Source organism: Cydia pomonella, chromosome 1, assembly GCF_033807575.1.
Source record: "Cydia pomonella isolate Wapato2018A chromosome 1, ilCydPomo1, whole genome shotgun sequence".
Taxonomy (NCBI): domain Eukaryota; kingdom Metazoa; phylum Arthropoda; class Insecta; order Lepidoptera; family Tortricidae; genus Cydia; species Cydia pomonella.
The window spans coordinates 36,575,067-36,819,483 of record NC_084703.1 but is presented as its reverse complement, the minus strand read 5'-3'; the positions used below and the strand labels follow the sequence as shown (position 1 = coordinate 36,819,483).

Genomic DNA, 244,417 nt, shown 5'->3' with positions numbered 1-244,417 from the left:
AGGTTGTAGTGTTTCAGGGCCAAAAAACCCAGGAAAATACTCATTTCACAGGTAATTATGATATTCCTAGCGAAATTTTCGTAACGATATTTTATCAAATTAACAGTATAAAAAGTGTAAAAAGCCAATATATACAATTCATTATAAGTTTTTCTTCAATTGTGTGTTAATATTCATCATATTAGTCAATAATTTAGAATATTTTGTGTAAAAACCTAAACTGTTACTTTACGCTAGGACTTGACAAAATGTTCATATGACTGTATCGATAACTCGTCGGTATATTAGTACGTATGGAATTAGTTGTTCACAAGTCATCATTAAGATATTAACCTTTATAACCGACTTAAAATAATAACGATTGTTATAATACCTTTTTTGAAGGTGCCCATGTTTAGCGATAAATTTAAACTTCACTTTCCAACACAGTACTTACATTTTAACCACTTTTCCACGGCTTTGCCGCCAATACATGGAAACACAAGACAGCCTATACTTGTACACAGCGTATACACAAACGTAGCGTATACACACCCAACCCAACTTGTCAGTAGGAAAAGGCGCAAAATCCAAATTTTCTTTCCCAAGTCAACTCTTTGCGCCTACTGTTAACACTTAGCATGTGTTTGTGTTAACGACATTGCACATATTACGCCACTCACACCCGCATACGACAGAAACCTGCTTTATCAACGCGAGTCACCTGCCTTACCGACAGCGCCGCGTTCCTTAATACTTGTTCGGAATAACTACGTTAGTAATTTAGTCAAGTAGCGAGTATTTTAGTTACTAAACGTCCCAGAACATCAAACCAGGTGCGAAAAATAAAAAAAATCGCAATGAGTGGCGATACGATTTTAAGTCGACACGAGTTGCGAAATACCTATTCGCAAATGTATCGTACAACGTTTTACAATACATATGGCCCTTTAAATTTTCGACATTGTGACGTAATGTATGCTAATTATCCCACTAGTGCGGTAAAGTAGCTCCATATGTACTGTTAAATAAGTAACAATATATATATATATATATATATATTGGACCATTTAGATGCTGACTGTAACGTCTGTAGCCTCGGTTATCACATCACTATCAGTATGGTTATTTACTATGCGCATGCTGTAAAAGAAAATTAATGGTACTATAGGCGCTAATAGGGTCTAATAGTAGTAATAATATTCATACCTATAACATTTTTCATAAAAACAAACACATTTGAAAAAGCAATCGATAAAGCAGTTAAACATTGATAGATTATTAATATGTTGTAACATGACATCACTATTTTTGTTCGCACATAGACAATTTGCGCACACAATTGCATTTGATTTTTGGTCACACTTTTGAAGTTTGACAGTCGTTCTATACTATCCTATTTCTATGGAGGCGTATATAGTCTCTAAATGTCGAATTAAACAAAAAAAAAACTATGATAAAAAAATACAAACAACAAATACTTAATCCTTTATAGATGTAAAAGTCTGTAATTGTTAGAGATAAAATATAATTTGAATAAAAACGATCATAAAATATCCTAAAGCCCCCTCCAGACTATACGCGTGAATCTCGGCCCGACTTCGCGGAGCGAGCATAGCGCGACGTTGAGTACGTTGAAGTAGACTCCACACTCGCACAACTTCACGGCGATTTCGCAGTTTGGTTCGCGGCAAGACGGCGCCGAAGCGTCAGCTGATCGGATTTAGTTTGCGGCAAGGCATAAAGGCACTGATTCAAACTGGGAAGTGTCAAATTGATTTTTGGTTGATCAAGTTCGCAACCAATATAACCAAGTAGCCGCCATAGAAGGTTATTAGATTAACCGACTCGTGAGCGAATCGCGGTGCGAAGCGATCGCGAGTGTGGAATCTTGCAAGTACGCGCTTCGCGTCTCCTTTGACGCGGGCCAAATACCGACAAAAAACGGGGAATAGGGCGCGAAGGCGTGAACAATCTGCGAAATCGACGCGAGAGCCCTCCACACTCGTATTCGCGGCTTCGCGCCTCGATTCGCGCACGAGTGTGGAGGGCCCTTTACAGATGTAAGAGGTCTGGTGGTAAGGCTTGAATTCTGTTATAAATAATTAAAAGATATGAAATTAAATCAGACATACAGACAAGAACCGAATATCCGCAAATTATTAACAATATTTGAAATGTAAAAAATGGTTCATGAGCAAAAATATCCAACATTCAAAATTTTTGGCAATAAGAGACAAGGTATTTTTTACATTGCAAATATTGTGAACGATGTACTGATATTCCGTAAAACGGAAAACGATTCTCAGGCCCGATATCGGGACTGATCTCGAGCCCGATATCGGGAAGTGTGGATGTAATTAGTCCATTATATATCCGTCCGTGGCTTTCGTTGTCCCTGTGTGTACGCACCCTATAAAGTCACCTCGTCGTCATGTCATACCATGTTATCACGACTGACAGGAACAGACCTACGAACGACGGCAGAAGCAGATTTGACAGGGCACACTAGCGTTGCGTGTGCCGTGCGCGGATCTTTGTTATATATTAGACAATCTTAAAATTAATACAGCTAATAATGTTATTAACTTGTTAGAATTTAATTACCAAATTGAAACAATATTAAATTTATTTTTGTGTGATTTTAATAATTACTGACAGAAGCTTACTTGAAGCCAAAGTTTTATCAATTAAATTGCGGGTGCAAACATTGGATATCTCTGTTAATAAAATAATTCACATTGTATTATTAATTGGTTTTCAAATTTGTGTGCCCGAAGATTTTTTATATATATTATAATTGCATCATTTTGTACGTTGTGCTTTATAAAAATATAAAATGAGTCCCAAAAGTGCGAGTGCAAAAAAAACAGATGTTTCGTCGATCGGAAAATTATATCTCATAGCATATAATACTGTACAAACTTTAGGGTAAGTAAACATTTATTGATAATATCATAACATTCCTGTGTATATAAAGAAGAGTAGTAAAGGATAAATTTTACTTGTACCTTTACATATTTGCGAAAACTGTATTTTAAATGAATATACATAATTAGAACGAGTAATCAAACATTTGCGGGCGTGTATTTTGTGTAAGTAAGTAAGTAAGAGTTCAAATAGCAAGTGATAAATAAGCAAAAACACATGGTGTGTGTGTTTTTGTTTAATAAGGCACTGAGAGAAGCTACCAGATCCCATGTTACTACGCCAAAATGGTCTCAGAAGACCATCCCTAACTTATTAGTTATCAAATATTGTCATTTACAGATTTTTGAAAAAGTGTAGCCAGCGACAAAATCATCAATTTTGGCAAAAAAAAAATCTGATCTATTTAATTTATAACATATCCATGATCAGAAGCTTAGATGGCAACTTTATTATTCAATTGTATAATATTATTGCTGGTAGAACAATTCTCATGGTAATTTTGTTTCCAGATGGGGATACCTGTTGTTACAAACATTACTGTATTTCCTGAATCGAGGCAATCTGGACAACTATTGGACTGAAATCAAGTGGACTGTAGTAATCTTTCAGAATGCTGCAATACTTGAGGTAAGCACTTGCTTTGCCACTGAATCTTGTTGTTAAATGATTCATATTTGAACAATAGTTTCTTCTCCAATTAATAACAGAATTCAGTGGCATAAAAATGCAGTATGAACTGTTTAACTGTTGTTAACATCATTTTAATGCTTACATATATACACTGAAAAATATAAAATATTGTAGTAATATTCAGTTGTGGATTTGTTTCCATATGATCTTATTCTTTAATTATATAACCTTAACTTATGAATATGAATTGTTAATAATTTACAATAACACTGCCTTGCTTAAATTTGTATAACACTCCCAGTATAGAGTGAAAAATGATCATGCAATGCAGCATGCAATTAAATATACCCATACTTTGTATATTTTGTTCAGTGCAGTGGAAGAAGAATTTTTATTATGGTGACTTGACCAGGTTAGTCAGACTGATGAAGGTGCACACAGATATCTGAACATTCAGCACATTGTACGGTCAAAAGATTTAATTTGTGACCCACATGTCACAGTGACCATAGTATGAGGTCTCTAGTGACTTTCATAATGTTTATCACTGTGACAAGATATGAGAATGGACACAAATTAAATCTTTTGACTGTACTTACACAAATAGTCCAGACCAGATAATTTTGGCTACAAAACAATAAATTAACAATACTTGTGGATTTACTTGCAAACAAACTCAATACTTATATTAATTCTTCAAAATTATATTCTAGAAAATTAATTTATTTTAACTATGGTTGCAAAGATCACGAACTTAGGTTTAAAATACACGTTAAAAAATTCTACAAATATGAAGCACAAAATCTAAAAATATGAAGATCACTTCTAAAAATCGGCAATATCATGTTTGAGATAACGAATCGATTACTCTTTTATTAATATAACATAAAAAAAAAATTATAAACATGATATGTGCGCTCCCGTCCCGGGCACGTACTTCCATCTCGCTCACGTTTATACACAGTGAGAGTGAGAGAAGATCACGAACTTAACAGACTAGCCACTTTTGAACTACTTTAACCCAGCTCCGATGGTTGTCGTAAAAAATCCCATCATGTATAATTTGGTTACAATTGTAGCTTAAGTGAGCCTCGTCATAAAAACGAATATATTGACACCTCAGTCACTATGATCGCCTTAGTTGTTTTGACGATATGCTGCTAACACACGACACGAGGGAACTTGCTTGCTTTGCTTACATACATACATACCATACATACATACATAGCATACGCATGTACCTACATAAACGGCTAAAATCATAACAATTCACGAAGTTCAGGGGACGAAAAATATAAAAATAATAAAAACTAGATTTAAAAATCTCAAAGCCCCACAAAAGCTGATATGAGTAAAAGAAATGAACTTACAAAGTTCTCTAAGGGCTATTTGCACCATCCCACTAACCAGGGGTTAACCGGTTAAACCTGTAGTTACTGGTACAATTTGACACTGGGTTAGTGGTAAGGTGCAAGTGGTACTAAGAGTATTTTTGGTTGTTTTAGAAAGCCACAAGTCCAAAGAGCCGCATAGGACTCGTGAGCCGCGGTTTGCCAACCCCTGCCGTAGTTGGACAAAAATTAAACCAAGTTTTGCTTTTAGATTGGATCAGACTTCGGAGGATTTCTATACCTAGTCGTTTTATTTATAAATTATCTTTGTTAGTATTTAGCTAACTTACACCTACTTATTTGAAAAGGAATGAAGGTATCTATTACCTAATTATTTATGGCTCTATTTCTTCTGTTCATAGTAGATTATACTAATTAGAAATAGTATAAGTTAATAAAAAATCTTATTAACATAATACTGACGAAGTAACGAACAAGCCAATTAAAAATATACAGAAAACCCGCCTGCGTAATAAATTATTTTAAGTGAGAATGGTTGCTAGCCAACTTTCATTCGTCATATGAAGACACGAAATTAAAATTAGCAAAGAAACGTAAATATTCGTTTTAAATCCCTATAAAATTATACCCCACTTGACATAGTACGATTAGTACGTCAATTTTTGTTTATTTATTTTTCGTAATATGGCATCTTGATGAGGACTATTTTGTTTATTTTTTATTGTTAAGTCGTTCAGACGGTCTCGGACGATTGATACACATCGATTGAAGCACTCGTAAGAACCATTAAAACCGGCTCACGCGTTTGGTCTCTGGACTCTCTGGAGTGCCACAAAGGAACAAACATACATAGATAGACCGATAGACACATTACACTCCTTTGCGTCGTCGCGCTGTCGTGTAAAAAGTGCTAAGTGCGTATATATAAATGTAAGTGCGTCATCAGGAAACCAATAAATGTTTTTTTTTGTCCAGAACGGAAACTTCCCGCGGTTTGAACGATGTTGTGGTATAATTAATTTAACCTCCGCTCACGAATTCATGAGGAAATTTCAACCTATCTATCACTCCTTGGATTGAATAAAAAAGTATTCTTTCTTAGTGGAGGTCTACAGCATTTGAAGAATATGTGTTTTAAATTTCGAGGTCCTACCTTTTAAACGGTTTAAACGGAACGACTGCTTTAATAATTGCTTTTTAGCCTCAACTATGATCTCATCCGTCAGAAAGCACGAAACTTTGCATGCATATAGCTTGTAGGTTTATAAGAATAGATAGAAACACGCCGAGAAGTTATTCTTTCCCTCCCTCCCCCCACTTTTATATCACTATTTTTAGGGCCTGTTTCACAATGTCCAAGTAAAGTTTTGGATAGCTAATTATTATAACAAATAAATTAACTGCCAGACAAACGTCATACAAAACCTAGCACTTTATCTGCCAGTTAAGCGTATTTGAATATTGTGAAACGCAAACGATGACTTTATTCGTCAGATAAGGGGTAAATATTAGTATACAGGACTTTGAAAGTGAAAGGTACAATAAAAATGTCTAGGAATAGTATATCTTATACCTTTAATTAAATGAGCAATTCTTGTATATATATATATATATATATATTTCTGTGATCTCGGAAACGGCTCTAACGATTTCGCTGAAATTTGGTATATAGGGGTTTTTGGGGGTATACAATCGATCTAGATAGTCTTATGTTTGGGGAAACGCGTGTTTTCGAGTTTTCATGCGTTTTTCTTTCGACGCAGAATATGGTCGCTAATTTCGTGTTGTCGGCCAACGTCTGGTCCAGCGGGTTAAGACGCGGACGGCTAGAAACGAGTGTTACGGGTTCGAATCTCGCCCGGTGATTAACTTTTGTTTTTTTTTTTTTATATGTTCAAGTTTATATATAATTTTTAATTTTTATTGTTTTAGACAAGTTTAATTTAGTAAAAAAATGTAGTTAAGATTATCACCTATACACAACCATATTACAATAAATAGTTATAACGGAGCAAAGCTCGGTCGCCCAGGTACTTTTCCATAAAATTGTCTACTCGTACAATATTGTCTTTGGAAGTATATTCTTAATACGTATAGTTTTCAAAATTATGCTTAATTTCTCCTTAAAACAATAAATTCTCGGCTTGTTTCTTCTTCTATTTATTCTTGTTTATTTAACTGTTGTTATAAATTGTCTATATCAATAACAGGCGGTTGTCTGGCGTGTAGCGTCCACCGTCCACCTCGGCTAGACCTGCGAACCTTCAGCCGGCTTGGGCCGTAAACTTCATATAAATATACCTATTAATAGACATCACGTTGCGTTCGAACTCTGACGTTATACATAAGTACACATAAGAAAGTCCAGTGTCATAACGTAATCAAACCGTCCCGATGCTAAAAATCAAAGTGTTATTAATGTCCACGGACCCGCGTTATTATCTCTCAATGCCAGAACAGAAATCCCAGGTGAAAGAAAGCGCCATTGATACAGAGGCTGCTGCCAAAATGTCTAATTTCAATTGGTCTGGGTTAAAAACATAGGTAGTTACATGGATATATTAATATCCCTTATTTATTGCTGTGACGTAGTTGTTATTACCTATTTTAGTAATCTATACTCCCATAACATTGTTGCTTTAAATTACCTACTCGTAATTGCTGCTATTATGTAAGTTAAAGTAATAATTATATGAATTATCAGTGCCTGTAATATAGCAGTATTAAGTTCCGAATGAAGACCTACAGACTATTTATGAATGGCATTATCCATGTGATATAAAGTAAGTAGACTCTTTAACACCGCGAGATTAAGAGACACTCGGTACATATACTGACACGTAGACAACTACGACCATCCCGTAGAGTCAGACCAAGCTAAGTTGGCAACGATTTTGCTAGCCCAGCCTGTGTAAGTGTTATGTAAACGTCATAATTTCATAGATGTTCGACGTTTAAAATAACATTTGCGCTGTCTGGACTATAAAAATCGCTGCCAACTTATCTTTGTCTGACTACTTTCATTAGGATTTAGCAACGTTTCGTTACTTGGATACTGACAGACAGCGCAAGGCCTAAACCAATATTCTTTTAATATTTCTGTTCATTTTACATGATCTGAAAGTTAGTCATTGTTATTCTACAAGGTGTGCAGAAAATGATACGTTTCTGCACTAGAGTATGTTATATTCCAAGTACGTTTTTTTTTATATTTTACAATAAGCACTTATGGTTTTAAATGGATTTGTTGGACAGTTTCCATTGTGATATTTAACTCCCCATTCTATAATAACAATACTTCTACCGTTCTACCCCAATTGTCAATTGAAAGTACCTACCCTTATGAAGTACCTATGTAAGTTTATACTTAGGTTACACATGTAGTTTCACAGATCGCTCGTTGAGCCGAAGACCTCACTTCGCTGTATGACATAGGTAATGATAAATATTTCAGTGCCTATGTTAATCCACAATTTAAACACATTTCATTTCATTTCACAAAAATAATGATATTTCGCAGCATGTGTTGTAGTTGTGGAAAGTGTGTTAAGCTAATATGTATTATGCCTACTGGCATGTAAAATGAGCCTTTACCTTACCTATTCACTTTAATATGATAGGTAGTAATAGTAGATAGGTAAGTACTTACATTGTGCGCACAATGTAAGTAATGGGCCGGGTCGCTAATATCGTAATAAGTTAATAACTGTCGCTGCGTAATAATGAATTATGGATAGGTTAACTAGTTAAACGTATCTAATTTAAAAGCTAACGAGCTATTATATACTCGTATTATACTCGTATTTTTACATGCTTATATAAACGTTGTGAGGTTAGGATGGATGGATGCGGTACGGATTTTTACCAAACTTTAATTAGTATTGTCATTTACCTATGATTTATAATAGTAGTTTATGTGACTGCTACATAATGAAAGGCATTAAAACACAGGTGTGGGTATAAGAAACGAATGAAGTGAGTTTCTTAATAGGACCACACGAGTGATTTAACGCCTAATTATGTAGAGTTATATACACTATTTTATCTACACACATATTATAAACTTTCTATTATATGTTCACTAACCCAAATTACAGCCAACATTGAGGCAACGTTGCTGTTTTGGCGGAATTCGCGGATATGTGGCCGCGTCACCGAAATATTTTTATCTTTTTACTTACTTTAAAAACAACAAAATAAACTTATTTTATATTTAAAACGAATTAAAAGATAACCTGTACGTCAAATTTCGCAACTTTTTTCACGCATGTCACGCATTCGTGCTTTTTTTTTATAATTCAGAGAAACTAGAGTCGGGGACTATTTCCGTATCGTTCGATACAAACTAACATGCGAGATTTGTCAAAATTGTATGCAATTTACATTTCATGTCGAAAAAAAGGCATCTCGACAAATATTAGAATAGAAGTCGAATCGAATTGCTTTTTTTTCAGAGATGTTCGACATTTGGATTACTTACTTTGTCATCGATTTTGATGTAGGAATGAAGCAATTACTACATTTTCACAGAATATAAATTTATTGTAACAAAACAGTTTATCTTAATGTTGGCCATTATTTACGGATTTTAAGGCATCATAGAAGGTTTATGATATGTGTGTAAATAAATATACATACATAATAAGGTTATATTATAATAAGACAAGTAAATATCGCGCGTAATAATTTTCTTAACATGGACAGTTTCTCATACAGCCTAGATTGCGTTTCCACGTTTTTAGAGTTCCATGCATCAAAAGAAAAAAAACGGAAACCTTATAGGATCACTTTGATATCTGTCTGTCTGTCTGTCCTTTTATCTCCGGAAGGCGTGGAGGCGTCGAGTTGAAATTTAAACATATACTCAGGTCTACAGTCCCTTAAAGCTGTGAAAAAAATCAAACTTCAAAGTTGACATAACAAAAATAGCTGTGTATCCCGCAAAAAACATATATTTCGACACTCAAGGGAATCCAAATTTATAGGGTAATTTCTGTTGACTTAGAACTATGAAATTTGGCAAGCGTGTAATATCGTCTTATACTACAAGTTCAGGGAAAGTCTGAAGACTCTACATTTGTAATTAAATCATAAATAGTTATTTTTTTTACAAGGGGGCAAAGTAGTTGTTTAACCGCTCGTGATAATATTGGTACCCGAGCTTTTGAAAGATTCCAATATTAAACCGGGGCGTAGCGAGGGGTTCGAAAATTGGAATGTTGAGCGTTGCGAGGGTTTCAAGGCACGAGGGCTAAACAAATTTTGCCACCGAGTGAAACACAAAAATTGTCACAACACCAACGCAAGGAAAACACTAACGCAAACATCAAACAAAATAAAATCCAAATGAATGGTATTAAATATTTATCATTTAGAAGTCGATTCTACCAGCTAACATATGGAAATAACTCAAAATTAGCATCAATTTACTTTGCTACTCTTGTGGATAAAACCCAACTAGCTTTTGAACAATCAAGAGGGCCTTTACCAGCTGGTGTGGTGAAAAAATATAGATTTACTATAAGTTTGTACGGAACCCTCGGTGGGCGAGTCCGACTCACACCTACTGTACTCATACATACCTCGATCAGGATAGGAATTAGCGGCCTAGTGTTCATAAAGTGCCCTAGCTTTGCTTGACCCTTTATATCACACTTGACCGGCAATTCCTTATATCCTGGACTTTGTAATATTGTACTTTTCTGCACATATGATGATGATGACCAAAAAAAACTATTTGTTTTTGAGCACATGCATACAAAATATGTTTTTTTTTGGGAATTTTACTACGTTGATTGGAGCTTGGAGAGTAAGTACCTAACGTAAGCTTAATATGATTCACGGATATGTATCCGGGTAGTCGGTAATTTTCCTTCGTATCCGTAAACAGCAATGTGATAATGATAAGTATCAAACCGGTTGTAAGTAAGGCGCCCAAGATGCTCCTCTGGCAGCTTATTAAACAATATAGGCTAGCTTCCATAAGGGGAAAACCAACTATGAATACGAATACGCGAAGGTTATGCAAATATGTAGTGGCATTTGTGGTTGACCATGTTGTGTCGGATTTAGATGTACATTTTCGCAACCTCGAACATTCATGTAGTTCGCACATTCGTGCGACCATACAATAACAATTTAAACACATTTCTGAACCCATTAACATCCCGTTACACCCATGAAAACATTCCGACAGTAGATAAGTTGACTAGATTTGTCAAGGTTCCAATCTATTCCATTTCTTATGAGATTCAAATGTTTGTATGGGATCTACTGCATCTAAGCAATAGATAAGCCAGGCATATTCTATACTAATACATTCTAAATGACGGGAATTACTGACGTCACATATTGTTTATTAAAATTATTGCATGTATGGAAAGTCATCTAAGAGCCTTTGTATATTTTAGATTTCATTTCAGTGCTGCCTCTGCGTGCGTCCCATGACACGAATAGGGGCAGCAGCATCATCTCGGTCTACATACTTTATTGAATTATCGAAACGTGTTGCCATCGACTCAGCGCACGCAAATGTTCGGAATACCATTGTTTCATTTTACACCATTTCATTGAAAATGCTGAATCCGGAATACATTAACATGTCAAATTAGAATGTAACAATAATGAGTTTGTCATCGAGTTGAACCCTGGCCCGAAGGTGAGGCAAGGGTCAAAAGTCTCGCTTTCAACGATGAATTGACGGAAATTGAGTTGTCATTTCCTATTTTAATTTTAAACAGTAAAACGCCATTCATTTATTACGTACGTTTACGACATTGGAGTTTTTGACTCCTCCCCCACCTATACCACCCCTATGTAAGAAAGAATAAAAATGGGCCGACCCCCGCCCCCAATATTACGTATGAATCTAAATGAAACAAATAAAACTCGTTTGGTTTGTTTTAATTATGTATTTTTCAAAAAGTAATGATTATTTTTTGGTTACAATCACTCGTTGGCCCTATAGCGCGGATGCGCGCGCTTTTTCGAAGTTTAATCTTAACTTTAAGCATCTTTGTGATCTTACGCAAGTACTACATCCTCTTGTTAGAAAAAAAAGACATGGTAGAACACCCCCCCTTCCCCTCTAAATCGGCTTACGTAATAAATGAATAGCGCCTAAGTTAATTATATTAGCATTGGTAGGCGTGCGTTCTTCAATTCGTAGATCGCAAGTTTGAACCCCGGCTCGTGCCAATGAATCTTTTTTGTATGAAATGTAATTTAATATTCACTAGTCTCTTTTCGGGTAAATAAAGCATCCAGAGCAGAAACAGGCCTTATTTATTTAGGGGGTGTAGATATGTGTAAAATACCGGCCAAGTTATATTAGACTCGCGCCGTAAGGCTCCCCTGCCGTCACACATTTTTTTTAATTTGGTACTTGACACATGTTGAATATTATAACACAATTTAGCTAAATGGACAGAAAATAAGCAACCCAATATACAAAAGTGGAATTTTAAAAAACATATTAAGATTATACCCTAACCCTAGAAACCCTAACCCTAAAAAGTAAATGGTATCATTCGATTCCTTACATTTTCTTGAAAAATAACTTGTATGACAACTATATACATAAAGCAATATTTCAGGGTCAAAATGGCAATTTTCTTGATCCTTTATACATTTAGGACAGACTATTGTAATGTGACGTCACATTACAATATCATTTTGTTAGAGGCGTTTCAATCATCGAGTGCGAGCGTCAGAAGTCTCATTTCTGACCTTTGTGTTGCTTAAATGCCAAATACCAGCTTGAGGCGCTCGAGTCAGTCGAGAGGAGAGCCAAGAGAATTATTAATGACGACGATTTGACGAATGCTCGACTTCAAAGTCTGGAGCATCGTCGCAAGGTTGCCAGCCTAACGATCTTTTATAGGATACATTTCGGAGAGTGTGCTGAGGAATTGCACAACCTTATTCCTCCGTCCCCATTTCACCATCGGACTACCAGACAATCGGCACTTCGGCATCGCTTCATGGTAGGTATTCCACAAATATTCGCTTCAACATTCCTTATGCGAACTGCCAAGGAGTGGAATGCCCTGCCCGAGTCTGTGTTTCCGTATGAGTACAATCTGAATCTCTTCAAGGCTAGAGTAAATAGGTATCTCATAGGTAAGCGTGTTCCACCGTAGACCGCATCATCACTTACCATCAGGTGTGATCGTGGTCAAACGCCTGCCTATCCTCCATAAAAAAAAAAATGCCATGAGTCCTATACATACATTTGATCCTCAGGAAAATCAAGATCGATTGACATTATTTCCAAAAACTGTCAAGGAGCCAATTATTTATACCTTCTGCCGCTTGCACGTGTCCCATCAAAATGTTTCAGCAGCAGAGCAGCAGCTTAGCATGACTTTGCGTTTCATACTTGAAGTGAAGATACATGTAGTCGCTCCCGACATTGCAAGTCATGTTAAGCGGTCTGAGGTCGATTACGCTGAGTTGACTAAGACTGGATTTTATACCAAGGCAAGCTGCCCTACGTCTACACTTGAACATTATCCCGTGGAACATTCTCTTTTAGTTTCACAGTCCAATATCAACATTTTCGTTTTTATTCGACTTTTTGTTGCAATATGCAGTACATAAGCGATACATTCGCATTTTGCAACAACCGATATATTTTAGTTTTTATGCATACTATAAACGATAGTTTCTTGTTTGTAGTTCAAAATAATTTATTTAACCTAACGGCTGTCAAATCGGTATGAAAAATATGTAACAAATTATCGCTGATGTGTTTTGGTAGTGTATAAAATTATTGTATGAAAACAATCTTTGAAAAAATACTTTATACTTCAATTACGAGATAACCTAATATTAGTAGCCTATATCTACATAACTTTTCTCTTCAATACTTTACCAAAAATACCTAACGAAGACGCAGCAGTTTTAGATCTAGATGTACAATACGAGTATGTACAGTCACGTCTGAAAATATCGATACGAAAAATATGCCAAAAATATGTATACACTACCTTAATACAATAAAGCCGTGTATACATAATTTTGGCACTTTTTTCGTATCGATTTTTTCAGAGCTGATCGTACCTCATGTCTCAGATATTCTATTGTTTCATTATTTCGAAGTTGCCAATGTCAATGGCCGTTTGTACAATGTCATGCAATGCATTTAAAAACAACACGCTCAAAGGTTTTTAAAAGATAAACAACCTGTTTTAGGTATATTTTATGTTAGTAGCTCGGTCAGCGTTTTTATGTAATTAATGGCTTATTTTCCGAAAATACTTTTAGCAAAACAAGTTGTTATAAATAACCTGAATAACTCCGAAGTTTACTCATATGCATAGGTAACCGTTCTTACTTATTGAGTAAAAGACCAGCGTCTTTTCCTGTGCAAAGTTGTACAACCAATGTATTAAGTATATCTCAAATGGGTATACTACTATACAAATGAATATAACTTTAGTCCTAGCTAGCTTATAAGAACACTTGCAATACCCTTTTTTTTTAATAGATAGGGTAATTCAAGAAGAAGGTTTATATTTACAAAACATACCCGTACGAGGCCGGGGCGGGTCGCTAGTTGTAAATAAAACATGATAGTGTGATTGGCGATTGATGTGTCCGTTGCCGGTTGGGTCGGTGAACAAGTGAAGCAGCAGTATGGTACGGTGTTGCAGGTGGTGCACGCGGCCACAGGGCTGGTGCCGTCGGGCGTGGTGACAACGCTGGCGCAGGTGTACTCGCGCGTGTTCCTCGTGTGCGGCGCGCTGCTCGCCACCACCGGCGCCACGCTCAGCCCCGGCTTGCCGCTCTGCGTGCTCGCCTGGTCCATTACAGAGACCATTCGATACGCGTACTACGCTCTCAATCTCGTCAAGTTGGTGCCGCATTTCCTGCTAGTCACCAGGTAATATAACAATCATTTGTAATCATTACCACACCCAAAAAATATAGGGTGAATCGTCAATTACTGGCTACTCTTTGCTAACTGGCCTATTCTCCTATAAACAGAATTTAGGTGTCAATAACTGTGCACCCTTCAGTAACTTGCCATCTTATACTAAAATAAATTTTGTTTAAGTATACGGAAATAGAACTCATTTTTAGTATAAGGTGGCCAGTTAGGTGGCAAGATTTACCCTAAAGTGTCATTTAGGCGATGTGTGTTTAAAGTCATACGTTTTTGTGTTCCAAATCGTAAGTGAAACTCAGATATAGGTATATACCATATAAATTTAGCCTTACTATGATAGCGATGATAAGCTAAGGGTCGCGGCGCCATGCGAATTATATTTTTTATCTAAAAACTTACCTGTCCGTTATTTGTCTTTTTGCAATCAACCTTATTTTGTGACTGTTCTATTGAAATGAAATTTTGCACATGTATGTATGTTAGACGACAATTATGTTTTCCGCTATGGAGCTGATCTGAGGATGAAGGCAGAAGGTGTCTGTAAAACTGCAATAAAATAAAGCAACCACATCGAATTTGGGCTTATTGACATCGTCTTAATCTCATCATGGGTTTTTTTGCAAAGTGCGGTCGTTAATGTATGCTTGTATCCTAAATACATTATTATATTTGAGCTAGTGTAACGTATTCTAACGCCGTCTACTCTATTTATTTTTCATTGTTATGTTCATGAGCTTGGCGGCTCGTCCTAACAAGCGGGTTTGGGCGGTAGTACGTTATGCAGGTCGCGGCCTGAATGTGCGCCGTGTTGCAGGTACTCCACGTTCCTGGCGCTATACCCGCTGGGCGTGACGGGCGAGCTGCTGTGCATGTACCACGCGCTGGACGAGATCGCCGAGAGGCAGCTCTGGTCGGTCTCGATGCCCAACCCTTACAACTTCGTATTCAGCTACTACCACTTCCTAGTGTTCTACATGTTCCTGTATATTCCTCTATTCCCCGTACTTTTCGGTCACATGATGAGCCAAAGAAGAAAAATGTTGGGAAAAGACCCGAAGAAAACCCATTGATTAAATATTACGGGTTTATTACATAAGTAGTTATTTTTAGCAGAAATTCTAGAGGTAATCACTAAGTGGTTACCTTATTTGGCAATCACTAAATATAAATTCCTATTTATTATTTTTTACCTTGTTTGTAAGAAAGCGTTTGCGATTATATGTATTATTTTACTAACATGTTAGTGACCATTCTATGTGAGGATTGTGTACTGTGTGACAAAATCGGATTAGAAATAGATTAGTGCGCTTCACAGCCGCTGTAGACAAATCTTAATTGATTGCAATACGTCGGTTTCTTTCATTTGGCTACCAATTTCTAATGTCCGCAATACACTTCGCTGTGATATTGTCAAAAATATGGCTGCGACACTTTCATTTTTGATAACATTCTTTGCATTTAACAAGCACGAGCACATTTTAGGTGTAGTTTCGTGGTGTAACTAGGTGTTAATTAAGTATTAGTTTTTCGGTGCACTGGTAGCTTAAGGTATATTTGCATAGTTTACAGCACAGTTTCAAGGTGGATAATGTCTCAAAGATACACCCGAGCTATCTAGCAAAGTAGGTATGTACGTCGCGGCGGTTTACACTTTTACTTGTTGTATTTAACAAAGGCAGGCATTCAATTATAACTATAATTCTAGCTGCCTTTGTGAAATTTAAGAATTTCAGCGAAAAGCTGATGTACAATTTACCTTGTATGCCACATGCAACTAATCTATAACTAGATCACGGGAATTGTCTAGTCGTGATTTTTAACTATAAAATGGTCATAAACAAAAGCTTAACCAAAGTTTCATTATAATAATTTATTACTACTACTTAAATATATGTTTTAAAAGGTTTTGATATAACTTGCAGTTCGCTATCGATGTTGTTATGGTTGGTATCGCGTGGTCGGTTAACGTCAACGCATTATAGTGCGGCCCGGGGTATGTGTATACTTATCATTCGAGTCCGATTAGAGGTCAGATTATTCTAGAATATTAATGAGCAAATATTCATTCATTACATTACTGCGAACAATGCCTTAATTAACATTTTTCCGGCTGCGACATTTGTGGAATTGTAATTTACATTTAAGTATCAACATTAAGTTAATGTTTCTTTATAGGTATTTTATTAAATTTGCTTGTTCATTATATAATGCAGTTTCGTTATTAGAAATTGTTGTTATGTGAATATGCCACTACTACAAGAATTACGGCTAATGTGCTATTAGCAACCTTAATAAGATTTATCTTAACTATTTTAATTGGTTGGTATGCCTTCTGCCTAGAACCAACGTAGCGGTCGTTCTTAATGTGTGCAAGTCGATTCGTGACAGTGAAATAGTTGTGGCCGACTCGTGAAGCGATAGCTAATGTAGGTACCTGCTTTGTAACAGTAGTAACTACGCGGGCACCTCAGCAAACATTCACTTGGAAAGTAGGTGGAGCGTAGCGCGTACTTACAACGGACTGACTTCTTGCAATTACCGGCATCGCAACGGTACTACGAGGTTACGTCACGATCTGAGTTGTCTATTTACTTCCACCAGAGCTCATCTCGAGTGGATCGACGTCAGTCCGGCAGCAGAATTGTTGGCGTAACCGCTATTAGTCAACAAATGTTTGTTAACTTTTTATAAGTATTGAATGTTAAGCAAACATCACGTTAAAAATACATGTCTTCCCGGAACAGCTTTCATTTCGGCATTATTGGTATTTAGTTCATAAACGAAAACCAAGACACGAACCGTTCGTCTACTCACTTTCCAAGAAAGTATATATGTAGTGTAGAGGTCTAAATAGGATATCTAGTTTATTTGCGAATTGATATGTTTCCCATCTGTATGTTACTTTGGACTACATTAGCTATATGAACGAATATGAATACGTATAATGTATAATTATATAAAATGCACCTATAAAAACTAATATTAACACGGTTGACGCAACACACGGACGGGTTCCGTGTTTTTTGTGTGTTGTTTGTAAAGCAACGTAAATAGTATCTACATGAAAACCAATAGTAATGTAAGCAACATTTGTCTGTGATACGTTTTGTTCGCTTCGCATTTTTCGTCACTTCTGTATGGGCCACTTGTACTTTTAAAGAGCAAAATTACCTAAAAACAGATATTTTTAAGTCTTGGTTGAACTGCTAAGAAAAATCCGTAGAATTAAGTTTGTATACCACCAGTTATAATAACCAAGATAAAATTCCATGCGAACCAAATAGGTACCTAAAACTAAGAAATGACTAAAAAACCGCATTCATATTGATTACCTTTACGTATTTAAATTTGCTGCAAGTTAATTGTACGAAAAAGGTTGCATATTTCAAGGATGGCGTGTGAATCGAAGATAAATTATGTATAAACACGCTTTATAAATTATAAGATCACATACTCGTATGATAGACAAACAATAATGTGTTGTAGGCACCTTTGCGCTACCATAAAATCCAATCTATCCAATGCACAATAAAACAGAAACCAGGATTTAAGGTGTTCTAACAAATCCTTAACTCAAGAATGCTACGAACAAAACTTAGCATGAATCAGCATGAATGTAAATAGCTTGTCCAGGAAAGATAAAATGAGAAAGGAAACAAATCGTCGAGTCAATGTTTCCACTTCTCCCCTCACTTTGCGTCACGAGTTGCAGTTTTACATTTCTTAGTAAAACGGTTAAATTTATATCATAACAATGTGAATATACAATATATTCACTTTTATTATCTACAATAGTTGTCGTTGAGGATTGTAATTTTCATGTTACGGGCTTTACGGATGGGGAATGTTGACGGGCAATGTTTCTCTGCTACGTTAGATTTTGCGTCTTGGGAAACATCAAACAAGCAAGCAAGGCTATTTATGACAAAAGATAGGTTATGCACGGGCCGTGACTATAAAAGTGCATCAAATGTTGATTTATAGTCCTTCCCTTGATAAATAAAGCAATGTTTCCCCAATTCGCTTATAATAATAACTCTTGTATTGTATGGTGGCAGAAATAACAAATTTCGCTTAAATTTGCGCGATGTATATTTGAGTTAGGCTTTCCGCCGGATGGGATCATAATTTTAAAATTAATTAGAGCCGTACTATATCTACTAAAGCTTAAAGTTATCGAAATGTTTTTGTGGTAGGTAGTTACTAACCTGACAGCGATACCAACATAACAAAATAGTTGCGTATTGTATTTTTTTAATTAAGAAAGGTTTTCCTTTCTATGATGTGTTAGAATAAGTTAAGTACCTACACCTACACATTAATTGAATGCTGTTAAACAAATTAACGAATAGCGAATAACGTAATAGTATGTTAATTAGTCTATGAATAAACAAAACATTGTGCTACTGTATGTAAAACTGGAATATATAAAAGTAAGTTATTTACATAGTATTTGGCCAAAAAAATTGTTTTATGGAATAAATATATGTATATTAATAATTTATAAGAATTGTTTTGTTTTATACCCTTAATGATGTGTTACGTTCGAACTATAGGTAATTATGTTTTCATTGTGCACAATAAAGAATATTATTATTATTACAATACAATACTCTTTATTGAACACCTCACATAGTTGACAATAAATGTACAGAAACAAACACAGACAATTTGATAGTATTATTTGTATGTCTTTCAATTTCATGGGGTCCCGGACCTTTGGGAGGCATGCGTGGGGCCGAAGCCAACAGCGCAGAGGTCCTTTTAGACAAATTTGATGTTATGCAATACACCAGCTAGAACCCATTCACGGGTACAAATAGATACCCGTAAATCGGTCCCAGCTGATATTGTAGGGGATAATGTGGCCGGCTATGGTGTTGAAGTTTGGCTGGTCAAAAGATTGGGCTATTGTAAAGCGGTCCGGACACCTGCCATAACAATGCTTAAACACGTTATCGAGGCAGGCGGTGACTTGCCGCTGACTAGATGGGACCCTGAAACTGCCGTCGTAAAGACGATCAGGAGCAACACCGGTGTGAGCGGCTCAGGGGTGTTGAGAGGTGTGCGCCGCTTTCTACCCAGTGGCTGATAATAGCTACTGTGCCAACTCGCGTCTTATGCATTTTTCACTTCCAGCCCTGGAGCATATAGCTCTAACGATTCCTCTCTGGATGGCCAATGAAGGCTAGCCAGAGCTGAGAGTCCTGCCCCTTGGGGTCCACTCCGACCGAAGAAGACACGCCGGAGACGGAGACCCTGACCGACTCTCGGGAGCACTCGCGTCCGTGGGGTCGTTACTCCCCAACAGTTCGCCACAACCTGCCCTTCATTATTATTATTATGCGGTTTAGGGAGGTAGCACTCTGCGCCTTTTTGCAGCGATTCAGTAGCGATGCTGTCGCTCGTCAAGCTGCCGCCACCGCGGGCCGGGAGCAATATCGTCAGACATCGCCTCCAGGCTGATACTTTGTTAGATGATAGTTTAGATAATATCATGAATTAAAAAAACCGTCAGCCGGTTCTATCGCGGTGGAAACATCATCAGCTGGTCACATGAACATGTAAACAACACACACACACAGTCAGTACACGCCTTACCACTTACTTATGTCCGCAAAGTATGCGTTATCCGTTTGTTGAATGCTACATGCAAAGTTTCATGATTTTGTTATTACTATCATAAAAAGCGCTTATTTTTTACATGTTCATGCAACATGCATTTCCATTGCGATATAACCGGCTGACGAATTTTTTTAATTCACTGACTGAACTCTACGAAACAAATTACAGTACAGCCTGCTGAAGTGATGAATATTGCACGTGAAGCCTTGCCATTGTTGTGAAAAGAGTGTGATCCATCAGTTCTTACCATATAGAATAGAATAGAATAGAAAAACTTTTATTGCAAAACCATTTACAAACAGCACCACACAAACAAAAAAAAGTAAGAAAGAAGATCTAATACACTAAACAGTTATAACTACTTGTAACTTATACTAACATGCAATAGTTACAGTGATGATGCTGTAATAGAGGCTACAATTTGACACCACTCAGCATATGCTCTAACATATATATGCTACAGCGCTGGTCTTCCGTGGAGCCCAGGGCCAGAAGATAGCTCGGAACAGTAAAGGCAGTGTCAGACAGTGATTTAGCAAGTATTAATATTTAACACAAGTTAGAAACTAATGCACGGAAAAATTTCAAAGCGGAAGTGAGTGGGTTGGGAATATCTAAAAATATAAACAGGTAAAGTCAGACATGTATTTAGTTTAATATATAGCAGAGCATATATACATAAAAAGGCAACTCGTTAAAAATAGATAAATAATTCAATTTATAACATAAAATAATCATAATCTAACTAAGGTGCATGGAACGCGAAGAACACGGCAGTTGGAAGCTGAAAAGATATTGTTTAAATTTAAGTTTAAAAGTGAGTAATGTTTTAGAGTTACGTATTGGAGGGGGTATGTTGTTCCAGCATTTCGTAGCAGAGTAGCGAAAACTGCCACGAAATGCTGCTGAACTGCCGTGTCTCGGACAGTGAAGTCGAATGCCATCTCTCATTGGACGGGAGGAGAACGATAACTTGTTAAAAAGGTATTGGGGTTGTTGAAAATTTACCACACCGAAAAGTAAGGTCGCAAAGTGCAATGATCGACGTGCTTCCATTTTCAACATCTTACCACTGTTAAGATAAGGGGTGACATGAGCACGTGGAGGGATGGGAAAACAGAAACGGGCACAAGCATTCTGGATGCGTTGTAGGAGCGCCTTTGAACGAGCCAGCAAGCAACCGTTAATCACAGTATCCACATAGTTGAGTTTGGATAATATTAAGGTGTCGCATAGTTTTATTCTAAGGTCGATACTGACATATTGACGAACCTGGTATAGTACTCTCAATCTATAGTAGCAGTTTTTAGTGACATCGAGTACATGTTGTTCAAAACGCAAGCGCTCGTCTAAGATTAGGCCAAGGTTACGGGCCGTCGAGACTCGTTCGAGGCGATCCCTTATATTGATGGATGTATGTATTGAATGTTTAGCTTTCACCTTAGATAACAATATTTATATGAATTATATGACAAAACGACTGCACGCTGTGACCAAACTGGTTTGCAGCGATTTTTAAGGACTTTAACTTTTACAGTTGGTACTGAAACCTGCAAGACCCGTTGCCTGCCTACATCTTGACAAGCGGTTTGAATGGATCCACTGGCTCGGAGTCCACACTACCTAATAAATGCTAGTAAATAACCGGGTCCACACAGAGCGAGCATACGCGCATGTTTTATGATCACGATAAAACGATTATACGATAGCTTACCTACTTAGCTTATACGATAGCTTAGCCTAGCAATCGCCATGTCCCTCTGTCTATCCGTCTGCGGTTTTGTTCGTGAACTTTAGTACTAGAAAGCTGCAATTTGGCATCGATGCATAACTCATATATGGCGACAGAACGGTAAAATAAAAGCTAGAAAAAATATTTTTAGGGTACCTCCCAACCAAAACGTATTTTTTTTTTCACTTTACTCAATGGTGGTGGGTATCGTTGGATAGGCCTTTTAAAACGAATAATGGTCTCCAACAACCATTACAAGGAACCCTTACCAATACTCGTAGTATCGCCATGTCCGTCTGTCCATTGTCCATACGTTCGCGGCTTAGCTTCGTGATCGTTAGTTCTAGAAAGCTGCAATTTGGCATGGATACATAACTCATGCATGGCGACAGAATGGTAAAAAAGCGGCCAAGTGCGAGTCGGACTCGCGCATGAAGGGTTCCGTACCATTTAAGACGTATTAAAAAAAATCTACTTACTAGATCTTGTTCCACATTTTACCACTTTGGACACACATTTTACCACTTTGGAAGTGTCTCTCGCGCAAACTATTCAGTTTAGAAAAAAATGATATTAGGAGCCTAAATATCATTTTTGAAGACCTATCCATAGATAACCCACACGTATGGGTTTGATGAAATTTTTTTTTTTTAAATTTTATGACGTATTAAAAAAAAACTACTTACTAGATCTCGTTCAAACCAATTTTCGGTGGAAGTTTGCATGACAATGTATATCATATATTTTTTTTTGTTTTTTCATTCTGTTATTTTAGAAGTTAAGGGGGGGGGGGGGGGACACACATTTTACCACTTTGGAAGTGTCTCTCGCGCAAACTATTCATTTTAGAAAAATATGATATTAGAAACCTCAATATCATTTTTGAAGACCTATCCATAGATACCCCACACGTATGGGTTTGATGAAAAAAGATTTTTTGAGTTTCAGTTCTAAGTATGGGGAACTCCCAAAATTTATTGTTTTTTTTCTATTTTTGTATGAACATCTTAATGCGGTTCGTAGAATACATCCACTTACTAAGTTTGATCAGTATAGCTCTTATAGTTTCGGAAAAAAGTGGCTGTGACAGAATCGGACAGACAGACGGACATGACGAATCTATAAGGGTTCCGTTTTTTGCCATTTGGCTACGGAACCCTAATAAAAACTAGAAAAAAAAATTGTGTATATACAATGTTTTTTGGAAAAAAATGTTTTTGCTTTTACCCATTGGTTATGGTTAGGTTAAGATAGGTCTTTTAAAACAAATTCAGCTACTATATTTTGATAAAATATTTTCAGAAATAATCGCTCAAAAGAAAAAAAATGTGTCCCTCCCTCTAACTTTTACACCATGGGTCCAAAAATATCAGAAAACAAAAAGCTTAACAAGTAGGTACTTACTTACTTTCAATGGAAACTATAGCGAACGTGATCGGTCCAGCCGTTTATGAATTATTGCAAAAAGTCTTATCTTAGTAAACAATTACTAAAACTTCAAAAAATTATAAAATAAAGTATTATCCCGCTTTATATACGTTAGCAACTAATGCGTTTGAAGTCGGTGCCAAGTCAAATTGTTACAATAGTGGTTAATAATACCCCTAAGCAACTACAGGACAGCTTTCTTTCTTTCTTATCGAACTAACAAGGAGAGGGCACGGTCTGGGAAACTCACTTTGGGACCAGACTCCGTATAATAGTAGTCCTCCACTAGGGTGTTCAAACCTTTAAATAAAAGTGCCGAATGGCCAGTTACTTCAGAGAAATAAACCCTTAAAATTTCACGTGTAGCTTATATACTAGTAATTTTATCACCGCGCCAGCGTCTTCATAGTGTAGTCGGTTATGTACCTGTTTGTCGCGTGGACGCTTGAGGTTCGAGTCTCACTCTCGACTAATTTTTTTTTCCTTTTTAATTAATTATTTTTAATATCAAATAGATTTAATCAGAATACAATATTGATAAATGTTAAATTATTTATTTATTTATATTAACTACTTTTCCAATTATTGTATTCTGATTGAATCTATTTGATTTTAAAATAATTAATTGAAAAAGAAAAAAAAATAGTCGAGAGCGAGACTCGAACCTCGAGCGTCCACGCGGCAAACAGGTTCGTAACCGACCACACTATGAGACGCTGTCGCCGGTAGTAAAATTACTAGTATATAAGCTACATTTGAAATTTTAAAGGTTTATTTCTCCGAAGTAACTGGCCATTCGGCACTATTATTTTTAGGGTTGAACACCCTAGTGGAGGACTACTATTATACGGAGTCTGGTCCCAAAGTGAGTTTCCCAGACCGTGCCCTCTCCTAGTAAGCCAGGGTTGGCATACAGTTCGACGGATTTGGAAGTAAGTAAGTACCGAATTAAAACGTATGGCGTTATTCATAAACGCGTTACAGGCCTGAGTTAGCTATGAATCGTTTGTCTTTATCTGTCATTTTGACTTATGTATTTGTAAGAAAGGGATAAAACATAATTTAACTAATTCACGCTCGTAAAGTTTTATGAATAAGGGGGCTAGTTGCTAGCGTAGGTATATAAAACGGGATAATAGCTTATTTATCCTTTAAAAAAAAACGAGTAAATTTTTTTAGTAGTCTGGTTTTATGTTTTCTTTATAATATTTCTATTTTTTTATCAGATTAATTTCAATCGAAGTGGAAGGATACTTACGGTATTTCAATAGATAAACCACAACGAGTAAACAGATATATTACATAGGTAGGTAATTAAACCGATTAATTATGATTTGTTGAGATCTAAATCACGATCGGCATTGATTTTTAATACGTAAATCTATGATAAAGCATAGTGTATCGCTACAAGGGTTCGTATAAATAAATAAAAAACGAAGATAAGTGTCGCAGTTGTCATTAGCGTAAGTAATGATGTACAAGAAGTATACCGCGTTGGTGCTAGCTTTGGTGATCCTGGCGGCGGAGGCTAGCACCGCGCCGAAGCAGATGTTGGCGCCGCTGCTGCTGCAAGCCCAACAGTAAGTCCTAACTTGGTCGGTTTCAGAGCAGGAGTTCAAAATCGTGGCACGTGAGCGTAGGCCCGAAATGCCCAATTGATAAATAATCCGTAGCAATAAAGGTTGGGATTACCTGGTAGAGTATTTAAAAAAAGGCATACAGGTGAAGTTCTTATGAATAGGGTCGGTAGAAGTAGGGTTCGAAAAGTTGATTCTTGAGCGTTGCGAGGGTTTCAAGGCACGAAGATTAAACACATTTTGCCACCGAGTGAAACACAAAATGTATCACCACACCAATGCGAGGAAAATTTAATTAAATCAAATCCAAATGAAACCTCTTAAATATTTATCATTTTAAATAATAATTTATTAAAAAAATGCAATAATACTAACCAAACCAACATAAGGAAACAACTCAAAATTTGCATCAAATTATTTTGCTTCACAATTGGACAATCAAGAGAGACTTTACCAGCTGGTGTGGTGAAAAGTTACATAAAGCCTTTGTTCAATTTAATTTAATATCTTTATTTCGAAGTACCAGGATTCCATATTGCATCTGTACTGTATCTATCTACTGTGTTTACAAAAACGCAAATATACATACATGTATAGTACATTTTTGATTAATCCTAAACCAATCCACTTACAATTAAATTGTAAGTGGATTGGTTTAGGATTAATTAAACGTCTTATTTAACAATTTATATTTAATTAGTCGCGTCTTGTCATTTCCTCGTCTGCATCAGAGCAATTGCTGATTTTGTCACATTATTGTTGTATTTTTTAGATTTAAGTAATTTGATGTTAATTATTTGCTCGTAATTTTTACTGCTCTTGTTTATTTTTCTACTCTTGTATGTGTGTCGCAAGAAATAGTTCTTCCATTATACCCTGTTTTAATCACGTCCACATCACGTCTCAAAAAATCATCCACTAATCTAAGAAGTACTTTTACTACTTATTTATAGTAGGTACTTACCTGCGAAAGCATTTTCAAAGATCATAGATTAGAGATTAGATCTGTGATAATACCTATTGCAAACGGACGTAGATAAGTGGCTACTCAAAAGTAATACTTGATAAGGTATTTTAATGCTACGAGTACTAACGGATACGATACCTTTATAAAATTGTTTTGAATACAAAATTTATTGATATGATTATCAAATAATAGCTTAGATAACGTAAATAATATGCTCGTATCTAACTCAAGCAATAAGCTAAATTTCCTACTAATTATTTACGCAATTAAAGTAATTACCTCTCTATGTAAGTAATTGCTTAGAGAGACCAAAGAAATACTGAATAAAATTCTAGACATCGTAAAGGTACCTTATCATCGCCGAAGACCGTCATGGGTTTTCACAAATTTTACTGCAACAACTGGACATGTATCATGGTTGGTATTAAACGAGTCTATTCTAGTAACCACTAACCAATCGCTCCGTAAGCTCATGCGGATCAAAAGCACGCACGCAATTTTCTTAGGTCTGAACATTTCGTTAATTTCGTGGAGTCATAGAGAAATATAAAAGGTTATACCTACCTACAGTGCTCACTTCATACACGGCTTTCTTTACTTAATAATAATAAGTTGTATGGGGTTTAAAACTTATATATGGGTTTTCATCTATGTAAGTATGTACCTATGTTGAGTGATCCTCTAAGCTCTAAGTTACCCACATTACATATTTCTCTATGGTGGAACTGTAAATAACATACTCGTACTCATGGTGTTTGTGTTACAATAGTCCATTACAATACAAGTGCCCGTGGACCGGAGGGAGTGTTTTAAATCAACACGAGTTGCGAAACTTGCGAATTGCCCATTTGCACATGTATCGTACAACATTTTACGGTACATATGGCCCTTAAAATATCCTACATAGTTACGTAATTATCGCACTAGTGTGGTAAAGTAGCACCATATGTACTGTGAATATTTAAACTAATTTAAAGTTTTTGTTTACCAGTGGCGGCGCGTCACAAATATTCGTAGGGAACCCGGAGCTAATTTTGCTTTCATTTTCTCCATGAACCCGTTTGTGAAAGTACTCAACGGGCTGAAATTAGACAAGCCGGTGGGAATCGAGTTCTTTGAACGATCCGCCACTGTTGTTTACCTTTTCTGCTTTTGTTGAGACCTGAGTGAAAGCTTTCAAAACCGAACTTCTAATACCATAGCAAGGGACACAAAAAGTGGAATTTTTGCCTTGCGAGGGTTTCAAGACACGAGAGCTAGAGGTGTAACAGTTTTTTCGCCTTACCAACACGATGAAAATGTCATTATAGGTACTCGACTGCCGTAAGAAGGCTTTCTTGTGGCAAGTTATAAAATGATACTTTGTTTGTGCTAGGGAGAGATTCAGCGACCTCGGCATAACGGCGACCGTGAACGACTATGTCGACGAGACGATCAGCATGCTGGTGCCGCACATCCAGAACTTCGGCCTCGACCCCATGGAGCTGCCCGACATCGAGGAGGGCTTTGAAGTGGTTCGTTTCATTTACGATTTTTACGACCTGTCTACCCTAGTGGGTAGTGATCCTGCCTTTGAAGCCGATGGTCCTGTGTTCAAATTCCGGTAATAATATTTGTGTGATGAGCATGGATTTTTTCTTGAGTCGTGGGTGTTTTCTATGTATTTAAATATTTAAAAATAATTATGACCTTATCATATAAATCGTCGTCTAAGTACTCACAATATAAGCCTTATTGAGCTTACTGAGGGACTTAGTCAATTTGTGTAATATTTATTTATTTATTTGATCAGGCATTTCGAACGTGCACACAAAAACAACAAAAGATTATCAGTCGGGCGTTTACGAGTAATTCCCTCGGACTTTCTCCGTACATGTATTAGCGCTAGCGATATCCCAACCTGACTGACACCATTAAAAATCGTTTTAATAGTACCTATGTCTAGTGTATGTTCAAATTGGCCTGTAATTCTAGGTTAGTGGTACTTAGCCGGTGGTCTGCTGATCACACAGAACATCTCTTTGTTGACTTTATTCGATTAGTGAACCCTGGTTAAAAATAAATCTTGTTCAGTGGTTCTTTACTGTAGGATGGTTCCCTACAGTAAAGAACCACTGAACAAGATTTTCTGTCCACCATCATGTTCCACCATCTTCTCTGTTGCTGATCAACTTCGCCCAAATAAAATATATTAAATTCACAATAAAAAGGGCTGCGTATAAATAATTTTGAAGTAAAAAGAATCTATAATAACCTATATTCGCCCCCCGTCCCCAACTTCGCCTTATTTTTTTTAAATGTATAAGTACTAAAACTTATATTTACCAAAACCTAAATGTTGAACCTGCCCATAAATGCCATTATAATTGTAATTTAATGTAAGTTAAGGCGAAGTTATACAGGGTGATTCATGAGACGTGAGCAGGATCAAGCCTGCATATTCGGTAAATTATCAGCAACTGTTTCGTACCAGTATTTGTGAGATTAACGTTAATTTAATTTTTACTGCTCAAAAAAAAGAGTTTTATTTTATTTACGATATTTATGGTCACCCTCTTTGTTTTATCCATAATAAGTGACAAATTGAATGTCATCGGAGTGTGGTTACTTTTATAAAATCGTATCTCACTCAAGTGTGACATTTTATTTTCTTCATAATCAAACTGCTGTCATAACGGTTAAAGAGGTTTTATCTTTGTTAATTAATTGTTGTAGGGTGTCCATGATTGTAGATAATCAAATTTGTCCTTAAGAAAAAGTTAAATAACAGATAAAAACCGTGATTGTTTTACTTAAATATGATGTTGAACGATTCATTAACATTTACTGATTTTGTAGTCTTAGTCCAGCTCACGTCTCATGAATCACCCTGTATATAAAAGGCGAATTTAGGGTACGTGTTACTTATCTATCATGTTCTAGGTGTAGGTACTTAGCTATATAGCGGAAAAAACTATGCTTCTATTTCCTTGTAGAATTATGCCGGACACGATAAGCTACATACATTCGTCTTGCCGTCTCGTTTTCAGAATGAGACAGATGTAAACAGCTCACCCGGCTTGATTCTCCATGGAAATGCGGCCTATCAAATACAGGGTTTCTCCGGTTTCTTTATAATAGCGCGTTAACGCTCTGCTATTTTCTAATCAAATGTCTGACTACCACAGGCCAATCTGTGCCGCGAAGTGAATTATCGGCTTACCTTCACTCCCTTCTTAATTCTTATTGTGTTGTGTGGCGTGTTGTATCTCTATTCTTTATGTGATGAACGATGTAGACGGCACTTAACAACAGCATTAACTATCGGCATTAATTTTAATAACGCAGATGTAATGGATTTTTCTTTTTTAAGTCTAGGTACTTAATTTAATGGATATTTTTTGTATATTTTCCTCAATCAAAGTGAAAAAAGCAGAGCATAAGTATAACTCGGGCATAAATGCCCCATCTTATCCTCGACCTACTTAGTAGTATTTGTCCCGGATTAAGTACCTATTGCCAGTTTAGTATCATGGTATAAAAAACAGTACCTGGCGATAAATGTTGCACATCGTTCTTTAGACGAGGGAGAGAATATTACTTTAGGAAGCCGAAAATCCGATGTGCAATATTTATCGCGGTACTGTAATGTATCCTGTTTTTCAGGGTACCACCCATACCAAATGTTCTTTTACTTTTTTTTTGCGCTGTTTTTTTTTGTGTTGCCTGTAATGTATACATGATACTTACCAATAGCCTCCATTTTTTACGGAACCCTACACTGAGCGTGGCCCGACATGCTCTTGGCCGATTTTTTTATATTTCAATTTAATTTTAAATTAATCAGCCAGCCTTGTGTCGGTAGTAATAAGCGCAAGATTAAAATCCAAAACTAAAAAGAACGACAGTTTTTTGACCGTAATCGCACCTTGTTTCGATTCAAACATGATTTTTTATACAAAACTTGCCGAAACCGAAACTTTCGTGGGACACTACTAATAATCCCTTTATTTAGCGTTTCCTTATTATTTCAGAGATACCTACTAGTGACATACAGCGCGTGGCTGAAGATCCACGACGGCTACATGACGGGGCTGGTGAACGTGCAGCGCTCCGGCGACCAGAGCGTCAACTACTTCGCCAAGATGCTACGCGTGCGCGTCGTGCTGGAGTTCTCTGACCTCGAGGTAATTTTACCATCTCATCCCACCTTATTATCAATAATTATATTACTCTAAATTAGGCCCTAAGATCTTATTCACATGAGAGCCTAAAAAGCGTTGCGCGTTGTGTTAAATTAAAACCTGACGTGAGAAGTGCCGTACACTAAATTCGATTTGACGGCCAATACTCAAAGCCGACAAACCAACAAAGCACGATAAAAAAGCGCCCCCGCCATCGTGTGAATGAATACACGGGTATCCATTTGTGTCAATCAAACGCTTTTTTAACGCGTGTTGAAATGCTTCGTGACGAGCCACCTTTTGCTAGCAGATGCTGTCATAAAAGCCGAACATTTTCCTCTTGACCCCACGGTTTTGTGACCATCACGAGCCATTTTTGAGTTTCGAACTTGTTTTAATTGACCCCAGTTTCTCATTTAGTTTTGCGAACGTTACAGTGTTTAATGGACTTGTCTTATTTCAGTTTATCTACCAGTACCTATTGAAGGTGATGAGGATCGGCCCCACCGGCGGTATCCGCGGGTCACTGGATAATTTTAAGGTCGTCACTGACATTTTGCTCGATTTTAACAACGATGAAATCCATCTCCAACAATTTTCTTTGACTGACATTGGGTAAGTATAATTTAGAATAATGTTACGTAATTTCTTGACTCAATAAAGTATTGATAATAATAAAGTATCGTCGATAGAAACGAGTCTTCAGAGATAAATATAATTAAATTTTTGCGCTGGGCTATGTTATGTTATGTATGAACTGTCGCCTGCGGTATTTCCGGACCGATACGACCTTCAATCCTTCAAGAAAAGAGCATCTTAAATGCCGGCAACGCACTAACAACCCCTCTGGTGCTGCAGGTGTCCAAGGGCGGCGGTAATCCCCATCAGGTGATCCGTCTGCTCGTTTGCTTCCCCCTATCATAAAAAAAATGTTAGCTTTTTAGGTAGAAGAAGGCGCGGGCACTGCCTAGAGATTCTAATACTCATTTATTAATTACTAATTAATAATTAGTAATAATGACGGGTTAGCAGCTAGAACTGCAGACTACAGAACATAGTAGGTATGCTATGAGAGTGCTTCCTTACAATAAATAATGGGAAACCACATAAGCACAGAAAGTAATGTCTCTTTGTGCAAGTATACTTAGCTCGTGGTGAAAAACTAAGCGCGGGTTGTGCCGCTGTGGGGGTGGTAGTTGCATGGTGGTGCAGGCCCTATGCGTGCTACATACGTTGGGAGCATGACATTTTTTATAGAACAATTTTATTGGTTCCACATATTTCTTATTAACTTGCATTGTAAAATGTTTTGAGGTATACGCGCACTAAAACAATTCCCAGCTCATATTGTTGTAAAGCACTCGCATTCCCTCGTGTTCACAATCTCGGCACTTGTGTCTTGTGTGCAACGGTTACTTTCTGCAATTGTAACCCGATATCACTTATACAAATTATCGTAATTATATCATAAATTTCGTTTCCAGTCGTCTGCGCGTCCGGCTGACCGGCAACATTCTTACCGACTGGTTGATAAACCCCACCATCGCCGTGTTCGTGCGATTGTTTGACACCATCATTATAAAGGTTGTGGAAGTGAACATCCGCAACGTCATCCACGAGGGCATCGGCATCGTCAACTCCAACCTTAAGGCTGTCATCGATTTGCTCGAGTCCTTCAACTAAACTAGAATAACTAGATAATCAGTGGTTCCTAACCTTTTCAATATTGTCATCCCAATTTAACCCAATATAATTTTTTTAAAGATTCAAAGATTTTCATTGAACGTACAAAGATACATCTTATTTATAACTATTTGTTCGTGAAGCAGCTGCAGCCTGCATTAGTATGAAGTTTGTCGCAGCTATTTACGTCCAAATGATTTAAAACAATGAATACAAGCGATGGAAATACAATTTTGGGTGCCTCTTATCCCCATGAAACGGCTGTTTTACCCCCTAAGGTGCATCAACTAGATCTTAGCCTCTGGTTCAGTGTCCTAATACTAGTATACCGTCAATCAAAGGATCATTCATTATTAAACAGAACAGAGTTGCTTTTGTTTTGTTTTGTCTGATTTTAAAACAAAAGTAGTAGCGCGTGTTCAACACACGAACAATGTGCAAATCTGCCCGTAGGGCCAGCGAAGTGTATTAGGCTCACGGACGTAGATAATAAGGTGGATAGAGTACACTGGCCAAAAAGTGTGTCCACATGAGAAGTCAAAGCAGAGCCCTGCATCTCGTTCTAATTAGGGTGACCATAAGATATTATGAGATATTTATGTGGGACATTAGGATGAGTTGGGGAATGTATAGTTAGGCCGGGGTCTTTTGTCATTCGTGCATAGTAAGAGAGAATCATACTCCACACGCACGCAGCTGGTCAACTTTATTGTCACGCGTGCAATAGAGTATTTAAGAGCAAGTTAGGCCTGGCCAGCCACATTAGGGCTCACGCTAGACGACATCCATAATGTTTATTTAGGGTCGCCGTTATCGAAAACGATGAGGAGGACTATATATATATATATATATATAATTGCCCCAGAAAACTATATGTGTTTTTTTCTCTTCTGTAAAACGCTTTCAACAACGTCACTTAATTTAGTCGTTCTAAATGCTGTTAGAGATCGGTGTACTGGAATCGCGATCATGGTCAATTGTGAGAAAGGTGGTCCGCCGGCCGTCCGTCAATATCCCAGCTATAAATAAGAGCGAGACAGATATCCAGGGTCGTGGACCGGTACGCCAATCATTACAGTTTTGAACTAGGGCGCTTGTCCCTCTAGAGCACGGACATATTATCTTATATTCGCACTTAGGAATGTCACGTAATGAAAGACAAGAAAGGAGCTATACGGATGCAGTGCGATAGAAAGAGACTTTCTTATAAGACGTTTTTTGTACACCAGAGTTTTTACTGTTCTTGCCACACAATTTGACACAACAATAATGCATTTTTCATAGAAAAACTTCTTCGTGCTAGCGATGTTTATAGACTGAGCCTGTCCGTAGACGGAAAAATGTCAGCTCAATTGGAAATCGGAAAGTAGGTCCTTTAAGCCCTAGCGTAGCGTAACAACTAAGATTTTTACACAAAATAGTCTTCGTATATGAATAAAATGATAAATTATTAGCACAAAACGAAATAAAAACTTTTATTTAACTATGTAAACCGGCTTCTTACACTATTATGCTTTTATTAATGCTTAATCATAATTACCTGTTAAACAACACGACACTATTTTGACCGCAATAGGTTATTAATAGTTTCCTCCCCGACTGATTTATATTTTCTACTTAATTTCATAATATAGGTGTTACGATAAGACAAGACAAGACAAGACAAAGCATTTATTGCAATCATATTAAGTACACAAAATTACATAATATGTACCTTGCAAGGGCGCAGCAGTCTTATAACTAAATAACATCCATGTGTTTGTAGTTTGTAAATGAATAAATCATAAATGTCGGCCGTTGGCGACTACTGTCGAACTCAGAAATGGTCATTGGTCATGTTTTTTCATTTGTAGTCTGTCTCTTTCGCACTCATGGGATGTTCATATACATGTTGGCTTCCCTTTTGCACACTTCAGCTAACTTTAAGCGTCAGCATCATCGTAGATCTGTGATTGCAGCTATTTTTTTCAAATTTGCCGCCTTGTCCTATATGGACGAATATTGTGTGTCCAACCTATGTATAATCGATTGTATGTAAATATTTTGAAGCAACATTTCAGTATTAAAATATTATGTATAAATGTGGGTCTATAATGTTTTAAGGACTTTGGATTTACATTTTGTCAATTATTTATTATATAATAGCTCTCATTACGTCGACCTAATTAAACATGCCGAAATAAAGACTTACCTATTTAGATAAAGTTACTTTTACATTAAGTGCGGAATAAGAAGTAAGACCGATTAATATCGTGTCGACATCATAGTCACCCTAATAAGTTTGACAATATAGTCTTGTATTTTTATCGTAAAATTTAATAATTGTCACTTACCTGTGAAAAGATATTCCACAATCAGCATACCTTTCACTCCTGCAACCCGTCACACAACATTTTTTAACCATTTTTTTAGCAATATTATACGTGTCAATGCTGAGCGGCGCCATTACGTATTTTGAAAATACACGAAAATATGTCATCAAGTTGGGGGATACCAATCAATATTCAAAGTTACTACAATTTCTACCATAAATGAAATGAAATGAAATGAAATATTTATTATGCATAGTTTTAGGTACAGTTTTTATGAATATATATATATATATATATATATATATATATACAAAGTATGTACATTGATGGTATCACTAAAACTACCTTACAGGCATGCATAATGTACAATTGACATATACTTATTGAGCTACTTATAGTCTAGAAATTCATTTATGCTATAAAAACATTTATCTACAAGCCATTTTTTTAAAGCCTTTTTGAATTCGATGAATGGTAAGTCTTTAATCTCATCTGGCGCTTTATTATAAATCTTTATGCACATAACAAATGCATTCTTTGCTACCAGCGACAGCTTTGTTGGTGGTATATATAGTTTGTTCCGATATTGTGGCCGCACAGGATTACGATACACTTCTTTGACTTGCTGGAAAAGGTGGCCATGTTGGTACACAAATATGCAAGCGTTAAAAATATAAATAGACGGGAGAGATAAAATATGCCGATTTTTAAAATAAGGTCTACATGAATCTAAGGTATTCAGTCCAAAAACAGCTCTTATACATTTTTTTTGCATGAGAAATGCATCATCAATGTCCGTAGATCTACCCCACATTATTATTCCATATTGAAGGATTGAGTGGATATAACCGTAGTAGGAGGTAAGAGCCGCATCAATTGAGACTACTTGGCTTATTCTTCTTAAAGTATAGACAAAGCGGTTCATTCTGGAACACAGGTCGGTGATGTGTTCTTTCCAGCTACAAAACCGGTCAAGAGTTACACCTAAAAATTTAAAACTTGATACTTCAATTTTTTTACCATTATAAATAACATCCAGATTTTGTGGTTTCCCCCTATTAGTATAGAATTGCATTAACTTGGTTTTACCTAAATTAACCTTAAGGTTCTTACATTCCAACCACTTTATTGTTCTATTTAAGGTGTCATTAATCAATGCCTCGTAAGTGACTAAACTATCTGCTTTAATAACAATAGTTGTGTCATCAGCAAAAAGATAACATTGTTGTGACAGAATATCTGGTAAATCATTGATGTATAATAGGAACAGTAATGGTCCCATTATACTGCCTTGTGGTACGCCATATTTATTATGCACAAAATTTGATCATATTAAATTTAATGTTTTTTTGTTGCTTACATGCTTGTTTTAATTAGTTAATAAGATTAGCATCATAATTAATTGCAAATTGTTTAAAAGATATCAGAAACGTAATTGGAATATAGCGTTAAAATAGTATAAGAAGGTTATTAATTTCAGTAGTAATATTGATATTATTACTACCACAATGGTATCTTTTTAACAATGGCAACATGAGCGAGTGATAACGTGGAATATTAGTTTGGCCAAGATCTTTTCTCATTAGTGCATAGTCAGAGAGAATCTTACTATCTTTTTGCTGTGCTAATATTATGGCCCCTGAAAAGGGATGGATATAGTTTATTCTCTTCTGTAAAACGCTTCACAAAATCTTACTTAATTTAGTCGTCCTAAAAGCTGTTACTGATAGCTGATTGGCGTACCGGACCGCCACCATGATCGATCGTGAGGAAGGTGGTCCGCCGTAACTTCTGTCGATATTCGTTCTCGCTTACACATACTAATAACTAGGGGCCTACCGCAAAAACCGAAATTCGCAAATTGCGGGGATCTTTCTCTTTTACTCTCACTAAGACGTAATAAGAGTGACAGAGAAAAACGCCCGCAATTGATGAACTTTGATTTTCGCGGTTATAGCCCTGGATTCCATGTGGATGAGATTAATATTTTCTAATTAAAATACTTAAGTTGTTACGATGCCGGACATGTGTTTGAAAATTAATAAATGGCGGCCGTTAGCCACCACTGTCGAACTCAAAAATGGTCACGAATTTTCATTTATAGTCTGCCTCTTTCGCACTCATGGTATGTTCATATGCGTGATGGCGTACGTTTTGCACACTTTAACTATCTTTAATTCTTTAAGCGTCATCTACTCATCGTAGATCTGTGATTGCAACTAGTTTTCAAATTTGCCGCCTTTTTCTACTAACGGAAATGTGTGTCCAACCTATATCGAATCGATTACGTATATTTAAATAGTTAGTAAAACCGTTTCGGACTTTATATTTCAATTTTGGCAATTAATTGTTCTGTCATAGCTATCATTCCACCAATTTAATCAATAATCATGCCGAAATATAGACATACCAAATTAGATAAACTTATTTAACAATACAAATCCTCTTTATTGCACAACCTCAGAATAAATGTACTATACTATACTTTATTATACTATATACCTTATATAAACTTAAACTTATTTAACTACTTAATAAGAATTATGTAAAACTGATTTACATCGTGCCGACATCATGGGCACCGTAATGAGTTTGACAATTATTATCGTCTTGTATTTTTATAGTAAAATTGAATGATTGTGGTTCACCTGTGAAAATATATACCAAAGTCAGCAAAACTTTCATTTCTACAACCTGTCACACAACATTTTTTACCCATTTTTTAAATATTTCGCAATTAAATGCTGAGCTCCACCATTCACGTATTTTTTTATTTTGGAAATATCTCGAAAATATGTCATCAAGTTGGGGATACCAATTAATATTCAAAGTTTCTACAATGTCTACCATATTAAAATTATGTTTTTTTTGTTGTGCACATGCTTGGTTTATTCAGTTAATAATATTGACATCATAATTATTTACAAATTACTTAAAAGATTTGAGAATCGCACTCTGTATATAGCACTAAAATAGTTTAAGAAAGTATTGAATTTCATTAGTATATTGATATAAATACTACCACAATGGTATGTTTTAAATATTGGCAACGTGTGCGAGTGAGATACCGCGCCCCAATTTTGCTATCTCAAGTGGACCGTTTTCTCTAGTCTGGTAAGAACATCTTTCTGCTTCGGTTATAAGGTTCAATTTACTATAACAAAAAAAGTTAGAGTGTGCTCCACTTTATATCTCCATGGTCATGGATAAATCAAAGAGGGCGACCATAAATCACATGTACATCGGAAATCGCATATGATTTGTTGCAAGATGAGTGGAACCGTTAAGTATTATAAAATTATTGCCAGCCTCAAATAGACCTTCGTTATCGGTATTCGAACCAAAAAGCATATAATCACTACGTTTATTCGAACCAAAGAGCATATAATCACTACGTTTTAAGAGACGGGACTTCCATACTAGCGAGTGGAATCCCTTTGTTTCGCAAATCATTACCAAAATGTACGACAAAGAACTGTCAAAGAACCATAGTACCAACATAAGCAATTTAAATAGTGTAGTACGCTATACGCTTGCGTTTCTTATCGATATCGATAAAATGGGGAGGGTGGAAATATAGACTCTTGTCTACAAATTTTGTACTCGAAATCAAGTTAGGATCGAGTCCACATTTAAGTTGTATGTTATATAGTGGATAGTTCTATGAGTGGACTAATACGTGGTCGAGCTTAATGTGGACTCGATTTTTTTTTAGAACACCTTGTTGTTCTTCACCACTAGGAAGGATCAAAGTAGCACTTTTTTTCCCTACTAGGAGGGATCACTTTTTTCCTCTTTTTGCATACTTCTTAGGTTAAATTATTTAATTTAATTACCATTAATTAAGTTTATTTATTTATATTTAGGTGATGTGAAAAGCAGTATGTAAATTTATCACGTGGTAGCAAAAATATTTCCACCTTAGGGTGGTATTCCACCTATCCAATTTCTTGGTCCAATGTTATTGCGTCTCACTCTGTCATTAATCAAAATGTGAGACGCAATACACATTGGACAAAGAAATTGCATAGGTGGAATACCACCCATAGGCGTTAACACTTGAATCCCTCACTACGCTAGGATTCTATTTTAGAATACCTCGTTACACTCAGATTGTAATTATAAATCCTTCACTATTTTTTTTCTTAATTTTTTTTTTATTAAAAGCACTATTTTCAAAATGATCTACAGATACATGTTTCAATAAATGTAACTTTTCTATGGGAAGATGTATCAGGTCTTCGTTCCCAACAATTTCAACCCACTGCCTGCATCTGAAAACATACAGCCTTGGTTATGTACAGTTTATATTCCAAGTGTTTGCTAATGAGATGATCAACTGATTATTTAGCGCTAATATGCATCTATAAATCAAATCAAATATGTTAAATAATGACCATTAATGCATAGATGATAGATAATTTTCCACTGAAAATCTTCGACGAATTAATTTTGTGTCATATTGCATGCAAGTTCTCAGGAAATTTCACATATTTTATTTAATTACTTACACTGATATACAAATAAACATACAATTATCGATAGTTTTAGTACATCCCTAGTTCACAACTAAAAATAATATAAAATATCAAATTTTCGATGTGTTTAAAGCCTGCTGCACCAAAATAAGGTCAAAAGTATCTAAAGCAATACGTACCGGTCTTTATCCAAGGGAAATTTCGCCATAAAATCCCTTTTTTCATGATTTTCTCGAGTGACTCGCTTGCCACATATTTCACACTTAGTAAACCGTTTTCTCGGTGGCATTGTAACAAACTCGTTCTTTATTCTGATCACGGTTCACTATTTTCGATATTTTCACTAAATATTAAAGAAATTGCACGAAATACCCGAACAAAACATTGAAGCCTTCATAACAAACAAAACAATTAGGCTGACAGTTGACTTGATGTAAACTTGACAGAATAAATAGCACTGACGTTTTATTTTTCTTCGTTGGCAAAGATTTGCGAAACAAGTTCCATACAAAACTTATTTTGTTCCTAGTTGCGTCAGCCTGATTCGAACGCAAAAATCCAATGAGGTAACATAAAGGAAAGAAACGTCATCAGTCATAATCCTTTTTAATAAATATAGGGACAAAACCACATGGTATGTTGTCCCGTAGTCAGTTCTTTATGAAATCTATTTAAAGAAGTTCTCATTTAATATTATAATAAAAAGTGTATTTTAATTTTTCCAGGAAAGGAAGTAAAGCCAGTGTATTTACAATGGGAAAAGTGAAAAGGTTAAAGCCCTCACAAGTGGGCAAGAATATAGCCCTTGCTGACCAAATTGAGGCAGTTACCTCTGTTAAAAGCAAGAACAGAAATAAAGAAAGAAACAGACACGATGATGATGAAGATGTAAGTGGCCATCTACGACCATATAGTACCTATACAAGAAATAATCTACTAATTTTGAATTTGTTATTCATTTTTTTTTATATGTTTTGCAGTTCGTTAACCCAGAGCTTTCGAAGAAGATCTTAGAAGTAGCTAGAAGGCAGCAGGCTGAACTGGATATAGATGAAAGTGGGCCCTCCATTGGTAATCAAGTACAGCTCCCAACTAAACTTAAAGGTATTACCAATATTTTTCTTCTGCATCTTTAATTTAATTATTAATGTTCTTCATCTTGTGTTCTCGGTTCTATGAAGATGTCCTTGCTGATGTTATTGTGCCCCAATTTAATTTTTGATTTTCAGTTCAATCTTGCAAAGCATACAATGACTTGTTACAGTTAACAAAACTATTATGAAGTTCTCTTATCTACAGTGCAAATTTTTTTTACTTTTCTTATTTGTATTGAATACCTATTTTGGTAAAATTGTAAATATATTTCATTATTTATAGATGCAGATTCAGATGAAGATATAGGCTCCGATGATGATGATTTGGAACCAGACACATATTATGATAATATTGTTATAAATGAGAAAGATGAGGAGGCACTGCAAAGGTTCATGTCAGACAAGCCAGAAAGAACTCGCACACTGGCTGATATCATCAAGGATAAGATTACAGACAAGCATACTGAACTTCAAACTCAGTTTTCTGATGCAGAGACATTAAAACTTCAAAATATAGATCCAAGGTTTGTTTTTTCATAAAAATTGATTACATCATATTTTTAGGGCAGTTGATGGATTCAGATTGCATCATACATGGTCTCTTTTTAGTCTGTTAATTTTCAGGATGCATTCCTGAGCTTTTAAATTAAGTAACTTTCTCATAGAAAGAGGTATTCTAATTAACTCCATTTGTGAGATAATCAATGATTTATTTTTATCTGATAATAAACACTTTAACTACATGTACCCTTAGTGTTAAGTATGAGTTTATACTTTTGCTACTAAACGCAAGTATTATCTCTTATGATTGATATTGGAAATGTAACTGATATGTCATAGTTTTCATTGTTTGGTGAATTTAATATGTCTGTGTTACAACGATGCTATTAACTACTTCTTACAAAAAAAATGTAAATAACCTTTGCCATTCACTTTCATGAAATATACTTAGCCATACCCCCTAGTTAACGGAGTTAAAAAAAATACACCAAGTATACATGTCTATAGCCAGGTCCACACAGAGCGAGCATACGCGCAAGGCAATTTCTTAACGCAAAATATGGCTAGTGTAGACGTTCCTTGGCCGAGGCGGGGTGCTCGGGCGAGGAAAACGCGTGCGCTGCCTATATATATACGTGCAATTTTTTAATTTTATGCAGTTGCTTTTTTCCATTATTCTTCCTTAAATTAGGCTTCAATTCAATCCAACAAAACAAGTTAAAACATAATTAAAAATAAAAGCGGCCAAGTGCGAGTCGGACTCTCCCATGAAGGGTTCCGTACCATTTCTGACGTATTATAAAAAAAACTACTTACTAGATCTCGTTCAAACCAATTTTCGGTGGAAGTTTGCATGGTAATGTATACCATATTTTTTTTTAGTTTTATCATTCTGTTATTTTAGAAATTACAGGGGGGGGGGGGCACACATTTTACCATTTTGGAAGTGTCTCTCGCGCAAACTATTCAGTTTAGAAAAAAATGATATTAGAAACCTCAATATCATTTTTAAAGACCTATCCTAAGATACCCCACACATATGGGTTTGAAGAAAAATATTTTTTTGAGTTTCAGTTCTAAGTATGGCGAACCCCTAAAATTTATTGTTATTTTTCTATTTTTGTGTGAGAATCTTAATGCGGTTCATAAAATACATCTACTTACCAAGTTTGAACACTATAGTTCTTATAGATTTGGAAAAAAGTGGCTGTGACATAATCGGACAGACAGACGGACATGACGAATCTATTAGGGTTCCGTTTTTTGCCATTTGGCTACGGAACCCTAAAAACATACATATTAGTCTTTAATTGGATAAATAAGTTTGATCTGTTAATATAGTATGATTTTATAATTTGTGGGTTCTATATTTTCAAGCTAGTTGAAATTCAACTGAATGTCACTATGACAATGTTCTAATTTCAGTTCAATAAAAGTGAACCATAGAACCCTGTAATATTGGGCCAGTAATATGATAATGCAATGGTTCTATGTATCTTTTAGCTGTAGCTATAATATATCTACCTATTTTTCATTTTTCATGTACTTGCATTGCATGTGGCACGCCTTAAGGTAATGACACCAGTAATGAAAATGACCCCATGATACTTTTAATTCTTATTTAAAAGAAAGTAAGGATATATCACAATAGTCAATGTATGTTCTTTGATTTAAGAGTAAGGTGCCTATTGGTGCTTGTCATCTAAGTGTTGATCACTGCTATTCTTTTATACAGTCTACTTTGTTCTGTCTATCCAGATTAAATATATATATATGCAGTTGCTTTTTAGGGTTCCGTAGTCAACTAGGAACCCTTATAGTTTCGCCATGTCCGTCTGTCTGTCTGTCTGTCTGTCCGAGGCTTTGCTCCGTGGTCGTTAGTGCTAGAAAGCTGAAATTTGGCATGGATATATAAATCAATAAAGCCGACAAAGTCGTACAATAAAATCTATAAAATTAATTTTTTTTAGGGTACCTCCCCTACACGTAAAGTGGGGATGAAAATTTTTTTTCGCTTCGACCCTAGAGTGTGGGGTATCGTTGGAAAGGTATTTCAAAACTAATAGGGGTTTTCAAGAAACATTTTTTGATAAAGTGAATATATTCGGAGATAATCGCTCCGAAAGAAAAAAAAATGTGTCCCCCCCCTCTAACTTTTGAACCATAGGTCCAAAAAATCGTGGAAGTAGAGCTTAAGAAAGATATTAAATGAAAACTATAGTGGACATGATCAGTTTAGCTGTTTTTGAGTTATCGCAAAAAGTTTTCCTTTCATAGTAAAAAGACTTACTTTAATTAGGTACCGATTATGCAAATTGGCCTATTTGTTTAACTCGGGTGAAAGGTACCGTTTCATCTCTTGATTAACAATTTACTATACTTTAAGCTCCAGTTTAGCTTATTGTGACGGAAGAGTAACTACGGAACCCTACACTGAGCGTTATTTTTATATATATTTAGCCAGTAATGGAACTAACGGACAATAGTGTAGGAAGATTTACCACTGAAATAAACAATTGAACTATATATAACCAGTATGTTATCCATGATTTTTTGTAATTATTTATTTCTGGTTTCCAGAATCAAGGCAATGTATGAGGGTGTAAGAGATGTTCTCAAAAAATATCGATCCGGGAAGCTGCCAAAGGCTTTCAAAATGATACCACATCTTCAAAATTGGGAACAAATACTATATCTAACTGAGCCTACTACTTGGTCTGCTGCTGCTATGTATCAGGTGATACAATTTATTCTTTAATTATTATTCATCATGAGTGTAAGCTACTGACAGTAATACTCTTCACTGAGTATTGGTGGAGTTTGTGTTTGCTACAAGGTTTAGTAATTGCCAGTTAACTGTAAGTGTGAGAGAAATAAATGGTAAAATGTATTTGTTTTTTAACCAGGCAACTAGAATATTCGCCTCTAATCTGAAGGAGAAAATGGCGCAACGGTTTTACAATCTTGTGCTGCTGCCGCGTGTACGTGACGACTTGCAAGAGTACAAACGTCTGAACTTCCATCTTTACCAAGCTCTCCGAAAATCGCTCTTTAAGCCAGGAGCATTTATGAAGGGCATATTACTTCCCCTTCTGGAGGTAAACTACGAAATAGCCTAATTTTGCAGTTTATCCATTACTGTGTAGGACTTGATAAGGGAAATAAAATATTTTTGTAACCTGTTGCAGGCTGGCGATTGCACACTGCGTGAAGCCATTATTGTAGGTTCCGTGCTAGCAAGGAATTCGGTGCCCGTTCTTCATTCCAGTGCCGCACTCTTGAAAATTGCCGAAATGGATTACACTGGTGCTAATTCTATCTTTCTGCGCATTTTGTTTGACAAGAAATATGCGCTTCCATACAGAGTTGTAGACTCAGTAGTGTTTCATTTTCTCAGGTAGGTAATAAAAATAGTTTAATAATTATTGATCCTAAACAAACTCTTGTCATGTGTGCTATGAATTAACCCATTTCGCACATTATCAAAACTCCTCAATAAGACGATTTCATGACCTACCAGTAAATCTATGGTATTATCCATAAAGCAGCGCAATGATTGATTGATATACTTAAGATAAATGTATAATATAAAAACAAAAAACCCGACTGCTTACATATATTTTTGTAATGTTCTTTTCATTCGCTTTGTGATCCATATTGCTATGGTAAGAAACCTCCCCCCACTTTTCATTTGCGGGTGTCATTTTCAAAATTTGTAGTCATAATCCGTCCAGCTGTTTCGGCTGAAGGGCGTGCCTAAAAAATGGACATACATACAATACACTTAAAAACATTACCCTCCTGACGCAGCCGGGTAAAAATGGCTTCAATCAAATTTTGTGGTGATTTCGCTAATGTCATAAGTATGTTTATACAGCATAACTTTTGTGCGGTAGTTGCTTCTGGTAAAGTGATAGCTGCACTTAACAAATATCCATGATAGATTGCCGGGTGTTTATTAAAGAATGATTAAATGCATTTCAGGATTCATCATTAGCTGTATACTACCGCGCCACGTTAGTTCACTGCATAATAAGCTACCAATATTACACTTTAAACAACAAGAATGAGCAAAAAACAAATAAATATCGTCGAGACTACTTCGTCATTTTGAAGTTCAACCGGAAATCCTCTTTTTTAGGTTTCAGATGGATCATCGCACATTGCCTGTCCTGTGGCACCAGGCTTTGCTGACATTCGTTCAACGTTATAAGTCTGACATCTCTACAGAACAGAGAGATGCCCTCCTGGAACTACTACGAAAACACTCGCATCCCAACATTACTTCTGAAGTAAGATTAATGTAGGGCAGATAGTAGGAACATTTTTGCTGTCACAAGTAAAACAAGGAAACATAATTATATACTATTAGGGATGAAATCAATTTAAGTATCAAATCATTAAAGGGTTGAGAAAGTGTTGAGGTGCCACAATAAGCATTTTCATCAAATTCCTATCAAATTGTGGCTTTTAAAGTGGCACTCTCACACTTTGTCACTTCAAAGTATGTGCAGAGTTAACTTGACTGAGTTTTATTATTTTATAAGTTCTTTCACAAGGCTCTTAAAGTAAGTATAATACAATGTCATTTGTGACTTGGGGTGTGGGGGAATTCAGCTTCTTCGCCGAAGTTGAATTCCGACTCAATCTTTTTCTATTTTATAAGAATAAAAGTGGCTTGTAAACTTTAGTAGACGTTTATGAATAAGGGGGTTAGTGATTACTATAATTCTTAATATTTATTTATGTATATATATGTATAGGTATTAGTTAGGTACTTTTTTTTTTACACTGATCCCATTAGGGTAAAAGCCTCCTCGAATTTAGACCAAGATTTTGATAGACTGTGCAGATGTTATTTTAAACATCAAACTTATATGAAATTAAGAAGTATAAATAAGACTTGCACAGTCTGGGTTATCATTATTGTTGCAGAGTTCTTTTGCTCTAACTATATCAGTTCTGTAATAGTACATTACGATACAAGTGCGAAAAATAGGAAATTCGAAACGAGTGGCGATAAATTAAAACACGACCGAAGGGAGTGTTTTAAATCGACACGAGTTGCGAATTACCTATTCGCACATGTATCGTACAACGTTTTACAGTACATATGGCCCTTTAAATGTTCGACACAGTAACGTAATATGCTACTTCTCGCACTAGTGCTATAAAGTAGCCCCATATGTACTGTAAAATAATATTTTCAAATACTTTACATATACATTCACATACTAATCTATAGTTAGTTTTTTAGCATTAGAAAAGAGGTAAACAATCTTGACATGTCTTTTAAAAATCATTAACATGTTTTCCTTGCCTGAGCGTGCTGCCTCTACACTGGCCGGTTTGTGCACGAGGAAATTGCCTTGCACATATGCTCGTTTTGTGTGGACCTGCCTATTATTATGAAAGCAGAATAATGTAAATGATTTATAATTGTTACATATTTGCCCTGATTAATTTTTCAATAAAATGTCATGTCAAAATCGCTTACCTAAAGAAGGTATGTAATGCTAAAAGGACAAACTATAATTATTGGGACTTTTCTTTATTTACACATCTAACAAGTTGCTTGTGTTTCAGATCCGAAGAGAACTTCAAGCAGCACAGTGCAGAGATATTGAAGTTAATGAGAATACTGCCTCTATTGCGATGTTAGTTGAGTAGAGATAGTTTATGGTTTACAAATAAAGTTACAACACATGTTTTATTGTCTTTATTTATTAAAAATTAGTTAGGCCTAGGACTTATGATTGGTCTATCAATCTGACTGGTTATGAAATGAACTGGTGGTAGAACTGTCTGTTTGCACTCGCATTTTCGTCCAGATACAAAATCAAAAGACCCCACTTTATAGCCACAATTCTCGCAATGTAGTTTTCCTTTGGTCCATTGTTCACTTTCAACTTTGAGCTTGATCCAGTTTGGTAGCTTATCTTCGATCAGATATATGAAGTTTTGAGCATTGTAACTGTTACAATTTGTGATGCTGCAAGCAAAGGCATTGTTAGTTTCTTTTGCATCTTCTAATAAAACATGACGACATTTCTGACATTTTATTGAAATGTTCTTTATATGAATATGACAACTCATAATTGTTGCACTTTTGTTAAGAAAACATTAGTATTATGGATACAAGTAGTCAAAGGTTATTTTTAATATTTTAGTGGTTCAGTTATAGGTTATATTTTTATGACACACGAAATGTCAATGTCACTGACGTCAATATTCTTCGTCTTTAAAGCCTTAACAGACTATCGCACCGGACAGCAACCTTGGTGCGGTAAACTATCTTTCTCGCTCTAACTTATAGCAGCGTCCTTAACGCACTTATGGCGACCACCTTACACACTATCTAATCTGCGAAATCGACGCGAGGGCCATCCACACTCGCGTTCGCGGCTTCGCATCTCGATTCGCGCACGATTATGGAGGGTCCTTTAGAAGTAGACAGAAAGGACAAGTGAGACTATGACAAAAACAAACAATAAAAGCGCTTTTTTTTCTAGTATGTGTGGAAAGAGAAGAGCTAGTATATTACTAAAAGCCGTAACAGACGACCGCATTACACTACAAGGGCCCTCCACACTCGTGTGCGAGTCGAGGCGCGAAGCCGCGAAAAGAGTGTGGAGGGCCCTCGCGTCGATTTCGCAGATTGTTCACGCCTTCGCGTCTTATTCCCCGTTTTTTGTCGGTATTTGGCCCGCGTCAAAGGAGACGTGAAGCACGAACTTGCAAGACTCCACACTTGCTCCACACTCGCGATCGCTTCGCGCCGCGATTCGCTCACGAGTCGGTTAATCTGAACCAAATCTGAACTGTCATAACCTTCTATGGCGGCTACTTGGTTAATATATTGGGTGCGAACTTGATCAACCAAAAATTAACTGATTCAAACTGGGAATCAGTGCCTTGCCGCAAACTAAATCCGATCAGCTGACGCTTCGGCGCCATCTTGCCGCGAACCAAACTGCGAAATCGCCGTGAAGTTGTGCGAGTGTGGAGTAAATAAAACAACACAAATGTCGCATGTGCGTGATCTTTTATTAATTTCACTGAACGTTATACTCCACAATATCTTTGCGCTGTTCAATGAAGGCAAAATTTCCGTTAACTATGTGACTAAGTAATGTGCTTTGTTTAAAATGACTAGTACATACAAATCATTAGCATGTACGACTTGTATAGGTACTCATAACAATATTTATTTAATGAACAAATGTTCAACAATAATGTTGTATAAAAAGTATAAAGCATGTTTTTTGTGATTTATTCGTAAACAAACTATTACAATTATCATTTCCAGTCAGTTGATAAATTAATTCAGAATATTATTCGTTAGGGAGCTACCTAACCGTGAAATGAAGTAGTTCAACAGTAAACCTAGCCACGACTCAATTACAAAATACCTACCTCATAAGAAAGCGTAAAATAGCATCGTTGGTGAATCCCTTATAGTTAATGAAATCCAGCACCATGTAGGTACTACTTTTTGACATCTAAGTAGGTATGATGCGCATGAGTAGGTACCTAACAAAATTTTTGTTAATAGGAATTACAGCAGACTGAAACCCGAAAAACCTACTCTTTCAGGTTACTTGTAAAAGGTAAGGGGCAGGCAGTAGTTTCAAAATGGATATTAGACAAGACTAGTGATGTTAATGTAGTGGCAATTTACACTATTTGATAGTCCTAGAAATATTATAACTTCCTAAATCGGCAACCTGATAAGAGAAATTAACATTTTCTGCAATACCTATTTACCTATACCACGATGGTGTCAACTATATAAGCATAATTATGGCTCTTCTAATGGAAAAATGACATAGGACAGAGTTAAACATGTTTAATACATAAAATATGTACTTATACCACACAAAGCTGCTGGATGGCTTAGGCTGTTAAGCTAATAAATACTTGACGAGCACGAGTGTATTCTCACTAGCATCGTATGTCAAGCAAGCTATATTTCCAGGATATACAGAAATATAATCTTGAGCTTCCAACTTTGTTTGACATTTAAAGATACGATATGCTAAATGTACCTACATAATATGGCAGCCGTCCAAATAAATATTTCTTTTTTTTTACCCAGAGCAAATAAAATACTGTAATTAATTTAAAAATTAGGTAATATTTGTCCTGATTCGTGACTAGTATATATAAGTACCCGGCAATTTTGGACTACGCAGTTATAACTAACATTATAGTAGTTTACTAGCAACACGCAACATGCTATGATACAACATTTTTGTAAATAACAAAATATTACATTGTATTATTGCCACAACAATAATTAGAGAGATTGAATAATTCGAAGTGTTTTCCTATGATAAGTAAATAATTCAATTGAGAGTTATATTTATATAAATACATTCTGCAAGTAACAACTTACAACAGTCTGCACGGTTTGCAAGCACTTGACGAGGTGATCAAACTTAGCCGAAGCTGTAAAGTCCGCACACACACAGAGCGATCTGGAATTTGCGTTATGAGTTCTGCGTTATTTGCATGTACATAGGTAGCTCCTAGCTATAACCCACATAAGAAGCGATCAGCCCACGGCGGTCAGAGAGATCGCCGGCGTTCTCGAGTTCTTTGCCCGTTGAAACAAAGACCGCCAGAACGCCATGATGTCCACCGCCACTGATATAGAAAAAAATGGCTTGGCATGAAATTACGACAGTAAAACTAATATTATTTTAATACATTTTTATAAGTAGGTACATCAGGATCGTTTGACTAGAACACAGAAAGATATAACTTGATGTTATAAGTTATAACGTAATCAATCCGTATGATTAATTTTGTATTTCCATTTATAGTTTGAAGTTTTCGTTATGAGTGATGCAGCATTCTGCAAGTCTCGTTCTTGTCTGCCACGAACACTAAACAGTCAGTTGGGTTTGTTGATGATCCCATCATCAGAACTGGGTTTTACAAAATGGAAGCAACTTGGAACATACTTGTAAATAAAAAAATAATTTTCCAAATCGTTTCGTTACAAAAAATACGGCCGAATTGATAACCTTCTTTTTTGTAGTCGGTTAAAAAAGAAAAGAAACGCAAGATTTGCCTTCGTAAACCTTTCTCTATGTGCGCGGGCTCTTATTATGTGTATTTTTAGGGTTCCATAGTCAGCTAGTTTTTAAATATAATAACCAATGTGATATCAATCTGAGTCCGTCTTTTTCACACTGGTATGTACTCATATCTGAATGTAAAGCAAGCAAGCAAACCCGTTACCGTTTAGGTATACTGAGTAACTTTTATTAAGGGACCAACCCCGAAGCCGCGAAAAATAATTTGACTCTCCCAAAGGAAATTTCAACATCAGACCAGCAGCATGTATGAAACAGCTAATTTTTATTTCGCGATTTCGCGGTTGGTCGCATAGTAAAAGTTGCTCAGTATGACCTAAACGTTAACGGGTTTAAGTAATTGCTTTACGTTCAGCGAACGGAGCAAAAATTAAACTGTAGGCTGTACTCCTCAAACTGAACAACATTTATTCAGCGACTTTTAAAAATAACTAGTGATTGTATTTTTAGCACACTTTTAAGTTTATTCTAAGATGCAAAGTACTGCCAAAATTTGCTCGTGTCACACCCCGCACACCCGGTATATATATACCGTGTTGGTATCATATTTGTACAGTGTGAGGATTACCTCTATACTCAAATCTTATTAGAAGTCGGACCAAACTAATTCTGCATATGATATAATATGACAAAATGATGCCATATCATTAATATAAAATTTATATGAATATTTCGTTCAAGTGTGTGCAAACTTAGCTTCCACGGACATTAAGCATCAACTCGCAGAATGTAGGTAAAGGTAGGTATACAATTTTTAGCAGTAAGTATTAAAACAATATTAGGTATAACGTGCGCTTAATCTTCAGCTTAATAATATAAAATTTCGATCACAGACAAAATTACATTTTATAATGATGCACGCGTTTAATTTGCGCATATTGTTGAAATATAAAACACTTAACGTATCGTTACAATATTCTAATAAGTATAATTGTGAGATCATTCAAAGCTGAAACAACCAGTCCTCGGTGATTAACATATTTCAAGGCAACAATTTCCAAATGATTAAGCGAATAACTTTTCGCTAGATGAAACAGGCGACTTTACGTTAACAGTTATGACGTTATACATTAACTTTAAGAGTACTTAAGGAATACTTTATAGATACTTAGATAGGTAAATCTATAGGTTTTAATAAGAGCGCCTGCTAGAACCGCGATGACTAGGTATATCGATTTAACTATACAATATAATATTAACATTCAATAATTTTCTTAGGACAGAAAGATCCTCAGCATTCGATGAAACAAGACAATGAGCATCTCTTCTTACAAGTCGTCAGCGATGTTCTTCTACGTTCTGCCGAGACGAGCTCAGGCCCGCGCCTCGCCCGGGGCCCGCGCCCAAACTCGCTCCGTGCTATGTACTATGTACACTGTTCTATTTTATCAATGCGCTACCTTAATAGTAAGTGGTAACTGATTTAGTTCCTTTGTAAAATTGCTACTAATGCACATGAATGACTCTTCAATTATTAAGCACGCTAGTAAGCACTTTTATTGTATTTAGGGTTAAGGTATATAACGTTTCTACTTTTTAAAGGATGAGTATTTACATGAAAATTAGGTACTATGTTGATATATTCTATAGAGTAAAGAGTACACGGGAGTGTCGCGTGCTGGCCAACTTTCTAATTAGAGTAAATTTCTACGAGAAGCGGAGTGTTAGTAGAATTATTGCATATAATTAACATTCCTCTAAAAACTATGCTAAAAAGTAATACTATTATATTACTTATAAAAATAAAATAACTGACAACGTAGTAGCTTAGCTATGCAATCATCCGCGTTACTCGCCATGCCAAACATTGCGAGTAGGTAAGATTCAATGGATGTTGCCGCGCCTTGCTACTCAGGCCAACTTGGTGAGCAGACAAGGGAGGATCAAACAACGTACTAACATTGTTCGCGTTATGTAGATTGCAGTAAGCTTATCATTTAATAAGGCTATATGTACTTATTCATGTTCGGTGGTCGTGAGCAGTCAAATGCAATAGTAATAATATCACCTAATTGATTCTTGTAAGTAACATATATACAGAAGTTCTAATTCATTAAATTAGGTGACCCAGTCTAATTTACAACACCACCTACAGCCTAACTCCATCGTCGATATATAAAAAACAAAACATATTATTCATATTATTGTAAACGTAGAAGAACAACTTTGCAGATTAACAGAAGTGATTTAGAATTAAAGGTCCTATAGAGTTTAACACACCGTCGATTAGCGCGCATGTTTAGAACAAACCGTGTGCGCTGTCAAATTAACATATTTCAGCGGGAGCAATCACAGGCATCAACTAATTTGACATGGAAGCGGATATGAGGCGTAATCAAATTAAAAAGTTTCTGTCAAAAATTCAATTTTGGATACAAGCTTTTATCGCTGACTGTACTTCTCTTGTAACAGGCAATTAATACTCATCTAGACTATTCTAACAAACTCAGACAAAATTAGGTTGCGTTGTTTTGTTTTATCACAGAGTTCCTATGGCCACCTCCTGTCTCCTTCATCAGATTGGCTTGATGGTACCTTACATATGTATGCAAATTTTCAGCTTCAATGGAAACGAGGTCAAATTTAACTTGCAAGATTTCACTCATACAAACATAGTTACATACATACATTGGAAGTTAAATAAAAGCTTGTAAAAAGTATAGGTATAACCAACATGATATTAATATAGGTACATATTCCTATATTTAATTTAAATAAGGTCAAAACGGATAAGTGTGACTTAGGGGTAATGTGGCTGGCATTTATACTCATTAATTAGTGTTTTTGCGAGTTCATGCATTTGCTACCCGTATTCCATTCAACAATTAACCGTATTGACCGGATCTCTTCACTCATTATATACACATAGTTTCGCATGAAACAGGCTCGCATGGTTATCGTCAGTGTGATACAGCCCAGTAGGTGACACTTATTATAAGTTACTCCTCCGTTTTGAAATACTTTACTTAATGTACCTACTTTTAGTACCTGGGCGACCGAGCTTTGCTCGGTTATAACTATAAAAAATAAACTTGAACATATAAAAAAAAAACAAAAGTTAGTCACTGGGCGAGATTCGAACCCGTAACACTCGCTTAGCAGTCCGCGTTATAACCCGCTAAACCAGACGGACAGTGGCCGGCAACTCGAAATTAGCGACCATATTCTGCGTCGAAAGAAAAACGCATGAAAACTCGAAAACACGCGTTTTCCCAAACATAAGATTAATCTAGATAGATTGTATACCCCCAAAAACCCCAATATACCAAATTTCAGCGAAATCGTTAGAGCCGTTTCCGAGATCACAGAAATATATATATATATATACAAGAATTGCTCGTTTAAAGGTATAAGATAAGATTTATAGTCAGGTTAGGTGTGACAAAGCTAGCTCCTTGCTATGAACATTGAGTAAAATGATCATTAATCACTCATCATTATCATGTTATTATTTGAAATTTGTACACTTATTAACAAATTTTAAAATAAATTTTATGTGGGATTATCAATTAAGTAGCTTTTGTGTATCAATTTAAAGCCTTCAATCATTTTGAATTAAAAATCCCTTCAGTACAGTATTCAGATCGAGATGGGACATTCGGGATTGAGATTAGAGATCGAGTCGCGTATCATGAAATAACCTTAAATAAATAATAAATAACCTTAAGAGGCTGTCAACACCCAATGTCCTTGAAATTGATGTTACTTAAACAGTTTTTTAAGAAAGACTATTTGTTTTAGTCAAGTAAGAAAAATATATGTTCATATTAATTATATTTCAAAGACCTTGGTTGTACTCGATACATGATTGAACGAAATCGGCTCGATAGAAAATAATTGCAAAGATTGGTCTTAAAATCACAATTAAACGGTTTTATGTCTTTATTGTTTTGACTTATGGGTCTGCAATTAAAATCACAATTTCAAAACATTTATATCTAAACCGTGGTTGAGTAAAATATTACATTAATAATCCCCTTTTTTTTATTAAAATTTTTTCTTATTATTCCCTTGCCCAGGCCCAGTAACATGCGTCAGTGCTATCTCATTTACTCCGATACAAATAGACAGTGTGCGCGCTTTAGGTATTGACAGCCTCTTAAGTAAATTAATTTTACCAATTATTTATTTTTCTGTTTTAGGTTAGTTTGTTTAGTCTCCGTGGTGATGTACCTACTACTGGGGGCCTACCGCGAAAACCGAAATTCGCAAATTGCGGGGATCTTTCTCTTTTACTCTCACTAAGGCGTAATTAGAGTGACAGAGAAAAATGCCCGCAATTGACGAATTTCGATTTTCCCGGTGTAGCCGCCCTGTTTTGGCGGACCCAGGACCGGAGCAGTACCTGAGTGTGCTACCGGAAACGCTATGGTAAATAAAAGACAGAGAGAGAGAGGTAGTTTCCAATCGACTAGGTAGGTTTAGGTACCGACGGTTTTTGAAATAGCTGTCGTCCTGCGTAACGCAAGTGAAGGTAAAGATTTCTTAATTTCTATTTGTGATTAGTTACAAATCTGGAAGAACTTAACAGTGACAAAATCTTTAACGGTATTGTATAACTCAGTCTTGCTGTGATTAAGGATTTAAGTAAATAGGTATAGAAGTAAGGGGATAAAGCTATTTATAACCTCATCGTAAACTGCGAGCGAAATCCATTGACATGACGTATGACAACCAGTTAGGGATGCCGATGGTTCTAAATTGATGAATGACAATATTATGTACTAAAATAATACAAATAAATATAACTGAACAGAATCTGAATCTCAGTTTAATGTTATTATTACAGTTTAATGGTTATTTTTTGTATTTTATTTACAATTTTTATCCAAAACTCTCCAAATTTTTCACTTGGGATAGTGAGTAATAATTTTCGCAAACAAACAAAATACGGAAGGTGGAGGTAAGGAAATAAATCTCCATGTACCAAAAAACCTTAAATAGGTGGCGCTACAATACCTAGAATACATGAACAAAAAAATCAAATCATAGACAGCGCACTTCACTCCGTCAATAGCGCCTAGGTGTGAGAGTCAGAATGGCGGGTGTACCTAAATAAAATTAAATGAAAACCATACCATATTTTTGTACCTAATTTGTACTATTTAGTACCTCCTTTAAAAAAATTGGTACCTCACGGTACTTAAAGTTATCACCAAAAAACAGTACACCCGCCATCCTGACAGTCAGAATGGCGGGTGTACTTTATTACGCTATGTTCCCGTGGTTATTGATAAATTCTATAAAAGCCAAATTTTTGTACCTTTTTTGTACCTTCATATTCAATTTCAATTCATAAACAAGTTCAACGCCTGCTAAATTGTAATAGCAAGCAAAATATAAAATGAGTAAAACTTGGAAACCACAAATAAAATGACTCGTATTATAATTGAATATGAAGGTACAAAAAAGGTGCAAAAATTTGGCTTTTATAGATTTTATCAATAACCACGGGAACATAGCGTAATAAAGTACACCCGCCATTCTGACTGTCGGGACGGCGGGTGTACTGTTTTTTGATGATAACTTTACGTACCGTGAGGTTCAATTTTTTTAATGGAGGTACTTAATAGTACAAATTAGGTACAAAAATATGGTATGCTTTTCAATTATTTTTATTTAGGTACACCCGCCATTCTGACTTTCACGCCTAGGTTCTTAGCTACTATAGCGCTACTCTGGAGAGATTTGGAACTATTATTTATAGCTGACAGCTAGACACTTTTGCAACAGTTCTACTCTAATAGATGTCACTCCTCTTAATTCCACACTCCATAAAACAAAACCAATACTTGACGGAGTCACATTGACAATCATGACGAGAACATACTAGTTCGTAAATCTATAGACCATATATTTATCAATTCCAAGAAGTTTTTGTTTAATATCATAAATTACACTTATCAGTGTCTAGGTTACCTAGACACTGATAAGTGTAATTTAACAATATAATGATATTAATGATAAATAAATACATTCCTCCATATATATTTAAGTAACAACCCTAGTACTTCAATGAATTTTGCTCGCACTTTACGATGCCTGTTTATAACAAGTATAGCTACATTTTTGGGTAATCAACTAGGTACTTCCTAAGTATCACTGTTTAATTGGCAATTATAGTTCATATCATAATAACGATAAGTCAAATGAAAGAAAAAAACATGGTGGTGACAGACGAGACGGCAATTGACAAACTTTACGAACCTAATAATGTCTACATATATACATTATGTTTAAACAAAGCAATATACATCGCTGTATTTGTTCGGTGAAATGACGAAGCGTATGGGTAGCAAAGCTCTAATATAATTATTTAATAATTAGTATTTTATAATTTACATATTTATAATTTTTCAACTTTAACTGTTAAGCGGAGGTGAAAGACAATGTGGAGACATAAATATTTAAATTTAGTATTGTCAACTTAAACACTAAGCAATCATTAAGATTCGCTTCCAATCGCACTATACCCTTAGCAATCATAAATTCATATTCAAGATATGTTTTAATCTAGCGGGTGGTGACCCTGGCTCGAGTCTGACTGCAACATCACAGTTTTAACGTACGAAGGTACGCGGAATTAATTTCTTCTATTCCAAATATATTATTGGTAAAGTACTTCCTGTTCTTAATTTTTTACTTCACTTTTGATTTAATTTTATTTAATCCAGTTCTCCTTTATAGATACTTAAACCAATTAATATACCTACCTACAAAAAATCAGGTGCACACTTAATGTTTTGTAAGAAAAATGAATCACCGTCATAATAATTTCAGTTTCTTTGAACTCATTGCCACCGCTTATTATGAGCACATATTGTCAAAAATAAATAAAATTCAAACAGTAGAAATATAGTAATTTTACCATCCCGGAGGAAGACAACAAGTAAGTAGGTATAATTTTTCATGCATACTAGGGTAAGGCTCATACCCGATCTTAAATCAATAATTGGAATCTCTAAGGTTACTGTATAAATTATGTTTTTTTTTTCTATTGTGCAAATAACCATAGTGATTCCGGTTCTTATGATAATATCGTGTGATTTTAGTTTGAAACAAAAAGTTTTTACAATATTAAAAAGTGGTTTTACATGGCATCTGTGGGAAATCCATCGGGATAAAAAGTTCTTACCTACGCTTAAATATTCACGTATGATTTTATTATTTGACTCATAGAGTATAGCAAAACCTAGGGCTACCCAGATCTGATGATATGCAACTCATTTGTTAGTCTTTAATAATTACTTAGGTACACACAGAAATTTTGGTTAATAGGTTTAAGGTTAAATTTAAGGTAAAATTAAATAATGGTAAGCAAAAGCACGTGACTTCTATGTTATTTTGGGACATCGCTATAAGGAAGAAGGCCGCCCTTCTCAATGTCCATATGTGTCACGACTAATTATAATAAATAAATAAGAAGTAATACTAATTATAAACGGTGGCACATGAAGTGGGCCGTACCACGAAAGAGATCTCAGGCGAGAGTCTCATTAAGGCAGTGAAAATGTAGTGCAGTGCGTGAAATTTGAGGATTCTTTATACAGTTGAACCTCAATAGCACGATTCTGAATGGAAACGCCTAAAAAATCGTGTTAACAAGTTTTCGTCTTATAGAGGGTATCAACTTAAAAGAGGTTTTTCGTCTTAAAGAGGTTTCGAGTTACAGTGGTAAAATTAATGAAAATTTCATATGACAGAGGTGATTATACATACGCGTACAGTACGGTCTTATTCTTAACTAGGGGATAAAAGAAAACGTTTCTTTTCCGAATGATAGAGGTTAAATTTCAGAATTTGAGCTGTAGAGGTAAAATTTTATACTACATAGCCATGAAAGGAATCCTGCGAACATATTCATCTTAAGCTACGGAAAATATGAAAATCAATTTTCTTTGAAAGTTTTCAAGGAAAGCGATTATTTATTTACGACATAAAAATGGCAGGACAGGAACACAAATTTCTTGATTTGCATTTTGCTCCCATTTTTACTTATGTACGATTTTGACAAAGCGCACTGTGCTGGAATGACGTGAAACTTATTACCAAGGAGGCGTATTCTGATGATTTTTAACAGGAAACGTCACTTTTGACACTGACAGATCATATCCATGAAAAATTGAGATCATATGGATAACCTGTTTTTACAATCAGAATGTGCCTCCAGATCAAGTACCTACCTACTTGTTGAAAATATTGAATACATATCTATAATTAAAATCGGTACTCTATATTTGTTATTAGTGCCTACATAGCTGATGGTGATATCACTTAGAAGTTTTATTTTACTAGTAACAATATAGCAAAAACTAAATAATAATTGTAGTAAGTAGGTATAGCAATAGTTCTAGCTGTTTTCTTAAGTTAAATTATTAGGTACAGATGTTAAATATGATTGTTATATTCACAGTGTTAACCCTTAAAGTATGATGGATTTATTATTGCTTATATGACATATTGGCAATTTCTTAATGTATCCGTAACTAGGTTAAATTAGAACATAAGTGTTGTTGAGCTGCCACCGCAGGGGCGCGAGCGCCTGCGCCTAGTTCCCGCCGAACGGAAATGTGGTTATCTAGTTCCTTACGATTAAATATGTAATGCACTTTGATTTAAATTTCGTCGAAGCATTAGAGTCTGTACTGTACATACCTTTGAGTTATCATAACATACCTACCTCTATGAACATACTCGTACTTGTTTGATACTTTTATCGGGTAGGTCAAATAACCACAAAAACTTCACAGAGGTCAGGTTTTAAGATTAGACTTGGATAAGACAGTTAAATTATAGAGTTTAGAAGTAAAACATATGTTCATATAATATTGTTAGACTATGTAAGCATCTTTGAATACATCTTTGGTTAATACGAGTATACGTTAATAGCGAAATGAAGAATTTCATTTGCACATAAGTATTACCATAGAGAAGAAGACTTTACCTAGCTATATGTAAAGGCAAGAAGCAAGGACGGGTAGAAAGCGTTTATAGTTCCTCGCTTCCGGAAAAGTTCACGGTAGTTACGTAGTCTCTCAGTCTTATTAGCCTCATTCTGATCAGCTGAGATCTAAAATTATTACATGTATTTACCTAACCTTAAATAATTTGAAACTTGTATTTTTTTTTTGCTGGTAGTAAGCCTCATGTCGACGGATAATACTGTCCAATAAGTGCTATTGTAAATGTTATTTCATTTTATTTAAGTATGCATACTTAATTTTATTGTGTAAAGAGCTTTCTTATAAGCCATTTAAAACCAACGAAACATAAAGCACTCAGTTTTAGGTACTATAATACCCATTCACCACTAATCGTAACACTTCTGCTACATCACATAACAAAGATGCTTCCTCAATTTACTCCAGCCCGTGATATTTTTTGGTGCCTACCATCAACAGAGCATTGTCATGGTATGTTTTTTTTATTTAGGTACTAATCGGTTTCTGAAATATATTAGTACTATACTTTATTACAAATGGACTTGGTACGAGTGTATCCACCCGCTCGCATAATGCGAGGACGTGTTTATTTAGTTGTAATGGAAGTACAAAATTGGTCCATGGTGGGGGCCGGAACGGCTTCAGAGGAAGCCGCGAGCGTCATCATGGCGCGCGCGCATGATGCGCCTGCAGAAGTGGAAGCGGGTGCGCGACGGCGGGGGCGCGGGCGCGCCGGGCTGGCCGGCCAACGAGCCGCACGACGCGGACTCGGCGAGCGAGCGCGTCGAGCGCCGGCAGCGGGAAGCGCTCGTCTCGCCTGCCTCCCACTACCTATAGAAGGAGTGTGAGTGCGGGGGTGGCGGCAGCACCGGCGGCACGGGCGCATGCGGCTCAGACGCCGACCGCTGCACCACCGGCGTACGCTCGCGTTCTGTTCGGCCGCCGCGCTCGCCGCGACCGCACCGTAATGTACCCTTCTCGCGGTCACCGTTCCAATTCCAATCCCATTGATTCTGAAAATTATTCAAAATACGCAATCAATGTAACTTGATCAATGATCACTTCGTTGATTACAGGTTTCAATTGAGTCTCCAACCCCTTCTGTGATACTTACATCATGTGGCACGGACAATGAGGTCTTTTGAATCGGTTGGGATGGAGTGTGCACCGGTTGAGAGTTCTGATGCGGTGCCTGGTCTCGTGTCTGCAAAAGGTGCAGAATTCGACGCACGTCAGCGGTAAGCCCGCTTTCCAGTGTGGCCACTCGACGGCTCAGTTCATCCAGTCTCGTCAGAACCGTCGCTACCGACGCGGCCGTGGCCGCGGTTCCCACGTTCTGATATTGAGGTGAAATACTATCCTGCAATAAAAATTAAAAACATTTAGTAGCTCACGAGGTAACTTACTAGTTCACTAATCAACGAGGTTAATCGGCTTGTGAATTTAACACTGACCTGTAAAGAGGCGTTTTGGCGTTCAGCTGTGAAGATAAGCGCTGTAGGACGTCCGGCTTGATGCAAGTTAAGGGCGGAATGAGGCGCAGATCTAGAAGAGGGCGTGGGTGCAGTGGGCGGTGGCGCCGCTGGCGTGAGGATGTCGTCGCAGGAGATGTGGACGGGCGCGGGCGGCGCGGGCACGGCGGGCGGGCTGGGAGACGCATTCGTGTAGTAGGAGCTGGGGTTGGTGCTGAGACTGGAGACGGGCAGCGTGGCGCTATGCGCGGGCGTGCTGACCGCTGCCTCCCCCGCGCCCACTCCCGCTGCCGCCCCGCCAGTCAGCGGCGAGGTGTCGTTCAGTGGCCCTACTGACGACTGCCGCCTGACACCTGCTCTACTTCTATAAGTTTGCGGGGTAGATTGGGCTGAAATTATGAACACAATTGGTAATTGGTAAAATATCGAATAAATTACTCGATTATAAGTTAAAACATAAAACAGGTGAAGCTCAGTTTAAAAAATATATTAATTTTTAATTTTGGTAAATAAGGGTTGGTTGCAATCAAAATAAGGCGAACGTTTTTAAGGTGAATTTGAACTGAATCATGCACTAACAGGTTATGCATACTTACAGTACTTGTTGTGCAGCGGCTGATGTGTTTTATGGTGGTACAGGTCTGGGAAGCTCCGTTTAAGTTGCGCTAGCATGCCTGCACACAAGGGCCGCGCTCAGAGCGGGCATGGGGCAGGGCGCGCGGCAGAGGGGGCGGGAGCGCAAAACCTTTCCTTTTTTATTCACACTTGGCTCACAGATAATATTTATATTGACCAAAAGATTACATTTCCATACTGCTCAAAGTCCTCTCCGCTTACCCTTTGCCCACGTTGCCCATAATCAGGAGTAAACAAATAATAAGTAGTAAGAAATAAGCTCCAAACATGCTGCAGTTAATAAGATTTTATGTAACAATAAAATTAGTATTATTTTGATCACTTGCATAAAACTACAGGGTTTGAATTTGTAGCAGGTACCCCAAAATAGTTATGTTCTGGCGATTATAATCGGTCATTTGATATGAGTAATATACTACAACGAGCAACAGAATGAATGTAGGTATGACGACTGCACTGAAAGGAAGTTCTCAATTCGTTGGAATGTTTTTATGTGTGTTCTTCAGTTCACCGTTCTACTTTTTTTTAACGTTGCTATTATTGTCATATAGGATCTGATGGCGGGATTCAGGAGAAATCGAGGTAACTCCTCAAATTTTATTCGCATACCTAGCTAACGTTAGTACTATAGCGATTTCAGTATTCTTTAAAGTAACACGTGCAAGAGCCATCTTTTGCGATATAAACCTAAGAAGAACATATATAATATGACGGAATTTTAAACTGTTTAGCGAAGTAGGTTTCTTTTTTTAATGCCTGTGAAACTGTACAATGTAATCATCGATAAAGGCGGAAAAATCATCAGTTAATAATATAAAATAAAAATTTAAAATATCAGAATTTTACTTAGGTAAATAGGATAGGATTGTATTGGTGGTAATTAAATCACAGCTCTACAAACTCTACAAAAAACATATTTTTTTACCCTGGGTATCTCTGCGAATTTCTATATTTTCAAGTGCACAGTTTACCAACAATTCATAATAGTATTGAAGGTGCTCTAGTTTTTTTATGATTTTAGCGTTTTTTATATCATATATTTAGATTTTTTATGTATAAGGAAAATAAAGACTTAAAAAAAGTAGAGCAAATCTTCCAAAATCATTGCTAGTTTCATAAATTGTGACCATAAATACATCAGATATCAATCTTATATCAAAGGCATCAAAACCACTGTTGACCAGTTAGTAGTAGGTATATATGTTTTTGACTTTACCCCTTTATATTATATGCATTTTTTTTGTCTTTGTTATTGTAAAAAATATGTAGGTACCTATTTATGTTATATGCAGATTAATTTTTGTTCATTTTGTTGCAACAAATATTCTATTGCTCGCTATGTAGAAACACATTTCTTTTTATTAAAAATGTTATACAAATTTATTTCTTTGCTCAAATGAGAGAGCAAAAAGTTCATACTATTAACAAAAAATGTCTTTAAGTAATTTTATTTTATTTTAAAGTTCTACTGTGGACTACATTTTTTATTTATTGTTTAAGAAGATGAGAAAAATATCAAATCTGAAAAAATATAAACAGAGGAGGTATAGAAAGGATCTCTTTCAAAAGGGTTTGCCATCGTACATTTGAGTCTATGTGTAACTACTCTATGAAAAGGATCCAATTATATTGAATAACACCACATATTCCTGGGAGTTTGTTAATAATTATTCAAATTTATTAAAAGGAACGGAAGTGGTGTCAGTTCAATATTAAAGTATATTTTTTGTCAAATAAATAATTTCATTCCCACAGTTAGAGCGGGAGGTCTCACCCGTGATGGAGTTGAGCGTGGTGGAGCGCTGCTTGGAGAAGTTGAAGTTGAGTGGGGTGACGTCCTGTCCCGCCTTCTCGGCCGAGAACTCCAGGATGCCGCGGCTCGGCGGCGACTCCGTGTCGTCGTCACTGCACTGCGAGTCCTGTTCAATAAAGTTAATAATACTTTTTAAACAATCTGCCGGACGCCAATTTTCTTCCGATTCTACCAATCATTTTTAGGGTTCCGTAGCCAAATGGCAAAAAACGGAACCCTTATGGATTCGTCATGTCCGTCTGTCTGACCGATTACGTCACAGCCACTTTTTTCCTAAACTATAAGAACTATACTGTTCAAACTTGGTAAGTAGATGTATTCTATGAACCGCATTAAGATTTTCACACAAAAATAGAAAAAAAAAACAATAAATTTATACTTAGAACTGAAACTCAATTTTTTTTTCATCAAACCCATACGTGTGGGGTATATAGATACTATATACCCCACACGGATAGGACTATAGGATAGGTCTTCAAAAATGATATTGAGGTTTCTAATATATTTTTTTCTAAACTGAATAGTTTGCGCGAGAGACACTTCCAAAGTGGTAAAATGTGTGTAACCCCCCGTAACATCTAAAATAACAGAATAATAAAACTAAAAAAAATATATGATATACATTACCATGCAAACTACCACTGAAAATTGGTTTGAACGAGATCTAGTAAGTAGTTTATTTTAATAGGTCATAAATGGTAACGGAACCCTTCATGGGCGAGTCCGACTCGCACTTGGCCGCTTTTTTAATCATTGGAATCAGGGAAAGCGTATGTTTTTAGAAATATTTACCTATTAACTGATTTATCGTAAGCCTTATCAGGAAACTATTTAATTTGGTTATTCAAGTAGGTACAGTAGAATTCATTTATAACGACGTCGCTTATAACGACTAACCGTTTTTAGCGTCGATATTATTTACTCAAGTTCGGTTTAATACATAATTACATACATATGTAAATAGTATCCGTTTTATACGTCATCCGGTTAGTACGACATAATATCGCCGGTCCCTTGAAGGTCGTTATATCCGGATTCTACTCTACAAGTGCCTACTTCGAATGCATTGAGTTATTTGAAAAATTTAATAAAAAACCTTATCATTATCATAAATATGAAGTCAAATTTAGGGTTAAGGTGAGGTTCAGCGCGAACCTATTTTAAAATACCAATAGGGAACCTGCAGTGTAAGTACTTATTTTTACTTTTGTCTTTTTATTCAACGATTATTGTAAAAATATAAAAATTTATTAATACAGGGTGTTTATTTAGTCACCTGCAATAATTTACGGGGTGGATATATAGGTCATACTTGTTGTAAATCTAGTTACCTATCCTAGTAACAAAATACTACTATATGTACTACCACTAGCGCCATCTGTGTACCCTGTGTGATAACATATTTTTTTAATAAAACGTCAGTTCATTTGCAACCCAACTTGAAGTGTCATTAATATTAAGCAACAATTAGTATAGGACAAGCGCCGAAATCGCGAAAAAAAAAATAGGCTGTTTCATACATTTTGGCTGTCTGACCTTGACATTTTCTATGGGAGAGTAAATTTTTTTCGTAATATCGGTGTTGGTCCCATAGTAAAAGTTGCTCAATATGACCTATATATTCAGGCCGTAAAATATTGCAGGTGACTAAATAAACATCCTGTATATTAATGTTGCAGTGGCCTCTCTTTAGTATTTTTTTAGCCTTTTAGATACAACATATACATAAGTATCATGATCGCATGTTCCCTATTATAAACATTTTTCGTCAATGTCATTAATTTAGGTAGGTAGGTAGTGGGCTTTAATTACTCTGAAATTACGAGCTCATTTGGGGTGGTTCACATAGACACAAGTCAGTTCACATAGTTCCGTTTGATTAAGTATGGAAGTGTGGCATACAGAACGCACCACCTTTTCGGCGAAGGTCTCGGTGTGTGGGCGCCGAGTGGTGCGCGCGTATGCCTCGCGCAGCAGACGCGCGTCGCACGGGTTCTCGTAGCGCATGCGCCGTCGAGGTTCGATGCCACCCAGCTCTTCCTGCATGCACAAAAGCAAAGTTAATAATCTTTTTACATTTTAGGCATTTTTACATAAATGTATGTACATTGTACAAAAATATGTGAATGGCAATGCGGATAGGGAACTCGGATGTCCTAATTGAGAAAAAATGGACAACTTGCTACATATTTGCTTCATCAATGGTCTCGACGAACGAGAGTGAAATGTACGACTGTCACAAGGCATCAAAACGCAAGTTTGAACACACGTATTATAATGTGACTAAGTATAAAGTACTAACGTCACGCATGATGTAGGATATATCGAGATTGGTGACGAAGGAGGCGCGGAACTCCGGGTAGAAGTCGAGCACGTCGAGCAGGTCGTCGCGGTGCACCCGGTGCAGGTCGCAGTAGGTGAGCGCGCGCACGCGACAGTTGCTGCGCCCGACGGTCGGATACACGCATGGGTTCTCACCGAAGATGTCATCCTTGCCTGCGATTAACAAGTTAATGGCAACGCTTATAAATCGTAACCGGTAAAATAAGTTCATTTGCACTAGAATTAAGCTCATTTCAGAAGTAGAAAAAAAAAACACTATCAAAATTTGAAAGAACTACACTTTTGGATAACTAACTAACTATTTTGGCTCAGTGATCCAAAAAGAATCTTGGCCTCCGAAACGAGAGCGTGCCATCTACCCCGATCTTGCACAACTTCCTGCCAGTTACTGACGCGAAGCTGAAACAGATCCGCCCCCACACTGTCTTGCCAGCGATACCTGGGCCGAGCCGACTCATCGGACGGCTACCAGTCGATCGTCCGGACATTTTTGTATACCCGCGGAAATTAGCCACCAACTATTTCTTACCCAAAATAGCCATAACGATGTCATCTTTTAAAATTTCTATAGATCCTCTTGAAATGAAATAAAGAGAGGTGAGGACGTCACCCCGATGAACTAATGTTTCGCCCGGAGGTGCGTGCGTAGTTTTAAACCTCAGGGACAGTGCTCTGAAAACAGATTAAAATGTATGCAATTTTATAAGAACTGCATGCGTATATGTATTGAATAGCCAGCAGTATTGAATAGCAGAAAGAGAGAGAATTATTATTACCCTACTATTTGTATCTACCTATTTATTCTATTTGGAATTGGAATAAGATGGAGGAGGCCTTTTCCCAACAATGGGATTCTTTGTGATACATTTGTACTACTAGACTCAATAAACCTAGGTGATTTAATTTTCGCTAAATTGTAAGATTTTTTTACCTCCTAGTAATATATCGGCCTGAGCGAAGAGCGTAAGTCAAGGATGTAATAGGGTATACTGGGGACAATTGTAACTATTTATGTTTAACCGCCTGTAACCATTTTTTTTACAGTTAGAAAGTATGCAAAAAGATATGTGGTATGTTAGGTTATTTTTTGAGTTCATAAATATAATTGATTTGAAAGGCCTACTGCCAATGGTTATGTAATCATAGGGAATTAAAGAGAATAATATGGGAGTGTTTCAATTTAGCTCATAGTGAGTTTAAAGCTTTTAACTATACTAAGCCCGAACTTCGCAAACTCTACACCTTAGTCAAAATATGTGGCTTGGCCGTTTCGCTACCGACACATGGGCATAAGGTGAAATGTGTATTCACTATTCATTAGCATTACTTCTTTGTTATACAATAGTTCTTGTATGTGCGTGGAAAATCGTGGAATGACGATTGAACGTTTTTCTGCCTCCTCCTTTTTGTAATTAAGCGGAAAAAGGGACAGAGGGAATATGTAGAATCCAAGTATTTCGAACTTGAATTAGGCCTTTCATGTAGAAATAACATTCAAATGTAAAGGTCACTTGAATGTGGACTTGTCTCACTCAGTAAGCAAAATCGCATTTCGCTTTGTTTTTTTATATGCCTTGACTTGAAATATAGCGTAAGTATCTAAATACTCGTTGCAATGGTTTCTCACCTAAAGTTTAGCCTTAGATTTGAGGAGTTGCTCTTTTAAATTTACTTATGAACAAAGTCGATTGAGTTAAGGTAAGAAATAAGAAACATACCTTAGACAACCGGGACTAGCACCATCAAAGGCGGAACAATTGGCGAGTAGATTGCGATTAAGATGCAAGCATATGTCTGCTTGAAGGCACTCCGGGAATCCTTTTAAAAGGCTCGACGTATCGATGCCATTTGTGTAGCTCCATGCGTGTTGGAAGTACTCTTCTAACCTTTGCCGAAGTGGATTCGCGATCTATTTGCAAAGTAAAAGAAAATATTAGTTTCACCAAATTTAAGTGATGGTTTTTCATTAAAATAAAAGAATAGGCCCTTACCTGATGAAATCGAATGAATTCTCTCACTCTTAATATCTGTGTATGATATCTAGCAGTTCCCGAGTACAGTCGCTGTATAATTGCTGATACGTTTCCAAATATACTGGCGTACATGAGAGCTGGAATACATATCAATAATAGTCAGAGAGAGATAGACAATTATCTAAAAAAACACCCGTAATTATACAATACAATCGACTTCGACGTAAGTAGATTATGCGTTCTAGCTTTTTGCCAAAGACTTCCTTGCAATGGAATCACTTTGCAATTAATAATTAAGAACTACCAACAATTAATATTTCATGTATACAATAGGCAGCACGCTATAGAGTAATTACTAACATCCAACCAGCATCACAAATATGGTAAAGCCCTTTTCCATGTCAGTGTTTGGAGCGACGTTCCCAAAACCGACGCTCGTCAGAGAGGTACAAGTGAAGTACAGAGCGGTGATGTATCGAGATCTGAAAGCATAGAGATCTTCAATGTATTATTTATCCACAAGCAAAAAATAACACACCTTAAATTAATTACCTCATAGACGGGCCAGTAGAATTGTCGTAAGTTGCTTGGACATCGTTAGCGAGCGCATCCAGCCAGCCAATAGGAGCGTGAAGCTGAGGACGCTCCCAGCTGCCTATAGCATACCTATTGCGAAATAATTACATAATTATAACGATGCGCTAGAAAACGGTGTACAAAATTTTATTTAGATAAATCATCTCACCACAAACAGGCTAGCCAGTGCGCAATGAGCACAAAAGTGGCCATAAGCAGGAGAAGGACGGCAGTGCCATATTCGGAGTACCGGTCAATTTTGCGCGCCACCCGCACTAGCCGGAGCAGGCGCGCTGTCTTCAGCAGACCGATGAGCGTCGTTGTCTGCAACCACCACAACCATAGCTGAGAACCTGCGCTAGCGCCCCCAGCAAAGTAACTTAGCCGCAAACCGAACTCAAGCGTTGTATGAATCGTTTGCGTATATTACTATAAATAGCATCAACGAGGCTTTGCAGCGAAAACCACGCTAACCAAGCAGGGTGAGAATTATTATAAAGTTGCCTATGATTATGCTATGCGAGAGTTTCTCGAGCTCAACCAAACTTAGACTTAAGGTTTTGCAGTAATACAAGCGATTAGTTCAAAACTATAAAATTAGCTGGCTTCATACAGAATGCAGTGCATGTAACCGTATTGTACTTGACAAACATGAATAAAGTTGTCTGTATTAGGTTCAGATACGAAAGAGTTATGGATCGAATGGGCGAGGCGACTGAATAAGTCTATCATATCATATATATTTTTGATAGATTGTGAACGTGGTCATTAAGTAGTATTTTAATAAGTATACAAGGAAAATAGACATATTACTTAGAATGGATATAAGTACATAGTGGTTAGGCCAAAAGATGACATCTACTAATATATTGCAATGCTTAAGGCCCCGTAGGTTCAGGTACTTCTCTCAATCTCACTGAGCGTAAACGTGAGCGAGATAGCGGATCATGGAAATCATGCTTTTGGAATTTTAATTTTTATGTAACTTTTAACAAAAAAAGAAATCCAAAAACCAAAAATAAAATTGTGCATTTTTAACAGCAATTTTCATATATTTAGCTTTTGTGCAAAAATTATACCAAATTTTTAAGGTGCGTTGTAGACCTATGTTCGTAACATTTTTCTATCGAGCGAAAGTCAAGAAATCAAGTTTCGAATCGAGAAAGTTCCAAACGAGAGCCCTCAAGATTGCTAGTTAAATATTTGGCAACCGTATTGTGATCTAAAAAAGCTACCTACAAATTTTCAAAAACTCTGCTGGCTGAACCTACTGCACCTTAATTACACCTTGTTCTTACGGTTGATCTGCAGTTCAGGGATCGGAACCGGTTTTTTCGAAAAACTTTGAAATAAACATATATTTCGGTTTATTTTATACTCCAAATATAGGACTCGGTTGTGTTTTTAGATAACGACTTCGTATTATTAGATTGCCCAATTAGAAATGAAATAATTAACAAAGAACGAAAAAATACCGTTTTCGTTCCCATACAAAAAATACCGGTTTCCGATCCCTGCTGCAGTTACACAAATTAAGATATTTATTATCAAATAAAAAGGTGACAAACAATGTTCACTGGATCAGTGACATTGATAAGCCGTCAATTAACTTTAATTACTGTACCATGCCAGCTATCAATAATATTAAGTGTATCAATATCGGTTATATTGTATTCTATACCTACACGTTTATTTAATTTCATGCCAGTATAGTTCACTCAAAGACTTTAGGCAGTCTGCTCATTTCATTTAGATGTGTTGTAGTAAGAGAGTTTAATTAATTAATTGGAGAGAACTTCTTGGACCTGCGGTTATAAAATATTCTTAAACATGACGTGTTTGTCGTTGAATTGGTTACAAGACCAGGTTGGAAAAGTGATATTATAACCTAAGTCTTGCGCAGTTTTAAGGTACAAGAGGACCAAAAATGTACTGTATGTACTGCCCAGCGAAACTAATAATATTCAAACATCAGAGTGAGGAAGATACTAGATTTACTAAATGAATCGACTTAAAACCTTAGACAACCTGTCTGGCCTAGTTGGTGACAACCCTGCCTATGAAGCCGATGGTCCCGGGTTCAAATTCTGGTAAGGGCATTTATTCGCGTAATGAGCACGAAATTTGTTCCTGAGTCATGGGTGTTTTCTATGTATTTAAGTATTTATAAATATTTGTATATTATATATATCGTTGTCTAAGTACCCTCAACGCAAGCCTTATTGAGCTTAATGTGGGACTTAGTCAATTTGTGTTATAATGTCCTTTATATTTATATTTGTTTATTATTTAAATTTATTTGTTATATTTTATAAAACCTATGAAACGTTTAATTACATGTAGTATCACCAAAGCCGGTTTGTAAACAAGAATAAAAAAAATACGATTAAAACTCACGCTTATAATGTGTAGAAAATAACTACATAAAGCTAAAATATATGTGACTAATTTTCAGTAGAACCACATTTTCAGTAAAATAACAAAATTCGATTATAAACGTAATTTTAGTTCTCAAATTCTGTCATATAAGTACTGTTTTAAAAACTTTGTTTGCATCATTCACTTGATTGGATAGGAATTTGTAAACAATATATTTATGCTTATTGTTCCAACACAATAAATATGTGTCTTACGACTCTACCATCGTACTGTATTCTCGATTCTGTAGAAAATCTCTTATTAAATATTAACAAGTTTATTTTCGTAGTACCTGACTGCATTTACTTACATAGCGCATTTCTGTTCTACAGTGTTCAGGTTAGTCACTGTTAGTCCATAGTTTGCTTTATCGGCTCGAACGTCGTACAGGGACGTTACACATCATACTTAAAGCAATACGGTTGTAATATGTATTATTGCGTTTAAATATATAAGCTTGATAATATTAATAAATTTGACAAAAAACTCACCCTTCATTTTACCAACCCGAAAAAGTAACAAGTGTTTTATTAGGTACCTTAATTAATTACTATAAGTATTATTTTGTTTACATACCTTGCTGTTATTTCATTGTAAGTACTTATAATCTGCTTTATATGATGATTAGATGCCGTTTAGAAAATACACACATAATCATTAGTTTTGTTTGTACATTATATGTATAAGGATCTTATTTTCACTACTAGTACTAAACACATTCGAGGCCCAGTGCTACACTGCGTAGCAAGCCCATGCCCCTAGTAGTATATTTGTATAATATAGCGACAAACGTTTGTAGACGTCTCGTCAATCCATAAACCACCATTAAAATTTACATCCTCTATTTAATATAATACATAAGTATTCGAAGTTCATCTCACTCGTACGTGTGAGATATGTTGTGAGTAATAAAATATATATATTTAAGGAACGCAATGGCATCTTTTGTTTGGGTGAAACTGATTTGATGAGTAGGTATCTATTATTGAATATTAGTATCTGCTTGCTTTAGATTACTTTTTTTTTGTTATAATGATGATAGCAATTTAACGTTATTTATAGTCGTCCTAATAGCTTAGGTAATCTATTCCTACAGATGTTATTATGCCAAGATCAGGTTTAAGGTTTCTAGGTTTTGATTCGGGTTTCAATTATGCAACGAGACGTGGTTTTGGGACGTTTCATTTCTTCAATGTGTACTGTCACAAACAATAAATAATTAATAATAATTTAAAGAGATAACGAATATTATATGAAAGATATTAATAAAGAAAAACTGTATAACAAAAAAATATTACACTCAAAATCGAACTTCAAGTACGTACATATCTTGTAGCAGATTTGTTTGCACCTCGACATATACTCGTAGTAACGACATTATAAATAAATTATGGCTAATTGGGAATAAACTACGCAGAATTTTAGACTAGCAGGTATAACTTAACTATAAACACGACCTATTCTTTATCGTACACCCATTTTAACAATTTTTCTTTTATTTCAAAGAAGGTGTCTTGATTTCATAAACACATCCAAGGTTTATTTATAGGTATTCTGAAAGGTGAAGCGGTGGCGGTGGCCCGTCACTCGTCAGCCATTTTCTTCATTTCCATCAAAGACGTCCTAATTATAGCGAGATTTGATTTAAAAACAAAAACTTAGATAAGCTTCCGGAACGATACTTGATAGAAAATAGGTATAAATTGATAAAAATATATATTGTTATAATGTTGTGCCTTTATATAAATGTAGGTATTTGTATACAGTTTGTAGTAAAAAATATATATTCCTAGCTACGTGTAATATAGAGATGACAGTTATTTTGTAAACGTTTTTGGCACTTATCAAATCAGTACCGGGAATATATGGAAAACCTTTTAAGTACCTAGGTTATGTTGATGCTTTTATTTTAATATGATATGTATGTTGTTAATCAAAGGATGATAGGCACCCATTTTGTAAGAGCGCCAATATAGTCCGAGACTGAAATGGCGTCTTTTTTAGTTTAACACTAATTTTCATATCGAATCCGAGGAAACCAATCAAGACAAGCCAAATTTGCAAAATCAGTAATTAAAGTAATAGACCAACGACCATGATTTTTTCTTTAGGACTTAGGTACATGCAACCGGAGACTTTGCATGTCTGAAGATAAATAACCCCTAGAGAAAAACATTTTTGCAATATTTATGAAATCACATATTTTAGCAAACTTCAGTAATTTTAGAATGATTTGCTTATTTAAGTAAGTATGATAATTTTATTGATAAAGTATGTGAATCAGCGGAATTGCCTCTTACTTTTATTTTTTCGTTCTGATACTGCCAATAGTCAACACCATTACTTATACAGCCAACATAATGATTCTTTTTGTGAGAATTAAAATATTAAATAACAATCTAATAAGTAAAATTAGTATATTTTAACCTTTATTTATTTTGCCTTTGCTCACTTACGCAAATTTTAGTTAAAATAAACTTTTTGGTGTATTCCTTATGGTTTCCGGCTTATAACATCGATGTAGTTCCATAAACGACCTCAAAAATAATATATTTGAACATTTTACTTACATATTTTATGATAAAAAAGATCCAATGCGGGACGTAAAATTATTACAATTGTCCAGACGGGGAAAACGGACAATATTTTTCCATTTGTTTCCACCTAGTTGCTTATAGGTCCGGGCAGTGTTGGCCGAACGTTAATTAGAATAGACCATTACAAATTGAACCGTAACGGACGGTCACAGTTTACGGTTCAATTTGTAATGGTTAATGATTAATTAACGTTCGGCTAACACTGGGACTGGGACACATAGGAATACCTACACTACTTTTCAGCACCAGACTAGAAACGTATCACCTACTGTGCACTTCATTGATCAACAACGACCCACTTTCAGAGCATAAGATATGAAAATGAGATTCTTTGTGCCAAGCTATCCTTAGTTTATCTACCCTTACTTTATTATTTAGATAATTAATAACTTTGAGGTGATAGAAATCGTGTTGCTTATGATTTACAAAATGTTTCTAAGCTCGGTTAATTTTATGCCGAGACATTTGTGTCCATCTGGTTATATGTATATTCAGTATTCGTTGGTAATAAACCCTAAACCAACGTCTATTTTGAAATATAATGTTGTTTCGGGTTCAGTACAGTATTTAACAGTAAGTTACTTTAGAATACTAACTATTGCTCTAATCAGGCATAACGTACTTAGTTCAGATTCTCAAACATGCTTTGTAAGTATTATTTTGATACCAGCAGCCGCCGCAACCAGCCAGAATTCATATCATCCTGTTATTTCCAAGGCACCCATAAGCATCTAAATGAATTCATGGTGGTCTGGAAGTTGCCGCAGCTGACGGTAATGTACTTGAGTTTTGTACGAATACGTACTTGTGTATAAGCGACTACGATATCATAACATGCATAGTCGAGCAAGCGCCTTTTTTGTCGGTTTGTGAGTTAACACAATAATTCGGATTATGTAATTTGGTTTTGATATGCCCAATTAAAGTTCTTCATAAAATACTCGTTAATGTACGGCGAATAAAATAATAAAATAATATTTCAATCATAAAATGTATAAAGGAAAGGAAAGGTGTAAAATAAATAAAGAGTTTTTAATAAAGTTTTATTTCGTTAAAATAATCCAATCTAAATAATACTAGACGGACTAGGAGACACTTAAAATAAAATGCAACTAAAATTACTTAATATATATTGGGATAACAGCAGAGTCTGTTTTCGATTTCTACCGCCATCTTATTGCACCTGACAATATTTTATTTAGATAGTCGTGAAAAGTAAGTGAAATAGTTAGAACGTGTTATTTGTAGTTAATTTTAAGAACAGCCGCGAAGAAAGCAAAATATAATAGTCCGCTTTCAGGCAGTGCAATGTTTAAAAAAAAAATACGAATGCAATATTTGGGTTGACACTTGGACTACATATTATACTAAGTAATTGATTGTTATGTTGTCAAAAGTGTTGAGCAAAAATTTTGAGAGAGGACACACAACAGTATTTAATTAGAGAGGGACGGGTACAATATCTCGCGGGCGAGATACAGTCATGGGCTGGCGCTCGTGAGTTAAGCCTACAGATGTAACAAACACTGATTTTAAATATTTGGAAAACTAAATAATCTTCAATAAAAGAGAATATGCTGTTCAAAACCATTGAAAATGCCTTCAGTCATCAGTGCTCCCACTTACAAGATTTACTTTCTGAGAACAAATTCATGAAAAAAAACAAATCACTGTAACGGCACCAATCATGAGACATATAAGAGATAACTCGCGGCCCGATACGAAGAATGAGATACGATAACGATAAGTTCTGGTTTTTAGATAAGTTCTCAGTTAGATATCGTTTGAACGTCGTATAATTGTCAGAAGCAACTCGATTCGGGCAACCAATGTCACTTTGACGTTAGAAATATCATAGATCTGATTGGGATCACAGCGGAATCGAAATAAACGTCAATTTTGACATGTCGTTCAATTATCGATCTTTTAAAGATCTTTCCAAGATCTTAAACGTGTCAATCATTCTTCGAATCGGGTCGTTGGAGTATTTTCATATTTCACCGATACCTGTAAAATGAATGTCCTATTCATCTTTTACGTTTTCGACGTATTTAATGGAATATGTGTAGTATCATGGTTTGGACATAATTAATAAACTATGTAACATAACTGAACCAGACATGGGCAGTATGGCGCCAAGTATTTTAAATCAAACAGAAACCAATGAAACTTCAAACTTAAGCAGCTTTATGACTGGTTTATGGTCATATTGTGTCAGTGTTTTAACACTGATATTAAATACTTATTTTACAGTATTTGTGGTATACGTTCATTATTGCCGCCACGTCCATTATGTGTTTACTTTAGGTGCCCTCAAATTCTTCATGATCGCATCATTTGCTCCTGAAGGGACCAGCTGTGATATACCACGTGATCGTCCATACAAAAAGAGAAAACGTTTTTCCACTTCTAAATATTTTCCATTCTCCATGATTTTTATTATTGATAAGTATGTTATTGACACAATGAAACAGAGCTGGTGCTGCCGCCAACGCGGCTGAACACCTCAAGCGGCGCAAATATGCAGCCATTGACTCTGGCTGTATGTTTGAGCCTTTTGGGGTGGAAACCCTTGGGCCGTAGGGACCTGGCGCTTACAGCATATTCAAAGAGCTGGCGTAGCGTCTCGTGGAGGCGACGGGTGACAGGAGGGCTGGCTCTTACCTCGCGCAACGTATTGGCATTGCCGTCCAGCCTTCTAGGCACCTTGCCACAAGGCACCGAGCTGGAGCCAATTTTTTATTTATAACTTTAGTTGTAAGTAGTTTTAGTTTTTAATCTTTTCCCTTTTTAGGGTTCCGTAGCCAAATGGCAAAAAACGGAACCCTTATAGATTCGTCATGTCCGTCTGTCTGTCCGATTCTGTCACAGCCACTTTTTTCCGAAACTATAAGAGCTGTACTGTTCAAACTTAGTAAGTGGATGTATTCCATGAACCGCATTAAGATTTTCACACAAAAATAGAAAAAAAAAACAATAAATTTTGGGGGTTCCCCATACTTAGAACTGAAACTCAAAAAATCTTTTTTCATCAAACCCATACGTGTGGGGTATTTATGGATAGGTCTTCAAAAATGATATTGAGGTTTCTAATATCATTTTTTTCTAAAGTGAATAGTTTGCGCGAGAGACACTACCAAAGTGGTAAAATGTGTGTCCAAAGTGGTAAAATGTTGAACGAGATCTAGTAGTTTAAGTAGTTTTTTTTTAATACGTCATAAAGGAACCCTTCATGGGCGAGTCCGACTCGCACTTGGCCGCTTTTTTAGCTTTATGTAGTTTTGTTTAAGGTAGTTTTATTTTTATATTCTTAATACCCTAGGTTAATAAGATATCTTTTTTTTTCAAAATTTGCAAAGAAAATAAAAATTAAACCTATAAATCTAGAATATATTGTGCTGAAGCAATCGACATCAAAAAGTGATTTGTTAAGATTTAGTCAGTGAAAACCGTTTTCACCCGAAATGGAATTTCATTTAAATAATACCGTTATTTCGTTAAATTCGATAAGCTATTCTTCCCTTTTGACTATGCAGCTTACTTGTACAATGGAATCAAAATAATTATTCAAAGTAAATTTCATGCTTAAATCATGACAACAAAAAAACTGAAGGTTTTCAACATGTCGAAAATTTGTCTGATGTTATCCCAGTAGTACAAAATAACATTAAAAAAACATAATGTTAGTTAATATGTTAAACATGTTACAGAGTATATCTACAGAATCTTAATATATGCCAATTCGAAGGTGGGTGGGTACGTAAAATGTTGACGAAATGCAGGAGCCAGTAGGTACTTATCGGGATACCCAGTTCCACTAGCAGCTCACAAGCCGGGGCGGCCGGTCCAACCCGAGCTCAAGGAGGACGTTTTATTCTTTGGTTTGAGGGTCATGTACAAAAATAGGCAGACAGGTTACAGTTTAGATACACCTGCACTACAATATAAACCTGCTGATATTAACACGACGACAGTTTCAATACACAGAATTATAAACGCATCAGAGTAAGCATTGATAGTGTCAGCGTACATCTAACATGGAAGAGTGATAGGTAGGTATTAAATTAAAACGTGTGGTTGAAATTGTTCTGCAAAACACTGTTCACATAACTTGTGCTTTTTCATGTCGTGACTGCAGGCGACTGTATCGATTTGTACAAACAAAGGATCGTCTGGGAAGTGTGAGCGTATTTGCTACGAAGCTCAGTGCGGTTTGTGAACTTGGCACTTTAACAAAGAGAAGCCCATGATGATGTTCCAAACGGTAGGTATATATGTTTAAAATGTGAACTCACTGCATAAAATATTTCAAATTAACAAGTTTCTACGTAGATGCAGAGTCGATAAGGAGGTGATTTATTAAATGCGCAGGTTCTATACAAGGTGCCCGTGAGCATTGCGAGAGATATTAACGCTGCATTCCTGATGGCAACAGAAGCAAAAAATGTTATATGACTTTTTGTGAAATAAAAAAAAAATATTTTGTTTTTTTTTTTTCATTTTTTTGAGCACTCCTGTACATAAAACGTATTTTTTATTGATAAACACATAAACTAAAATTAAATAAAAAGTTTTATTTTTATTTGGGGGTAGCCTCTCGAATACATTTTTAGGGTTCCGTAGCCAAATGGCAAAAAACGGAACCCTTATAGATTCGTCATGTCCGTCTGTCTGTCCGATTCTGTCACAGCCACTTTTTTTAATTTTTCGATGTCAATCAATAGGTATGTCCAGACTAGACCTCAAAGTGGCAATACCGCAGTCAAAAATGTGTTTTGTACCGACTTATAGCGAAATAATGATTTCGAAAAACATTTAATTATCTCTCAACTAGGCCTAATCCAGAAAATTATATATGATATTTTAGTTTCTAAATATTACCAGGAATGCTTAGTTAAAATGTCTCGCAATGCTCACGGGCACCTTGTATAGGCTCCTAGTATCGCTATTCCAGAACATTGTAGGTAATTCTGTTGGTGTAGAGTCGATACGAAACTAAATTGTTATTCACGTATGCGTGAATTTAAATGAAAAGGTGAAGGCCCTCCCGAGGTGACCTTGCTTGCGACAGTTGCGACCGCGACGATCGTTACCACCCCGCCACGGCCAAACTTGAGCTGTCCAAGTTATTTGAGTGTTGCGCGTGTACGTATATTATATTAGGTACTTATTACACCAACCAGGCGCGTATTTGTATTAATTGATAATTTCGGCTTGAGATGATCTCTCATAATTCATATCTACGCTATCTAATTAATTAGGTATGTGCTACTCTAGTGAGTTGGAGTACAAGGCATTCTAACTATATAATTATAGTTGAGCAGTACTGCAGTCAAATAAGTACATAGGTAAATTATATTAGTTCGGGAGGTGTGCGCCGCCGAGCGCTAAGCGCAGGAGCGCCCGAGCACTGGTGCGGCGCAGCGCGCGCTGGCGGCTCGCGGGAAACGTACAAACATGTTGCTCAAGGGAAGCGTCCATATCTTCCATTAACGAAATGGTTGGTGGATTTAAACGGCTAGTGGAGATTATGAATAAAATGTCAACTAAAATTTATGTAAGAAAATCGAGTGGCAGCAACAAAAAAATAATTCTCAAAGATGGTATACCTCATCACTTTCCAGCCCCTGCTGTAACAAGAAATGGTATTACAAATTCAATACGCACCCACCTTTGGGTTTCACCACCAAGCTTAACACGTAACATGAAACATCACTCAGATCTCTGCGTCCAAATCAAATAAAATTGCGTATTTATAAAATGGACGACTACTTGTACTAAAAGTACACTACTACACACAAATTATACAATGTTGCATACAAACAAAGTAGACACTGCTGTTAAATAAAAATCTAGTGACATAAGTTACATATTATTTGATAATTCATATATGTATTATTAATTTGCCATAAATAATCAGTGGTATGAAGTGAAAAACAGATATCGATTGATTTATAATCACTTTAGTTTTTGGATTGTGGTTGATTTTGCAAGGTGATAGTTGCAGATAGATGCATTCACTACGGATACCTACGTGGTTATCATAATAACATCATACCATCCAGAGTTCCGTTTGTCCGAAAACGCTTATTAATTTAGATTAATATGATTGCAACAAATTAAGACTACGATTGAAACATTCAGAAATGCAATGGGTAATCGCCACCTTCTTGACCTAGTTTAGTTTAGTTGCGAGCCTTGCGACCCCTTTCTCCGCCCGGCGCGTGAATCGCGAGCATCGCGCTGCGTTGCCCTTCCTTAATCTTGTTGCTATTCGTATGGCTGCAGTTTTTAAGCAGGAGTATTCAATTTAATTTAGAACTTATTTACGTAACTACGACCTCCATCGTGTACCTAGGCATCAATATTTCGGACAAAAGACAGTCTGGTGAGTTGCTGTCATCTAATTCTAACGTGTGTGTTCTGTGTGATATGAATTTAACATCGTAAATGGGTGGAAGGATGGAAATGCAGCTCACTTCGTCGGTGTCCGTGCCAAAGAGCAGCAGGTCGAAGGGAATGGCGGCCACCAGGTCGATGAGGAACCAGCCGCGCAGGTAGTGCATGGCGATCTTGGCCGGGTCAGACTCCACTTCGTCGGCCGCGTTCACATACGTCGTGCGAAAATTTATCAAAATGTCGATAATGAAGGTCACGTCCACTGTAAGCACATTAGTACTCATTTAAATAGAGGCCAATCCACTATACGGTGTTCTAATTTAATAAAAATAATCATACCGATCATATCAATAATGACAATAGGATCCTCGCCGAAGCTCCGCGAGCGCTTATCGAAATCAGGCTCATTAAGTTGAAACGCGGCCACGTATGGAGTAAATATTGCAGTGTAGATGACCAATATTAGGATCAACCAATCCCAAGCGGCCTGAAATAAAAGATTATTATAAAGTCACATGGAATTATGAAATGTAGGCAAATAAATATTACAGTTCTATAAGGTTAACCAAGGTTCTATGAGTGCGTGTAAATTGTTCTTGTTATTAAAAAAAACTGTTGATAATCTTCGATTATCATTCAATTGTGGAAAAAATCGAGGAACTGTAACCTTACAACCCTTACCTTATAAGGAGAATGGTGAAGGATAGTACAGGGGGGAGAAGGCTGAGTAGTTCCCTTGTGGCCGGCTGCCGTACCCAGTGACAGTACCTGCGAACAATATCTTTGCTACTTCATCAAATATATTTTATGGCCGTGTTATTGTATACGTTCATTGATCTACAACTAGGAATACTAGGATATATGTTCTTGCAGCTGAAACATGATATTATATTTTACAAAATTTTGTTAATATATTATATATATCAAAAATAAATCTGTAACACATTCTAGGCTTGAGTCGGTCAGGACCGAAGAACTAAAAGGAATGAAATCCCACCACGGACCGAAAGGAACTAGTTCATCTTAAGCGCTCTTAATCGGTCTCGGTCCTTTAGTTCAGCAGTCGGTACGTCGGTACCTAGTAACAAATCGGTCGGGAGCGAATGATCGGAATGAGTCAAGGTCATGAAAGTCGCTCACTCACGCTCTCGCTCTGTTTATTTGCGAGCGAGAGCAAGACACATACCTAGTCATCCTCATTATTGCAAGTGAACTAAAGGAACTAAAAGAGCGAACTAGTTCCTTTGACCGATTGACCGAGATCGGAGCGCTCTTTGTAAAGACCGAGCGGGCACAACTCTAACACATTCCTCTAATCAAAACACTACAGGGTATGCTAATTTTTACAGCATGCTTGTCTTAGAATGTTTACTGAGATTTCATTATATGTATAGAGACCGTGCGCGTTGGAGCGTTTGCCATCTTGTGACCTGAATCGGAACCATAAACATGTACATTTACACGTCACGTGTTTTCTTGTGCATAGTAGGTTCTGCCATCTTGTGGGCTACATCGGAACAATAAACATCACATTTACGCCTCGCGCCAAAAATCTGACGGTTCCTGTGCTGCCTCCTACAGTTCATGCACGCTCCCTATACTAAATAATGGTAGCAAGGAGGGAAATTTAGAAATTTAAATTTAATTTCTGAGAATAATGAAGATCAAAAATATTAATGAACGCGGTACTGATACCTAAGCTCATTAATCAAGGCTTTAACTTATAAAAACTATACAAAACTTATAAATCATGTAGACCGTTTGTTGTGTAATAATAAATATGATCGCAATTTTATACTTTGAGATTACGCGGCTGGATTCTGAACCATTACACTTCACAAAATGGAGGAATAATCAGTGTCGCATTAGTCAAGTGCTTAGAGTTGTTAAAATGTATGAAATCTCTTTATTAGAGCATATTTCATAACCAGCATTTAGTAACGTCAACTAGTATCGGTCAGATCTCGTCTGGAAGTAGATTTAGTATTTCAACCATTTTGGTAGCAGTTTCGAGCACCATATTCACGTGAATTGCTCATTAAAATTAAGATAAAAGGCCCAGCAATCGGGTTATGCTAGAATGAAACTCTATGAAAAGAAAAAAAAATGAATAAAGAGAGTAAATTTTGTCGAAACTTCAAACTTTCGAAGAAGAAAAATTAGATGCTTACGAGTGTAAAGCGCGAATCAATCGAGTTACTTTTTTATGCTTAATGTGAGTAGTAGTAGTTACACTTAATGGTATACAAAAAATAGTATACAAACGAAAATAAAATGCTATGTTCAAATATGTATGTTGTAGCTCTATGACGCTGGTGGGGCTTAAGACCAGCACCGCCCATACCATTTTCCTGAATAACGTGACTAATAGTAAAACTTACTTTGATTGTAAATATTAATGAAAAAAAAAAGATTTGTAATATAATGTAAAGTATTTCAGTATCTAACAAAACCTATCAAGTACACCTAACCTAACAAGTACAAACATATTATAGAAAACATCTCTAGGGCCTAACTTTCCATGCCTCCATACCTAAATCCTTAGGTTGTTTAGAATCCAGTTACATAATTTCGATTTCCAGTTAAAAGAAAAATCGGAAAGTCCTACTAAAAAGACTTATTTCGAAAAAGTTCTTATAGATCACAAAAAAAAAGATTAGCGTGTTTTATACTTTAGAATGTTACTAGATGTCCGAATGTTACGAGTAACTCTTAAGTAAGGTGCATAGTTGAACAGGTGGCGTAGTCGAGGCAAAATGGCGAGTTATTATTTTTCTTTTTTAGGATTTCATATATTTTAACTAATTACCTATCGCATATGTTTCTATAAGTACCGTTTGAGACGCTACATAAATATTTATCCCGCAATATTTTAACGCAGCAGTGGTGAAGTTCCTACAGTAACAGTAACTTGTCTCTTTTTGCTACTTAGGTACTTGGCTATTAACATACTTAATGTGATAACCTTTTCAATCACAACTGCCTAGTTTCAATTAAGAAGTATTTCGATATTGCTATTTTCCAATATAGGTATTTACATTCATCTCACGCCATATGTAATGATTCGTTTATCAACTGTTAATGATATTTTAGATTCCCGTAAGTTAGACGTTTGTTTAAAAATGCGATTATGGGGTCATCATTAGGTAAGCAAAGAGATTTCTATTACCTCCTTGCCGATAGTGGGTAGCCCGTTGAGACCATTACAGGGTGGTTCGAGACGTACGACGCTCTTGCGAGAGCCGCGAAAACCGGTGTCGCGCACACGGACTGAGGAGCGCCAAGCGGAGGGCAGCTGGTCGTCGCGAGAGCCGCGCGCAGAGGCGGTGCGCCGCGAGGTGGTGAGCGCGGCGCCCGCGCCGGTGCACGCTCCCGGCGGCGTCACGATCAGCGGCACGTCGGGGGGCCCGCGCTCTTCCATACCGCTGCCGCGCCAACGCTCTCACCGGAACCCCCCGTGCTCGGACGCCTCCAGGTGCTCACATTCCAGCACCGCCCTCTCGAATGCCGTGGCCGACTCCAGTAAAGCGATTGCCGAGTTTTGCATAGATGCGCGTGACTCGACTCTCCGAATACTCACAAATTAAGTGTTCTTTAGTTTCTTGAGGATATTAAATCCCGAATGCTTAATGATCAGAACAGTGAAACTGAACTGCTTTTATACGCTTTAAAGTTTTTTGGTTCTGACAATATATGTATGTTTACAATGGTATGGTTTTGCATTAGATATATAAACGTTTCTAAAATAATTGAAATGAAAACCTAAGCTAACTGACTAGAAGAAACTCTCACCAATCAAAAAATTTAACATAATTTGCAGAAATTAGTATTAGCACAAATATTATACAAGGCCAGATATGAGTAGGAGGCGAGTTTGTACTGTCGTTTTAGAAAGCCTAGATAAGAATAAAAGGAGCTATTTAGTCAGTCTCCCTTTATTTATATACCGAAAAACAGCATATAGCTCCTTTGTGGTCCGGTTTAACTACCTATGGGTACTATTTCATAAGAATATACAGTATGTATGTATATGTTAACTTAAATCATTTACTCAAATCCATTAATTTTTAGTCAGAAATATGAGATACGTACCTACTTTATTTAAATTCGGAAACTTTATAGCAGGTAAAAAAATAAAATGAAAACCCCCTTTTATTATTTGTTTACATTCTTATTAATGACAGCATTTAGTAAAACGCACCGGAAAAATAGGCACCAAACTTCACGTCGAAGTTTGAATTTCCGCCTGGTTACATATGAATAGTACACAAACGCATGAATAACGTCATTGAAAAGGGCCATTATTGAAATAATTACCTAGGCTACTTATAAATAATCCTCGAATAGTTGCCAAGCGTTGTCAATAACAACGTAAATGTTGATCAGTTGTCCCTAGTTACGTATCACGCATGTACTGTCATATTTCAAGCTTATTAACGAGCTTTACAGGATGTTACAAATAACTAACTCTCACTCAATACTTACAAGTTTTAGACACTTTGTTTTAATATATAGCTTTTTCTGCTACAACTATTAATGTAGACGCTCACGAATTATAATAACTTGTTATTTGTTCTGTATTTTAAACTACCTACTCATTAAGTGAAATGTAAATTTATTTTGAGTAAATAAATGTCTTTAACCAGAACTTTAACCGACTGCAAAAATAATAAAATAATAAAAATATTTATTGAGTTAGAACAAACAAACGTGATTTTGATTTTAACTGGGCTGGTGCCTCTTTTTAAGCGTACATGACACTTGTGTCAAGAGGCACCGCTTTCCCGTAGGTGATAACAGAATTTTTACATATAGAATAGCTGCGGCTTGGCTTAAAACGAATATTTTTAGCAATAACTTAAAAAATAGAAAAAAAGTAGGTATATAAAACTTTTATTTAGGTACTTGAGAAAATTATTAACAATTTAATGCCACAAAACATGCTCAAAATCTACAAAAAAGCATGTCGTTACAACAAACTCGACTTCCCCATCAACCAGTTTTAAGAAATGGTTTACTGCCGTATACATACTGTATAGTGTATACACTCACTAGCAATGAATACATAATATGAACACGAGCTGGGTGACATGGCAACTCAAAAATAGAATTTTCGCGATAGTGAAACACTGTTTTTATGAGTATATTAATGCACACTACATATCAATACATGCCTACACATTGTTAATATTTTCAAGCATCTACATATATTTCTAAGCTATATCTGAATCTGAATCTGAATCTGAATCTTTCATAACCGAAAACTAGACACGCCTAAGGCAGGTAAGGTCTTAAATAATTTGAGTTAAGTTAATGCGTCATATTTTAAGATACAAGTAAGACATATCTTTCGATAGGATATGTGACTATGGATAGGATATGTGATAGGGTATATTCAGTTATAACCTGGTTGGCAACCTGCCAGCACCCAGTCGTGGCTTCTACACGAAGATACAAATCGATTAATACTAGCCTGAGAGGCTGCAGATCTTTGCTGCTCACTTCGCGGTTTGACTTGCTGTCGTCATCTCTCACAATATCTACGAGTACTAAACGACTTAAAGGACTCGTAACGCATATTATAGTTACGTTACGTACACCCACTTATTCGCTACGAAATGCTACGCCGTAGCACTATTTGACTGAGAAAACTCGTTAAATCGTTTTTTTTTGTTATCTTAAGCAATTTATTTTATTAAATTGATTACGTAATGATGTACTTATAAAATTATGTATTGCTTTTATATTCATATTAACTGGATTTAGCGGATTAAAGACTAGGTACTAATTATTTGTAGTTCTATACAGTTGTTTAATTATTTGCTTTACTGTTACAGTATGAAGCAAAAGCTACTCAAATGTTGTTCATATTACTGTCAGCCTTGGTTTGTATTAGAAACTTAAAACTTTTATCTGGACATAATGAATGCCATATTAATGTCTATTAAAGGTTATGTACCATATATATAAAAAAAACTTACTTAATCGGTTAATACATATACGCGTTAAATATACAATGGTAACATGAAATACAGTATGAAAACTACCAGTGAGATTTTTCGCAAAACCTGCTTTGTTCCAAATGTACGTAACCAACTGTAATTTAGTAATTTTATACTGTTACTTTTGTTAGTTGAATAAACTTAGTATCAATACTTGCGATGCTTGCTGAGGTAACAATATTATGCGGCATGTTCATCTATGGATACCGTTAAGTTTAAGGACATTCATATTTCTAAGGATAATAAAATTGATTAAGATGGTATTTAAACGCATTCTAACTAGCGACATTAATAATCACTCGTATTTCACAAAAAAAAACTCATAAAATACACCCAGATCGACACAGAGTGCAATTTTTAGGGTTCTGTAGCCAAATGGCAAAAAACGGAACCCTTATAGATTCGTCATGTCCGTCTGTTTGTCCGTTTATATCACAGCCACTTTTTTTCGAAACTATAAGAGCTATACTGTTCAAACTTGGTAAGTAGATGTATTCTATGAACCGCATTAACATTTTTACACAAAAATAGAAAAAAAAACAATAAATTTTGGGGGTTCCCCATACTTAGAACTGAAACTCAAAAAATCTTTATTCATCAAACCCATACGTGTGGGGTATCTATGGATAGGTCTTTAAAAATGATATTGAGGTTTCGAATATAATTTTTTTCTAAACTGAATAGTTTGCGCGAGAGACACTTCCAAAATGGTAAAATGTGTCCCCCCCCCCCCTGTAACTTCTAAAATAACAGAATGAAAAATCTAAAAAAATATATTATATACATTACCATGCAAACTTTCACCGAAAATTGGTTTGAACGAGATCTAGTAAGTAGTTTTTTTTAATACGTCATAAAAAAAAATAAAAAAAAAATCTTCAAACTCATACGTGTGGGTTATCTATGGAGAGGTCTTAAAAAATGATATTTAGGTTTCTAATATCATTTTTTTCTAAACTGAATAGTTTACGCGAGAGACACTTCCAAAGTTAAAAAATGTGTCCCGCCCCCTGTAATTTCTATAATAACAGAATGAGAAATCTAAAAAAAAATATATGATATACATTACCATGCAAACTTCCACCGAAACGCACTTGGCCGCTTTTTTTTAAATAATGAGACAAAATATAGGAAACGACCTGTTGACCATTTTTATTACTTGTAGTTTTATCCAACCGCGTTCTTCAAAAATATTAAATTATTTAATTTGTTAGAATGAATAAACTTTAAATTGATGTAGAAAAAAGTTATGATAGGTATGCAATTCACATTTACTTATCAATTCAAGAAGGGATCATCCATAATTATTATTTATTTTATGTATAAAGTAGAAAATGAAATGTAAGTATTTGATTTTACTCATTTATTCATTTTCGTCGGGCACTGACTACATTCAATACAATTTAAAGAAGTAGTGGTAGATTAGTGGCTCTTGGCCCGCCACCATTATCATCTAATTTAACATTAAAAATCATGAAGCATAATTTTGAGTCTATATTTGTAGTTAAGTGGTATTATTTTTATATAGTATTCGACGTTTGTTTAGTCGTAACTAGTTATTAATGATGTTGTATATATATATATAAATTTGTATTATATACTAAACTAGGGAGTCATCAAATGGCGGACTGAACTATTTAATGATGTACATTTGCTTATTTAATCAAGGACCGCAATGCTCCTAGAATTTACTTTTTTGTACGCGTCATTTTGTATGTGTAACATTAAATTTTACAATACAAATAGCTTTTTTTGCGATAATTCGTATAGTCTAAGACGTAACTATAAATTTCAGCACCTATTTTGTCCTATGTTTACACATTTGCTAAGCTAAGTGTAGCTACAAGTAATCTTTTCATTTATATATAAGTTTTTAATGATTCTTTTACTGGCAAATTTATTGAATGTATTAATATTGCAACAGTGGCTGACAAAAATATACAATGTTATTAATAATTTCAATAACTGTAACCGTGGACGTCGCTTGACGTCTCCTATACGATGATAACGTTATGTATTGTCGTAGGTATTGTCCTATATATTATGTATAATAAGTGTAAAGAATTATATAAATATTTATTTGAGTTACTACTGATTTATGGCTTTCAGATTTTGTATTTTCCATATTATTTACCTATATATTACATAAAAGAATATTATTACAATTCTACCGAAATTTTTTAACAGATCTTTTATAACATTTAAATTATTAGTCACGATTCTCAATAGACCTACATAGAAATTTTTAAAATTTCTTCCTTTTCACACTGATATAATTTATTTGCCAGACTTTTTATGTAAATAAAATATGCTTAATCAATTTTATAGGTTGCTAATTCATTCTGTATTCGCTTTTAAAACACTATACAATTTATGACGTCGGGCTAAACAAATAATCGTAATTATGATTCAGTGGTTTGATGTTTTTTTTTTAGCTTTTAGATTACTTTTTAAAAATCAATAGGTAGTATTATACTTAATTCAAGACATGAAGTCATTCGGGTTTATTGCGTCGTGTCGTAATTTTTAGAAAGTTTTATTTTTAGTTTTAACAGTCCAAGTGTTTATCTGTCCGTCAAATCTCGCATATTTGTGACCTACATCCTTGTTTTTAATGGAGCTCATGTTTTTTCTTTGTTTTGAAAATTCACTGATAATACAATGTTTGTGTACCATCAAGCCGAACCCGATGATGGAAAGTATAATCTCCATACCGTAACAACACAAATACCTTGACATGTGACTATTTTGACTACAGCTTGTCAGTGTTGTGCTATAATTTAGTATGTTGTATGTAAGAGAGAAACTAAAACGTTAAGTAATATTATTTTTGCTGGTTTTCACTAACGGCTTAGTGCAAGGTTTGAAGTAGGAGGCGGCCAGGCGTAAACACTCCGCAAGAAACTAAAGCACAGGTTTCGGCGTAGATTGGTCGTGGAGATATAATATTGCTCTTATTGACATTCTGAATCTCTTAATATTTATTGAATTATTAATCAAATCATCATAGCCACATCACCAACTGGTTTTACGTTTTTTGCAACAACATACGATAAATAGTTTATTTAGGGTACCTACTTTATCAACTTATCATGAACACAAGTTTATTGTTTACAGAATAAGATTATGTGTACCTAGATAATATTGAACTCCTCTGTTCTGATATTGCTAATCATACTAGCTTCTATAACGTTAATTTTATAAAGTATTAATAATGCTACTATATGTGAAGATTTTGGCAACATGAATTGTATGGTGGGAGTAGGGTGTGATGTATGATTGCATAATGTCAGGCCGGGCCGGCGTCCGCGCGCCGCCAGTCGGTCTGCCAGCTAGACGCCCTGCGACGCCGACGGCGTCGCCGTGACGCCGGGGAGGGGGAGGACATATACCCGTTGAACACTTGCCAGCTCTTACTTAAACAAGACGTACATTTCTTGCCTCCACTTTAATATAAAGTACTTAATGCCGGAAGTGCTTGTTATGATTCAAAATACAATGTTACACATGTAACACATGTTTGTTCTAAGTAAACGAGGAATTCTTTGATAGATGCAAATTTTGATACAACTTTGCAAAGCTTTGATGTGTTTTGTGGGATGAGTAACTGCTAAGTATAAAAAAACCTACACGTGCATCCCTTACTTAAGACCACCCCCTAAGCAACAAGCTGCATGATTACGTGCCTAGGTATATAGCATATAGTTATCTATACCTAATATTAAATACGTATATACAATTAGAATAAAAATGAGTAGGCAATGTAAATGTATGGGTATAAATATTTAATATGTGCGAAGAGTTGTTGCAAATGAATGTTTGGCTGCTATAATGCACACTATGTATTATAGATATATTAGAATAAACATACTTGTACAAAATACAATACTTTTATAAATCACGAGAAATACAGTCCACAAATAATTAGAAATGCCTATAAAATGTAGATAGATTTTATTTTCTATGGCGTAAGGACAAAATATGACTAGATAGTGCAATAATTTCTCATGGTTTAAAAATCCTACATAACATAGACAAAGAAAACCATACCATGGTAGTCATAACTCCAAGCATGGATCGCGATTTTCACAATTAAAGCAAATCAAAATACAGGTTAAACAAAGGAAAAATAATCGCTTAAGCGCGCAAGTAAAGGAACGACAACGAAACGCTCTCGAGCTTTGACGCACTGAACACAGCCTGAGCTTCCACTGAGTCAACTAAGCACGGGATTACGCACTGGTTTATTTCTTAGATTCGGGCACACATCTCAATGTGTGTAAATAAAGCATTGAACGCCTATCGCAGTGCAACAAAAACCGCAAAGCTCGTCTGCAAAACTATAATAACAGTTTTACTTTTCAATGCGGTCGATCGATTAAGCGCTTGACTATTTTAAGGTATGTTTTCACTTTAGAATTTGTAATGTATAATAAATTGTATAAATGCGTTGTAGTTAGCGTTAAAGATCGCGCCTGAGTTCTCTGGAGGCGCCCGGCCCAGGAACGATTTTTGATAACAATTGGTTGGCAGTATAAAAAACGGCGGAGTCCGGCAGCGTGGTCATCGGACGTAAACTGGAGGGAGGACTGTGGAGCTGGCACAAGAGGTCGCTGCCGCGGCGCGAACGGGGGCGCGACGGGCGCCGATGGGCGCCGGGCCCGCCCGAACGAGCGCGCCACGGCGCAAACTCGCGCTTCACGCACTCGCACTACAACCGATATTTTGGACAGTAGGTACATGTAGCTAATGTTGCCATGTCAAACTGACTAGGTAATATTTATCATCTTTATAAATATATTATGCCACATTGGATTATATGGTGCTAAAATTTGTTGTTTCAATTTGTGTAAAATACACTATAGCTTCTTGCCAAAACTCACCTAAGGAACTCAAGGTAACTTAATTAGTCAGGTCATAAGTTCTGTCACGTAGATTTTTACTGATAAAAAAGTTATAGGTACAGATCCCTTATTAATCTTATTATTTATAATATATATAACTACATTGGTTTAAAAGTTTATTTAATGCTGAATTACTTACAATATAATTCAACGTAATTTTCGGAAAAAGTTATAAAAAACATGCAAAAAATACGCGGCCTGTTCAAGGTGATTTTGATCCCTATTTATATATTTTTCTTCTGTACATGGTTGAATCTTACATTTAACGAAAGTTGGGCCTTTTATCTTCCTTCAGATACATATTTTTTGTGTATTGGGCCCCCAAAATTGCAACTGTACATGTTTTACCACACCTACTCGCTGGATGGCAGTTAAAAATAAGTGTGTTACGTACTGAAAAGTACCCTAAGTTTGAAGGGTATTAGCTGAAGTCAAAGAAGTAAATGCTTTTGATAAAATAACGTTCTAATACAGTACCCCTAGTGTAAATTTAGTCGATAGCGAAACGTGACGTACGCGTTTGCGTTAAGTCTCATTTTGTATGGGTTTTTGAACAGCGCGCCAGGCGGGACGTTTTGGAAAGTCAAAAATCTCATACAAAATGACACTTAACGCAAACGCGTACGTCACGTTTCGTTGTCGAAAATATTTACACTAGGGGTACAGTAGGTTCATACAAATAAACAATTGTACCTATTTTATAGTGACACTGATTTTTAGGGTTCCGTAGCCAAATGGCATAAAACGGAACCCTTATAGTTTCGCCATGTCCGTCTGTCTGTCTGTCTGTCTGTCTGTCTGTCTGTCCGAGCCTTTGCTCCGTGGTCGTTAGTGCTAGAAAGCTGAAATTTGGCATGGATATATAAATCAATAAAGCCGACAAAGTCGTACAATAAAATCTAAAAATTTAATTTTTTTTAAGGTACCTCCCCTACACGTAAATTGGGGGTGAATTTTTTTTTTCGCTTCAACCCTAGAGTGTGGGGTATTGTTGGAAAGGTCTTTCAAAACTAATAGGGGTTTTCAAGAAACATTTTTTGATAAAGTGAATATATTCGGAGATAATCGCTCCGAAAGAAAAAAAAATGTGTCCCCCCCTCTAACTTTTGAACCATAGGTCCAAAAAATATGAAAAAAATCGTGGAAGTAGAGCTTAAGAAAGACATTAAATGAAAACTATAGCGGACATGATCAGTTTAGCTGTTTTTGAGTTATCGCAAAAAGTTTTCCCTTTATAGTAAAAAGACTTACTTTAATTAGGTACTGATTATGCAAATTTGCCTATGTGTTTAACTCGGGTGAAAGGTACCGTTTCATCCCTTGGTTAACAATTTACTATACTTTAAGCTCCAGTTTAGCTTATTGTGACGGAAGAGTAACTACGGAACCCTAGACTGAGCGTGGTCCGACATGCTCTTGGCCGGTTTATTACTCTCTTTTGTGAAGTATAATTTTTCACAATCCAGGCGCGTATTTGCGTCTATAGTCTTTTTCAAACTCAAAGGGTAGGGTGACACATGTCGAAAAGCAATTATAGGGTTCTGACAATGCAAATAAGAAACTATTTTTAACCATTCTCGATTAAATCTGTAAAGGCTTTATATAATCGATTCTATTTGTGATGATTTATAAATAAATAAATAATAAAATACATTATTACACAAATTAACTAAGTCCCACAGTAAGCTCAATAAGTGTTGTGGGTATTTAGACAAAAATAAGAAGGTTAGCTGGAAGATATCCCTTTTAGGGATAAGTTTGCCTTTGTATATATTTTTTGTTTTGTTTTCTCTGTTTTATGTTAACCTGTTTATGTGCAATAGATGAATGGGATTGAAACGATTTGACACGAGCTTTCTGTTTACATTACATAATAATATATATTTTGGTGATTTGTGTCTATTGTCTATTTATTACTTATATAATGAGATATTCTAAGCTACGAAGATTTTTGTCGTATCGGGGTTCAAGTTATTATTGTTAAAAAAGATTGGTCTGACATGTCAATGGCATACAATTAAAGAAATTCAAATGTCACCCTGGGTTCTGACAGAATACCAGTGCTTTGCTCGAAAGAGTAAAGCGTATAGCTGAGTCGGCACCCTTTTGTTGTTGCTGCAATGCACATATTGTAACTACTACTAATCCACTATTCCTGTTTGTTTATAATATTTATATGATTCTGTATTTTGTTTTAATTGATTGTGTACTTTGTTAATTGTGTATTTCTCTGTTTGCCTATGTGTTTTAAATGGTGTGTATAAAAAATAAACTCTTTATCTATCTATCTACCCTACCCTTCGCGTTCTGTTCGCGTTTGATAAAGACTACAACGACAACCCCCAAGCAAACACGTAGTAATAAAAGTCGCGATCAAAATTTTAAAGGAATAAATATAGTACGTTTTGATCAGTATAAAACAAGTTTTCAAATCATGGCTAACTTTTTTTATTAAATGCTTTGAATACCTAATATTCTATCAGTCAAAACTTGTGCGTCGGACTTATGACCTGACTAAGTAAAACTTGATTGTTTCAGAAAGTATAAATTAGAGCAGGAGGTCAGAATCTACAACACTATCGGTACAATACAGCTTTCAAACTAAAAAGATCAAATTCTATTCGAAAATAGAAGGGGCAATTTGATACCTGAGTAAGCGAAATAATTTCCAAATATTTTAATATTTCAAAATAGAACCACGAGCGTGAGTGTTATCCATCCAGAGACATGTCAAACGCTTCGCTTGACAGACAGATGAAGTGTGCGAAAGGGAAGCCATCACGTATATGAACAAGTCATGAGTGCGAAAGAGGCAGACTACATATGAAAAAACGTAACCATTGTTGAGTTCGAAGTCGGCCGAGTCGGCCAAGATCATATTGCCGTATTTTTTGACGTGATAAATATAAGAGAATCAAAAAGAAAAATATATACGAAGTAATTTAGTGAAGATGGTGTCATGTTGTGTGCCGGATTGTAGTATTTCAGGGCGAAAAAACGCAGGAAAATACTCATTTCACAGGTAATTATGATATTCGTAGCGAAATTTTCTTTGTGATCGTTAGTGCTAGAAAGCTGCAAATTGGCATAGATATAGAAGTCAATTATGCCGAGAAAGCGGTAAAATATAACCTAGAATATTTTTTAGGGTATCTCCCCTACACGTAAGGTGGGGATGAAAGTTTTTTTCGCTTTAACTCTAAGGTGGTGGTATGGTGTCGTTAGATACGTCTTTCAAAACGAATAGGGGGTTTCAACGATTTTTTTTCATATAAGAAAATATTTTCAGATATAATTGCTCCGAAAGAAATCATTAATGTGTCCCCCTCCCTCTAACTTTTGAATCATGAGTACAATATATATATAAAGCTTGTGAAAGTAGAACTAAATAAAGAAGTTGTTTGATGTTTGTCGTTGACGATGTACGTTTTTCGCACTTTGATAGGAAGGGCGGGATCCCCCGTGTTTTGGCACCGACTTCAAAAACTAAGTAATTACCAGGATGTATATAATTTTCGTATTATTAGGTATTAATTACTTTTTTGCAGAAAATTGCTTTACGACGGGATAGAGACTGGACAAGGAAAGGGTTAGGGTACATAAAAAATATTTTGTAATTTTCAGTGAGTTGGTTTTTTGAAAGCGGTTACCTTTAAAAAAAGCGGCCAAGTGCGAGTCGGACTCGCCCATGAAGGGTTCCGTACCATTTATGACGTATTAAAAAAAAACTACTTACTAGATTTCGTTCAAACTAATTTTCGGTGAAAGTTTGCATGGTACTGTACATCATATATTTTTTAGGCTTATCATTATCTTATTTTAGAAGTTACAGAGGGGGGGGGGGGGACACATTTTACCACTTTGGAAGTGTCTCTCGCGCAAACTATTCAGTTTAGAAAAAAATGATATTAGAAACCTCAATATCATTTTTCAAGACCTATCTATAGATACCCCACACGTATGAACAGTATAGCTCTTATAGTTTCGGAAAAAAGTGGCTGTGACATAAACGGACAGACAGACGGGCATGACGAATCTATAAGGGTTCCGTTTTTTGCCATTTGGCTACGGATCCCTAAAAAGATATGAAATTAAGTTATTCTGGTTTTGCTTTATTATAATTTTTTGTTATTAACAAAATTAAAAACTACAGGTTTACATGTTCCACTTTTTTTCAAAAAAACGATACTTATAAACCTAGAATATTATATGCTGAAGAGATCGATATCAAAAGCAAAGTGATCAAGTGTTAAGATTTAGTTAGTGGAAATCGCTTTCTCTCGAAATGGAATTTCATACAAAAATTACCGTTACTTCGTTAGATTACTTAGATTTAAAACGCTATTCTTCCCTCTTAAAGTAACTCATTTAATTATACGACAACATTTTAAGTGATGGTAATTCCAGAGAAAAGTGTGATAATGTCTTCGTGAAGTGTTTGTTTACATGACAGGACAAGTAAGGATGAATACACTTTATCTAGAGTCAGGCTAAGCTAACTCTGCAACGTGTTTGATAACACAGTCAACACAAAGTGTGGAAGTGTTATCATAATTATCATAAATGTCAAACTTCTATGAAATTATGACGATTAAGTAAAATGACATTTGCACACTCTGTGCTATCAAACATGTGCAGAGTTACTGTACCAACCAAATTTTATCACATTTTAACTAAAAATAAAAGAAAATAGTAGTAGTCAGTAGTTTTTATATTATTTAATATGAAATTATTTTAACACCATACCAGGTCGTAAAGGCTCTCCTTATCCTTCAAAAATTTACGAGAATGTGTTGGCTGGTAGAATTTATTGATACGTGATGATATTGAATGATAAATGTGTAATAGCGTTCATTTGGATTTAACTTGCCACCTTTTACAGTTACGAGCCCCAATGCAAAGAAGGCCCTGCATCGAAAAATAACGGGACCTTTGAAGCGTGGCAGGGGCTAGCCCCGGAAACAAACTGGCGTGATTTTCGGATATATGTATCTTGACTATATGATAAGAGGTATGATACTAGTCGAAACAAAAAGGCTTAAAATTTTCTCGATAGAATATAAATCCAAAGTTACATCTACATGTTTAGTGTTTACCTCAGTGCAACTAGAAAACACATCTTCATCCAGCATAATCCACTTTAAAGTAAAGGTTTTCATCTCGTCTTAAACATCATTCAACTAAATATTAACTTATTATCTTATACAAACGGATTTATTCTCGTTTTTGATTTTATGAATTCAACAGAAAACGCCCATTTTACGCAGTTCGGTTTCTCTTTCTGTCATGCGTCAAAGTCATAAATGCGTCCTTTATGCCAGTAATGTTAGATGGCCGTGGTGCCTCAAAGAGGTAAGACCTATGTCAAATCGCGCAGCGCTCCAAATTACGTAAAATCGACATATCCAATAAACGTTGAGTCGTAGCTCTATTAACTAGTAACGGAATCGGAGGTCTACTACGAATGGAGCTATCTTTACAGGCCTATACGTTACGCATGTGTGCGTGTTTGCTTAGCTACGTCAAAGTCTAATACTCTTTGAACAATTACAACGGGTAAGGAAATTTCGACAGCTTCTGTAATGTATCGGTAGCTGTGTGGTCGTGTAGACACCAAAGAAAAAATGCGAGACATCTATAGACCAATCTAATCGCAACTTTTTGTTTTCTTTTTTGTTCCTATATAATATCTTTATTCCTTATTTTCTATTTTATTGTAAAAGTAAATCTTGTCTGTCTTATACAGAAATAAAGTTATTCTTTTAAATATGTGTATAAAAAACATATTTTAATGACACAAATAATTTTATTTTATTCATACCAATTTTTGTATAGCCTAGGTAATCTTTATGTAAAACAAATATACCTACTTATTATATAAAAAAACAAAAAAATCAACACATTTATTAGAAAAAAAAAACTCGTTTGCACGGGCCGGGGTTTGAACCAGCGACCTCTGATTTGTAATCCGCATGCCTTAAGAACATAATTCACATAATTTATTTAACAGGATACTGTCAAAACGTCAATGACTAATATGACTTTTCAGCAAAGAGTAATAATAATATAGTATATAGAGTAATAATAAGATAAGTAAGTATGCTTTTCAGTTTGATTTTACTTGACATGCTCCTTGTAAAAGAAAAACGAACCGAATCGTCCTTTTCTTAAAATTGCCATTCAAAGAAAATTCAGCTCGTGTGTGGTGCTATCTATAGTTTTTTTTTATATGGGTATGCTGACAGCTGTTGTTTCAATACGATTTTGCGAGATTTGGCGTTTTTAGGTTAAAATTATATAGAGATAACACCTGTCACCCTACCCATCGAGTTTGAAAAATACTATAAATGTTAACATATACAGGATGGTTTTTGATAATGTACATCTTAGAACTTAAACTGTTTTTAATTTCTTTTTTTTTTCAGATTTTAAAATTATACCGCTCTACTTTTATACCTTATTAATATATCTTAGTCTTGACAAAGCTATATAATAAAGAGTTTTATACTTAGCAAAATCGCTTACTAACAATGTCTTTACAAAATCGCTCTCCTGTAAGTTTAGGCAACTGCTATAGTAGATACCACCATTTAACAGTTGCTTCAACCTCTTGTCTAACTGTCTGATAATTAAAGTAGTTCCTAATAGACGGCTTTGTGCAATTATGGATATCCCGATCAAACTTTTCATTTCAGAGGAACGCGATTCTGTGTTGATAATGTTAGTCTATACTTTATTTGTCCATGCTCTTGAAACCATTAGCCAACCAATTAGCTTATGGCGGGCATTGAAGGGTCGTTCTTTGAAATCAGATTATTAAATATTATTTCAATATAAGCCCATCAATCTAAAAGCGACTAGGGAATGAAAAAAACCGATAAGGGAATGACAAGGAATGACATAATGACAATGAATTTCGGAACAATTAGTTCCAAAATAATACACTGAATCATAGAACGCTCTTAGCAAGTTAATGTTATTTTTAAGATCTATAGAACGAAGTGCCAAGCGTTGATTTTAGTTGAAACCCCAGTCCAAAGGGATGGAATGAGAACCAGGGGAAAATAAATAAGTATGTCTTTGATCAACTGTTATGATTACGATAATTTTACTTAATCCATGAAAGTAAATAATCATTTACTTGACCCTTTCGGCCGCCATCGCAACCTTGTTTCACAACCAGTTGTCTATGAGGGTTTTTTAGTCTTTCATGGCAACCAATTGTGATATAAGAAGATTTATTCCTGTTACACAACCAGTTGTCAATGAAGAAAAAAATCGCCGCCATCGCAACTGTGTTTCACAACCAGTTGTGACAGAAGAATATTTATTCCTGTTACGCAACCAGTACTGTAACGGGTTTAGTATCACGTGTCGTCCATAGCTGTCACGATGCGTACTGACAGAACGGCCGGAGGGGACATATCGCAGTATTTACTGTACGTTTATAATATAGTACTTATATTAAGGGATCACAATACCTATTTATTACGGAAATCTAGATTTCTCGATTCCAGATCTCAGTTTGTGATAAATATTGTACTCCCTCAATATACTACACTAGTTAGACGATCAAAAGATATAACGATATTTGATAATTAGCAGTAAATCACAGTGTATACCTATTGTACATTAAGGTACTGTAACACATGCTCTTAAATAGCATGCTTTTTGTAAGCCTGAGGCACAAAAGCGGTTGGTGCTCTGAGATTTAAGCAGAAATTACAAAGCTTAAAAATATCTACTATGGTTGTAAACAAAGAAAATTAAGTCTTCTGTAGCAACTAGGCTTTTTGAGATTTTCCTTTTTCGCAACTGGTTGTGTAACAGGAATAAATCTTCTTATATCACAACTGGTTGCCATGAAAGACTAAAAAACCCTCATAGACAACTGGTTGTGAAATACGGTTGCGATGACGGCCGAAAGGTACTTGACATATGATTTAACATTGTACATGCCCATGAAGAATACATTTTATATCAAAACACACGGGAATGAAAATCACAGTGAACCAAAGCCAGGGGAACGATATTATGAAATCGTTTATTTCAGCCCATAATTACATCACAAACAAATGAAAATACAATACAAATTAACTTAAATTAAAAACAGTCAAAATAACAAACAAAATAAAAAAAACGGTAAGAATAGCATATATTTTTAAGAAAATAAGTTAACTGAATATCAATATACTTAGTAATTTACCTCTAGTTTTATGTCAACCTAATATCCTAAGAGCATTTATTAGAAACATATTAAGAAGTTCGAAATGTCACGAAACGTTTAGTGTGACTTCCTCGGATTTTATGATATCTTATTTTTCTTTGAAAGTGATTTTGGAAGAATTTTATATCAAATGTTAACACTGACACCTATTCCACAATACGGTTTAAAAATTGTATGGATATATAACGACTTTATAAAATTTTTAATAACATACGAGATCAGTTTTCGTGTCACCGCCGCGCGTGGTAACATAAACATGCAGTACTCGGTAGAAAGTTACCTTTACGTCTGGCAGCCTTTTTAACGCTATTTTTTTAGAACAGCAATACTGTGTTGGTGTCATATTTGCAAATGGCTGAAGGGAGAAGTGTTGTCGAAAATTATTTATTTGTGTTAATTAAAGAAAAAACAAAGGTCAACCTTAACGCGTCACCGCCGTGTTTGAGTTTTAAAAGTCAGTACTCATTTCACGTTATTGTTTGTAACATAAGATATACCTACTACATTCGAGATTGAGCTAATTATTTAATATTTGCAAAGTCAAAGGTAATTTTTAGGTAATACCGAACATGTTTCAAATTGTCACGACAGTGGCCTCAAAATTCTGTCCCCACCACGGACTTTTGAATCCATGTTCGTGACATATAGACATATTTGATTAATTTAGAGGCATAGTCACTCTTTAGAAATGGATTTTATTAGATACGTTCATTTGTTATTATTGCCCAACTGCCAAAGCAGAAAAATGGTTTCCGCGTGTATGTGGATGTATGATGTGTATCCGGTTCTTTGTCACGCTCTACAGCGCTAGTTTGACGAATTTCAACGTATGAGCTGTCATTCGATGTGTCGTAGTTATACTTAGGCTATATTAAAAATATTGTATAATTCAAAATAGTGGAGTTGGCCGCCAAAATGCTGAAACGTCACGACTGAGGGACACTTTGTGATTATGTACTCATTTTATTTACTTTTCCTGAGGGTATTAAGCTTGACCATATGCATCAAAAAATGCTTTTTATACGTAACAATATGTGAAAAATAAAAAGCTTTTATGAAAAAATATTTTTCTGGACACAATTTAAGAATCACCCTGATTGTTTGAGTAATTGTTTAAAAGTTATTAGTTGAATATTACATATTTCAGCGTAATAAAAATACTTACTTCACTTTTTTTTGGTAGTTTTCGTTGTTACCATATTACTTACTTTTTTCTTTTTTTATATGTAGGTAGTTCCCACTGACAACTGTGATTCACTATCATCCGAAAAATTGGTCGTCGGAAAACGGCACCCTGTATTTCCTGCCTCAACAATATATTACTAAATAAAATATGATAACTAACAATGTAAGATACCGAATTTAAAAAGATAGGTAGTGTTATACTTACAATTAACTATACTATTAACATCTTCCAAAAATCAACAATAAAAATTGGCTATATTGTAGTCTCAGATTTATTACAATTTACAACAATATATTTTTTTATTTTCTAGTAGCAAGTAATAACGCCATCTTTTTTATTTTCTAAGAATTAAGTTTCTGGCCGACCACGTATAATCGTAGTTAACTTTTGTAACGCTAGATGGAGCTTTCACCTACACGTGCGCCGCGGACTCCGCGGAGCGCTTCCATGTGTGCGTGCTAGCGGGGAGTGAGGAAGCTAGCGGGCGTGGCTTACGAACCGGTATTCGCGGCTTTAGTAGGCCCTTAAGTATATGAATCTTATATCAACTCGTTTTATTTCTAGAAAGGCATTAGCAGCAAACGATTTCTACAATATTATACTCCATAAATACAACGTTACTTTTACATTTTTGCTCAATAAATACAATGTAAGAAAAAAAAAAATCCTAGGTATAATTCATTCATGTATGGTTTCACAAAACAGTTCGGCAGGTTCTTAATTGATGCAAAATAGTTTGTACATGCCTAGCGTTAAGCCTCTTTAATGTTATTACTCAAATAAATAAAAATGATTCAAATAAATTTGGAACCCATTGTCATTTAATATATCAAAGGATACATTTATATAAGTACATACTCCAAGTATTTTTTCATTATTATAAGTAATTTAGAACAACATGGGCCGCGGAAAACCAGTCACAGAAGAAGTCAGGAAAATTATAATTTCCAGTAGTGAGAGTGGAAAATCTACCAACCAAATCTCCAGAGATTTATTACTGCCAAGATCTACTGTCCAGTCAATCATCCAGCATCGCAAGAAACACGGCACAATTTCGTGTTTGAAGAAGTCTGGTCGACCGTGTATGACGAGTGCAGCTGAAAACCGAGTTTTAAAGAAAATTATCAAACAAAACCGCCGTGCTCATGCGGGGGAACTTACCGTAAAATGGCGTGATATGATCCAGAAAGACGTTTCAGTGGATACCTGCAAAAGGGTTCTCAAAAGAATGGGATATGGTTTTTACACGGCCAAGAAAAAACCTTTACTAACGGAGTTACAGAAAAAGAAGAGGCTGAAATTCGCTCGCGAGCACTCAAACTGGACTACTGAGCAATGGCGTCAAATAATATGGAGTGATGAATCAAAATTCGAAGTAACTGTCGGCGACGAACGAAAAAAAATCGTTCGAAATAAAGACGAAGCATTCATCAAGGACTGCATTAAGAGAAAAGTGAAGTTTCCTGGGTCTGTGATGATATGGGGTTGTATGTACAAGGGGTAGGCCGCCTGCATTTTGTAGAAGGGACTGTTGAATGCAGTGAAATACCAGGACATTTTGAAAACCAGTTTAATTCCATCTATTCCAAGCTTGAAATATGAAAATGTCTACACTTTTCAACAAGACGGGGCATCTTGCCATACTGCGAAGACCACGAAGACTTGGCTCAAGTCTAAAGGAATCCCCACTATGGAGTGGCCATCGAATAGTCCAGATTTGTCACCCATTGAAACATTATGGAGATAATTGAAAAAAAAAAAAATACGCAAGTTTCCATCGAGGCCAAAAAGTGATTTAAAAGAGAAAATCGTCGCTGTCTGGGAGTCTATAACCCCAGAAGAGTGCGAAGAGTTGGTAGCGACGATGCCATTGAGGATCAAGGCTGTTCTTAAGAGTAAAGGCGAGACAACTAAGTGGTAGGCGAACTATTTTGCGTACTCAATAGCCGAACTATTATGCGTTGTAGTTGATAGAAGAATTGTATTTTTTATTGCAATACATGAATATTTTTTTGTTGTATTATATAGGAAATAAAGTTGATTAATTTTACAACACTTGTTTTAATTCTTGCTCCTATGCTACTAAAATTACTTACTAGATTTGACTTTGAATAAAAGTTACTTTCAATTTTAAATAGTAGCCGAACTTTTCTGCATTGGGGCTCGTACTATTTTCGTCACGATGATATGGTGAAAAAGTTACTCGCCCATAGAAAAAGTCAAGGTCAGACAGCCAAAATGTAAGAAACAGCCAATTTATTTTCTCGATTTCCTGGTTGGTCCCATAGTAAAAGTTGCTCAGTATGACCTATATATTCAACCAGTTAATTATCGCAGGTGACTAAATAAATACCCTGTATTTATCTGATGGCGAGTAATCGTATATTTAACTACATATATAAATAAATAGGGTGCCATAGCCATATTTAAGACTAATTTTCGCACAATAAATCACAAGTTCAACCACCTCTGCAGAGGTCTACAGAGCTCTGTAGTTATAATTATGACTTATGACGAAGTCAGTCCTAAGAGGTAGACTACACACACACACACACACACACACACACAACCAAACAAACACACACACACACGCATGCGTTCCAGTTTGCGATTGTTTTGAGTACACAAAATTTTCAACACTATATAATATTTTTATATATAATTTTAATCATAATGTAAATGGTATGTTAAACTTTACTTTAGCTTAAGTTCATACTTAATATATTCACCGAAATATTTGTTTAAATGATATGTGCAGTTACTATTTATAAAATAATAATAGTTAGTAGCGGGGTCTTCTGCGACAAGTATTTAAAATATTTACTAGGATATTCCAAGCATAACTTATTGTGAATTGTGAAATGTTGTAACTAAAATAAACAATTTTAATTTAACATTTTCTTTTTATTACAATCGAGCGCCGTTGACATATATGGGTAAAGTATGACCGCACAACAGTAACTATAGTCGGTGTAACTATTGCGTAACCTAAGATCACATATTTGACAGTTATGAATTATATAATTATAACGTTAAGCTCTTAAAAGAACAAATACAAAGTAACATAAAATTAGTAAGATACTTCTAAAATAAGACAACTAAAACTAAACCTAACTAAAAAATTAAAAAATCCCTAAAACCTACCTTCTAAGCCTAGGCCCCTCGCCAAGGTGCCCATCACGCAGGCAGCGTTCCCGCGCTGTATTGCGATAGCAATCCTCTGCGCGAGAAAGCTGCCGGCGCGAGATTGCCTGTTGCCTCCCTCAACCGCTTCCCAAGTTGCTTAAGGAGCCCACGCGCTCCCCCACCCCACGGCCTGAGTGTCTCGACGCCAAAAGCTACGAACTCGTAGTTGGCGCCGAGATATTTGTAGGCCTGAACCGTTCTCAGGCGTCCGCCGCTGCGCCGGAATTTCTGCTGGTCGCTTGTGTGTAGGATGCTGCCAGCGTGTCGGTGCAGGTAGCATCCCACACCAGCGCGCGGCCCATTCTCCAGGGGATCAACGTTAAGGTATCAGTTAAACGGTTGGTCTTAGGCTTATATACCCGGACCTAGATAAATATAGACTGCTACATTATTAAAATGATCAAAAACATTTACCAGTACCGGTACACATCGGTATCGGTTTTACCGGTAGATAGTACATATTGAAAATTATTATAGTTTAGGAGAAATTAAAGTTTAAAGCTAGAGCACGCCAAAATTTGGGCACACATTTATGCTTATATTTTGCCCAGGATGGTTTTTTTCTGTGGCCTTAAATTCTAATCGCTGCAGCACAAGGAATAAATGATATCACGATATTTGTCAATTCTATCATTCGTTTTCATGATAACGAGATACGATACATAGCGAAATCACTTTACACTAATAGCCTTGGGAAATTTAATTAAGCTAACAAACTTGTGAAAATGTGAATATATCAGTCAACAATCGATTAGTTTTCGGAATTTCGCGGAGACGTTAATATAATAGTAAGCAGAAAAATTCAATATTCATCAATAATCGGTTTAATATATATGAGAAAGTATTCAGCGTAAATATAATATATTTTTTACATATTCCTCCTTCTTCTTCTTAACTATGTTAATTTTTAAGTTGTAAAAGTATAATAGTTATATAAATAATTTCGATTAGTTTACTGAAACTCTTAATTGATGTACATATAATAATTATTTTGTTATATTTATTTATAGGTAACAATCTTTACCGGTATTCAACACTTTAAAAAATGGTGGTAATAACTGAGAAAAAAAATCCACTAGCTACCATCAAAGCGAGGTATTTTTTTGGATTTTTTCAGTGGTTACCACTGTTTACGAGGTTAAATAACGACCCTTGTTAATTGCTTCATTTTTATCTAAAATGATTAACTAAATAGGATAATTGTGTGTGTATAGATTACGCCTTATCAATCGTACGGTAATAATGCAATTAAATAACTTATCAGAACTATGTAACGTCTCGTCATGATGATATTTAAAAAAAATGTTTGTCTTAAAAATGAGAACGATTATTTTACATAATATGTATCTTTTTGCGTAAAAACCAAACATTTCTTTACAATTTTAATATAGGCACCCCATGCCACTCGTGTATAGGTACAACCTACTTAATGAATTAATGATTCCCCGAACAATTTTTAGCAGTTTATCGATTCGCAGACAAAGTTTCGCCGAACATCTTTCCCAGAGTACTTTGCATTCGTAACTTTTGGTAGACTAACGTTTAGTAGACTCTTAAATAAATAAATAACAAATAAATATTATAGGACATTATTACACAAATTGACTAAGTCCCACAGTAAGATCAATTAAGGCTTGTGTTGAGGGTACTCAGACAACGATATATATAATATACAAATATTTATAAAGACTTAAATACAAAGAAAACACCCATGACTCAGGAACAAATATCCGTGCTCATCACACGAAATAAATGCCCTTACCAGGAATTGAACCCGGGACCATCGGTTTCATAGGCAGGGTCACTATCCACTAACCAGACCGGTCGTCTCTTGGTTCTTATTTGGGGATTGCAGAACCAGTACTAGTACTGTATTTCCCTGGTCAGGGTTTGCTCCTGGTTCACATACCGTCCAGTTTGCTTCTATGTAAATATTGTAAATTAGCAGTACAATTATAAAAAAAAAAGATCTAGCAGAGCAGGCACTTACTAAACTTAAATATTTTAATTTAAGTAACTTTTTACATTTGATACATTTTTTTAAGTTGTCGTTAAGTTATTTCCGAAAAGTACATTAGCAATTGCGGCACTGAAATGATCGATTGAAATATGTTGGACCTAGGTCGGTAATACTAATACGAGTACTTAATATCAAAAATCGCATGCGATTTGTTGCAAAGTGTATGGTGCCCTTTTCAGGTACGTTGTATTTATTAATAGATAATACATTTAATTTAACATACACAATTAATAGCTATATTATCAAAAATAATACATACATTTTCATACACACACAGTATCAATCTATATATATGTACACTTACACTCAAAAAGAAAAAATCAGTTAATTTAAAGCTGCCATTATTTTTAGAAATTATGCAAAAATTTCTGAATGTTTAAGTTTTGTAAGACTAGGTAATGTCTAATAATGTAACGTATTCATAAAAATCTTCATTCTCGCTAATAATTAAGGCTACGTCTTCAGCTGATATCCGAGAATTTCTAATAACAATATTATTACCAAATGATCACTCTACCTACCATCTTTGGATCAATGGTTTCTCTTGTAATTGTGACGGTTACCAAATTAAACGATCATTATACGAAATATAAATCTGCGTAGGTATCAATGGTCCTCCTATAGACTACTCTGGGTAATGAAATTCAGCCAAACGTTACTCTGTCAAAGGACTTGTCTGCGAATACGACGCTATTAATGAAATCCAATCCTTGTTCTCTTCTCATGGGTTCCATTAGGAAATGCTCCGTGTACTGAATTTGTATGGCAAAGCCGGGAATTCCCGCTTTCTTTATTCTTTATTCTTTCTTTATTGCTTTCTTTTGGTACTATTATTGTATAGAAAACCATCGTCGCACCTGGGAGTACACCCTAGTTTCTGTACAGTCAGCATAAATAATAGCGGATGAAACAAAACGCCAAAAGTATCTAATATTCCGGATAACTTTTACAAATATAGATAAATCTCTAAAATTCACGTTCAAAAGTATATCTTTTAGAGCTTTAATTATTTTACATATAGAATTATCACTGTTTGTTACGCTGTTACAGAATGGTCAAAACTTTTGAAGCGTTGTTTGATCCGTTACTTATTTTGATGCTGACTACGCTGTACCATACGCAATTTGTTACAATGTTTTAAATTTTTTCTTCAACCAAACCATGATAAATAAGTATTTAACTGGCTTTTATTTCATGAATAAAGTACCGTGCCCATACAAATACTAAAAATTGTCAGTGGCAAACGGATCAGTACTATACTTTCTGTGTACTATATCTCTCGCGTCGATGATGATGATGATGGTATCTATGACAGTTCTTTCAAAAAGTCTCTTTTGGTTAGGCTTAAATAAAAAAAATATTGAAGAAATATGTTTTTACGTAGTTTTGGTACTTAAATGTTCTAATTCTAAATAAATTAATATGCTAAACTTCCAAAAATGTCTAAGTATGTACAAACATTTTATGTGACCGCAATTCCATATGAAATTGAAGTCGGTTAATAAAAATGAAATGTCATAGGGACCATCATTCGACACCAGAGGTATAATCCAACTAAATGTTATAGCAGGGAAGACGGAGATGCTAAATTTGTAGTTACTCGAGCGTCGTAGAGGAAGAATAACAGGTTATATAATGTTTTCTTTTCCAGTAGTCAGGGAAAAGTCTAAAAAAATTTAAAAATATAAAAAAATATCACAAGGAGTTACTCGAGCGCGTCAAATATTTAAAGAGGATATTAAGTGGAGCCTACAAATGATCCTATTAAAGAATGACGTTTCGGAAATAGCCAGCCAGCAATAAACAGGGTACACACTTTTATATTTTTTCAAATTGTCATCGTCATCCGAGGACGTATCGTTGTATTCCCCATCAGCTAGATCCATTGGGTCGTCAATTAACGTGGTGGTTCAACCTCAATATCACAAAAAAGAAATCCTTATTACAAGTAATCATTTATTCTAGGACCTATGCAACGATAACTCTACTTAGCACGATATGGCAAAAAGTCTGCAGTCTTAAAGTGAAATAATTGGATAGCATAGCTAAGTTGGCACGAGTCGCATAAAGCTCATTCATATACTGAGGCTACAAATGCACACGGATTTACCGGTTCTACTTTCTGGCAATATTTTTTGTCGCAAATGCCCCGACAACGTGCTGTTGTAAATATAAAAACAGGTTGGGTATTTTTCTATTTATTGACCTTAATTACGAATATTGTTCCCACGTGGTTGTAACTACCGTAAGTGACATTGAATAAACAGTCGAAACTTGGAATTTAAATATTGCACGAGAATACGTTAAACATGTAACGAATTTTTGAATTCCACTTACGGTTGCTATGGTTATAGCCTGATACGGCAGTAAGCAAGTATATTTATGGGTATATCTTAAAATAATGCAGGTATGTAAATGTCTAAACAAGAAAATCATGTGACTCATTAATCAGTCAATATGGAAATAAGGCGAAAGACTAAGGTTTTTTGTTGTATACATTTCTTTAATATCCATATGGAATACAAATTCGAACATTAATAATCTTAATTTAATCTGTCATTTTAATCGGTTACTGCAGACTATACCAACTCGATAAATATGTACCTTCAAACTTTTGAAATTCTATGTGAAATAAGTACGTACTTTATTCTCTGTATCCAATTATCAAAAAAGTTGGTATTTACTCGTATTTTTTTTATTGGTAATACAATTATATATATAATTTTGTATTGGTAATACAAGGTGGGTCAAAAACGTTTCAGAATAAGTTCTCTTCTGCGGACAACATCATAAAAGTAATGGACTCAGATAAGTACATTATAACGTTTTTAGGGTTTTCTTAGTTGAGTCTACAAGTAGGTACTAAACATATGTATATAGTTAAGCAATTTAAGCATACAATAAAATGCGTATGCATACAATAAAATGTTAAGCTGATACAAATCTCAACGTAGTAACTTAATATACAATTAGTTTCGTTGGTTGGTAACACATAGTTTTCGCTTGGCAGGCAGAGGTAAGTCAGTCAATCAAACAACATTCAAGGACATGTAAATTTAGCAAAGCCACGTTAATTTTCTTTCTGGCATTTATAGTTTAGAATTAAAATATAATAATAATCACTTCGAAATTGATAAAACAGACCAATTCTATGTATACTGATATTAGATCGACATTTTTTCAAAGGTCTACAAACTGGGTGTCACAACTAATACATCATAAAGAATATACATTTTCAAACAAAAACTTGTGTGCACCTTAAAATAGCAGAATACAACATGCATGAAAAAGAAACAACTAAGTACCTTTCATACTTAAAATTAACAGCTTACTAATAGTTACAAAATTGAGATTTTTTTTAAATATGAACAATATTGAGAAAAAAAAGATTGAATTAAATAATGAAAAAAAAGAATTATTAAAATAATATAACTCTTAGTTTTGATTTGACTGAGGCCAAACAATGAGAGAATATGTCTAAACTAGCTCTGATGCCAGTATATGATACGATTATTCTATACAGACTATATTATATTAAATAAATGATGTCATTCAGTTGCGGTGCATTTCGCTCGTACTTCCCCGTAGTCCGTATATGTATTGGAGATAGCGAGCCTCACAATAACTAATTGACATAATTCAGTTATAATTCTGATGTCAGTGAAAGTTCGAATTAGCCTGAGAGTTTGTGAAAATGATAATAACGTAGTAACATTTTTAGTTAGTTAATACAATACAATACATAGGTATACAAACATTTTTGGTTACACTACGGACGTCTCAAATGATATAAGTAGGTATAAAATTATCGGAGTGTTTTTATTACTAACAATTACGTAAAAAGATTAAGGTTTACCCATTTTTAGGGTTCCGTACCAAAACCATAACGGTTTTTATGTTTGAAAGACTAATGCTAAAAATTGTATTAATGTTAACCATATTATTGTAGGTATACAGTACGTACATACTTTATTAGTTACTCTGCCCCACCACGCATTACAATGTAACTGGTACGATGGGTAAAGTATTACAATTACTTACAATATTCTTGCGTCACAAATTCCAAATCAGCTTCTCCTAGATGGGTTTCTTTTATTTCGGGCATTTTTTATGTGACCCTTTTTGCCACTTCGTTATAGGAAGTCAGGATTGCGAGCCATTTACATCCTTATAGGAGAAAAAAAGTGCCCCAAGCATAACATACATTTTTCAAACTTTCCATTTTGTTACTGCCATACAAAGTATATGGGGAAATGGTAACACAATTGGAAAAAAACTCTGGGTAATTTTTCATATTAGGACTGAAAGATGTGATTCTGAGTAGAAATAACAGAAAATTTATGAAGAATACAAATTAATGAAAGCGGTGTTTTTTTAAGGAAACGCTCTTCAATAGCTGTTACGGCTGTTATACGTGGTGGGGATGGGGCCAATGATTTATAAGATCAAGATAGGTTATAGGCGTTCCAAAATTGAAGCGCTTACCTTGGGACCAATTGTACAAGTTGCCTTTAGTTGCACCTGGACAAACGAGAAATGTGCACATGCTAAAGAGCTCGCGCTCACCGAAAAAAAAAGAGACAAGCTTATGTTTAACAACGAGTATTACAAAGACTAGTGGAATGCGAAGAGTACTAAAAAAAAAAGATTTCTTCGTAGGTAGAAAAATCTTTATGTAAGGATTTTTTGTGCTCCTTATATAGATTATCATTCACGACGACGCGTGCCTTGACTTATATTGTCATGTTATTAAAGGTCGGATTTGACAAATCTGCGCGTCATTGTGGATGACACGATCTTGTATAAATGAGTATAAACAATTATATATCGTTATATAATATTATTTGATGGGACACTATTTGTTAGAGAATTAAAATCAATTACATGAAAGATGTCTATGGCTAGGTCGATTTGTGGTATTTTCGATCGGTTTTTTATAGTCGTGTAAATTTTTATAAAGTGGCTAGTGAGGAGGTTAAATAAGTGACATACACGATTGCAGAACAAATAATATTGAATCGATAATAACATTAATAACACTAAACGGCTGCCTGACCTTAAATGAAATAGGTAGTTGTTGAATACTTCTAGTAGGTAAATACATAGGTATATTAAATTTTGTGACTAGGTATTCAATCATGGTAAACTTGATCGGATATTAAGCTCGATTCACATTTTGTCTCATGAGTTGTGTCGTGACGTATCGGAACAGTAAGGTTGCGTTCACGTGCAGCGTCAGAGAAATGTTAACGCAAATGTGTGAAACTGATTATCGTTCAGGGTCATAACCGCAAAAATCAAACTTTATAAATTTCGATCAACTATTTTAGTCACTCTAATTACGCCATAATTGCAGTAAAAGAGAAAGATGCCCGTAGTTTGCGAACTTTGGTGTTCGCGGTAGCCCCTCTGATGCATCACGACATAACACATCAGACAAATGTGAATCCGTCTTTAGGTTTTATTTCAATAGCAATCTTATTACTTAATACTTCTAATCTTCTTTGACGTTTCACAAATATTTGATATGAGGCACTTTATTTGTAAGTAATGTTAAGTGTTAAATAAACGCCGTTCAAGGATTCTTACCAGGATTGACTGCAATGCAACACATTTAAATTATGCATACAATGTTATGTTCGCCAAGCAAGCACGTTATAGTACCTATAATATAGTCACGGTTTTTAATTGTCAATCCATTTAGGTTTTATTTATATCGGTATTTTCAGGGAAAAGTAAGTTTTGAACAAGCAGATGACCGTAAACCCTAAATGGTTCAACAAAAAAAGCCTAAACACAAATTTGTCCGCAATTCGCAATACAAAATCGGCCCGTTTGATATGAATGATATGATGATATGTAAAATAGTAATGTTGCACAATACATACTCACGCCGGCGAGATCCCATTTTGCTATAAGTTATTGCTGACCTATGATGGTCGTGGTTTTATCATTTGACATCGTAGCCATCATAATCACTCTATTATAAAGTTTTTTAAATGATTTCTTAATGCTACCTTACTTGTGGGTGATTGATTAGTTCAGTGTTAATATATACAATGTTAAAAATGGAATATTTGAAAAAAAAAAATACAATTTATATAATGCACATTTATGAAGGTATGTAATATTTTAAATAGAGGAAAATAATACTACCGCAACGGGTAGGTATATGACCTTTTTGTTAGACATCATTCAAATAGTAAGTACTTACCTACGATCTGCGTCGATACTAAAAAGTTATATTGAGGTTTGTTAGCTTTTGATATATAAGCGAGTAAAGGGTTGCGGATAGTTGTTAAGAAATCAATGCAAAGTAGTGTTATGCAATGCTGTACTGTGGTTAATCTGCGCGAGGTCAGCGAGGCGTGCGAGTCCTTGAACTATGGCGTGCTAATCGCCTCGTTCAGTGCTCATCCCTCTTCGATACCGTCGAGCGTTGGCTGCGTGACGTAGCCTATCTTACGAGTAGCCGACCATAAGTAGAACACTTTCGTTTATAACTTTCACTTACGAGTAGCAACCTATAAATTACCCAAGCAAAGGAACTTAGGAAATTTTAAAATAAACATTGTTTTATAAAATTTAGATTTCCTTATGATATCCAACCCGCTTTATACCAATAAAGTAAATGTAAGTTACCAATCAATAGTTAAATAAACTTACATTTTAATTAAAAAGTACCTCAATGTAATGTTGAAGCAGATACCAAATGTTACTTATTTGAAAATGAATCATTTATATGGAAAGACGCTGTAATGAGTCTAATAAAAGCTAACAATTTTTTTTCTTTTCTCGGAAACCATTCCTTCTTCATAACTTTTGATAAATTGAACTTACAATCCTAAATAGAGAATGTTTAAAAAAAAGTAATGCCACGAATCGAAACATTCTATACTAGAAATCATATGTCATGCGAGCAAACCGTTCACTTAAAATATATAGGTATCATCAAATGAATTCTTTAAATGAAGAATAAAAATGTGACGTTTGAAGAAGTTGAATGAATAAATTGTACTTACCACCTTCTCCTCCGCGACCTCGTTATTGTTGTTGTTGCTCCCATATTTTAAGGCACCGTTTTCCATGACCACAACTGATCGTCGGGTTTCTTATTTATGTTTTCTACTAATACAGTATTGTATTCATGTGATATTTTTATTTAGGCAGTCTTTCATGTTTTACTTGTGAACCGTATGAATTCCGTTCGTTGTAACGACGTTTAGAATGATTACATTATTAGACTAATTAAAAATCACTGAGCCTTCCTGTAGGTACACCAGCCCACGCGATTCCACATCTGATTAGCTGAACGTGATCTGAACTTAACGCACACGTTTTAAGTAGCACACATATAATTACTTGTCATTTTTTGCTTAATATCACAGTTTACCCTAGAATTCTTCTGTTACCGAATTGAGGTCAACGAAGTTTGGTTCTCGGGGAACTAATATTAAGTAAAATAGAAGATGGAGTGGGCGATAAGGCCAAGTTCCGCCACATGTACGGTTGAGCACATACAAACTATTAGGTATGTATATGTGTACAGTATGTTATGGAATTCTTGACAGTAAAACCTAGATTATAATGTGCATTTTGCTACTTTATGTGTGGCGAGATTTTTACCCAATTGTCACAAAAAGTTGAAACTTTATAACTATATTACATATTATATGTTAATGAATCCCATCGCACTAAAAAAATATTATGAGTTCTATTATTTTTAGGTCAATCATGGAATTGTAAACTTCTACTCTGATATTAAGATAATTATTCTTATACTATTAACACATTATGAAGAGGGGGCGGAAAGTCAGGAAATTAGAAAGGGACAGTAGATACGGCGCGCCGCGCGTAACTTGCGACGGAAAATTTGCGAACGCGCGGGTTTTAACGTTTTACCTCAATAACTCTGTATCTCTGTATCTATTTAAAATGTTGCTAGTCAAATCCCTCGGCTATATCGCTAGCTGTTTTATACTACAATTATACTGTTATGATATGCGGGTAACGGCATACTATTGATAATAAATAAAAATTAGACATATATTCGTGTTTTTTTTTCTATCGAGCCAACTATAACCTATTAAAGTTTTGGTTAAAGTCTGCCCTTGCAAATATTGTTTAATTTCCGTGAGATTTTTGTCTTAACATTTACCCTTGATTAAAATGTGTAAAATTTTAATTTAATAACTACAATTTTGCGGTACCTCTACCTCTTAAAAAACATAAATGTGCGTTGCTACGTTACTTCCTTGTAAACAATTTCCTTTGTTCTTATATAAATTAATTTTACACATTGAACGGGCAGCATTATTTTTAATTCTAAATTTATTTATCAAATAACGTTAAACACGTTACATTAAAACGGCATCTACTTTGTACACTTGGTTGCATTTATATATTTATTTATAAAAAATATTGACGTGAAAGTTTAACATTAGCTTTTAACTGGATTAATAAACCACATTGAAAAGTTATTAAGTTATTAACTGAACCATGTTCAATATTGACAGAGAGTTTTCCACCGAGCTGAACTTTCTTAACTCTGCAACATGTTTTACAAAAGATTACGTACCCGACACAGTTCACGAGATAACTTAACTACGAGCTTGTCTCAAGAAGCTAATGTTTCGTTGTATGTAACGAAAAGGCACTATTCCTAAAATTGTAGGCAACATGATAATTATAATATAAGGTCGTATCGGTTAAAGTCCGGTCCGATAAATGTTTATGTGGTAATTGCGCGAGCCAGGGCGGGCGGGCGACTCGCGAGCCGCGTCATACTGCGGCGGGCCGCGCCGCGCGCCGCCGCCGCCGCCGCCGCGCGCCCCGCCGACACGACCTCCCATGCTTCATGCTGCTCGCTACCCTACCCAGCACAGCGACATTTCGACCTGCTAGTTACACCGATACGCAAGACTTCTACATCCTAAGAAATGTTTCCTAGTATATTCAATGACTATATATTTATATACATTCATAGCACAAGGTACTGGTGGTACATTAAATGTAATGAAAAGTATTAATTGAATGCGCTAGATTTACTTAAAGAGTAAAATTCCGGCAACATACACGAGTTGCAGTATTCTTTTGGATGATAACGGCTTAAGTTTAACTGTGTTAGAAAGAGGGTTGAAGGCAGAGCAGGGCGGGGCGGCGCGGGGCGCGGGCCGCGGTCCGCATGCCCTTACCCGCTACCACCGACTATACCATCGCCGCGATACGCACCATCACTTTTTTGTATCGACACACGACCTTGGGCTATATTTTTAATATTAATTAGTTTACATTTAGGTATGTACTTACCTTATAATGGTGGCAGGGGGTAAACGAGCGCATTATATTTGGAAACAAAAGCCCTTCCAGAAAATATGTTGATGTGGTTTTATGTGCCTCGTCATAAGCAAATAAAAATAATCTTGAAAAGAAAGAAATCTTACCAGGTATTTCTAAAAGTTCCCTAAAGTAGCTAATATTTGGGTTCAACTATTATCGTAGCTTATTTTTATCTATAGTTATGAGATAATTTTTTATATTAAACTATCTAATATTAACATAGACCGGGGTAACAGAAACATAAAAATGTTGTAATAAATCTTTCTAAATGATACAAAGAGGATATGAAAGCCTGAGCATATGCCCATCTCTTCTCTACTATCTGTTTAAGGCGAAATAAAATGACTGATCTACTTTGCTTGTATTTTTTTGGAATTCACGCTCGTAATCCCCTACGGTTTTTTCAGCGTAGGGTTCTAGTCAGGACAGTAGGACACATGCATAAAAGAGTATGCAAATTATGCAATGGGTAGTAGAGTAGGTAATCCCTCTATAGTTTGCGCATTGTTTCCTGTCGCCTTTTTATTAAGAGGGCATATGACCCCAACGTTCCATTCACTGGGCTGACGTTCCCTTACATCTGTTCCTCCATACTTGGCAGTGCAGCCCGTCGATACCAGAAGCTTTATTTTTGGAAGCTAAGAAAATATTGATAGCTGAAAAATATTGATAATTCAGTACTTACACATTTTAACCCAAATCTTATATCTCCCAAATTTTCGAATAACACAACGAAATACCGATGTGTATCGAAAATAAGGCAAATTTGAGTCTAGCATTTACAAAAACCTAGCCAAAGCCCCTTATCAAGGTCTATAACTTTGCAAAAACTCATCGGATAAATTACATATTTGACATTGACAAGTATTTCTGTTTAATCTTATACCTTTAAACGAGCAATTCTTGTATATATATGTATATAGTACCTGGGCGACCGAGCTTTGCTGGGTTATAACTATTTATTGTAATATGGTGGTGTATAGGTGATAATCTTAACTACATTTTTTTACTAAATTAAACTTGTCTAAAACAATAAAAATTAAAAAATTATATATCAACTTGAACATATAAATAAAAAAAAAAACAAAAGTTAGTGTCACCGGGCGAGATTCGAACCCATAACACTCGTTTAGCAGTCCGCGTCTTAACCCGCTGGACCAGACAGACAGTGGCCGGCAATACGAAATTAGCGACCATATTCTGCGTAGAAAGAAAAACGCATGAAAATTCGAAAACACGCGTTTTCCCAAACATAAGACTAATCTAGATCGATTGTTTACCCCCAAAAACCCCCATATACCAAATTTCAGCAAAATCGTTAGAGCCGTTTCCGAGATCCCGGAAATATATATATATATATATATACAAGAATGGCTCGTTTAAAGGTATAAGATATTTCTGTGATCTCGGAATCGGCACTAACGATTTCGCTGAAATTTGGTATATGGGGGTTTTTGGGGGTATACAATCGATCTAGATTAATCTTATGTTTGTGAAAACGCGTGTTTTCGAGTTTTCATGCGTTTTTCTTTCGACGCAGAATATGGTCGCTAATTTCGTGTTACCGGCCATTGTCCGTCTGGTCCAGCGGGTTAAGACGCGGACGGGACGGCTAGAAACGAGTGTTACGAGTTCGAATCTCGCCCGGTGACCAACTTTTTTTTTAATATGTTCATGTTTATTTTTTTTTTTAATTTTTATTGTTTTAGACTAGTATAATTTAGTAAAAAAATGAAGTTGAGATTATCATCTATACACCACCATATTACAATAAATAGTTATAACCGAGCAAAGCTCGGTCGCCCAGGTACTTTTCATGAAATGTATAGGTAAGTGAGCTAAGAACATTTTAAGCGAATCAAACTTCTAGCTAAGTAATATGTCTGCAAACCTTGTTATATTACAAATTTCAAATATGAAGCGTCTTTCCGAGCAATGCACTCACAAAAAATAGAGGGACTAAGTTTTTAGCTATGTGCTGCATTGTTATTCTGGCAAAGTGTAAACTTCCCTGGCAGCCGCAATCGCGACATAGAGTACGTAGCCTTCACAACATACTGCTTATTAAATATTTACTAGTGCAGGTGTGTTACAATCGATACTAACTTAGATTTCAGCTGTTATTAAAAATTTTCAGTTATACAATTGTGACCAGGGATCGGAACCTTTTTTTTGCAATAACTTTGAAATAACCATATATTTCGGTTTATTTTATACTATAAATGTATAAAATCTCAGTTGTGTTTGTAGATAACGACTTCGTATTATTAGATTACCTAATTAGAAATGAAATATTTAACAAAGAACGAAATAGTACCGTTTTCGTTCCCATACAAAAAATACCGGTTTTCGATCCCTGATTGTGACATATCTTATGGTAGAAATTTTTATATTATATATAGTATTTTTTGAGAATTTAGATACAGTCAGAGGCATATGTTAGTTACTCCTTAATTGGCCCTTAATTTAGCACAAAAAAAAGTTAATGTAGTGAGTTTATGCATCCTTGACCCTCAATAGTCCTAATGATCTTTTGTTTAAAAAGAGGGTCAAATTGATGTATGTCTTGATGAATATTGCCTAATTAATGTTTTGACTTGAAAACCCGCTTGGTGCCTTTTGCTGATAACAACACCCCTATAATGCACGTGGAAACAATATGTTTACACTTTTGCACTTTTTTATAAGGCGAAAAATGTAAACATATCTTTGACGTCGACTGTACCTTATTGTCAATAGGAAAATCATGTTTTGCCTCAAGTATTAATGTCCATATAATGCAAACCCTTTTCTTGGCAAATAAAAATAAACATGGGTTAATGCCTAGCTTGTGTCGAATCTAGAAGAAAAAAAATGTAACGGTGGTAAGAAAATATATTTTATATTTTGCCAATAAAAGCTATCTATTACCTATTGATGTTTAGAACATTTGACAATTCAAAATTTGACACACAAAGTTCTCTGGTCGTTTATGAAGATATTATATACCAAAAAATGGTCCTTCTTTGCTCCAATATTCGGTCCAGTTTAAGTAAATTATAAATATTTTTTAACTATTCATTATTCATTCTTCCGATGAAATGATATGAAAAAAAAGAACATCTTATCTAATATACTCGTAATTATATCAGTAAATCAACATTGTGAAATAAGAGTATTATTGTTTTATATATTTGAAGCAATAAATAAGAATCAAAAGATACCCATTTTATCTTTGCTCCTACCTACATTTTTACTTGGAGGCGTATTGTTACCCCATTGTACACTAAATTAATATACGCATGCCAAATAGACAGATTAGTATAAACTTGGCCATAAGACCAATGTAGCAATTCGAAATATATATTTTTTCCTTTTCTTTCATCTGAGTATATAATACTTAAGCATATTAGACATTTTTTGAATTCGAGCATAATTACCCACAGGGGAGCAAAGTAGGACCATTTCACGGGAGTCAACGTATGTACACTGTAGTATTATTGAACACCGTAAAATATCTATATGTCGCAATACGCATGGGAGGGTTAAGTGCGGTTAAGGATAAAATAATCTTATTATATGAAGCGCTGGTGGCCTAGCGGTAAGAGCGTGCGACTTGCAATTCGGAGGTCGCGGGTTCAAACCCCGGCTCGTACCAATGAGTTTTTCGGAACTTATGTACGAAATATCATTTGATATTTACCAGCCGCTTTTCGGTGAAGGAAAACATCGTGAGGAAACCGGACTAATCCCAACAAGGCCTAGTTTACCCTCTGGGTTGGAAGGGCAGATGGCAGTCGCTTTCGTAAAATTAGTGCCTACGCCAAATCTTGGGATTAGTTGTCAAGCGGACCCCAGGCTCCCATGAGCCGTGGCAAAATGCCGGGACAACGCGAGGAAGAAGTATTCTATGTACTTGGTGTGTCAAATATAGTACCAAGATCTAACCATTGTTTAACTTCCCGGTATTATAAACGTTGTATTATTTTATGATGTATAACAAATTTATAATTTTACACACTCTTATAATGAGTTTATATACGAGTACCTGTGTGAGAGTTAATTGGTTCAGCGGCGCCGGGAAACTGACATAAACTAAACGTGTTATCTATCACTCACACAAGCGCCTTATCAATGATAAATAATAATTCAGGCGATACAGAGGAGTTTTCATTAATTGTGATAGTGATAAATTACGCGTGGTTTATGAAATTATGACAATCTGTACAATATTAATATAACGGCGAGGTGGAACCAGACGTGAGCACACGGCCAAGGCGTATAGACGTGTGCCAACTCCAATGATCGGTTATAGTCTGAGTAAAACCATATAATGTAATATTTAGTGAAATTTGATACATCTTTTTAATTCTCATTGAGAAACTTGTATATTTTTTGAATATCATGGTCTTCATCGTAACGCCTACTATATAGTAAATTATACACCACTGAAGAAGTTTGTACAACGCAATAATAATATTTGTGAAGCGCTAGATTTTGCCCAAAATGACCAAGAAACAAAAGAAAGTGAATGAACATCCGCCGAAAAAGAAAATGGAGGAGAAGGTTTCAATACAGGATCCACCCGGGTTAGTGGCAAGACTTGGATTCTTCTGGATGATACCTGCGTTTTTCAACGGGAATCGCAGGGACTTGGAAGAATATGATTTAATAGCAGCAAAGAGCATTTATGACTCGAAAATAACTGGAGACAAACTGGAAAGGTAAGTAAATAAATACATATAGGACATTCTTTCGCATATCGACCTAATCCCACATTATAAGGCTTGTGTTGTGGGTACTAGACGACATTATACATAATACATATATATATAAAACATCCATAATTCAAAAATAGATAAAAAAATGCCCTTACCGGGATCTAAACCGAGTGTAATATAATATTAAAAAACTATAATGCCACTTGGCATAACATTTTATGGCAAAACACAAACATTATAATCTAATCTAAAATTTAATGGAAGTAATGATTTAAATTTATTTTTTATATAGTAGGTATAAAGAAACATTCCATAACGCCTTTAGTTATATTATATTTTTATATACTTAACGTAATACTATATAGAATTATTATACGTATAAAGACATATCGTATAACACGTTTTGTCACGTTGTTTGTAAACAAATTCTATGTATCGCGGGTGCATTGCATTTTATATAATTAGTTTTCATATATTAGTTTGATATACCGGCATAATTGGCATTTTTATGTTAACTAGTATCTAACGTACTCTATCTAGCCTAATCCATTTTTTGTTAGATATCCGATTCGGCTAGGTCGCAGTTCTAACCTAACCTACTTTTTATTAAATTTTCGAACCTGTGGGGGCCGTAGAGTTTTAACTAAACCCGCTTTTCTGGAGATACTTGATATTGTTGTTGATTAGTTAACATTAACTTATTCTATTTATTACGTTATTCAAAATGCCGGTATATCAAAGTATAATATATGAAAAGTAATTGTATAAAATATAATGTATATAATAATATATTATACATAGAAGGTAATAAGAACGTAATTAATGAATATACGCTGTTTTAGACTAAGCGAGTATATTTTGCAAATTCGTGTGACCAAAAAAGTCAGTATGTATTGTTTTAAAAGATTTTCACTTCTCATGCTCGTAAATTTGACATTTAAGCCACGCGTGAGCGACATCAAATTGCTTATTATGCTCTAGAGCATAAAGTAAAATCATCGATGACAACACTTATTAACTTAGCAATAAAGTTCAAAATCTGCAATACAAACTACTAGCACTGCCGGCGCGCCCCGACCGGCCTAAATACGATTTTCTTTAGTCTTGAACAAATAAATAAATTAATATTATGGAAAGTTTTGGAAATTTCCCTCGCAATCGAATCGATAAAAATGGATCACTTTATGCCCTTGTTGTACAATCACAGTAGATTGTTTGATTTGATTGATCACCACTGGGGAAATATTTATCATATCAAAATCAAAATAATTTATTTATCCAATACAGATATAAAATAATAGGTACAGGTTTTTAATTTTAGTGTTGTATGTTGTGCCGTAGGCGTCCAATTTTCTTGTCATTAATGGACTGTGATTACATGCTGTGCACTAGGTTCACGGTTCACACTAATAACTACCTACGTAAATTTATCCCGTATGCCTTATGCGGGATTTTATAATATATATTACGTTCACACGGCTAGACTTTCCCGCTAGACGCCGTGTGGACGATTTTGACAGTTGCCACACAAATATTGCTGTCACTACGGTATTCTATAAAATACCGTATACGGTGTACGGGAAAAAATTACGTCGTGTACCTAGTGCACAACACCATTAATTACAATCTAACTAAAATTCACTTACACTATATTACGCTTTGTCAACTAATAAATTATCGTATCCTACGTTTAAAGTTAAATATATACTATATTTATTGATTCATTCGGAATTTTATTAAGTCACATTGTCTAATTTATATAAATTAGACAATTTAATAATAAATATTAATTAGATGTATATACATCTAACTAATATTTGCACATAAAAAGATGTAATTTTTTTTCTAATAAAATAGATTACCATTGCAGGTATGCATTTATTTATTTATTAAACCAGTGAAACGTTTTTACTCCAAACATGTTGATATGCAATTCTTCAATATTAGCTTAGTAGTTTCGACGTCACCTTGAAACATCCATAATAAAAACACAGGCTGTCATTGCCCTTTCTTTGCTTATCCGCAAACAGTTTATACAATATTGCAAAAAAGGGTTTTACAAGATGAATGGGCTATTTTTAGGGTTCCGTAGCCAAATGGCAAAAAACGGAACCCTTATGGATTCGTCATGCCTGTCTGTCTGTCTGTCCGTCTGTATGTCACAGCCACTTTTTTCCGAAACTATAACTTGGTAAGTAGATGAATTCTGTGAACCGCATTAAGATTTTCACACAAAAATAGAGAAAAACAATAAATTTTGGAGATTTTCCATACTTAGAAATTGTAACTTCTAAAATAAGAGAATGATAAAATAAAAAAACTATATGATATACATTACCATGCAAACTTCCACCGAAAATTGGTTTGAACGAGATTTATAGTAAGTAGTTTTTTTTAATACGTCATAAATCGTACGGAACCCTTCATGGGCGAGTCCGACTCGCACTTGGCCGCTTTTTTTGCTGTCGTTTTTCCATTTTTCTTGGTTGATAGATAGATTTTCTTATTCTGTACAACATAAGCCACACATAAACTCTATTTTACTGTATGTCCTACAAAATCTTCCATTGAGTTACGGAACACGTATGAAATTTTCCGTAATTCAATGGGAATTTTCATACTTTTTTTTTGTATTTTGTAGTTTATTTTGACCAGAATAAGGAGCTTTTCAAACCTACCAATTTTTATCGAAATTAAGAAAAAAATAAAACCGACGACAAAAATTGGGCACGAATATGTTTCATAATTCATGACTTACTTGGTTTGCTACCCTTTTATCTGTGTTTGTTTCGGTCTTACATGTACACATTTTTTAGTGTTTTGTTTCTACTATTTGTGAGCAAATACAATGAAAAATATTTATCATAGGTCCTATGCTAACCACTGTTTTAAATATTCGTCCGTATTGGATTTACACACTGTACTTGTAAACTGAAATTTGAAGATATGATTTTAGCAGCCCATACACATACGAAAAATTAAGGACTTTTAAAGATTTTTGCAGTTCAGTACTCGGCAAATATCGTAATCAAGAAATAATCACACTGTAAAAACTGGCCACGTAAACAAAAACGCCTCGTGTATACAGTGTGGAAAAAAAATATGGCCTCTGGAGGGAAAGTGCCTTTAAGGCAACCTTGAGTTAGCTCATTTTACTTAAATTAAATTAAATTAAATAAATTAAATAAACATTTATTTCAGAATTATTTCCATATTATATTATATTATATTATATTATATTATATTAGTAACTTATTACCTAATAAACTAAACCTATATTAATACCTATTTTATTTTATAATGTAGTATCCTATCTCGATTGTTATGGGCATGTAGGCTGCTCCAGTACTGCCAGAAAGCGCCATCTACCCTGTCCGCGACTGTGGCAAGGAGACTGTTGGCGCTGCCGCGCACGCGCCGCACCAGCGACGCCACCCGCTTGCGCATGATGGCGTGGAAGCCGTCGGTGCGCGCCTCCGCGAACATACCGCTAGCGCTGCAATAGCGCGGCAGCCCCAACAGCATCCTAAAAGCATTATTATATTGCACGCGCAGGGCGCTGTAAGTTTTTTGAGTAAAGTTGATCCATAGGCTGCAGGTGTAAAATGACTGACAGTACGCCTTAAAAAGGGTGATTTTAACGTTGCTAGTACACCTTGCGAACCTACGAATCAACATATTACTTCTTACTGCCAGCGCCCTACGCTCCCTTTCTACATCTATATCATCTTTTAGCGATGCGGTTACCCAGTGTCCCAAGTACTTAAATTCTCTTACTACTTTAAGAGGAGTGCCATTCAGTCTCACTGGAGGTAACATTTGGTCGTCTAATTTTACAGTTCTTCCCCTGAAGACCAGCAACTCACTTTTAGAGACATTGTACTTGAGACCATGGGCTTCCGCATACCGCTCACAAACACTTACCAGCGTCCTCAGGGCGTCGATCGACGGGCTCAGCAACACCATGTCGTCTGCGTAACTGATGTTATTTACGAACGTCCCATCTATTGAACATCCGACCATAGTGTTGCTGAGCTCCTCAATCAGCCGATTGATATATAGGCTGAAGAGTCTAGGCGACGTAAGCCCCCCCTGCCTGACCCCGCACTCCAGCCTATACTCATCGGATAGCGAACCTGCCCACTTTACGACATTAGTTTGGTGGCCGTACCAAAACCTGAACAGTTCCACCAATTCCCCGGGTAGAGACGTCTCATCGTACAGTTTTTGCCAAAGTTTGTTATAGGACACCAAATCGAAGGCTTTAGAAAGATCAAGAAAACACGCAAAAACTGGTGTTTTCCTGTCTGTGTAGTATCGGACAGTGTGCTTAAGACAAAGGACTGCCGTTTCGGTGGACAAGCCTGACCGAAATCCAAATTGTGCGTCATGAAGCCCCATGTGCTTATCCAACTGTTTGTCCAGCACACTATCCAACACCTTTGCTACAATCGTAGCCAACGAAATGGGCCTATAATTTTTTATGTCCGCGGTGTCTCCTGTACGGTTTTTTATAATTGGTACTACCACAGTTCTCATCATATCGCTGGGTATATAAGTATGGCTGACACAGAAGGTGAAGAACATGGCGAGTACTCTAGGTAAGTGTAGCCCTGCATGCTGCAGGTGCTCAATGCTAAGGGAGTCATGACCTGGCGACTTTCCTCGCGTCATGTTCCTCACCACCGATGCCACCTCCTTAGCGGTAATTCTCACCAGCGGTCCCGCCGGCACACCCCTCGTTGGAGATGGTACCCGGCAGGGCCCCATGGGAGATTCAACCTTGAAATGTTTCTGAAATAAATCAGCTATCTCATTAGGCTCGCTAACACCCTCTACACTCACAGTAAAATAAATATTCTTTTATTTATATAAAGTTTCTTTGAATAAAATTTAACATTAATGTTATCTGTATCGACTAGTGGAATAAAACAGCGAGTGGTTTGATTTTCGGGCGAGACAAGCGAATTTATAAATTCTTTGAAAGCAGTTTCTTTTCAAAAATAAAATAATGTTTGCTTTGACTAAAATGAGTTAACTTACGGTTTTAAGGCACTTTCCCTCCAGATCCCATCAATTTTTTCCATACGTACTTACAGTAATTCAGTTTTCTTATCTCTATACTTTTTTTACCTGTGTCTAATTTCATTAATGCGTCATTCGTTCTGATTTTAAATTACGACTTCTATGTACAGTTACCATTAGATATAAGTATCGGAGCGGCCGAGGCGCTCAAAAATATCTGAACTCGCACACAAGAGCCTTGGCAATAGAGGCGAGTTCAGATATTTGTGAGCTCCTTGGCCGCTCCGATATATCGATGGTGACTGTACCTACGTCGAGTCTGCAACATGATCTATTTGTACAAGCTTTTATTTTACTTGTGAAGTTCCTATCGTAGTAGTATTGAAATTGCAAACCGTTATGTTATGACTTATGACATTTTATTGCGATAGAGTTGCCAATGTAACATTATGATTGATTCGAGCTGACCTTATTGATGAATACCATAGCCCATAGGAACATCGCTATTTAAAAACGCACCCTTACTGATAAAACCTTGTATCTGAAATGAACATTTTGACTGGCCAAGTATGTTGCCTTCTAATTTTTAGCCAGGAAAATCAAGTCTGCCGGATATTTTTTAATCATGTTGCTTAAGGCAATGTAATTAGGGCGTGGGGGTGTAATACCTGACTTTGATATCGATTTCGTAATCATTAGATTATTTCGACATCATATTATCGGGGTGCGTAGCCAACGTGACAATCTTTAATGCTCCGTAGCGACGAAACGCAAGTGTCACTGTCGCACTAATTTGAAAGACTGGTACTACGTATATATATATATATATATATATATATATATATATATATATATATATATGTCTGTATGTTCGCGATAGAGTCAAAAACTACTGAACGGATTTTCATGCGATTTTCACCTATCGATACATTGAGGAAGGTTTTTTAACCCGTGTGAAGCCGGGGCGGATCGCTAGTATATATATATATATAGGATGCTAGTGAGGCATATGGAATACATCAAAATAAATACATATAACAATTGTACACATTATTGTATAATACATATAAGTACTTCCCCACTGCCCATAACACCCAACGAACGTAGCTACTCTCCAACCTATAGCCGCAATAGATGAGGAGCTTATATTTAAAACCTGTTTGTCACCGTGATATGACAACTGAGATAAATGACTAAATGAGATAAAAACTAATATTTCGTATTACAATAATACAACTGAAAGTTTGCGTTGTTAATTGAAAAGAATATTGCAGACTACAAATTATTCGGAATAATTACCCATACAAATTACCTTAAATTTTTGCGATTTAAAAATTGATTAATCGTGTTTTGCTTGGACATTTTGGACAAAATCTTTTATGCCGAACGCTTTAATTAGAAATTATATTTTGTTCGTAACACCAAATCTATTTCGCGGTTTGACGTAAGGGTACTTTGAAAAAGTTTATATCAAACCAAACAAAAAGTTTTCTCCATAGGCATAATGGCGGATTGGTTGAAGTGACAAATCACTTTTTGCATGAGAAATTCGTATGGACAAAACTCTTTTTGCATATGATCCCGATACACAATATGAAAATAGTCAAAATACTATGGGAAACTCACATTTATGCAGTGACGATAAATTTTATATGGGTGGTATTTTTAATTTTCTATAAACTGAAAACATTAAATTAATTTCGAGTTTTTGTGACTAATCTGGTTTTAAATATATGTAAGCACCTCATATGTAACTAGCAAGTGACATAAATTCTTGATGTTTGGTTTGGAGTTTATAAGTCTTACCAGAATGTAAAAAGTTGTATTCACGTTGTTTCTAGTCACATAACTGCATACATACATAAGTACGTAAGACTACATAATGATGAAATCTACATGCCTTATTGGTCTAATGACCGAGTCTCCTGTTTTTTGTTTACATTCATGTAAGATCCATCCAACCAAAAACATTTTCATGTAAAATGTTGCCAAGACGAGACCATATGGCTCGCACTGTCAAAAACTTATCAGATCACATATAGATCCAAGTATCAGCTCTACAAGCCTTGCACAATAATGCCTTAACTTTACAAACTCTAGGTACACCTTAGGCAAAATATGTGGCTTGGTCGTTTCATTACTATAAAAACGAAAAGTGATGAGCAGTGAATAAATATTTCACTTTATTAATTCATCTTAAAAGCGGCATTCAACTAAGTTCTTGGCATATGATGTCAACATTGTCATGATCCAATTGCATAACTGTTATACTTTATAACATATTGATATCTAAAAAAACCCGATTTCGTCACTGACTCACTCACTCACTGATGATCAACTCTTTAATTCTGAGGTTACTTCTTGAAACACAAACAACGATAAAATTCTAACACTTTGAACTGTTATACCCCAACCATTTTATCACAGATAAACTAAATTCTCGGGATATGAGTGCATAGTACTCATAGTGGACCTATTAAGACATAAAAAGTTTCAATTTCATAGCTGATTGAAATTAATCGCTACCATCATATGGGCGTGTTATGAAAAATGTATTCAGTGTTCATTAAAGCCTGACCAGTAATAATGATCACGCGCCGTATTGCGGAATTTCATTGGAACTAAATACTAAACTGAACTGTCACCGTATACATGAGAATAACAGTGCCCTCTTGACAATGATCATATATTTCTGGTCGGGCTTTACTTTACTGTTATACAATTGTTCTTGTAGTAACGAAACGGCCAAGCCACAATATATAATGTGTAGAATTTGTAAAGTTAGGGATTGTAAAGTAAAAGGATGACTCTACATTAGATCTGATAACTTTTTGACAGTGCGAATCTTATGGTTTCGTCTTGGCAACATTTTACATGAAAATGTTTTTGGTGGGATTTATATTACTACAAAATACCAATAATGTGTAAAGCCTGACCAGTAATATATGATCACGCGCCATATTGCGGAATTTCATCGGATCTAAATTTTTCATACTAAACTGAACTGTCACCCTATACATGAGCATGACAGCGCCCTTTGGACAATGATCATATATTTCTGGTCGGGCTTTACCTTAATGCACCATCACGGGTTCACGGGTTAACTAACCAATAAATAATAGGTACCAAATAAAAGTTGCGTCTTGATAAATTATTTGTTATCTTGTTATTATTATAACTATTTTGTCACATAATCTTACTGTTCGTAAGTCTAATAAATTAATAGTTTAAAATACACTAGAAAAACACGCTTTTCGGCTTCATCATCAGACCTTGAAACCTAATCTTGTTTATAGTTCATTACAAGACTTTTCTAACAAATCCAAACACAGCTATGATACGATGTTCCAGTTCATATCCTCCGGCTCCATCATCAGATCAGTTCGACAGTACCATATTATTGTATTGTCATCAGAACTACATACAGCTGCCAATTTTCATGACACTACGATCCTTGGAAGATGGTTAAATTAGTTACCTTAGATTCCATTACATAGTTACATACAGGTCGACCTAATAAAGCGTGTTAAAAAAAACACAAAATATCACTTTTATATAAATATATATTTTTTTAAGTATAAATAATATTGTCAATCGTCAAGAAGTGGCCTCGTTTGAGTACTTGCCTATTTATTCAATTTAATTTACATTAACCTTTAGCAGTATACTTCGTTAATGTACAAATCAATAACAATCCGATTAACTAGAGTCAGACCAAGATAAGTTGGTAGCGATTTTGATAGCCTAGACGGTGCAAGTGTTAAGTAAACGTCATAATGTCATAGAAGTTTGACGTTTAAAATGACACGAGCCCCACCTGGGTTATCAAAATCACTGCCAACTTAGCTTGGTCTGACTCTAGTAAGGATGTCTCTAATTGTATCGATATTTGTTTTCAATTCAACAGGGTGTGGTATGAAGAGGAATTCAGAGCAAAAGCAGCTGGAAAAAAGCCGTCGTTCACAAAAGCACTGATTAAAGCTTTCGGTTGGTCTTACTTGCCCGGCGGGTTAATGCAGCTCGCCGCAGAAGCTATAAGGTTCGTATAACTTATTTTCATGACAGTGGACTAACTGTGTATCGTACTTTTATGAACAGTTGACATAAATACTAACATACTCTTGTACCAACTGTTACGATCGATTTTATAAAATATTCAGCGTCTAAACGTATGATTCTTAATGTTTCTAATAACTCCAGGGGCTCTCCAAATAGACCCAAGTATTAAAGATACCTAATGTCAGTTATTTATATGTTCTTATGATTGTTGATAGAATATATTGTAAGAAATTTGAAGACGCTCGTCTCATTGACCTTGATGCGAAACGTCAGATGCATGAATCCCGACCGAACGCCTCCTATAATTACACTTATAATAGTTCCGTTCAACTCTACTGCCCTACATGCGATAGAGTTTATAAAAGTAAATAAGTTCGGCTTCGCAAGCCATATAGCTCACGTTCGTTGCTAGCCAGGGTCGCCATTGCCGAACACGGCTTGGATAGCTATATGTATATACTAATTGTTCCCGTTTTTTTCTTTTTTCGAAAAGCTCAGTTCTCATGAAGGGGTTCATGAGGAATCGAGGGGACTCCTCAAATCTTAAATATACCTATATATTGATGTATATTTGTTGTATTTACATCAACAAACAAGCATTTATATTTAAAAAAAGTGACATTTGGTAAAGTGAAACTGCTGATGATGATCAAAAGAGAACTCTTCAGCGATACATAGTTAACGTTTGACGAATCTCTTATGTTATCTCGGTTATGTTAGTTAAGCAAGTTAGGTTTACAAGTCACATTTTTGACGACTGATGATGGATTGTATGAGGGATTGAGGGGATTGTGGTTGATGAAACTTGCACACGCACATTGAACGAACTTTTTAAAAACATTTATGAAAACATCACAACAAAACAAACATTGGTTACGTGAGTTACACTTACAAGCCTTACAGTTACGAATGTTCCCTTGAACTTTAACGATAATGTAATTCAGCAATATTACGTTCAGCGATGACTTACATTGCAAAAATTAATCACAACTGATTTCATACAAAAACATACTCACAGTTGCAATTTAATTTGAATTATTTTGATACAAATAATTTTTAAGTGAAAATAATGAAAATGGCGGGCGCCGATTTTACTTTTTAGTTATTTTTTTCTTTTAACGACAGCCAAGGTGGCAATGATAGTATCATTCAGCCAAAAAATAAAAATATGTTTTGGTGAAATACCGTATTTACATTATATTTATATAATAACAAATAAACATTAAAAAAATTATATCGGTGATATTTTTTGGACGTAATAAACATGTAATATCGATAAAAAAATACACATATAAAGTTTATGGACATCCAAACTCTTTGGTGTGAACGTATGGATTACGGTCAGAATAGTTCATTACGATACAAGTGCGAAAAGTAGGGAATTCTTGATTTGGAGACTCGCGAATTAGCTTTTTGAATTAGCGCACGTGTATTGTACAACGTTTTCCAGTACATATGGTTATTACCCTTAAATTTTCTATATACGCACATATAGTGTTAGTTACCGCACTAGGGTGGTAAAGTAGCATCACATGTATTGTAAAAATTATGCAACCCATTAAAAGAAAATCCTATTATCGCAAACACGTGTCGGTCATTTTCTCAGCCTAATTTTATTTTACCCGAAACGTTGCAAATTTAGGAACTGACTATCTTGTTTTATTCCAGTTTTTGCAAGCAAAAGGATATTTATTTTTAAGAATTTAATTTTAATTTAATTTTAATTAATTTATTTAAGAAACAAACAGTTTTTTATAGTTATATATAGCACAGGAACTTTTCTTAAAACTAGACTTACAGTTTCCTTAATGAAAATATTTTAACATCATGCTTATTAAGTAGTTACTACATAGTAAAACAGAGCTATTTATGCGCGCAAAAACAAAAAAGAAAAAAAAGAAAAGAAAAATTATGAGAATAAAAACATAAGAGCATTATAACAACCTTATGGTATTGTTTACAAACTGAAATCTCAAGGATTTATTATCTATTAATAAAGAAATTATAAAAAGCAGTAACATCTAATACTGAGATTATTTCTTTATAGCGCCAATCTGATGTGATGTAACATTTGGGTTATTAATTATTACACTGCATAGATAGTGTTTTAAATCTATTAAGTTTCTCACAGAAAATATCAAGGCTTAGAAATTTTTCGTTGTACAACCTATCTATTTCTTGCGTAAGCAGTCCGACTACGGGGGATGTAAAAGAGGGGTTTTTTCCTGCAAGCACGTTCACAACGTCGAGGGACTCTGAAGGAAAGTGAATGTAGTAAAAACGGAGCATCAATAATATTATTAATAATTTTATAAAGGGTTAAGATATCGGTACGTTCGCGGCGATAACTAAGGGATGTTATATTATGTACTCTCATTGAGAATTTGTTTTGTTACTCTGAAGGCGTGAGTAATAGCGGTACGTGGTGGGAACATGTTTGTATTTTTTAATGTTATTGTATATTGCCTGCTCCAAACAGAACGGGGACCCCGCTTCTCTTCGCGCAGCTGCTGAACTATTGGCAGGTGGACTCGACTATGACCGTACAAACCGCCTCATACTACGCCGGCGGAGTGATCCTGGCGAACTGGTTGGCAGCCTTCTGTAATCATCACGGAAATTTATTCTGCCAACAGTTCGGAATGAAACTTAGAATTGCGACGAGTTCTTTGATGTTTAGAAAGGTTAGGATACCTATAGTTAAAATTAGTGATGCAATAAATAGTAGGTAGCAGATACTTTTACTAACACGAATATGAATCTTGACTTTGCCGTTGTCCTCATACAATCAGATATACCATCAACTGCTAATATATTATGAATTCGTAATCGAAGATTTATATTCACATTTATAGTTTTCAGACTTTTCCCTTTACTAGTGCTATAAAACATTGTTTTTTTTTTTTTTTTGCTAAATTTTATGTTTATAGTTCTACGTCAACACTCAACGTAAAGTATTATTCGTTTTCTTTTCATTGCGTTGACTTAGAAGTATGATTTTTTTCTTAGCTTCAAGGGACAGTAGACCTGAGAATCACATATTAGTAAGTATGTATATTATAAATGCGAGTATGACTCACGCACCTATGGTCCTGTACAGTCAGCATCAAAAGTAGCGGATCAAATAACGCTTCATAAGTATCTGCCATTATGTAACGGCTTAACAAAAAGTGATGTCTTTAATATAGAACAACTAAGACTGTAAAAGATATACTTTAGAACGTGAATTTTAGAAATTTATCTATATTTGGAAAAGTTATCCGGGGTGTCAGATGCTTTTGGCACGTTGTTTCATCCGCTACTTTTGATGCTGACTGTACTACTTCTACTAAAAAGTACATTTTTATCTTAAGTCTCAAGAAAATAATTAGCGCTGTTTCCCTAATTAACAGTACTGCGTAAAAATGAGGTACATTGTTATTATAGTTGAGGTACATAGCTTGTCTGGTTTATAAACAAGAAAATTATAAAATGGCAGGCTTGGTTTTTTTTCTACCAAATAGTAGTTATTATATCCCTAATATTGGTAGTATTTCTCCCATTATTAGTACTAACTAGATATTTATAAACATTTGTTAGTTGTTAGGAACAGAAAGCTGCAAAAAGTGGCGGCGCGGGCGATTCTCTGGCTCGGCTTTACCCGATGAAGGCTCACGGTTTACTTTAAACGGTTCATAAATTATAAAACAACAACATACTACCCGACGTTCTCAAGTTTCGTGAACAGACAAATATCTCCTTTAGGCGGGCCAGGGCAGATTCGTATTGAGACAGTTTCGTTTTTGGGCCCGAATCTGAGTAAGCCTGACTCTGTAGAGGCCAGATTCGCCATAGGTATCTTTCTGAACAAAACAATATCGACATACGACTTATGATATAGAAGTCACGTTCTTTTTAAAACAATTTCTGAGTAGGTCAGATTCGTATATGGTCCCGTGACATGACAGTAATACGTCTGATTGGTAATAAGTTGGGATCGGATTTATGCAGTTTCTTATCTCATCCGATTAGCAACGATTCGATTAAAATATTAAGCAGATTCTTTTAATGATGAATCCTGGAAATAACGCTTTCTTATTAGGACAGATTTTATGTATATTTAATTTCGAAAAGGCCAGCAGGTACAATCAGCAGATATCTGAGATACTGGCCACTTTAAGATTAAATATGATAAAGTAATTAATAGATAGTTCTTAATGACAATGTCACAATGGTTATGTGATTTTCTGACCTACTCAGAATCCGGCATTATGAGAATCTGAAGAGCTAGGAATTTGAGATCTTAATAACCTGACATCTTAGGAACTTGGATAACTAATAAAATGCTCTATACATTATCGAACTTACTCAGAATCAGAATTAAATAGAAACTGGCAACATTAGAGTCATACTTACTCAGATTTTGGCCTAAAACTCAACTGGTTTAATACGAACCCGTCTTGCCCCGCCTAAAGGAAAAATATCCGACCCATGTAAAAGTATGTACTTAAGTTCGTGCAGTGAGAATACGCTTACCTATATTATTACGAGTATATTAACAATCTTCTATAAGCTCATGTGAAGTTTTTCTTACGTAGTAGTGAGTTTCCGTCTAGGCATTCCATTTCACACGTTCGTAATAAGACGTAACCATAACCAACCACCATGCGTTATTCGTGGGCCAACTGAACTCACTATCTGTCCGCTAAACAAATCATCTATACTTATAGGTCATGGTGATGAGTAACGGCGCCCTTGGCGGGACGACTGTGGGTAAAATCGTCAATATTTTATCAAACGATTTGCTGCGTTTCGACCTGGCGCTCCTCTTTCTGCATTACGTTTGGATCATACCCCTGCAGTTCGCTGCTGTGATGTACCTGGGCTACATGCAGGCAGGGCATTCCGCATTTGTCGGCTTGGCTGCATTGCTGATCATCGCCATCCCCATTCAAAGTAAGATCTTGAATGTGCTAAAAAAACTGAAAAACGAGTGTCGGTTGCCTAGCGGTGATGTGTGCGACTTCTAAACCGGAGGTTGTTGGGAGAATCCGGAACGTTTCGAAGAGTTTTTTGACCCTACATACGAAATATTATATAATATTTACGTTTGAAACCGGTTTAATTCCGATAAAGCCTCAGATCACTTACTTCTTATATCTATGGATAAAGCCTAGATTCGCTTTTAAGTTGGAAGGATAGATGGCAGTAGAATTAATTTCTTTTGCCAAGTTAAGAAATTAGACCTCGGGCTAATCTGATAAGATTAATTTAAAACAAATTGATCCGTTCCTTAACGTTCGTGATATATAAACATATTTGAAAGTGTATATTTTCTTTTTTCATTGAAACATAAAATGGTTTTTGTTTTAGGTGGCCTCAGTCGACTCATAGCCAAGGTTAGGTTCCGCACAGCTGAGAAAACAGACGACAGGGTCAAAACAATGAGCGAAGTCATTAATGGAATACAGGTAAGATGCACAGGATATCCCTTGCCAGTATAAATAAATCTTCACTTTCGTTACCGTCCATTTACTCTGAACTACTCCAGACCAGAGTCCTGTAATTATTGTGGAAGAGACGGCTTGTGCTATATATAATTCGCAAGCTAGCCCCAATCAGGCTGGAAACTTTTTAAAACTTTTAATTTTTTGCAGTCATGATCTTTTAGCTCCGATTTTATCTTAACCGAAAAGTTTGTATAAATATGTGTAAAATTATAATCTGAATACAAATTCCGTGAATCTCAATGGTACAAGCCAAACTTCGAACACAAAAACCCTTCACAATAATAATAAATAACCGGCCAAGAGCATGTCGGGCCACGCTCAGTGTAGGGTTCCGTAGTTACTCTTCCGTCACAATAAGCTAAACTGGAGCTTAAAGTATAGTAAATTGTTAACCAAGGGATGAAATGGTACCTTTCACCCGAGTTAAACAAATAGGCTTTGCATAATCAGTACCTAATTAAAGTAAGTCTTTTTACTATGAAGGGAAAACTTTTTGCGATAACTCAAAAACAGCTAAACTGATCATGTCCGCTATAGTTTTCATTTAAACTTCCACGATTTTTTTCATATTTGTTGGACCTATGGTTCAAAAGTTAGAGGGGGGGGGGACACATTTTTTTTTCTTTCGGAGCGATTATCTCCGAATATATTCACTTTATCAAAAAATGTTTCTTGAAAACCCCTATTTGTTTTGAAAGACCTTTCCAACGATACCCCACACTCTAGGGTTGAAGCGAAAAAAAAAATTCACCCCCACTTTACGTGTAGGGGAGGTACCCTAAAGAAAATTAAATTTTTAGATTTTTTTGTACGACTTTGTCGGGTTTATTGATTTATATATCCATGCCAAATTTCAGCTTTCTAGCACTAACGACCACGGAGCAAAGCCTCGGACAGACAGACAGACAGACAGACAGACAGACAGACGGACATGGCGAAACTATAAGGGTTCCGTTTTATGCCATTTGGCTACGGAACCCTAAAAACGCATGTCATCGTTCATCAATGATAATTTTAATATGAACTTACTGCGATATAATAAAGCTACTGGACAATACACGGCTTACAATGTCACAATAAAAGTACAATGCACGAGACTAAAAGCCATCAATGTACTCCATATTATCTGGTGTTACAATGATTATAGATTAATCCCAAGTTAAATAATATAGTCCTATTCATATTATCAGTTTATCACTACAAGTGACCTATCAATACAGGTGTTCAAATAACTAACTTCCATAGCAGTATCTAAGCGTGGCTCAAGGTATCCATAAAAATATTGATAAGTAGGACTTGAGTTTATTAGAATTTTAAAGGAAGGAATTTGTCGTTGCTCTTGCATTTTTACGTACAATTTAAGTTAGCAACTTAAACAAGTTACAACTTTACATACTTATTTCACAAAAGTTACCGCAAACTCTCCAGGAGAATTCACGTTCAAGTAACTATTTTATGTATTTATACATATTTTATTGCAAATATATATACAACAATGTACACACGTCGGCATTCCCCGCCAGTCAACCATTAGAAGCATTATTAAATTAAATGAAATACAAACAATCTAATGTATGGTTAATAAACTGTATACAAACATCAATTTCAGGTGATTAAAATGTATGCTTGGGAGCTCCCATTCCAAAAAGTAATTAGTAAAAAGAGAGGCTCAGAGTTAAAAGAAGTTAGAATCGCAACCATTCTCAAGACAGTTTTCCTTGGCTTCATGATGTTTACGGAGAGAACGGCGCTGTTCGTCGCTATCCTGGTGTATATACTGCTGGGGAACCCGATGTCTGCATCTGTGGTAAGTTAATATAAATATGTAGCATATACCCACCGACCACCTACTTATACATGTAGCCTTTACCTACATATTTACACTGCTCTTATCTATCGAGCTAAGTTTGTATCGATTTCTATTGAAGGTATTATCAGATAGTTATTTTGTTTTTTGATGATCATTATGACCTTGCAATATATCCAATCAATTTGTACAATGTCTTCAATAATTGATGTAGTATTTAGATCTGCTATACAGATAAAATAACTGTTTATCATGATCATTATTGATTCTTAATGACAATTGTGCCGTTAATCTGCGTGGTTTGGTGTCGTGCATAATCTATCCGGTAATTAGATAAAATCACTGTATAGTTCATCAACAACAACAATCAGTTTCTTCAATTAAATTGTTGCGTGAATATCAGCATACAGTAAAATGTCTTAATTTGGTAACAAATTGTATTAAAATAATGAATCTTGATCGTCAAGAAGTATTATGAACTGTTTATTAGTGAGCGACATATTATTAGTGACTATTTACATAATAACTGTATTCTAATAATAATATGTAGCTGGTCACTAATAATTTGTTAATAAAGCCAGAGACTAGTAAATATTCAAGACGAACCACCTCACGTGCTCTTTTTAATATTTTCCATTGTAGTAGACCTATATAGTCTGTCACCTACTGCTTTTATGACCTCTCAATGTAAAGTCCGACTAACATGGTAACTATAATACGCACAAAAGTACAAATAGAGCGCAACTAAAGCATTTCAGTCATATTTTTATTTAATAGTGCCATCTAGTTATATAAACCTTTTCTAAGGGATTTGGTGTTTATAACTTAGTAGTCAAGTCCAATATATCGTATTGTTAAATTGTAAGTAAGTCCAATTATAAATAGCAGTATTGCCTTAGTATGGTCACAGTTTTCCATGTTTTTTTTTGCAGCGTTGTATGGGGACTGTCAGTCTCCCTTATTTACTAAATGGAGTCTGCTAAAGCTATATCTAAAATAGTATTTGTTGTACTTACCAACGTTGCAGTTGAGATCATTATATATTATTGTCATCAAATAACATTTGAAAAATCGTTCAATAAATTACCGTGTTCTTTCTCTCTAGGTATAAATAACAGGCGGTTTGGCTATGAGGCGGTTTGGCATGCTTATGCATGTTATTTCCATGCTGGAAATGGCTCAATAATATTATGATTTTATTTACCAGTTCCCAAAGTATGGATGTTCCGTACCGTATACATATATACGGTACAGAATGGGGCTGACATGAGAGAGGTGTATTTCCGGCCGGACTTTCAAATGATTCTAATTTCGTGTTGTTGTCAGATATATCCGCTGCAGCAATTCATGAATACGGCGAGCATAAAAGTGACTCTGATTCTGCCTCTGGTGCTGTCCTTTACCGCTGAAATGCGCGTCACGCTCCGACGAGTTGAAGAATTCCTCGCATTTGGTAAGTTCTCATACCTGCCTTTAAAATAAAGTGCCTTTCAGAACCTTAAAAATAACTGAGGGCACAGGTACTTCGGTTAAATCCAAAAATTCTGTAGTACTCGTTCTTCAGAAAAAATGCTGTGGAGGCCTAGCCAAGATGGCAATCGTTCGCAGATAAACGAAACGAAAAGTTTATATTGCACTAATATGGAAGAGTGATAGAGAGACAATAGTGTATCGTTTCGTTTCCTGATCTAGCCGTCCAAGTACTTTGTATGGCTGCTAATAACACACCAGTTATTTTTAATATTTTTTAGCTTTAAGTTGTGCGTAAGTGTAAAATATACTTAGTTTTTTAATTAATACGAAAATTGGGTTTGCAGTTTGTAAATGGTCTACAGCACCATCAAAATAACGGTGACATACACGCTTATTTATATACAATGGTATGCTATGCTTAATATATGATCATATATTATCAAAACCTGAAGTAGAAGTTTTTAGACCTCATATGTGGGTCACCGGCAGCAACTATTTAAAATCAATAAGGCCCACACCTTTGGCACGCACAGCTGCACGCACTGCGTCAACCATTTTCCTAACTCTGTAGGCTATGTATATTAATATTAAACCTTTAACACTATCGATCTACTATTTATCTCAGGCGGGCGGTGCAAAAATGCACAGTGATTTTCTAGTAAATACCTAGACTAGTTATAAATAAATAAATATAATAGGACATTATTACACAATAATGCCACAACAATATAATAATATAATGTTACAATAGTTATGGGAATAAAACTAGTTAATAATTATTAAAATACGGAATTTGGTCAGTTCGGTATAAAAACCAGGTCAATTCGGGTAAGTGTGGTATACTTAGAGGGACAACTGGACAAGTGTAGCTAGCGTTCACATTGGTTAGTGTTTATTGCGAGTTCATACGTTTGCTACTTACGTTTAGTGGTAAATATGAACTTGCAATAAACACTAATCAATGTGACGGCCAGCCACACTTATCCGAATTAATATTTTCTAATAAAATATTTTTTTAAATCGGTTCAGAAATGACGGAGTTATGAATTAACAAACATTAAAAAAAAAACATACATCCGAATTGATAACCTCCTCCTTTTGAAATCCTGAAGTAGGTTAAAAGTTAAAACATTCGGGCAAACATGGGTCACCAGTTTATATATATAACTACTAGTTCCGAGGTGGGTCACTAGTTAATAACTTGAACTACTATTGAAAGGTGAAAACCGCATGAAAATACGTTTCTCAGTTTTTGAGTTTATCGCAAACATACAGACATACATATAGACGCGGAGGAAACTTTGTTTTGGTGTAGTGATACTGATACCTAGTTGTCTCCAAAAAGTTCCAAATATGTGTAATCTAGCTGGACGATCGGAACGGAAGGCGTACCTACCTACACTCGGTAAGCGACGGGGAGTCAATCGAATCTCTAAATAGATTATAGGACAGCATAAGACACATGCAATACCAACGCAATCAAATTGGGTTACATTGTGATTCGCCAGAGTTCTACTGGGAATTAGACCCGTACTCCAGAATATCAATTCTTGGGGTTGTTATCTGCTCACTACAAGCTGTCTATTTAGGGGAGAGTCACTATATTACTTAAAGCCGTATATTTCTCGCACTTTCACTCCTTGATGTCATACGGTACACTGCTTTGGAGAAATTCCACAGATGCAAAGAGAGTATTAATTCTCCAAAAACGTGCGATCCGTTTACTAGCTGGAGTTAAACCAATGCACCATTGTAAGGAACTTTTTAAAAATAATGGTATAATGACGCATTATTCGTTATACATGTTTCAAGTTCTGATGTTCGTGAGAAAAAACTTCTCTATGTTCAAACGTGTCGAAGTCATGGGCAAACAAATCAGATCGACGGGAAGACTGCGAACAGTGCCGCGTCGCATGGCACTTTCATGTAAGAATCCGCGAGTAATAGGCCCAACTTATTACGAACGTCTACCCGCCGAATTAAGAACTGAAATATCTGACGAAGCATTTGAACGTCAATTGAGGAATTTTTTATTGGAAAACCCAATATATTCAGTGGATGAATACATGGAATTAAAATTATAATAACTGTTTAACATTATAGTTTATGTAAAATTGATTTAAGATGACATTTGTTCTAGAATATTATTATTACTGCTCTTAGTTTTAATGACGATCATTATGTGATATCTTCTAAATATTTAGTTTGACATGTATTCCATTATTTCTTTTTAGTTTTCCTGTTTCTTTTGTTTCGTAGTTTTTAATTTGACGGTAATTTCGAATTTGTTTTTTTTTTTTGATAATTATTATTGACGTTTTATATTTATATGTTTGCATGCCAAATCATTGACGATCATAATGTAAATTCATATAGATTAACATAAGAATAATTTATACTGTAATTTATCGTTATGAAAATAAATAAATCTAAATCTAAATCTAAATCTATATCGTACCAGTTTTTTTTAATAAGGTCGATATTTTGTTTATGAAAGCAGTTACAAATGTATTTGAATATGCATATAAAGGTTCAGATATTCGCTTCATTATGTATGAAGAATATGAAGATTAGCATTTTGGAATTAAACTAGCTTAGGCGAATTTTCAAAAGTTATGGCGTTCGGACGTAACTTAATTTAAGATGTGTGCGGTATTGTAGTTTTTGTATATATGTAATATATATTATAGAATATATATGTATTTAGTATAGGTAGTAGGTATAATTTTCAGTAACGCAATACAAATTTATATAGGTACTAAAATTAAAACTAAACTAGCCATAAAATAAAACTACTTAAAAATTAAACTAATATTAAATAAAACTAAAATTATAAGATATACTAATAAACAAATTAGTTATAAAAAGAATACCCCTTCTAAAGCCTCCGCCTGCGGGATCCCATAACGCTGGCCGCGTTACCTCTCTGTATTGCCAGGGATATACGCTGGGAGAGGTAAGCGCCAGCCCTATGGTCTCCAGTGGCGTCGATCAGCCGTGCCGACAGGGCCCCCATGAATGTTTTCATGTCCGCCGACCAAGGTCCCATTGTCTCCACAGCAAGCGCCGCAAACTCATAATCTTGCAGTAAAGATGAGTATTTGCGGCGCTTGAGTAGTTGGGCCTGGTCGGCAGCAGCGCCGGCTTGTGCGCGGGTAGCCTGGATGTGGGATAGCGCAAAGGTGTCTACGCATGTGGCGTCCCACACCAAAGGCCTACCCAGTCTCCACGGCACCAATGTGGCTCCGTCCGGTCGCTTGCCATCGTCTCTCGCCATACCGGTGGGTTCTAAAGTAGCAGGCATAGAGACGGTAGCAAGCGACCGCCGAACCAGATCATTAATAGTACCGTGGCGATATAATCGGCCGGCGCTTTTGGTGCATGAGAGGCCATGTCGGCCTAGCCAGTCCACGTCCTTGCCGCATGCACAGGTATGGGCGGAGCATATTTTGGCTCCAATTCGCAGGCAGACCGAAATCCTCAACGTATTTTTGTCCAAAACCGTGCCAATATTGCGCGAAGGCAAAGCGTTCAGCCAGAGTCCCGATTCATTAGTAGAGATAGCTAGTAGGCGGGCGCGATCTGAGTCGTCCGGACTATTTTCTATAAGAGAAGCGTGAGTTGCTTTAAGACCAGGGATATCCCAAACTCTCTGGATATGTTTCGTGGCCGGGACATCCGCTCCAGAGCAGGTATTGCACCAAGCAGCTTCCGCCTCCGCCAGGCTCGCTATCTCAGCGCCGGATATCTGGGGAAGATTTAAGATTTTACCGGCTAGAGACAGCGAGCTGTAAGCGGAGGATAAAAATGCGGGCAAGGCCACACTGGTCGAGGAGCGGACACCCAGGCCACCGAGTCGGACAGGGAGAACCGCTTGGGACCATGATCTGGCGTCGAAGTTGATATTTAGAATCTTGGAAAGGGTGTTTTGGAGGATGCTGTCAATTGACGAAAGTGTGGTGGGGTATTTCCATATGTATTTAGTTGTATATATGTGTATATACTTATTGTAGGTCATATAACATTGCATGCATATTGTAGGTTATAAGTTATAAGTAAAATAAATACCTTTTCTATTATTTTTTTTTGCGACACTTTGTGCAGTACGGATGTACTGGTACAAAGGTTAACCGGAAGAGATCCCTTAAAGGAATAAGTTCACCTTTGTACTAATGATAAGTGTTTTATTTCCTGTTTTGTTTTCATTTAAGTACAATAAAGAGTTTTACTACTTTTACTACTACTACTTAGTCAAATTTATTGTTTCAAAGGAACTGTTTTCGGTACGATTTAGCCGATGAGTTGGTTAAATTATACCATTACGAGTATACCATGAACATGACACTTGTATACATGGATCATTTTGCATTTTTATTACTTATTGTAGGTTTCAATATCAAATATTTATTACCAGGCATATTTTTAAATCGTACCTGTGCCAGTAACCCATAGTATGATTTAAACGACTGAGTATTTATTGAAATAATCAATACAGGTACTCGAAAAAAACTTACACATTGTTTAAATCTTACGCAATATAGTTATTTGTATTTATAGTTAAATACATTTTATTGTGTAATTTAACTTATCTAGATCATAAGTTATGTTAGGACAAACGCACATCAAAAATTAGATCAATACCGCCATAAATATGTAGGTATTCTGTCTTTCATTCGTTTTTAACCGAATGCCATTGTTTGGTGCCTCAAGTGTCAATGTAGTAGGCCGTTTAATTTAATGGGACACCTAAACGGCTACCACGAGTAGGCATTTACGTTAGCGACTGCGAGATCTGGATTGCATTCCCTCTCTATCGCACCAATTCATCAGTGCGAGCTAGATGGACTGCGATCTACTTTACGTAGCCGCTAATGTAAACGTCAAGTGTTAACTTATGGGACGGCTTCTAGACGTGGTACGATTTAACTAGCGGTACAATATATAAACGACTCTCCCCTTTAAATCAAGAACATGAAAGATTATATTTTTTAACCCCGTCCCATTGTTAAATGTTTAATAAAGTTGTTGTTTTGCTAGTAAAATAAAAATGGACGTTAAAGACTATTTTTTCTCGCTAGGCCCTTATATTACAGGCACATTAAAAACTTCTATGTTTTAAAAGCTGCATGATCCTTAATTGTGTCCTGTCCTTTTAAATTGTGTCCTGATAAATGTCCTTAATTTGAATGGTCATATAAAAAGTTATGCATCGCACTTAAAGCGTGTATTACTGTACAAAGTTTTGTTGTGTTAAAGATACAAGACACTTCTGGTGCAGTTGCCAAATGCAGTTGGTACATATATTTCCAGAGGACCGGGCCGACTTGGTGGCGAGCCAGCCGGGCACGCAGCTCCACTTCCCGCGTCGCAAGAGCGAGCGGCCCGTCAGCGCGCTGTCCTACCGACTCACCACGGACGACTTCCTTGATCCCGCCAACGGTAAACTATCAAACTAATTCTTCCATTATTCTCCTTTAGTTTTGGGGATAATTTCCTTACTTAGCTTACTTTGGGAGTTTATGCTCGAAAACTAAATAAAATGAATTCAAAGGAGTGCTTTTAGAATGCTTTAAAGTCTTTAAACATGTTAAGGTCATCAAAAAAAGCGTTTGGGTTTATAACAGAACTGTGTTAATATAGAATCGTCCTGGAGGCCGAGGAAATCGATGGTTTTATTTTTATTACTTTAGACTAGATTTTTTTTGTCATTTGCTACTAATTTGTTTTTTAAGTAGGTCTGTGTGTCTGTGTCCATCTGTCCGCCGGCGGATTTGCTCTGTGATCGCTAGTGCTAGAAAGCTGAAATTTGGCATGGATATAATTCAGTTACGTCTACAAAGTTGTAAAATAAAAACGAGGAAAAATATTTTGTGGATGTTTTTTTTTCGCTTTAACCCTATAGTGTGGAATAGGTGTATCAAGTCGAATAAAGGTTTTCAAACCCATTTTTTGATAAACTCAATATTTAAGTAGGTAATATAAGAGCCTCGGTAGAGAGTACCATTTTGTACCTTTTGGTGTTGAAACCCTAGGTCCATGGGGTCCCAGCGCGCACAAGTTTTTTGGAGAAATCGCGAAACGTCTGGTTGACGTAACTGGTGACCGAAGAGCTGGCGGCTTCCTCGCACAACGTATCAGTATTGCGATACAACGAGGAAATGCCGCCAGCATCCTTGGTACAATGCCTCAAGGGCCTATTTTAGATATAAGCTAGTTATAGTAATCATCTGTATATATCCATTATGTATTTTGTTATTGTCAATAAAATAATGTAATTGTAATTTGAAAGGAAATTTACAAAAAAAAGTAGGTACCTAATATAGAGAACTTGATCGGATAAGCCGTTTTGGAGTTTTTGCAAAAAGCCTATTTTGACAGACTGGTAACTACGGAACCCTACACTGAGCATGGCCCCACATGCTCTTGATCGGTTTTTGTGTCTGTTATTCCTGTTTCGTATTAGGTATTAGAACGTAGGGAAATTTTTAGTTAGAAACTTTAACTAGAAACATTATCGAAAATGGGTTCACCCAGCCTCAATATATGTCGTACCCTTTTTGAGTGCACCTTCTTGATTTTTTTAAGGCTTTGTCCCGCACGACAAGAAGTTCAACCGTAGCGTGTCCCAGCTGGACGACGTGGCGGTTGACATCCGCGACGTCAGCGCCAGTTGGACGAATGACCCCAACTTTCAAGCTCTTAAAAACATTACTTTACGTATTCGAAAAGGAAAGTTGTGTGCCGTCATAGGATCGGTTGGATGCGGAAAGGTAATATAATAAATAAGTACTTATGTACAAACAGCTATTTTTAGGCTTTATTCTTCTTTCATCGATGTTTATTTAAAAACTAGGCACCTATATCAAGGATTGAAATACCTACTGCGTACAACAAAGCTAATTCTGTGTAAATTCGTATGGTGCCTGCAATATGGCCATTTGGACAGTATCAAATATAAATAAAATTTAATTTTATTAGTTGGAAATAAAATTCTGGAAAGTTTTGAGACGAGGCCGTATTGCAGTCAACATATAATTATGTCGTGGCCTGCCCGCGTTGCCAACATGCCAATTATTAACGCTCCGTAGCGTAGCGTAGTCATCTCTCAATTCTCTCATCTCTCTCTATTACTCCTTCATATTAGTGCGACAGTGACAGTTGCGTTTCGTTCGCTTCTTATATAATTTTTTTGTAACTAACCTATCCTAACCATATCATGAAGTGATTAATTCTAAAATGTCCTGGCCACGACATGGCGACACATACATTATAGATACCTTACTTTTGTTTGTGCTTTAATAGTCTTACAAGTGTACAAATGTGATTACTAAAATAAAGATTTAACTATTATTTTCTCTAATCAGTATCAATATGATAAGAATACCTACACTGAATGAATAATGTCTTTGAAATAACAGTCCGTGATTGTTTCTGAAAAGTAGTTAACGGTAATTGTCGGTAAGATAATTATGAATCCATTTTGACAATGATTAACCCTTATGTTTTTGAAAGGTCTTGTTGGATATGTTTAGAAAGCCATTTTGAATTGCAAAGTTAGTATTCAATTAAGGCGAGTGTTTGTTTGGCTCGCTCTCGGAGCACGAGGCTGCTCAGGTGGCGCGTGGTCTTATCATGCGGACTCCCGGCCGCAGCCTCCATATTGATTAAGTGCCGCCGCCTTATAACCCTCACTGAAGATCCGTGCCTTTACATCAGTTTTATTAACAACACCTAGATTAAATATTTTGTTTTATAGTTTAGTTTTAGTTGTTTTTACGTGTTTCATTTCTCACCGGCGTAGCGTCCGGTCATTTTACGGAATGGCCGAGCGCGCGAAAGGCTTGTTTAGTCATTTCGTTATGTGTTTATCTGGATAGTTGTGTTAATGTCCATCCCTTCTGGTTATGGCCACGAGCGTGAAACTAGGAGTCAAAGCTTCATCGTCAAGTATATTGTTATTAAACACAACATTATTTAATTAACGTTCTTGTGTTGTTGTTATGACAAGCTATATCTTTATTAAGAATTCTCCTTTAGGGTTGATTGTACATCGACGAAATCAATAATATCAGTGTATTATTTTTAACTATAACGTTCAAACTATTACTGTACTGTCTGGAAACCTGAACCCACACCAATGAATCATAACATACTTATTCATTTATGCCTATAAGTATATTGGCTGTACCGTTTAACTGAGGCGGTGGGTAAGAACTTATTATGGTATGCTACGGACTGGTGGAACGCTGATTTGTATTATGTTAAGTAAGTAATGATGTGATAATGTATAAACTAGTTTCAGTCTCAAAATACCTTCTGACCAACCGCCTAAGATAAGCTGTAGAACTGTAAATACATTACATTTTTTACCTAAAGTCAGGTAATTGGGACAGCCAGTCTTGATTTCATTCACCTCCTCTGTGCAACAAATATGTTGATATTTTCCAGTCATCGTTCCTGCAACTGCTCCTGAAGGAGCTGAGCGCGTCGTCTGGCAGCGTGTCAATATACGGCTCGCTGTCCTACGCGTGCCAAGAGGCGTGGCTCTTCCCCGCGACGGTCCGAGATAACATATTATTCGGATTGCCGTATATCGCAAGCAAATACAAAACCGTAAGTAGTTAGCCTAGATACGACTATAACATAACTATACATTATGTACTAACTGTTACCTACCTACAAATTGAACCACAAGAAAAAAAAAAGAGTACCTAAGTAACGTTATGACAAGAATAGGGACCGTGCGCGTTGGAGGGTCTGCCATCTTGTGGCCTGAATCGGAACCATAAACATGCACATTTACACGTCACGTGCTTTCTTGTGCATAGTAGGTTTTGCCATCTTGTGGGCTACATCGGAACAATAAACATCACATTTACGCCTCGCGCCAAAAATCTGACTCCTCTGGAGTTGCAGGCGTACATAGGCTACGGATACTGCTTACCATCAGGCAGGCCGTATGCTTGTTTGCCACCGACGTAGTATAAAATCTGACGGCTCTTGTGCTGCCTTCTACAGTTCATGCACGCTCCCTATAGTAGTTTCTCGATTGTCCGAATGTTATCTCCTCCTTTCCCGTCGATTTTTGTTGTTTTGAAATAATTTATACGGTGCAGAGTAATAGTTTTATTTTAAGGAAAATGTTACGAAATTCTAAAAAGGAAATCTTAATTCTTGTCTGGAAAACCATATATACTCTGGCAAACCCACTTTCTCCGTAGAAAATTTAAATTTTCTATGGGAGGACAACCTTCGCACCTATGTTTTGACATTTGCCGCCATTTTCTGCTGACGGCGGAAATGAACCATAAGTGATATGACATTTCAATCTACGTACGCGTAATTCACACACAATAGCAATGGTTACCTTATTTTTGGTTTAATAAGGTACGAATGCTCAGGCCATGACGATGTCGAGGACATTCAGTACTGTGAAAGTGACACAGGCTTTATTTACAACGATTAACGATTATATTATCTCTTAGACACTCAGCATTTTATTTCAAAACTGTACTATAATGTCCGGTTTACATTTATTATTATTCCAATAGAATTTCAGTCCAGTGAAGCGAAGCCAGCGCTGGACTGGATCATACCTATAGCTATCTTTTACATTAAATCCAGTCATTTCCATCATCCAGTGAATTTATGGAGACTGTAACCAAAAACAACAATACGCATTAATTGTTTAACGTTTAATCCAGCACTGGATTGGCTGTCTACAATTCCAGTGGTACTAGATTGGGCGAGCTGAAATCAAAAAGTTGACCGGTAATCCAGTCACTGGACACGAGTGTTCACTGAAATAAAAATATTCCAATTCCAGTTCACATTATTCCGGTGGCATTCCAGTGTTGGCTTCGGTCAATGGACTGGAATGCTACTGGAATAGATATGAACGGGGCATAAGTTAGATTATTAGAAAAAAAATAGGAATCAAATGTGTTTATAAGAGCGCAGTATTGTATTACATAAAAGATACATCTATTGTTTAATACACTTACACCATAGTATATTATATGATACAGGTTTGCAAAGTGTGCGCACTCGAGAAGGATTTCAAGCAGTTTCCGTTCAGCGATCAGACACTGGTGGGCGAGCGCGGCGTGTCGCTGTCAGGCGGTCAGCGCGCGCGCATCAATCTGGCCCGCGCTGTCTATCGTGAGGTAAGGCTGGTTTTAGAATCACGCTGACCGTCGGCGCCGAGAGCTCGCGCGGCGCGGATGATCAGGGCTACAACCGCGAAAATCGAAGTTCGTCAATTGTGGGCATTTTCTCTTTCACTCTAATTACCTCTTAGTGAGAGTAAAAGAGAAAAATCCCCGCGATTTGCGATTTTCGGTTTTTGCGGTAGCCCCCTAGAGCCGATCATCGGCGCCGCCGAGGGCTCGGCGCGGATGATCAGCGCCGATCGTTGACGCGTGTAGTTGGGAGCTCAATATTAATGGCATTATTTATTACATATAGTTCCTCTACTGACTTATAATTGACAGTCACTGCCTGTTATTCTATTTAACAGAAATATTCTTTAACGTAGTCATTGAATGAAGATTATATTATTTAAATTATTCGGTAGTTGTTACACGGTAGGTAGTAGAATTGACTCGGCATGCGTTACGAGCATTCCAATGAGAGCGCTGGTGGCCTAGCGGTAAGAGCGTGCGACTTGCGATCGGGAGGTCGAGGGTTCAAACCCCGGCTCGTACCAACGAGTTTTTCGGAACTTATGTACGAAATATCATTTGATATTTACCAGATACTTATGATTTTAGATGTAGGTAGGGTTGGAATTAAAACGTGAGGGGTAGGTGTGTGAGAGGTGTGTGAGGTAGACGATGGTGGTGAAGGTAGACGGGGGTCTGATGTTGGGGGTTGAGGCGGTGGGGCTTGACGAGTCAGGGTTTGAGGGATTAGGGGGTTGAGGGGGCGGTGAGTTGATGGGTCGGGGACTGGGGGGTTGTGAGTTGAGCAATCGGGGGGTAGGAGATGAGTGGTCTGGGGTTAGAAGTTGAGGAATTAGGGGTTAGAATTAGGAGTTAAATGTTCTGGGGTTAAGGGGTCGGGGAGTGGCGGTTGAAGGTTTGGTGGTTCAGGGTCAAGGGTTTCAGTGATCAGGGGTTGATGTGCTGTGAGGTTGAGTGATCGGAGGGTTGAGGGATTCGGTCAGTGGCGGGGCTAGATTTAGAATATTGGCAGAAATGATTGCCCAGACGGACTCGAGGAAAATCCTGATTATTTATTAAAGTTAACGAATTTAGTGGTAATAATGATTGTGTTTTTCATTCATGCATCATGCGTCACTCATAATAAGCTCTTAACAATGCCTTAAAACTAAAAATTGAAAAATAAAAACTGATTACAAAAAAAGTAAACTGACTTCAAAAACGATAAAATAAAATATTACCTATCCTTTTTTAAGTATATGCGTTACCAACTGATATATTTGAAGTCGCTGCCAAGCCAAATAGTAACAATATCGGTCAAAAATAATCAGTTTTATGTCTATAAATCACATTACAACAGTAGTAATAGGTATAGTAGTATAGGTAACGTTGAATAAATTCTGTCTGTCTCTTTGTTACCTTTTCACGGCTAAACATCTAAATCAATTTAGGTGAAATTTGGCATGAAGATACAAAGTTTAAGCCCTGAAGACGGTCCTAGAATTGTTTTATATTTTGAAATGAAGTTCTTTGGATAAGGGACCGGAAATAACTCAGTCTCAGTTCCACACTTGCGTGCTATGGACAGTTCGAAATTTAGTAAAAATGGCTCTTTAAAAATTACAACGGCAAATAAACGCATTGGATTTATACTAATATACCGACAAACATGGTACGGACTGCGCTAAGAAAGTTCGACTGTGAGTTCTTAGGTACCTACCTACAGCAAGTATGTTCATTTCTGTCGTAGTAGGGTAATCCAACATATTGTATATACTTATATAGTCGCATCTTTATCGAATCGCATCAAAATCATGGTATGCTTCTAAATTTGGCTTGGCACCGACTTCAAACGGACTTATACGGATGAGAATAAATACATTTACAAGTATTATATATAGACAATACCTACTTGTCTCGTAGACACGTACATACAGTCAGCATCAAAAGTAGCGGATCAAATAACGCTTCATAAGTATCTACTATTCTGTAACAGCTTAACAAAAAGTGATGTCTTTAATATAGAACAACTAAGACTGTACAAGATATATTTTTGAACGCGAATTTCAGAAAAGTATCTACATTTGGAAAAGTTGTACGGAATATCAAATACTTTTGGCGCGTTGTTTCATCCGCTACTTTTGATGCTGACTGTACTAAGTAGACATTAGGCATATTCTAACATAAATTTATTTTAGTGGGTTTCGTTAAGAAACTAAACTTATTTTCTATACTTAAGGATTTCGTAGCAGTTTTCGTACCGCTAAGCAAACTATGTGTCTCCAAATGTTTACGTACAAATGTATGCGTACACTTCAGTCACTAAACCATAAGCATATAAGCTAGTCTCACCTAAAATTGAATTATATAAATCGCATTATGTATTTTATCGCGCACTTCAAAGTGGATTTAATGATTCACTAAACGCTCTGCTAAATCCTGCTTCACGGAATTCGTAAATTCTACGTCGTCGTTGATATGGACATATAATGATTTATAATTAAATAATAACGTAATTAACGCCTTTAGAAAAATCACCAAAACTTTGAACACCAAAATTTGGTATATTCCAAGTCTTATCAGCAAGATTGGAATTTAAACGAAAATATTTAAGGCAACAGTCTAGTCCCTCACGAATTTGTCGATAGATAGATATCGATGACATTTATTCAATAAAAGATTTTTTTCGAAATGTAATTTTTATTGATTTTAGGGTTCCGTAGTCAACTACGTACTTTCTGTCTGTTCGTCCATCCGCGGCTTTTCTCCGTAAATTTGTCTTAAAAATCCTGACCTCTTGCTTATCAGGCAGAATACCTACATACAATTTCAAAATGACAAGTAAATGAGTCTAATCTATATTTGTATTGAAGGCGGACATCTACCTGCTAGACGACCCGCTGTCGGCGGTGGATGCGAACGTGGGCCGGCAGCTGTTCGAGGGGTGTATCAACGGGTACCTGCGCGGGCGCACGCGCGTGCTCGTCACGCACCAGATACACTTCCTCAAGGCCGCCGACTACATCATCATCCTCAACGAGGTGGGATACAACACTACTACGAGTACATGTTCACACCCGACTACTACTAAACTATTGAACTTTCTATATACGGCCTGCCTGATCATGAATGGAATTTGCAGAAATTTATTTATGATCCCATACAATCACAGGATAACATAATTTGACTATAGCGAATTACACAATATAATTAAATAATATGTACTAAGAAATACTTGTATTTGAAATATTGAATTACAAACGTACACAACGCAATATAAACCAATAATTTGAAAAAATCCTTATTTCAGGGCAAAATCGAAAACATGGGAACATTCCAAGAATTAATGAAGAGTGGTAGAGACTTGACAAGATTTTTATCGGAAGACAAAGAAAAAGATAAAGACTCTGTCAGTCTCAGCACAGTAAGTTTGTCATTAAAATATTCTTAAAGCTTATGTAACTTCATTTTGTAAAGCAATTACAGAAATCGATTTTAATTGAACTGATGTGAAAGTACCTGCTTAGAATATATTGTTTCAAGGATTTGTTATTTTTTTAGAAAAGTGAGGACAAATCAAACGTAGTTAAGAGAAGTATATCTAGAGTCAGCGAAGCCGAGGAGCAGCCAGAGTTCAAGGCTCAGGTGGCCGTGGCCGAGGAGCGGCAGTCGGGCAGCTTGCGGCTGGAGGTGATCGCCGCCTACTTCCTGACCGGCAACAGCGTGTGCTACGTCCTGTTCACGGTCGGCGTGGTGCTGGCCGCCACCGCGGCCGCAGCCTCAGCCGACTATTGGGTCAGCGAGTGGTGAGTTTATATTAAAGTAAGCGAAGCCGAGTGTTAACTTACTCGTACATGCTACCGTTATAGGAATTCGCTAAACCACGATATAGTATAGCTGTAAACAAACAGGTAATTAACTTAATACATATTTAAATAAAAAGTATGATTCAGTTATTTTTTCGTTTTTACAGGACAAATGAAATGGCAAGACATGAAGCGGAAGCAGGAGTTGATAGCGGTAAATAAAATTGTTACTTTACAAAAAATCAAAATTTTATCTCGGAAAAAGAGAAGATTAGGTCGCTTCATACCAACAGTACGATTATTTTATAAATATATCCAGCTACTAATTGTAGCTGGATATATTTATAAAATAATTGTATCTGTGACAGCAATCAAGCAAATTTATTATTTAAAAAATTATAAAGATGGCGGATTTCATACGCATGATGCTAAAATAAGAAAATAATAAATGGTGCTTATTCTAAATAAATATTATCGGATTTTATCACACAAATTGACTGAGACCCACAGTAAGCTCAATGAGGCTTGTATTGTAGGTACTTAGACAACGATATATGTAATATATAAATACATAGAAAACACCCATCTGGGACAAACATCTGTGGTCATCACACAATTAAATGCTCTTAGCAGGATTTTAATCCGGGTCCATCGACTTCACAGGCAGGGTCACCATCTACAAGGCTAGACGGGTTGTCAAAATTCAATGTTCTATCTACAACAATGATGATTGACAAGGCACGCGACGTGGTTAATTTCTTTGTCCAGATAAAATTAACTCTCTTGATCTATTTTATCAATATCTTCTATTTAATCAGAAAAGGAAACAATATATTATATATAAAATTATGATAACACAACTAAAACTAAACCTAACTAAAAAAAAACCCTAAAAACTACCTTCTAAACCTAGGCCCCTCGGCAAGGTGCCCATCACGCAGGCAGCGTTCCCGCGCTGTATTGCGATAGCAATCCTCTGCGCGAGAAAGCTGCCGGCGCGAGATTCTTCTCGGCAGATTATGTAAAAAAATATCAACATAATCATAATTATAACAAGCATTGAGGGCTAAACGACTTCCTATAATAACTAATAGCAGCCATGTGTTGTGTGTTTTAGTTCCAGCAGTTAAGTTCTGAGCTCGTAAATGGCACATGCCAATGAATTTTTTTTCATTAAATAGTCAATAAATATAACAGACCTGTAGGCCTAAGATGGTCGGCTCTTTATCATTTGTCACCATGTCTGTCACGTTCTAACAAGTATGTAAGCGCGAAAGTGATGGGCATAGTGACAAGCGATAAAAATGAAACCATGCTGACACTGCTGTTCGACGTTTTTGCTAGTAGACTAGGAAGAGACGTACCATTAATTTTGGTAAATGTTTGATCGTATAGATGGCGGGCTGGATGAGCAGGTGGGTCGATTCACTACGCGGCAGTACCTGATCGTGCACGGCAGCATTATTGCCGTGCTCATACTGCTCGTCAACGTGCGCGTGCTACCCTTTGTGCAACTCTGCATCGCTTCATCCCGAAAACTGCACAACAAAATGTTTTCAGTCATGCTAAGGGGCATTATGCGCTTCTTTGACACTAGCTCTTCAGGTAACCTACATTCTAAGTGTTCACCATTTCATCTTTAATTGGCTAAATATATTGACGTTATTTAAAAAGCAACTAGCCTTCTTATTAAATGTAGCCATGAGACGAGGGAGGAAGCCTGCTAAGCGACGAGTATTATTTTCGAGCTATTTGCAGGGCGTATCCTAAATCGCTTCACCAAGGATATCGGCGCAGTGGACGAGATACTGCCGCGTACGCTGCTGGACGTGTTCCAGATCTACAGCACGCTGGGCGCCATCTTGACGCTTAACGCCATCGCTCTCTATTGGACTCTCATACCGTCTGCGGTGCTCATTGTAATATTTGGGATCTTCGTTAAAATCTACTTAAACGCTGCTCAGGGCATTAAGCGTTTGGAAGGCACAAGTAAGTACTTATTATAAGTCGTAGCTATCATTGAGATTTTAAGAACCTAAGCAATGTTCACGATACTTTATATGTTATTTTTTAGTAAATCAGTTTAATTTACTCGTATTTAAATCAAATTTTAAATACGATTAAATAAAACTGTTTTTGAAAACTAATAAAAATAAGTTTAAGCAAAAATTAAATTTTCGGTACAAGCTTTTCGCGCTGACTGTAATTTTCTTACCATAGGTAAATAATACTATATATAAACCCCAAACACAATTAGGTTGCGTTGTTTCAACACAGAGTTCTTATGGCCACCTCCATCCTCCATCATCAGATCAGCTCGTTGGTACCATAATATTGCATTATCATCTGACTTTCATATATGCAAATTTTGAGCTCAATCGGGAAGTGGGTCAAACTTACACACTAACAGAGAAAGTTAAATAAAGTTGTAAAAAGGTTTACGTAAAAATATTTATAGACAAACTTATAAACCGAAAAACATATTAAAAACTTATGCAACTGAGATGAAAACATTGTTCAATTGTAAGTATTTTGATAGATATATCAAAACCAGTTATACCCAAAAAGTATGTATAAATGTCATCGCTCTTCACTTATTAATGGTTCACCGTCCCACACAATAGCCACTCGATATCGATATCACAATTTAGGTATGTATTGCAAAAAATAATGACACTGCAGTAGATATTAAATCTACTGTTAATCTTTATTCTCGAAATGCTGCACCCATTTTTTGTGTCAAAATATATGCGAATTAATATTTTTCTCTTGCTCCGTGGCACTTTAGTAAGCTATACATATTATAGATAACAGTTTGGATGCATTGTTACAAATTGTATCTGCTTAAAAATCAAAATTTTGTTATCTGCCTCTCTGTCACTCTTGCACATTCGAGCAATAAAGAGGCAGATAAATAAATTTTGTTTTTCGTGTATCGCGGTAGGCCACTGTAGCCTTGATGCATCAATGTCAAAGAGAAACCTTAAAAAAAAATCGGCCAAGAGCATGTCGGGCCACTCTCAGTGTAGGGTTCCGTTACGGAACCCTACACTGAGCGTGGCCCGACATGCTTCCGTAGTTACTCTTCCGTCACAATAAGCTAAACTGGAGCTTAAAGTATAGTAAATTGTTAACCAAGGGACGAAACGGTACCTTTCACCCGAGTTAAACAAATAGGCAAATTTGCATAATCAGTACCTAATTAAAGTAAGTCTTTTTACTATGAAGGGGAAACTTTTTGCGATAATTCAAAAACAGCTAAACTGATCATGTCCGCTATAGTTTTCATTGAATGTATTTCTTAAGCTCTACTTGCACGATTTTTTTCATATTTTTTGGACCTATGGTTCAAAAGTTAGAGGGGGGGGGGGGGGGACACATATTTTTTTCTTACGGAGCGATTATCGCATAATATATTCACTTTATCAAAAAATGTTTGTTGAAGACCCCTATTAGTTTTGATACCCCTTTCCAACGATTCCCCACACAAAAAAAAAATTTCAACCCCAATTTACGTGTAGGGGAGGTACCCTAAAAAAAAAAAAAGTTTTAGATTTTATTGTACGACTTTGTCGGCTTTATTGATATATATATCCATGCCAAATTTCAGCTTTCTAGCACTAATGACCACGGAGCAAAGCCTCGGACAGACAGACAGACAGACAGACAGACAGACGGACATGGCGAAACTATAAGGGTTCCTAGTTGACTATGGAACCCTAAAAACTGGTTAAGGCACTATTTATAAGTTAATCAATTGTTTACAATATGTGCTACAGCTGCACTTTGGGGGCTACATATTGCAGTAAAACTGCCTATTTTCATTTGTTTTATGTTATCTTTGACTTAAAACTCATGTCAATATCTAACAGATTCGAGGTTCGTACCTATCGATGTTTCATTTTATCAAGCACTCGGTTTCTGCCAGGAAAAGATGCAGCTCGCTATTTATGGTTATACCACCATACCGTTAAACATATAACCGCGTAATATCTTGATAAGATGATTAGAAGATAAGTTATATAAATTAGTTATAGAATAGGTATGTAGTTCGTTATGAATAGGTAACATAGTAATTTTTTTCATTTATTTGCAGCAAAGAGTCCCGTATTCGGCTTAGTGACGTCTTCTCTTAATGGCATTTCAACTATAAGATCTTGTGGAGCCCAAAAGAAACTAATTGAAGACTTTGATCGGCATCAGGTAACTATTCAATTGTTATTATGTTATAGGAACCTACATACCTACTGTATATTCATATTAAGTCGTATTGCCCCGCAACTGCTTTTAAACACCGCTTTTCAACCCAAATTTTTCGTAGCTCCAATAAGGAAGCAAATAGATACTTAAAAGATTTTTGGTATTCCGCAGACAAAGTGGCAAAACGGAACCGTCCATCCGACCGTCTGCGTCTGCCGTCTGTCTGACAGTCACGGCCATTTTATAAGTCCCCCGCCGCGTCTGTTCGCGATAGGTAAATTCAAAAACGACTGAACGGATTTCCATTTGGTTTTTGCCCTACTAAAATGACATATTTTAAACTAAACTATGACTAAATGTTAATAGAATATGTGACCTTAATATCAATAGTTACTTCGTGTTTCCAAAAATTATACTATATTTATGACCGAGCCAGCGCGAAGCGTCTCCATTTCAGGTTGGACCAAAATGCTGTCGTATGTCTGTCCGACTTCAGCTGTTTTTCTCTACATGTCGCATTTCTTAACCAGTTCTCGTCAAATTTTGTAAGCGGATTCGATTATTACGAGTAAGTGATTTTTTTTCGATTCAGATGTTGAGCGTTGGAGCCATACGGGTTCACGAGCTGCGAAGTGAAATTATAACTAATGTAGTTCACCTGTTAAAATATGGGAGCACGAGAAAAGTTAGTGCCCCCGCCAAGACGAGTCCTTTTCTCGCTCGCTTCGTCGTTTTTTTGTACTCTCATACTCGTAACATGGGTTTGGATTATACCAGATAAACAAAATTCTAGGGATATTACGAGTATGTCAATAGTAGACTTATTAAACATATGAAGTTTCAATTGCATAGCTTACTTTAGATTATACTAATATCAAAAAACCTCGATTTCGTCACTGACTCACTCACTCACTCACTGATGATTATCAAAATTCTTAGGATACTTCCTAAGTCCTAGAAAGCTGAAATTTGGCATAGAAGTATTATTGCACAAAACCACATATTTTGACTAAGGTGTAGAGTTTGGCTTGTAGAGTTAAGGCGGGCGTGTAGAGTTAAAAGCTTGGCTTCACATGAGATCTAATAACTTTTGGACAGTGCGAGACATATGGTTTCGTCTTGGCAACATTTTACATGAAAATGTTTTTGGTGGGATTAGTATCAACCCTATTATTTATATTTCGGAAGACCAGTTCTAACTTTAGTTATTAAGCGTTTTAACGAAGCGATTAAACAGTTTTTAACTAGAGGGGAAACCGCGTATTTTACTAGATACTTACAGGTTTTTACGACAGCGTAAAATACATTTTTTAATATTTTCATCTATCTTCGTTCTAAATGTTTGAGCGCGCTTCGTGCAGGGATGTGCTAGCCCCGCAGAGCTCAATGTGTGCCTAGGATATCCTGTGGCGGACTATACTTCAAAGATACTGTGAAATCAAATACAGCAGGTAAAATGTTGTTTTCTACAAAAATAACAATAACCTGAAATTTACCAAACCGATTTCAACAGTTGTTAATGTTTTTGATAGCTTAATTAATAAACAATAATACTGAAATTTCATTTTCACTGAAATATTCAACGTTTTCAGAAAAATTGAAAAAAACTAAAAAATGTGACTTGTGTCGATTTTTTTGCTCCCGAGTGTAGTCTTGTGCAGTCAGCAATAACCTTTGTATGGAGGTAATAAAATTGCAAAATTGAAGAGAAACTGCGTTGCCATCTAATATTTTGTTCGCTAAGATAAGACTTGCGATTTTTACTTCTGCATCAACCCACTTTTAGTGCTCAGAATTGAAAGTTTTTTAAATTATTGACGACTTTGTTCCTTTCTTCCATTTCTTCCCATAAAGCTAGGTAATTGATAGGTTTCAAGGTTTTTTACGGATGTTGGGAACATTTTTTTTTTAATTTTTCGAGTTACTTCTAAGCATCCGTAACTATGCTTACTGTTGACAGTTTACAACCGTAGCAAGTATCGAGTCGCAAGGAATCATTTACGTAATTCAACGGTATGTATGAGATGTTCATCTTCCTTTTTGTGGTTCGTCAATATGCTGCCATGCGAACGGTTTGCGCTGAGTGCCTCTTTTGTTATTATAAAATAAAACAACTACATCGTAGAGAAAAATAGTGCCACGCTCGCACTCGCAACACTTAAAGTTTCCGTTAGCTTTTAGCTGGGCTAGCACAATACATAGTCACGGCGCCAGTCTTTTATTTTGTCTAAACCGGCCAAGTGCGAGTTGCACTCGCGTCCTAAGGGTTCAGACCCATCATACAATTTTATACAATATTTTCATTTATTTCCCTTAGACCGACTCACGCATGACCGGTTTTTGTTGTTGCTTATTAAACAGTATATTTCTCAAGGTACACCAAGTTTGAGGAATGTATGATTAACCGCTATATAGATACAGTAAAATAAAAAAAAAATTGATGTTTAATTTAATTTAATTTATACATTTGTTGTTGTTTATGTAAATTAAATAAATTTTAACCGTCTGCTAATTCGTGTTATTACCTACAGTTCATAAGTGAGCGACCGACACATAATTAGTAAGAAACGCCAAAACATCGTTTATTTAATTTACTTTTTGTTATTTGTTGTTAAAGCGGCAATATCTAAATACTTAAGAACGTTATTGAGATAGAGCCCGCTGACAGACGGACGGGCGGACAAACATCGTAAGCTTATTAAGCAACAATAGGGTTCAGATTAACATCCTTCAGGTACGAAAGTATGCCATAGAAAAGCCAGTTTGTTTTGATTTGAGTACCTATAATAATAACTATTAAATTAAAAAAGCCCTTATGCATTATGCAGAAAAAACATTTTACGTCAAAAATGCCTTGTACATCATTTTGAAAAAGAGCTGATACTCATCAAACTTCTAGATCGATTATTAACATTATCGAAAAGCTAAGAACTGCCGCAAGGAAAAATAGTTATGAATACGTCTTACACTGTTAGATCTCGGGGGTTGCCCGGGGGTCAATTTCAAAGATTGAATATTCTCTTCACGTTCGGACAGCGTGTTATGTTTCACTCTTTCATAAATTAATTACGTAAGTCCAGGCTCACACCTTTTCCAGTATTACAGTTGTTTCCGGGTATCTTTTATTCAAATCCCTCCTCTTAACTGCAAATCGTAACATTTAATGAGCAGTCGGGGCCGGTTAATATTTTGAAATCATACTTTTCTACTCGTCGGCTGTAAGTAATGGCTGAAAAAAAGATTTTGTGTACAAAACTATAACTGCGCACTTTTCATATATGGGCCCCCAACTCAACTATAATATTGATTACGATGCGCTGTAGTCAACTATAAAAAAAAAATACCAATCACGTGCCGCCGCGCTCCCATAGAAAAGACTAAACGGGTGGCAAATAGTCGTAAGTATTATTTATTAGATGTCTCGTAGAAAATTGTATACTCAGCAAGTTTCGTTGCCTAAACATGGTACTCGACTGAAAAGCTCTCTATTATATCACGATTGTATAAATACTATTTTAGTTTGCGATTGTGAATCGAAATGAAATGTACCTACATTAGTTATGTATATTAGGAACGTTTCAAGCATGTATATTTAGTGTTTAATAAAAAACCGGGCAAGTGCGAGTCGGACTCCCGCACGAAGGGTTCCGTACCCTTATCTAAAAATCACTTTTCTGTTTGGGAGCCCCCTTAAATATTTATTTTCTTCTGTTTTTAGTATTTGTTCTTATAACGGCAACAGAAATACATAATCTATTGAAATTTCAACTGGCTAACTATCATGGTTCATGAGATACAGTCTGGTGACAGACGGACGGACGGACGGACGGATGGACAGCGGATTCTCAGTAATAGGGTCCCGTTTGACCCTTAGAGTAGGGAACCCTAAAAAGTAGGTACCATAACTGCGGGTTACTTAGAGCAAAAATAATTAGAATTTTTGCAAACGCGTCTGTCATTTCTATGGTTATTGATATACATATTAGAACGAGATAAAATTTAATAGTAACTTAAGAATATTTTTAGTAGATTTAACAATATAAAAATAAAAACACACACACATTTTTTTGGGATAATTTTTTTCTTAAGGGAGAGCTAGACTATATGGTCCAAAATTATATGGTCGTAGAAATAGCATATTGTGAGTATATTTGAAGCAATGAAAGTAGAACGTAGGGATATTAAAAACATAACAAGAATTGATGTAAGAAAAGTATGTGGTCCTAAGAAGAGTTTTTATTTAAAAAAAATCAACAAAATTTCGACTTCTAATGCTAGCAACAAATAAATGAACAAAAAACTATTTTTCAAAATTGTGATAAACAGCTTTCCTAAGCTAAAAATAATAATTAAGGTACCTAACACAAACAAAATATGCATGGCAATAATCAACCTACTTCTAAGTAACATGTATTACTTCACTTAATTATTTCTGTCAATAGGAGATCAACGTCAACCACCTAAGACACTTTTGTACCTACTTATTCTGTGCAAATAAATACACACGTACCGTAACTGCCGGTTACATGGACCAATAATATATTAGAACGAGATCAAGTTTAATAGTGGCTTAAGGATATATTTAATAGGTAAACCACATAAAAATAAAAATACATATAGCCAATATTGCTCGTAAAGCGGAATAAAGTATACCTCCTTATATTTTTGACAAATATCACTACTCAAAGTTAATGAATCTTTATGTTATGATATGATATATGGTTACTTTGAAGTGTGGAAAAGGAGTGAAATCTCTTATGGTAGAACTGTAACTGACCTGAACTGAACTGTGGGTAAATAAATAATAGTTTCTAATCTCTCCAGAGTAGCGCTAGAGTAGCTAAGAACCTAGGCGTTATTGACGGAGTGAAGTGCGCTATCTATTTTTTTTTTTCAAGTATTCTAGCTATGAGTATTGTAGCGCCACCTATTTAAGGTTTTTTGATGACACTTTTTGGTACAGGGAGATTTTATTCCTTACCTCCACCTTCCATAATGGTTACATTACTAATAACATAAATGACTTCAAAAATTATATATTATAAAGACAAGTGTAGGTACTTATCAAAAAACAAGGTTCTAACAAAAAGTTTGCTGGGGTATTTTTGATAAAACTCACGTATCGGCACTTCGAGTACGACTGACAGGTACAGTACCCCTAGTGTAACTTTGATCGACATCATAACGTGACGAACGCGTTTGCGTTAAGTCTCATTTTGTATAGGATTTTGAGGTTCCAAAACGTCCCGCTTGGCGCGCTCTTCCTAAATCCAATACAAAATGAGACTAAACGCAAACGCGTACGTCAAGTTTCAAAATCGAATTTAGTTACACTAGGGGTACAGGACAGTATATTATACGATGCACTCGATTGCGAGACCAACCAAGCAGTACTCAATGAATAACTGTTACTAACCATTTTTTATCGAATAAGACAGAATAAAGTGGCCCAGGCCTCTCCACAATTTTATAATCAAAATAACTTAACTTTGATGTTTAATCTCCACATTGATTGTGTCGGTACCTGTAAATTAATATACATATAATAATAATTTCAGAATTTGCATACAGCTGCTTGGAATGGATTCTTAGGAGGGGGTGCAACTTTCGGCTTTTATTTGGATTCCCTATGCTGTATTTATTTGGCAACTATAATATTTGTCTTCTTATACGTTGACTTTGGTAAGTATTGGTTACGTGTCCGCATTAACTGTCCAGTTTAGTTACATACTTATGCCTTTTACAACAGTTATTTGAGCCGATGACTACCGGTGACTATGTTCACTGTTCATATTACGGACGATAATATGTATTTTTTTGCAAACTGTTAACATAATGACCGAATCGATATCAATTATATATTTGGAACACACAGTATAAAGATTTTCGGGTATGGGGTATCGGCTCCTATTAATAGCGATATCGTATCGGATATTATATTGATCCCAATTATAAAACATATTTTCGATTTGTATCAGGGTCGAATGATTCACAGTTACGTTGTCCGTCGTGTAATACTAAAGGTACGAACGTTGTAGGCGGAGCAATCGAGATCGGCAGCGTGGGGCTGGCGGTGACACAGAGCCTAATGCTGACTATGATGCTGCAGCACGGCGCGCGGATGTTGGTGGAGTTCCTCGCGCAGCTCACCAGCGTGGAGCGCGTACTCGAGTACACCCGCATTGACACCGAGACAAACCTATTTGAAGGACGTAAGTTAACATTCTGCAACAGATTACACTGAGAAAAAATCATCGCACACAATTAATAAAACGTTTCTATTCTTGGGGAAATTTTTTCACTATTAATTATGTAAGCTTTACGGTTTCTATCAGAGTCAGAATGGGTATTCAATGTGGTAATGTACCAATTATTTAATAGATAGCTACGAATTTTTATCTTAAAATGTACTACTTAGTAAGTACCGTTCAAAAAAAATACTTGAGGATATGACTAAAATAATAAACATAACAGAACAAAACAGTGTACTTAAAATGGGAAAAACTTTTTCTTGACACATCCATGCTTGGTGAAAGTCGACGTCGAGAGATTTTATAATAACGGGGCTCATACATTTCATGCCGTTGACGGAAAAATGACGTCATGCTACATAAAGTGTGATTCCAATTAGTATTTTGGTAATAATCAATTAATTGTCAGATTACACTGAGAAAAAATCATCACCCACAATTAATAAAACGTTTCTATACCTGGGGAAAATTTTTCACTATTAATTATGTAAGCTTTACGGTTTCTATCAGAGTCAGAATGGGTATTTAATATGGTAATGTACCAATTATTGAATTATTTAATAGATAGCTACGAATTTTTATCTTAAAATATACTACTTAGTAAGTACCGTTCAAAAAAATACTTGGGGATATTACTAAAATAATAAACATAACAGAACAAAACAGTGTACTTAAAATGGGAAAAACTTTTTCTTGAGACATCCATGCTTGGTGAGAGTCGACGTCGAGAGATTTTATAATAACGGGGCCTATACATTTCATGCCGTTGACGGAAAAATGACGTCTTGCTACATAAAGTGTGATTCCAATTAGTATTTTCGTAATAATCACATCACAATCACAAGTTAATTATTTAGTTAAATGATATAGATACTTCAAATCAAATCAAATCAAATCAAATCACTTTATTGCTAAAACATGATGATACAAAGAAAAACAATACAAACAATACATAAAGTCTAGGTTAAGTATGTACTAAATTATTCTAGGTTAAGTACTAACTTATTGTCTAAACTAATTGGTAATCAAAATTAGCAAGACATGTTGGCTGTGGGTATCAAGCTCAGCATATGCTAGACTGGCGTCCAGCGCTGGTTTTCAGTTTGGCCCCTTTTTGTAGAGGTCTGACAAAGTATTTACATGTTGATCTTTTCTGAGCCGTTAAGCATTTTTTACTTGAGAAACGATTAACTGGCTTTCATCTTATTGTTACTCAACTAAATAATACATTATTAGTTTAAAAAAATAATACATGTTTTTGATTTGTGAATAGTATATTTATGTAATAAGTATTAATTTTTCTACGCGTCAATACATAACTTATCTAAATATATAGTGTTGTTAAAAAACTCCCTGTATGTTAAATTACGTCATTTTTGCGTCAAGGGCATGAAATGTAAGGGCCCAGATAATAACTATGTAAGGGGTTGTTTAAAGTAAAGACAATTAAAATTTAAATAAGTAATCTTATTTATTTATTTATTATATGCTTGGTATTACAGAGGTGCCCACTCCCAACATGTGGCCATCACAGGGCAGGATCGTATTCCAAAACGTGAACATGCGGTATGCGCCCGACGAAGCCCCGACGCTAAAGAACTTAAATATTACAGTCGAAAGTGGCTGGAAGGTTTGTAAAAACTTTCAAAACGTTCGTGACCTATCTAAATAATGACATACCATTAGAATAATCTGAAGACAAGAAGAACGATATTTTTGCATAACATAAACAATTATTGGTAACTAGGTGCTACGGTTCGGTACGGTAGATAATGGTCGAGTCTACTTTTTTACGTCGTCGTTATTCCAGAAAGCTGGCGACTTATTTGTACCATTACTACTACTTATTTGTTGCTTGTAATGTATCTTTCGAAGCAATTTTATATAGGTATAGGTATAGGTATAGCGAGTTAGCAACATATATAATTATCTGCGCTAGATATGTAAAGTATCGAAACATGGCCGCACAAGTAACACCATTTATAAACTGAAGGTTGTTACAGGAAGATCGCCAGTTAGAGTAGTATTATTGCTACCACCAGTATGCTCGTAGTGTACTTACCAAATTATTCTTGACAGGTTGGTGTAGTGGGCAGAACTGGCGCTGGAAAATCGTCCCTAATTTCTGCATTATTCAGATTTGCATTTTTGGACGGTACTATCACAATTGACGGACTGGACACGTCGCTGATAGCTCGACAAGTAAGTTTTATTTCTTCTCGTTTTATGTAATGCGCGATGAAACTTTAGGGAGAATTGTAAAAGAAAGTACATAGTCCTTAAGTTCATAGATTCCATTGTGTTACGACAATAAAGCGTTTCTATTTAAGTAAATACATGCATGAAACTGTGTTAACTTATGTTATACATTAATATTATTATATTTATTTATATTATATGTATTATTATTATGTTTTAAATTAATTGAAATTAGTACAATTGTTAATTTTCGTCAGGCTTGATTTACATATTGGTTACGTTAATAAAGCGCGAGTTCATATTTATATTTGCTACTTTTGCGTTTAGTTACAAATGTATTGAATCTCTAAATGTACAAAATTTTGTTTTTTAGGATCTCCGAACCAAAATTTCTATCATACCTCAAGAGCCAGTTCTATTCTCTGCAACAATTCGTTATAATCTAGACCCGTTCAATGTGTACAGCGACGACGACCTCTGGAGAGCACTCGAGCAGGTACGAGCGCACGGTATAAATCACACCAACATATTTTCATTGCACTGGACTGCTACTACTACCTACAACCTAAATTATATTTTTTCCAGGTGGACATGAAATCTGCAATACCCTCTCTGGATTTCCTAGTAACAGAGGGTGGATCTAATTTTTCTGTAGGGCAACGGCAATTGATGTGTCTGGCCCGCGCTGTACTCAGATCGAATAAAATTTTGATTATGGATGAAGCCACTGCAAACGTAGACCCTCAGTAAGTAGAAGTCTAATTTGCAATGCATTAAACGGGCTTATTTCATTTTACGAGTCGCGTAAAATGTTGTAATCAATAAATAAGGCGTAGTGCCACATTTAAATGTTCGAAGCTTTTTAAGGGTGGAGGAATAAGCAGTCAGAAAAAAATCCTATTATAAAACTACTAGCTTCTGCCCGCGGCTTCGTGTGCGGATATTGATGACGATAAAACCTATCCTATGTCCTCCTATGTAGCATTTATAGATTTTTGATTTATTTCTCAATTAGTATTAAATATTTTTATTACAATCGAATATAAAGATGAATACATCGAAAAATATACATAAGTGCCATAATCGTTTAGAGGATACTGGATATTATTCATATATAATTTATATTTAAAAAATAAGTATTTTTATTTATAAAAGTGGTGGCATTATAGGTATTCATTGTTTAGGTATTCCTACGCTGTCTTAACGAGTAACATTTTCTTTGCTTGGAGACGGAAGTCGTTGATATTAGTGTCGCTTTAATTTATTTTGGCAACTTATTGTACAATTTCTGAGCTGGAGAAATTGTACAAAACAGAATTGTACAATAGCTGAGTAACTTATTGTACATTATCTTGGGGGATTTTTTAGCAATGTTCAATCTACATTTTATTGGTCTCGGATTGTCTAGATACCTTGTTTTTCACTTTGATTTTTTCTTACATATAACAATATCTCATAAATATAAGTTGACACTGATGTTCAAATTCCTAAGCTTTTAAAATAGTCCCTACAACTATCTCTGGACTTTGCGTTAGCCAAGATTATAATTGCACATTTCTGCATTTTTAGAAGTCGCTCAAAATATGCATTTCCCCATAACAGGATTCCATATAAAAGGATTGAGTGCACATATGCATATATTAATTTAGTGTACAAATATTAATTTATTAGTCTCTACTAAGGTTACATAGGCATAATCGGTAAATATCTTCATAGTATTATTTATGGAGATATTTTATTTTAAAAATATTTATATTAGTTATACTAGGTACTTTGTATGTACAGCAAGAGCTAGTGCGAGTATATATATACAAAACACATTCAAAATAAGTCTGTACATAGTTTTTAATTTATTTTCAGGACTGACAATTTTATACAGAAAACGATCCGTAGCAAATTCGCGTCATGTACGGTGCTGACGATCGCTCATCGGCTCAATACCATCATGGACTCGGACCGCGTGCTGGTGATGGACAGCGGCGTGGTGGCGGAGTTTGACTACCCCTACCACCTGCTCTCCGACCCCAACAGTCGGCTGTCCTCCATGGTCCGGGAGACTGGAGACTCGAACATGGCTCGTCTGTTTCAGATAGCCAAAGATGCCTATTTCCAAAGTAATCTGAAAGAAACGCTTCATGAACTGAATCCAAAGAAAACTTAATAGCAAAAGGGGAGTCGGTTTGCGCTGTTGTCACGCTGATTCGGAACCACTCTGCGTGTAAGTGTGACAGTATATGCACAATTGCACATATCTATCACCGGAGCTACGTGCGGATGGAAATAGGCATCCATTGTGAAAACCGCCACACTGACTACTCTGTACAGAGTACTAATAAAATAGTTATAAATATCGACTTTACTAAAAATCTATACATTTTACAATGAATAAATACAATTTTTACTTATAAATGCCTACTTGTGACTGTTATATATGAAAATTTTATGCAGAAGCGCGAAATCGCGATACATCGATTTTGAATCCAAATTGGTATAAGATAATTTAGATTATATTAACCGAATTATGTTTTTTTTTAACATATGGTATTCCACCCAAGTGTAGGAGTACTAGACTTTTTGTATGTTCCTAAGTTATACTAACCAAGGTTATATTGATTAATACCATTTAGGCAGGTAATTCAGTATTTTACCATTAGAAAAATTAAATTAAAATGATGAAGCAGCTTTTATTCGTTTTTAGGGTTCCGTAGTCAGCTAGGAACCCTTATAGATTCACCATGTCCGTCCGCCTAACCGAGGGCAATTTGTTATAGATAATCAATCCTACAAAGCAAAAATCTAAAAAAAAAATTTTTGTGTACCTCCCCTACACCTAGTAAGGGGTTTTTTTACGCTTCAATCTTATAGTGCGGGGTGTCGTCGGGTAGGTCTTTAAAAACGAATAAGGATCTTCAAGAATATTTTTGATGAAGATGTATTTTAACACGCTTTTATTAGGTCGACCTGTATGTAACTATGTAATGGAATCTAAGGTAACTAATTTAACCATCTGCCAAGGATCGTAGCGTCATGAAAATTGGCAGCTGTTTGTAGCTCTGATGACAATACAATAATATGGTACTGTCGAACTGTACCCCTAGTGTAAATTTGATCGACATCATAACGTGACGAACGCGTTTGCGTTAAGTCTCATTTTGTATAGGATTTTGAGTTTCCAAAACGTCCCGCTTGGCGCGCTCTTTCTAAATCCAATACAAAATGAGACTAAACGCAAACGCGTACGTCACGTTTCGAAATCGAATTTATTTACACTAGGGGTACTGATCTAATGATGGAGCCGGAATATATGAACTGGAACTTCATGATGAAACATTATCATAGCTGAGTTTGGATTTGTTATAAAAGTCTTGTAATCATCTTTGACCACGATTAGGTTTCAAGGTCTGATGATGACGCCGGAAAGGTCACGTAATGGACTTTGAACACGAAAGCGTGTATTTCTAGAGTTTCTAAACTATTAATTTATTCAGAAATAATTGCTAGGAAAAAATGTGTATTGAAATATGGGTCTACAAAATATACAAAAAAAACTATTGGTCTATTGTGACGGATGAATAAATACGGAACCCTACACTGAGCATGGCCCGACATGCTCTTGGCCGTTTTTTTCGTGGTTGTAATCTGTTTTTAATCGTGGTTGTACATTTCCTATATTATTATATCAATACTTTTCGTAGCTTTAAGTTAACAATAAAGAAAATGTGGACTAATATGAGTTCTAACTTTGAATATTCAAAATTTATTTGGCATAAAACTTTTTCCCCAGTGTGACGACTGATGAATTAGTAACTATATTAAAAGTACAAAAAGTAGTAAAAGTAGAAAGAACTACCTATATTAATATCACTGCTTGGTGACTGCTAACCATCAGGCGGGCCGTGTGCTTGTTTGCCACCGATGTAGTATTAAAAAAAATAACATACACATATGTAACTATGTAATGTGTAGACATTACATAGTTACATATATTTTCGATTTTTCGAGTTATAATATAGGTTTATATGACACAAGTTTACTTATGACGCCTGCAGTTCCAGAGGCGTTACATGCGCGTTGCCGACCCTAACACTCCGCACTCCTATGAACTCTGACAACTTTACTCACTGGTAGGAATATGTTACTTTTGAAGGTTAAAATGCCGCTCCCGTGTGTATGATGATCCCGTGTGAATGATATATGATCATTGTCAAGAGGGCGCCGTTAGTCTCATGTATAGGGTGACAGTTCAGTTAAGTATGAAAAATTTAGTTCTAATGAAATTCCGCAATATGGTGCGTGATCATATATTACTGGTCAGGCTTTACTTAACGTAGACAGGTTTTAAATAAATATATCACATTAAAGAAGTTTTATTTAATTGTAGGGCATGTTTCAAATACATTATAACTAGTACATTATTACGAGTACAGAGGCCGTGAGGTGACTAGAGGAGGAGGAATAAGAGGCAATCCCTTATTCACCCTGAGGTATGAATTGTGTTTTGTATTTTTCTGAAACAAATGCACCGAAATATCCTTTTTAGTTCAAGGTACTCAGGATTTCTCGGTCTAACACAATGAGGCGCAGTGCCCTGCAAGTGCTGAGTGTAGCGCGGGTGAAGCGCGGACACCATTAGTAGGTATCACCACTAGGGCCTAACGCGAACTACGTTCGACGTGTTGCCTCCCTGTCACACTTACGTACCGATTTATAAGTGCTACAGAGAGGCAACACGTCAAACGTGGTTCGCGGTAGGTCCTCAGGGGCCTACCGCGAAAATCGAAAGTCGTCAATTGCGGGCATTTGTCTCTGTCACTCTCATTACGTCTTAGTGAGAGTAAAAGAAAAAGTTCCCCTCAATTAGCGAATTTCGGTTTTCGCGGTAGGCCCCCTGAGCCGGCACACGTGATTTGCGGCGTCGGAGTACTATCCCGGCCTAGGCCAGCAATACTGTATCAAAATCTATTGGCAGCAATCTAAAGCACATAAAACATGATGTAGTCGATCCGCGCATGTTGGAGAAAAAGTGTTTTGTATTTGTCACATTAAAATTTTAAATAATAAAATTTCTAACCTGCTAATTGCCTTATACGATGCTTTGTCATTTGCGATGTTAATATTAGATTTAGTTCCATCTAGTTTAGTTGCAAGGGTATCTCATTCGATTTAAAGCTTGCAGACAACGCCGACGAGAACGCTGACGATAGCGGTGACAACGAATCAATTTGTAAGCTAGGCTAAGGACAACCAAAAGCAACCCTGCCAAGAAGAGTAGGGGTTTATATTTTTCGGCGTAAAATAGCAACGTGTCATCCGTGCAGTTTTCACAGCAGAAGACGTTAAAATCTGTGCCTTCGTAAATGGTCATTATCATTGATATACACTTTTAATCTTGAACATTTTCAGGTTGATTCTTTTTAAGTTGTTATTTCAATCGTTTCATTGTTAAGTTTATTTAGCTTGTCAATAATCAAAGAAAACGCCATGATAATGTCAGTCTACTCGTAAAAGTGCAAGAAGGTTTTAGTAGATGGATTTAAACGAGTCCAAAGAGTAAAATAAGTATAAAGGCTGGCGTCCACTAGGCTCGCCGAGGCGATCGCAATAATTCACCTCCTATACATATATTATGAAACTGTGTCCATTGACGAAGAACCGCGGCGCGTCGAATTGAATTTAGGTACCATTAAGGTATAGAAGGCGAATTATTCTATATCTCCTATCAGACTTGTGCATGTAAAATTATTAATGATAATGATCATAGATGGTAGGATCGTATAGATGTGCTTTACGCGTGCGCCTGTGAGGGACAGAACAGAACATACGCAATACGACAAAATTAAAAACACGTTTTAGCATTCCTGACAACATACCAAAAACAACCTACGTAATTTGGTCGGGTTATCTGTTACCCACTATAAACCATAGGTACTTTTTACGGCAGGGAATAAAAAAATGAGACTCTGACAAGGACAAACAATTATACTACTACTGCTACTCCTACTCCTACTGAAAGATACTTAAGACTATCCCGTTCGGTTATTTCCCCCCACCGCTCATGCCTGGTCCAGTTATACTAGGTTCATGTTAGCGATATTATTCGTTCAACAGTGGCAGAACGCCTTGCCTAATCTATGGCTGTGAGACTGGCTAGGCCGCGTAGCCAACGTTATAATGGTTAACACTCTTCCATATTAGTGCGACTGTGACATTTCCGTTTCGTTCGCTACGGAGCGTGAACGATTGGCACGATTGGCACGCTGACCAGCTAGCATGAGTTGCGTGCGACTTCATACATCTTGCTCGACTTCAAGTATGGAATCGCGCGCAAGAACGCAACTTATGCTAGCCGGTCAGGGGACCTACGACGAAAACCGAAATTCGCAAATTGCGGGAATCTTTGTCTTTCACTCTCACTAAGACGTAATTAGAGTGACAGAGAAAAATGTCCGCAATTGACGAACTTCGATTTTCGCGGTAATAGCCCAGGTATCTTACCAAAACCATCGCGAGTCACTTGCAAGATATTAAAGGGCAATGGAGCGTAGTATGTTAGGGGTTAAAGTATCGGATAAGATCAGAAACTCAGAGATAAGAAAGGAAACTAAGATTACAGACATACTTGCTTGCATTGACCACCTAAAGTGGAGATTGGCCACATGCTAGGCTGCCTAGTAGAAAAGAACCGGTCAAGTGCGAGTTCGTTTTACTCGCGTACCAAGGGTTCCGTACAAACGTTGAATTATCTCGTGTAACTATAAAGGAAAAATACTTTTGAACGGAAGTACCAATACTAAGTATATTTGTGTACAGCTCCATCTATCGACAAATTCGCGCGATGTAATGCACGTATGTTGCTTTTTCGAGGATAATACTCTATAGGGGCCATGCGCGTTGGAGGGTCTGCCATCTTGTGGCCTGAATCGGAACCATAAACATGCACATGTACACGTCACGTGTTTTCTTGTGCATAGTAGGTTCTGCCATCTTGTGGGCTACATCGGAACAAAAAACCCTACGCCTCGCGCCAAAAATCTGACGGCTCCTGTGCTGCCTCCTACAGTTCATGCACGCTCGCTATCATGTGAACCGATTACAAAAAATGATCTTTTATTTGAAAAAAGGTGAAATTTCAGGTGTAATAAACACACGTAAAGTTGGTTAAATTGCAAACTGGATTCGAAAAGGTTTTTTGTTAATAAAAAGTACCTGGGCGACCGAGCTTTGCTCGGTTATAACTATTTATTGTAATATGGTGGTGTATAGGTGATAATCTTAACTACATTTTTTTACTAAATTAAACTTGTCTAAAACAATAAAAATTAAAAAAAATATATAAACTTGAACATATAAAAAAAAAACAAAAGTTAGTCACTGGGCGAGATTCGAACCCGTAACCCTCGTTTAGCAGTCCGCGTCTTATCCCGCTAGACCAGACGGACAGTGGCCGGCAACAAGAAATTAGCGACCATATTCTACGACGAAAGAAAAACGCATGAAAACTCGAAAACACGCGTTTTCCCAAACATAAGACTAATCTAGATAGATTGTATACCCCCAAAAACCCACATATACCCAATTTCAGCGAAATCGTTAGAGCCGTTTCCGAGATCACAGAAATATATATATACAAGAATTGCTCGTTTAAAGGTATAAGATAAAAGATACCAAGTTAGAGGTCTGATTATATTTTTTCTGTAAAATGTATAGTAATGTTAATATTATGTAAATATTTCATAATTTTTCGTCAGTAAACTTCGACGATAAGGGAGGGGGGACGGTATTTTTTTTCACTTTCCTTCATAAATCATTTTATTTTCTCTATGAACCTTGACCTAGTCACTAGACTTTGAAATTTTGCCTCCTCTTCATATTGGGCATTTTCCATAGTTAATAAAAAAATACTTTCAATGTTAGCGTTATTCATAACTATTCCAATTTTCAAATCAAAGAGTGGTTCTCGAGAGTGGATGAGAATCGTTGCAGACAGAGCCCAATGGAGACATTTGGAGGAGGCCTATGCTTTACGGCACACCGAATTGAAAGATATACTATAATTATAAAATACTCGATTGAAATTTATATTGTTCGGAATTAATGGATTTTTTATTTTTAATTACCTGTAAATTGAACGCCTGTAATTTTGGTCGAGCAAAACAGCACAACGTAACCAACAAATATTACATCAAGGGAAACCAGGTTATTGTGACTAAAATCTGTATAAAGCTGTCTACATATATGAATGAAACTAACGTTAATCTTTAAAAATAGCACCAAAATAGTAACTGAACAATACGCGTACCAAGTAATTAATAGAATCAATGTCAAATGAATGAATGAATGAATGTGTGGAATCAGTTGTCGGGCGTCAGACCGTCAACATCTCTAGCATCTCCTGAGGATGCCTCGTAGAGGCGAAACACGTGTTGAGTTTTGTACTTTTGGTGGTGGGTTGTTATATTTATTTGCGTATTTATTTTTGCGGTGGGAGGGTGGAAACATTAATTGCATGTAAAAATACGCAAGTAAGTATAACGGGCTAGCACTGATTGACTAACACGTTATTTTCTCGCGGATTAGCAAAGTAATATTTCTTGTTTTAATTCGCGTACCAAGTAACAAAAACAACAACTTACAAATTATTTCTGGACAAAATAAATCATGACCAATTTGTTCTCATGACAGTTTCTTAGTGATTGTATTTAGGTATAAATATGTAGTGAACAATCCTTTCTCATCGTTTTTTTACGGAAACGTACGAACGCGTTATGCTATTTCAGTCAGTCTCAGTACAAAATGTACTGAAGTTGACTGAAGTAGCATGGCAAATACGAACGATCCCGAGAAAATAGGATGGGAAAGGATTATTCACTACATCTGTACCTAATTATGCTATACAGGAACCGACCAATTCCTTACTTCGAAACTAAACTGTATGTTGCTCCAGAACATGTAACATCCACATTTCCACCTACTTAGCTTTTATTAGAAAAACTTGCCCAAAAACACCTTAATTTGCCGTTTTTGTATATATCGTCGCCTTAAATTAGACCCGCTTCCCATTGTTTGATTGAGCTGAAACTTCAAATGTAAGTTGAGTGACAATGCCATATTATGGTACCTACCATCTGATAATGGCCACAGGACGTGGCCACTGGGGCTCTGTCATAAAACAACGCGACGCGCAATTGTGTTTGGGATGGTTAGAATTGTCTCGATGAGTATTACTTGCCTGTCCCTCGTGTCTTACAGGCTCTACTCCACCGACAAGAGCCATGCTCTTAAATGATGATGATGATGAAAGAAAAAACTAGTAAAAACTTGGGCCTACGCCACATCTTGGGATTAGTTGTCAAGCGGACCCCAGGCTCCCATGAGCCGTGGCAAAATGCCGGGACAACGCGAGGAAGAAGAGAGATGATGAAAGAATAGTACAGACAGTCATAAAAGCTTGTATCAAATATGATTGTTTTGCCAAAAAATAACATGTTACTTTTTTTAGTAAGTTCACAATGATTTATGAATAATGGCGTAAAATTGGTCCCCAACAATAATATAAACAGCTAAACAAATCTCTCGCTAAGCAATAATAGAACTATATTCCCAACAATAATACGGATTTGTTTATTGCTAGGTATTTCTCACTTGTGACCACATTAAGATCAGAGAGATTAGTCTGTGCCCTCAGGAGACATCAGGTTCACGGTTTGGAGGGCCATGATATTGTCAAAGATAAAATAAGAAATTAATATGATGCGGGAAAAATATAGAAATCAAGAACGGAGAGGAACACATAAAATCAACACTCACAAAGGCATGTGTGTAATTTGTAGCTATTGAATAATATTGCTATTATTTTAAATGTTTAAAAAAACTTTCCACCTATTAACAGATACCTACCACCTATTACAGCCAATAGGCACCAATTATTTTAGGTTCTGGTATATGTTCCTTATTCGCAGTCTTCGCACAAGAACTTGGCGCACGGAGCTGCACACTCCCTCCCGCTTCTTCGCACAAAGATGTTCGGCATTCGTTCGGAGCTTAATATATTTCCCACTTTTCCTACTGTTTGCGTTTGGTGTCGACTAAATGCAATACCTTCATTTTTCCCAACAAGTGGTATAGAGCCAGGATATGCCGAAGAATATAATGAGTGTCGTTAACACTAGTGTAGCGTTCCAAACATGAGGATTTTCAAATATACTTCGGGCTTCACAAGAGCAGGAGATCTTTTCACAGCAGCCCATACCTGTTGTTATCCTATCTTCGCTTTGTTGTAGTACTGGCCATTATTGTATAAGCATTATGTACCAAGTTTGCTTTTAGGATACATATTAATTTATTTAGTCATGTTCCGCGTCCATGCTTAGATTCTACATTTCACGGTACAAGCATCGACTCTCGATTTAGAGATAATAATTTTTGAAATATGACGTAGTCAAAAGTCACAGCGTTTATATTATGGAGTGTGGAATAAAAGGAGGAAAATCCCTATGTATGATAAGTGTCCATCAAAAAACATGAAATAGGCGGCGCCACAATAGGGAATATTAGACAAAACTCTGCGTAGGGGGCGCTACTACCATAATCCACCACAATCTGAGGGTCTCCCGTGAAACAAGAAAATCGAAAGTTCGTTATCTAACCTCTCTATCACTCTAGCATATTCGAGCGATAAAGAGGCAGATAATGAAATTTTGATTTTCGCTTTTCCTGGTAGGCCCTTTGTAAACAAACCATCTTGAATCTTGATGCAAAAATGTCATATTATTATCTGTGAAAACTTGTCAAAACATAGTTTAAGGTATAGAATGTATAAGTTATTCTATGGTTTACGAAAGGTGCTAGTGCTGCACTCTGGCGGCAGAACAATGAAGTAATACTACCTATACACCGAAATAAAATGTCATAATAGACCTAGTATTTATATCGACGTTCTATATACGTGCGCCCGTGAGGACAGAAACTAACCTACCTAATTTGGTCGGGTTATTTGTTGCCCCTTCCACCATTTCATCTCTATATTATTATACCTCTATGGTTCATGTAATCCATGAGCCTACCTAGCGCCACCGGAGAGATTAGGAACTATAATTTAAAGCTGAAAGCTGGTCACTTTTGCAATAGTTCTGCCATAAGAGATTTTCCCCCATTTTAATTCCACACTCCCAGCGAACGAAAAAAACATAGAAGACTAACGTCAAACAAAATATCAGCGTAAAAGTGGCCCCACTATTAAAACACGCAATAATAATAACGGACCAATAGCAACTCGTCAAAGTTCAGGTCTTGTTTTCTCCGACGAAACTTCATTTGACCATGATTAGCCAATTTAAACCACCCGAACTACGATTGGTCTATAATAAAATGAGGCGCTGTGATTGGCTGTAGCGCAGCTCTAGGTAGACGGTTTCATGCAAAATATGTAGACTAGTTTTAAATGCAATATTTTTTTATGATAATTTATTATTTTATTTTAAAGGCTTCTTATTTGTTCGTTTATTGCACGTGTTAAAAGGCAATTAAGCCTTCGAACCAATTAATACATTGTGTCGTTCATCTTATAGGGCACCTGCGACGTTTAGTTAGGTGGCACAGAAATATGTCAGATGTAAATGTATGTAAATTGGAATTTTGGATTTTACTCTGATCAAAATGAAAACCGATATCTGAGGATCCGAGAGGCCTTTTATTTACGAATTTGAGATCAAAATAAAAAAAATGCCGCGAGTTGAATTTTAGAATTTTTCATCCGATCAAGGTGAAAATCTATATCTGAGGACCCGAGCGGCCCTTCATTATGATTCTAAAGTCATATTTGGTAAAAGCACCCTCCATTTTGAATGAAACGCCCGATATCTTGAATATCACCATTTTTGCTCTTATCATGATCATCATTCATCATATAAAAGCAAACACGGAGAAATTTAAGATGTCGGGCGTTTTTGCCAAATTTGACCTCAGAATCATAATGATGGGTCGCTGGGATCCTTAGATATCGATTTTCATCTCGATCAGAGCCAAAATGCAGAAATCCAAGATGGCGGGCGTTGGTTTAATTTTGACCTCGTACGAGTATTCATTGTAAAGGACCTCTAGGATCCTCAGATATCGATTTTCATCTTGATCAGAGCAAACATGCAGAAATTCGCATTGAACACGTCGTCATAGGAACAGTTTGTATGGGAATAGTACATTACTATAGAGGACGTGAAACGAAGGGTTGCAGGCCAAGTAGATATAGACGGCCGAGCGTAGCGAGGTCGAATAGGGATATGCGGCCGGCAACCCCCCCGTTTCTCGCCGAGATTTGTATAGTGCTTTTCTCAAACTTGCAATGAAATAATTTAAAAAAATAGGATGATGATGATGATGATTGTTATTATTACTTTCGGGTTGTTGAAGGGGCGAAAATTTGATTATTTTTACGCTACGACGCGTGCGTGGTTTAGGAGATACAGCCCTATAAAGATTTCTGCATGAGTGAAAAAAAAACTTTATGGGGCTGTATCTCCTAAACCGTACGTCGTAGCGCAAAAATAATGAAATTTTTGTTCCCCTTTGAATTCCTGCAACAATATTTAACAAACACAAAAAAGAAAAAAAAAACACGAAAAAGACAAAAAAATAAAAAAAACTTAATGGCAGAATTTTGCTTATAGGTTTTTTTGGTTGAATGCCATAATTTGACGTTTAAATACAAAAGAAGGTTGCCTTACAGGCCTAGGTGTGTAAGGCTACCTGATATGTAGTATTTCCGGACCTAATTTGAAGTAAGTCATGTCAACATTTCATTAAAAGTTTGAGAAAAAATAGCATTATTGTTTTTACTATTTTCCTCGTGTTCTTTCCATAAATTTTCACCGTTCTAACCTTCCCTGGACCTAGAAATATTCCAATACCAAAATTAGCCAAATCGGTCCAGCCGTCCGCAAACTTAACGAAAAATTATAAATAGCAGCCAGATACCGGGACTTAGTAAGAAAGTACACATAAAAAACCTCCACCTACAACGGCGACTCGTATTTACTATCACAAATTTAAATTATTAAAATAACAACCCGAACAAATTAAAAATGAAAGTTTCTTAATATCAATGGTTGTTTAAAATGCATAACATCATCCCCATATAAAGCCGGTAGTGATCAAGAGAAATCAAATTAATATGATTGTAGCTAAACTATACATGAAAAGTAATCCCATATTTTTTTCAGTGTTGGTTGGAACGACTAGCACATCATTTATCCGCACAATAAGGCATAATTCTTTCGTTAAAGATATAATTTGAATACTTCTTACTATGACTGTCACAACGGGCCGCCATTTGCGAACTAAATAGCTCCGCGGCACAAAATTGACGCCCCGCCCGCTTCGGCACAATGTGTGTGGGGTCATTTTTCAGAGCTAGTTCGACATCTATGTTTATTATCAATCGCTGCACACTCCATAGTTTATATTATAGACGCTTACGCTAGATCTGAGGTTTAAAAAATAATGTGACTAACGAGTGAAGCCCGAAACACATTTTAAAACGTGACGTGACGCAACCCCACATGACACGTGTGGAGTCTAATCAAATTGTATTATTTTCTATGACTACAATCTAGAATCCAAGCTAGAATCACACTATGAACCTAGTGTAATGTGTAACGCTTTGCAAGTTTGCACAAACTCGGTAGTGAAAATGCATGCATACTTATTTGCTCCGTACATGGCTGTGGCGCCCATAGAAAATAGACAAGACATATTACTTATTTGATAGTTGGCAGCTGCCAAATAGGATGAAGATGTCGTCCCATTATAGTTCCTACATATTGTCACCACGTTGTGCGTTGGCGCCGCTTGTGTTTCCCGCACCACCAACGTCGCACATAGTCAATATACCAAAGATATATTGATTAAGATGCGTAAAATCTAAGACAGTTTCGTGCTTCGAATTTGATAGGTAAACGAGATGGCGCTGTACATCTCCATAGATTTTGCGGTAACTATGATTGTCAAAAGTTGACGTTTGACAATTCAGTGACCGCAAAACATATGGCGCAGTACAGCGCCATCTGGTTTGGAAGTCGAACTAAGGGGCCCGTTTTTTTTCTTTGCCTTTACTCTCTATTACAATCAATTCTCTTTGACGTTAAGTACACGCGGTACTCGCTTTTTCACGCCGCGCGCGTATCCCGAAAATTTGGCGCGGAAGGCTGTGTTTAGCGTTGAATAAAAAGTATAAATAATTGAGATATAATTCTGCAAGTAGCGACTTTTATATTGGAAATTTTCTCTACTATAATAATATTTTATTTATATTTCTTAAATATTAATACTTTTGAGATATTGGCGAGAAATACCTTTTTTCTGCCTTTTTTTGTCAATAACTTATGAAATTTTTGTGTGCTAATTAACGCTTTGAATAATTTTTTCCATCCATCATTCTCAATCCAATGAGGTATCATCACTCGTAATTTTATGAGTAGTATCTCTGTTTTTCACCGTTTGAACTCATCGAGTAGACTAATAAACTCCATATTTAACGTAGCACTTGCCACAAAATTTAGTCTGGTCCGACTGTACAGTGTGTAAATACAACTTTGAACAAACCACGGTAAAAAAAGGCTTATAATAAAATAAACACAGGAGTTCTTTAGGTATTTGATGTAGGTAATACTTTTTTGGTACGATATGTGATGTTTCAGTTCTTAATGAGCTGAAAAAGTGTTACTTGCGTACAACACAACACACTACACGACTTAAGTCATGTGGTCGCTACCCTATCGATTGAAATGACTATAGTATAGGTTTGTAGGACGACTTTTACATAATTTATTGTACTTATGTATGAAAATAATAAACAGTTATGAACATATTTATTTTATATTACTTTTATTAGCAATTAATTCTCAACTATCATAGACAAAAAAATAACAAAATGTTATTCTAGGAAGTAAATTCCAATTGGTTCCACCGGTAAGACTACAGGGAATAGGCCCAAAAATAGGTCATATACATTCCACGAAATTGTCGACCGCTGCCCCGTATAAAGGCATATTTTCTGCAGGTTTGCAAGTGTAGGAGTTTTTTATTCTGACATAACATATGTACAAAATGCTCAGTAAAATAATCATTGAATTGAAACATTTAAAAAAATTACCTACACGAAGTAAAATGGGTTAGTACCGGACAGCTCATGAAATGCTCCAAAATATATGTATACGTTTTGTTCAACTAACTTTTACTATACGTAAAAGTTGGCCAAGAAGTAAAGCCGCTACTACAAACATACTCCAAAGAGAAGTTATAATAAGCATCGCTTGACCGCTATAAACGCTATCGATCGTTGAGGATTTTCTGTAAGTACCTTGACACAAACCTTGATAGTCTGGCACTCGAGAACAATCAATAACATACTCGTGATAGTTTTCCTTTTAAATTTGTTACATAAAGATATTCCGTATAGTTACAACGTAGATGTATCTGAGAAAATAAAATCATAAAAAAGGCTCACAAAATAGTGCTATGCCTTTTTTTATTCGTGTCAAGATATATGCGAGAGATTTAGCAGTGATAGTTTGATATTGCCAGTTCAATATGTGGTGGGTGGCATTTAAGTAGTTCATTAGTTCTCCATACAATTTTATTAGAGCAATAAGAAAAATATATAAAGGGCTAACAAATTAGTTACCGTTGTTTCAAGAAATGGTTTTTTACTCTAAAACAAATTAAATTAAAATAGAAATAAAGAAAACTTCTTATTTTATTTTTTTGGGTTTATTTACCGAATTAAATAAATAAATTATAATCAAATGTGCATTTAACTGACAAGATGTTTAACACTTTCTGTCATGTCAACGATTGTGACATTTTCAAGTAAAGGTACTTACATAGTCGGTGTCGATTAGTATAGGGACCGTGCGCGTTGGAGGGTCTGCCATCTTGTGGCTTGAATCGGAACCATAAACATGTACATTTACAAGTCACGTGTTTTCTTGTGCATAGTAGGTTCTGCCATCTTGTGGGCTACATCGGAACAAAAAACATCACATTTACGCCTCGCGCCAAAAATCTGACGGCTCATGTGCTGCCTCCTATAGTTCATGCACGCTCCCTATAGGGACCGTGCGCGTTGGAGTGTCTGCCATCTTGTGGTCTGAATCGGAACCATAAACATGCACATTTACACGTCACGTGCTTTCTTGTGCATAGTAGGTTCTGCCATCTTGTGGGCTACATCGGAACAAAAAACATCACATTTACGCCTCGCGCCAAAAATCTGACGGCTCCTGTGCTGCCTCCTACAGTTCGTGCACGCTCCCTATCAACAACAAGTACCCGTTTGGTTGAAAACGCCACAATTGTTTGTCTTAAATGTGTCAATGTGTCATATGACTCATATGATATCATTTATCAACGTGAAGTGGCCAGTTAAGTGTTAGGTAAAAGAAGTTCTAGAATCTGTTCAATGAGGTCTCATGAACTCATTATGTAATCTCATTAACATGGTGTATTTCGGTAGTAAATTTGTTTTCAAATTTTCACCAATAAAACATCATAAAACCTATAATGTTTCATACTTAAATATATTTCAGGAGCCGAGTACTATCAGCTGTAAAAATATCGGTAGCTACCTAATTTGTTAGTGTTGTAGTCCGTCTAACAAACAGAGTAAGGGAAAGTGGAATTGTCATTATAAACGCCACATTTTCATGGAAATTTCAAATCAATGATGACTTTAGGTACCACAGTTTGTCATTGCAAATACTTCTTATCAGTGTTGGCCGAAAGTTAATTAGAATAGAAAATATTAAAAATGATTCATTACAAATTGAACCGTAAACCGTTACGATCGGTTACAGTTTACGGTTCAATTTGTAATGGTTAATTTTCAATTCTAGTTAACGTTCGGCCAACACTGCTACCTATACAGAATTAGTTTGGTTCGATTCAAACTACCTAGTATATATTCGCTTTAAGCAGGGGGATGTTCACTGTCATATTTAGCCTTGGCCATGTCGTAAAGAGCCTTGCCCATTTCGCCCGTCTCTTTGACCATAAAGTTGAGGAGGCTATTGGGGTTCTTGAGCAGGATGAAGGGGTAGTCGTACTCGGCCACGCGGCCCTTGTCCATGACGAGGACGCGGTCGGAGTCCATCACGGTGTTGAGACGGTGCGCGATCGTGATCACCGTGCACGCCGAGAACACACGCCGGATAGTCGACTGGATCAGTGCATCGGTTCTTGAAAAAAAAGTTTACCAAATTAAGTACAATAAAGTCACCAAATTTGGTAAGTGTTTTATACATTTAAACGAGCAAATCTTGTACATATATTATATATTTCGGGGATCTCGGAAATAACTATGACGATTTCGAAGAAATTTGCTATATTTGGGAGTTTTCGGGGGCAAAAAATCGATTTAGCTACGTCTTATCTCTAGAAAAATGAGTAACGAGAACGAGCAAAGGTTGGTTTTCCAGGTATTGATTTTAATAATAAAAAAATGATTAGATGAACTCAGGGACGGACGGGTGGAGATTTAAGTTTTTACTTTAAAACGATTTTTACTGAGATCTATTTATTGTGAATTGAATAGATGTCTATTTCTTAGTAAAAATATTATTTTAATATTTTACTTGGGCGAAGTTTGGGCACGAATGCTGAAGTTAGGGTTTTCCATGGTAGATTATATAGTTTTGCCATTCCTAATTTTCTATGAATTGTAACATTGATAACGGGGTTTGATTTGACCCTCGACAGTTAATTGATGCCAAGGAATTAGACACCGGCTCACTGAGCTACGGACCTCCTATTATATTTTATTTTCTTAAGATGCTTTGCAATTCCCACAAACCGTTGGTACCTAATAGAAATATCGCATTTTAAAACTACTTTTAAGACGCAACCCTACTGCTTGCTCATTATAAATTACAAAAAAATATTGCTGATCATAAAACACTAAAAGCGGACGCCAATTGATGTCTTACTGAGGGTCAACGTTGGCGGTGGCCTCGTCCATCACCAACACCTTGTTGGAGCGCAGCACGGCGCGCGCCAGGCACAGCAGCTGCCGCTGTCCCACGGAGAAATTACCGCCGCCCTCTGCGACCTTGTAGCTCAACGAAGATATAGCGTCCTTCATCTCTACCTATTAAACACATAAGTCGAATAAGAAACCTCAAGAAATACTCAACAGGACATCAATAAAACTTACGGAACACAATGATAATATTACTAATACCCAATTTAATCACATGAGTCCTGTCACAGAGGTTATAAGTCGATATGCGAGTTAGTATTATAATCATATCAGCCTTTTATCACCTACTGCTGAGCACAGGCCTCTCTTCGAGTATGCCACTTATCCCGGTCCTGAGCTAATCTCATCCAGATGACTACTTATCAAAGTTATAGTATCGCTAATTCAAATTAATTTAAAATAAATGTTTAAACCTACCAAGGGTTCAAGTTACCTGGATACCCCTTACATAATAAAGTTGCACGACTACATCCGAATAATAAGATGATGCCTGCATTACGACATTCCCAATATATGACTATACCTATACTACTATATTGCTGCATAAGAATAATGCCAAATACGTGGTATCAGTTGCCATTACAATATTTGCGTGATCCGAATAGCAAACTAAACATTAGTGCATACCTGCTCCAAGGCTCTCCAAATGTCGTCGTCACTGTAGGTATCGAAGGGGTCCAAGTTGTAACGCAATGTAGCGGAAAAAAGTATGGGTTCTTGAGGGATAATAGATATTTTCGATCTCAAGGCCTGAAAATTAAACAATGACGATAAGTTTATGATATAGGTACATTTATAGAATATTTTGTTGTTGCGTAGTTAGTCGGTGTGAAATAACAAAGTTTTAGGATCGGTATAATTATACGTACTTGATACCAGTCACCATACCCAGTAATTTATTGATTAGATTACCATGCAGGTACGACATTTTGGAGACGAGTAACGTTTTTACCTGTTTAGACAAGTCTTTGATGTTTACTCCATCAATTTTTATGTTGCCATCGATCGTGTAAAGTTGAAATAAAGCTGAAATCAACGAAGATTTCCCTGCCCCAGTTCGGCCTACGACTCCCACCTAAAAATCGTCAATACTTATATTTTAAAACCAAGTTACAATACTTATAAAAAAATACTTATGAAAAAAGTTCAAGTCCATTTTTCATTCCATTTTTTTCTAAACATTACCTCTATGAACATATGATAAATATTTACATTTGCAGCGGTTAGGTAAACCGGCCTGATACTTAATGATTTTTAATTTGTAACTTAATCTTATTGTTACCTTCCAGCCATTATTAATTTGGAAGCTCAAATCATTCAAAACTGGCGGATCTTCAGGTCCGTATCTCATAAAGACGTTTTCGAAGAGCACCTCCCCCTGAGATGGCCAAGTTGGTGGCGCCTGTATTTCTGAACGGACAATAAACAGATTAGTGTGCATTACTTAAGATGTTCAATATTGTATTAAAACACGTACCTCATGTTAATAATTATTTAAAAAAAACGAATGAGTATAGTGTGTCAACTAGTTAAGAACCTTCACCCAAACTTAAACTTATATGTACTTACTTCCTTCATACATGTTTTCTTCCTTTGGCAGCTCACTGTACTCGATCACTCTCTCGACCGACGTCATTTGCGCCAAAAAGTCGGCAGTAAACCGGGCGGCCATTTGTAACATCATTGTGAGTACCATAGATTGACTAACAGCAAGACCCACACTACCCACTGGGATCAATTCACCTAAAAATATTTATAATATACTCGTTGAGTTTCGCAATTGATAAGTGAAACTACTTTGTGTTGAGTAACTTACCAAAATCCACAACGAGGAAAACGGCAATAATAGTGCCCAAGTACGCGAGACAAAGATAATCTAGATATAATCCGAATGCACTTTGAGCTCCCAAGAAAGTATAAAAAGCACTGGAATGTAGATCCTAAAAAAATAATATATATATACACCGTGGGCCAATTAAACCCGACAGATTTTAACCACGCATTCCTGAGGTCATAAGGAGCAAAAAATGTTATATGGGTTTTAGCCAAATTCGCCAAAATTATTTTTGTTTTGCCGAAAAAAAAAATTCCTTTTGCGTTTTCACACGACACGTTATTTATTTTTACACCTTGGTGAAAAGAAATCATTACAACGAATAACTAAAGTTTTTTTTTATTTACAGACGAAAATTGTGAGTTTACTTTAAAACTTTAATATCTGTCAGTAGGTATGTCTAAACCAAGTAACATAGTGGCAGCGTCACAGCTTAAAAAGGCGTTTTTGACTAAGTTATAAAAGAAACAAATTTTCACAGAAATTGTCATTATCTCTAAAACAAGACCGATTTCAGAAAACATTGTATGACATTTTAGTCTCTAAATGCGGTCAAGAATACACCTTTGAAATCTGTCGGGTTTAATTTGCCCACGGTGTATATATAAGATTATAATAAGGATGGTATTTTAGTGGCACATTTTACGCAAATTAATAACTTTTATTAAAACAAATATATGCAAACCTGTGCAGCATCAAATAATTGGTTTAACCTATTTTCAGAACCTGAGCTTCTAATTGTGGACAAGCCCGATATTGTAGACGTAATCATACCGAAAACAGGACTCTTTGCTGTAATATAAAATAATTATTAGTATGTGAAGCCAATATTCTTCAAAGTAATATAATTTACTTATATACTTGTGTTTTTAAATATCTTACTTGTGCTCTCCAATCTTTTCACAGCTTGCGCTGCATTCAAGTACCATTTCAGGAGAACGATAAATAAGATAACTAAAACGAAGGTCGGTATGATCGTCCACCATAGAGCCAACGCGTTCAGCACTAGGATGCTTATCATGGAGAGGTACATTTGAATGGTTTCCAGCATCGATCGCGGCAAGATTTCGTCCAACGCACCCATGTCTTTTGAGAATCTATTCAAGACTCGACCTGCCGAATTAAATATTCCTTCTGGATCATACTCGCAAGCATATACCTACTTGTTGATGAAAGGTCAAAAATAGTTATGCAATTATTTCACTCTAGATCAGAACAAAACGGATCTTTTTGACGCAATTGTAACGCGCAATTGTAGTTATTAAATAGATTTTTTTATCGGCTTTTCAATGGCAATTAGGCGGATCCACACAAACTCTGTGTGGACCCGCCTAAGTGTGGACCGCATAAAAAAACACACAGAAATTCGAAACAATTACGAAAATGAGATAAAAGTTAAAAACCCGCGAGGCCGACATATTTTCCGTCACGTTTTATTTCCTTCTAATTTCCTGGCTTTAGGCCCCTCTTAAATGGATAGATAGATAAAAACATCTTCTTTCAACCCATATTGACTATATTTAGGGCTTTTACCGTTTATACAACAAATGCCAGGTGATTTTAGATAATAGTAGGAGCAAAGATTTCAATCGATCGATCAAATGCCGCAATGTATTGCAAATTGTATGCGATTATGAGTGACGTTAGGAGACGCCTTTAGTAAAGCGTTTGATACGCCTTATTTAATTCAGAATCATGAATAACTTAGTCTACAGGTGAAACCACGTTTAGCAAGTAAGTATCTTTAAAAAAGCCTAGTAATATTAGCACTGCACTAACGAACTATTTTTTGAAGCTAATGATAATCCTAGTTAGGATGGTAGTAAGGTGTATCAATCGCTTGACATTAAGAATCAGGGCCCAGACATTTTGGTGAATATTACAAATATAACTCACCAGATAAGTTTGTGTCAAAGAATCTCATCAAGGCATTGATAAGATTTTTAAATATTAGATTATGAATATTTTTTGAGGCTCGGACTGTCATTACAACAAAGGAGTAAATTCGAGTGTGTAGGATCACGATGATTCCCAAAATTAAGCAGCCAAAAGTGAGAAAATAATGCCAAGTTTGCAAGTTTCCAATTTCTGTAGTCCAACCGGGATCTGAAATTGCATGTAACGTACATGTAAAAAAACGTATTCTCTAGTCGTGATTATAAAATATAAGATATATCAACAAAGTCAGCATTTTAAGTTACTTACCGGGTTCCTCCCCAGCCGGCAAAGACTGTTCGTATGCATCGACATTATTAGTCCTGCAAATGCGTATTTTTTATTAAATGATTTTTTTTGCGACTGAAGTCTGTATAAATTTACCTAGTATATTACTTATATCCAAACAGTATTTGTGTCCTAAGATTAATAAAAATATATGTAACAATAATTACAAGTCCAAAGTGTCACGGACCATGTTGTGACACTGGCGGTTTTTATTATATTGTAAAAAAATTCTGAAAATATGTAATAATATTTTGAAAACATAATATAGCAATTAAGTAAAACCAATCTCCGTTAAAAAGTTACATATATATATAAAAGCTATCTCTGATTTTGAACAACAAATGTATCACTTCAACATGATTGGTTTAAATCTAAATTGTAGCTTTGGAATTGTAGTTTAAAGGAGTAAGTTAAATAAGTAAGATCAAAACGAATCGTTTGGGTTCCGTAATCAGAATGGAAAAACGGAACCCTTATAGTTTCGTTACGCCCGTATGTTCGCCCTTCCGTCCGTCCGTCAGTTGGCCGTTTGTCACAATAGAATAATTGTTGAAATCATAAGATATATTTTCACGAAATTTTGAACGTAGGTGTATTTTGTAAGTCGCAACTTAGTTTGTTTTTAGGGGTGTACTCCATTCATGTAACTAAAATAAAAATAAAATCTAGTAAAAATAAAAATTTTTGATTGAATAAAATATTGTGTTTCTCCTCTAACCATTATTGAATAATTAAAAAAAAAGATCTTATTTTTAGGGTTCCGTTGTCAACTAGGAACCCTTATAGTTTCGCCATGTCCGTCTGTCTGTCTGTCTGTCCGAGGCTTTGCTCCGTGGTCGTTAGTGCTAGAAAGCTGAAATTTGGCATGGATATATAAATCAATAAAACCGAGAAAGTCGTACAATAAAATCTAAAAAAATATTTTTTTAGGGTACCTCCCCTACACGTAAAGTGGGGGGTGAAATTTTTTTTTCGCTTCTACCCTAGAGTGTGGGGTATCGTTGGAAAGGTCTTTCAAAACTAATAGGGGTTTTCAGGAAACATTTTTTGATAAAGTGAATATATTTGGTGATAATCGCTCCGAAAGAAAAAAAAAATGTGTCCCCCCCCTCTAACTTTTGAACCATAGGTCCAAAAAATATGAAAAAAATCGTGGAAGTAGAGCTTAAGAAAGACATTAAATGAAAACTATAGCGGACATGATCAGTTTAGCTGTTTTTGAGTTATCGCAAAAAGTTTTCCCTTCATAGTAAAAAGACTTACTTTAATTAGGTAGGTACTGCAAATTTGCCTATTTGTTTAACTCGGGTGAAAGGTACCGTTTCATCCCTTGGTTAACAATTTACTATACTTTAAGCTCCAGTTTAGCTTATTGTGACGGAAGAGCAACTACGGAACCCTACACTGAGCGTGGCCCGACATGCTCTTGGCCGGTTATATTACATAAGTGCCGCGAAGATACGTTATTTTGCTTGTACTTGGCCGGTTTTTTTAAGTTACACCGAACACGTCTCGATTTTGTCACAACCAATAACAAGTCATAGAGTCACCTCCATATAACATTTAAAAGAAAAATCATTTTTTTAACTACTGTGACACTTGGATGAAAAATAATCTATAACTTTATTTACCAACCCACTAAGTCCACAAAATAAAACGAATAACATATGTTACAACGAACTGAATAAGTTGAACCCTATTTACCATAGACTAAGCCAGTAGTCGGTAGCAGTAGCAGTCGCCTGGGTGGCCAAGATCAGCACCAGCGTGGTGGCTACGAGACACCACGATTGCACTGAGGATAGATAGGTCCAAATGATGTCCCACTTCAAGTTGCCCTTGGCTCTTTCTTCTGCTTCCTGGATTTGCTCCTTTTCTATTTCACTAGTTTCGCTTTTGATTGATACTCTCGAGATACCTCGTTTCATCGATGGTCTTGCTTCGAGCTACATTTAACGACATAATATTGAATAATTAGCCAACATTAAATCATTTATAACTCGTACTAGTCGTACTTGTTTATGTAAATGCGAAAACAAGCGATTGTGTTAAAAACTAAAACTGGACAATAACACTTCCAGTGCTGGTCTCAGCAGTTGATCAGAATATGTTATGTACAATACAGGGTGCGGGTACTAATTGGAAAGATTTATTTAATCAATAAAATTTGTACATGACTACACGAATAGTGAAAATTTCAATTCGGATGGCATAAATAAGTCATTTTAACCACCAGATCAAGTAAGTAGATCTGTTTCCAACATGATACTGATCTGTCAGTGTCAATAGTGACATTTCTTCAACAACAACATCATTCTACTACATTACTAAAACTAAAACTAGAATTGGCCTGTGAGCTGTGAGTTAGTCTAAAGGAAAGTGACGAATGGTCCCTTAATTTCTTAATCATAAACTAGATATGTCAAGTGCAAATTTCAAATCGAAACCAAGTAAAGCCTGACCAGAAATATATGATCATTGTCAAAAGGGCGCTGTTATTCTCATGTATAGGGTGACAGTTCAGTTAAGTATGAAAATTTTTGTTCCAATGAAATTTCGCAATATGGCGCGTGATCATATATTGGTCAGGCTTTAAAAAATTCTACGATAGAATCACCATCGTAGCGGTTTACTAAACGTTACCTTAGTAGTTCCGGGTTCAGCAACATTCTCGTCGGGGCTTGTCAGGAGTAAAGCAAATTCTTTCCCAGATTTGGTGAGTTCTTCGTAAGTACCTACATTTTCAATAGCACCCTAGAAATTAAAATAATATGTATAATTATAGGTAGCTACTTATTACCTAAATTAACTCGTGTACTTAAAACTTTTAAACAGTAATAAATCTGGCACTATTTTATGCCTTTGTACCTGTAGGAAAATACTACCTGTAGGAAAATGGAAAAGTAGTCGGGCGTATAAGTATACATAATAGATACTCCATGTGTACCAAATCTATTTGTGTTTTGTTATACTAGTTATACGCAAAAGAAAGATACGTAACGGAATAAGAATACTTACTTCATTCAATACTACTATAGTGTCCGCAGATTTGAGGAAGTGAATTTGATGGGTAACCAGAATCACAGTTTTACCGTGCAGGTAGCCTTTAATGCAATCTTCAAATAGAATTCTGCCGACATTGGCATCCACGGCAGACAAAGGGTCATCCAATAAGTAAATATCCGCCTAAAATAAGGAAGCTATAAAATATCTTAAAAGTGAATTGTATCCAAAGATGTTTACTTGGGGTTCTCTATACATAGTTGGTTTTTTTTAGCATTTGAAAAAAGGTAATAAGCAAGCTTGACGTGTCCTTTTAAAGAATATTATTCAAAAACGCTTAGAAACAATTGTTTAGATTAATTGTAAATAAAAAATGTGAAAGAGTTCAAAAAATATTATTATACATATTAATAATAAAAGACACGTCAAGATTGCTTTTATTCTACAGCAAAAAAAAAACAACTACATTCAATAGGTATATACAATAGGTTTGTTTTACCTCACGATAAACTGCTCTTGCTAAATTAATGCGAGCTTTTTGTCCTCCTGACAGAGACACTCCGCGTTCGCCTACGAGAGTGAGGTCACCGTATGGAAATTGTTTGAAATCTGGCAACAGGCAACAAACCCGGCAAACCTAGAATAAGCCGAAATAAAAATAATATTATGTTATTATTGCTTTAAATATAAACTTATAATATTCCATATTGCTAAACTAGCCATCATAAAATAAAACTACTTCAAATTAAACTAATATTAAATAAAACTAAAAGATATAAAAGGTATTTTCTCTACTCCTATTTAGTTTTTTTGCACCTCCTAATTAGTTAAATTAAGTTTCATTTCTTCACTACCTAAAGGCTGTCTGGAAGAGATCGCTCTGTAGCGATAAGGCCGCCTGTTGTTTACCTCTATCTTCATGTATTATATGTGTTTCCATGTACATTTTTTCTTAGGTTGTGCAATAAAGAGGATTTGTATTGTATTGTATACTAATAAACAAATACTGTTATAAAAAGAATACCCCTTCCAAACCCTCCGCTTGCGGCATAACGCTGGCCGCGTTACCTCTCTGTATTGCCAGCGATATACGTTGGGAGAGGTAAGCGCCAACCCTATGGTCTCCCGAGGCATCGACCAGCCGTGCCGACAGGGCGCCCATGAAGGTTTTCATGTCCGCCGACCAAGGTCCCATTGTCTCCACTGCAAGCGCCGCAAACTCATAATCTTGCAGTAAAGATGAGTATTTGCGGCGTTTGAGTAGTTGGGCCTGGTCGGCAGATAACAAGATAATTCATATAACTTAATGGCAATAATTAAACCATAGAAGGATTGACAAGTGTTATTGTGAAGTGTGTGTGAAGTTATATTAATTTTCCTGGTTACTTATGAAATCATCACAAATACAAATAATATTCTTGGAACAGTGAAGTGTACAAGTTTGTATGTACTTATTCAAAAATACGTACCATAGTTCTTAACTCGCCGACATAAAAGCTATGAGACATATTTTTAGTAAGACGTGTGCACCCATACTTTGACACTTTCCTGCACATGTAACTCGAGAAAAGGACAACCCCGAGAGTCAGCTCGATTGGCGCTAGGTGAACTGCCCCAATCGATAGTATATTTCTTTAGAGGTTGCAAAAGATTAAACAAACCAATTTTATCTTTCACTGTCACTGTCTTAAGTTCAACAGTCGTCCTTATATATCTTAGATTCATTTTTAACCCCCGACGTAAAAAGAGTGAACTGTCTCTCTGTGTGTCTATCTGTGGCATCGTAGCGATCCAACAGATGGACCGATTACGAAGCGGATTTTTTGTACGTAAAAGCGAGTTTTCTTGCAGTAGTTCTTAGCTATGTTTGATAGAAATCGATTCAGAAGTAAGTTTGAAGAGTATCAGCTCTTTTCCAAAATGATGTAAGACATTATTGACATAAAATGCATTTTTTCGCGAATGGCAGGTTTTTAAATTTATTTTAATTGAATAATATTAGGTAAATAATTTTTTTCACTATTTACAGGTACTTCAGTAAAAACAAATTTTGTTTGTATATGAAGTTATATGTCAAATGCTAACTAAATCACACATTGAACTATTGTGTTTTTGGCATTTCTAATAAGTGAGGTGTCCAAGGCCATTAAGGCCAACCAACAGTAATAGAACGAGTAGCGATCAACTAATCCGATGCAGGTCGGACACCTCCCTAAAACCCATTTTAGATGAACAATCGAAGCTTAAATGAACATGGTTAATGTTCTTCCAATGTAATAATCATATTGATTTAAAGTAACACAGTATGTGATGACTAGTGTTGACGTACAATACCTCTTTATACTTATTGGAGTCATAAGGTAGACCAAACAAAATATTTTCTCGGACGGTTGCGGGGAACAACCAGGGATCCTGGCTGGCGTACGACAATCGTCCCTTGACGTTGAGGTTCCCTTTGCTTATTGGCAACTCTCTGAGCAGCACTTGTAATAATGAAGACTGAAAAACACAAATTTATCGTTAAGTATTATATTTTTTTCTAGACAAAGATCTCCAAAAGACATTTAGATTGACAGTGACCGGTCTAGATGCGATTCCTCCAGCTTCCTGTGATCTCGACTAGACCTGTGCGTTAGTTCATTATTGCTGGCAATGTTTCCGGAGTAATCTTCCTTTTCGTCGTACTTTTAATGTCCGAATTTCTACTTTCGCCGATGATTTACTTTGACTACCAACGTTCGGCAAATTTTCATTATGATAACTTTTTAGTCGGTAAAAATTGGTTAGGAGATCTTTATCAATCACGAAACAATGGTGTTCCGAACATGTAAGAGCTGTGCGTAGAGTCGAAGCCAATACGTAGAGTCCCTTTTGACACTTTAATGAGATGTTAGGTTGGGGCTACACTGAACGCATGCTGTCCTTGCCTATGTCATGAGACGCACGCCGTGGCAGCACCTGCCAGGTTGTAGGAACTATTGATGGAATCTTAAAAAAGCTTTCAAACCTGGACGCCTCCCTTATAAAACGGTATGCAATTTGGGTCCCCACAAAAAGGATGGCTTAAGGGCAGCACCGGTGTAAGGGCTAAGGGTTATGCGGAAAGAAAAGAGTGGTAGAATATAAAGGAACCAGGTCGCGTAGCCAACGTGCAAATCGCTTACGCTCTGTAGCGATCGAAACGCAACTGTCACTGTCGCACTAATATGGAAGAGTGATAGAGATATACAAAGCGATTCGTTGTCGAAGCGATAGCGATTGTCACCTTGGCTAGGCCGGCAGTACATTATATGACTCTTTTTCGCACAGAATCTAGAGAGGTTTCACTGGACTTTAAACATACAGCCAACTCGTCATTTAGTAGATAATTATTATTATGGCGAAATTTTGCTATTTTTTATCAAGCACATACGTCTGCAAATGATATTACAAATGTTAAAACAAAAAGAAGATATGGAAAACCTCACACGCTTCTCGTAAGCTTCGGGAGCTCAGTTGGTTAAAAGCGATTGGTCCGGTGTTTCAAAAGAACGCAAGTTCGAGTCTTGCCCGAAGCGGTGAATTTTTCATTTGTCGTTTGTGAATTTTAAATTTCATCATTCAATCGTGTTAGGTAAATTGCCAATAAACAGCCAGTGACCAAACAGCCAGAACTTACAAAAATAAACATTTTGTGATTTGTATTAGCATTACCAAGTCTTTCTGCCATCTAAAACGTAGCGTTTTAATAAAAAGTGCTTTTTAAGTTGATGTCATAACATACATTTTCTTACCGTAAGATTGGGAAATCATATGAATTATTGTGTTGAGTTGCTACATCGCCATTCGCCAAAATCAAATTGTGCGAAAAATTGGTTGCGAAGTGACATTCGGCAATATCATTTTCGGCATTGAATCAGATAATAGTTTTCGGGTGATGGTCGCAGAAAAGTAATTGGGTTAAGCATATAATTGGAATAAAAAATATATATTTACTTTTCCGGAGCCAACAGGGCCTATTATTGCACAAAGTTTGCCTTTGCGAATTCTTATCGACAAATTCGCAAGAGTGGTCTCGTCACCATTCGGCGACCAGGAGGCTGTCACCCCCGCCAACTCTAAAGCGTACTCGACGGCTGCCGATGGACGTCTAATAGCGGTTTCTGGAAAAACATAATAATTATACTTCTTGCGTCGAATGATGGTCTCAACGCCAGTTCATTTTTATATGGAGCAATTTAATGTTAGTAGACATTTTCTGTAAGTCTAACACATTATTTTTTATTGAGAAGAGTAACATTTTAATAAGGTAAAATCATATTTATTCAATTATTGTTTGAGTCAATCCCAACCCAAAGAGACTTGAAGGAGCTGTTTTGACGCGAGAAGTAAATGAGGTAGGTATTAATGAAGAGATTCGGGACAATTTATTGTTAAGAATTGTGAAAGCATCCATTAGGATAATATCCTTTCGGTTGCCTAATAGCAATATTGTATCAATTTTATGATAATTTCCTCCACATAAAAATAGTTTTGACGTTTCGTAAAGTTTAGGTACCCAAGTCTTATTCGATAGGTGAAGACATAAATTAGAAAAAAATATACCCGGTTCTTGTCCAGCAAATTCATCGTTATGTGTGTATTTCTTGGGTACAATAGAATTTGGCTCTTGTTTAATAGGATTAGAGTCAAATGAGACTGGTCTTATAGTATTATTTCCTCCTGGTATGTTCTTAATATCCTCTCTTTCATCTGAAACATAATAAAAGAAGAATATATAGAAAGGTAAAAGAATAACAGCAATAATACGCCGGCACTACAGTAGGTATAGTTCATTTTAACGTTAAGCTTATTGCAATGAAAATTTGTAGGTCCCATTTAACGTTTTTTCCGAAGTTCCGTATCTTGTATAAAATAAAATATATCTCCAAAAATTAAAAGAACTCTAGTTATCTAGATTGACTAATATACCTATGTATTTATTTTAATAATGATGTACACGTAGATATATAAATGTAATAAATAAAATACTGACCCATTACCAAAATTTCTTGAATACGGTCTAAGGAAACAAATAGCTCCGAGAGGTTGGCAATAGCAAACGGAAGAATAAGTGTCAAATTTATCTGGATAATCGCGAAATATTGTTGAATAGGATAAATCTGCAACAAAAATATTGGATTAGATGAATCTTTGTCTCACTGGTAGGTACGTTTTTATATGTATAAAGTGTGTTAGTCCTGACGTTAAAAATACATACCGTGGTCGCAGTGATCATTGACCCAGTTAAAATGAGGGTCAAAATTGTCAAGAGCAAAATTGTCCTTTCAGTGAATAGCGTGAATCCAAGGAACATGCTACGAATAATCATGGAGTTCTTAACTGCAGCTATTTCATGCGATCGCGCCATTTTCACTACTGCTTGGAATGGAATTTCCCAAGCATACATCTTTATAACCTGCAAATTACAGTTCGAAACTATAGAATCGCTGTTGAAGTAAAAAGTCAAAAGGGCATTAGAGAAGATACATTAAATACGTTTCTGACAACAGTTATTCTCATCTAAACTCAATATGGTGCATTTCCCCCTTGGAATTCCATTTAGCAAACTTCTAAAACTATCATCAGATCATTGAGTTTTATAAAAACCACATACTACCATTGTACATCACGAAATTTACAATAAACTACCAATATTCAACTTTCATTTTTCTCCCGCTAGTGCAATTAATTAATGTATCGCAAACTACATAATAAAATACAGCAAACCTGAATCCCGTTTATTATTTCACTCATTAGTTTTATTCTTCTGTCGGTTCTGGCAGCAGTTTTACGTCTTACAACAGCAGTTAATTTTGTAAGAGCGGCTGAAAATTTAATGATCGATAAAAACATTTTTAACAGGTTCTAAAATATTAATAAAAATATGATCAGCAGGCCTACCCAAGGTGTCAATCCAAACGCCAATCGAAACTTAAATAATGTATGGGAATAGTCATGTGACTATACGTAGCATCTGGTTGGTGTTTATCGATATACGATTGTTATCTTGGCTAGCCTCCAGTACTCGTACATAACAGTGTCAGTTATAGGAAGTTCGAAACTATAGTGATAATAAATATGGAACCACGGCTTCGATTTTATTTCCCATTAAAAATAACTTAACATCTAGCGTCCCACAATCCTAATACTAGTACAAATGACCTCCAATCAAAGAGAATTTGAAATAGAGATGGATTGTCACAGTAAATTTATTGCCATCTTTTGACACATGATTAAAACTTGTATAACGCCATTTGACTTTGATCCTTATTTTTTTCACTGATAAGTATTAAATTTGTTAAATATCAAAAAGTGGCGCCATCTACTAGAGCATACGCCAAAGGTATGGCGCCATCGCTCGAAAAGATGCCGAGATAGAGACAAGTGCGTAGCAATAATAACAAAAAAAACGAGATGTAATATGTTCATCATCTAAATTAAGCTATGTATAAATCTAAAAATGTCTACCTTGCAAGGGTATGATAATAAGCACTACGCCAAACAGGCCCACGAATGGCGCCCACCCGGCGGAAATGTAGAGCAGGTACAGGACCACAGCCGCTTGAACCGGAATCACCCACAGTTGGTGCAGGAACATGAGCGCGTAGTCGAAGCGCGCCACGTCATTGGACATCAGGTTCACCAGCTTGCCCGCCGCCACCTCGCCCAGCGACACCTGGCTCAAGCGCAGCAGCTGAAATATTTATACGGGAATCACTTTCATGACTTGCATGTAGGTAGAATCCGTCTATGCTAACTTTGCACCGGCTTGAATAGAAGAAAGTGAAGTGTCATTAGAAACTTTTGATTTGATTTGATACTGAAAATTTAAGATTGATTATACATTGCCACACTTAGTCATTGCAAATGCCAGACAGAGAAAGCTTGGTCCGACTTTATACTACAGTTTGCATTAAAGTAATCATTTTAGTGCGAAATATTTATCTTCAAGCCGATAGAATAAACGGCTCGGGACTGTTTCGTCTACAATTTTATTTCGTCACCTTTTATCGTCCACAATGCCATGTCGTCCGCATACAATCCCTAAATCGTCACCTTCCTAAGTCGTCCACATTACTATGTGTTATGACTTAAGACCCATATCGTCTACATTCCTATTTTGACCACAGTGCCAGCTCGTCAACATTATTGTACCATCCATTATCCCGATTGCCTTCTTTAAATAAGACGAATAAGGCATTTACTTTTGCATTGCTTTTTTCCACTGAAAAGTTTTGTTGGCCTGTCATTTTTACCTTCGCCAATATCAAAACTGTGGACCATATAGGAATGTGGACGAGTTAGTACTGTAGCCATGTAGGAATGTGGATAAGATAGGAGAGTGACTATATAGGAATGTTAAATCAGAACAGTGGTCATGAAAGTTAAGAAGGTGACGAAATAGGATTGTGGACGAAGTGGTCCTGAGTGAAATAAGCCTGTTGACATGACTTCTTTCATGTTTTTATTATTTATGCATAATGTATTTCATGCAGTCAAAATAATCAGTCATCTCTCAATTCAAAAGATTCTGAATTGTATAAACCGAAGCAATTTAAATATTAAGTTGTGATTCAAGCATTCTAGTAGGTGGTAGTACATACTTGAATCATGTAAATAAAAGCAACAAACATTCATAATAGGTATAAAAGTTATAGCTTATAGCATAAAGGCAATGTTAGCTTATTCTATCATCTAATTCATTCTTAGAACTGCATTAACGAATCATTACAAGTAATTACTCGTATGCCATAACATTACATCAAAATCTTAAGACCTTTCTGTACAGGAGAGATGTAGCTGCCACTTTGACTCTTAAACTGAATCTATTAACAAATAGAGTGTTGTGATGATGGCACATCATGGCGATGAAATTGAGCCCCAACATGCCCAAGGCGTAGTACCCGGCCTCCAATCGCGTGATCGTGGACTCCGCAGACCAGTATGACAGTAGCTCAGTAAAAATTATCGGTTGGATCATCCTGAAAATGATTTAGGTAAATGTCAAGAACCTCTTTAACCCTTCTTCTAGAACCACTTGGTTCTAGTTCTACAGTGTCTCGGTATCTCCAGTTTGCTTTCTTAGTTTCTTGGCGAAACTACGTAACTAGCCCTGGACTGACCTTAATTGATTTGATAAATTAGATTATCAATATTAAATGGCATGGCTCAACATTAGTAGGAATATCTATAATTTGTAAGGTGATTGATAAATAGCCGTATTCCACTCTTATCGCTGGAGAGATTGATAAATGATAATGAAAATTTAATGTAAGTATTATAATTGTGTTTTTAGAACAGCAAGAATCCGTAGTCGATTTGAAAACGAAAATTACTAAGTAATAATCGAAATACACGCATGATTTGCAATCGTTAAGATAGTTTGAAGTGTTGTTATTGCAAACAAATACTTTAGATGCATATAGATTAATAAACAGCCAACTTACTCAGTCAAAAATGAAATTGTGTTTTATAATAAGCATAAAAACTAATAAAAAGCCAGTTACTAACAAATACGAAATATATGGCCACTGGCTTATTATCTTATTAACCAAGGATTAGCGATGATATTACCTGGCTGAAGCGTTCATGGAGAGGTATAGAGCTCCTGGCATGTATTGGAGCCAGTACGCACGCCGTAATGCACTCCATAACGATGGTTTCCGGTTTTCTCTATTAGCTTTTTCGGTCTCCTGCATCCAATAACTAAAAAATAACATTATCCATAGATTTATACAAACACTAACCCCCTGAGCAGCCCGGATTGTACTGTACACCGGTTTCTCTACAACCGATCACCTCCATACGCTAAATCATATTTTAGAAAAGTGACACGAATACTTTGCAGATTATACTAAGGCTTTCGATAGTATTATCCATAAAACTCCAATCCTCCAGCCAGCCGTTCAAAATCGAGAGAGTAATAAAACAGGGAGGCTCGTTATCTTTCAAACTTTTCACAAGCACCCTTGAACAAATATTTAGAAGCTTGGCGCGGGAAAACAAAGGCATTGTCATGGACGACCGAAGATAAATAAGTTTTCGTTTCGCCCCGATGACATTGTCCTGTTTTCCCTATCAGCCCGTGAACTCCTAGTAATCCTCCAAGATCTAAGCTCAGCAACCCTTCAAGTTGGTCTTACAATGAACAGGAGCAAGACGCAAAGGATGACTGACCAACAGCACAAAACGTGGGGTAGAGGTAGACGGGGAGACAATACATTATGTCGATGAGTACCTATATCTAGGTGGATTCGCTTCCTTCAGCCATAGACAGGATAAAGAAGTTAAAAGATGGATCAAAAACGCATGGAGAAGCTATTGGTCTATGAAGGAGCTACTGAAAGGCAGTATTTAACCTAAAAGCAGAAACTCGTCGACTTGTGCATTTTGCCTGTCCTGAACTATGGTGCTTAAACGAGGTCACACACCGAGACATAAAAGACCAAATTGAAGGTTTGCCAAAGAGCTATGGAGCGCAGCATGCGAGAAGTTAAACGCATTAATAGAGTCCGCGATTCTACGCTGCGCTCAAAATTGCGCATTACTGATGTTGGAGCTAAGACCGCCAAGCTGAAATGGGATTGGACTGGCCACGTCTGCCGCATGCACCCACAAAGGGGGGTCAAAATAGCCACGGTGTGGGTGCCACAAGATGGGCGAGGACCTGGCAGGCCCAGGCGGAGAGCAAGGGATGATCTGGCCCCTATTTCACCAACTTGACCATTGCGACAATCGTCAAGAAAACTTTACATTGACATATTGTTGCTGTTTCACAAAAGTCTACATGGGCTACAATGAAGAAGGAAGTTCGAGAAAATTTTCTTAATAAACAATTTCCTACCTTACTGAAAAATAATCTTAAGTATTTTGTAACGGTAATAAATTCTCTAAAGTGTTCTTAATCCGCCATAATTTATTCAAATTTTTACTTAGACAATTACATTGATGTAAGTAAAAGGGGTAGATATGTGACGTTAATAGTTGACAAAACTAAAATCTGGTCCAGCACCCATTCATTTGCAAATACTACACACCATTATAATGTACATGTGCACAACGAGCAACAGGGATAACCAAATATAGTTAACAGTGCTGCGCAAGAGAGACCCCTATATTTTGCGTATTCCTCGAGGTGCAACAGAGAAAAACTAATAACATTATACAAATGTGTAGGCGAGACGTACATACTTCTTACATTGTCGTCTTAAAGTGATATTAAGTCATTTCGATTTTTAAAAAATATCAATGATTTGATATTACCTAATCTTAGACCGTCTCTCACCACAAGCAAATATCTGAGCGAGCGAGTTACACTGAGATTAATATCAAATTATTGACTATCATATTTTTAAAGCATGAAATTGACCCTCGTTTTTTACTTCTGAAACCCTGGTCGACTATTCACTATGTTCAACTAACGTGTATAACGATAAAACCAGTATAACGATATGATCTCAGTTGATAGGGATCTCGAGGTTTCACTTCAGATGGTTTTTCGGAAAAGACAGGTACGCTTGACAAGAGATAATGTAATCACTGGTAATTCGTAGTTACTCCTGGTATTTATATATTCCAATCGTTCACCGAGCGCACGATTCATCAGAACCAATATAAAAGTGTGAACCTTGTTTATTCATAGTTACGATACGTATACGGATTCACTTATATTGTTGGCAAGTTGTAAGTCATGGGAATAAGCGCCTTCAAAGTCGGTCTTTATTAGGTAGCGTCAGGAAACAAATATTTATAAAATATAAACGAAATTTAAATAAATAGGCACTTTATTTATTTTATGGAAAACAATTTTTTTTGGCTAACACATTAAATAAAATATGTAAAACCGCATGTATTTTATATGTAAAACCGATAGTTTATCTATACAATTAAAAAAATTATGCGGAGAGGGCGGTATAAAAAGGAAAATTATAATGTATGGAGAAAAAAAAAATTGTATCAAAAACGAAACCGAGCTTCATTTTTAATTTTCAGAATTCAATCGCTAGGCATGTCCACTGCTGCAGCTCGTTTTAAAATAGAAATAAGTGAAAGTTTTTCTCTAAACATTATAGTTTTCATTTTTTTAACGATAATACTGATGTTTAGTTTAAAAATTGCAAAAAGTTATATTTTTTTAAATCATTCCCTATCGAAGGCGAAATTAGCAATGTCCCACTTTTCTCGATTTGAGACGGCAGCGTGCCCTTACATTAGAATGTTCAATTTAAAGTATTCGTTCTGATTTTCATCGTTTTCATTTTCATCACCTTAGTTGCTCTACAAAGAGGACAAATTAAAACAAATAGTCAAACGGTTAATACGTAGTTAGGGAGTTTCGTTCTGTTTATCATCAGCAGTTCCACTACACTAATTGCCAGTTTTTGGATGAAAATGCTTAATTTGTAGACAAAAACTACAAAACTCACTATATGTGTACCTATAAGATTTTAAGTGTTCCCTCAATTCTTCATGGATTCCATCATTAGAACTTTGAACCCGGGACGGGACCATCGGCTTTATAGGCAGGGTCACTGCCCACTAGGCCAGACCAGTCATCATACATTTTACTTGACAAATAGAGATGATTATTATTTATTTCTTTTGTTTATGATAAAAGGTTAAATTTGATTGATCTAATATCTGTTGTAAATATTTTTTACACAGTTTTCAACATACATAAATACATCTTAAAACTACACTATAACTCGCATATTAAAATTGTAAATCCGAGCTCTCGTTAAAAATGTTGTCCATAGTTTTTCTATTGTTGTACAAGTACTATTTAGTAATTTTTGATGGACTATTCCCGATATTTGGATTTCAAGTTAATGCAAGATATTGTTTTAACAACACTATCAGAAAAACTGGATTTTTGGTTAACAACCGGTTATTCGTATATTAAAATAAAAACCGGCTACATTCTATAGTTTCAAGGAATAGGAGCACATGATTTAAAAAGTTGCATTATTTATAAAAAAATTGCTGACTCTATAATGCATGAAGCGGACATGCCTACTTGACACTCGGATAAACGTGTTACTCACATGGGTAATGCATTATTTAGCTGTCGCGCTCACTCAATAACAAGGAAATTTTTGATTTTATTTAGAAAAAATTATGATTTCAAATGTTATAACAGTACTTACGAATGAAAAGTGATACCGTGAGCTTTGTTTTTGTGCTTCAATAGCTCGAAGCACTGGAAAAAGGCGCAATACGGCATTCTTTGGCAATATTTTATCGAATTTGATGACAATGTTGACACTTCAGCGTCACCCGTACGACTAATTCAATATAGGTCCTGGAACCTATATTTTGTGGCTCGCGATCGAGCGCCTGGTACCTCCTCTACCCCTATTACGTACATCAATGGACAATTAATACCTTTAAAAAAAATATTCAATGTGACGTTCTTGCTTTTGAAGCCGCGTGCCTATACCCAAAATCACGCGTGGATAGCTACATATTTTCAGCGTCGAATAAAAAGTACAAATAGTGGAGATACAGTACTGCAAATATCGACGTTTCTATTTTTGATTTCTTAAATATTAAAACTTCTTAACATATTGGGGAAATAAGAAATATATACTTCCCCCTCCACCTTCTTTTTGTTAATAACTTTTAAAATATTTTCTGTGCTAATTAATGCGTCAAATTCATTTTTCTAAACATCATTACGAATCTAATGATCACTATCACACGTAATTTTAGGAGTAATATCTCTATTTTTCACCGTTTTCAGTTTAGTAGACTAACGAGTAGACTAACCAGTGGAAAATTAAAGACTGCGCTTTGTTTTGTGTTGTTCCTTTGTCAACTAGGAACCGTGATTATTTCACCATGTAAGTCTGTCTGTTCATCCGTCTTTCCATCCGCTAAACTTGGTGACCATGACCATTAGTACTATAAAGCTGAAATTTCGCATAGCTGCATAATTATCAATCATGAAGACAGTAGAAGCAACCTAAAAAAAATCGAGTACTTACCTTCTCGTATACTACGCTAAGCGGGTATTTTTTTCATCCTACCACATGTCATCACAAGTCACGGTGTAAGAGGTAGTTGGATAGGTAAGTATTACAAATAGATTTTTGGCAAAAAGAGAGACAATTCTAAAAACCCAAATTACAGTTAGTTTGCGTTGTTTTATCACAGAGTTCCTATGGCTACCTCCTATCTCCATCATCAGATCAGCTCGATGATACCATAATATTGCATTGTCACCCCACTTACATATCTATGCAAATTTTCAGCTTCATCGAAAACCGGGAAGTGGGTCAAATTTATCTAGCAAGTTTTGACCCTTACAAACATACATAGTTACATTGCAAGTTAAATAAAAGCTTGTAAAATAAAGCTGGTCTCGAAAATCAACTGTATCAATTAACTTCAAGTAAATAATTTTGGAAATAATCGCAACGAAAGTCTTTTGAACAGAATTTAGTCTGCCTAATATGACAGACGAGCAACTACGGAACCCCACGAGCGAGCCACCCCGGCATTGCACAGGTTACATAAAACCTTAACATTTTATACACCTAAACCTCCCTCAAGAATCACTCTATAGACAAGTAAAAATCGCATGAAAATCCGTTTAGTAGTTTTTGAGTATTTCGGGAACATACAAACATTCAGACAGACGTTGCAGGGGACTTTGAAGCGTATAAGTCGTATAACTGAGAAATGTTACTTATAAATAGTTAGTCATTTAATTAAAATTGTACAATATATAACCATGTTTTCCTTGTCTTACCCTATCTGGAGTATAAGTTTCAAGTTTTAACAGAAAAATAATCAAAATATTTTTTTTACCATGAATGAAAAAAAAAAAATAATTACTTATTCAAATTGTTATTTTCGGAAACAATTGATTTATATTAGAGTTGGAGACTCGAGCTTTTAAGTCTAAATTTGAAGAACTCCAGTCGTTATTACGCGACTCTGCGCTTAAAAAACTTCCGAGTCTTATAAAATCCGAGTAGAAGCATTAATTGGATTTTTTTTACGTGTGACAAGGACTTAAGTGGGTTGGCAGTGCCTTTATCACACATAGCAATCAGTGTATACCACTTTATTGATCTCTCCCTTGCGTAGGGAAGTATGAAAGCACCAATGAGGCTGACATGTTCACCTAGAGTGTCCAAAGCCTCAATAAAAATTAGATAAAAAAGTCTTCAAATAAAGAATGTCAAAAATTTTATAGGTTTTATCTACGAGTAAACACAAAGGGAAATTGTATTTTTTATTATTATTTGTGTATAACCCATGAATTTAATGTGGTAACAATGCTTTTCAGAAAACTTTTGTACACCATTTGAGAGTTCTCTTTAAAGGGCTCAAGTCTGTACAAAAGACTTAGGTCTCGATAAGGACTCCAGTTTCGACTTAATTACTAGAGACTGAAAAACTGAGTCGAGTCTTAAAGAAGAGGACTCAAGGGACTTGAGTCTTAACCAACACGTGCTAACTCAAAATCGCAAAAAACAGAGACATATGGCAGATTTCGGAGTTTCAGTTTATAAAAAGAAACTAAAATCACTATACTACACTACACCAATAGCATTCACTATTAGCATATCACTATACTAATAGCATTGGCATCTTATTATTTTATAAATAAATCTTAAAGCGGCTCCTCATTTTTTTGAGCATACCAATGTTTCGCTAATAGGTACTTTTTCATGCTTTGCATATCATTGTCTGGTGTAGTTGAGAAACTAAAAAAAACATTGAAAGTAAAATAACAGATAAAGGTAAAAAACCCCTATTGCATATGTGAGTGAAGTTTTCGAATAGCAATCTACAATGTGCACACGAGAAACCCGAGAGATTTTAACCACGCCTTTCTGAGGCCAAATGAAGGAAAAAATGTTTTGAGTTTACGTCAGTTTCACAAAAAAAACCTTTTTGTTGATTTTTTTTCCGATTTTTTGTATGTATTTGTACAGTTGTGTGCAATATAATAGCAGTACATAAGAAAATGTAAATTAAGGGAAAACTATAACTTTAGATCAATAATATTGTATCTTTTTATATAATTATTCTGCATTACTTGATATTGTTTCAATATTAATTGTAACCTTTACTTAAATGATATTGGAAATAAAAAAAATATATCATGAAAATCGGCTGTTTTTACTAAGTTGCGGAAATTCCTATAAAAACGTAAAACCTTACGAAAAAAATACAATTGTGTACTATAATTGTAATTTAGAATCTTTCCTATTATTTGCAATCAAAGCTTTACATCTAAACCCAAGTCATCCAGAAAAAAATAAACTATTTTCAAAGTGTAATTATCACTTTTTGACATCTATCGAGAAGGATTTTTGAACTAGGTCCCATAGTAGCAACCATTACTTTACTCTTTGGTAGCAACATCGCCATGAAAAAGGCGTTTTATATTAAGTAACAATAAAAATATGTATTTATTTTTTGTGTAAGTTGCTTTAACTCTGAAATTAGGTAAATTCCAAAAAAGTTTATAGGACATTTTATTATTTACATATGATCAGGAATATAGGGACCGTGCGCGTTGGAGGATCTGCCATCTTGTGGCCTGAATCGGAACAATAAACATGTACATTCACACGTCACGTGTTTTCTTGTGCATAGTAGGTTCTGCCATCTTGTGGGCTACATCGGAACAGTAAACATCACATTTACGCCTCGCGCCTAAAATATGACGGCGCCTGTGCTGCCTCCTACAGTTCATGCACGCTCCCTATACCTACTGTTAAAATCTGTCGCAATGCTCATGGGCATGGTGTATTTTTGAAATTAGTATAAAAACGTATGGTATGCATACTCATTATTATTTTTCATATAATCATATTATCATATTATCTTTCAAGTTTGATTATTCCTGTCCGCTTATGATTCTATTGTCATGATAGGATATAAATACCTAGTTGTCAATTTCGAGTAATTGTCATCGTATTTTTTGCGTTGACCATACAACACAGTTTATCACAGAAGGAAATGTAAAAACATCGAATTTAAATTCAGTAGTGTGGCTCCTTAGTCTCAACTATGGTCACATCCGATAGAAAGCACGAAAACTGCTTTTAGGTTTATAAAAATAAATAGAAGTAGAAACGCGCCGTTAAGTTATCCTCCCCCCCCCCCCACTTTTATATCCCCATTTTTTGGTTTTTATAAATTTTCCTGTAAACTGTGAAAGCTAAAATAAAAATTTCTAGGAAAAGTATATTCTCCATAAAATCTCTACAATTGGACACTACGAGTATTTTATCACCAGTTGAGCATAATTTGAAAACAATAAGTCCCAACAATACACTTCCATAGACAATATAAGCTAAGGAGTCGCACCACAGCTGTGCTAATTTAATATAGCACAATTTCCTGAACTTGGTAGAGGACGGCCACTGCATAGGCAAGCGAAAAGAGTTTCGTGTGATTTGTACAAATATTTCCACGAGTAAAATCTAAAACATTTAAACGAAAATTACGATTTACAGTTGACAAATTCAATCAAGAGGTGATAAGGAGAACGAATTATAATTTTCATGCTGTAGAGTAAGTTATCACTTATCAGCTACAGTCACCATCAGATATAGTCAAGGCGTTAGAGTGCTTGTTCAGATATTTTTGAGCAACTTGGCCGCTCCGATGTAACTGGTGGTGACTGTACAACTAGTATTAAATATTTATATAATTTATTATGGTTATGCGATTTTTCCAAAATGAGTGGCAAAACGAGAGAAGGGCTTTAGTAAAGGTTTGTACAGTCAGCATCAATAGTAGCGGGTGAAACGACGCGCCAAAAGTATCTGATATTCCGGATAACTTTTCCAAATATTGATGAATCTCTAAAATTCACGTTCAAAAGTATATATTTTACAGTCTTAGTTGTTCTACATATAGAACCATCACTGTTTGTTAAGCTGTTCCGGAATGGTAGATACTTTTAAAGCGTTGTTTGATTCGCTACTTTTGATGCTGACTGTACTTATACGCGACAATGACAACCTTACTGTGGCTCTGTTCTTTCAACAGAAACTGGTCTTTGATGCTGCGCAAAGGGGTAAGACAAGATTCGCCGAGCAATGTAGAGTCTGTTCAGAAAGAGAAGAGTCGTGGAATGTATTGGGCCCCATACATTCCACGGCTCTTCTCTTTCCGAACACACTCTAACGGGGGATGGCCATGTGACAATTGTGTATAAGTAAAAAACGTCAGTTGAAACGTATAGTTATGTATGGAAATGATCACGTAACTTTTCGTTCACATCTGTCATCCCAATACATTGTTACTCTTCGATTGAAGTTTATCGATTAACGATGTCATCTTGACTAATACGGTTTGTATTTTATTAATTTTCAATGTACCTTTAACAACATAGAGCGGTAAAATAAAGAAAATAAATACAGCAGAACTAAAAACGCAAGCTTGCTTAAACTTACAACAATATAAATGATTTCTATGTCTAGCAATAAATTATGTGATGTCCCTATAGTTACGGCTACGGTTAGGTGTGACATAAAATATACAATTCGCAAAAGAACTCATTTACCTTTCCAATAATTGGCCCTGTCGAATTGAATCATATTGTTTTCCAGGTATAATAAGATCTTCTTCTTCGACATCCCTTCTATTTCCTTTCACAAGTACTGGACAAACCCAGCATATAAAAAAACGAGAGAATATGTTAGGATCACTTCTTTTCTTTTCTGCTTCATCTTTATGGACTTTCCCCAAGTTGTCCATATTTATACAGGTACATAAATATTTAATTTCACTTGAACACTATATTTTTGTTACTTTTATTTTATAAGTATTATTTGTTTTAAACAAGACATGCCAATTAAAAAGCTGATTCGAGTCTATTAATCTATTAAACGATATGAACCATATATCGTTTATTAATTAGATAACTTATCGCCGTGACGCTATGGTTATCGGTCGTAGGATAGTACTACTTCCACGCCCGCTGGCAAACTCAGACATCCTGACATCCAACCTCTTTGCCATAAAAATATGTTTAATTCAGTTACTTACTTTAATCTGAAAAAAGCACCTCGGAATGAGAGATAATAAGGTATAAACTCATTTGTACACCTTCATTATAAGTTGTCAAATACCTAAAAGCTCGCACAGAAGGTACTTACAATATATTTATAAATCTTTCGTTGGAATTCGCTGAGGTCCATACGCCATCCTGACGCTCACGTTAAGTCGCATCCGTTACGTGCTTACGCCTAGTTGACGGTAGCGCGAACTCCGATGCGACGCGCACTTTTTGATATTTAACAAATTTAACACATATCAGTGAAAGAATAAGGATCAAAGTCAAATGACGTTCTAAAAGTTTTAATCATGTGTCGAAAGATGGCAGTAAATTTACGTGGCTACAAAGTTTTCTTTGACAATACCCCTCTATTTCAATTGTCTTTGGTAGTAATAATGCATACATATCCCTATAGTTGTTCCTCCATAGTTGACGTGGCATGAATCCTTAGCGTGGTCCGTCTAGGCGCTGATGCCGATATGAGTGCGTCACAGTATGGAGTTTCCAACAATGAATACAGAGCTACTTGAGACGAAGTGGTGCTCTACTTACTGGTGACGTGCTTTAAGGCGCACGATTACCGTAAAAGCGTTCTAATGCCTCAACCACGAAACAAACACACGCTCTAAGAATGCACGCTTAATTTCTGAACTAATGAGCCTTATGCGTTTCAGGGTGATTGATTCTATTTAAAAGACATTGTATACCAGAAGTAAGATCTACATTTAATGTAAGATCCTTGAAGAACAACAAAACCAACTAAATTAGACACAAAAGTTCTCTCAACTTATTCACATTACGTACTTTTTGCCCCGTTTCATTTGCCGCCCAATTAATGCCCAGTTAATCAAATGGGTTAACGCTTAGATAAAGACACTAAAATTTAATAGATTTGGACGGGCAAAGTGCTTGCTAATTTAAACATTGCACCAAACCCATACACTATTTATAGTGAAACTGCCTCTGGGTTAAAGCAAAGAGTTATAGATTGTAGAACAGTTGTAAATTCTATGAAAAATCGAGATCGCGAGTTCATAATGGCCCTTGAATGTCATTTTTATTTACCGTGCTCAAAGTTGAGGCATGTTGTCAGCTACTATTAATAACTCTTTGGTTAAACTGAAGTTTCATGTCTAAATAATCAGGCGGTTTGTATATTATAATTTTACTGGTTACCAAATATACAACATTTTTGTTTAACAAGTTTCAAGAATGTATTGGACAAACTGATTTTAACGAATCACATGTACACTCAGCTTTAACCAGCTTATTTCCAATATTTTCCACAAGCATTTTGACGTGACATATAGGAACCATTGCGCAATCACAGTCTGTCAACAAGGACTCTGATCTTTGCGATGCATGATCAGCTACCAGTGCCGTATCACTATTGCTAAAAGACATTGGAGCATGTTTGAATAACTCATGTGTATTTCGTTTCAGGATGCCATGGTGTTTTGATTTACGAGACATCGAATTATATTTAGGCGAGCAGTCATCTGTTAAAGTGTTAGCAGTATCATGAATTATATCTAACCTTGGATTCGATTGTTTTAAGTAAATATGATCTTCTTCGCTGGCGTTTACCCCAGATTCGCATAATTTTGTTTTGCTTTCATGCACCAATTCTGCTTTGTAACAATCGTTAACTACGTGTACTTTTTGTTTATATCGACCGAAATAAATATTACTCTCGACATTTGATTCGCTTCGATTTAGATTATTCATTGGGATTTTGCCTGTTACGTGAATATCCTCTGTAGGATCTTCTACGAAATTCACATTTTTCGGTATGCTCTTTAGTATGTAAGAAACATTTTCGACTACACTTTGTTTTTGTGTGAATGTTTTAAATATATCATTTGTTCTTAACCACTCCGTGTTTGATGGAACTGTTGACTTTGTGCAGACACAACCTAAATCACGATCGCAGCAACAATTTATTGTACAACCAATATTTGCCAAAAATGGTTCGTCAATTTTGTCGTCCTCGTTTACCACGTGGATCAGATTTTTTTCATCCAGCAATTGGTCGTCGATTAAGTTTATATTTTTCTTGGAATCTGTTTCATTAATCTTGTTACCTGATGGCATTACTATAGGCAATACTGTGATGTCTCTTTTTTTACAAGGTGAACTGTTTTTAGTAAGCCCATTGCTTTGCATATCAGGATGAAAATATGACTTATTCTTAGCTTTCTTGGTGAAATCATCGTTATCTTGTTGGTTGACACTAGGTTTAACATCATCACTTTCATAGTTAATGTAATTATCTATAACAAGCTTAGTTTTCATTATGTCTAATGTTTGTACTTCAGAGTACTTACTATATAGTTTTAAAGCATCGCATGACTTGGTTTCAACTGAATGATGAATCAATACTTGTGCTGATTTATTATGCGGCAGCGAAACACCGTTAGTGTAACTAACAAACTTGGATTCAACTACTTGAGTCATTGGCGGGTTTTTTTTTTCAATAGCGTTCGGTATTATCATATTATTGTGATTCTTTAAATCACTAATACTACATTGAGGTTCATGCGTATTATGCGATTTCCGTTTACTAATGGAGTCTAATGTCGTATTATTGCATTTGCATACATTTTTAAGTCGTTGTAAATCATTTTCAATCAAGCAACTTATTTGACTCAAAACACTCGTCACCAAATTTTCATCTCGGCTATATTCAACTGAACTACAAATACATTTAACATGTTCTATTTTAGTCTTCAAATATTCATGCAATAAACTATATGCTCTGTTCCAGCTCCCACCGCTGAATTGGTTATTTCTTCCACATTTACAGGTAACTTTATTCGCACTCTCCAGAATAAGTTTTTTTACCTTGAGTATAGTATCACCCAAAAGATTTTTTTCATCCACGTTTGATATGCAAGAGGATATACAGGCTGAACGCCTAAATTCATCTAATTTACTTTTTAAATGTTCCTCCAACAATTGAAAAGCATTTACTTCCAAATCATTTGAATCGTCTGCCTTGGTTATCGGACAACAAACGCAAGGTTCATCAGGATCTAAGACGTTATTACTATTATTTTGAAATTCTACAGACTTATCTTCATTCAAATTTTCAACTTTGGGCCGCGGATAGACACATTCATTGTGAACATGTAACACATTCAGTGCTTTAATTCGATTAATTGCATATTTTGTTTTACGTATATCTCTATTAGTACCTAACTCGACTAACTTACCGTCAGATTTATCATGACTGTTTCCTCGTTTATCCTCAAATAAATTGCCTCGATGATGTCTTTTATATTTTTTGTTTCTAGGTTTTTTTGCATCCCGTTTCATTAACATATTTACTTTTTCATTGTCAAGTGCAACGCCTAAAAACTGAATGAAATTTTGGCAGCGAGTGTTTGTATTGCCGGGAGGAAACTTTGCAACATCGCCAATCTCTTTAGTGGCATTTTGATTATTTAATGTACTTAAATTTTTACTGTTTGTTGGTTCAACATCCAAAATATGATTATCGTTTTTAATCAACGAACGTTTGCGGATTGCATTTGCAAGTGTAGCTCCCAAACATTGAATACATTTTTCACCGTCTTGACACCGTACTGCAGAACATTCCACAATATTCATTACAGGTAACTTGCTAATTGACGTATCGGTTCTATCGTAAATATCCAAGGTTTCAATCGATTTTTTTTGTATATCTGCTTTAACAGGTATAGATTTAACAGAAGACATGATGGGTACTGGACAATTAGTGTTTGATTTAATAGTTTTTTCATTATCGTCACAATGGTCTAAACGATCATTTAAATTTATAGCAATTAATAATTTCGACTGCTTTTGCTGGCTGGATACAATGGCTTTAGGGCACTCGTCTTCTTTACTGAGAGTTTTATTACTCTCTTTTAGTGATTTAACATTCTTGTCGTGTTGTTGTTTTTTAACACATTTTCCAAAATTGTTTTTACTGTTTTTACATTCAGTTTGATCTGTTTTGCTATGTATTTCTTGTAAAATATTTACAATACTTGAATGAGTAATTTTAAACAAAGAATCTGTATTAATAATGTCTTGAAGATTACAATCTTGTGATTCAACTAAATTGTCTTTCCATTTTGTTAAAACATTTACAAGTCTATCGATAGACGTATTTGATGGTGTTTTGTGTAAGCAAGCGCATTTTTCCGTACATAAAGAGAAACTAGTCTTTTCCCTCTCCTGAAAAGTATTCTCCTTAATATCTAATATGGGTTTCTGCTGTCTTAAATTTGAAACACTTTTATGACTGTGAGGCAATTCCGATTTCATATTAAAGTTCTTATGAGGTTTATTAGAAGTAGATTCTTTTTTACTGTCGCACAAGCACATGTTTACTGCAAATTGTTGGGGCTCTCTAAACAATTTGTTGGGCCTGTTTGCGCACACTTTATGTGGATTAGCTTTGTTCGTACATGATTTAAGTTTTCTTGCAGGTTTACCAGCATTGCCTTTATTTGTTAATATCGACTCGGGCCCTCGATTATTAACGTATTTTCTTCCTATTTTGTCTGTTGGATACAAGTATTTTGGCAGCGTCATTACAGCTCCATTAGCGTTCTGAAAAAAACACTATGGAAGGAGTCAAATAATTAACAAATTGCGTGTACTTACAGACATGATTCGGTCAAGTTATGCGTCAATATATGTGGAAAATAAACTTATTAATACCATTTTATTACTAATGTCGTATGATACCTATAGGTTTGCTTTACGCATATTAGCATCCCCCACCCTTTTTAACCGACTTTAAAAAGGAGGAGGTTATCAATTCGACTGTTTTTTATATGTCTGTTATAAAGTCCCTAATTGGTCCTGTTTTTGTCAAAACCCTGTTTTCTGAACTGTCAGATGATGAAATATACCTAACATATCCAAAGGTAGTATCGTGCATTAGTTTCACGGTATTAATTTGGTTTACAGAAAATATTATTTAAAGGAAAGTAAGCGCCTAATTACCTATATAGTTTTTCGTTTTTGCTAGACCATTTACCGAAAACAATGCTAGTGACTGCTTAGCCGAAGAACATAATAATGACCACGCTGTAGAAATTCGTTACAACCATCGTAAAGGATCATCAACTCTCTACAATAGATCACAAGAAAAAGACAGAGAAAGAGTTGTTTTGAACGTCATTTGAACCCCGAAAATGGTTGTAACGACTAAAGTAAGGACAAAGCATGAAAAATTTTGTACATTGACCCGCCATTTCCTATCTCTATTGAGCGCAGATAATAATATGAATGCCCCGCTCGCACAGCGCCATAGACCGCCAGCGTCATCGGTGGGACAGCAATATAATATGAATGCTCCGCTCGCACAGCGCCATAGACCGCCGGCGTCATCGGTGGGACAGCAATATAATATGAATGCTCCGCTCGCACAGCGCCATAGACCGCCGGCGTCATCGGTAGGACAGCAATATAATATGAATGCTCCGCTCGCACAGCGCCATAGACCGCCGGCGTCATCGGTGGGACAGCAATATAATATGAATGCTCCGCTCGCACGGCGCCATAGATCGCCGGCGTCATCGGTGGGACAGCAATATAATATGAATGCTCCGCTCGCACAGCGCCATAGACCGCCGGCGTCATCGGTGGGACAGCAATATAATATGAATGCTCCGCTCGCACAGCGCCATAGACCGCCGGCGTCATCGGTGGGACAGCAATATAATATAAATGCTCCGCTCGCACAACGCCATAGACCGCCGGCGTCATCGGTGGGACAGCAATATAATATGAATGCTCCGCTCGCACGGCGCCATAGATCGCCGGCGTCATCGGTGGGACAGCAATATAATATGAATGCTCCGCTCGCACAGCGCCATAGACCGCCGGCGTCATCGGTGGGACAGCAATATAATATGAATGCTCCGCTCGCACAGCGCCATAGACCGCCGGCGTCATCGGTGGGACAGCAATATAATATGAATGCTCCGCTCGCACAACGCCATAGACCGCCGGCGTCATCGGTGGGACAGCAATATAATATGAATGCTCCGCTCGCACAGCGCCATAGACCGCCGCCGGCATCATCGGAGGGACAGCAATATAATATGAATGCCCCGCTTGCACAGCGCCATAGACCGCCAGCATCATGGGTGGGATAGCAATATAATATGAACGCCTCGCTCGCACAGCGCCATAGATCGCCGGTATCATCGGTGGGACAATATAATTATGCGCGTGCGATAGAGATAGGAAGAGGCAGGTCAATGTACGAAATTCTTCGTGATAAGCGTCCTTACTTTACTTGTACTACTTGTGTACATGTAATTCGCAAGAAAATTGACCTACACCCATTGTAGGAAACTGCATAGCACTTTACTCGCTGTTTATTTACAAAACAAGCAGAGAGCGTTTCCGAGCAGGTGTGATGATAAAATCTTTATAAATGTGTAGTGCCTCACATACCTACATATATGTATAATTTATAAATAATCATCATATCACTTACTTTTTTCGAAGACCTAATTTGCGTAATTTGAGGCATAGGATTATTTTTACGCTGAACTTGGCTAGAAGCAACAATCACCGTGCCGTTCTTCATCTTGTTCATATGACAATTTGGATGAGGTTGAGCCAGGCAACGGTATAGGGCTATGGACCAAAAATAATACAGGATACTATTAGTCAGATTTCTTAGCTTAGTATGGTCCCAACATTACACTCAACATTTATATACCAAAACAATACCGAACGAGGAAATATGCATAGAATTTAAGATTAACTAATATTAAGACTTAAAAAAATGGAGCATTAACCTGATGAATACTGTGATGTGTTGTCGAGATCACATTCGCATGGAGGACGAGCATCTTTTAGTTCTTGTTGGGCTAGCTTGGCCAACTCTTTCGCTCTCTCTCGAAACATCTTTTCAGCTATCTGATTAGCTAGTTTCTGCGTCTTCATCTCGAGCTCATGCTCTTGCCACCGTAAGCTGTGCCCAGAGTCTCGTGATACTTGCGGCTTTTTCATATCAACGCAACATTCACCCACCCACTGTGGTAAGGCAATATCATCATGTTAGGATTTACAATAAGATTTAAGGAACTACGCTACGACACCAGAGTTGGTAAAAAAAATACGATAAGTATTAACGAACTAAATTATTTATGAGTGCTGAATAACTTTACCTGTGCGTGGCACTTTTCAATGACTGTTGCAATAGCGATGTCAAGTTCAACGAGCAAAAGTCGGGAAAAATAAGCACGAATGTTTTGCTTGACATCAGTATTTTGGTCCCAATTATGCTTGTCTTCGAGACACTTTAAGAGGTGACAAGGCATCTGTGAGCCGATGGTCTCCATTTCTGATTTTAGGCCGTTAAATAAATCCTTAAAGAGTGACGATAGAAGCCGACTTCGTATTGACGTACACGAACACGATCCCTAAGAAAATACAATTCTTTAAATTAATTATGCATGTTAATATTAAATAACAAAAAAATTGGGTTTATTGTTTTTTATTAACAAATGGAAATATACTGCTGCCCCATATTAAAAGTAAATAAAACATACAATACACCACCGCCACATAAACGTACTGAAAAATCCAAATCGATGATTTATATCTTAGAAAAAAATAATTATAAAACAGCTATTTCACTAAATTTTATCACAAAACCTCAGTCTGATACATCATCGTCAAATGGGGTAATACGGGCCATGAGGGGTAACATTAAATAGGGGTAAGGAAATACTAAATCAGGAAGGTCTGAAAACGTACAATACTTAGAAATGAAGGAAAAGTGGAATCATTCCTTATCTCGGGCGAGGGACTTACCCGTTGACAGCGAATATTTCCACCATATCCGAAGAGAGATATGAAATCTCATACCTTGCGGGCGAAAACGCTGGATATATGCATATCGGGTATAAATTATACTTATACCCATATAAAGTCTACGCCTCGTAACTCCCGGCAATTGCCAAGGCAGATGCGATTACTGATAATCACCTGAATGGTATCGCTTGGCGAGCACTTGCACAACGCGGCCAGCGACGGCGTCCGCTTCACCTCTACCGCTTGGTCTACAGGCTCTTTGCAGCGGCATTCCATCATCTTATCTTTTAACTCTGCAATCTTATCTCTCTTACACTTCAATTCTTTCACTAATGCTCCCATACGACCTTCACACTTTGTCTGACAAGCTTCCAAGTCTTCTATCATTTCATTTTTTTCTTGCATGTACTCTTCGATCTAAAAACAAAAAGCTAGGATGTAGGTATTTTTTAATGAAAAGAGAGAGTCTTAAATATTAGATATGACTCATTTTTGCTTATTTTCACTATGATGGCCCTGACACCAGTAATAGGATGTTATAGACAAATCCTGTGAAATAAATATTTATCATCGGTTTTAGTCAGTTTAAGTTTGATTATTCATTGATTTTTGTTAGTTTTAGCATCAATGGCGACATAGTGCCCATGATTGGAGCAAAAAACTGTGTTTTAATTTGTTAATAATATTGAAACCAATTGCAGTATCTATCATTAAGTACATCGAAAACGTAGAGGACCAATAAGATATTCAACTTTTAACATGTAAAGCGATTGAAAATGTACAGGTGTCGGTGAAATATCAAAAATAATCCAAGTTTTCTCTTAGATTTCCCATTAATGGCACCATTCGTTAACATATATAGTATAGTTTAAGTGTGCTAGCTACTTTAAAAAGATCATAGTATTACCAACGTACATAAAAAAACTGGCTGAGTCATAATTTATCATCATTATTGTTTAATTTTTTTTGTCATTGTACTACTTGTCATGACGCAAATAATCTTATCAGAAGATTAGTAACACCTACTCATATCATATCATTAATCATATTTACAGCAGTACTAAGTAAGTAATTTCTATGTATAAAATTAATGTATCCATAGCTAAATAGTTAAATATTTAATGTTCATGAACGTTTTAAAAATAAAACAAATAGCTTAATGCATTACCTTCCGAAATATGGTGAAATTGTGACTCAAAAAGTCAATCAGTCTAGCGTCCTTTTCTCAAAGAACGCTCAGCAACTGGGCCTATACACGAGGGATACGTACTCGTTTCATCAACACCGCCGTACGCATGTCCTCCTCCAGCAAGTCCTCTGACACCTGCGCCACCTGCTTGCGCAGCGCCTCGAGTTCTGCGCGCTGCGCACATTCCGCCTCGTGCGTGAGCACCTTGGCCACCTCCGCCGCGTCCTCCAGCGCACGATGTTTACTACGCTCGTGCTCCTCTTTCCACTATCATACAATATTTGATATAAACCAAATATATGAGTTACAAGAAATAAGTGCTAATCTGTTACTTTCTGATCTTAGAATACCGACTGTATATTTTTCAGAGATAAGAACTTAAGCTATACTTTTTAATGTAAACAATTTCTGATGGATAGGAGACATATTCAATAAATCCAACACATATATATAAAAATTAGTCCACCAACAAAATATGACGATCCATCGACTAAGTAAAATCGAACCTTAATCAAATTGCAAGTAAAAGAAAATGAGCTAAGTAAAAATCAGGCCGCGTAGCCAACGCGTCAATCGTTAACGCTCCATAGCGTCATCTATCTTTATCACTCTTCCAAATTAGTGCGACAGTGACAGTTGCGTTTCGTTCGCTACGGAGCGTTAACGATTGGCACGTTGGCTACGCGGGCAGTACCGCTAGGTTTCTGTCGAGCTGAGAACATTTGCACTGCTGCTCCGTGAGTTGCGCGTTGACGCGTGCGGCGTTCTCGGCCAGCTGGACCCGTGTGCATGCCCGCGAGCACATCTCCTACACACAACGTTTGTGAAAAAAAAATTAATATTTAGATTTAAGCCACTAGATGGCAGACCCTAAAACACACATGGAAGCATGAGTGAATTTTTGGGGACAGCACCTGCTTATAAACGTAAAGCATGCGAGTTTGAAATATGTTACCAGGAGACAGGACCTCTACCGTGCAGGATACCTATTTACAGAATCTGCAAACATCGCCAATGAAGGAAAATAATATCCCACCAAAAATATTTCACGTATAATTGGCGGCCAAGACTAACTATATACATTAGCGTTTGCGTCAAATCAGATAGTTCTGAATGTTGCTGACCCAATGAATAATCCCAGTTTGTGACCTCGAACACCGAACAAAACTTTGGACAAAAATCTAAAAAAACCGCGAAAATTGCTGATTTTTAGATATGGGCGATTATAACCCTTAATTCTTTATATTTATCGGAAGTATAACCCTTCAGTTTATGTGACTGCTACATAATGAAGTGAATTTCATTAATGGATCACACCAGTGTTATAATGCATAATTATGTACAGTTACATACATTGCTTTATCATCCATATTCATAAGCTCTCTACGGCAGGGATCGGAACCGGTTTTTTGCAAAAACATCGAAATAACCATATATTTCGGTTTATTTTATACTCAAAATGTAGGACTCAGTTGTGTTTTTAGATAACGACTTCGTATTATTAGATTGCCCGATTAGGAATGAAGTAATTAACAAAGAACGAAAAAATACCGTTTTCGTTCCCATACAAAAAATACCGGTTTCCGATCCCTGCTCTACGTTATGCTTAGGAACTGCATGTTACAGCCGGCAATGGGGCATCGTTGCTCTCTCGCAGATCTCGCATCTCCGAAATATCTTTATCGCTAATTTTACACGTTGTTAGTTTATTAACAACAAAACAACTAAGTTTATACTTACAATCGAATTAAAAGATAAACTAAACGTCAAATGGCGGTAAATGAATGCATATAGGTATGTCACGCATCCGTAGTTTTATACTAATTCAGAGTCACGTTAGAGTCTGGAGCCCACTGCCATATCGTTAGATATCAAGTATCTTGCGAGATTAAATATTTGTCAAAATTTCTTGCATTGGCTCTTTATCAGATATGTTTTAAATTGGAATACCTAATAAAATACCTAAACATTACGATCCAACCACAGAAATAGGTGTCTTAATATAGGCCATTGGCTGTCGAGTTGCGGAAAAGGCCCTGAAAAACTAACTAACTAACTATAGGCCATTGGCTCATCGTTTCTGAACATATTCTAGGGATGTTATGATAAGGATATAGGCAAACTTAATTTCTTACCATATGTGTCAGACTGTCCGACGGACTCACAGGACTTCCAAGTTAAGACATATAGATCTTTGTTGAGACCTGTTAACTTTTTTACAGTAAAAGCTTATGAGTCTTGGCCGCCAATTTTGCATGACACGTTTTTAGGGGATGAAGGGTGAAAGTTACACTTTTCTTAATTTTTCTGATCTTTGTATATAAATCCTAGGCTTCATACCAAATATTAGCTCTCTAGGACATCGGAAACTACCCTAGCTTCACTAGTTCTGTATGACGAAGAATGAGGGGTTGAAAAATAGACGAAATGGTTCGAGAAAAGGCAGGTAGTGCCCTGCCTTTTTTTGTCTTGGTGCTCACCACCGCTACCACCACGACTACCGGATGAAACATATCATTTATAGCATCTAATAGAATAAAGATGAAGAAACGATTGTATCTCAAATCCTTTAAGCAAGCACCCCACCTTCTCAAGCTGCTTCAATTTTTCTTGCTCCGTCTCCGCTACTGAGCTTTTCTTCTTTAACACGTCCACCAGCGGCACACACGCCTGCTTGTATTTGTTCCTCTCATCCAAAAATCTTGCCATCTGGTATTTTTACATAAGTATTTCATTACGTGATTGTCTGACTACATGTATATTCGTATTTGAACACGGATTAAGACATGTAATATGGACTATGACAGATAGTCTCATTTTTGCTTAGGCAGCCATATGAATAACATACTTCGTGCCTGGTCACAGTGATCATAAATATCATAATACATATAAAATCCCTAGGGGATTTCATAGTGAATCAATTATTTAAAAAAAGTTGTATTTAATATAATCTCATAGAACTTTCAAGTGTAATAAACATACGTAAAGTTGGTTAAATTGCAAAGTGAATTCGGAAACGTTTTTTGTTAATTAAAAAAAGGTACCAAGATTAAGGTCTGTTTATATTTTTCCTGTATAATTTATAGTTATGTTAATATTATGTAAAAAATCATAATATTTCTTCGGTAAACTTCGGAGATAGGGGGAGGGGGGGGATTTCCTTTCATTTCAATTTCCGTTTTTACTTTTCACTTCCGTTTTCATTATGAAAATAAGGAAAAAAATTTTTAAAATGTACAATCTGCGCTCTTTCAAATGACATCCCACTTAACCTAGTCACTAGTCTTTGAAATTTTGCCCCCTCTTCATAATGGGCATTTTTCAAAGGAAAAAATAATTATACTTTCAATATATCCGGATTAGCGTTATTCATAACTATTCCAAATTTCAAATCATTAGCCTAAGTGGTTCTCGAGATATTTAGCGATGTGACAGACAGACGTACAGTCAGAGTCGCACCATAAGAGTTCCTTTTGTACCTTTTTGGTACGGAACCCTAAAAAGAATGCACAATACATTACGAATCGCATTGCATGTACAGTCAGCGTCAAATACTTTGTAGCAACCAAAGTAGTCAAATAGTTCGGTACACCATATATTTAGTATGGTGTACGGAACTATTTGGCCACTTTGACTGCTACAGAGTATTTGACGCTGACTGTACAATACGAATGTTGACTGTATTTAATAGTTATTTGTACAACAAGAGAGCAAAGTTTGATATTTTTTCGAGTGCTTGTTTTGAGTCCCGTGCAAGCGAAAGATTCTATAATAGATTCACGAGCGTAGCGAGTAGCCATATTGACATCTTTTCCGTAATTATTTTATTTGACATTGTATAATTATTTCCCAATAGTTATTAGACATTGTGATGAATTTATATTGCTATTGATATTTGATGATTTTTTCTGTCTTGACATTGTATATAATAAATAGTTGACGATCATAATATAAATTCATATAGATTAGCTTGAAATGAATATTATGAAAGAAATAAATCTAAATCGAAATCTAAATCTAATGTTCTGGTGATTTATTTTATGCATGGTGTGAAATAATTTATTTTTCACGACAGCAGCTCAAACAAGGGTAATTTGCTGCTTAAAACAGTGAGCAAAATCGCATTTTGCTCACCGAGTGAGACAATAGTTATTTGTACAACAAGAGAGCAAAGTTTGATATTTCTTCGAGTGCTTGTTTTGAGTCCCGTGCAAGCGAAAGATTCTATAATAGATTCACGAGCGTAGCGAGTGAGTCTAATTTAGAATCTTGAGCGTAGTAAGGGACTCAAAAGCGCACGAGATGTAAATAACTTTGATCTCGTGTAGTACACAAAAATTTTCACGTCAGTCAGCCGTCAAAAAATACACCCTGAAAAAATGTAATCCAGACGGACGGATCACTATTTCACTCATGTTTTCTGAAGGTATTCAAGACTGAACTGAACTGAACTGAAGACAGTTCAATCGACAACTTTTTTTTTGTAAAAAAAGAACTTTGTAAGATCCGGTCCGAATTGCGGATACTACTATTTGTCAACTATAGTAGAGATCGTTAAAAGTAGTTAAGTAGAATTATTTACTGCGTAACAATTGCGTAAATTTGTGTAAGTTCATTGTGTTGATTGTATAACGTAAAATATGGTGTTTTTATTAAATTTTAAACTTTTATTTCATTAATAAATTTCGTTTTGTTTTATTGCGGTATTTAAAGTTAATTGTTAGAATACCTTCAGAAAACATGTGTGAAATAGTGATCCGTCCGTCTGGATTACATTTTTTCAGTTTGTAATTTGTGATGGCTGACTGACGTGAAAAATTTTGTGTACTACACGAGATCAAAGTTATTTACATCTCGTGCGCTTTTGAGTCCCTTACTACGCTCAAGATTCTAAAATAGACTCACTCGCTACGCTCGTGAATCTATTATAGAATCTTTCGCTTGCACGGGACTCAAAACAAGCACTCGAAGAAATATCAAACTTTGCTCTCTTGTTGTACAAATAACTTTTGTCTCACTCGGTGAGCAAAATGCGATTTTGCTCACTGTTTTAAGCAGCAAATTACCCTTGTTTGAGCTGCTGTCGTGAAAAATAAATTATTTCACACCATGCATAAAATAAATCACCAGAACATTAGATTTAGATTTCGATTTAGATTTATTTCTTTCATAATATTCATTTCAAGCTAATCTATATGAATTTATATTATGTTCGTCAACTATTTATTATATACAATGTCAAGACAGAAAAAATCATCAAATATCTAAACAAATATCGAAATAATTATACAATGTCAAATAAAATAATTACGGAAAAGATGTCAATATGGCTACTTATACCTAGTATCTCGCAATGATCGTCATATTAAAGTACAAGACATTACAATATAAGAATAAAATAACAACTATCATATATTAAAATCAATTCATAATATAACATGTCATTTCCATGTATTCTTTTACAGAATATAATGGATTATCCAATCAAAAAGATCTCAATTGGCGTTCAAATGCTTCGTCAGATGGTTTGGTTCGCAATTTTGCAGGTAGATGCTCATAATACGTCGGCCCTACAAAATATATTAATATACATTAATAGAAGCACATAGACAGAAGTTATTTTTAGACACAATTTCTATTTTATAAATTGTATAGAACTCAGTATAAAGAGAAGGTAAGTTGACCGTGACGTCATTTGCTAGTATTTCATGTAAATTCCATATTTAGTGGCAAATTGTTTTGACAGTTCGAAGAAAGAAACTGATTTGACTAGTAGTCAAATACCATATTCACGTTATGAGGCAGTGTTCCTCTGTACGTACCCGAAAGGACCCATAATGTCACGAAACCAAGATGATTGTATATGAATAAATCGAAGGCGTTTGTAATGATGTTTTCTGAAAAAGCTACGTATTTATATGATTTGATATACACATATATTTTATATTTTAATCAAATTTATATAAAGAAAAGTAGCTACTGTATATAATTGCTAGATTTCTATAGTAATCTAAATTGTATTTTTTCTTATTTAATGCATGTGTTAATTATAAGATGGGTCCCGCCGAGTTTCTTGCCGGTCTATATTGGGATACCCTCCTCTAATTGAGGCGGGATTTCAATCTACTCGAGTCAGAGGTGTAGGGTTAGAGCCGGTGGAGTTTTATTTGACGTTCATAAGCGCATTGTAATATGCCTACTTGAATAATAAACTATCTTTATCTTATCTTTAATTAAGTGGGTGAAGTATTGTGAGCGTCAGGATGACAAGACCACGATAGCTATTTCTAATGAGAGTTACTTCAAGTTTTAGTACCTTGTTTGTACTATTTGTTACCTGAAATTAAAAAAAAGATACTATTAGGTACCTGACATCAAAAAATTTGTACCTCGCTAAAAATGGAGAAATATTGAAAATAAAGTGGTCAGCTATTCTGACGTCATGTTGACAGGATGAAGTATTAGGTATATGGAATACAAAAATGTTTGCGACTTACCACAATGCTGGAAAACAAACAAAAACGGGCGGAGAACCGCAGAGGATAAATGGATCTTGCAGATGTTTTAAAATAATTCTATGATTGCGTTTTGGGCAAATAAAATTTATGAAAAAAGGTTTTAAGATACCTCTGGGTACAAGCAGAAGGAGTTTGAATGAACATGTTTTGAAATAATGCTATCGTGGGTGAGAGAAAACAAAAACCAAGATTGCAATAATATATTTTTTCCGATGCAGTTTCTTTTTGGGCAGCTAATTACTCGACTTGGGCTTGGTCTACGGCAGATAATGGAGTGCTCGTGCGAACCGAGAATTACCCAGTTAAGGTATATGTTTCGGGATGCTCCTCGAAGCAGTGGTTCGACCATTGGCAACTTGTTCACTGGACGGCCATATGTCCACTGGAATGGTTAAAATTGATGAAAAGGCATTGTCGCCTTCCGCTAACATAATGTATATTTAGCATAACGCTACTTGGATCCCGCATGTGAATAATGACCCTAAATACCAAAGTCTGCACTATAATAAAACTACTGAATGAACAGTCGAAATCCAATCCAATTCAAAATGTTTGGGTGTGGATGAAGCTCAAATTACGAGGAAAGAATCCTTTTTAAAAATAAAGCATGAATATGTAATTACAATACTCTTATACTTTAGTATTTGACACGATAAATGATATCTCTTTATTTTTGTTGATCATGCTCTTCTCGCACATATTGTATACTATAAAACCTGTTGGAATACAATAACCCAGTGGGGAGCAAAGTAGGCACATTTTACGGTACCTAATAGATTATTTTGTCACAACCTCATTAAACCATGATTAACATTTAATATTACAGTAATACATAGTAATTTTTATATTATGTTTAGTCAGCTCTAGTTCATTAACTATGTACATTAACTTTAGATTAAATTTAGATCTATGATAAGTAAGATATGATAGGTGTTACTATCTACCAACTTTATACGCCCGTAGCAGGAAACGGTTGAGACATCTAATTATAAAAAAACCGGCCAAGTGCATGTCGGACCACGCGTCACGCATCTTCGCGGCACTTACATAGTTATGCAGTATGTAGGTATGAAGGTTCATACAATACAAAAATAAGTTCAAAAATTGATCGCTTAGTTAGTTATATGGCCACAGCTGCTATGACAGACAGACAGACAGACAGACAGACATATGGACGGACGGACGAACAGAGTCACACCATAAGGGTTCCTTTTGTACCTTTTTGGTACAGAACCCTAAAAATATACACCTAAACCTTCCCCACGCTCTGGCTTATCGTTTCGAGTTCCAAGACGTCGAACTCGACACACAATTCTGTTTCATGTTCGCTTCCACTCCACTATCTATGGTTCTAACGCCATGTTATCACGGATGCCTCGCTTGCATAACACCGAATTTTGCTCTGCTGATCCTTTTGTGGGATCTAAATATAAATAAAAAATATACTTATATAGCTTTTGCCCAGAGACAACGAAAATTTATATAAAATCCGTCTAATTTATTCCAAACAAACAATTTATTTTGATAAAAATTATTTTACAGTATTTTATTGTTCAGTTGAGTGCTAATTTATTATATTTGCTATTTTTGGAAAAAACTTAACTTTGGAGATAACTTCTTTAAGCTATGTATTCCTGGGTGCTAGGGAAATGCAATTAGCTACAGGGTTTTTTAAGGAAGGTACTTTTCTAAATTCTAATTAAAACTTCAGTTCGAATAATATGTTAAGGTGTTTATTTGGATCTATTTTGTGAAATTTTTGTAGGTGTTGGATTTGTAACTAATGCAAATATTATGGTCTTGTACCAAAAGTACATTAAACTAGAGTTGTTAGGTACATATTTTACGAACGGTATGTACTATTAAGGTTTCGAGCAATTGTGTGTAAAGCCTGACAACAGTTTATTTGACCCTCGCCATTTTGTGGATTTTCAATAGTACTCATTTATTTTACTGGCAACAATTACTCTTTGACAACGAACGTTGGATGTCATCGAATGTCACCGATGTAAACAAACAGAAAGTATCTACGAATATATTCAAATATAAACGGTTTTATTACAAAAACGCCAAAAACAAACCAAAGGTGCGAAAAAAATTGTAGCGAATGCAATCAAATACACCTTAAATAAAGCTTAAAAAAGACGAAGGATTACATAGCATTCCAATAAACAATGTTTAAAAGTTGGTTGTTGACATGACCGGTATTGACATTTTATAATGCGGTTGTATTGAACTGATTAGTTGTTTGGTTTCAATTTTAATATTTCTTATAATAATTCATTTAAGGTTTATGTAGATCGACGATAAAAAATATTTCTAAAAATAATAAGATGGTCTTGACTTTGCCACCTGTACAAAACAAAGCCCCACATAAAAAGATAATTCAAATAGACGACTTCAATAAATGTGCCATAAAGCATAAAATTCATGAATTTTATGCCGTGCGAAAACAAGTACCGAGTATCAAAACTCTGGTCACTGCTTTGAAAAAAGACATTGGATTTACAGGCAGCAGAGAGTACTTACTAAAACTGATGCACAGTATGGGATTCAAATATAAAAAATGCAAAAACCCACGGTCAATATTGATGGAGCGTTCCGATATTGTGGTTTGGCGTGAATGATATTTGGATCAAATACAAGAAGTAAGGGATAAAAATATGCCTATAGTTTATTTGGACGAGATCTACAATCATACTTCTCTGAACCACGCTAAATTTTGGCAGAGCGAAAATGAACCTGGAGTATCGAAAGCCGTTTCAACAGGGAAACGACATATTATTGTTCATGCTAGTGGACCATCCGGATTTGTTCCTAATGCACTTCTGGTATAAAAAAAAAAAGCAGATTGACATGATTCGATAAAAAAAATATTTAAGAAATGGGTTACGCAGAAATTAATTACCAATCTAAGTGCACCCACATGTACATATAGTTATGGATAATGCCCGATACCATTCCTTTCGCATTACTAAACCACCAACATCTGGCGACAGAAAGCATGTCATGGCAGAGTGGCTGCGTTCGAATAAAATTTCATTTCCACGAAATGCATCAGACTTCGTGAGATTCAAAAAACGAAGAATGTATATTGAATATTTAGAATCAGATTTTGACGAATAGGTAAATTGAAGGAACCGAATTCTCTGTAAGCAATGTTTTGACATTATACGAGTATCAACATGAAGCCAATGCCCACTATCCCGACTATACATGACGTACGCACATTATTGCCATACGTAAGCTATTTGCAGCAGCGACACTATCTCAGGGTTAAATAAACTGCTTTAGTATTGCAAATTCTCATTGTTTTTACATTTTTTGTAATTTTTAATTGTTACATAATGCAGGTTAATGGATGATTATAAATGTGATAATCATAGTATTGAAAGAATTCAAAAGAAGCTCATAAAACATTTAAACTATACAACCTTGGGTCAACTCAACCGCTTAACCTGGATAAACTGGTGTCACTCGAAAGCCGGCGGCTCAAGCATTTTTGTATAAAGTATTAAGAAATTTAATTGATTCCTCTTATTTGTTAAGTAGACTTAGCTTTAAAACTCCCCTCTTAAACACACGACAAAGCAATAAGTTATTACTAAAACGAAATACAAATCAAACTCCTTTTTGATGAGAGCATGCCGATGTAACAATGATATTTATTCAAAAATTTACATTTACATACTCATATACACCGTGTTTTTATTGAATTCCGTTAACTCCGAGCTATAAGTAAGTACTTTAATTTACATTTAATTTCATTTCCAACATCGATCGTCCGAGCTAGTACTTATGTTTAGAATCAAATGTATACACTCGTACTAAACATTAATCAATATAGGCCCTAAGTAAGGCAAGTGTATACGCTGTTAAGGGCCTTATAAGTTAAAAATAAATTATTGATTATCTCCGAAATGGAGTTGATTAGAATACCGTCGCTTTGAGAAAGTTACTTAATTTAAGCTCAGGAATGCACCCTTGAAATTAACGGAAAAAAAAACACGGTGTATAATGACTCCTGTATAATGAGTATAATGACTGACTAAATTTAAACGTTATTTTTGGTTTCAAATGAACAAACGAATTAAAGACACTGTAACTTAACGCTTCAATTGCCTATTTATTGTATACAAATAGTTATATATTCATTAATTTCGACTGCTGTTGTTAATTTTAAGTTTAGTTATCCCGTAATTTGTATTTCTTTAATGAGCTACTAAGTGGTGGCCACTCGGCCACTGTATTGCTTTATGAATTATGTATAGATACTAGCTATAAGAAACATGTACCGTTTGTGCCCAAATAAACATTAAAACAATACTGTCAGTAGCCTCCTTTTATGTAAGCATGTCTTAGTTATATTTACGGCTGTTGTTATCCTGTATACCAATATAATGAAAAAATAAAAAATATGACTGCATGAAAATCTGTTCAGTAGTTTTGAGTTTATTACGAACATCCAGACATACAGACGCGGTGGGGGACTTTGTTTTATAAGGTGTAGTGATTTTATTGAACAGGGATTGATACATAAGTAAATATGAACGGCTACCTGTGAGCCTTCTGAATTTAAAGGAGTTGACGATAAGCAAGAAGTGCGTACCGATGAGCCAGTTTATTTTTGTGAGAGAGTGTTTTCTCTAAGGAAAAGCTTTTACAGCAAGGCGATATTCTTCACTCAGTAAACAAGAGTGTAACATCTTCGCTTTAGCTCAAGTGTCTGTAAACCAACCTGTCTTTCATACTCCTCCTCTTTCTCCTTGGCGGCCCGCAGCCGGCGCTGGTAGCACGCGTCGAGGTCCCGCCAGGCCATCTCGGCGCGCTCCAGCTGCTCGGCGCGCTGCGTCTCACGGCGCGCGAACTGCCCGGCGCGCTTGCGCAGCTCTTGCGTATCCGCCTCCATGCTTGTCAGCCGCTCCATGCACTTTTTGTCCAGGCAACATGGCTAGACATCGTGCGATTTCAAATTTAATTACGAACGCCAAAGCACTTACGGAGCAATACCTAACACTTTTATTTAGTTTTTAAAAATATAAAGGTAAATAACAGTACTCTACGATCACTTGATGGTGGTTTTATTCAATTTAATTAATATCAAAAGAAATAGGAAAATGGGTAAACAAGACCATTTTTCTTTATTACTTCAGTAATCACGCATTTTTTAAGGAAGGAACATAGGTAGTGTACTGTAAACAATAAGAACTCGTATTAATTTAATTTATAATCTTAGTTAAAACAACAGGCTATTTAGATTTTTTTTTACATACACCGTCGGCTCGACTAACCCACCAACCACGCATTCCTGAGGTCATAAGGAGCAAAAAAATGTTATATAACTTTTGAACAAAGTCGCCAATTTTTTTTTGTGTGATCGTGTTTTCTGGTCACGACACGTTATTTCTTTTTACATCTAGGCGAAAAAAGATAAGTACATTACAACGAATAAGTAAAGTCTTTATTTATTCATTTACATATACAGCGAGTTTGCTTTAAAACTTTAATGTCAGTCAGTAGGTATACTTAGTGTTGGTAGGAACTCGAGTTTTATTGAGTATAAATTGACGAACTCGAGTCTCCGAATAAAGACTCAGTCAACAATTTTATAGGTTTTACCTAAACATCAGTAAAGAAAATAGGCGTTATTGTATGATTTATGTTATGTATATCTATGAATTTTACATAAAGACAAGGCATTTCGAAGTTATTTGTAAAAAGAAGTTCTCCGAAAAGGACTCAAGTCTCTACAAAAGACTTGAGTCTCTAATAAGTTGAAAAGAACCCGAGTGTCGTCTTAATTATAAGAGTCTGAAAAACTGAGTCGAGTCTTAAAGCAGAGGACTCAAAGAACTCGAGTCTTAACCAACACTAGGTTATACTGTCTAAGCCATGTTACATAGTGGCAGCGTCGGAGCCGAACAGCCGTTTTTCACTGAGTCTATGACAGAAACAAATTTTCACAACAATAGGGACTTTTTGGTATTACTGCAATGTTCTGCCGCCGGAGTGTAGCACTAGCACCTTTCCAGCAGCAGCCGCTTTTGTAAACCATAGAGTAACTTATACATACTGTGCGGTTTTTTTATAAAGGCCCTACCGGGAAACGCAAAATTTAGTTATCTGCCTCTTCATCGCTCGAATATGCAAGAGTGATAGAGAGAGGTTAGATTTCGATTTCGAATTTCGATTTTCTTGTTTCGCGGTAGACCCTCAGATTATGATGGATTGTAGTAGTGGCGCCTCCTACATAGAGTTACGCATAATATACCCTATTGTCAATTGTATATATATATATATATATCGTTGTCTTAGTACCCACAACACAAGCCTTATTGACTTACCGTTGGACTGATCAATTTGTGTAAGGATGTCCCTATAATTTTTTTTTTTATTTATCTCTAAAACAAGACCGATTTCAGAAAACTTTGTATGACATTTTCGTCTCTAAATGTGGTCAAGAATACACCTGTAAAATCAGTCGGGTTATTCGAACCAAGGTGTATATGTAATATTTGTTATATTCGTGCACTTTTTGCTATATCTGTTGAAGATCATTTTACCTACCTATAATTATGCCGGATGAAATCGAGTCACTAATTTAAATACCTACGTGCGCTTTAGACTGGCTAGCATGTCGCATCACTTAATGGCATGTTTTGAAGAACATGTAAAAACGAAAGGAAAGCGAAAGAAACAGAAACCCCTAAGAAAGTGAAATATATGTGCCATAGTTAGAAAGAACCTTTTGTATTTAAATGCGACAGATACGAATAAATATCTGTTGTAGGAGTGTAAGAACCTATATATTATTTTCAAATGCTGCCTACGATTCTGTCTAATCTTAAAATCGTATAAAAAGTACTTACGGGATCTATTTTGTTGGCCGATGTGGTACAAGAACAATTTCTATTAGGCTTTTTCGGAACCCTTACAGGACCAGGGCAGCACATTAGCATTTGAGGCTCTCTGGGCAGGTTTACCACGAGCCCGATGGAGGTGCTAAAATCTATCTTGGTAGGACTACCCCACTGACATGGCGTGCGGCTCGAATTATTCGATCCAGATACATTAAGAGGTGATATAACAGAGCCAATAGGAATATCACTTTCGTAACTAGTCTTTTCACATATACTTTCCATATTTCGTTCAACCTCAAATTCTTTTTCTTTTAGAGTTTGAATAAAACTGTAAAAAAAAGACTATTAATTGACTATAAACATTAATAATACGTAGAGGAATGATTTTCCACATTAACGGACACGTAGTACTAAAAATTCGTATCGGCATAAACCGTGACGTTTATTTCAAGCGGTATGTAATAATTCAAATCGCCTTGAACCATATGTAATTAAATGCTACCATTAGGTATTATAATGTACAACTGCACTTCAACGTAATTTCTTGCTCGTCCTCTGACCCGCATCAATTTTGATCAGCTATTATATTTATCAGACTCGCGTGACTTTCAGCGCACTGTGTGCAGACTTTACCGTGAACTCATTAAAGTACCAAGAACACCGCGTGTCCTTCTTTTATAGAGCTTTCTTATATGTAAACAAAATCACCTTTTTGGCTCTCAAGCTAAACCTAAACAAATAACCATCCAGAAAACCAACAAGTTAAAGAGGAAGAAGTGTAAATTCCACAATTAGCTAGGTAGTCTAGGTACTCGTAGTTACTTAGACGACCGGCCTGGCCTATTTATGTTTGGCCTAGTTACTTAGACGACCGGCCTGGCTTCATCAGCTTTATAGGTAGGGAACCCACTATCCCTGCCTATAAAGCTGATGATCCTGGGTTCGAATCCCAGTAAGGGCATGTATTTGTGTGATGAGCACAGATATTTGTTCCTGAGTCATAGATGTTTTCTATGTATTAATGTATTTGTATATTATATATATCATTGAGTACCCACAACACAAGCCTTCTTGAGCTTACCGTAGGACTTAGTCAATGTGTGTAAGTATGTCCATATAATAATTATTTATTTATTTACTTGAATAAGCTGTCGGCACTACGGTGGCCGAGCTGCTGCCAGGCCAGGAGGGCGCAGCAAAGGTTGCGCGCATCTGGAGACACCAGAGCCTTCGCATCGTGCGCCTCGTCCAACCGCTCTTCTGCTTCTCGCAACGCTACCTGTCCAGTCAATTATATTTTAGATTGTTGTGTTCACAGAATACAATTTGACTTGCTAAAATACTATTTACAGCATTTTTAATAATAATCAATTAATCATTTTGAAAATTACTAAGCCGGGAAGTATAGTCTTAAGTTATATTTTAAAGAATTACAGTGAGGAAAGGGGTCATAAATCTTTTCATTTGAGTAAAATATCATTTCAATGGTATTTTAACAGAGTGTGATATGTATATTTGATATGATGGTATACATGCATTATTAAGTTTTGATTTCAGGTTGTATTTTGCCACTCAATGTTCAATTTATGTATTTACATTTTGAGTTAAACAACAAGGCTCCTAATACAAATACTTTATAAGCCTATAGGCTAACGTACTTTCATATATTCATTTCATAAACTTACAACTAAATACTATTTATTAGACGACAGAACGGCGTAGCTCTGTTGAATCCATTAAAATAATTTAAGCGCTAATGGGTTAAAATCTGTTTTAATAATAGAGCATCAAACCAATAAAGGGTTAATCAAACGTATTAGCTTGTGGTATTATTATAAACCTGTTAAATTTCAAGATAAAAATGTTACGACTTACTTAGTAACTGAAATATATACTGCCAGACCACCCTTTGATTCTGCATGTTAACTTAATTGATTTGCCTTAAAGTTGACAAGTACAGAATACCATAAAGCATTAAGCACGTCTTTGTACGATGTGCCTTCTGTACAGGAAAGGTTAAATATATAAAGGTGAACGCAACAGCCAGCGCCTTAAATTCCCAACGTCTCTGACGCGGTCTTGCTCCGGTTGCGGAAAGCTTTTCCCAGGAGCAGGCGCCTTTCAATTGAAATGCAGTCTTTGTTTCAGGTAAATATTACGGACATTTTTATAACCTTGTAACCAATACGAGTATAATAATTAGCATTGGAAATGATGACGATCATCGGAATGTTGTAATAATTTTTTGTCAATACCTACAGCATATATATATATTTTTATTGGTTACGTATGTACGAAGTTCATGGTGGGGGTAAGTATAGCGATCGCAGCGTATGCGGTGGTGAAAATTGGAACTGACCAAGGATAGCATCTTAAACATTTCGTACAAGTTATAAGGCTCGAAATGGAATTTTAATTTACTATTACTCCTGAAATCTTCATTTAAATTGTATGGTGTAAGAGACCATTGTAATTTGTATGAAATATACGTTATTAGTTTGACAATTACTAATACTGTATCCGTGCAAATGGCTTCCAAAATGCCACATATTATGTGATCTTTTTCTAGAAGTTAAGAATGGGTGTAATAATTTATCTTTGAAAGATAGGCATTCACCATCGCGTACTTTTTTGTAGACCCATGAGAGAGAGACAACCCCACCATACATTGTGTTCTTATAGGTCAAACGGATTTATGGATATTTCAACCTATTTACACAATACTTAACAAGTTATATACCTAAAGCTTCCTCAAAAATCACTCTATTGATAGTTGAAAGTTATATGAAAATCCATTCAGCAGCTTTTAGTTTTGGAGTTGTTTTACAAGATCTAGTTTTCCCCTAGATTTGCGGATGCTAGGTTGCGTGACAGTCGTGCACATAGTGAATAGCCTACTTACCCAAACACACTCTCATGCATATAACTTAAATAGAGACAGCTTAATAATTATTGTAACACAAGGGAATCAATTAAACTTCAGACTAATTCCCATACATCGGGGTTTTCGGTCCGGGAATTATTTCGTTTAGTCGACTATGGTCTATATGGAGAAAATACTAAATATACGAGTAAAAATGTTTTATTCCGTCGGAATCTTTTTATACCGTGATATAAAAATGCCCATATATGTATAACATATTATACCCTTTTATCATTATTATTTCTATCCTATTACCTTAAATTAGTATACTATCTCGACTGAATGTGTGTTAGTTTTTATTCATTTTGAAATTTTAATATTTTACAAATGTACTTATTATTATAAGATCGTACCTTTATGATTCATAAGTTTTTAATGTACCTTTACCATTGTCCATGTACCTATTATGAAGCAAAATAAAATTCTGATTCTGACTCTCCTTAAATATAAAATAATATTATTAAATAATAAATATTTTATAAAGTACATTCTGTTTTTAAGGAAATATACCTTCTCTTTGGCTAATGTCAAACATTTCTGCGGTGAAAACCTGTCCTTAACTATTTAAGTTCTTTTTTTAATTTACCCATATGCGGCACTAATTAATAAATGAGGGTACTAAGTACTTTGTTAAAATTCAGCAAAAACATCAATTAAAAGTATAAACCACGGTATATTACTTAAGTAAATTAAATACTTAATATTTGCGGAAAGATCAAGAAACAATTGTTTTTGGCAAAGATAATTCTCTTTGAACAAATACATTATAAGTCTCTCTCGTCTAAGCCTCATCGGCCTTGACGCAAATTTCAGCTAGCTAACTAATGAGCACCCTTGCTTACAAGATAAAGTGTAATGGAGGTTATATTATAAATGAAGAGAAGGATTTTATTAACTTTATAGTTTATTATAAGTAATATGTATAATCCATATCAATGGGTATCATTTGATATCTAAAATAATATCATATTCCTCTATATAAAATATGAGAATGCTCGCTAAAAGTTTAAGTTCCGTCCTGCAGGCATACACAAACTAATATATAAGTTCAGAAGCACTATGACTTTGGAAGATCTGTCCAAGAATGGAAGAAAACTTTTCCGACAAATACAGAGAAATAAAAAAAAAACATGTAACCGAAAGACCTATAAAAACAGAAAAGAAACAGAAAAGCAAGTGGTATTAGTTAGAAAATGGACATTAAACTGTATGATCATGTACCTACTTACCGACCAAGAAAAAATAATGTAGGATATAATAATGGACGACGAAACGTACTGCAAACTAGACTTTAAATCACTGCTCGGACCTCAGTATGTTTCCTTACCCGCTGGTAGAGAAGTTTCTCAAAAGTTTTAGGTCATCAGTGTTGAGAAATTTGGTAAAAAGATACTAGTTTGAAACATAACAGGTGAGTCGGCTATCTATTTAAAGTCCCGTGACTCCCCTCTACCCTCAGCCCTCACACTGGCGTTGCCTTTAAGCTATCTTAGACGTCGCTTTTAGTGGCGGCCTATCTTGTGGGAACAAGTCACGGTCTGTCGGAAATAAGATTGTTTACCATTTTATTAGGCAGGCATCCAGATTTATATCCTTTCGCCTAGTATTTTGCCCATTGCTTTCATTCAATAGCATAGTTCATTTTAGATTACATCAACTCTCAATAGTCCTTACACTCTGGCGCGTGCTGCCTCTGCATGCGTTCCATGACATGGGCAAATACCCCTTACATTTCATTTCAATTAAGTGTCAAAAGAACCTCTACGTGTTGGTATCGGCTTTGTGTATGCCTTTTATTGTTCAGTGATGGGTAAACATATATACCTTATTCATGTGAGCTAGGATACGTGAAAATTAAGGTCCTGTAATTACGGTACAAGAAAACAAACGCGTTCAATGCGCTTGAGTGGAATAGCTAACATACTTAAATATAGAATTAAAACGCTTCAGATACTACCAGCTAATGGCGCCGGCAGTCTGACAGGAAAGAAGAAAGTGGAACTTGTTTCTTATAATATACAGAATGTATGAATCGTATGATTGTAAAGGAATAATGCACATTTAAATAATTACAGATTCACCAAAAGGTTCAAATCAATGTTTTCTGACCATTTTTTTAGGTAAGATACAACCTGTTACCCTGTTAGGGTTATGAGTATTAATGGATATTGCTCTATCGAAACTTTTCTAGCAATAACTATTAAGGCGCTCTTATAGACAGATTTTAGGTTTTTGAGGGGGTGAAGCAGACGAAGTGGTAAAGCAGACAGGCGGGCGCCCCGCGCGCCGCGCTCGCAGCAAGCCTACGTCCTTATTCTGACGCCATCCGTATTCTGGTTTGTTAGTTCTGGGATCTTTTCCGGAAATTTATATTGATTATGATTTAAACTTAATGAAATTAAAATTTTGATAGTTCTATATAAGTAATACTAGAGTATACCGCGGCAAATTGAGAACCTAGTAAAATGATACCAAATGTTTTGTGTCGAAATAATATTACTTACTAATTCAGACAAAAGTTACAACTGTCTGCTTTAAATCATATATAGATACCTATTCAAAACTTAGTTGACCTTAAAAATGCAATAGAAGTCAATTTCGGGCAAGTAGTGAAAAAAGGAAGAATACTAGCAAAGCTAAGTAATTTGTGGAAGTGAACGTAAAAAGGTAGCATGTTTTTGCTGGTATTGAGATAACTGAAAACATAAGCATAAGGTATGCACAAGCATATGTGTAGCTCCAAAAAGTAGATAAATTATGCTATCTTCTCAAAAAAGAACCAAGACTCTAACTGTAACGACTATTTCTATATTATTTTTAGAATTGACTACAATGAAGACGATTATAAATTTTAAATGCAAAAGTCGAGAAAACTGCTATTATTATTTATTATTTAAAGTTTATAATGGCAAAAATGCACTTATAATACTACTACTACTTCGAAGTTATATAGTAATGAGTATAATTGACTGACTTTAATTAATGTCTAATAAAGAATCAGTCTGTTGTCTGTCTACTCTGTCTGTAATCAAATATTACAAGTATATTTGACCCACTGAGGTTTCAGATGAAGTTGAAAATCTGCATACATATGTAAGTAGGGTGACAATGAAATATTATGGTACCATCGAGCTGATCTGATGCATGAGAGAGGAGGTGGCCATAGGAACTCTGTGTCAAAATATCGCAACCAAATTGCGTTTGAGGTTGTTAGAATTGTCTCAATGAGTATTATTTTCCTTTGGAAAGAAGTACAGTTAAGACCTGTTCCTTAAAGTTAATTAACATACAAAACTTTCCGATGAACAAAATTATTTTATCGTCAACTATGTTATTTATCCCTTCAAGTGGTGGCCCACCACTCACGGGTCGATGCGATAGCCAGAAAGCTGTCGGCCAACAGAGGGTGGTTAGTGAGGTGTTGCCATATTTAGCGGCAAAATTAAAGGCTTTGAAGTATATTTACGCTCTTCTAGCGCCCAAAAGTAGCTAGCAAGTTAGACAAGGAAAACATACATACACACGCTTGTTAACGCTTGGTTGCTAAGGACCGTTCATCCGGGATCGAACGCCTAGGTCGAGTTCTGTCTTGATTTTTAAAGAGGTTATTTTGTAAATACACGGTACCCTCGAGGAAAAGGAAAAATATTAACAGTATATTCCGGATCGTATTTAGAGGCAAAAATTTCATATAAACATTTTTAAATCGCCTAGTTTCAGAGTTAATACCAATTAAAAAATATATTTTTCGTTGTGTATTAGTGCATAACGCCTTTTTGATGGCTATGTCACTAGTCGCCACTTTGGGACCTAGTCTAGACTACCTTCTTGACAGATATCAAAGTCACAAGGTACCATTTGAATAGACTAATTTTACGTATAAAAAAATGTACCAATTTATATTAATCCATAAATTTTCCAAGAACATGAACTTAATGTTTAAAAACATACAAAAAGTAACAAAAAAAACATGTGGCGAAATGCATAAATATTACAATAATTTAACAACAACAAGGACAACTTCAACAGAAGGACATGATGTCACGATCCTCAGCATTGAGGGACCAAGAAGAAGAAGACAATAATTTAATTGTTCTATTCGAATAGCGTATTTAGTGCTTATTCTAACGATATATGCTTCAATATACATATATACTTTTATACATAGATAAGCTTAAATAGTTGAATTTGTAATATTCTCTAAATCCGCGCTGAACACCCGACGGGGCCCCGCCACGTGACTACTTTTTACGTTTTGGCTTCTGCCACTTGAAGGGATATACTATAGGCCTTGACTAGTGATTCATTTCAAAATAAACTATTTTAATATATACATATTACACATAAGCACCCTAATGCAAAAATGAAGAAAATATATTTTGCGAAACTTTCGATCGATTTTTCCACTTATATTTTGTATTGGCAGGAAAAATAGTAAAAGCATATCACAAAGACATAACAAGGTCCAAGGTTTTAAAGAAGAAGGTAAAATTGGCTGAGATCTGAAATTGACGGCAGAGTGTCATCGAAATGTATACTTGAAAAAAGAAATATAATGTCACCAGTTTTCATTTCATACAAAACTGAAATAGCATGGTATAAAAGTATTATACCAAACCTTTACAAAGGACTTTATGTTTAACATTATCAAAAATGGAATTTAGTGACATTTTTGAATTTACAGAATAATTAACCAGTGAAATAAAAATATTGGCGAGAGGTACAAATATATACGAACTTCCGAACCGAGTACTTGCAAAATTTTGAATGGAATTTGAAGGGTAAATATCACTCCTGCTCACCTTACAAAATAAAATAGTTGATAAATGTTGTAAATAAAGTCTTAAGTGTATACCATATGAAAGTTAATAAACCAGAAATACCAAACAAATTCAACACTTATAACATAAACTATTACAGCCATTTGAGCACTTCCACAAAAACGTGAAATGGTACCTTTCACTAAGCACTATTTAAATCCCACATATTTAAATCCAGTATATCTCCTGCATCCTGTATGTGTTAAAAATGAAGCTGTTCCAATATAATGACTTATATAAAATAAACAAGCGGATTAATTTTATTTGTTTACGTTTAAAAATAGGTATTCAATTTGATTATTACTGTAATAGCCATTTAAAATATTATTTTACCCAAATTGATAATTAAAAGTAGGTACCCCCCACGAAATAAGTACTACTGAATTTTATACTTAGCAGTGTTTTTTAAAATGTACATGTATTTTACCTTCCTCGTATTAAAAATTAAAAGTAGAGTGTTTAACTCGGGTGCAAGGCACCATTTCACCCTTTGGTTAATCGTGGCTGAATGCCGGATGATGCGTGTGTAAAACTTGTCAAAAAACATAATACGACGGACGGATGTCTGAAATGTCACCGTATTTAGGAATCAAGTAGCTTAAACTTTAGTTTTTCTTCGTAAGTGTGATGAAAACATTGTGTGTATAACATATTTGTGTATTTATAGTGTGATTATTCATTTTATGTAACGTCCGCTAAACTAGCGCAGGTCCGACGCTGACAGTGGTCACGGGCGTACTGGCGTACTGACGGTATTGCCGCGCAGGGTAACGTTTAGTAGACAAAACGTTGAATTCATAATTATGAATGAAAAATTTAACGCATCGATAAACTGACAAGCAAAATGTTAGAGTTACTTAAAAGCTATTGAATGAAGTAAATTTCATATTGATATTCATCATAGTACTTCTAAAATATCGAAATAAATACAGTTTTAAGCATATTTTTAAAGCAAAAATCTATCGAGAAAAAGATGAGCCATCGTGTTTCTGACAAGCATACGGCTAGTTCAAAGACTGAAGTTATACATACTAGAAAATAATCGATGAAATCCTTGTACAAGCCTGTAAATATCGATTTAAAAATAGCGCATTTTACTATACACCGCGCCTTAATATATATATCTTATACCTTTAAACGAGCAATTCTTGTATATATATATATATTTCTGTGATCTCGGAAACGGCTCTAACGATTTCGCTGAAATTTGGTATATGGGGGTTTTTGAGGGTATACAATCGATCTAGATTAGTATTATGTTTGGGAAAACGCGTGTTTTCGAGTTTTCATGCGTTTTTCTTTCGACGCAGAATATGGTCGCTAATTTCGTGTTGCCGGCCACTGTCCGTCTGGTCCAGCGGGTTAAGACGCGGACGGCTAGAAACGAGTGTTACGGGTTCGAATCTCGCCCGGTGATTAACTTTTTTTTTTATATGTTCAAGTTTATATATAATTTTTTTAATTTTTATTGTTTTAGACAAGTTTAATTTAGTAAAAAATGTAGTTAAGATTACCACCATATTACAATAAATAGTTATAACCGAGCAAAGCTCGGTCGCCCAGGTACTATATATATATATGTATATATATATATATATATATATATATATATATATATATATATATAACCCCCTACGCATTATGCCAAAATTGCCTTATATCATTTTCGAAAAGAACTGATGATTTTCAAACTGCTGGATCGATTTTTATCAAAAATAGCTAAGAACCACCGCAAGGAAACTTGCTTTCACATAAAAAAACCGCATCTATAACGGTCCATCCATTGAAGACCTTCCAGGGCACTATGTCCAAAGGTCAAAACGTCCAAGAAGTCAATATGTCCAAGGGTCAAAACGTCCAAGGAGTCAACACATCCAAAGGTCATAACGTCCAAGGAGTTAATATACCCAAGGTGTCAAAATGTCCAAGGGTCAAAACGTCCAAGGAGTTAACAGGTCCAAGGATCAAAACATCCAAGGAGTCAATATGTCCAAGGTGTCAAAATGTCCAAGAGTCAAAACGTCCAAGGAGTCAACAGGTCCAAGGGTCAAAACATCCAAGGAGTCAAAACTTCTATATTTTGACCCTTAGACATTTTGGCACTTGGATATATTTACTAATTGGACTTGTTGACTCCTTGGACATATTGATATTGACTCTTTAGACATTGTGACTCCTTAGACATATTGATTACTTGGACGTTTTGACCATTGGACATTGTGATTCTTTGGACATATTGATTACTTGGACGTTTTGACCCTTGGACATCTTGATTCCTTGGACATATTGACTGTTTGGACACATTGGCACTTGGATATATTGACTCTTTGGACATTTTGACACTTGGGCATATTGACTCTTTGGACGTTTTAACTCCTTGGGCAAATTTACTCTTTGGACGGTTTGACCTTTGTACGTGTTGACTCCTTGGACATATTGACTCCTTGGACGTTTTGACCCTTGGACATATTGACTCCTTGGAGGTTTTGACCTTTGGACATAGTGCCCTGGAAGGATTGAAGAGCTTCGATGCCACAGACAGACAGACACTGGCGTCAAACATATAACTTTTTGTGTTGGGAGTTAAAAACGAGCGGTGGTTAATCGAACTCTTCAATCATTAACTTAGGCTTTGTTGTCCTTAACTTTGGGCAGGTCCGCGGGAGAGACATCATGAGCATTATTGCTGTATGTATACACGGTGCTCACGAGGAACCCGAAAGATATTAACCACGTACTTCTGAGGCCAATCGAAGGAAAAAATGTTATATGAGTTTCAGTAAATTTCGCCAAAATTATTTTTTTGTATTTTTTTCTCAAATTTTGAACGTATTTGTACATAAAAAGTTAGTATTATGGTAAAACTGGCACTGACTTTTTTTTTGTAAAAACTAGTTCTTGCAAAGGTTACTTGTCACTTTTTGACATTTATCAATAAGGATATTTAGATTACGCCGCATAATGGCATCATCGCGATCAAAATGGCGTTTTGCACTAAGTTACGATAAGAAGAAGTTTTTTTTTACATTGGTATTAACTCTGAAACTAGGCGAAATCCAGAAATGTTTATATGATATTTTAGTCTCTAAATGTAAAAATCTTTCGGTTTCCTCATGTTACACCGTGTATACCGTCAGCATCAAAAGTAAAGTATCAATCTAATAAAGTACCTATCTACCATTCTCTATTAGCTTAATATAAAGAATCTCTATATGTAGAACAATTATACTGCATCAGATAGTTTTGACCGCATACTGTAGAGATATATCACTATTTGGAAAAGTATTCGAAGGTGCCAGAGACTTTTGGCCCCTTTTTTCTCCACTAACTTTGATGCTGACAGTGCCACCCAAGTATCGGTGCCAACATTTTTTTTTTAATATTTAGCACAAACGCTTCGCCTGGCATTGGCTCTGCATCATTTCAGCTCTGTCCCCCCGTGAGTGTATTGAAATAATAAATTACACTACCCGTGTGAATCCTTTCGGCTTAGGCTTTCATCACGATAAATTTCATCGAGATAAGTTGAGTAATTTATCCACTAAAATAATATAGGTATGGAAAAATTCTTGACTAACTCGTACCTTCAAGTCAATTCCAGGATTACTTTTCAGTGCTTTTGATATATTCCAGTTGATCAGTGTTTTCAACGATGGCGTTTTTGTAGTTACTATTTGTATATCCTTCTTTTCTTTGCAATCTAGATCATCATAGTTCTGGAAAAAAATGCACGCAAACATATTATGTGAACGGAGGCAACGTGCGTGCCATGAAATCTAGTGAATAAGTGTGCCGCTGTAAGAGAAAACCGATCAAGTGTGAGCCGGACTCGCGCACCGAGGGTGCCGTACAAACGTACCTATGTAAATAGCCCGATTCCCGATACTCTAACGAAAAGATAAACTTTACGGAGGAACATAGTTTTCCGTTGGAAAACTGTTGTCGCCATACAGCGACATAGGTCGCGCTCATTTTACCAAGTGCTAATATTTTTATAATCGCAAGAAAGTAATGATTGTGGTGACCTCCTTTTAATACTATAAACAACAAATTCTTGAGATTAGCGGCCTTACATGGCGCAATTAAAATTGTGATATATTATTCAATCTGCCAGAATTGATTCATAACTTTTGGTACGTACTACCTAACCTTACGTAACCTTCTCAATCAAAAGAGCTTAAGGTCTATTTATCTAATCATAGTACAAAATGTTTGATGTACATATGTATCAAGCATGAGTAAAAAGTATGCAAATGAAACCTCGACAAAAGTTAAAATAAGAGTAGCGCTGATAATGTCACATCCACACATGAAGCATCTTGTGTGCGGTGTTACGTTCTCGTCCCACGGTGCACTACCTGTGTATAATTGACCGAGTGAACTGGTTTCGAACATAAAACCGCAAAGGACTCACTCACCGGCAGATTTACTGCATTGCGCTTACTGTCCATTGTCAAGTACTATATTTGCTGACGTCTTTTCCCATTGGATTCACGGATATATATTTTTTAATTGTGCGCTTGCTATTTCTAGAAGGGCATTACTAATACCCCAGTAATTTGCCCCGCATACATTCATACGTAATGATTTTTTATCTAATGACGGTTACACGTTCCTTACGTTTTCTATTATACAAAATTATTCGTTTGAGACTAAAACTTTAGGATGCCATGATGAGTGACGTTTTTATGATGTACCTATTAAAAAGAAAACTAAACAGCCGCCACGGTTTAAATTTGTTCTTACCAGCCTTCGTTTTGCCATAAGAAGTTTCTATTGGATGAGACGTGGGGGGGGGGGGGGGGAGACCGTGTAGGAGCTAACTTAGCTTAGCTTCTGCCTACTTCTAAAAAGTCCTACGGCCGCAAAATGAAATGAAATCATGAAATGATCATATATGTGTCCTTTCCATCAAAATGTCCCACTTTGTCGCTTGCCATAAGGACACTTTGACAGGTTATTCGTATAAAGATACAAGCTAATCTCTTCCTTAAAGTGGGACCTTTTACTAGACTTCGACAAATATATGGGATCCTTTTTGAAAGCAATCCTACAATTAAGTATGTTCAAATTGTTGTTAATGAATTAACATTTGATGGTGTAATAACAACAGTTTTAACAAATTAGACGGATATGATCATTGATCATAATTGTAGGATTGCTTTCAATAGGGTTGTTTCCAATTTTTTGAAACGCTTGTTCTAAATTAACTAAAAGTTGCCCTAAAATTCAACTTTTATACTAAAAACGGCTTTAAATATGTTAAATTAACAAAATATATTTTGACAGATGCTTTCGCGCCCAAAACGCTCTTTGAAAATTATGTGACGTCACAGTTTACGGTTTGACACATAACTACTAGCAGAAACGAACTGTCAACTGACATTTGTCATTTGTTGTTTATCGCCTAACTGTCAACAGTGTCAATCCGAGAGTTGTGACGTCATCAGAATCTTCAATGACGTTTCGAGCTTGGTCACGTGATGTGTGCCAAAAGATATTTTAAATTCAATATTTACAAAAATATGGTTATTACAGGTCTCCTAAAAGTAGTTTAACATGTTCTTATAATATAACCCAAAAGAATTTATTAGGATACAATTCTGCCCTAAGATTTGTAGATGGAAACAACCCTAATAGGATCTCATGTATATGATTATTTGTATGATAGTCTAATTGCGGCCTTACGGACACATGCGTATGGCTCCTCTATAGAAAATGTGACGAAAATGACTTTAGCAAGTACTGGCGATTTATACTCTGGCAAACCCACTTTATCAGTAATAAATGCCGATAAATTTAAATTTTCTATGGACGGAAATGGCTTAACAAACTATAGTTGAAAGTTTTTTGGGTGCCGTAAATAATAAATACAAAAAAAAAGCTTTTACTGTTCTGTCATTTTCACATAGCAACAACCTCTTTAGTGTGCCACTGTATAAAAGCCATATCGCACTTCATCTTCTTTGGTATGTATAGAACGTAGTGATTATATGCTCTTTGGTATGTATATGTCATACATGAGATGTGTCAATAAACCCAATTTCTAACATTATTATAAACGTAGTGATTATATGCTCTTTGATTATTATTACTTCATTCAGTGCCGGCAGATTTAACATAAATAAATAATAAAATAAATAAATATTAAGTATAGGACATTATTACACAAATTGACTAAGTCCCACAGTAAGCTCATTAAGGCTTGTGTTGAGGGTACTTTGACAACGATATATATAATATATAAATATAGGGAGCGTGCATGAACTATAGGAGGCAGCACAGGAGCCGTCAGATTTTTGGCGCGAGGCGTAAATGTGATGTTTATTGTTCCGATGTGGCCCACAAGATGGCAGAACCTACTATGCACAAGAAGACACGTGACGTGTAAATTTACATGTTTATTGTTCCGATTCAGGCCAAAAGATGGCAGACCCTCCAACGCGCACGGTCCCTATACTATACATATATACTATTGTTCTGTTTTGCTTGATTAGATAAACACAAATTTATTTAAGTATGTCTGGATAAAATTCATAATATGTTATTAATACATTTTTGTATATATGTAGCTTATGTAGATACCCATTCTTCTGTACAACTTTTAATATTTCGCATAACTTACATAGAATTAAAAGGTTAGAAAAGGTAAACAATTACAAGCACGTGTAAGGAACTTATGTGGATACCTATTAATTCAATTATAATATCAATTTCATCTCACGCATTGTTAATTAAGTAATCAATAAATATATCTGCATTTTCCTTATCAGTTGACTTTTTTCTTATGTATTTCTTTTTTATATTTATAAATGCCTACATAACATACATACATACATAAAATTTTATCAAATCATAACTAATATTTTATTTATGCCAATCAGATTCCCTGGCGCCCGTGCCGCGGTTTGCTTCCGTAATACAGAATAAACGTCCTAAAACTTCAAGTAAGTACCTGCCCAATATTGTTATTAACCTTTTGATTGTCAAAAAGTCCATGAACACCTAAAAAAGTCGTCGTTACTAGTCGTGCTCGCAGCGCTAAGGACAACTATAGGTGTTATGGCCGACGCTGTGAAAGTATATGTATCAGATATATATATGAATCTGAGCCGTCGAGGTGCCCAAAAATATCTGAACTCACACTAGAACGCCTTGGCAATAGAGGCTCAGATATTTGTGAGCACCTTGACCACTCCGTAATTCCGTAGTTCCGTTTTTTTTTCACCCCACCTAAAACTCTATGATGTATTAACCCCCCAACCTACCTCATCCTGGCTGCTGTAGCGGGCCGACACGACTCACCTATTTTGCGACAGTTTGACTGACATTAAAATAGATCAAATTGTTTTTTAGGGTCCCGAAGTCAACTAGGAACCCTTATTGTTTAGTTATGTCCATCTGTCTCTCTGCGGTTTTACTCGGTCATCGTTAGTGCTAGAAAGCTACAATATGGCATAGATTATAGATGGGTAAGGGAGACTAAATACTAAGTATTTACTCGAAGCACCCGATAAATACCCGTATTTACTTATTTAGGTGGCTATTCTACGGCTAATCTCCCGATATTTTATTTTGGTTTGAAAGTTATAGAGGGATAAACATTATTTCGGCTTTTAAAAACGGTTTTTTTTTTTCAAAAGTATTCAATTAATTAAAAGAAGTTTTTAAATAAATTGAATACTTTTATGAAGCAATGATAACATTTTCACAGTTAAGATTTTTTTTTTTTTTAACAAAACAGGTTATCTTAATGTTGGCCATTATTTGTGGATTTTGAAAGTATCGTAGAGGGTTTATGATATGTATGTATATAAAGGCTTTTTAGCTATGTGTGAAGTACGTGGAAGGGTAGCTAAAAGCGACGCGAACTTTAGTGGAGACCATTTAAAGAGTTACACGCGTGTGATTCTGAGGGACAAAATATAAGAAGGTTCTATTCAAATTCATCGCTTGTAAATCCAGTCTAGTCTACCAGCTAAAATAAAGAAACAACTTAACATTTTCATAAAATGACCTTGCTTAACTGCTTTTGCCTGCCTGGTGTGGCATGGGTGTGGCGAAAGGCATTCTTATTCTTAACAGAGTAAAAAATTCCGAAGGAGGATATTGTTAATTTATTTTATGTCAGTATTCTCCCCGATTTCTTTGAGACGGCAGACATTTGTTCAATATTTTTTTTATAGTAATGCCGCTTTCGAAAATAACCATTTTGGTGAAGTGGAAATGCTGAATGTTCTTAAAATGATGGCATTAGCAACTGTTACTTTCATAAGTGGCATACCAATGGTTTGAGGATACGCTTAGAACAGAATCGACCAACACTTTTATTGCATGTAATACTAGAGCTATGTGAAAGTAGGTACGAGCAGTCAGAAGCAACATCCTCTATGATCCCAAGATAAAAAGCAAAAGAGAAGGGTCGATACACCCCAGCCGCCGGCGGCTCGGGCGCCGGCGCCGCCGGCCGGTTCCCACCGCTAACGGTCCGAGCCTTCCAAG

The 244,417-nt window shown here is 35.9% G+C and overlaps 7 protein-coding genes and 1 long non-coding RNA gene across 10 annotated transcripts; 4 read left to right on the top strand and 4 right to left on the bottom strand.

Moving 5' to 3' along the window:
• Positions 1-2,422: 2,422 nt before the first annotated feature.
• On the top strand, positions 2,423-19,454 carry LOC133521628 (very-long-chain (3R)-3-hydroxyacyl-CoA dehydratase hpo-8). Its single transcript, XM_061856707.1, has 4 exons — positions 2,423-2,910; positions 3,420-3,537; positions 14,549-14,778; positions 15,599-19,454. The coding sequence occupies exons 1-4, from the start codon at positions 2,819-2,821 to the stop codon at positions 15,852-15,854; spliced, it is 696 nt and encodes a 231-aa protein (XP_061712691.1). The 5' UTR covers positions 2,423-2,818; the 3' UTR covers positions 15,855-19,454.
• Positions 19,455-25,001: 5,547 nt separating this feature from the next.
• On the top strand, positions 25,002-32,041 carry LOC133521621 (uncharacterized). Its single transcript, XM_061856693.1, has 5 exons — positions 25,002-25,149; positions 27,489-27,627; positions 30,127-30,279; positions 30,740-30,891; positions 31,761-32,041. Exons 1-5 carry the CDS (start codon positions 25,040-25,042, stop codon positions 31,957-31,959), a joined length of 753 nt encoding a protein of 250 aa, XP_061712677.1. The 5' UTR covers positions 25,002-25,039; the 3' UTR covers positions 31,960-32,041.
• A 7,250-nt stretch (positions 32,042-39,291) lies between these two features.
• LOC133521917 (bystin) lies at positions 39,292-46,054 on the top strand. The gene is made up of 9 exons (XM_061857047.1): positions 39,292-39,383; positions 39,475-39,637; positions 39,730-39,853; positions 40,127-40,367; positions 42,925-43,081; positions 43,251-43,442; positions 43,533-43,741; positions 44,486-44,636; positions 45,931-46,054. Exons 2-9 carry the CDS (start codon positions 39,503-39,505, stop codon positions 46,012-46,014), a joined length of 1,293 nt encoding a protein of 430 aa, XP_061713031.1. The 5' UTR covers positions 39,292-39,383; positions 39,475-39,502; the 3' UTR covers positions 46,015-46,054.
• Positions 46,055-47,372: 1,318 nt separating this feature from the next.
• On the bottom strand, positions 47,373-111,492 carry LOC133521822 (potassium voltage-gated channel unc-103-like). Of its 3 annotated transcripts, XM_061856906.1 has the most exons (18): positions 88,670-88,937; positions 81,787-82,300; positions 79,299-79,385; positions 78,957-79,104; positions 78,698-78,879; positions 67,373-67,527; positions 67,180-67,293; positions 66,988-67,109; positions 66,646-66,764; positions 66,373-66,563; positions 65,184-65,326; positions 64,614-64,807; positions 64,223-64,351; positions 62,273-62,417; positions 60,459-60,536; positions 59,845-60,251; positions 59,505-59,750; positions 47,373-59,403 (listed from the first exon to the last, which is right to left on the bottom strand). In XM_061856906.1, the coding sequence occupies exons 2-18, from the start codon at positions 82,036-82,038 to the stop codon at positions 59,218-59,220; spliced, it is 2,898 nt and encodes a 965-aa protein (XP_061712890.1). In that variant the 5' UTR covers positions 82,039-82,300; positions 88,670-88,937; the 3' UTR covers positions 47,373-59,217. The 3 variants fall into 3 exon arrangements, with proteins under 3 accessions (XP_061712890.1, XP_061712899.1, XP_061712908.1); XM_061856915.1 differs by lacking the exons at positions 81,787-82,300; positions 88,670-88,937 and adding an exon at positions 111,165-111,492; XM_061856924.1 differs by lacking the exon at positions 81,787-82,300 and having other exon boundaries at positions 88,670-88,933.
• A 5,983-nt stretch (positions 111,493-117,475) lies between these two features.
• LOC133521770 (ATP-binding cassette sub-family C member 4-like) lies at positions 117,476-165,207 on the top strand. Its single transcript, XM_061856841.1, has 25 exons — positions 117,476-118,184; positions 127,114-127,245; positions 129,745-129,949; positions 131,975-132,200; positions 132,618-132,715; positions 134,364-134,561; positions 135,888-136,014; positions 141,345-141,473; positions 142,620-142,804; positions 144,483-144,647; positions 146,063-146,200; positions 149,071-149,238; positions 149,508-149,621; positions 149,759-150,003; positions 150,171-150,217; positions 151,399-151,608; positions 151,762-151,992; positions 154,100-154,206; positions 159,762-159,885; positions 160,242-160,415; positions 161,957-162,084; positions 162,534-162,656; positions 163,027-163,149; positions 163,239-163,399; positions 164,514-165,207. Exons 1-25 carry the CDS (start codon positions 117,967-117,969, stop codon positions 164,812-164,814), a joined length of 4,077 nt encoding a protein of 1,358 aa, XP_061712825.1. The 5' UTR covers positions 117,476-117,966; the 3' UTR covers positions 164,815-165,207.
• Positions 121,370-121,859, bottom strand: LOC133522003 (uncharacterized). The gene has a single exon (XM_061857177.1). It carries the CDS (start codon positions 121,857-121,859, stop codon positions 121,467-121,469), a length of 393 nt encoding a protein of 130 aa, XP_061713161.1. The 3' UTR covers positions 121,370-121,466.
• On the bottom strand, positions 164,481-169,153 carry LOC133522022 (uncharacterized). Its single transcript, XR_009799979.1, has 2 exons — positions 167,725-169,153; positions 164,481-164,772 (listed from the first exon to the last, which is right to left on the bottom strand). It is a non-coding gene; the product is annotated as an uncharacterized LOC133522022 (long non-coding RNA).
• Positions 169,154-177,499: 8,346 nt separating this feature from the next.
• Positions 177,500-240,660, bottom strand: LOC133530110 (uncharacterized). Its single transcript, XM_061867947.1, has 39 exons — positions 240,334-240,660; positions 239,500-239,631; positions 229,312-229,451; positions 228,881-228,902; positions 228,182-228,514; positions 226,051-226,263; positions 217,381-217,503; positions 215,489-215,602; positions 214,876-215,061; positions 213,780-214,022; positions 212,957-213,211; positions 212,585-212,822; positions 212,278-212,420; positions 207,001-210,374; positions 205,299-205,523; positions 196,337-196,468; positions 195,540-195,744; positions 194,231-194,456; positions 193,490-193,587; positions 192,981-193,178; positions 192,756-192,882; positions 192,326-192,472; positions 191,717-191,883; positions 190,076-190,240; positions 188,241-188,378; positions 187,757-187,924; positions 187,382-187,492; positions 186,443-186,684; positions 184,721-184,773; positions 184,412-184,621; positions 183,398-183,628; positions 183,201-183,307; positions 182,498-182,621; positions 182,251-182,424; positions 181,964-182,091; positions 181,634-181,756; positions 181,309-181,431; positions 180,629-180,789; positions 177,500-179,881 (listed from the first exon to the last, which is right to left on the bottom strand). Exons 1-39 carry the CDS (start codon positions 240,364-240,366, stop codon positions 179,614-179,616), a joined length of 9,600 nt encoding a protein of 3,199 aa, XP_061723931.1. The 5' UTR covers positions 240,367-240,660; the 3' UTR covers positions 177,500-179,613.
• Between the last annotated feature and the right edge of the window lie 3,757 nt (positions 240,661-244,417).

Excerpts from the sequence above, each read along its gene's own strand:
- LOC133521628 (XM_061856707.1), top strand. The coding sequence starts at position 2,819 with ATGAGTCCCAAAAGTGCGAGTGCAAAAAAAACAGATGTTTCGTCGATC. Across the intron at positions 3,538-14,548 it reads AGAATGCTGCAATACTTGAG|GTGGTGCACGCGGCCACAGG; the intron begins GTAAGCACTTGC and ends ACGGTGTTGCAG. Across the intron at positions 14,779-15,598 it reads CATTTCCTGCTAGTCACCAG|GTACTCCACGTTCCTGGCGC; the intron begins GTAATATAACAA and ends GCCGTGTTGCAG.
- LOC133521621 (XM_061856693.1), top strand. The coding sequence starts at position 25,040 with ATGATGTACAAGAAGTATACCGCGTTGGTGCTAGCTTTGGTGATCCTG. Across the intron at positions 27,628-30,126 it reads TCGAGGAGGGCTTTGAAGTG|AGATACCTACTAGTGACATA; the intron begins GTTCGTTTCATT and ends TTATTATTTCAG. Across the intron at positions 30,892-31,760 it reads TTTTCTTTGACTGACATTGG|TCGTCTGCGCGTCCGGCTGA; the intron begins GTAAGTATAATT and ends TTTCGTTTCCAG.
- LOC133521917 (XM_061857047.1), top strand. The coding sequence starts at position 39,503 with ATGGGAAAAGTGAAAAGGTTAAAGCCCTCACAAGTGGGCAAGAATATA. Across the intron at positions 40,368-42,924 it reads CTTCAAAATATAGATCCAAG|AATCAAGGCAATGTATGAGG; the intron begins GTTTGTTTTTTC and ends TCTGGTTTCCAG. Across the intron at positions 43,443-43,532 it reads TATTACTTCCCCTTCTGGAG|GCTGGCGATTGCACACTGCG; the intron begins GTAAACTACGAA and ends AACCTGTTGCAG.
- LOC133521822 (XM_061856906.1), bottom strand. The coding sequence starts at position 82,038 with ATGGAAGAGCGCGGGCCCCCCGACGTGCCGCTGATCGTGACGCCGCCG. Across the intron at positions 78,880-78,956 it reads TGTCATTATTGATATGATCG|TGGACGTGACCTTCATTATC; the intron begins GTATGATTATTT and ends ATGTGCTTACAG. Across the intron at positions 59,751-59,844 it reads GCCAAAACGCCTCTTTACAG|GATAGTATTTCACCTCAATA; the intron begins GTCAGTGTTAAA and ends TTTTTATTGCAG.
- LOC133521770 (XM_061856841.1), top strand. The coding sequence starts at position 117,967 with ATGACCAAGAAACAAAAGAAAGTGAATGAACATCCGCCGAAAAAGAAA. Across the intron at positions 151,993-154,099 it reads TAAGCGTTTGGAAGGCACAA|CAAAGAGTCCCGTATTCGGC; the intron begins GTAAGTACTTAT and ends ATTTATTTGCAG. Across the intron at positions 163,150-163,238 it reads TCTGGAGAGCACTCGAGCAG|GTGGACATGAAATCTGCAAT; the intron begins GTACGAGCGCAC and ends TATTTTTTCCAG.
- LOC133522003 (XM_061857177.1), bottom strand. The coding sequence starts at position 121,859 with ATGTTGATTCGTAGGTTCGCAAGGTGTACTAGCAACGTTAAAATCACC.
- LOC133530110 (XM_061867947.1), bottom strand. The coding sequence starts at position 240,366 with ATGGACAGTAAGCGCAATGCAGTAAATCTGCCG. Across the intron at positions 239,632-240,333 it reads GCAATGCAGTAAATCTGCCG|AACTATGATGATCTAGATTG; the intron begins GTGAGTGAGTCC and ends ATTTTTTTCCAG. Across the intron at positions 217,504-226,050 it reads AGGAGGAGTATGAAAGACAG|ATGGCAAGATTTTTGGATGA; the intron begins GTTGGTTTACAG and ends TAAAAATACCAG.